General features: G+C 42.9%; 5 protein-coding genes, 1 long non-coding RNA gene and 2 other non-coding genes across 8 annotated transcripts in view; 3 read left to right on the forward strand and 5 right to left on the reverse strand.

Annotated features, from left to right (window-relative positions):
* Nucleotides 1-19,745: 19,745 nt before the first annotated feature.
* STAB2 (stabilin 2) lies at nucleotides 19,746-202,637 on the forward strand. Its single transcript, XM_055236360.2, has 69 exons — nucleotides 19,746-20,030; nucleotides 23,387-23,520; nucleotides 26,870-26,985; nucleotides 58,371-58,456; nucleotides 59,941-60,010; nucleotides 69,787-69,882; nucleotides 75,397-75,522; nucleotides 76,314-76,510; nucleotides 78,424-78,557; nucleotides 86,204-86,337; nucleotides 88,012-88,094; nucleotides 90,063-90,212; nucleotides 92,388-92,531; nucleotides 93,084-93,140; nucleotides 93,289-93,414; nucleotides 97,842-97,895; nucleotides 98,194-98,274; nucleotides 100,319-100,471; nucleotides 103,805-103,867; nucleotides 106,179-106,265; nucleotides 107,074-107,160; nucleotides 108,229-108,340; nucleotides 111,421-111,601; nucleotides 113,405-113,498; nucleotides 114,919-115,077; nucleotides 120,601-120,696; nucleotides 122,335-122,430; nucleotides 125,521-125,568; nucleotides 127,288-127,424; nucleotides 127,874-127,988; nucleotides 130,689-130,766; nucleotides 133,443-133,541; nucleotides 133,630-133,737; nucleotides 137,005-137,136; nucleotides 139,195-139,323; nucleotides 140,608-140,664; nucleotides 141,668-141,763; nucleotides 142,827-143,022; nucleotides 144,476-144,571; nucleotides 147,476-147,521; nucleotides 148,373-148,449; nucleotides 149,680-149,805; nucleotides 151,860-151,933; nucleotides 153,825-153,896; nucleotides 161,069-161,188; nucleotides 162,214-162,261; nucleotides 163,266-163,349; nucleotides 164,837-164,983; nucleotides 166,101-166,241; nucleotides 167,626-167,685; nucleotides 169,060-169,236; nucleotides 171,150-171,239; nucleotides 173,321-173,467; nucleotides 175,090-175,146; nucleotides 176,301-176,427; nucleotides 178,056-178,205; nucleotides 181,148-181,252; nucleotides 182,571-182,678; nucleotides 184,897-185,090; nucleotides 186,504-186,645; nucleotides 189,148-189,281; nucleotides 191,200-191,365; nucleotides 191,504-191,610; nucleotides 194,067-194,186; nucleotides 195,029-195,169; nucleotides 197,196-197,306; nucleotides 198,174-198,302; nucleotides 199,403-199,519; nucleotides 202,194-202,637. The coding sequence occupies exons 1-69, from the start codon at nucleotides 19,953-19,955 to the stop codon at nucleotides 202,242-202,244; spliced, it is 7,653 nt and encodes a 2,550-aa protein (XP_055092335.1). The 5' UTR covers nucleotides 19,746-19,952; the 3' UTR covers nucleotides 202,245-202,637.
* On the forward strand, nucleotides 24,587-24,718 carry LOC129461321 (U8 small nucleolar RNA). Its single transcript, XR_008650475.1, has one exon. It is a non-coding gene; the product is annotated as a U8 small nucleolar RNA (small nucleolar RNA).
* Nucleotides 90,879-91,919, reverse strand: LOC134732087 (splicing factor 3A subunit 2-like). The gene has a single exon (XM_063614826.1). It carries the CDS (start codon nucleotides 91,917-91,919, stop codon nucleotides 90,879-90,881), a length of 1,041 nt encoding a protein of 346 aa, XP_063470896.1.
* Nucleotides 104,733-107,943, reverse strand: LOC134732045 (uncharacterized). The gene is made up of 3 exons (XR_010114927.1): nucleotides 107,855-107,943; nucleotides 106,746-106,937; nucleotides 104,733-106,383 (listed from the first exon to the last, which is right to left on the reverse strand). It is a non-coding gene; the product is annotated as an uncharacterized lncRNA (long non-coding RNA).
* On the reverse strand, nucleotides 157,007-157,109 carry LOC129461363 (small nucleolar RNA U13). The gene has a single exon (XR_008650512.1). It is a non-coding gene; the product is annotated as a small nucleolar RNA U13 (small nucleolar RNA).
* Nucleotides 202,638-209,095: 6,458 nt separating the features above from the next.
* On the reverse strand, nucleotides 209,096-280,662 carry NT5DC3 (5'-nucleotidase domain containing 3). Its single transcript, XM_055236361.2, has 14 exons — nucleotides 280,343-280,662; nucleotides 253,799-253,983; nucleotides 245,353-245,427; nucleotides 244,819-244,874; nucleotides 237,111-237,201; nucleotides 235,422-235,559; nucleotides 232,396-232,456; nucleotides 231,869-231,971; nucleotides 231,623-231,724; nucleotides 227,317-227,398; nucleotides 225,925-226,011; nucleotides 223,825-223,965; nucleotides 216,942-217,006; nucleotides 209,096-214,720 (listed from the first exon to the last, which is right to left on the reverse strand). Exons 1-14 carry the CDS (start codon nucleotides 280,548-280,550, stop codon nucleotides 214,468-214,470), a joined length of 1,647 nt encoding a protein of 548 aa, XP_055092336.1. The 5' UTR covers nucleotides 280,551-280,662; the 3' UTR covers nucleotides 209,096-214,467.
* On the forward strand, nucleotides 220,360-221,391 carry LOC129459537 (centromere protein Q-like). Its single transcript, XM_055236362.2, has one exon. It carries the CDS (start codon nucleotides 220,457-220,459, stop codon nucleotides 221,261-221,263), a length of 807 nt encoding a protein of 268 aa, XP_055092337.1. The 5' UTR covers nucleotides 220,360-220,456; the 3' UTR covers nucleotides 221,264-221,391.
* Nucleotides 280,663-283,441: 2,779 nt separating the features above from the next.
* LOC129460312 (putative tetratricopeptide repeat protein 41) overlaps nucleotides 283,442-288,358 on the reverse strand; it is a 91,488-nt gene continuing 86,571 nt past the window's right edge. Inside the window, 3 exon segments of the mRNA XM_055237936.2 lie at nucleotides 283,442-283,747; nucleotides 283,750-284,108; nucleotides 284,200-284,329. Of these exon segments, the coding sequence (XP_055093911.1) occupies nucleotides 283,449-283,747; nucleotides 283,750-284,108; nucleotides 284,200-284,329 (788 nt within the window). The 3' untranslated portion in view covers nucleotides 283,442-283,448.

Genomic DNA, 288,358 nt, shown 5'->3' on the forward strand with positions numbered 1-288,358 from the left:
AAAATCTCCAAACCACACAAGTACATGGAAACCAAATAATTTGTTCCTGAAGGACTTCTGGGTAAACAATAATATAAAGGCAGAATTTAAAAAAATTTTTTGAAATAAATGAAAATAGAGCCACAACATACAAAAACCTCTGGGATAGAGCAAAAGCAGTGTTAAGAGGAAAGTTTATAGCATTAAATGCTTACATCAAAAAGATAGAAAGATCTCAAATTAACAACCTACCATTGCACCTAAAGGACCTAAAGAAACAAGAACAAACCAAACCCAAAGCTAGCAAAAGAAAAGAAACGAACAAACACCAAAGCAGAACTAAATAAAATTAAGATGAAAAAAATCATACAAAGGATCAACAAAATGAAAAGTTGTTTCTTTGAGAGGATTAACAAACTTGATAGAACACTGGATAGATTAACCAAAAAAAGGAGACAGAGAGAGAGAGGATTAAAAAAAAACACAATCATAAATGATAAAAGTGACATTACAACTGATACCACAGAAATGCAAAATATCATTAGAGACTACTATGGACATCTCTATGCACACAAAGTAGAAAAACTAGAGAAACTAGATAATTTCTGGAAACATACAACCTCCCAAGACTGAACCAGGAAAAATGGAAATCCTAAACAGACCAATAATGAGTAATGAAATTGGATCAGTAATTTAAAAATCTACCAATAAAAAAATGAGGACCAGACAAATTCACAACTGAATTTTATCAGACATACTAAGCGCTGGTACCAATTTTACTGAAACTATTGCAAAAAATCAAGGAAGAAGAATTCCTCCCAAACTCATTCTATGAAATCTATATCATCCTAATACCAAAATCTGGCAAGGACACAACTAAAAAAGAAAACTACAAGCAAATATCCCTGATAAACATAGATCCAAAGATCCTTAACAAAATACTAGCAAACTGAATCCAATAGCACATCAAAAAGATAATCTATTACAATCAAATAGATTTTATTCCAGGAATGCAAGGATGATTCAACACACACAAATCAATAAATATGACTTACCACATAAACAGAATTTAGAACAAAAACCATATGATTATCTTAATAAATGAAGAAAAAAGCATTTGATAAAATTCAACATCCATTCATGATGAAAGCCCTCAAAAAACTAGGCATTGAAGGGATATACCTCAAAATAATAAGAGTCATATATGACAAACCCACAGCAAACATCATACTGAATGGGTAAAAGCTAGAAGCATTCCCTCTAAGAACTGGAACAAGACAAGGATGTCCACTCTCACCACTCCTCTTCAACACACTACTGGAAGTCTCAGCCAGAACAATCAGGCAAGAGAAAGAAATAAAATGCATCTAATTGGAAAAAAGGAAGTAAAATTCTCTATGTTCACTGATGACATGATCTTATACCTAGAAAAGCCACAAGTGTCCCCCAAAATACACCTAGACTTGATAAACAAGTTCAGTGAAGTTTCAGTATATAAAATGAACATACAAAAATCAGTTGCATCTCTATATACCAGCAACATTCAGGAAGAGAACCAAAGCAAGAACTCAATCCCATTATAATAGCCACATACAAAAAATACCTAGGAATATATTTAAACAAAGAAGTAAAAGACTTCTACAAGGAGAATGACAAAACACTGATGAAAGAAATTGTAGTTAACACAAACAAACGAAAAAACATCCCATGCTCATGTATTGGAAGAGTCAATATCATTTAAAAACAACCATACTGCCTAAAGCAATATACTGAATCAATGCAATTCCTATCAAATTACCAACATTATTTTTCAGAAAATTAGAAAAAACAGTTCTATGACTCATATGAACCAAAAAACAGCCCAAATAGCCAACGCAATCCTAAGCAAAAAAACAAAGCTAGCATCATATTACCTGACTTCAAACTATGCTACAAGGCTATAGTAACCAAAACAGCATGGTACTGGTGCAAAAATAGACCAGTGGAACAGAATAGAGAACCTAGAAATAAAACCACATACCTACAACCAACTAATTTTCAACAGTCAGCAAAAATAAACAATGTGGAAAGGACACCGCCCTATTCAATAAACAATGCTGGGAAAACTGGCTAGCTATTTGCCAAAGAGTGAAACTAGATTCCTGTCTCTCACCACATACAAAAATTAGCTCAAGATAGATTAAATAATTAATATAATACCTGAAACTATAAAAACCCTAGAAGAAAACCTAGGAAAAACTCTTCCGGACATTGGTCAGCATTTAAAACATAAGTGCAGCTGCTTTACGGAGGAATGCTGCCTCTAGGATGCAGAGCCTGCCCTTTATCAGGCCGAGCTCGGGTGGCTCTGGGCAGAGGGCACAAGCTACTGCTCCACCCCTGAATGCAGCCCTCTCGCCAAATAATTTATGACTAAGACCTCAAAAGCAAATGCAACAAAACAAAAATAGATGAATGGGACCTAAACGAGCTTCACCACAGCTGAAGAAACAATCAACAGAGTAAACTGACAATCTACAGAATGGGAGACAATATTTGCAAACTATATATCCAACAAAGGACTAATATTGCGAATCTATAATGAACTCAAACAAATCAACAAGAAAAAACAAATAACCTCATTAAACAGTAGGCAAACGACATGAACAGACACTTCTCTAAAAAAGACATGCAAGAGGGCTTGTTGGCATGAAAAAATGTTCAACATCACTAATCGTAAGAAATGCTAATTAAAACCACAATGAGACACCATCTCACACCCATCAGAATGACTATTAATAAAAGTCAAAAAATAACAGATATTAAAATGCAGAGAAAAGGGAATGCTTATACACTATTGGTGGGAATGTAAATTAGTACAACCACTGTGGAAAACAGTATAGAGCTTTCTCAAAAAACTAAAAATAAAACTACGATTTGACCAAGCAATCCCACTACTGGGTATCTACCAAAAGGAAAATAAATTGTTATATCAAAAAGGTATCTGTACTTCTATGTGTATCATAATAGTATTCATAATAGCAGTCATGGAATCAATCTAAGTGTCCATCAACGGATAAAGAAAATGTGGTGTGTATACTAGAATACTATGCAACCATGAAAAAGAATGAAATCATGTCCTTTGCAGCAACATAGATAGAGCTGGAGGCTATTATCTTAAGTGAAATAACTAAGAAAGAGAAAATCAAATACCATATGTTCTCACTTATAAGTGGAAGCTAAACATTGGGTATACATAAACATAAGGATGAAAATAATAGAAACTGGGGACCCCAAAAGGGAGGAGGGAGGAAGGAAGAGAAGGACTGAAAAATTACCTTTTGGGTACAATGTTGACTGTTTGGGTGATGGATTCACCAGAAGCTCAAATTTCACCATTACACAATATATCCATGTAGCAAACCTGCACATGTACCCCTTGAATCTAAAACAAAATAATATTTTAAAAGCAGCTTAAGCATAAAATTTAGAACCAGGAGGAATTTAAGTCATCTCTATCAGCCTCGTTATTTAACAGATAAAGGAGCTGGGACTCAAGTAACTGAAAAGACCAATTCAAGGTTATACAGTTTTTTGGGACAGAATTGAGTCTAAAACTCAGGTTTTCTAAAACCTAATCATTATAAAGTCCACTATTTCACTGATAATGTTTGCTATAGCATGTAGAAGAAAGTCATTCGGGGCCGACTTATGTTTGTAGCACTTTAAATTGAGACGAGAGAAGAAGTCCCCTGCCATTCCATGTAGCACTAAATACATGCTCCACCAGAAAGGCAATGCGTTCACAAAACGACTTGCTTATTCCAGGCCAGGGATTTCCTCAAAACATGCGTATGACCCACTACAACCCTCATTTGCAAAATCCAGGAGAATTCACACTCAACATCCATGTTGAGGAGGGAGCACTTAAACGCCTCCCAAGGCAGCCTGCCCTGCTTCTGGTCAAATAGAGCTTCCTTTTGTTGACAGCAATTGCGCCAGCTGAGTGACTCTTTTGAGCCACACAACAAAAAGACACGAAAAGAGGCAGCTTTCAAGATATAATCTATGGGTAAGACCACCCCTTCCCAGGCAAGCGGGGAGGCTGTCAGCTGTCGGCCGGCCGCGGGACTGCATTCCAGGGTGGAGCAGCAGCGTGTGCCCTCTGCCCAGAGCCACCCCACCTCAGCCTGATAAAGGCCAGGCTCTGCGTCCTACAGGCGGCATTCCTCCGCGAGGCAGCTGCACTTAGGTTTCAACGCGTTCCATTGTACTGTTGATTTAATGAGGTCTCTCAGACACTGTGTTTGTAAATGACAGTCATCATAATGCCAAAGCCCCAGAGACACAAACATCTCATGTTCTGCCCTCTGAGAAGCTTGAACCATTAAAGGAAGTTTGTTTTAATTTAAAAATAAAATATAATCGTGGTAACACCCACATTACCCTCTGGTGGATTTTATTAATTCTCCTCTATTCCAAACAAGTCATTATGGCAAATAAGAGTATAAACTTTGGAGACAGAAACAAGTCCTGACTTCACACCTGCTAGTTGGGACAAGTTATTAAGCCACTTTGAGCCTCTATTTTCTAAGTCATAAAAAGGATATTAAAATCATACCTTCCTGAAAGTGCTACTGGAAGGCTGTGTAAGATAATAAATGGACAACACTCAACATGGCTCCAGGTAAATATACATGATACTGAAAAACAATAGCCCAAAACGATTTTATGTATCACTATTACCTAAACTTCCTCTTTGCCTTTCTGTACCAAGTCAGAGAAAATAAGTTGCTATTTGGAAAGTGTGATTGTAGCAGTGATTGGCACACAATAAATGATATATAATTGTCAGCTATTATCATTGTTGTTGTTGTTATTATTGAACAAGAAACAAACTACAGAGCCTTTGGAATCAGAACTGAATTGATTTGACCCATTTGATTAACTAATGGAATTCTCTATTCTGAAATTTTGAGAGGAAAAGGAAGATGAAACCTTACAAGGAATGGAGATGGAGTGTGGTTAGCAATAAGCTAGACCAGAGATAGACAAACTAGCACCTAGAGGGCAAATCCTGCCCACTCCCTATTTTTGTAAACAAAGTTTTATTGAAGCTGTTTTTGCATTACAGTTACAGAGTTGAGTCATTGCAAAAAAGACTTATGACATACAAAGCCTGAAATATTTACTCTCTTACTGTTTACAGAGAAAGGTTCTCGAGCCCTAGGCCAGGAAGAAAGAAATAGGCCTAAAACAGCATCTGGCACGTAGTAGGTCATCAGTAACTATTTGTTTTAAAAAAATTAACAAAATGATTAAATGACTAGGCAGGAAACAGCTGATTTATCATTGGTCCTGACCCATCCAGGTCTTCATGAAGTCACGACCACTTCATACTGATGTGCCAGCTCTATTATTGTCCTGGGGAATTCTTTGAGCCATTGTTGGGAATGAATAGGGCATAAATATCACTTGTAAATCAGACACAATGGTACTGAGTTCCTGATAGTCGGCTCCAAGTGTTGCATGCTCTGCCTGATTCAAGCAGGAGAGGGAGAGAGGAAGCTAGTAATTGCGGAAAATACATTGAACTTTATATTGAGATAATATGAAGAGTAGAGAGCAAAGGGGACAGACCATAGTCAAAGATTCTAAAATTTTAAAAAGAGTATAATTTTAAAAAGTGGACCTCTACATTCAGAGAGGTCAATCAATGAGCAAAGAACAAAAACAAGAAAAAAGCTGGAGTTCAGATTTGTTTAGGGTTTGGGTTGGACTACATTATTAGAACATAATTGTCTGCTGAAACTTCTGCCAAAGTTCCTAGTTCAAACATGAATGCCTGGCCATCCCCCTTTGATCTCTGTATCCACCCACAGAGCTTAACACATTGCCCAATACACAGGAGGCCTTGAGCAAGACCAGATGAATGAGCAACTGGAATAAGTCCTCAAAGGCCTCAAAGAAGTGGTAGACCAGCTGTCCCAGATGACTCATGGGCAGTAAAGTCAACACCTGATGATGTCTTTGCCTAAGTCTGCAGTTTGACTCCTGGCTTCATGACTTGCCCTAATAATTTGTCATTGACTTCCTAGCAACTCTCTCACCTTCTCGTATTAGTAACTTAAATTTTATCTGGGCATCAGCCCCTCTGCCCTTCTCAGCTGTGTGGTTTGGCTAGTTACTCCTTTCCAGTCCCAGAGATGGATCCCAATTGGTTTTCATATATCCCATCCCTCTAGTCACATTGGTAATCTATTTTACAAGAAAAACACTATAATCTTCATGGCTTTATTATCATAGGTATTTATTTCTTGTTCATATGAATGAATCCCAATTGGATGACCCTGTTCCATGCAGTGATTCTGGGACCCAGGCTCCTTCTGTTAGATTGATCCACCCATCTTAAACATGTGGTTGTGGTTCCAAGTATGTCCTGGGAGTCATCTTCACTCCAGTCAGCCAGAAAGGAAAGAAAGCGTCAGGATCATGTCACTTCTGCCCACATTTATTAGCCAGAATTCTGTCACATGGCCAAATCTAACTGCAAGGAAGGATGGGAAATGCGGTCTAGCTTCTGCAGAAGGAAGGATAACTTGATTTGGTAAACAGTGAGTTAGTCTGTGCCACAGATGGGCATTAAACCTAATCAGAGCCAATAATGCATGAAGATAGGTTTGCTGGGGATTCTGGGGAAGATAATCATTGCATGAAAATATGTTTACTAGGGATTATTTTCCCCAGAATTGCAAACTCTCTTTTCCCATTGATTGGGTGAAGGGAGGAAGTGTCCCTTAAATCCTGAGGGCTATTGAGTAGCCTGAGCATGGAGCCAACCCGGAAGAAGCAGAGCTGAGACACAGATACTGAGGACATCATTCAAAGCCTGAGTCAAGCTGTGCCTGAAGCCAGACCTATCTCTGAATTTTTCATTTGTGTGAATAAATAAATTCCCTCTTGGTTTATGCCAGTGACTTGGGTATTCTTTCTCTTGCTACTAAAATTGTCTGAGTTATATCATTATTGTCAGCCATCAATGAACTCTACCCTCCTCTCCTCCCAATTCTGTTGATGGCAAAGAGGCTGCAAAAGGAAAGATTAGGAGTTCAGAATCTGCAGCCAAAGAATCTAGATTTGAACCCCAAACTACAGCTCTTGTCCTTAGGCATGTCATATCTTTGTGCCTCCTTTTGTCCATAGATAAATGAGGAATAATAATAGTACCTACCTCATAGGATTGCTGAAGATGGATGAGGCAATTTAGGTAAGTGCTGAGAATATGCATGACACTTAGCACAACTATAGAAATACTTATGATTATTACTATGCAGATGAACCAGGGCTATGTTGCTTCCTTTGCCCTCACTTCAGCCGAAGAAGGCATCTCCCTTTTCAGCTCCGTGATGTTTCCCCTCACCTCTCTCCTCCTTCCCTCCTTCTCTTGCCTCTCAAACCCTCTTTTCCTCCATGCTTGCTCTTCCTGCTATCTTACTGGCATGGACTGTGGAGAGGAAATTATTATTTCACTACCCAAAACAAATTGGTTGGCTCACCCTGGATAAAATGAACTTTCTGGACCCTAGAGATGCCATGTATTAGCAACCAGAGAGACACACAAGCGTAGACAATCAAAGACCCAAAGCCGCATTTCCCATGTGTAACTGAAAACTCTCTCTTGGAAGGTGACAGGAGGTGACCCAAGTGCAAAGTTCAGAATGCCCTCTTCATGCTACTAAAATGTAACTAGCATGAACTGCTCCACAAACCAGAGGCAATTGTTTATTGTCTTAAATCACCTCCCTAGGCCCCATGAACCTTATTTGACAAGAAATTCAGTACCTCTTTCTAGACAAGTACACCTCACCCCACCTTTGGAGAGTTGACAAACCCCAAGGGATTGTACAGTCCGAAAGGGGTTTCAATACAGCTCCCCTGCTCAGGCTGGGAGAAAAACGGAGTGGAGTGCTGTCATTGCCCCTTGCCACCACACGAGGTCACTGTTAAGGACAGATGCTGCCATAGTGCCCTCTGGTCCCCGCTCCAGCACTGGAGGTTTCCTGGTTCTCTGAGGGAAGCCCGCCCTTGTGCCAAGTGTAACTAAGGGCGCCTGCTTTTCGGATGGGCTCTTTCAGTTCACACGCAGCGCCGCCTTCCAGAACGTCAGCCAACCCCAGGCTCACCAAATCAGGATTCATGCTTTCAACTAACTCTGCAGGAACAGAATCACCGTCCACCTTTTCCCTGACAACTTTACCATTTTAAAAGGCGGTTGCATTCTGGCCCCCTTCCCTCCTGAGGGTGAAGTGCCCTTCGACGGGCCATTGCCCTCTGTGGTTCCGGGAGGCACCTGTCCCGCTACAGAGAAAGGAAAACAACACATTTAAAATCAGGCAGCTGGTCCCACCACACGGTAGTCAGTCTCCTGCTAACTCCTCCTGGGCAGAAAGGGAAGTGAGAGAGGACAGGGCATGAGGCATCTGCAGCGCGATTTCTGCACCCCCAGCCACACCCATGGTTTTTGTCTGTGGGCTCTCACTTCAAGAAATTGTTCACTTTGGGAAGCCAAGGCAGGTGGATCACGAGGTCAGGAGATGGAGACCATCCTGGCTAACACGGTGAAACCCCGTCTCTACTAAAGATATTAAAAATTAGCGGGGCGTGGTGGCACACGCCTGTAGTCCCAACTAGTCGGGAGGCTGAGGCAGGAGGATCGCTTGAACCCGGGAGGTGGAGGTTGCAGTGAGCCGAGATCGCACCACTGCACTCCAGCCTGGGCCACAGAGCAAGACTCCCTCCCCCACCTGCAACCCCCACCAAAAAAAAAAAAAAAAAAAAAAAAATTGTTGTGCCTGCCGATAGAATCCCTTGGTTTAATTTTACTAAAACCACAAGACGAGGAAGAAAATATAACTTTTGTGTTTATTTTTCCTAAAGTCTATTGACCGTCCTTTTTGGACTGCACAATCCCTTGGGGTGTGGACTATTAGGGGTGGCTCGTACACCTTTAAGAGCAAAATCAGCTATTACTCAAAGACACTTCATCTTTTTTTAACCTTTGTTTTCTGCCTAATCTGTTTCCCAAAGCATGAAGTAAGTACTTTTTCCCATTATATTTTTTTCAATAATCTCTATGCATACAAAGTTTAGATAATCATTAAAATATGCAAGGTATTATAGTAAATGCTTGAAATCAGTGTTTTGTTTTTTTGTTTTGTTTTTTGAGACAGAGTCTTGCTCTGTCATCCAGGCTGGAGTGCAGTAGCGCCACCTCGGCTCACCGCAACCTCCACCTCCCAGATTCAAGCAATTCTCCTGCCTCAGCCTCCCAAGTGGCTGGACTACAGGCAAGTACCACCGCACCTGGCTAGTATTTTAGTAGATACAGGGTCTCAACATGTTGGCCAGGCTAGTCTCAAACTCCTGACCTCAGGTAATCCACCCACCTCGGCCTCCCAAAGTGCTGGGATTACAGGCATGAGTCACTGTGCCTGGACCTTGAAGTAGGTGTATTCTTTAAGAGTAGGATTGATTAATCAGATTTTTGCTTTTTCGCTACCAGAGAGGGTTTTTTTTCTTGTTTTTCCTTCCCACAGTTTCTACTGTTCTGTCTTCCTCCCTCATTTTTTTACTCTTTTTACCCTCTTGATCCTTCATTTTTTTTTGCTACTGTGATTGTTAGCCATATTAAACTGAAATGTTTTAATCAATGTATTTATTTAATAAAATGTAATATTGTCTGTTCTTTAAGAAATTGCTTTAGTGGAACTTTTTTCTACAGTAAAGACACGCAAAAAAATACGAAAGTAATAAAATGTATGAGCTAAAACTATAAAACTTAGGAAAAACATAGCAGAAAAGTCTTGTGACATTAGATTTGGCAATGATTTCTTGAATACAATGCCAAAAGCAGAGGCAACAAAAGTACAAATAAATTGTACTTCATCAAAATTAAATACGTTTGTGCAACACAGAACACTGTCAACAGAGTGAAAAAGCAACCCACACAATGGGAAAAAATATTTGTAAATCATACACCTGATGAGGGATTAATTCACAGAATATATAAAGAATTCCAATAACAAAAAAAAACATATTAAAAAATGGGCAAAGGATTTTATTAGACATTTTGCTGAAGAAGATATAAAATAAGCACATAAAAAGATGTTCAGTATCATTGATCATTAGGAAAATGCAAATCAAAACCACAGTGAAATACCACTTCACATCCATTAGGATGGTTACTTTCAAAATACCAAAGGTTGGCAAGGATATGGAGAAATTGGAACCCTTGTGCACTGTTGGTGAGAATGTAAAATGGTGCAGCCACTGTGGAAAACAGTACAGTGGTTCCTCAAAAATCAAAACATAGCATTACCATGTGATCCAGCAATTCCATTTTCCAGGTATATACCCAAAATAATTGAAAACAGGAATGCAATGAGATATTTGTACACCAGTGTTCTAGCATTATTCACAAAACTAAAAAGACATTCTACTAAGTGAAATAAAACAACACAAAATCACATATATCATATGATTCCACTTACATGCAGTACCTCAAATAGTCAAATTCATAGACACAGAAATTGGAATGGCGGTCGCCAGCATCTGGGGGAAGGGAGAAGGACTTACTGTTTAATGAATGCAGAATTTCAGTTTGGAAAGGTGAAAAAAATCTGGAGATGGATGGTAACAATGGTTGCACAACAATGTGAATGTTTTTAATGCCATCGAACTGTACATTTACAAATAGTTAAAATAGTAAAATCTGTGTTGTATATATTTTACCACAATAGAAATAGAAAAGAAAATGAATTGCTTTTTGACTTATATATCCTTAAATTATATTTTCTTAGGTTAATAGTCCTCGAAGAGAGAGAGAAACAAAAGAAAAATGAAAAAAGGAAAGAAATTTTCTCCACAAAGACTCAGAAAAGCTACACTCTTAAGAAGTCAAAACTACAATGGGCTTGAGTTGAAGACTCCAAGGATCTTTACAGTTATGTGACCTGTCCAAGGTTACACAGCTCACCTTTTCATTTTGCACTGGGCCCAAGTTATGTAGCCAGCCTGCTTAGAGATCTCTACTTACCTCAGTTTTCTGATTTGTAAAACAAAGATAATAATAATATTGTTAAATTAAGTGAAGCCTAAAGCTGCCTCCTTATGTATTTTTAATTTGGCCTAAAGTTTTAGTCGTACAGAGTGAACTATAACCTGACTAGATGTGTGATCTACTCTTGTGCCAATCACCAAGTTTTAACCAATCGAAGGGAGCCAACTGTTTAAGCCATGTTCAAATAAGGCAAATGCCCAGCTCTAACCACTTCAGCTGTTTCTGTGCCTCACTTCCATCTTCTATACATCACTTTCCTTTTTCTACCCATAAATGTTTTTTGATCACGCAGCAGCATGAAGTTGATCTGAACCTACTTTGGTTTGGGAGACTGCCCAATTCGTGAATCAATTAAACTGTTAAATTTAATTTGTCTAAGGTTTTTCTTTTAGCAGTAGGTTCCCCATAGGAGATTTGAGAAGATTAAATAACAAAATAGATGGAAAGTGAGGAGGACATGACACTTACTTCTCAATTCACCCAACAACAGTGTGTTGATTGGCTGCTGTGGAGCAGGCACTGTTCTAAGCACTGGAGAAATGCTGTGGAAAGTTGCTCTCATGGACCTTACACTTCCATCAGGGAAGATTGACAGTAACAAGATACCATTACATTCTATCATATAGAATATGTACTATGAGGAGAAAATGGAGGGGGGCAATGCAGCAGCTTAATGACCACATCAGCTTGAGTAATCAGGGGTGACTTGTCCATGAGGTGACACTTAAATGATAACTGATGCCAAGGAAGGAAGAATCAACCATGCAACAATCAGAAGGAAGAGCATTCCAGGCATAGGGAACAGCTAGTGAAAATGCCCAAAATGAGAATTAACTCTGCGTGTGAAAGACACAGAATAAAGGCAGGGTGGGTCTAGCAAAGTAGCTTATAAACTGTTTCAGGATGAAATCAGAGAGAAGATTCAGGTTAGATAAGACCAAAAACCACAGACGAGGAGTTGGTGCTTGATTCCAAGCCATGGGAGAGTTTTAAGCTAGAAACACTTGGTCTGACATGTATCTTTAAAGATAATTCTGATGACTGCTTGCAGAATGAATTTTAGGAGGCAAAGTGGAAGCAGGCAGGTCAAGTAGGATGCTACCGCAATAACATAAACAACAGATGATAGCTTAGACCAAGGGAGGAGTGGCAGGGATGTAGAGAAGTGGTTGGATTCATGAAGGTAAAATCAATAGGAATTTCTGATATTGGTGGTGAGAAAAAGAGATCACTCGAGCAATTGGATGGATAAATGTTCACTATGACTATGTAAATACCAAATCATTAATCTCTGCCCACTATGAAATAACATCCTAACCGGAAAAGTATCCTGGGTATGGTGAGCCCCCAGTACATGTTGATTGATTGAACAACTGAATGAATGGGGGAGGGAAGATGCTGAAAGGGAAGTTGAGCGGGACGCTGAAGAGAAACTTTGCCTACTTTACAATTTTGCTTAGAGCCAGACCTGCTGACTGGTCTCCACAAAAAGGAAAAACAAAAATCACCAGAAAAGAAAGTTTGCTGTGTGGAAAGATTTAAACTAACAAAGGAAAAGGAAAGGGCCATGAGGGCAGGGAGACATGTGTTTGGACACATCCCCTGCTTGGAAGGCTGACTCCTGAAAAGACCAGTATCTGATGAGTGTGCAGGAAACCCTATTGCCCTGTCAGTTCCTAATAACAACCGGGTGCCTTTATTTCTCCTCTCAAAGCACGAAGCAGAGGAACCAGAGAGGGTGCCAGGGCCAAGTGAAGACATGGACATATATTCGTTGGCCCATCTGGCCCTCTCTGCAGGATGGGAAGCATTAAACAGAGGCAGCACACTGGCTCTGTGTACGTCCTACCTAGAGACAGAAACATTTCAACTGAAACTGACAGTCTCTTGAACCCCGGTATCTGACTCTCACAATAATAACCCTCCTAAGAAATTCAGTCCCCAAGAAATGGTAATGGACTGAAAGAGTGCCTCTCTATGAAGACTAAAACTTTAGAATATTTTCTAAAAATATTTTAAAAGTTTAGAAGATTTTCTAAAAATATTCTAAACATTTAGAATATTTTTGTAATCATGAACAGTGCTAAACAGTTATGTGTTAGGGTAAACCATACAAAGTTGCTAGGGTTAGTCCATTTTTTATCTAAAAGAGTAACTATTTCATGTGGTTCAACCTGATCACTGTCTCTGCAGGCTGATGAAGTGCTTTGGGCAAAATACTACCATAACATTATTGTTACGTGAATTCATCTTACCTTGAATATATCCCCACTACTCCTTCTATCTCCAAATCCTAGAATGTTTCTATGTGTTCTTTGAGAAAGTAATTTTGGGGGATTGAAGCAATTTCTGATTCTCCAGGGGAGAAAATAACAACTATATTCCTCGATGATGTACCTAGCATTCAAACCAACCATCAAATGCTCAAAGCCTAAAGAAATTCAGAGGGAGAGAAATCCCCTTAGCATGGGAAGGATGAAAAGAGTATTTTATAATCCTGCAAATGTGGAAAGGCAGAGTGAAGCTTATGTTGTCCAACTCACTTGTTTTATCACACAAGCTAAGGGGCTTGCTCAAGGTCAGGGCCAATAGTTCAAGGCAGAACTGGAGCCAGATCTATCATGTGTACTGAACTAACCATTTTCTGAATCAACACACACCATGTATGGAAAGGTAAGAGGACTTTATGGGTGAAAATAATTTCATTTGTAAGATGTAGAAAAATGCTGAACACAAGTTACAAGAATTTGACTTCCCAGATATCAAAATAATAACCCAATAAAATGAGATGTGAGAAAAAACTCACCAAGAAACAAGGAGATTTTAGAATGATGCATTTAGAAGAAGATACTATGGCAGGACTGAATGGCAGGAGCAGAAAGAACTGATTTTATAAGCAGCTCGGGGAATTGAAAGAAAAAAAGCAGCATGTGTTTAGATAAATGCTTTTTTGAGGATGGTGGTATTTTATCAGAATTATATAATCTGCTTATTTATGCAGCTGGGAAATTTTCACTTCCATGAGTTATTCTTTGAATCATTTGTAGTGAGTGCCTACTGTATCTCCAGCAGTCTTCCAGGTATCTGGATATATCAGTTAACAGACAAAAATCCCTGCTCTTAATGAGCATATATTCTAACTGGGGAGGTAGAAAACAAACAATAAACATAAAACACAAGTGAATTATATGGCCACTTAGAAAGTGATACGTACCAAGGGGAAAAAAAAGATCAGGATACTGGGAAGCTGGAGCCGTGAGCAGGGAGGGATGCATGTTGAGGTTTTCAGTAGCGTAGTCTGGGCAGGTCTCTTTGAGAGGGTGGATTTGAATAAGGGCTTGAAGAAAAGGAAGGCTGTTTAGGGGAAGAGCATTCCAGATCTTGACAGGTCACTAAGGCAGAGACGTGGCAGGCAGGTGTGTGTGTTACCATCTGCTCTGTAGAGCTGGTATCATCCCAGTTTCTACAGCATGGCCAAGTCTTTTACATATAATGAGAAGTCTTGAGTGATCCAATGTGTCCATGTTATGTTATGCCAGAGATGACAAATCCATGTAATGGACCTTTGAGAATTTGGTTGTGCTCCAAGTATGCCTGTGGTTGTGTGAATCTCAGCTGTGGACTTTATATTCACTCTTCAGAGCTTTTATGGCCATGGCCACGTCTCAGTGTGACAACAAAGAGCCCCCAGCTCAGGTAAGGGTTTTAATGACTGAACTCAATGAACCACAGTTAATCCATTCATTAGCTTAGGTATCAAATATCAGAATGGTGATACCACAGCACGCAAAGCATAAGACTAGAGTAAGACTACTCATCATCTATTACTAGTTCAATCACATACTCACTTAGTGACGCTGAATAAATGGCTCAACTTCTCTATGCCTCAATTTTCACATCTGCCAAATCAAGATAATACCCTTTGCTCAGTCTATTTCACAAAGGCATAGTAATATTTAAGTTTAATGATATAATAAGTATGAAAGTATGCTGGAAGCTATAATGCACAAGGCAATATGGCTTAACTATCTCTATGCCCTCAGAGTACAGCATAAGTAATGGCATTCCATAAATGTTTTTTGAGTAAATAAGCAGACAAGTAAAACTTACTGTGTGATGACAACCAAGGAGAAAAAAGTCATCCCAGTGGACATGACCTATGTCTACGCAATCAAAATAAAGATAATATTTAGCATAGCTACCTTTATAAATCAAGCCAAATAATATATTATTCTAGATTTTCACTTGAAACTTTTTTTAAGCAGGAGTTATTTCAAAACATGATAGAAAACTATAGACTACTCTCAGTTTAGCTTGTAAAGTCCTTTGTCTTACCCAACCAGGAAGAAGAGGACAAAGAAAAAAGAATTGCAATATTGCTCAGATGATCAGTATAAAAAAGACATCAAACGAGGAAGAGGAGGAGGAAGATAATTCCTTGTTAATAATTTCAATATTTGGAATATAAATAGCCATTGGATTGGTTGAATGTTACAATAAGATGTAAAAGAGAGATAAAAAGTGTTTTGTCCTCTAGTCAAGATGTTTCAGATGCCAAGAATTCTGCCCAATGAGTAGACAAAAGGAATGCTCAGCTGAATCTAACACCAAGCTATTTGTAGAATAAAACTGGATTTCTTTAAAAGTGCCTACTCAGCAAGAAATCCACAGGGTGCAGCAGAAACACCTCTCTCTCCCACTGGGAGAGCATTTTTTAACTACTAGAAATCATAAACAGATATTTTGAAAGCTTGTTTTGTTAGTTCTGTTTGCTCCACCTTGGCCAGAATCAATTTTGTCAAGGTCCCCCATTAGTCATGGAGGGGGTCCATGGAGGCATTTCCAAATGGTTCTCACTGATTTATCCTACTGAAAGATTTTAGGGACTTACTATTGTTATCTCTTTTCTAAAATGGTCACTTCCCAAAGCACCACTTTCTGTTGGAAAAATTCTAGGAGTTGTTGGATCTGTTGAAACTATGAAGCAACCTTTTCAATTATCTAGAAAGCTATTCAAGAAAGATCTATACCTAGCTGCTGTTTTGAGATCTTTTTCTTCTTCAGTTGGTCAAAAGCTGCCAAAAGAATTTTAAAAAAAAAAACTTTTTTAACCAGAAAATTGACCTCAGATTTGCAATTTCTAGTCTTTTTTCTCCTGCAAGTAAAAGATACGATGTAAACAGTTAAGCTTGTTCTACTTCATAAGAATAAACTCTAACCCCATTGGCCATCTCACAAGGTTCAGGGAGACCTTGTTCAAGGTTCGCGAAAGACCAAAGCAAGTCAAGTGGATGTCTCAGCATCAACCTCTGGATCCACATTGCCTGGATTCAAATCCTTACCCACCACTCCCTAGCTTTGTGACCTTGGACAAGTTACTCATGGTCTTTCTGCCTCAGTCTTCTCACCTGAAAAATGGGAATAATAGTAATACTTATGTAATTAGTTACTCATCCTTTCTTTGCCTCAGTCTTCTCAACTGCAAGTTATAAATAATAGGAATACTTATGCATTAGGCTTATGGTGACTATTCAATGTGTTAAAATTTTAATGTATTAAGTCAATATGAAGATTCAGTGACATTTATGTAAAAGATTAAATAAGCTACCAGTTAAAGATCAGAAGAGTGCTGGGCACATGATGAAAGCTATGTGTGAGTCTGCCATGATGTGATGGTGATGGTGATGATGATGATGATGATGAAGGTGATGACACCTCTTTCTTGAATCCTTCTCAAAGCACACATGAACCATGCTATTACTCAAACTGATCAAAGACTAAAAACTCAGTGACAAGCATGACATAGAGAAAAGAGCAGTGAAACACTAACAAGTAACAGAATCCTACAGCCGCAGAGGATATTCCACATTGTTACCCAGGAACTTTCCAACATTTCCCAATTTTTTCCTTTTCCAATATGGGAAAAGTCTCTTCAGATTCCAATCAGAAAATTCCTCCTCTCACCCAAGAGGAAACTATAACCTCTCACATTGTCGCCACTGAGGACAGATCACAGGGGCAAAGGAGGTGAGTGCTGATCAAGGACGGCGCGAAGAGGCAGTGAGAGAGCAAACAGCAGTCCTGGGGAAAGGACAGCCGCACCCAGTCTTACGTGACTGTCCACAGCACAAGGAGGAAACTGGAGGGAGCACACTGCCCATAGAATATTGCTGATTAAAAACCACTTGAAATGAGACAGAAATTACAACAATCTTCAAAAGGAATATAGACCACAATAAAGAAAGTGACATTTCACCCAGCATGGACACATGGATCAGCAAAACTGAGACAACCCAGGACAGGGGAAAATACAGACCTACTTCAGAGCTACAGTGGGCTCAGGGTAGAGGTCTGTATAGCTGCTGTTGCATATTTTAACTGTAGAGTAATAGTTAAGGGTGACTGAATACCTATTGTGTGCTAGGTACCAGTCTAAGCACTTTACTTGTCAATTGCAGGCACATTTTAGGGAGAGGGGACAGGGATTTAAAATAACGTGAAGAATCCCTGTTTATAGCAATCAAAAGAGCCTAACAGAAACAAAATTAATTAACACACCTATTCAAAAAATTTCTAAAGGATGCCATGTGCGTTATAGGCATTTTTTAATGCAACTAATTGATAAACTCTATGCACAGGTCTCTGTGGCCACTGGCAGGCTAACCTCCACTTCTAGCAACTGAAAAATGAAATAATCTACCTGCTAAAGTCTAACATGGTATTTCCCTTAGAGACACTGATAGAACACAGAATCTGGAGGTTGCCAATATAAATTTGCAAAAACAGAAAGCATCCCTTAGTCTCAAAAGCTTGGGAAATGCTGCCTTAAGCAAAGTTGAACTGTTTTTTGTTTCATTTGGTTGCGTTGTTTTAAAGGACTTAGAACTTTCAATGGACTAACAAGCATGGCCAATCCATGAGAAAGGGACAGGAAAGACAGGGATCCCAAATTATCTGGTGAGAGAATTCTTCCCCACTACCCCTACAGCATTTTCCATAACTAAATTGTATTTAATAAAACCCTATTTAGGAAATGCTAGTATGGGCTCATTTTATTATTTCACCTGGAATTGAGCCTGTTCCAAGTCCCAGATTTTTATCTACATCCTTTAGAAAGAAAAGAATCAGAAAGAAGCATCCAATTTATGTCCCTGGTATATTTTTTAAGGTAACACAGCTGCTGTAACAGATAAATATCAAAGTCTCACTGGCCTCACACAATCATAATCCATTTCTCCTCAAGCAACAGTCCAGTGCAAGTTAAATCACCCAGGAAGTTTTGGAAGATTCTCCTGTACCCCACTCCCAGGCATTCTGATGTGGTTATTCTGGAGTGGAGCTAAGCATTAGGCATTTTTTTTTTTTTTTTGAGCTCCCCACCCAGGTTTCTGGGCTGGCCTCTGAGGGGCCTGTCTATGTTGGAAAAGTTTCCTAGATTAATAGGCATTATAAATGTTGTTTCAAAAGTTGAAAGGAGTCGGAGGGAGAGAGAGAAACTTTGTAGAGAAAAAAAGGATCATTTAACCAAAATTAATATCTGTAAGTGCATGAATCTCCCATTTAATTTAGTGTCATGAGACGTGCCCTGTTTTATTAATAAGACCAGACCTTATCCTTCCTGGTGCTGGGTCTGACACGTTTCCATCATGGTTTCTGATAGGATTGGAAACACCATCTAGTATTTACTTATTCATTAAATATTGATTGTTTCAGCAGCAGAGGGCAGTGATTGACAGTACTGGCTCTGGAGCCACACAGTTTGAATACTAGATTTACCACCCATTAGCTGTGTGGCCTTGGATAAATTCCTTAACCTCTCTGCCTCAGTTTCCTCCTCTGTAAAATGAGAAGAATAATCCTGTTTCACCAAGTACTGTGAGAATTAAACAACTAAATCCATGGAGGGGCCTAGAATAGTGACTAGCTTGTAGTAAGTTTTCAAAAAGTGATGGCTACTATTCTTAACCGTTTTCATTATTTTCAAGTGCAGGTCTCTGCTCTAGGCATCAAGGGGTACAGAGAAGATGAGGCTATATTCTTGGGTCCTCAAGGCATTCATAGCTGGGCATGGGAGACAGACAGATAGATGTGACCTCGGCTTTCACGGCTTTATGTGCAAAATTGTGGGAGCATCTTCAGGGTCCTGTGGAGGGGCAGCACAGGAAGGCTTCCTGGAAGGGGTGGCTTTAGATCTGGAACTTAAAGGGTAAGATTGAACCTACAGGCTCAGTCACTTGTTACTGAAGTGGCATGGAAAAGAAGAAAGAATTAGTCAAAAACCCACCTGTCAGCATCTGCAAGGAGACTTTTTTGCAGTAGAGTTTACCCAAGGTGAAGCCACCACCTCCTGCAAGGTTTCTGCAACATTCATTCCATACCTGGGACCGTGCTCACTTATGGGCACTCCCCCAACCCTGCTCGACAGCAAGCTTGGACCTTTGCATTGGCACCAAAAGGCCTGCAGTGTTCCATGGCGTGGTTGTGGAAACGTTGGCAGGGCCACAGGCAGCAGTAGGCAGGACTAGAGGTGGGGGCAGAGTAGAGGAGAGGCAAGACCGTTCTGAGAGCTTCGCAGGCACAAAAATCCCGGGCCAAGCCTCTGCCTCAGCCCCTGCAGGATATCCTGTCATTCCGCAGGATATATAGACCATTTACAGTGGCCAGTTTCACCAAGACTCCTGGATTTGCCATTTTTACTTTCTGAAGGCAGGTCTCACCTATCTCCTGGTTCGATCTAGGAAAAGGGAAAGGAAGGGATTTAAAAGTAAACAGTGAAATGAGAAAGAATTCACTGGGAGCTTATCAAACTAAGTTAAAATAGCTAAGTCAGCCTGACAGCTGCTTGGCACAGAGAAGGAGCAAATATTTCCTCAACATGCTACAACATTTAGTAATTTTTTATCTTGGATTGGTTGTACAAAATTTCTGCTCCCCAGCTGAAACCACAGGGCAGGTAAGAGAAGACTTTCATAATTTTTTCATTAGTTAATTGTCATGATATGTTCAAAAGCTTGTTGTTTTCCTCTATTGTTATGGGTAAAGGGTGAAATCTGGACTTTATAAAATACAGAGAATGTTTGTAGAGACTAAGTCCTAATTGTGATGCACCATCTTTCTGAAGGTGTGCTAACCCACTTGCTGCCCTTCCTGTGCTAAAGCGCCCCGCTGTTGTTGGGATCTCTAATTTTAGTGTTAAGGATCCTCTTTCCAGTGCAGCTGTTGGCATCTTGTTTTTCATTTGTTCTAACAGTCTCATTACTGTGAATATCTACCATCCCATTTTCCTGACCGTAGAAAATAACTATGGCTGTGGAGAGATGGTCTGGGGAATTACAGGGTGGATATCTCACTAAGGAACACGAGTAGCAGAAATATTTCCAAAATCATCAGGCCTTCACTCTTTCATCTCTTCCGCCTTCCACAGAGCTGTAGTAAAAGTTCCCAGGGAGGTCTTACCAGTAGCCCCTGTGAAGTACATCAGCACACCGAACCCTCAAGCAAGCTCACCGAGGTGTCATCACAGAGTGAGGCCAGCTGTCAGTGAGACAGCATATGATTTCTGATCCATCAAGAATGAATCTTAACCATGATTCTGCACCTGTGCCAAGCAAATTTTTATCAACACCAATTTTATTACAGTTGGCTGCATGCTCTGATAATGTTTTCATGAAAATATGGGAAGATGGCCTAGTGGCTAAGTGCTCCAGCTTTGAAATTTGGTAGGGGTGAGTTTGAACTGTGGATCTCATTTTTCTGTTTCACAAATAGGTCTGAGGATCAGTCATGATTGTCCACAGCTGTTTGACCCTGAGCAAGTTTTTTTAATCTCTTCAAGCTTCAGTCTCGCCCCTGACAGTGCTCCACAAATGGTAGTAATTATCATCACCATCATCATCTTCTTAATCACCATCATCATTACCACCAAGTGTTTGCATTCATGCAGAAATCAGAAATCAGTGTTTGCATTCATGCAGAATTCAGCTTATTTAAATAAGCTGAATTTACTTTTCAGAGAGGACAACTTTGTAAATACTGTATGAGAGAGACAATGAGCCTTTTCATTTGAAAAGGGCAATTTGAAGGTCAAGATGTTTCTTAAGAAGAGGGTTTTAAATCTAGCCCACAAAGAAAGAAAAGACAAAGTACTGTAACCCCACATACTTATCCAAATGTGAAACCCTCATGTAAAGAAAAGCCTGCTTTAAAAAAAAAATGTGGAGATGTCCTGACAATTAAAGGAGGTTAATTCAAACTCTATCTAAGTGTAGCTTTTATTATTACTCAATAAAGAACCTTCTAGTGCTATTTTGGTTCATGATGATCACCAAATGAAAACTCCTGGTAAAAATAGAAATTTCAGTTTGCTATACTCCACTCAGGTGCAGGAAAGAGAAAGGGCTAATCAAGGAATCACAAGACCAGTAACTCACAGGGTGACCTTGGGCAAGTCACTGCAACACCCCTCACCTCAGTTTTCTTCTGGCTAAAATGAGGATGATGATACCTGCCCTACTTATCTTCAGAGCAGTGAAGATCAAATAAGATGATACCTTTGAACGGATGCATAACCAATAATTGTTCTGAAGATGTAAAGTTTCTTTTTATGCAGGATTTATATATTTCCATGAACTTGGAAGCAGTGGTGACATTCCCATCATGCCTAACCTATTATTGGGCCTGTGGATGCGCTGTGGGATAATATAGAAGCATGAGACACAATCCTGCCCAAGAGGAAGCCTACCTCGTTCTGCTCTGTCCTACTGCCTAGAGCAAACCTGTTCAAAAAGCAGGGCCTCAAAATGTGTTGGTAATGTCTTTTTTGATTGGCAGGTCCTTTCTGCCTTCCCAGGAAATGCCTGGATTAGACTCCTTGCCCTGGAAAGGTCAAGGTTTGGGGTTCAAGAGATCCTGCCCCTTCTCTCTACTAACTGCTCTATGCTCAGTTTTACCTCAGCATGTTGGCACAGCATATTTCTAAAAGTTTAACAAATAAGAATCAGGTGTCTTTTATTGGAGTGCAAAAACCAACAAAATGTGCTCTGCTGGGCCAGCCACAGGAAGAGTAGAAGTTGAGAAAAGGAAGAAAAATGAGTGTGGTTTTGTGAAAGAGGTGGTGTGAAACAGGGCCTTGAAGGATATGGTTCAGCAGCCCAGTGAGAACATGCCAGTTAGGAGAGGAAACAGGCACAAAGTTGAATGAAGAGTTACAGCAGCCAGCATTCACCACCTGTGATACTTCAGACATTTTGCCAGGAAATTTGCACCTGCTTAAATGACCATCATCATTTAAAGGTCTCAATAACCTCAAGAGTGGTTATTAATATCTCCTCTTTATAGGTGATGGCAAGGGGTAAGCAATTCATTCAAGATTGTACACTTAGCAAGATATAGAGTTTGACTCCAAACTTAGGTCTTTTGATTCCCAAGTTTAGTCTCTCTTTGTTGTACAAAGCTGCTCCATCTTAAGCTTGATGGGGAAATGAAGAAAAGTTGAGGAAAGGGAGGCATCTCTCGGGGAGGATCAGCCTCGGCATTATGAGCAACAGGGGATCCTAAAGACAGTGCCAAATTGGGTCTGGATCATTCAATTTAGTAGTTACATCTCCACCATCTTATGTTGCTAAATAACTGTTCCTAGCGTGTCTGATTTCCCCAATTCATTCGTTTAATCAACAAGTATTCACTGAGCACTGCTATGCATCAGATACTATTTTAGGGCTTAGGTACAACAGTGGACAAAACAGAGAAATATCCCTGCTCTCTGGGAACCTACTTTTCAGTTGGATTGTAATCTAAAGATTGCAAATATCTTTGAAACAGTAACTGTATCCTCCATGGCACTGGCACAGTGCTGGCTCCAGAGCAGACATTCCTGTGGAATCAATGATGAAAGAACATCCTTGAGATCTGCTGATCTATGACCAATTGACCTTGAATAACCTGCTTTACAAATTTTTCACTTGAGAGTTATTCTACAATATATTTCAGGTTCCCCACTTGAATAAATGTGGGTAATAACATTATCTTACCTTGCTAGACTTCAGACTCTAGCTCAGGTATGGCAAATGTATGGTACAAACAGTGGCTCTTCTTTCACCTACAGCCATGGCAGACATTGCTTATTGATCTCAATACTCTTTCCAGATAAGATTGAAAGGAGCAAACCAGTCATTACCAATCAACCTTATCACCATCCCTGACGTTCCACTGAGATGATGGGAGACATTCCAGTGGAGAAGATTGGCCATGTTAGATGTTTTGCAAGACTCTGAAAACAGGAATTAAAGTTTTTTTTTTATATTTACACAGGCAAGAAGATGTGATAGGAAGTCTCTTCTTACAATTAGGACCGAGTGCCGATCCTGTGCTCTCAACCTTGGAGTCAAGTGCCCGGATGGTTACACCAAGATTACCAGTGGCTCTGTAGGGGTTCGAGATTGCAGGTACTCATGAGAAAATTAATGTGATGGAACTATGAATCCAACTTGAAACTCCCTGTCTCAAAAACTGCAAAGCATTTCCATGACTTTTCTCTTGCTCTAAGACAATAAGCCCAAACTTAGGTAACTCACAATTTATGAACTTAAGTTTAAAATATATATTGTTGGCCAGGTGCGGTGGTTCATGACTGTAATCCCAGCACTCTGGGAGGCCGAGATGGGAGGATCACTTGAGATCAGGAGTTCAAGACCAACCTGTCCAACATGGTGAAAACTCATCTCTACTAAAAATACAAAAATTAGTCAGGCCTGGTGGCATCTGCCTGTAATCCCAGCTACTCAGGAGCTTGAGGCACGAGAATCGCTTGAACCCCGGAGGAGGAAGTAGCAGTGAGCTGAGATCGAGCCACTGCACTCCAGCCTGGGTGACAGAGTGAAACTATATCTCAAAAAATAAAATATATATTGTTATCCATTCACATTTTAATACAAAATTGACTTGTATTGCACATAAACATTCTCTTTTCATTTTGCCTGTATTTTGAAAATCTGGGTTTTATTTAATTTGGAAAGAATTCTAGTCTTGAATGTGTTAAAAGCCTTGAGTATGACAGTCATCTCTTTAGCTATGGACCTTGATACTAAGTAGAAGTCGAAGAAGGGGGAAAGATGAATTGCTGCATGGTTGCATTTTATGTAAACTTTGCATTCTTGAAGACCTCTTGGGATTCAAAACTCTGATAACTCAAGGCTAATTCTGGCAAAGGATGACAAGTGGTTCTGCTCACTAGCTAATGGGTGCAGCCATGGGGCTCAACTGCAAATGCAATTTGTATTTGCTCAGCCTGTTTATTTAGAAATTAGATAGTACTCAATGAGTTTGCTTTTAATTCTGGGTGGAAGGATTTTTTTTTATTTTGCATGAAATGAAACATTAACACTATTATATCACACTATTTTAAATTCACATTTGCTTAATGTGACCACACTATATTCTAAAATCATAAATCATCATTTTAAATAAAAGTTTCCCAGTATTAACTAACCTAGAATTAGCAAGCAGTGGGTATCATCAGATGGGATAATTTTTACCTGTTCCTCCTTTTGGAGGTTAGATTCTAACACGATGATTGGAGTTCGTATGGTACGTGATTAACGTCTCTGCGTAATCAGGACTTGTAACACCTTGATTGCTTCTGATTCTTTCTAGAAAAAAAAAAGAAAAAAATTAGCAAGCATATGCAGCAGTTCTCAGTTACCAAAGCTGAAAACTTTTTTGTACTGGCTACTTTTTTGTTCATTGCCAAGGTGGACACTTGGTTATATTCCAACACACAAACACACAAGCACACACACACATACACACACACACACACATAGGATAAAATTTTTGCATTCAGAAATGTTTTAGATTTAATGACTTTGGTCTATCATTCATCTATGCTGGAACAAACTCAAGATTGGTTCTTTTGTTTTATGTTATTTGGTTCTGTTTAAAAATCACTTTATTGAAATATTACTGACATACAAAAACCTGGACATTCTTGATGTACACAACTTGATGAGTTTGAAGATAAGTACAATCCATGAAACCAACACCACAATCAGTGTCATAAACATATCCATCATCTTCAAAAGTTTTCTCCCCCCTCTTTTTTGTGATAAGAATGCTTAACATAAGCTCTCCTCTCGTTTGCAATGTTTAAGCATATATTACGTTATTGTTTAGGCACTAATTCTCTAGAATGTTTTCATCTTTCGTAACCAAAACTTTGTACCCTGCGAACATACCTTCCCATTTTCTCATCCTTCCAACCCTTAACAACCACCATTCCACTCTATTTATATTCCTCATATAAGTGGGATCATATAGTATTTGTTCTTCTGTGTCTAGCTTATTTCACTTAGCATGATATCCTCTAGGTTCATCCATGTTGTCACAAGTTACAAGATTTCCTTCTTGTTAAGGGCTGAGTAATATTTCAGTGTATGTATATACCACATTTTCTTTATCCATTCATCCATTGATGGATGTTTATGTTGCTTCCATGTCTTGGCTGTTGTGAATAATGCTGCAGTGAACATGAGAGTGAAGAGATCTCTTTAAGATCCTAATTTCAATTTTTTTGGATATATAACTAGAAGTAGGATTAATGGATCATATGGTAGTTTTATTTTTAATTTTTGAAGGACCTCCATACTTTTTTCTATAGCAGTTATACCAATTTACATTCTCACCAACAGTGTACAGGTGTTCCCTTTTCTCCACATCCTTGCCAACACATGTTGTCTTTTGTTTCGTGCTTTTTATAATAACCATTGTAATAGCTGTGAGGACGTATCTCATTGTGGTTTTGATTTGCCTTTCCCTGGTGTTTAGTGATGTTGAGCACCTTTTTATACACCTATTGGCCACTTGTATTCTTTCAAAATTAGTTCCTGAAGGGATATTTTGTCCTGCCCTTGGACTCTCCTTCTGCCCACCTTCTTGAAGTGGCATCCCTGCCAGTATTCTCAACCATTCAGAAAAAGTCAACTCTATCCCCAACTTGACTGTTCGTAAAGTATGTGACTGTGCTGTTAATCAGCTATATTTCAAGGACAGGTTTGGGAGGACAATCTTGAATTCATCACCACGTTATTCTTAACAGCAGCCCAGTTGAAAGAAATGAAAAGAAACAACATTTATGAAGGATTGTCTCTAAATACACCAAGTCTAATCCTAGAGTAAGCCATGCCTGCAGAGATCCCTTTAAATAGACAATAGTGTTTAACCTCCATAGAATTGTTATTCCAGAACTATATCTCAGCTGGCACTAAAAACTCTTCTAAGGAACTCATCATTTTATCTCCTACAAAGATATTGTGGGAAATGTCCCTTGCTGCATTATACTGCCTTTGCCACAGGCATTTCTACATCTGCAATATCTCCAATAAATATGCTAAGCCTGAGCAATGGGTTTGCTTTAAATCCACACATACTGTGCATTTTGTAACTCATGATCTCTCCCTTCCTGCATTGACTGCTAGGACACTCAGTGATAAGTTTTAGGTATACCTCTAGCATGTGCCTAGGCTTTAATATTTATTTCATCTACTGACTTCACTTCTGGTGTCACTTTAGATATTTCCCCCGTATGTTCATTGTTTTCTGATTTTTTCATCCATTTCTCACAATAAAAAATAATCATAATTAAGTTTTATACTACCTAGAAAGCCAAATGTGTTCCATCTAGATATTTTTAACTGTAGGTAAGTATTAAGACCTAAATTGAAAGCTAAGGCAATTCTACCACCTAGAGTAACTGCATTGGTCTTATCGTGGGTTAATGTCCTCTCTTTACCCTCCAAGGTACACCTTTGAGGTCAGAACATACTCTCTGTCTCTCCCCGGATGCCGCCATATTTGTAGGAAGGACTATCTCCAACCTCGGTGTTGTCCTGGCCGCTGGGGCCCAGACTGTATAGGTAAGTGGCACAATGCTTGGACTTTGAGACTTGCTTCTTGGTATCTCATTTCATAGAAAATTGAGATGAAGAGGGGAACATCACACTCCGGGGACTGTTGTGGGGTGGGGGGAGGGGGGAGGGACAGCATTAGGAGATACACCTAATGCTAAATGACGAGTTAATGGGTGCAGCAAACCAACATGGCACATGGATACATATGTAACCAGCCTGCACATTGTGCACATGTACCCTAAAACCTAAAGTATAATAATAAAAAAAAAGAAAAATAAAAATCCTTCGCCAAGGAAAAAAAAAAGGAAAATTGAGATGAAGGAAGCCCAATAAAAAGAAGAAGGTTAACATCCGTTTGTAGAAATTTCTGTGTTAGTCTATATGTAGAAAATCTTTCTTGCCCTGTTTGCTTTCACAAAGCAATCTGCTTTACTGCTGATACAGATCTCTCTTTAAGAGAATTCCTTTGTAAGCCAGAAAAAGGGACAATTGAAAGGATATCCATTTTTATTTTAAAAGATATCTGCAAAAGAAAGGAAGTTAAAACCTGGGCTATTAGGACCCCCAAATACAATTTTCTTTAAGAATAAATTTTGTTACAGTGTTTCGAGGACTGTAGTTATTGTTTGGCAACCAAAATAATAATTAAATATTCTAAAAATTTGTCTTAGGATGGAATATCCAACTTTAAAGTGGTTGACTTAAGACACATCAGGGTAAAGAAACTGTGTAAAGTTAATTGTGTAGAGATGCAAATACACATATACATAAAAATTAATTCTGACCAGGTTTTACTGTAAGCAAAACTACTAGCAAAGTCTGAATCAATGGTATAGTTAGACTTCTGCAATCAAGCATAGCATCTGATAGCTGAAATTGAACTTTTATCCTTAGTATAGATACTAACACTCAAATAGTGACTGAGTCATTGCTACCTGTGGAAATTATGTAAAGCCTTCTTTTTTCGGTAGGAAAAAATCAGGTATTTTAATTTATCCAATTTGCAATTCATTCCCCATCTTCTTAGATGTAATGAAAACATCTCCTTAGGATCCACATAAAAGGAGAGATTAGTTCTCTTTTGCTTTGTTTTTTTTCTGATTAAAGTAATACAAGCAAATTAAATACAGCTTGTAAAGTTTAGAAAGGTATAAAGAAAGAAAAAATATCAATTTGTATTCTGTCGCATATAGGAAATCTTAAATATTTTGGCATGTTTCTGTCTTGGTTTTTTTTTCCATATAACTTGTAAATAGTTGAATCCATACTGTATGTATAATGTCTTTGGAGTTTTTTGTTTGTTTATTTGAACTAGCGATTAAATGAATAAATGCTTCTATTTACTCAATATTGTTGACATTAGGTACCAGAGAGGTACTCAGCTTATATTACCAGATGTAATTTTTAAAACAAATCTTTGAGTTAGACATTTTTATCCCCATTTTGCCTATGAGAAATCAGATTTTTAAATTATATTTTGCCAGTTTCCTTTGGACTGGTAAATGATAAAGCAAGTTCAAGTTCAAAGTTGCCTGGCACCAAAGCCTACCTCTTTCTGCTCTGTCCTACTGCCCAGAGCAAACCTGTTCAAAAAGCAGGGCCTCAAAATGTGTTGGTAATGTCTTTTTTGATTGGCAGGTCCTTTCTGCCTTCCCAGGAAATGCCTGGATTAGACTCCTTGCCCTGGAAAGGTCAAGGTTTGGGGTTCAAGAGATCCCGCTGCTTCTGTCTACTAACTGCTCTATGCTCAGTTTTACCTCAGCATGTTGGCACGGCATATTTCTAAGAGTTTAGCAAATAAGAATCAGGTGTCTTTTAAAGCAATTAACTCAGTGTTAATCAAATGCAGTGTCTTTCAAAGCAATTAACTCAGACTTCCAGATTTTAAGAACATTTTTTGTGCCAAATGTGGTCATGATCATGTCTAGCTCTCATAGACATTTTGATACAATAGAACGAACTTTTAGATTTGCTTTTCTCTTTCTAACCCATAAAAACAAATCTGATGCTAAGTTATTAATCAGACACATTGAAGACAAGGAACGGCTTTGTCAAAGATGCAATACAAAAGTCAGCATGTCCAACATATGAATGACAGAAGACAGCCAGGAGGGCAAAAGAACACTGGGCCAGCAGCTAGAACTTCATTCCACCACTTATTGGTTGGGGCAAGTGACTTTCTGCCTACTCCTTATTCTCCTTATCTGTCAAATGGGAGCTAAAAGTCCTACTTTACAAAACTGTAGTTGAGATTTTAAAACAGTAACCTAGGTGATAAGACTTGGCAAAGTCTATGACAAAAAGAAAGAACTTTATAAGAGTTTAATGAATAAATGAATGGGTGACTCAAAGTCAAAGTAGATCTCTGATAATGAAAGATGAATAAAATGATACTCCTCTGAACCCTTTTTTAACAGTGGGTAACTCTTAAAGCATGAGTAGGCAAAAAGGATTCAAGATCTTTTAGCAGGTTTATGCCATCACACTGTGCTATGTGCAGGCCGATGAGGCAAGGTTCACATCTACAACCAAAAGAGTCCAAAAAGGTAGCTGGGCATGGTGGCATGCACCTTTAATCCCAGCTACTTGGGAGACTGAGGCTGGAGAATCACTTGGGAGGCAGAGGTTACAATGAGCCAAGATCATGCCACTGCACTCCAGCCTGGGTAACAGAGTGAGACCCTATCTTAAAAAAAAAAAAAAAAAAAAAGAAGAGTCCAAAAGGGCTCTTTGAATGTTCAAACATTTCTTTCAAACAGGCCTCAAAGCCAGGGAAGCAAAACATGAAAACTGAGGCCTGGACATTTTTTTCTACTGTCCTTTCACTGGGGCAAAACGGTACTCTCCTTTATCTTCATCTTCCAAACACACTAGATGTCTCGAAAGGCTTCCTTCCTTTGGCTAGGGAAAAAGATAAAACCTCTACTTGGCAGTATATTTTACCTCTCACATTTTGTGGTGATGACAAGCAAGACCTTGACTATCACTTTACATTTCCGTAAGGATAAGGCCATTTCAGAGCTGCTGACATGGGTCTATCCTTCTTTCTGAGGAAGCACATTCCCAAGCCCCAGAATGGCCTTGTTTCCAAAGCAAATGGAACATCCACTTCCTTTTTAATGCATTGACAAATACATTCATATGCAACACTTCTGGATTATTTCAAAAATTACTTTAATATATCTCACTCAAATTGGGAAATCACCCTATGGTCAACACTGAAAACTTGGAGAACATAAAGAAGCACAATGAAAAAAAATTACCGTCATCTTCTAAAATTAAGAATAAAGCATGAATTCTCACTTGGGGAAAAAAATAATATTATCTTGACATAAGGAAGGTATTTCTACCTGAATGTAACCTGCTTCTCCCTAACTAAATTTTACACTACTTCATCAAATGTGCATATGGCAATCTTTCCTCATTAGCACAAAAATACATGTCTACTTTGAAACTTAATCATGTCTGAACAGCCAATATTCTATTTGGGATGGAATTGATTTTTTAATTTGAACATCCTACTTTTTTTTTTATTCTGCCATGAACATTAATGGATTAGTGTAACAACTCAAAGTAATGGAAAATGAACATGTGCAAAGCAGTTACACCCAAACTCAATTGTGGACAAAACAATCTGATTATTTCAAAAAGAAATAGTCTTGATTTTTCTTTTTTAGGTCAATGTCATCGAATTATCTAAATTTATTTTTTATATCATGTTATTTGCATTTCCAGGCCTCTTTTTCTTTCTCACTGCATATTTCTTGCCATTCACTACCCAGGTTACAAATAATAGACCACAGGGATTTGAAACCATCCTTTTAGGCATTTCCTTTTTTGCTCTGAGTGACAAATAATGCTGAGTTCACTTAAAGAATATATTTCACTTCAGTTTCCCAGGCAGATAAATCCAACAAGAGCTATAAATGGAACACTGGGACATACTTTCTGTCTAGCACTGTGCACCAAGCTTTTAAACAAAGGTGGTGACATGGAATAGGCACCTCTAGAGTTTCTTAGGAGATAAAGTTACAGAGAAGTCCCTGGTCTCTTGTGGGGCAGGAAGTGTATTATCTTCCTTTAAAGAAACAGACCAGCTGATGATTTGCTGACAGCTTACAATGGTAAAGCCTAGTGCATTAGGAAAGTCAGGATGCAAGAGACCACCAGAGTAGGGGTGACCCAAGGAAATGTGGTAATGACCTAGAATAGTCTTACCAGCTTCTTGAGCCTCACAATGCATCAGGAAAGTGCCCTTGTAGCAAATTATATAATATCTTTTTCAAGCATCATTGCTAAGAATGTCAATTTTACCATAGTTTTCTCTAATGGGGGCCTGAGATGATAGAAAATGATTTGAAAAGCAGGAAATAAATTACACTTTTCCTTAAAAATTTTATTTAAAAACCAAATGAGCTGTTTTCATAAATTGTTAAAACAATCTATCTAGGCCATAAAATGAGGATTCCTCATACCCCCACATTCCTGCTACATTTTCTCCCAAGTTCCTTCCAGTGTTGGCCAGCTCATAAAAAATCAAGCATTTATTAGGCACCTACTATATGCTGCATACAATGAGATATATGATAGACCCCATTCCCAATCACATGTATGATAGGTCCCTATCCCCAAGGAGCTCATAGACTAATGAGGGAAATTGACATGGGAGCCGAGGAGGAAAAACAATTGTACCTGTGAGCCCAGCTGAGGACACTGGGACTTTGAGGAGTTTTGCAGCTTGCCCAAAGAGAACCAGCTAATAAGTGTGGAGCCACACAGCAGGAAACAGGGACTGTCTCACTGCAGACCCCAGTTCTAACTCATTACTCTCTCCTGCTTTCCAAAGTACCTGGTTGTGTTGCAGGCTCAACTTCTAGGAAGGTAGCCTTCCTCTAACTAGCCCACCCCTGGAATTCTTGCTTCCACCATTAGCTGGGTGCCTGCTCTGCCTGGGGTTGGTTCCATGACACCTGAGCTCCCTTCTGAGAGGCAGCATGGTTTTACAGTAAGACTGCAGACTCCAGAGTCAGATTTCCTGGCTTCCATTCCCAGCTTTATTCTATTTCAGTTCTGAGACTTACTCCCTCTGCAGGGTTGCCAGATTTAGCAAATAATAATACAGGGCACCCAGTTCTATTTGAATTTCAGATAACCAACTAATCTGCAAACAATATTAGGGATGTACTTGTGCTAAAACAATATTCATTGCCTATCTGAAATTTAAATCTAACTGGGTAACCTATATTTTACCTGGTAACCCTATTCTTTTGTACTATCTTCCTCATGATGCTAACATACCTCCTTCCCAAAGACTGCACTGAGGTGAGCTAGTATGTGGAAAGTACTTAGGATGTGCCTGGTGGATGGTAAGCCTCCAGAACATGTTGGTTAGCATTTCTGTCTTTTGTGTTTCTCAGATCACCAGTGGGCCTCTTTATTTCAGGGAGTGTTTACCGACTTGATTTTATATTCTAAAGTGCTGACCTGTTATACTCTGCCTTCAGGCTTAAGGACTCAAGTTCTTAAGTTAGGCCTGATTGCAATGTCAGTTCCAACTCTTAATGACCATGTAATCTTGGGCAAATTACCTTGCTTCAGTATCCTTACCTATAATCTGAGTGATGAAGATAATGATGATACCTTCCTCATTTAGATGTGAGAATGAGAACATACATGAAAAGTGGTTGGCAATAGTACATGCTCAATAAATTCTCTCATTAAGCTGATAACTAATTTCCTACATAGTTTCAGCACTTTGGTAAGGACATTTCTGTACATCTCATTTCTTTGTGTAGCTTATGGTCCCATATGCGTATTTTTTTTTTCTCATGATTGTCTGCCTTTCTATGGATAGACCCAATGGGTCACACTGATGTCTCAGGCCACAGCAAAGGCCTGTCCTTGAGGAGTGTAAGAAAGGTGATCTCTTACTCAACTACAGTTTGCTGCAACAAAAGACTGAGTGGCTGAAACAACAGATGTTTGTTGAGTGAGAGAAAGAGAGAGAGAGGGCACTCTAGTGCTCCAGTTTTCCTTCTTTTTATAAGGATACTGATCCCATCACAGAGACTCCACCCCGATGGTTTCATCTGAACCTAAACACCTCCCAAAGGCCCCACCTGCAAACACTATCTCATTGGAGGTTAGGGGCTTCAACATATGAATTTAGGGAGACACAAACATTCAGGCCATAACAGTAAGTATTCACCTTGGCCTTTCATCCATTGGGTCACAAGCCACTAAGCAAGAGGGCTGGGCCAGGGTGAAGCACCTCCTATAGAGAAAACCTCACATCCATTGCAGAATATTTGATGTTGTGGCTCAAGAAAGTCCCCAGGAGATAGCAATTTCCAGCCAGCATATGCCTTCACCCTTTGCACAGCTACAGGCAGACACCTGAAGAACTGTGGATGGATGGCAGAGCACTTGTTTCAAAGAGGAGGATGTGTTGGGGCACTTCTTCAGAAATAAGCACTGAAGTCGTCCCCACCAGCCTCCTCCTGCCCACAGCAAGAGACAGGCACACTCCTTCCTGTCCTGGCTAAATTTTATTTCACTTTCTTGTGAAAATATGAAGAGAAATTATTGCCAGCTTTGCAGATAATAGGAAGCATTCAACAAATGTTGAATGAATCAATAAAATGAATGTAAAAGCTATGCAAAATATTGTAAGCAGTCCATACAGAGAAACAAAATTACAAGCCAGAGCTGAATGGGAATCCTTATCTCTGAGCCTAGTGGCTGTGACCTTGTTACCAAACCTTGCTAGGCTTCAGTTTCCTCTTAGATAAAATGGTGATAACAACAACTTCATAGGGCTATTGTGAGGATTAAATACTGAGATAGTGCACGTAATGTGCTTGGCATGCTACCCAGGGCCTAGATTGCTAAAATAACAGCAACAACAATAAAGCAAGGGCAGCACAGAGAGAAAAAAAAAAAAAAAGGGAGTCAGGAAACCTTTAAAGGGGCCAGGGAGCGAGGTGGCTTGCACCGGTAATCCCAGCACTTTGGGAGGCCAGGGAGGGCGGATATCTTGAGGTCAGGAATTTGAGATCAGCCTGGCCAACATGGTGAAATTTCAGATCTACAAAAAATACAAAAATTAACAGGGCATGGTGGTGGGTGCCTGTAATCCAAGCTAGTCGGAAGGCTGAGGCAAGAGAATTGCCTAAATCCGGGAGGCAGAAGTTGCAGTGACCCAAGATCGCATCACTGCACTCCAGCCTGAGTGACAGAGCGAGACTCTGTGTCAAAAAGAAAAGAAAAAGAAACCCTTAAAGACCAAGGTCTGGCTTCTGGAAGGTGCTCAGCAATGCTTTGCTAGCTGCCTATTTGAACCCGAAGAAATGTCTCCTGAACATTTATTTTCTTGCAACTATATTAAAACATTCAAATTGAAAGATTTCTCAATTGAAAGTAGGAAATTATATAACTTACCATGTGTTTAAAAATAGACATTTATGAATCTAGTGTCTGAATTTGTTTTCCTTTCCAGCAAGAATAAACTATAGAAAAGGATGTTTCTAAGGTCTAAATAGAAGTGGAATTTAATCGATCATTTTTTGGATATTAATCACCTTTTCCACACTGGTCTTTGAGACACATGATCAGTGCTAATAGAATTTTTAAAATTTATTATCATAATTTACATACAGTAAAACTCAACCTTTTAAGTATACAGCTATTCAAGCTTTGACAAACCTGAAGAGTTGTGTGGCAACCACCACAATTCAGATAGGGAACAGTTGCATATCCCCCCAAATTCTGTGTTGTCAAGCCCTCCCTCAACTCCCAATCCCTGGAAAATACTAACCTGTTTTCTATGCCTATAATTTTGCCTTTATGTCATATAATTGGAATCATATAGTATGTACCCAGTATGTACCTTTTTAAGTCTTGTTTCTTTCCCTTGGCATAACGAATCCAAGATGCATCCATGTCATTACCTGTATCAGTAGTTTCATTCCTTGATAATCCTTTGCAGTACTCCATTCTGTGGCTAGACACAGTTTGTTTAGCTATTCACTAACTGAAAGACATCTGGGTTTGTTTCCAGTTTGGAGCAATTAAGAATAAAGCCACCACGGACATTCACACACAGGTTTGGGGGTGAATGTAAGTTTTCATTTCATTTTGGTAAATACCTGGGAGCGGGTGTCCTGGATTGTAGAGTAAAAATATGTTCAACTTTATTAGAAACTGCCAAACTGTTTTCCAAAGTATCTACATTATTTTTCATTTTTATCAACAATGTATGAGGATTCCAGTTGTTTGGCATCCTTGCTAGCAATTGCTATAATCAGATTTTTTAGAGCCATTCTAAAGGATGTGTAGTGGACTTGCATTGTAACCCATTTTAATTTGCATTTTTTCACGTGCTTATTTGCTATTCATATATGTTTTGGGTTGTTTGTTTTCTTATTATTGAGTTTTGAGAGTTCTTTAAATATTTAAGATATTAGATGTGTGCTTTGTAAATACTTCTTCCCAGTCTGTGTCTTCTCTTTCCAGTCTCGTTACATTGCCTTTTGAAGAGAAAACATTCTTAATTTTGATGAGGTTCAAATGTATCATGCTTTTATAGATACTGCTTCTTGTATCATATCTAGAAATCTTTGACCAACCTTATATCACAAAGATTTTTTCTATATTTTCTTCTCAAAGCTTTGTAGTTTTAGGCTTTACATTTAGGTCTATCATCCATTCCAAGTTAATTCTTTTTTTTTGTTTTTTGTTTTGTTTTGTTTTGTTTTGTTTTGTTTTGTTTTGTTTTGTTTTGTTTTTGAGATGGAGTCTCGCTCTGTCGTCCAGGCTGGAGTGCAGTGGCACCATCTCGGCTCACTGCAAGCTCCGCCTCCCGGGTTCATGCCATTCTCCTGCCTCAGCCTCCCGAGTAGCTGGGACTACAGGCGCCTGCAGCCATGGCCGGCTAATTTTTTGTATTTTTAGTAGAGATGGGGCTTCATGATGTTAGCCAGGATGGTCTCGATCTCCTGACCTCATGATCTGCCCACCTCGGCCTCCCAAAGTGCTGGGATTACAGGCATGAGCCACCGCACCTGGCCTATTTCAAGTTAATTCTTGTATATTGTTTGAAGTATGGATCAAGATTCATTTCTTTGCATATAGATAATTTCAAAAACTCCAGCAACATTTCTTGAAAAAAATGATCCTCTCCTCATCAAATTGCCTTTGGGCCATCATAGAAAATTAATTGATTGTCTATGTACAGGTCTATTTCTGGACTCTCTATTCTGTTCCACTGATCTATATGTCTATCCTTCGATGAATACCACACCGTTTTGATTACTATAGTGTTACAGTAAGCCATAAAAGGAAGTAGTATAAGTCCTCCAACTTGACCTTTTTCTTTTTTTTTTTTTTTATTATTGTACTTTAAGTTTTAGGGTACATGTGCACAATGTGCAGGTTTGTTACATATGTATCCATGTGCCATGTTGGTGTGCTGCACCCATTAACTCGTCATTTAGCATTAGGTGTATCTCCTAATCCTATCCTTCCCCCCTCCCCCCACCCCACAACAGTCCCCGGAATGTGACGTTCCCCTTCCTGTGTCCATGTGTTCTCATTGTTCAATTCCCACCTATGAGTGAGAACATGTGGTGTTTGTTTTTTTTGTCCTTGCAATAGTTTACTGAGAATGATGATTTCCAGTTTCATCCATGTCCCTACAAAGGACATGAACTCATCATTTTTTATGGCTGCATAGTATTCCATGGTGTATATGTGCCACATTTTCTTAATCCGGTCTATCGTTGTTGGACATTTGGGTTGGTTCCAAGTCTTTGCTATTGTGAATAGTGCCGCAATAAACATGTGTGCATGTGTCTTTATAGCAGCATGATTTATAGTCCTTTGGGTATATACCCAGTAGTGGGATGGCTGGGTCAAATGGTATTTCTAGTTCTAGATCCCTGAGGAATCGCCACACTGACTTCCACAATGGTTGAACTAGTTTACAGTCCCACCAACAGTGTAAAAGTGTTCCTATTTCTCCACATCCTCCCCAGCACCTGTTGTTTCCTGACTTTTTAATGCTTGCCATTCTAACTGGTGTGAGATGGTATCTCATTGTGGTTTTGATTTGCATTTCTCTGATGGCCAGTGATGATGAGCATTTTTACATGTGTTTTTTGGCTACATAAATGTCTTCTTCTGAGAAGTGTCTGTTCATGTCCTTCACCCACTTTTTGATGGGGTTGTTTGCTTTTTTCTTGTAAATTTGTTTGAGTTCATTGTAGATTATGGATATTAGACCTTTGTCAGATGAGTAGGTTGCAAAAATTTTCTCCCATTTTGTAGGTTGCCTGTTCACTCTGATGGTAGTTTCTTTTGCTGTGCAGAAGCTCTTTAGTTTAATTAGATCCCCTTCGTCAATTTTGGCTTTTGTTGCCATTGCTTTTGGTGTTTTAGACATGAAGTCCTTGCCCATGCCTATGTCCTGAATGGTAATGCCTAGGTTTTCTTCTAGGGTTTTTATGGTTTTAGGTCTAACATGTAAGTCTTTAATCCATCTTGAATTAATTTTTGTATAAGGTGTAAGGAAGGGATCCAATTTCAGCTTTCTACATATGGCTAGCCAGTTTTCCAGCACTATTTATTAAATAGGGAATCCTTTCCCCATTGCTTATTTTTGTCAGGTTTGTCAAAGATCAGATAGTTGCAGATATGCAGCATTATTTCTGAGGGCTCTGTTCTGTTCCATTGATCTATATCTCTGTTTTGGTACCAGTACCATGCTGTTTTGGTTAGTGTAGCCTTGTAGTATAGTTTGAAGTCAGGTAGCGTAATGCCTCCAGCTTTGTTCGTTTAGGTTAGGATTGACTTGGCGATGCGGGCTCTTTTTCAGTTCCATATGAACTTTAAAGTAGTTTTTTCCAATTCTGTGAAGAAAGTCATTGGTAGCTTGATGGGGATGGCATTGAAACTATAAATTACCTTGGGCAGTATGGCCATTTTCACGATATTGATTCTTCCTACCCATGAACATGGAATGTTCTTCCATTTGTTTGTATCCTCTTTTATTTCATTGAGCAGTGGTTTGTAGTTCTCCTTGAAGAGATCCTTCACGTCCCTTGTAAGTTGGATTCCTAGGTATTTTATTCTCTTTGAAGCAATTGTGAATGGGAGTTCACTCATGATTTGGCTCTCTGTTTGTCTGTGATTGGTGTACAAGAATGCTTGTGATTTTTGTACATTGATTTTGTATCCTGAGACTTTGCTGAAGTTGCTTATCAGCTTAACGAGATTTTGGGCTGAGATCATGGGGTTTTCCAGATATACAATCATGTCATCTGCAAACAGGGACAGTTTGACTTCCTCTTTTCCTAATTGAATACCCTTTATTTCCTTCTCCTGCCTGATTGCCCTGGCCAGAACTTCCAACACTATGTTGAATAGGAGTGGTGAGAGAGGGCATCCCTGTCTTGTGCCAGTTTTCAAAGGGAATGCTTCCAGTTTTTGCCCATTCAGTATAATATTGGCTGTGGGTTTGTCATAGATAGCTCTTATTATTTTGAGATACGTCCCATCAATACCTAATTTATTGAGAGTTTTTAGCATGAAGGGCTGTTGAATTTTGTCAAAGGCCTTTTCTGCATCTATTGAGATAATCTTGTGGTTTTTGTCTTTGGTTCTGTTTATATGCTGGATTACATTTATTGATTTGTGTATGTTGAACCAGCCTGGCATCCCTGGGATGAAGCCCACTTGATCGTGGTGGATATGCTTTTTGATGTGCTGCTGGATTCAGTTTGCTAGTATTTTATTGAGGATTTTTGCATCGATGTTCATCAAGGATATTGGTCTAAAATTCTCTTTTTTGGTTGTGTGTCTGCCAGGCTTTGGTATCAGGATGATGCTGGCCTCATAAAATGAGTTAGGGAGGATTCCCTTTTTCCATTGATTGGAATAGTTTCAGAAGTAATGGTACCAGTTCCACCTTGTACCTCTGGTGGAATTTGGCTGTGAATCCATCTGGTCCTGGACTCTTTTTGGTTGGTAAGCTATTGATTATTGCCACAATTTCAGAGCCTGTTATTGGTCTATTCAGAGATTCAACTTCTTCCTGGTTTAGTCTTGGGAGGCTGTATGTGTCAAGGAATTTATCCATTTCTTCTAGATTTTCTAGTTTATTTGCGTAGAGGTGTTTGTAGTATTCTCTGATGGTAGTTTGTATTTCTGTGGGATCGGTGGTGATATCCCCTTTATCATTTTTTATTGCATCTATTTGATTCTTCTCTCTTTTCTTCTTTATTAGTCTTGCTAGCGGTCTATCAATTTTGTTGATCTTTCAAAAAACCAGCTCCTGGATTCATTAATTTTTTGAAGAGTTTTTTGTGTCTCTATCTCCTTCAGTTCTGCTCTGATTTTAGTTATTTCTTGCCTTCTGCTGGCTTTTGAATGTGTTTGCTCTTGCTTTTCTAGTTCTTTTAATTGTGATGTTAGGGTGTCAATTTTAGATCTTTCCTGCTTTCTCTTGTGGCATTTAGTGCTATAAATTTCTCTCTACACACTGCTTTGAATGTGTCCCAGGGATTCTGGTATGTTGTGTCTTTGTTCTCATTGGTTTCAAAAAACATCTTTATTTCTGCCTTCATTTCATTATGTACCCAGTAGCCATTCAGGAGCAGGTTGTTCAGTTTCCATGTAGTTGAGCGGTTTTGAGTGAGTTTCTTAATCCTGAATTCTAGTTTGATTGCACTGTGGTCTGAGAGACAGTTTGTTATAATTTGTTCTTTTACATTTGCTGAGGAGAGCTTTACTTCCAACTATGTGGTCAATTTTGGAATAGGTGTGGTGTGGTGCTGAAAAAAATGTGTATTCTGTTGATTTGGGGTGGAGAGTTCTGTAGATGTCTATTAGGTCCACTTGGTGCAGAGCTGAGTTCAATTCCTGGGTATCCTTGTTAACTTTCTGTCTCGATCTGTCTAATGTTGACAGTGGGGTGTTGAAGTCTCCTATTATTATTGTGTGGGAGTCTAAATCTCTTTGTGGGTCCCTCAGGACTTGCTTTATGAATCTGGGTGCTCCGGTATTGGCTGCATATATATATAGGATAGTTAGCTCTTCATGTTGAATTGATCCCTTTACCATTATGTAATGGCCTTCTTTGTCTCTTTTGATCTTTGTTGGTTTAAAGTCTGTTTTATCAGAGACTAGGATTGCAACCCCTGCATTTTTTTGTTTTCCATTTGCTTGGTAGATCTTCCTCCGTCCTTTTATTTTGAGCCTATGTGTGTCTCAGCATGTGAGATGGGTTTCCTGAATACAGCACACTGATGGGTCTTGACTCTTTATCCAATTTGCCAGTCTGTGTCTTTTAACTGGAGTATTTAGTCCATTTACATTTAAAGTTAATATTGTTATGTATGAATTTGATCCGGTCATTATGATGTTAGCTGGTTATTTTACTCATTAGTTGATGCAGTTTCTTCCTAGCCTCAATGGTCTTTACAATTTGGCATGATTTTGCAGTGGCTGGTACTGGTTGTTCCTTTCCATGTTTAGTGCTTCCTTCAGGAGCTCTTTTAGGGCAGACCTGGTGGTGACAAAATCTCTCAGCATTTGCTTGTCTGTAAAGTATTTTATTTCTCCTTCACTTATGAAGCTTAGTTTGGCTGGATATGAAACTCTGGGTTGAAAATTCTTTTCTTTAAGAATGTTGAGGCCAGGCGAGGTGGCTCACGCTTGTAATCCCAGCACACTGGGAGGCCAAGGTGGGCGGATCACGAGGTCAGGAGATCGAGACCACAGTGAAACCCCATCTCTACTAAAAATACAAAAAAAAATTAGCCGGGGGTGGTGGTGGGTGCCTGCAGTCCCAGCTACTTGGAGAGGCTGAGGCAGGGGAATGGCATGAACCCGGGAGGTGGAGCTTTCAGTGAGCCAATATTGCGCCACTGCACTCCAGCCTGGGCAACAGAGCGAGACTCCGTCTAAAAAAAAAGAAAAATGTTGAATATTGGCCCCCACTCTCTTCTGGCTTGTAGAGTGTCTGCCAAGAGATCCGCTGTTAGTCTGATGGGCTTCCCTTTGTGGTTAACCCGACCTTTCTCTCTGGCTGCTCTTAGCATTTTTTCCTTCATTTCAACTTTGGTGAATCTGACAATTATGTGTCTTTGGGTTGCTCTTCTCGAGGAGTATCTTTGTGGCGTTCTCTGTATTTCCTGAATCTGAATGTTGGCCTGCCTTGCTAGGTTGGGGAAGTTCTCCTGGATAATATCCTGCAGAGTGTTTTCCAACTTGGTTCCATTCTCCCTGTCACTTTCAGGTACACCAATTAGATGTAGATTTGGTCTTTTCACATAGTCCCATATTTCTTGGAGGCTTTGTTCGTTTCTTTTTATTCTTTTTTCTCTAGACTTCCCTTCTCGCTTCCTTTCATTCATTTCATCTTCCATTGCTGATACCCTTTCTTCCAGTTGATCACATCGACTCCTGAGGCTTCTGCATTCTTCACGTAGTTCTCGAGCCTTGGCTTTCACCTCCACAGCTCCTTTAAGCACTTCTCTGCATTGGTTATTCCAATTATACATTCGTCTAATTATTTTGCTTATTCTAGTACCTTTGCTTTTCCATTCAAGTTTAGGATCAATTTGTCAATTTCTAACAACAAAAAAAGTCCTCCTAAGATTTTAATTGGAATTCCATTAAATCAATAGATGCATTTAGGGAGAACTGACATCTAAAACTATTGATTCCTCTTGTTCATAACGACAGTGTAGCTCTCCATTTACTTAGGACTTCTTTTATTTTGTTTATCACTGTTCTATAAATTTCAGTTTACAAATTTTGCAGAATTCTTATCAGATTCACACCTAAGTTCTTCATGGCTTTTGGTTCATCATATTTTTTGAAATTTCAATCCCTAATTGTTCATTGCTAGTTTATGGAAATAGAATTGATTTTATATATTGACCTCATATCCTGAGAAATTACTAAATTGATGTGTTCTAATAACTTTCTGGAGATACTTTGGAATTTTCTCCATAGACAATAATGTTGTCTGTGAATAAAGACAACTTTATTTATTTCTAATCTGCATTCATTTTATGTCATTTTTTAACCTTACGGCACTGACCGTAATGTATTTATCAGTTTTGTATATTGCTAGGTTCAGTTGGCTATAATGTTGCTTAAAAATTTTGCGTCTGTACTCATTGGGGATGTTGGTATATAGTTTTCTTTTCTTGTTATGTATTTGGTTTTGGAATCAGGATAATAATGCTCCCTATATTGAGTAAACTGAGATATATTCCCTCTTTAACTACCTAGAAGAGTTTTTGTAAAACTGAAATAATTTCTTCCTTACATGTTAGATAGTATTCACCAACAAAGCCGTTTGGCATGGGATTTTCTTTTTGTAAGGGATTTTAACCTTAAATTCAATTTCTTGGATATAAGAACATTCAGGTTATCTATTTCCTTTGAATGAGCTTTCCTAGTTTTTTTACGTTCAATAAATTTGTCCATTTTATCACATTCTCAAATTTATTGGCATTAACTTGTTCATAATATTCATTTATTATCCCTTTAATGTCTACAAGATTTGTAGTGATGTCCCCTCTCTCATTTCTGTGATTGGTAATTTTCATCTTCTCTTTTTTTTCTTATTAGTCTGGCTATAAGTTCATCCATTTCATTCACCAGCTTTTGGTTTCATTTATTTACTCTATTGCTTTTCTAATTTTTATTTCATTAGCCACTGCACTTTATACCTCCTATCTTCTGCTTGCTTGGGTTTCATTTACTTTTATTTTTCTAACTTATTTACCTTAAGTTGTAAGTTTGAGTCATTATTTAAAAACTTTCTTCTTCTTTTCTCATATAGTATTTATTTAGTGAAATAAATTTCCTTGTAAGCACTGCTTTAAGTGCATCTCATAAATATTGATATGTTGTGTTTCAATTTTATTCAGTTCAAAATAATTTTTAATTTCCATCTTGATTTATTCTTTGAAATCAGTTACTTTTAAGTATAATATTTTACTTCCAAATAGAATAATTTTTCAGATATATTCCTGCTATTGTTTCCAAATATGTTTCTTTTATTCAGTGAATGCAAATTAAGATATCAAATTTGTGAGATTAAGCTAATACCATGCTTAGAAGGAAATTTATCTTTTAATTCTGTTGTGGTCAGAACATATACATTATGTGAATCCATTTACATTTATTGACTTGTTTTATGATCTACAATGTCTCCTGTCTTTGCAACTGTTTCATGTGCTCTTGAAAAATAGGTGTATTCTGCCACCTTTAGATGAAGTATTCTGTAAATGTCAATTAGGTCAAATTGATTAATGCCTTTCAAGTCTTTTCTATACTTAACAATTGTTTATTTTTATTTTTATAAGAAATATGATTCAATATCCTTAATAATTTTAAGACTACTTGTTCTATTGATTATTGAGAGAGAGGTACTGAAACTTCTACTCTAACTGTATATTTACCTATTTCTCCTTGCAGTTCAGTGAGTTTTTGTTTCATGTACTTTGAAAATCTCTTATTAGGTCAATACATATTTATGATTTATGGTCTGTTGATGAATTGATTCCATTAACATTATGAAATGAACTTCTTTATCCCTGGTAAAAATATGTTAATTTGAAATCTACTTCATCTCATATTAATATGAGCTACTTTGGCTTTCTTTTGACTAATATTAGTGTGCTTTTCTCTCTCCTTTACCTTTAACATACTTGTATATTTAAAATATACAATTTTGTAGGCAGCATATAGTTAGGGTCTCTTGTAGGCAACATATAGTTAGTTACTGCCCTTTCAACTAATATGACAGCCCATGTCTTTTAATTAAGGTTGTTTAGACCATTTATATTTAATGCATTAGGTTTACATCCATTATCTTGCTATGTATTTTGTTTGTTCCATCTGTTCTTCGTTCCTTTTGCCCTCTTTGTTTGCCTTCTTTTGTATTAATTAATTCTTTTTTATGATCCTCTTTTGTCTCCTTTGTTGGCTTACTAGCTACACCCTTTGTTTTGGCAATTTTTTAAATGTTTGCTTTAAGGTTTATGGAATAAATCTTTAAATTAATACAGTCTACCTTTAAGTGACATTACACCACTCTATGCACAAGAATCTTACAACAATATACTTCTATTTCTACACTCCTAGCCTTGGTGCTATTATTGTTATGTATTTTATTTCTATATATGTTAGAAGCCCCACATTATATTGTTACCAATTTTTCCTTAAACAATGAACCATCCTTTAAATGATTTAAAATATTGGAAAAATATATTTTACATTTAACCACATAATGAAAATGTCCAGCATTCTTCATTCTTTTATGTGGATTTGTATTACAGATTTGTATCTGGTATTTTTTTTCTTCCTGACCAATTTTCTTTAACACTTCTTGTAGTGCAGGATATCTAGTGATGAATTCTTCTACCTTTCATATGTCTGAAAAAGTTCTTATCTTGTCTTTGTTTTTGAAAGATATTGTTGTTGGATATAGAATTTTAAGTTGACAATTTTTTTGGTTTTGGTACTTTAAAGATGTTGTTTCACTGTCTTTTCAGTTATATTGTTTCTAACAAGATCTGCTGGCCGGGCATGGTGGTTCATGCCTGTAATCCCAGCACTTTGGGAGGCTGAGGCAGGTGGATCACAAGGTCAGAAGATCAAAACCATCCTGGCTAACACAGTGAAACCCTGTCTCTACTAAGAATACAAAATTTAGCTGGGTGTGGTGGCACGCGCCTGTAGTCCCAGCTACTTGGGAGGCTGAGGCGGCAGAATTGCTTGAACTCGGGAGGTGGAGGTTGCAGTGAGCTGAGATTATGCCACTGCACTCCAGCCTGGGCACTCCAGACAGAGCAAGACTCTGTCTCAAAAAAAAAAAAAAAATCTGTTGTCATTGTTATCTTTGTTCCTCTCAGCATAATAAATCCTTTTTCCCTTTAGCTGCTTTTAATTTACTTTTTATCACTGGTTCTAAGGAATTTTATTATAGTGTGTAGTTTTCTTCATACTGTTTGTGCTAGGTATTCTTTGGGCTCTTGGATCTATAGGTTTATACTTTTCATCAAATTTGGAAATTTTGGCCACATTTTTTTTTCAAATACATTTTCTCCCTTCCTCCTTTTCAGAGACTCCAGTTATACATATATTAAAATGTTTGAAGTTGTCCCACAGCTCACTGTTGGTCTGCTCATTATCTTTCAGTCTTTTTTCACTCCATTCTTCATTTTGTTTTTGTTGTTTTATTCTTTTTTTATTATACTTTAAGATTTAGGGTACATGTGCACAACGTGCAGGTTTGTTACATATGTATACATGTGCCATGTTGGTGTGCTGCACCCATTAACTCATCATTTACGTTAGGTATATCTCATAATGCTATCCCTTCCTGCTCCCCTCACCCCACAACAGGCCCTGGTGTGTGATGTTCCCCTTCCTGTGTCCAAGTGTTCTTATTGTTCAATTCCCACCTATGAGTGAGAACATGCAGTGTTTGGTTTTTTGTCCTTGCGATAGTTTGCTGAGAATGATGGTTTCCAGTTTCATCCATGTCCCTACAAAGGACATGAACTCATCCTTTTTTATGGCTGCATAGTATTCCATGGTATATATGTGCCACATTTTCTTGATGCAGTCTATCATTGATGGACATTTGGGTTGGTTCTAAGTCTTTGTTATTGTGAATAGTGCCGCAATAAACATATGTGGGCATGAGTCTTTATAGCAGCATGATTTATAATCCTTTGGGTATATACCCAGTAGTGGGATGGCTGGGTCAAATGGTATTTCTAGTTCTAGATCCCTGAGGAATCGCCCCACTGACTTCCACAATGGTTGAACTAGTTTACAGTCCCACCAGCAGTGTAAAAGTGTTCCTATTTCTCCACATCCTCTCCAGCACTTGTTGTTTCCTGACTTTTTAATGATCGCCATTCTAACTGGTGTGAGATGGTATCTCATTGCGGTTTTGATTTGCATTTCTCTGATGGCCAGTGATGATGAGCATTTTTTATTTATTTATTTATTTTTGAGATGGAGTCTCGCTCTTTCGCCCAGGCTGGAGTGCAGTGGCGTGATCTCGGCTCACTGCAAGCTCCACTTCCCAAGTTCACGCCGTTCTCCTGCCTCAGCCTCCTGACTAGCTGGGACTACAGGCTCCTGCCTCCAAGCCCGGCTAATTTTTTTTTGTATTTTTATTGGAGATGGGGTTTCACCATGTTAGCCAAGATGGTCTCGATCTCCTGACCTCATGATCCGCCCGCCTCGGCCTCCCAAAGTGCTGGGATTACAGACATGAGCCACCGTGCCCAGCCAATGATGAGCATTTTTTCATGTGTCTTTTGGCTGCATAAATGTCTTCTTTTGAGAAGTGTCTGTTCATATCCTTTGCCCACTTGTTGATGGGGTTGTTTTTTCTTGTAAATTTGTTTGGGTTCTTTGTAGATTCTGGATATTAGCCCTTTGTCAGATGAGTAGATTGCAAAAATTTTCTCCCATTCTGTAGGTTGCCTGTTCACTCTGATGGTAGTTTCTTTTGCTGTGCAGAAGCTCTTTAGTTTAATTAGATCCCATTTGTCAATTTTGGCTTTTGTTGCCATTGCTTTTGGTGTTTTAGACAGGAAGTCCTTGCTTATGTCCTGAATGGTATTGCCTAGGTTTTCTTCTAGGGTTTTTATGGTTTTAGGTCTAACATTTAAGTTTTTAATCCATCTTGAATCAATTTTTGTATAAGGTGTAAGGAAGGGATCCAGTTTCAGCTTTCTACATATGGCTAGCCAGTTTTCCCAGCACCATTTATTAAATAGGGAATCCTTTCCCCATTGCTTGTTTTTGTCAGGTTTGTCAAAGATCAGATAGTTTGTAGATGTGTGGCATTATTTCTGAGGGCTCTGTTCTGTTCCATTGGTCTATATCTCTGTTTTGGTACCAGTACCATGCTGTTTTGGTTACTGTAGCCTTGTAGTATAGTTTGAAGTCAGGTAGCGTGATGCCTCCAGCTTTGTTCTTTTGGCTTAGGATTGACTTGGCAATGTGGGCTCTTTTTTGGTTCCATATCAACTTTAAAGTAGTTTTTTTCCAATTCTGGCAAGACAGTCATTGGTAGCTTGATGGGGATGGTATTGAATCTATAAATTACCTTGGGCAATATAGCTATTTTCATGATATTGATTCTTCCTATCCATGAGCATGGAATGTTCTTCCATTTGTTTGTATCCTCTTTTATTTCATTGAGCAGTAGTTTTTGTAGTTCTCCTTGAAGAGGTCCTTCACATCCCTTGTAAGTTAGATTCCTAGGTATTTTATTCTCTTTGAAGCAATTGTGAATGGGAGTTCACTCATGATTTTGCTCTCTGTCTGTTATTGGTGTATAAGAATGCTTGTGATTTTTGCACATTGATTTTGTATCCTGAGACTTTGCTGAAGTTGCTTATCAGCTTAACGAGATTTTGGGCTGAGACAATGGGGTTTTCTAGATATACAATCATGTCATCTGCAAACAGGGACAGTTTGACTTCCTCTTTTCCTAATTGAATACCCTTTATTTCCTTCTCCTGCCTGATTGCCCTGGCCAGAACTTCCAACACTATGTTGAATAGGAGTGGTGAGAGAGGGCATCCCTGTCTTGTGCCAGTTTTCAAAGAGAATGCTTCCAGTTTTTGCCCATTCAGTATGATATTGGCTGTGGGTTTGTCATCAATGGCTCTTATTATTTTGAGATACGTCCCATCAATACCTAATTTATTGAGAGTTTTTAGCATGAAGGGCTGTTGAATTTTGTCAAAGGCCTTTTCTGCATCTATTGAGATAATCATGTGGTTTTTGTCTTTGGTTCTGTTTATATGCTGGATTACGTTTATTGATTTGTGTATGTTGAACCAGCCTTGCATCCCAGGGATGAAGCCCACTTGATCATGGTGGATAAGCTTCTTGATATGTTGCTGGATTCGGTTTGCCAGTATTTTATTGAGGATTTTTGCATCGATGTTCATCAGGGATATTGGTCTAAAATTCTCTTTTTTGGTTGTGTCTCTGCCAGGCTTTGGTATCAGGATGATGCTGGCCTCATAAAATGAGTTAGGGAGGATTCCCTCTTTTTCTATTGATTGGAATAGTTTCAGAAGGAATGGTACCAGCTCCTCCTTGTACCTCTGGTAGAATTCGGCTGTGAATCCATCTGGTCCTGGACTCTTTTTGGTTGGTAAGCTATTGATTATTGCCACAATTTCGGAGCCTGTTATTGGTCTATTCAGAGATTCAACTTCTTCCTGGTTTAGTCTTGGGAGGCTGTATGTGTCGAGGAATTTATCCATTTCTTCTAGATTTTCTAGTTTATTTGCGTAGAGGTGTTTATAGTATTCTCTGATGGTAGTTTGTATTTCTGTAGGATCAATGGTGATATCCCCTTTATCATTTTTTATTGCGTCTATTTGATTCTCCTCTCTTTTCTTCTTTATTAGTCTTGCTAGCGGTCTATCAATTTTGTTGATCTTTTCAAAAAACCAGCTCCTGGATTCGTTGATTTTTTGAAGGGTTTTTTGTGTCTCTATCTCCTTCAGTTCTGCTCTGATCTTAGTTATTTATTGCCTTCTGCTGGCTTTTGAATGTGTTTGCCCTTGCTTCTCTAGTTCTTTTAATTGTGATGTTAGGGTGTCAATTTTAGATCTTTCCTGCTTTCTCTTGTGGGCATTTAGAGCTATCAGTTTCCCTCTACACACTGCTTTAAATGTGTCCCAGAGATTCTGGTATGTTGTGTCTTTGTTCTCGTTGGTTTCAAAGAACATCTTTATTTCTGCCTTCATTTCATTATGTACCCAATAGTCATTCAGGAGCAGGTTGTTCAGTTTCTATGTAGTTGAGCGGTTTTGAGTGAGTTTCTTAATCCTCAGTTCTAGTTTGATTTCATTGTGGTCTGAGAGACAGTTTGTTATAATTTCTGTTCTTTTACATTTGCTGAGGAGTGCTTTACTTCCAACTAAGTGGTCAATTTTGGAATAAGTGTCGTGTGGTGCTGAGAAGAATGTATATTCTGTTGATTTGGGTTGGAGAGTTCTGTAGATGTCTATTAGGTCCACTTGGTGGAGAGCTGAGTTCAATTCCTGGATATGCTTTTTAATTTTCTGTCTCGTTGATCTGTCTAATGTTGACAGTGGGGTATTAAAGTCTCCTCTTATTATTGTGTGGGAGTCTAAATCTCTTTGTAGGTCTCTAAGGACTTGCTTTATGAATCTGGGTTCTCCTGTATTGGGTGCATATATATATAGGATAGTTAGCTCTTCTTGTTGAATTGATCCCTTTACCGTTATGTAATGGCCTTCTTTGTCTCTTTTGATCTTTGTTGGTTTAAAGTCTGTTTTATCAGAGACTAGGATTACAACCCCTGCCTTTTTTTTGTTTTCTATTTGCTTGGTAGATCTTCCTCCATCCCTTTATTTTGAGCCTTTGTGTGTCTCTGCACATGAGATGGGTTTCCTGAATACAGCACACTGATGGGTCTTGACTCTTTATCCAATTTGCCAGTCTGTGTCTTTTCATTGGAGCATTTAGCCCATTTACATTTAAGGTTAATATTGTTATGTATGAATTTGATCCTGTCGTTATGATGTTAGCTGGTTATTTTGCTCGTTAGTTGATGCAGTTTCTTCCTAGCCTCAATGGTCTTTACAATTTGGCATGTTTTTGCAGTGGCTGGTACTGATTGTTCCTTTCCATGTTTAGTGCTTCCTTCAGGAGCTCTTTTAGGGCAGGCCTGGTGGTGACAAAATCTCTTAGCATTTGCTTGTCTGTGAAGGATTTTATTTCTCCTTCACTTATAAAGCTTAGTTTGGCTGGATATGAAATTCTGGGTTGAAAATTCTTTTCTTTAAGAATGTTGAATATTGGCCCTCACTCTCTTCTGGCTTGTAGAGTTTCTGCCGAGAGATCCACTGTTAGTCTGATGCGTTTCCCTTTGTGGGTAACCCGACCTTTCTTTCTGACTGCCCTTATCGTTTTTTCCTTCATTTCAACTTTGGTGAATCTGACAATTATGTGTCTTGGAGTTGCTCTTCTCGAAGAGTATCTTTGTGGTGTTCTCTGTATTTCCTGAATTTGAATGTTGGCCTGCCTTGCTAGATTGGGGAAGTTCTCTTGGATAATATCCTGCAGAGTGTTTTCCAACTTGGTTCCATTCTCCCCGTCACTTTACCAATCAGATGTAGATTTGGTCTTTTCACATAGTCCCAAATTTCTTGGAGGCTTTGTTTGTTTCTTTTTATTCTTTTTTCTCTAAACGTCTCTTCTTGATTCATTTCATTCATTTGATCTTCCATCACTGATACCCTTTCTTCCAGTTGATCAAATCGGCTACTGAAGCTTGTGCATTCATCATGTAGTTCTTGTGCCATAGTTTTCAGCTCCATCAGGTCCTTTAAGGACTTCTCTGCATTGGTTATTCTAGTTAGCCATTCATCTAATCTGTTTTCAAGGTTTTTTAACTTCTTTGCCATGGGTTCAAACTTCCTCCTTTAGCTCGGAGAAGTTTGATAATCTGAAGTCTTCTTCTCTCAACTCGTCAAAGTCATTCTCCGTCCAGCTTTGTTCTGTTGCTCGTGAGGAGCTGCATTCTTTTGGAGGAGGAGAGGTACTCTGATTGTTCGAATTTTCAGTTTTTCTGCTCTGTTTTTTCCCCATCTTTGTGGTTTTATCTACCTTTGGTCTTTGATGATGGTGACGTACAGATGGGGTTTTGGTGTGGATGTCCTTTCTGTTTCTTAGTTTTCCTTCTAACAGTCAGGACCCTCAGCTGCATGTCTGTTGGAGTTTGCTGGAGGTCCACTCCAGATCCTGTTTGCCTGGGTATCAGCAGCGGAGGCTGCAGAACAGCAAATATTGGTAAACAGCAAATGTTGCTGCCTGATTGTTCCTCTGGAAGTTTTGTCTCAGAGAGGTGCCCAGCCATGTGAGGTGTCAGTCTGCCCCTACTGGGGGGGCCTCCCAGTTGGGCTACTCGGGGGTCAGGGACCCACTTGAGGAGGCAGTCTGTCCGTTCTCAGATCTCAAGCTGCATGCTGGGAGAACCACTACTGTCTTCCAAGCTGTCAGACAGGGACATTTAAGTCTGCAGAGGTTTCTGCTGCCTTTTATTTGGCTATGCCCTGCTCCCAGAGTTGGAGTCTACAAAGGCAGGCAGGCCTCCTTAAGCTGTGGTGGGCTCCACCCAGTTTGAGCTTCCCAGCCACTTTGTTTACCTACTCAAGCCTCAGCAATAGCGGGTGCCACTACCCCAGCCTCGCTGCCACCTTGCAGTTTGATCTCAGACTGCTGTGCTAGCAATGAGCGAGGCTCTGTGGGCGTAGGACCCTCCGAGCCAGGCGCAAGATATAATCTCCTGGGGTGCCATTTGCTAAGACCATCGGAAAAGTGCAGTATTAGGTTGGGAGTGACCCGATTTTCCAGGTTCCATCTGTCACCAATTTCCTTGGCTAGGAAAGGGAATTCCCTGACCCCTTGAACTTCCCAGGTGAGGCGATGCCTCGCCCTGCTTCAGCTCATGCTCGGTGCGCTGCACCCTCTGTCCTGCACCCACTGTCCGACAATCCCCAGTGAGACGAACCTGGTACCTCAGTTGGAAATGCAGAAATCATCCGTCTTCTTCGTCGCTCACGCTGAGAGCTATAGACTGGAACTGTTCCTGTTTGGCCATCTTGGAACCCTCTCCTCTTCATTTTATATAGTTAATATTGCTTGTCTTTAAGTTCACTAATCTTTTATTTCTGTCTTTAAACTGCTGTTAATTCTATGTCTTGTATTTTTATTTTGAATGTTGTATTTTCATTGGTAGAAGTTCAATTTGGTTTTGTGTATATCTTTCTTCTTTAATTTGCTTATTTCTCTACCTTCTTGAATATATAGAGTACAGTTATAAGAACTATTTCTAAATCTTTATTTAGAGGGACTCCCTCTTTATAAGAGGGATTCAAGGAAGGTTGGATGGAAAAGCTTTAATATATGATATAATAAAGCTAATAATGTCATATAGGTGATCTCTGGGTTGGTTTCAATTAACTGGTTTTTTCCCTCAGTATTTATGCCTAGTAAGTTTTATTGAATTCAGACATTGCAAATATTACTTTGTTGGGTTCTTCTTATTCTTGTACTTTAAAAAATTCTTGAACTTTGTTCTGTGTCCACTTTGAGGAGTACCCTATGTTAGAAATTTGTTGCCATTGACAGTGGGCTGAAGGCATGGAGTGGAGCTCTTTGAAAATTTTAAGAAGAAATAATACAAATTTTAGTGCCTGGTGGATAAGTTTACAGAATTTTCTTTCATTGCAGCATACCTGGTGGTACAATTTAGGAGCTAAGTTTCCTGTTGACTTCTAACCACTGGAGGCTATACCTTTTTACCATAATAACCTAACTGCTGATTAGTCAAAGTGGCTTTAAGTCAGTATACAAAATCTCCTTATAAACAGCACTGGCCTTCCACCAGCTGCCCAGTGCTACAGGTTTTTCTGAAGCAAGTCTTGTTCCAGTTAAGTGTTCAGGAACTTTCTTCTTGCTAAGTTCATCCACATCAGAACCTTTCTAAAGCACCAGAAACATTGCCTAGTGTCCAGCTGATACACCACACAACCATCCCATGCAAAGGCACATCAATTCATCATAGGCATTGCTTCCCAGCAGCCTGCTAGGCATAAAAATCTTCACTTCCTCTGTTTAGGACAATCTACATAAATTTGTCCAGCACACCCAATGCTTCTCAAATATTAATGTGTAGTGGAATTACCTGCCACACCTATTAAAATGTTCTTTCCTGAGTCTTACACCAGGGAATCCCTATTTGGTAGGTGTTAAGTGTCGGGTTTTGCATAAAATTGTAGCAGGTTCTTATTGCCCAATGGGATGAAATTGGACTGAAATTCAGCCCATTCTCAGCTTGCCAAACCATACACTCTAGTGTGGGCCTGGTATACCAAGAGATAGGGGCACCTTCAATTTATTTTAGTTTCATCTGCTTTCCAAGCCAAGTGTCTGTGGCGATATATCCACAAGGGCAGTGAGGGTAGGGAAGACTTTTTCTAATTTGCACAAAGGCTTTCTATGCCCTGGCATATTAGTCCAGGGCTTCCAAAAGGGAGATGCCAGACAGGGCTAGAGATACAAGAGATTACTTAGAGGAAACATATATGATGAAAAAAATGAGAAGAAAGCCAGGAGAAGCAGAGGAGACAGCAATGCAGGTCTGACCCTTGTGAACAAGAGAGGGAGTCAAGGAAGGTTGGATGGAAAAGCTTTAGGCTATATGTAGGTCTGAGAAAATTTGGTAAAGCTGATGGGGAGTCCTCTAGCCAAAATCACCCAGCAGAGGAAGCCTGCATCTTAAAGAAGTGGGCCTGCCCTGGCATCTCTACCATGCTCAGTCATGGGCTAGAAGGAGTCATGAGAAGTGTAGTGTCATGAAAAAATAGTAGATTTCAAGGTAATTATGCTTCTGAAGTTGGAGATCTAAGAGGTGCTTGTTAATGGCTCGCATACTGTATTAGTCCATTCTCACACTGCTATGAAGAAATACCCAAGCCTGGGTAATTTATAAAGGAAAGAGGTTTAATTGGCTCACAGTTCTGCATTGCTGGGGAGGCCCCAGAAACTTATAATCATGGTGGAAGGCAAAGGAGAAGCAGGCACCTCTTCACAGGGTGGCAGGCCAGAGTAAGTGCAAGCAGGGGAAATGCCAGACACTTATAAAGCCATCAGATCTCGTGAGACTCATTCACTATCACAAGAACAGCATGGGGGAAACTGCCCCATGATCCAGTTACCTCCACGTGGTCTAGCTCTTGGCACATGGGGATTATAATTCAAGATGAGATTTTAGGTGGGGACACAGCCAAACTATATCACGTACCTAATGAGGAGGGCCTTGGAAATCTGCCTTTGTAAAAGTTCCCCACTCCCAAGGGATTCCAAACACCTTGTCCAGTGAATCACCCTTAGAGGAACACCTGCCTAAATTTTTTAAAAGAAAGGTATATTAACTGTCCCTAAGGAAAAAGAATGTCCAGACTTCCTAAACACAAGGTCACACTCTTGGGAGCTGGGATTGGGGAAGCTCCCCAGTTCCTCTCTGATCAGTGTAGCCCAGAGCATTGTTATATTCTCAACAAATGACTCTGCCCCATGTTCTGCCACATGTGTTATAACAGGAATGAGCTGAGTGGAACAGGCACCCAGAGGATGGAAGTCAAATCTGCCTCAGAGGCAGGGTCAGGGAAAGGGTCTTTGAAGGTGGGAAGAGCACAGGTAAGGAATGGAAAGAAAGGCATGTCTAGAGGAGCGGGGAATAGTCTGTTTGGCTGCATGGAAAGAGTGCAAGATGGGGAGATAAGTTGGTTCCATGCTTGGAGAGATAAGTTGGTTCCATGCTTGGAGGAACAGATTCAGTGGAATGTGAGTTTGGGAGACTGGGATTTAGGCATCATTGCCTGAAAATGTAAAAATACCTGGGAGGACATTTCTGCAAGGTGGCACTGATTGCTGAGTCTCAGGCTGCTGGAGGCCCTGTGTTGTTCTGAGCAAGCCCAGAAGGCAAACTGGGTATCACCCAGAGAGCTCCTTGTACACCCATTTCTGGGGAGAGGTACAGGGAACAAGAGAGGGAAATAGTTGGGGAGCTGTCGCTACCTTCCTAGCTCTGCACAGGGCTGGCCCTGGCTTCCAAAACAGCATCTCAGCTCAACAGGGGCCTCCTATAAAAAGCAAACAGGAGAAGAACTATTTGATGGTGAACGATTTATGAAGATGCTCTCTTAGCACCCTTTGCTCAACAATGTGAGTGAACTCAAATGGCTCAGTTGGTTTTCAGATTGGCTCACAAGTGTTTACCTGGTCCCTGCTTGATTCAGCTCTCTCCCTTCCTCTGCATCCTCACCTCCTTCTGCTCATCCTTAGACAAAGACCAAAATCTTTAACAAGGCCCTTTCTTAATGATCTAGTTTTTGCCGTCTGTTGAGATCAGATCTAAACCAACTGGGCCATTCAGAATTAGATTATTTTTGGTAAATATTGGTAAGTAACATCAAGTAGGTGAAGTGATGAGAGCTCTAGATCTCTTCCCCTGACAACCCTTATCCCAGTCCATGAATCAGTATTACCTGAGTGTCTGTTTAATTCACGACTCTCTCCTCACTAGACTGGTAGGATCATGGAAATAAGAACCAAGTCTGTATGCTCACTGATAAATATCAAAGATCTTAGACGGTCTGATTCAAACAAGTACCAGTAATTTATTTCCTGAGTGTTTTAACTGTTTCAGTACCAATCTGAAAAAACAAAAACTAAAGAAGATCCACTCTGAATAATAGCAACTGTAATTCGTTAAGCACCTAATATTTCCAGTCCCTACAACAACCTGCCTAGAAGACAGTATTGTCCCCAGATACACCTGAACTGAATCTCAGAGCCAGGCATGGACTTTGCCAAAAGCAAAGGGTTATAAGCAAAGAGTTTAGCTGGGATATGAACCCAGAACATTCTGACTGCAATGTCTCAGCTCCTCCCATGACACAATCACATCGCATTTCATGCCACTATTAGCCTAGTTGGTGAGAGCAACCCAAACCAATGTCTTGCTTTTCAAATACTTATGAATATTAGCTACCCATCAGTATTTCTTCCCCTTCCCTTGCCCCACAAACATGCCTGTTACCTGAGCTGTTGTCCTGGGGTGCATACCTGCCTGATAATGGTGGATGTTAGTGATAAACGGTGCAGTAGATTCTGGAGCACCTTTCCAGGTTTTGAGCCTGGCTCTGCCACTGCTGTGGAAATATCACAGATCAAAATGGACAATTTAGACTGTGTAGTTTACAAATATTCTGGATGCAAGAAGGAAATGGAAGGAGCCCGAGAGAAAACCATCTACAGATGGATATGACTCCCACCTCCATAGTACCTGCATGTTAGGAATGTTCTTCTAAAGAACTAGCCTAGTAATTTAAGGGAGCACCCAGGGTCTCTTTCAGAGAGCTGCCTTTCTTAGTGCTTAGAAGTCTCTTTCTTCAAGAACTGCTGCTATGATCTGAATGTTTGTGTCTCCCCAAAATTCATATGTTCATACCTAATCCCCCATGTGATTGTATTAAAAGGTAAAAGTCTTTGGGAGGTGATTAGGTCCTAAGGACAGAACCCTTGTGGATGGGATTAGTGCCCTTATAAAAGAGACCCCAGAGAGCTCCCTCACCCCTTCCACCAAGTGAAGATACAGTGAGAAGTCACCATCTATGAACCAGAAAACAGGCCCTCACCAGACACAGAATCTGCCAGAACCTCAATATTGGACTTCCCAGCCTACAGGACTGTGAGAAATAAACTTCTGTTGTTTATAAGCCACCCAGTCTAAGACATTTTGTTATAGCAGCCTGAATTGACTAAGACAACTGCATTTTTATTTTCCATGGATGCTGATTTCACATGCCACAGGGAAGATGTGTGGCAGAATGAGCTGTGGCATAGGAAAGCTTATGGCAAAGGCCTTATGTGATGGGGATGGGAGGGAAGGGACAGCAGGAAGGTGGTCACTTCGGTAGAGGAAGGGTAAGTGTGTCTATCATTACCCCTTGCCAGCTGGGTGACTTTGGCCAAGTCACTTAACCACTCTGTGCTTGTTTCCTCATCTAGAAAGTAGGGCTAAAAATAAGATTTAACTTCAGAGGATTGCTATGAGTTGTAAACAAATGCATCCTTTATTATTATTGATATGGCTTGGCTCTGTGTCCCCACCCAATCTCACCTTAAATTGTAATAATTCTCACGTGTCATGGGAGGGACCCAGTGGGAGGTAATCGAATCATGGGGGCGGGCCTTTCCCATGCTGTTCTCATGATTATGAATAAGTCTCATGACACCTGATGGTTTTATAAAGAGGAATTCCCCTGCACATGCCCTCTTGCCTGCTGCCATGTAAGACGTCACTTTGCTCTTTCTTCATCTTCTGCCATAATTGTGAGGACTCCCCAGCCATGTGGAACAGTGAGTCCATTAAATCTCTCTCCTTTTTAAATTACCCGGTCTCAGGCATGTCTTTATTAGCAGCATGAGAATGGACTAATACAATTATCTAGAACTTCTTGTCTTGTGGGAGGCACTTACCTTGCTAACTTAAATATGGGATAACATTTCATCTTGCCTCATTCACACAGACACATTTCATGGTCATTGCATGGTTTCTGCTTGGTGCTTGCAGGTCCAGATTTCTAATGTAAACAGTCAGAGCTCATCCAAATTGGCAATAAACCCATGTCAACTCAGCACTCACAGTGCAGAACAACAGCAAGTATAAAAAGAAATAGAATTTATTTTCATCCTCATCACAATAGTACCTTAAACTTCTGTCACTTACCATAATTTTTAATTCTCTATTTGATTGTGGGCATTGTAATTTCTGGCTTTCTAGCTAAATGTCCCCCTGCCCCACCATGAAATATAATGCTTGGCACATATTAGGGTATTCCCTGAATGTTTAGTGAATGTCCTCTAATAAATGTCCATAAAAGCTCCAATTCAGATCTAGAATATCACAGAAGTGCAAAAATTTATGCACATTAGGAATTAGCTTCCGAATAAAATCTAAATTCCTTTGCTTACCATACTAGGCACTTCATTAATTGGCCCCAACTGTCCCATTTTACCTCATCAGCAACGCCTCCCCCACCCACAACTCTCACACCCAGCCCCACCAAACTCTGTCATTCCCAGAACAGGTCATGCCATTTTACAATTCCAAGACCTTGTACTTGCCAGTGCCTGTTCCTGAAATATCCCTTCCTTTTAAGCATAGCCAACTCCTACTGCACCTTCAAAAGCCCCATTTAAATAACTCCTCCTCAGGGATGTCTCTCGGGCTCCCTAAGGCAGCATCAATACCTCCCTTCTCTGGACTCCCTCAATACCCTGTCTAGCACACCTATGAAGAGGCCTGGCCTTAGTCATGCTAAGGGCTGAGCTTAAAGTCCTAGCTTTGCAACTTATAAACTGTGAGACCTTGGGTGAGTATATGCAACCTCTCTGAAATTGTCCTTTCATCTGCTAACCAGCACCAATAGCAACCACCCCTGAAGGTTGCAATAGGAGGGATCTAATTTGATCATTGTGAAATGTATAGCAAACTCTCAAGAAATGGTAGACAGCGTGACATTTTCTAATACAGCATGTGACCACATTGCAATTCACCTGTGTATACTCCTGCCTTTTCTGTAAAACCCTAGATGACACCAACAGGTTCTGCAATTATTTCTTATCCCTGGCAACTAGCACACTTAGTAGGTGCTTAAGCGCATCCTTGCAGAATGCTTGTGTGCAGTCACGAATGAATACATCTGAGCTGTTTGATTCCCTAGAGTGCCCAGGCGGAGCGGGGTCACCCTGCAATGGCAGGGGCAGTTGTGCTGAAGGCATGGAAGGAAATGGAACCTGCTCCTGCCAAGTAAGTTCAAAAATGTGTTCTTCCTTTCCTGGATTCTGCTCCCCATCTTCTTACCTGTTGATCCTCCTTAACCACACACACACACACACACACACACACACATGCACGTGCACACACATATACAGCGAAGTTCTTAAGCGGTGGAGGTATTAATTTTTTTTTAATGTGCAATTTGCAACAAAATGACCACTTATAGCCTGGGGGCCTTTAGGAGAGTCAATCGACTGCTCAGTCTTAAGCATATCCACTTGTAAAAATGGGTTTGAGGCTGGGAGCAGTGGCTCACGCCTGGAATCCCAGCACTTTAGGAGTCCAAGGGGGGTGGGTCACGAGGTCAGGAGATCGAGACCATCCTAGCCAGCATGGTGAAACCCCATCTCTACTAAAAATACAAAAATTAGCTGGATGTGGTGGTTGGCACCTGTAGTCCCAGCTATTCAGGAGGCTGAGGCAGGAGAATTGCTTGAACCCAGGAGGCAGAGGTTGCAGTGAGCTGAGATTGTGCCATTGCACTCCAGTCTGGGTGACAAGAGCAAGACTCTGTACCTCCCCCCTCAAAAAAAGTTTGAAACAATATCTATGTAATAACATCTGTTGAAAAAGTAAAATGAGGCCATATATGTGAAAATACTTTATGACACTATATAGGACTATAGAAATTGCTGTCACTGTTAATATTAATAGTCACTATTAGCAGATGACCCTTATGGTGCTATCCTCTGCATCCTTTGTGAATCATTAGGTTTACTGGTTCAAGATTTTCTTTTACCAGTTGAAGACTTTCTTCGTTATCTCATGAAAGTGACTTTTTGCACCTTTCAAGCCCCAGGGGATTTAAATACAAGGAAATCCTTCTGAAAAGGATTGAGCTCAACTGTCTTCAGAAATGCAAAACTGAGGTTGGGCAGGTGGCTCATGCCTGTAATCCCAGTACTTTGGGAGGCCGAGGTGAGCAGATCACTTGAGGACAGGAGTTCGAGACCAGCCTGGCCAACATGGTGAAACCTGTCTCTACTAAAAATACAAAAATTATCCGGGTGTGGTGGTGTGCACCTATAATCCCAGCTACTCGGGAGGCTGAAGCAGGAGAACCTGGGAGGCAGAGATTGCAGTGAGCCGAGATCGTGCCACTGCACTTCAGCCTGAGCGACAGAGCGAGACTCAGTCTCAAAACAAAAATGCAAAACTGAAAGCATTTTCCTTTCACCCTTGGGCAAAGTTGGGATATGGCTGCTAGCACTTGCTATCTATTTATATCTTTGGACTGACAAAGCAGCTTTCTCCTGCAGAGCTTCAGACTCTTAGTACAAAATGACACGGGAATTAATGTATGCAGTGATAACACAAATAAACAGAAAGAAGAAGCTCCAGGGAAGGCACAGAGGGAAAATATATTTGAAAAACAAATGCTGAGTTGGAAATCCAAGGCCTTCCTACCATGGGTCACCTTGGGTCTAATGTCAACCACCTGGGGTGTTTTGCAGGAAGGGTTTGGTGGAACAGCCTGTGAAACCTGTGCTGATGACAACTTATTTGGACCCAGCTGTTCAGCAGGTATGTCTGATTTTTGTATAATCACCACATTTGTAAGGGTTCACAGTCCATGAGAAAGATTGCTCCTTGAGGAGAAAACACTGAATAGTTATGTGTGATAAAAAAGAAACTACAGCAGAATTAAATTTAAAGGAGTTTAATTGGGCAATGAACAATTGGTGAATCAGGCAGTTCCCGGAATCACAGCAGATTCACAGAGACTCAGTGAAGCCATGTGATGGAAGAAGATTTATAGACAAAAAAAGGGAAATGACATACAGAAATCGGAAGTGAGGTACAGAATGGCTGGATTGGTTACAGCTCGGCATTTGCCTTATTTGAACACAGTTTGAACACTCAGCAGTGTATGAAGGATCGAATCGAAGTACGGCTGCTGGGATTGGCCAAGACTCAGCTATTGTTACAGGTGCGTACTCCTAAGTTAGGTTTTCAATCTCGTCTACCTATTAAGCTAGGTTGCAATTCGTCCACAAGGACTCAACTGTAGAAATACAGAGTCCTTATCAAGCCATGATTAGTTCACTTTAACATGTGTAACCAAGTCTGCATAGAGAAAACAAAAAGTTGAAAACAAAGCTGTTAAATGCAGTCATTGAAAACAGAAACAGTGTTTCCTGAGGTTCTCAGCCCTGGCATGTGCAGTCAGCCACTCCCCAGAAATGCTTCCACTCATCTTTATGACTCGCTCTCCCCAGGCTCTAGGATTCCACCACTGCCCGTTTCTTGCCTTTTCTCTGGGCTCTTTCTGGATCCTGGTCTCAGCATAGATCCATAGGCTTCCAATTAAACCGTGGGCCCCACCTAATTCTAATGGTTCCCTTCCTTTTGGGAGTTCACAAATAATTCCCTAAGGTGGTCAGAGATTGTTGCTCCAAATTAAAGAAACAAACTTGAGACTGGCTTGTTCACTCTTTTGTTTTTGGCTGACCCCAGAAGCAGACTCTGAGATAGAGATCTGAGTAACAAGTAGTTAGTTTATTTGAATGGTGATCCCAGGAAACATGAGGATGTGAGGAAGTAATATGGGGAAAATAAACAGGATGTTATTAAGCCAGGTGCCACTGTGGACCACTGGAGCCTGATGCCCCGGGGAGCTCTGGGGGTCGGTGCAGAACACACAGCTCAGTCATCTCACCCGAGGGGAGAGGGAGCCATAGTGTGGTGGGCAGAATAATGGATCCCTGAAGATGTCCACATCCAAATCCCTAGCACCTGGAAATATGGTACCTTACATGGCAAAGATAAGGTAGCAAATAGAATTAAGGTTGCTAATCAGCTGATCTTAGGATAAGAGATTATCCTGGGTTATCTGGGAAGGCCCAGTGTTAATCACAGGGGTCCTTAAGGATGGAGAAGGGAGACAGAAGAGGAGTGTCAGAGTTATATGAAATATAAGAAAGACTCGATCTGCCAATTTCTGGCTTTGAAGAAGGAGGAGCCATGAGCCAAGGAATGTGGGTGGCCTCTCGAGGCTGGAAAAGGCAAGGAAACATGTTCTCCCCAGAGTCTCCAAAAAGGAGCACAACACTGCCAACACCTTGATTTTAGCACAGTGATTTTGGATTTCTGACCTTCAGAAATGTAAGACAATAACTTTGTGTGGTTTTAAGACACTAAGTGTGTGGCAATGTGTTACAGCAGCGACAGGGAATTAATATACATAATCAAGTGGGGAGAGTTTTTCACTCCCTGCCACTTAGAGTGTTTATAGGGAGCACCCAGGCCAAGTGCTCATCCTAAGGTTCACACAAAACCCTCAGGCTAAGAGCTGTAGATCCTGGAAATTAGCTGGAATGCTCACAATCGCAGTCAGTAAGGTCTAAAGAATGTGGGCGTGGTAGAAACTGTGTCTGCTAGATCCACGTCTCCCAAAAAGGAATATATTGGGTAGCTTTTTGCCAACACCACTTGGGCTCTGACTTTCATGGAAAAATTAAACTCAGTAGAAAACTGCTTCGATTCAGATATTTTTGGCAAGAAAACCTATGCACACACAACACATCCCACCCCCATAAGTTTGCAAACTCTGTAATAAACTTTATCTGCAATTGCAGAGGCATTGCCTTGTTCTAATCCATAAGGTCCTCTTAGGCAGGTGCTGTGGTATCTTTATCTCCAGTACCTTCTACCTGCTGCCTGCCTGGTAGACACTCACTACACTGTTGTTGGATGAATAAATGAGTGAGTGAGTATGTGAATAGGTGAATCAATGAATGAATTATCTAGTTTGCTCCAGTGATGTTCTCCTGACCCAGAAGCGTGGTTTTAGAACCCAGGCTTTAGACTCAGACAAGGTTTCAGCTCTAGGCCTGCTAATCATGGAGACACAGGTAAGTTTATGAAGCATGCTATCTGTGTCTTCATCTGTAAAGACAGAAATAATATTCCCTCCTTTAGAGAGGATTTAATGTGATAATAAGTGCATAATAAATGTTATGATTATTATTCCCTAGCATCCCCTAATCACAGGTGTTTCTTTACCCACTGTTCCATAGAGATTATTTCATAAGACTGTTAGCAAAAGCAAATTTAAAACAGATATTGGGGCTGGGCTCAGTGGCTCACGCCTGTAATCCCAGCACTTTGGGAGGCTAAAGCTGGATCCGTTGAGGTCAGGAGTTTGAGACCAGCCTGGTCAATATGGTGAAACCCCATCTCTACTAAAAATACAAAAATTAGCCATGTGTGGTGGCACGCACCTGTAATCCCAACTACTTGGGAGGCTGAGGCAGGAGAATCACTTGAATCTGGGAGTCTGAGGTTGCAGTGAGCCGAGATTGTGCCACTGCATTCCAGCCCAGGTGACAGAGCAAGACTCCATCTCAAAAAAACCAAACACCGCATGTTCTCACTCATAGGTGGGAATTGAACAATGAGAACTCATGGACACAGGAAGGGGAACATCACATTCCGGGGACTGTTGTGGGGTGGGGGGAGGGGGGAGGGACAGCATTAGGAGATATACCTAATGCTAAATGACGAGTTAATGGGTGCAGGAAATCAACATGGCACATGGATACATATGTAACAAACCTGCACATTGTGCACATGTACCCTAAAACCTAAAGTATAATAAATAAAAAAAAAAAAAGGATATTGGTATCCCGTGTGTTTTTAAAGTTAAACATTACATTAAAGGACAGCAACTAAAATGTAATCAGTCAACTATATAGAAATAGCATGTCTCCTCCCAAATTTACCCTTGCCTGCCATTTAAGAATTTAAATCACATATGCTAAATAAGTATTGAAATGGGAAGGAGTAGATAAAGCATCCAGCGTTGCTTAGTTCCCAAGAAAGCCTAGTAATTGTCTGGAGATGACAAATTAGGAAGAAGACCTATGTTATCTCCAAGACACTGGTGTTGGTTACTGATGAGCACAGATGCACAAGGAAATTCCCAACATTTCCAAATAAAGGAAGTATCCTCCCTTCACACTTAGTGTCATGGGGAAAGGGCAAGTGAAAGGGAGAATGATGGTCTCAACACCTAAAATTTTTTTTTTATACTTTAAGTTTTAGAGTACATGTGCACAATGTGCAGTTTAGTTACATATGTATACATGTGCTATGTTGGTGTGCTGCCCCCAGTAACTTGTCAATTACATTAGGTATATCTCCTAATGCTCTCCCTCCCCTGCTTCCCCTACCCCACAACAGGCCCCAGTGTGTGATGTTCCCCTTCCTGTGTCCATGAGTTCTCATTGTTCAATTCCCACCTATGAGTGAGAACATGCAGTGTTTGGTTTTTTATCCTTGTGATAGTTTGTTGAGAATGATGGTTTCCAGCTTCATCCATGTCCCTACAAAGGACATGAACTCATCACTTTTTATGGCTGCATAGTATTCCATGGTGTATATGTGCCACATTTTCTTGATGCAGTCTATCATTGATGGACATTTGGGTTGGTTCCAAGTCTTTGCTATCGTGAATAGTGCTGCAATAAACATGCGTGTGCATGTGTCTTTATAGCAGCATGATTTATAATCCTTTGGCTATATACCCAGTAATGGGATTGCTGGGTCAAATGGTATTTCTAGTTCTAGATCCCTGAGGAATCGCCACACTGACTTCCACAATGGTTGAACTAGTTTACAGTCCCACCAACAGTGTAAAAGTGTTCCTATTTCTCCACATCGTCTCTGGCACCTGTTGTTTCCTGACTTTTTAATGATTGCCATTCTAACTGGACAACACCTAAATTTTTAAATAAGAAAACTGGAAACTTAAACTGAGACCCAAGAGAAAAACCTCCAAGCTCTGGATTCCAATAGAACTTTCTGTGATAATAGAAATATTGTCTGTTTGCACTGTCCCATACAGTAGCCACTAGCCACATGTGACTATTGAGCATCTGAAATGGGGCTAGTGCAACTGAGGAGTTAAAATTCAAATTTCACTTAATATCACTTAATTCAAATTTAAATAGCCACATGTGGCTTGTGGCTACCAAATTAGACATCATAGCTCTAGGACGTAACAATTAAGAGAACAGGCTTTAAACTCAGCCTGACCATAGTTTGAAACAGAACCTAATTGCTGTGTTACAGAGGGCAAGCTATTTAAATCCCCTAAGACTTTCTCATCTATAAAACAGGAATAATAACATCTATTTCATGGGATTGACAACATAGCAAAGCTCTTAGTATTATGTCACAAGCACTTAATCAATGGAAGTAAGTCTCAAGTGAGGACAAAAATAATCCAACAGCAAGTAAGTCACTGATGAATGAATGGATGAATGAATGACTCAGTGATGCCTGGTCATTTCCCACTGACAAGGACTACGGAGACTGCAAACCTTTTCATCCAGGCATCCACTGGCTGCCAGTGTTGTGTCATCCAATGAGATGTTGGTCCCGGGAGGTGGCTATTCTGCCTGTAAGTAGGACAGCTCTATTAGGTGCAGTTTATTTTTAACACTGGCTGAAATCTTCTGCAGAAGCACTCTCCTACCAGACTGCTTGTTGGTTTAGAGATGATTTCTAGCTGCACCAGCCAAAGGTTTTCATCTCTGCGGCCAGTGCCCCAGCCTGTTCAGTGCCTCCTTCCCAGCTAGCCAGATTGCAAAGCCCGTTTTCTCTAACATGATCCCCAAATCAATCCCACAACCATGTACTGTTAAGAAGAGTCACTAGTATTTGCTGAGCACCTGCTGTGTGTCAGACCATGTGCAGAGGGATTTCTTTGGATCCTCACTGCGACTCTCCAAAGGAGGTGGGGGTTCTCCTTTTATGGATGAAGAAGCAGAGAGGGTTGCTCAAGGCCATGCAGCTATTATGGGGGCAGAGGCAGGATTTGACCCCACGTATGTGACTCCAGAGCCTGGGCCCCTAAGCACTGCCCCAGTCTGCCCCTGGTGAGTGTCCATCATACATTACACACCAGACAGGTGAAGTGGATCCTAAGAGTGATGAGATTAGGTGCCCAGTCCCAAGGAGCTGGAAATGTGGGTGACAACTGTGATGATGCAGTGTGCATAGCCCAGACAAGATCCTATGGGAGCACAGGAGAGGGAGCAGCTTACTCTGCTATGGGGCATGTCACAGGAGGCTGTGCATACCATCCCTCTGACCAGCATGGCCATGACTTTCACCACTTTAAAGTCACACCACCCAAGTTTTATGTGTCTCTAGAGATTTGCTGAGACTGGTTAACAAGTTCCAAGGGCTCTTTCAATGATCGTCTGGGAAACCCTCTGACACTTACGTCTCCTTCCCAAGGGCATGTTTCTGGCAGCAGCTGGCAGCCTGAAATGCAGTGTCAGAGGCTTCCAAAAGCTGTCAGTGCCAGGCAGTCAATCCAGTATAGCGGCTGTAGTGGAAGATAGCATGAAGGGAGAGGCTCATGCCAGGGCCATGGGCCAATATCACACAGCCAGGAGGGCAATCTTAGTGACAAGGACAACACTTATAATTTGCATCTGAGTTGGGAGCAGGAGCCCTCTGTGCCCCTCACCTTCCTCCACTGGCTGCATGACAGCAGTTAGGGCAGGAATCATCACTGTATCTCCCAGAGCCTGGCTTCCCACTACACTGTGAGCTCCTGGACTTACATATTATCAATTACTGACATGTTGTATACCTAGTGCCTAATACAGTGCCTGCTGCTAGGTAGGAGCTGGGTAAATATTTTTGAATTGAATTGAATCTTCTCCACTGAGCCCATAGTACACTCCCTCCTCACCCCACTTATCTCCATAACCAACTTGACTGCTCTCCAGAACTTGTTTATTCCAAAAATCCACAGCCATAGGTAGATATCAAAGTGCTTGGCTAAAATAGAAACAATGTCAATTGAGTTTTGAAGGGAGGATGACACTGCAAATCCAATTTCATTCTTCAGTTATTTGAGGGACTACTTGAGCTAGTTATCTCCCATTTTTTCATGTGTGATACACTGGTAGTAATGATACCTACCTCAAAGGATGTGGTAAACATTAGATAATGCATGCAACACACTTGGCAAAATGCCTGATAGATAGTAAGCACTCAATAAAGAGAAGTGTGGGGCCTTGGGTGCAAAATTTAAGGAGGCATCAAAAAAACTCAGTAATCAAGACCAGTAACTGCACTGATTTCCTAGGGCAGCTGCAACAAAGTACTACACAATGGGTGGCTTAAAACAACAGCAACTTATTGTCCCAGTTCTGGAAGCTAGAAGTCAAATATCAAGGTGTTGGCAGGGCCATGCTCCTTTTGAAGCTTCTAGAAGAAGGTCCTTCCTTGCTTCTTTCAGCTTCTGCTAGCCCCAGCTGTTTTTGGTTGTGACAGTATCACTCCAATCCCAGCCTCCCTCTTCACTTGCCTCTTCACCTAATGTCTGTGGCATCTCCCCTTCTTATGAGGACACCAGTCATATTGAATTATGGGCTCACCTTACTCCAGTATGACCTCATCTTAACTCATTACATCTGCAATGACCCTATTTCCAAATAGGGGCATTCTGAAGTACTGGGGATGAGGACTCCACCATATTATTTTGGGAGACAAAACTCAACCCATGACAATAATACTTTTAAAATTATTGAACAAAACATCAAAATGCTAAATAACAGCAGGATGCAGCTCTGCACTTGCACAACCCTGTTTCAGTCTCCTCGGCCTAATCCTGGCCCTGCTGGACAATGTCTTTGTCTAAAATTTAGTTGCGTAGTTGTTGGATTGTTACAGGGCACCGTAAAAGATGCGGGAAAATACAGAGGTGGGGAGGTCATTCCAAGCAGTTCCAGTCTAATAGGGGAGAAAAAATACACAGATTGAGAAAGAAAACGGCAGCCCTGACAGCTGTCCCCTGGCTGCTGGCCTAGTTGCTACCAGAGAGGCTGTGGTGTTCTGCTGCTGAGCATAAACAATTTCACAGAATATCACCATCAGAAAAAAGACTTACTATATCCATGGAGGAAAAGACAAAAACTAGGCCAGGGAATAATCATGTCTGAACAGAGACTCAACAACAGTGGACAACCATGAGAATTACCCAGCAGCTGCCTCTCCTGGCTGACATAAGAGCCTACTGATACTTCTCCCAGAATGGCTCACCCTTGCTGCTGGCTTGGTTTGACCATTGGTGAGCTCCTGGTGGTCTTCAGCTGTCAGGCATTAACAAACCTGTAGTTGTCGTAGGGTGCAATAGTGGACACGGAACAAAGAAAGTGCTGCTGGAGCCAGAGGAGCACAGATTGTTTGGAGACCACTGAGATGGCAACACAGAAGTGGGGGCTTTGGCTGGCCTTGAAGGATTCCAGTTAGCACACAAAAGGGAGCGCAGCAGAGGAAAAGCCTGGAGGTGTGAACGTGCAAGATGCATTTCCTGCTGCTTCCACCTGGCATGGTCTTCCCTGGGCCAACCGCACTTTATCTTTTCCTGGCCAGCTCCCATTCATTGGTCATGTCATAGCATTTATCCCAGTGCATTGTGATTGGCTGTTTTCTTCTGCCATTAGATTTTGATCTCTTTGATGGCAGAGACTTTGTCCTGTTTATTTTTGTGCATTAATCTCTAGCACGGTACTCTCAACATAGTACATATTCTGTAAGTGTTTTGAAGGAAGGAAGATGAATAGTGAATGAATCATCCCACATGCTAAGAATCTAAGATGTATAAAATAAAGTGGTGAAAGATGAAAATGAAATTTTATCAAGGTTAGAGTCAGGTTGGAATGGCCATTGTTTACCAAATCGAGACATCTAAATTTTATTTGGTTGGTAATTGAGAGTCATTGAGATATTTTGGGGAAGGTCACCCTGATGCCATTGCTAATCAAATGAAATGAATGAAATGGAGAGGCAAGAAACTGGAAATAGCAAGACCAGGTATCATGCTACTGCAATAGTCCAGGCAAAACATGATAAAGGCCTGAACAAGAATGGCACCAGTGGGGATGAAGAGCAGAAAATCAAGGTGGGATATAGAGACAGAGAAAACAAAGGATTTGATGGCTTATTAGATGTTTGGAATACTTTAAACTTTATTCATCCTTGCTTTGCTGGTATTTCTGGTTAAGTTTTTAAGCAGGTGCATCTTCTTAATTATGTTTCATCTGAGCTAATATTAAGTTGGCTTACGTGCACCGAAGACACGTGTAGTAGGCAGAAAAATGAGCCCCCAAAATGTCCTAATCCCTGGAACCTATGAATATGTTAGGTTATATGGCAAAGGAGAATTAAGGTTGCAGGTGGAATTAAGGTTGCTAATTGGCTGATTTAAGATAGGGAGAGTAGCCTGGATTATCCAGGTGAGTCCAATGTAATCACAAGAGTTGTTATAAGTGGATGAGAAAGACGGAAGAGAGAACCATAGAAATGGTAGCATGAGAAGGATTTGGCCTGCCATTGTTGGCTCTGAAGACGGAGAAAGGGTTTCATAATCCCAGGAATAAAGATGGGCTCTAGAAGCTAGAAAAGACAAAAGAAAAGATTCTCCACTAAAGTCTCCAGAGGGATAGCAGCCCAACTGACACATCGATTTTAGCTCAATGAGTACATTTTGGACTTCTCACCTCCAGAATTATAAGATAAATTTGTGTTGTTTTAAGCGACTAAGTTTGTGGAACTTGTTATGGCAGTGATAGAAAACTAATAAAACATGCTCCAGAGAGGGCTGGCCATAGGATGCTGATGGCCTAGCCTGATAGTAAATCTTGCTACAAACCAACCGCTAACTAAAGAGTTGACCATTCACATTCATTTCAAATGCCCTTCATTTATCATCCCTGAAATGATCTGTCACTGGGCTAAAACATCAAGCTAGAAAATATGGCATGGTTATTCTAGACCCTTTTGAATATTTTCCTTTTTTATCCTTGCATTGCCCAATCAATAGGTAGGACTTACTTGTATAGATATCTGCTACCAACAGTGATTGAGTTAGTAGTAGCTTTTCTCTTTTAAACATAACAGGTGTATATAAGACACTAAATTAATTCTCTTGTTGAAGTATCCAAAGATGAAGTAAATAGTTTGAGAGTAGGGAAGAGAACTCCAATGCATATGATATGCCCCATATGCTTTATATACATTATGTTACTTGACTCTGTAGAAATCCCAGGAAGTAGGCATTATTATCCATATGTTAAACTTAAAAGAAAATCCTGGTACTGATAAAAGGGAAAGGAGCCAAAGTTCAAACAAGGGTCTCTAGGACTTCAAATCCATGGTCTTCTTCACCTTATTATGCAGAGTCTCAGCAAAGATGATCTGAAAATATTATCTTTCCAGAATGTTTAGCAACAGTTTATGTCAGGTAATAAAAATCCCCCACTTTCTGTCTCCAGTGTGCAACTGTGTGCATGGGGTGTGCAACAGTGGACTAGATGGCGACGGAACCTGTGAGTGCTACTCTGCATACACTGGCCCCAAGTGTGACAAGCGTAAGTACTGCTAGTTTCCTTAATGCCACACCAGATCAAATAGGCACAAGTGTATGCATTTCAATTTTGTATCTGTTATTGGTTCTCTATAGGTGCAAGGTACCACCAAAAGTTTTCTAGAAAGAAACCAGAAATTAAAAAGAGAATGTAGAAGAGAAAAGGAAAGAAGAGGAGGGAAAGGGAGGAGGAGGAAGAGAGAGAACAGAAGCAATGTGGTGTCCAGGCTATAGCTGTGTTTTAGGAAGGTTGAACTGGAGGCCAGGTGAAGGGTAGAATGGAGAGAGGGACACTGGGGCTGGGAAGCCAACACAAGCCATTGCAACAAGTGAGTCACCTAGTAAAGGAGATACAGCATCTTCTCAATTATGAGCCTCAAAGGCGGAACACATTAACAGCCCTAAGGAAGAGGAAAGGGTGCTTCACCAAGGCTAAGTGATTCACCAAAGGCCACACAACTAGTAAATAGGAGAGCTGGGACTCAAGTCATTTGAATCCATGGGAAATTCTTAAAGCTATCTATCATACTGGGTCCAATCAAGAGCTGGAAACCAAGGGGTGATTTAAACAAGGGAAGTTTAATAGGGATAATTAGTAAGCTATGATAGGAGAGCAGCTGTAAAAATGCAAACAGAACTCTAGAGAGGATGGAGCATAACAAAAGAAGGAGAAATTTGGAAGGGGGTGGCCGTCCCCAAGGCTGGATTTAAACCTTGTTGGAGAGGGTGTGGTGGGTGGCCGAGAAGTTTGCTGTTTTATCCAGGCCAGCACTGGACCACAGTCACCTAGCAGGCATGGGGCAACCCTCCAGGGCCTTGGGGAGCTGAGGCTGGTGGGTGAGGCACAGGAAATCAGGGGCCTCTCAGGCAAAATCCTGGAATACACAATGTCTATGTCGAGAGGGCTGTGGGAAGGTGGTCGCTAGGTCCAGGCCAAGGATGCAAGGTCAGTCACCGAGGAACTCTGAGTGCACCGCTGGGGCAGAGCATCCCTGAACAGACCCTGCAGCAGCAGCAAAGGAACACGCAGCAGCAGCCCCACACTGCACCCTGGAGGCAGAAAGAAGAGCCCCCGCCTCCCACCGTGTCCCGCCGCGCCCTCTACTGGCAAAACTTAACATCGCTCTATGAAGGAGAAATTCACAGGATGGCAGAGCCGGCTCTGAAGGGTAAACTGGGAGCTGAGATGTTAAGAAATCGGCCATTGTGCCTGTGCCACTAGCCTCATTTAAATTATCCTCAGGACTTGAGTCTCCTGTAAAAGGAAAGGGTTGGGTGAGATTGAAAGTCAGCAAATGCAAACTCATTTTATTGGAAGCAGTTGAAATGCCGTGAGCGGTGGTAGTAACAGGATGAATAAACTCAGCCTGTGCCTTCTTCCTGTAGCTGGGACAGCCATGCAAGCCTCCAGTCCAAATGCAAAGGCAAGTGGGTGGGACGGGCCTTCTGTGGTCCTCAGTCAGCCCACTTCCTTGGCCACTCCTACCATTGTCCAGTGGACTCCTGGGCAGAAGCATTCTCAGTAAGGCAGGAGACCCAGTCCAGAAGCCGGCCTAATGGAAAACCCTAATAGATATGCTCCCAAGTAAAAAAATAGTAATAATTCTGTCCGGCCAAATGACAAGAGACTAGGACAAAAATATTTAAAATTCACATGGCAGATACATTTTTATAATAAAAAATTGGATTCATGTAAAGTCCAAAGTCTAAATTTCAGAATAAGAAATGAAAACAGGCCAGATGTGGTGGCTCATGCCTGTAATTCCAGCACTTTGGGAGGCCGAGGCAGGTGGATCACCTCAGGTCAGGAGTTCAAGACCAGCCTGGCCAACGTGGTGAAACCCTGTCTCTACAAAAATACAAAAATCAGCCAGGCATGATGGCGGGTGCCTGTAATCCTAGCTACTCGGGAGGCTGACCCAGGAGAATCGCTTGAACCCGGGAGGTGGAGGTTGCGGTGAGCTGAGATCACACCATTGCACTCCAGCCTGGGTGACAGACCAAGACTCTGTCTCAAAAAGAAGAAATGAAAACCAGCAATAAACATGAAAAAGGTGCTAAGTCCACTAATCGTCACATACATACTATTAAAATGCAGTCATATTTGGAGTCCTGGAAGTTTATTTTTGTTTGTGTTTTTATTTTTGCCCACTATGTTACAAAGATTGAAAAGACAGATAATATCCATCTGTGGGTATGAAAAAAATGACAGTAAGAATGTGGATTCCTACAATCTATGGGAGAAATTTATTTACTAAATTTGAAGGCATGCTTATAGTATGCTTCTTTGGCCCCAATTCTAAGAATTTACCCTGGGAGACGAGAGGAATTAGGCAAAGGTAAGCATATATGATCAAAGAAATTTATGGAAATGCTATTTGTAGGAAGATAACAAGCTGAAAACAACTTGAATTCCCACCAGTAGGAAATTAGTTGAATAAGTTGTGGTCCATCCTATACTAGTTAGGATAATGCTAGTTGCTATAAAAAATAAACACAAAACTTCAATGGTTTAACACTATGGTTTTAAAATTGTGCGCCAAGGTGTCCCAAGGTACTACAATCAAATTCACTGGCTACCATTGGTATTTTAAATTTCTGAGGGAAACACAGAGATACATCTGTCAGATATCACATGGACTGCTAGCTTGAGTTAGTTCACAATTTCAACATGAGGTCACACTAATTCCTTGCAGTGACATCATATCTTTGCAAAGGTACATTTTCAGTGATTGCCATGATAAAAGGCAAGTACCATGTAAAAATCAATGTGACTGAAATGAGGGTGTCAGTCTCCAATCTGTATCAAACTTTAAAGTTTGAGAAGTTGTGCAGTGTCCAACACACGCACATGTCTTATACATAGGTGAACATATAAAATAGACATTTTTCTATTAAGCATGTCACCTTTTCAAATGGCTGCTAAGTGATTCTAACAACTAAATAAATGGACTTTTCAGTATTTCATTTGAAGTCGGGGTACCATGAAAAAATTATTGAGACACTAAAGGCACTGTGACCTGAGATATTTAGGAATCTCTGGCTTAACATTAACGAAGTATAGTTCTCACTCATGTAATAGTCCAATGTGGGTGTTCCTGGCTGGTGCCAGCTTCCCCCTACATGGTGATTAGGGATCCAGATCTTTCCATCTTGTGACTCTGTCATTCTCTAATACCTCAGAGTACTCTGCTTCCAGCCATCACAGATGTGAAAGAGAAGATGGAGAAGCACCTGCTTATGAAAGTCCAGGAAAAATATATAAAACCTCTACTCAGCCGGGCGCGGTGGCTCACGCTTGTAATCCCAGCACTTTGGGAGGCCGAGGCGGGCGGATCACGAGGTCAGGAGATCGAGACCACGGTGAAACCCCGTCTCTACTAAAAATACAAAAAAATATTAGCCGGGCGTCGTGGCGGGCGCCTGTAGTCCCAGCTACTCAGAGAGGCTGAGGCAGGAGAATGGCGTGAACCCAGGAGGCGGAGCTTGCAGTGAGCCGAGATCGCGCCACTGCACTCCAGCCTGGGCGACAGAGCGAGACTCCGTCTCAAAAAAAAAAAAAAAAAAAAAAAAACCTCTACTCAATATTCCATCAGCGTGAACTAGTCACATGACCTTTCCTGGATGTAAAGTGGGGTGGAAAATGTAATCCTGAAGGAGCAGCCACTTTCTGCCAAAACTTCTGGTTTATGGAAGGGGTGGGGGAATAGTCTCTGTGAACTATTTTACTCAACTAGCCACCGTTGGGAGACAATTCTCCATGCATCTCTCACATGTGTGCACATCTTGAGAGCAATACACTGACTGCTCTTTGTTCCAGATCATCTGTTCAAGGATGTTCGTATACTGAACAGACTTGGAAGACATAGTATCTCCCTCAGGAGCAAAGGGCAGGCAGGCTCACTGCCAGTGCCTCTCAGCTCCAAAGTCACCCTTTTTGCCTGCTCTGTGATAATGGAGCTGGGCTTTATAAATGATTCTCTTTCACTAGCTAGCAAAACGTGAAGCCTCATCAATGAAGAGTGCCAGAAGGACTACAGAGGAGGAAGCGAGGGCTCTCTCCCTGTTTCTGCTTTGACTCACTCACCGGGCTCCCAGAAAAACAGCTTTTCTCTGTTTCTTAGCCCCACATAGTTTCTCCAGTGCCAGGTTCCTGCAGAGCTCAGCTCCCTCCAGCATTTGGCCAATGCACACTGTCCAGTGCTTGACTCAGGAAGTGGCAGCACAGCCAGGAGCCCCAGACTGCACAGGCCCATGCCTCACCCCAGGGGAAGGCTGTTCTGTACTCCTCTCCTCAGCCCCATGCACAGCAAGGCCCCTGAAGAGCTGGTCATCTGGAGAGCTGGACACACCCCCTAAATCCCACACAGCTGGTCTGGAGCTGCCCAGGCCTGAACCACACACAGAGATGCACTGCATGACAGAGAGGTGGCTTCTTAGCTGCTGCTGCCAGCAGTGCCCACTGGCTAGCAGATTCCTTTGGCACCTAGTGAGTTCTAAGGCTTGTGACCTCCCCATGCATGACCTTCCAGCCACCCCAGAGAGCAGATTTCCAGCAAATATTGTCAAAGTATCTCTGCAACTTTGCTATCTAGTGACTAACGCCATGCTTTTTCCAGTGATACTCAGATCTCAGCCTGGAGGGAAGAAGGTTATACGTTGGGTACTTGTCTCAGCCCTAGTACAGTGGTTGCTCTTTATAGACCTGCTATTTCTTTATTCTTTAGAATTATTTTATTTTAAACTCTCACTAGCAGATTTTTCATGATTTTAATTGTTCATAATCCTTTATAGTACAACTTTCCCTGTTCAAATAATTACGTGGTTTCTGTCTCCTGCTTGTCCCTAAATAATACATTGCCCATTTAAAAAAAAAAAAATTAGGTACCCTAAGATCAGGGCTCACCTCCTATGATGAAACCCACTGCATGTACATGTCTCAGTCTAGTCCTTTTTGAATTGCCCCATGGGAATTGAGGTTTGAAAAAACGGGTGCCAAAATGCTGATACCCTGGCTGCTGCCCCTGCTATAAGTATTCAGCTGTACTTCACTCTAACCCAGAAGTTTCGTATCTTCTACCAGCATCCATGAAACTTTATTAGCCCAACTTGTTCACTTTGCAAGTTGGCTGATATGTCAGTCTCTTCATGGGTTGACAGCCATCTACGTCACACCTATCTTTTGAAATACTATGCAGTTACCTACAGATCGAAGCAGATCCTTAAAGACTTTCATAATATGTTGTCAAATTAAAAATAACATTGCTAAATATTTTAACAAGATTCTATTTTGTTACAAAATCATACAAATAATGTTATAAATTAATATATTTTATTGATTGATGATATCGGTAAATTTGGGAGACCGAGAAGACAATTTTAACTTTGTGTGTTCTGTATTTTTTAAATTATTACAATGAGTTTGTATTGCTTTTTAATAAAAGGGAATACTGCAGTTTGGGGTCTTAAGAACTGGTTATTCTACTAATGCAAGTACTTCAACAATTTTCCTATGCAGCCATCCCTGAATGTGCAGCCTTGCTCTGCCCAGAAAATTCCAGATGTTCGCCTTCCACTGAAGATGAAAACAAACTGGAATGCAAATGCCTTCCCAATTACCAAGGCGATGGCAAATACTGCGAGCGTGAGTAGAATTTAGATTCTGCTAGTTTATTCATTGAGATGTTTAGGTTATCTAACAGGAAAAAAAAATCTCACAACCTCCTTAACACAATGACCATTTCTATTTCTCTCTGTGTAGTTGAGCGAAATGTATATAAAAGGTGCCAAGCAAAATGCTCAATAAATGGCAGCTTCTCCTTCTCTTATGAAAGCACATATATAGATTTTTATATGTTTTCATATCACCTTAATCAATGTTAGAACAACATTTAATGCTTCTTATTTTATCTTTTTTATTTTATTCACTTTATAAAAAGCTGTATTATATATCAGTTAAAAACATGGACTCTCAAGCCAGACTGTCTGGGTTTAGTCCCAGATCTGCCTTTTACTGACTACATGACCTTTAACCTTCCTGTGTCTCAGTTTTTCTGTCTATGAAATGGAGATAATAATGGTACCTACTTTCAGGGATTATTGTAAAGATTAAATGAGTTAATATATAGCAAATTCTTAGAGCAGGGGTGAGTACATACTATAAATTCTGTGTCAGTGTTTTCTTTCATGCTATTTTATATTTGACTACATATACAAAATGGTCTACTAATATATCAACACAATATTTGTACAATTTCTGATGGCCATACATAAATCTGTCTGGTTCAGAGGGAAATGAGAGGAAATGTTTGTCTTTGAAAACTGTGAGTTGCCTTTGTGGCTTTGATGAGCTGTGATCCACTGTTGCTCATGATTCAGTTTTCCTTCTCCAACCCTGTTCACTAACTGCTTCTCATTTTGCTGTTGCCTCTCAAGCCATCAATCCATGTTTACAAAAAATCTGCCACCCTCATGCTCATTGTACGTACCTGGGACCAAATCAGCACAGTTGTACATGCCAAGAAGGCTACCATGGGGATGGCCAAGTGTGCTTGCCTGTGGACCCCTGCCAAATTAACTTTGGAAACTGCCCTACAAAGTCTACAGTGTGCAAATACGATGGGCCTGGACAGGTGAGCAAATGATGCAGGGAACTGATGTATCTAGAAGTTTGACAAGCCACTATGTGTCACAGGTATCATTTGTCTTCTATGCCATCCCAATTCTCCCTTTCAATGTTCCACTTGGTCTTCCCCTCCAGACAGTCCTCCATGTGCTCAGAGCCTGAAATCAGTGCCTGCTCACCCCGTCTATCCTTTAAACTCACACTTTCCCAGCTCCCCATCCAAACTTAATTGTCTTACGTTCTCTCCTGTCACAGTCCTATAGTCCTATATGGTGTTTGGCAAAACATATACATAATTCAAAATTAGATTAACAAATTAACTGTTGAACATATGATTGACTTTTACCAGCAATCCTCCATTCTGCAATGGCTTTCTAATTTAAAAGGTGCTCTTACAACAAAAAATACAGTGTCCCAAAGGAATGAAACAGATAAAACGTCAGGCAGCACTGATAGATTATAGGCAGCAGTGAGAATATTCTGGGAAGAGACACTGTCCCTCTAAATGACATCGGGACCTTGACTGATAAAAAATCTGGTCAGGAGACCCTCACTGAGGAATCCAGTGGAAAGAGCCTTGGCCCTAATAGCACATTCGTCCATTGAGTATTTATTTAGTGGATGCCTTCTGTGTCCATAACTGCACATCAAGCCTTCAGTGAAGGAAATATGTCCATACAGAAGGGTATTGCTGCACAGGTAGGAGGAAGTGCTCAGTGCCCGACCCAAATAGCCGTGCAGTCTAATCACCTGGATGCTAGCTGATGGGAATGTTCCTAGAATTCCCTGCAGAGAATCCACCCAACCTTGCGTCCAAAGAGAAAGGATATATTATGCAACATTTTTCTGCTATCGATTTCTGGGGCAGGATTGCAGAAAAATTCAAGGGGCTAAATTCCCATCTGTAAAATGAGGGTCTTTATGGGAAAATTAATGTTATGCCATGAATGTCAAGACCTCGCATGTGAGATAAAAAATATGCGTTATCTCTGAAAATGGGTTCCAAGACAGATTTTCAAGTCTTAGAAATTCTCCATTGTTCACACAGAAGCAGCATGTGCATGATTCCAAAACAGGGTTTCTCTACCTCAGCAATTTTCACATTTTGTACTGGATAATTCTTTGCGGGAAGGGGCTTTCTTGTGCATTGTGAGGTGTTTAACAGCATTCTTGACCTCAAGTAGCACCGCCTCCTCCCATCATGGCACTCAGAAATGTTTCCAGGCTGGGCATGGTGGCTCATTCCTGTAATCCCAACACTCCAGGAGGCTGAGGCAGATGGATTGCTTCAGTCCAGGAGTTCAAGACCAGCCTGGGCAACATAGCGAAACCCCATCTCTACTAAAAATACAAAAAATTAGCTGGGCATGATGGTCCACACCTATGATCCCAGCTGTCCGGGAGACTGAGGTGGGAGAATCACTTGAGCCTGGGAAGTAAAGGCTGCAATGAGCCAAGATTGCACCACTACACTCTAACCTGGGCAACCAGAGTGAGACCCTGTCTCAAAAAAAAAAAAAAACAAACTTGTTTCCAGATGTTGTCCAGTGTGTCCTAGATTGAGACTCCTGGTTGAAAACCATTATTCTAAAGCAATAATACCTCCCATTTGGACATCAATTTCTGCTCACCTATAGACAATCTAAAACTGGGAATTATGGAGCTAGGGAGGTCAAGGGTTAGGAAACAAGAAAATTGAAGCTAAACTTTATAAGCAAGGAGTATAAGTTTTCCAGCAGGTGACATATGTAAACATGATTTCTACTTTTAGATACTTTGACAAATTTTTAGCTTAAGTCCACACTTCAGACATACTCTGAGTGAGTTTTTATGGAAGAATAAAAATACAAGTTAAAGAAGAATGCCAGCAGAAGTAACTAACTAGGATCCTATTTGTTTTTCTCTCCCTGTCTACTGAAGTCTCACTGTGAGTGTAAGGAGCATTACCAGAATTTCGTACCTGGAGTGGGGTGCAGTATGACTGATATATGTAAATCAAATAACCTGTGTCATAGGAATGCAAATTGCACCACCATCGCACCAGGCCGAACTGAGTAAGTCTTTTCAATTCCTCCACCAACATTTCCAAGCGGTGAAAATGGTGTCCGGTCATTGCTGTAAGTTTCTTGAAGGGGAGGAAATGTGTCTTATTCAGTCTTGTATCCACCCCCACCCCACATAGTAGGAGCAAGGATTGTAGTAGGTACTCAATAAATCTTTAATTAATTAAACACTCAACAATTATTTCCTTTATAACGACCACTAGAATACTCTGGAATATTGATGTGGCCTGATAACTTGATATGAAGTGGTCGGAATGTGGGAGAAGGAAGCCACTGTGACTGGGGAAACAAATGGTTGTTGAGATTACAGGGGTATGACCTCTAATGTACATGCCTGTTTCCTCACTCATGAAATATTGCTTGTTAGTAGCACAAAACAAGACTAGGGAAAGTGAATAAGCACTAGTGGTGTTTCCTGGACTCTAGGTTTCAAAAGAAGGGGTTTACTGTGAATAAAAACATTTGTGTGAAAGTTTCTGAGGCAAAGGCAGCTCACATGATAGAAAGAAGATGGTATTTGGACTGAAGACATAGGTTTAAGTCTCAGCACTGATACCCACGAGATGCATGACCTGGGAAAGTGGCACCATCTCTCTGGCCTCAGTTGCTCCCTGTATAAAATGAGCACAGTGATTTATACTCCATAAGGTTGTTGTGATGATTATATGAGAGAATGTTTCTGGAAACTATGACACCAGTGTAACGTGTTTTCATTAGTGACTGAACCGAAGCTAGAACCCAAGTCTTTGACTCGCAGACTGAGGTTTCTCTGTCCCATTTTCAATTCTCGCTATCATCAGCATCTGAAAAAGACTCATAGTGCCATTGTGAGCTCAAAACCACAATCAACATCCAACCATAGCATGATAAAACAGTTTCTGTGATTCCAGAGCCCCCTTCATCTTTTGGGAAGTTCAAAAGATGCCTTTTATAACTCAGTGGTCAGTGTGTAGATTTGCCCCAATAGGTTGTATTATCATCATGTCCTATCTGAACAGATAAATAGATCTGTATTTATTGTACATGGAGTGGAAAGAGCTGGGATATCAGAACACTTAGGTTCAAATCCCAAGTCTGCCACTTACCTTACCCTCTCTGAACCGATGTTTCTTCAACCATAAGAGGGAAAGAACTGTACCTCTCACCAGGGCTGTGCTGAAAGTTAAACAGGATTAAATTCATCAATCTCTGAGCAGAACCTGGCACCTAGAAATCCCTCAATACATGTGAATGCACACACAAATACACCACAGCCATGCATATAGGCACAGAGGCACCCAACACACATATGCATCCAGGCACACCCTCCCTTCAAACATATATTCTGGCAATACTGAGAACCAAACAAGCTGGTGTATGCATGTTTTACCACCCTCTGAGAAAGTCTAAATAGAATACCTTAAGCAATCTCTTTCCTTTGTGTTTGAGAGGATAAAATCTAAAAATGAAATGGGAATATCAGAATAATATAAGCTGCATCCAAATTTGTGTTTAGAATGTCAGATAACCTAACATTGTGATGTTAGGGGTACATGTATCACCCACAAACCTTCCTACACCTCAAATTGACTGTCTTCAGCTGAAAAAAGGCCTAAGTAAAAAGGCTTGCTAAGTTATATTGATAAAATATGAAGCCATCAGTCCTTGGGTAATTTAGTTCATCTGGGATAAAAATTTATTTCATTTATGCCTTCTCAATATGGCAAGTAGCTTATGCAGAGTCTTCAAAATCATACTGCATTTGTCACAGAAGACCACCTGATGAAGAAGGGTGGGTTCAAACATGAACTCTACCACTCTCCCTGGGGTGACCTTAGACAAGACCAAACTTTTCTAAACCACAGTTCCCTCACCTGTCAAGTAGGTCTAGAGACCAGGAATCTGCCTGTGGAGAGCTAATGAGTTCATGTATATAATATGCTTTTAAACTCTAAGCTCCATTTTGATTCTTACTGAGAACAAATAACTTTATGCTTTGACTTTTTATTTTTACTTATTAACTACTTATTAACTACTTATTAATAGTTGTAGGAAGTAAGAGACAATAGAAGAGATAAGCATTTCTCTCTTATTTAACTAAACTCAGCTGAAAAATAGCCAGGACATGGCCGAGTGGGCCTATTTGAATAAGCACAGTTTACATTCCAGTTGTGCAAAAGTACAAACAACAGTGAAATGTAGGGACTCTTGGAATGTTAGTGACATTGATGATATTCAGTGTTTATATAAGATCTGTACAGGTTGGGATATCCTCAGTGTATACAGTCTTCCCAAGAGTCCTATCCAAGGCAACATGGTACAGTGGCAAGAGACGTTCTCAGATGGATCTAGGTTTAAATCCCAGCTCAGCCACTGCCAGATATGTTTCCAGCAGTTTGACCCTTAGACCTGGGCAACAGGAGCCCCTCCCCTGGGCACTGCCTATTAGAAGCTCCCATTCTGGCCCTCTGCTGTCTACACCAGGGCAAGGAATCTGAATGTCCAAAGGGGCATGCTCCCCAAGAGCCTGGGCCCCCCACTAGACCACACTCAGAGTACTCAGAAGCCTGTAATTTCCTGCCCAAACAGCTCCAAACCAGTTTCCAGGGCCTGAGACCATTCCCAGGGTATGGAGGGTATGGCCAAAAGTGGCTGTTCATAACAGGTGCAGATGAGCCAGCATTATCTCCACCACACTCGTGAATATACCCTTGCCTCAGGTTCTGCTGAACTACTTATTATTTGTCTTGGTCTGTTTGGGTTGCTATAATAAAGTACCATAAACTGAGTGGCTTATAAACAACAGGAATTTATTTCTCACAGTTCTAGAGGCTGGGAAGTCCAAAATCAAGTCACCAGTAGTTTCAGGATCTGGTGAAGCCTGATTCATAGGTGGTGACTTCTTACTGTGTCCTCCCAAGGTGGATAGGGGGAGGGAGCTCTCTGGGACCTCTTTTCTAAGGGCACTCATTCCATTCATGAGGCCTTTACTTTCTTGATTTAATTATTATACCTCCCAAAGGCCGTGCTTCCTAATAATACCATCACACTGTAGGTTAGGATTTCAATATATGAATTTTGAGGTGGACACAAACATTCAGTCCATCGCACTGTTCTTCAAACATGATATGGTGCTCCCTACTCCTGGCCCTTGCACCTGCTCTTCCTTCTACTTAGGATGCCATCCCCACCCTCCACCCACCTCCTGGGAGTCAGCCTAACACCCTGCTCCTTCAATGGCCAGACTAAGTATCTCCACCTCTAGGATGCCTCCCCGTCCTCCCAGTCCTCTCTGATGCCCCTCCCTCTGGGCTCCCAGAGCACCCTGGAATGTGTCTATGAGAGCATTTAGGGTCCAGAACTGTGATAAGGATGTAGCATAGTGGCGGTGAGCACAGGCGCTGCCAGTTACAGGCTGTGTGATCTTGAATGAGATACTTAACTTCTCTGTGCTTCAGTTTCCTTATCTAAAATGGGGCTAACAACAGGACCTACCTTATAGCGTTGTTGCATTAGAAAAGACACCACACTGAAGCCCTTATAGACTATGTAGCATAAGAGCTATTAATAAATGCTGGCTATTATTATAACTTATCTCAATCCTCAACTAGAATATAAGGTCCATGTCTTATTCATCTTTGCTGCAACAATGCCTGTCACCAATCAACACAGTGAAGTGATGAGTACAAAATATATAAACAGATAGAATGAATAAGACCTAGCATTTGATAACACAACAGGGTGACTACAGTCAACAACAATTTATTGTACATTTTTAAATAACTGAAAGAGTATAATTGGGTTGTTTGTAGCACAAAGGATAAATACTTGAAATGAGAGCTTTCTCATTTGCCTTGATATGATTATTATGTATTGCATGTCTGTATCAAAATAGCTCGTGTATCGCATAAATGTATACACCTACTATGTACCCACAAATGTTAAACATAAAAATAAAATAAGAAATAAAAAACAGTGAAATGAGGGAGAATTTGGAGGAATAAATGAAACAATGAAGAAATGAAATGAACCAGTGAAGAAATAAAGGAAGCAACTGAAGACTTTGAGGACACCCTATATACTAACTAAATCTCAACCAGCATTAAGTGTAATTAATTTCAACCCATAACTGTAAAATGCAAATGGCTTCTGGGTGTTTTTAAAGCCCTAAGACAGCAAGAGACATTTACTCCTAATAAAAAGAAAACAATTTCCTAAAGAGGTGATGTTGTGACTCTTCCATGGCTCAACTGAGAACAGTTAAGTCAGCAACTGGTCTCGTAACATCTCAGACTTTGGACTGAGATTTGAAATAAAAATTAAAAATAGTGATGTCTCGTGCATTCCATTAGCACTGAGGCCATTAAAATATGATTCTCCTGCAATCCTTAGGAAAGAAAGGCCAAGTCACTTGACACAAAACAGACCATTGGCCACCTAACAACTTAAGAAACTTTTAGAGAGAAACATACTCAGTGGTTTGTAAAGGTTACATGTCTTGCTATTAACAGTTGTCTTCAAATGAAGGAATGTAACTTACAGCAGGATTAATTTTTAACAATGACTGTTGTATTATATCACTTCCCAGAGTTACCAGTCTCCTCCTTTTCCATCCTTAAATTAGCGTAGCACAGTGCTTGCAGAGGAGGTTGACATTTAAGTAGGAAACTGTTATTTGATTGTATTAAATTGTTTCATGATTAATTCTACTTTAGTAATTCCTTATAAAAAGATTTCTCAACCTCAGCTCTATTGACATTTTTGGCCAGACAGTTCTTTGTTGTGAGGGGCTGGCCTGTGTAAGTAGATCCCCATCTCAGTTGTAGCAACCAAGGATGTCTCTAGACATTGCCAAATGGCTTCTGGGCGGGGCGGGGGAACGGGGGCAAAATTGCCTCTGGTTGAGAGCCAATTCTCCATAAAAACCCCAAAGGCTTCATCAGTAAATGATCCCCCAAGTGTTTGTCCAGCTAGAAAACTCATAGGCAGCCGGGCGCGGTGGCTCAGGCCTGTAATCCCAGCACTTTGGGAAGCCAAAACTCCAGCTACTCAGGAGGCTGAGGCAGGAGAATTGCTTGGACCCAGGAGGCAGAAGTTGCAGTGAGCTGAGATCACGCCATTGCACTCCAGCCTGGGCAACAAGAGCGAAAACTCTAGAAAGAAAAGAAAAGAGAAAGAAAGAACTCATGTGCATCCTTCTAGAATTAGATATTACTCTCTCCTAGAAGCTGTCCCCTATTTCTCCAGGTAAAATCAGTTACTTCCTCCTCCATGCCCTATAGCATCCTATTCAATCTTCTATCATGGCACTTACAATGAAACTTCATTTATCTCTCTACGGGTTGTCCTGCTATATCCCAGCACCTCTAGGTCACTGTTGTCATTATAGTCACCTTCTTCATCATGTCAGCCTTGTCCTTGTCATTATCACCTGCCAAGCATTGAGCTTTTTCTATATGTCTGTCACAGTGCTATTTTTCTTTCCTTATCTCTCTATCAACCATCCTAAAGGTATTGTTAAACCCATTTTATGGAAGAGGAAACTGGGACTCAAGGAGGTCAAGTGGCCTTACCATGTTGCTATAATTATTTTGTTTTCAGGTCCATCCTTAGCATGTAAGACTCAAGAAGGGCAAAGTGTCTCTTATTATCATCTTTGTAGCTCTCTTACCTAGATAGTTCTTAGAATTAAGAAGGTACTTAAATACTCAGTAAATAATCAGTTAAACAATCAGGCACTGCCCTACGTGCTAGGATATAATGAGGAATTATTATAGTTGGGATCCATCTCCTAGGAGAGTGTGCCATCTAGCAGAAGAGGCAGTGTCTCCAGAGGTAATTCTGGTGGATAGGGTTGTGACAGAGGTATCGATGAGATGTGCTGGAAGTGCTCAACACTGCTGGGGAGAGGTCACACCAGAGTGATAAGGTGAGGGTGAGAAAGCATTCCTGGTGGGAGAAACAGGCTGAGAAAAGCATAACAGCCTAAAAAAAGAAGCAGTTTAGCACTGCTGGAATTTTCAGTGGACAGCAAAAGGAAGACAGAGCAGGATTCTCCTGTGTACACTTTCTCACGTGGATAAAAGGAGTCAGTGAGGGTTTTAAGCACACAGGTGCTAGAATTTTAAAGCACAGTCAGGAGATTGTATGAAAAACAGATTTCAGGGTAGAACATAAGGGCAGAAAGACCAGGTAGAGGCTGTGCAACAATCCAGGCAGAGGGTGGTAGGATTCTGAAGGTCTGCAGCAAACTTGTTGAACATGTAATCTATTTGCCATGGAAATATATTTAGAAACGCACGTGGATTAACAAGTGCATAGTCTTTCTTCAGAATGCTCTCCTCAGTGTGAGTCACAGCTGTGGTGTGGTTTGAGCACTGCAAAACTGTGATGTAGTCACAGCACGTCTTTGGTTCCCTGCATCTCTCCTCTCTGGAATGTTCTTCCCTTACTTCGCTTTGGTTCCTGGCTCATCTCCAAGATGCTTGTGAAAGTCATCTTCCTCATCACCTTGTCAATTTCAGCCAGCTGTCAACTCCTCTGTACTGCATGGTTGTGGCCTGCTGTAGCCAGGGCTTATGGACTCACAAGAGCTAAGTGTTAAATTTTCAGGAATTTCACAAGAGGATTAGCATCATCTTATTAGTTTGAAATTGGTCAAGATTGGCATATGAACCATGGAAATTGGCAAATGCTACAAATTAGGGCTTCCCCTCCCCCAGAGAGTTGGTTGTTAAACATTTATCAGCATACCACTGATAGTACATTTTTAACTCTACTTCTCTTTTATGAAACTATTGTACAAAATCTCTGTGATTTTCATTGTTTATATATTTATTTCATAGTTTCTATATTTATTTTCATTGTTTATATACTTCATTGTTTGCTATTTATTTAATTCAGTTACTACTTATCGTACAACTATTAATTGAGCACCCGTTATGGACCTACCCTGTGCTGGATTCTGGAGTTCACAACAGTGAACAAATACACATACAGCCCTTACCCTCACTCTTTTCTCAAATGTTATAGGGAAGCAGATATTAATCAAATAACCACACAGATCAGGGTGAAATTGCGCTATGATCGCTGCTATGGAGAAGAGCTATGTGGTTCCATGAGAGTATATATAATGGAGACACAGTGAGGGAGTGGAGAAAGAGACAGGCAATCAAGGAAGCCTTTCTGAAGGAAGTGGCAATTGAGCAGAGCTCCCAGCTAGGAAGGAGCTGGGGTGGGGCGGGGGAGAAGCATTCTAAGTAGATCAATAATGCTGAATCTTTACCGTCCTGCAGACTGAATTCAGTAGCTTATTCTGATTCAGTCATGCAGTGGAGCCCTAGAGTCCACATTTATTATATTAAATATATTAAGCACTCCAAGTGATTCTGATGTGCATGGTTTCTTGATCACACTTTGAGAAATACTGAGACAAAGAGCATACAAAGATATCTAGTGTTGACAGATACATTTAATTTATTAGGCATCCATTTCTTGAGGAGCTACTAGATGTCAGATACCACACTAGGAATGCTCTCTTGTCCCTATTCTACCCTGGGCATACTTTGCTCCATCTGTTCAGTGAGGGGATCGGACTGTATAATCAAAATACTCAATGGCTGTAAAACCCTGAGGATGTCTTTTCCCCCTCTCTGTAGATGCATTTGCCAGAAAGGTTACGTGGGTGATGGCTTAACGTGTTATGGAAACATTATGGAGCGACTCAGAGAATTAAATACTGAACCCAGAGGAAAATGGCAAGGAAGGCTGACCTCTTTCATCTCACTCCTAGGTACGCAGCTATGGGTACAGATTTCCACACAAAAGTCCTTTTTCAGGAAAGGGCATCTGCAAGACACAATGATTCAGAAAGGGACAGGCGAGCCTTGTCTATTAGAATCAGCCTTTTTGGAAGGGTCATGCAGGTGAGAGGGAAAGGGCAGGCAGCTGTTTCCAAGAATACAAGCAAAGAGATAGTGCCAAGTGATCTAGCAATGCACAAATTAGTAGGCAGAGAGCTGAGGACAGGGTTTGGGGGTCACCATAGACCAACAGAGCTTCAGTAACAGTAAGACCAGGACAGCTACTGATGTAAGGATACACACTGTCCCTCTTGTCCTTGACCTTCTAGATCCTTCAGGTATGAACAAAGCTTGGCAGGTAAAACTGGGAATAGAGAGGGTGACTGAGACCCCAGGGCAGCATCCTTGTTCTTGAGTGGAGGAGCTGTTTGAATTTTGGAATAGTCTTGGTTGTATGCAACCATCTTAGCACCTTTGGTCCACCAGTCACTAACTGCCTACAGTGACACATTCACCTCCAGCCCCCACAGGCAAGGTGAGAGCCTAAAACACCCTCATGTATTTGCAAATAGCTTCTACGGGCCATTACTCCACACTCTCTAGAGAATGAAATATTATAACTGATCACAGCATTGGACACAACTTCCAATAAAACACAAATCCAGCCGTGCTGAAAAAAGTAAAACACAGACTTGGCCAATCAACAGAAACTTTAAAATATCAGCTTTTATATTGGAATTTACCTGTTGCCAAAAATGATCTCCCGGCAAGAACATAGATAAACAAGTGTAATTGATGGGTCAATGCTGTGTTCTCTGCATAAATCTTAAGGTTAAATATCCCATTTAATGTCTCCTGCATCAAAGTCCCATTTTTCCCAAGGCATCCCATAGGGCGTCAAGTATTAGTGGCATCCCTTGGGCTCAGGGGCAATCTGCCAGTTTCCTCACAGCCTTACTCTAAGAACTCTTCGAATACCAAATGGGAGCAGACAGGGGTGAGGTAGTGTTTTTTGCAGACCAGGCCCTCCAACATTTCCCTAGACAGAGTCCTGTTGACCTTTCACCTTCCCCATGACAAAGTCCGTGTACACTGCCTCTGGGTGTGAGAACACAGAGCCTGTCCTGTCATCCCAGCTTCCCCAGGTTATGGAAACAGGACTACCTACGTACTTTGCTGGGCCCACTGGAAAGTGAAAATACAGGATTCTTGGTTCAAAATTTATTAAACAGTTCAACATGGCAACTGCAGAGCATTAAACCAACAATCGGGGCTCTTCTGAGCTGGCCCTGGATAAAAACAAGGGCTGCATCTTTGCTCACTGAGACAGTGACAACTCAGAAAGTCAAGCGCAGGGTCAGGGACTCTGGGGTTGTGGTAGGATTTTGTCATGCCTGAACTGCTCAGCCAGGGTATCTTTGAAGCTGAGGCTGTCTGCAGGAAAACTCTCATGGCATTATGTGGAAAGTATTGAGGCCATGGCTTTAGGGTGCCTTACATTCTTAGAGAGATTCCCAGTTGACACAGGGCCTGCACATACCCATTAGAATAGAGAAGGGCATAAATGGACTGGTCATGACCCAAGACCTGTTGCCTGATTTTACTCCTCATGTACCACTGACTCATTTGGCGTTTTCTTTCTTTGTGTTATTTCGACTCCTAAGGCAAAGCTTATGCCTGGCCACTGAGTAAGCTGGGACCCTTCACGGTGCTGTTACCTACAGACAAGGGACTGAAAGGATTCGATGTGAGTATTTAAAATGACTCTACACCAACGGGCTAACATGAAAAACCTTAGTAGGGAGTACCTTCTTTTATTTAAAGTGGGAAATCCCCATTAAAATTAAACCTACTGATGATAAGGATGGTGATTTTTTGACAAACTTCTTTTAGCGATATATAACGTCCTTACAGAAAGTATACAAATTGTAAGTGTACAACTCAATGAATTTTCCCAATGTGAACCTACTTGTGTAAACACCAAGCCCATTTCCAGCAACCTAGAAGGCCACCTGGTCCCTGTTTCCAATCATTACCCTCTACAGGTAACCACTGAGTGTTCTTAACATATATCCAGGTGATAAAGAAGATTTACATAATGCAAAAGTGCTCACTTCCCACAGGAAGAATTAAACTGATGTATTAGCTAGATATGTGGGGTTTTTAAATCATTATAAATGGTGCAAGCGATAGGGAAAAAATAAGAAGAAAATTTTAGTCTTCATTGTGAGCAGCTGTTGTTTGAGATAATGTCATCCAGTGGGAATGAAACTTGTAGTGTCTGGTGGAGGCGTCCTGTCGAGATGGCATCACTAACATAGTTATATTTGGTTTAATGTAAATGATGGACTTATCGATTTGTATACAATGTATTATCTTCACTGGCCTCCATTTTAATCATTGTGTAGGAACTGGTATCCTATATATCTTTCTCCCTCCCACCTTTACCATCTAACATATGTTTTTATTTTTCCTGATCTTGATTTTTTTTTTTTTTGAGACGGAGCCTCACTCTGTCACCCAAGCTGGGGTGCAGTGGCGCGATCTTGGCTCACTGCAACCTCTGCCTTCCGGGTTCAAGCGATTCTCCTGCTTCAGCCTCCTGAGTAGCTGGGACTACAGGCACATGCTACCATGCCCAGCTAATTTTTGTATTTTTAGTAGAGAAGGGGTTTCATCATGTTGACCAGGATGGTCTCGATCTCCTGACCTCGTGATCTGCCTGCCTCGGCCTCCCAAAGTGCTGAGATTATAGGCGTAAGCCACTGCACCTGGCCCTGATCTTGATTTTTATTGTGTGTTCTTGTCATCTGTCTTAAATGCTCTGTGAAACAGATCAGCCAGAAATAAATAAACATTTAAGTAAATGGATTAACAAATACACATAAAATGGTGGAAGCCAATAAAAGATTGAAATCTGGGAAGTGGAAAAAAATAAAAATGAAAAAATAAAATTGGGTTATCTTAATCCGATATTTTGTGATAATAATTTTTGTTGCAATGAATCACAACCCAGTAAGTTCCCTGTAACCCTTATATACCACCACAATTAATCTGTCTGATATTCATCTTTCTATTGTTCACCTTCAGAGATGTCCTCACACCACTCCTGCTGGAAAGAACCAGCAAACACTGTATGCCTCTAGGCTAAGCACTTTGCACGTGGTCTCTCATTTAACACATAGTTTACACAGAGTTAATATAAGCATCTGTTGAGTGTTGACTACGTAATAGTGACAAAATGTAGATTTGATACCATGGATTTCAAAAATCTGAACTTTTCTATTCAAAAGTACAATCAGCTTACTTGCTTTACCTACTTTTTCCATGAAACTTCATATTTTATTCCCGTCTGCTTCCCATGTTCAAGATAGATTCCTTGTTCCTTGTTCCTCCTGGGGCCATTGCGATGCTGTGCTTTCCCCATGTCAGTTTCAGTGCTAGAGCAACCTCCCCCGGTTTGAGAGTAGATTGTGCGTTGCTGCCAATTCTCCAGGTTTCTACTTCCTGGAAGGCCTGGCCCTGGTTGATTGAACTGATAGTAATGTGTAGCATATATAATTGTCAGTGCTTTCATACATTTGTATTTGCAAAAGCCCAAACCCAAGTTAGGGTGCCCTGGCTTTGATGTCTTTGATACTAAGTAAGGCACAGCATGTGTTACAAAACTCATTTTCTTCTTCAAATAATAGTCAAACTGGCTGTTCTGTCTTAGATAAATGAGCTTTTGGTGAATCATAAAGCTGCTCAATACTTTGTGAAACTCCACATAATTGCTGGTCAGATGAACACCGAATATATGAATAACACAGACACGTTCTACACCTTGACTGGAAAGTCAGGGGAAATCTTCAACAGCGATAAGGTAAGAGTTCCTCTGATTTTCACTCCCAGAACTAAATTGTCCACCAAGCCAATGCCCATGGCCTTCTCTCTCTTTTTGTTTGGGGTTTTTGAAAAATTACAAGGAAATTATTTCCTTATGTATTGTTTGTCAAACACCTTATGTAGGAAGAAACGGACAGCAACACTGGGGAAGGCCATGGAGGAAGGGTGGAGTGTTGTGCAAAGGGGGTTGCAAAGTGTTTGACTTTGGTCTGGTCTGATTTAGTTTGCAAGGCAACTGTCATTCAGCTGCCATCAGGAAGGAGAAACTTTGCTATAAACCTGCTTCCTGAAAGCATCAGCACAAAGCCAGATCAGCATTCCTCTTACAGAAGGAAATAGATTTGTTTGTTTTAGATTGCTGGAGTTAATCCATCTTCTCCAACCTAACATTCATCTCTCCCAATGCCATTAGTTCTGTTTGTTTTTTATATAAACCCATCCTCCCCCACCCCCCCTCCCATTTCTTAACTCTTTCTGTGATTTTACTGAGCTGGGGAGCAGGTGATTAGTCAACAAAATGTGCATGTATATAAGCATAGGACCTATACTATTACATTTTACCAAACATCAATAGTTAATAGATCCTTGAGTGCTTGTTCTAAGCAAAGTATGGGGATAAATCTTTATTTGTGTTACATAAGGCTCACAATAACCCTGTAAAGGAGGGACTGTCATAATCCCTGTTGCTCCAGTAAGAAAGAAGAGAGGCCACACAGTAAGTGCCAGAGCCAGGATTCAAATGTGGCTCCAAAGCCCACATTCTTAACCAATCTGCTGCAGTGCATGTGTGAAGATGGATGATGCATGGATGGATGGATGGATGGATGGATGGATGGATACATGGATAGGTCACTGAATGGATAGATGGATGGATGGATGGATGGGTACATGGATAGGTCACTGGATGGATGGATGGATGGATGGATGGATGGATGGATGGATAGATGGATGGATGGATACATGGATAGGTCACTGGGTGGATGGATGGATGGATGGATGGATGGATGGATGGATGGATGGATAGATACATGGATAAGTCACTGGATGGATGGATGGATGGATAGATGAATGGATGGATGGATGGATGGATGGATGGATGGATGGATGGATGAATGGATGGATGGATGGATGGATGGATGGATGGATGGATGGATAGATACATGGATAGGTCACTGGATGGATGGATGGATGGATGGATACATGGATAGGTCACTGTACAGATGGATGGGTAGATACATGGATAGGTCACCAGATGGGTGGGTGGGTGGATGGATGGATGGATGGATGGATGCATGGATGGATGGATGGAGAGATGCATGGAGGTTGCATGAATGGATGGATGGATGGATGGATGGATGGATGGATGGAGAGATACATGGAGGATGCATGGATAGATGGATGGATGGATGGACTGATGGATGGGTGAATGGATGGATGGTTGGAGAAATGGATGGAGGATGCATGGATGGATGGATGGAGAGATGCATGGAGGTTGCATGAATGGATGGATGGATGGATGGATGGATGGAGAGATACATGGAGGATGCATGGATAGATGGATGGATGGATGGACTGATGGATGGGTGAATGGATGGATGGTTGGAGAAATGGATGGAGGATGCATGCATGGATGGATGAATGACAGATATGAAGATGTGGCTTGCTTTCTCACAAGGATATGCATGTATTTACCTGTTCATTCATTCAACCAATATTTACTAAGTCTGTCACTTATTAGGAGTTATATGGGAGGAAGAAGGAATTAGCTTCAGTTATTTATTCCACAAATATTTTTATTGTGTGCCTTCTCTGTGCAAGACACTAAAATGAGTGATGAATTCATAGTAAATTAAATAGTTTTGTCCTTATGAAGCTTGCAGTCTGCTGGAGAAGAGCTTGATAACACCTTACCCAGGTTTAGCATATATAGTTGTCAGTGCTTTAATACATTATATAATTTGATCTTAATGAAAACCCTGTGAGGTTAACAAAGCAGATACTTTCATCCCCACTTTAGATTAAGTGACTTATCCAAAATCACATTGCCAATAAATATCAAAGCCCAAGGACCCAAGACTTCTGACTCTACTCCAGTGCTTGCTCCTTCCAGGACACCATATTAATCTTATTTTATCTTTCTTTGGTGTTTTAGGACAATCAAATAAAGCTTAAACTCCATGGAGGCAAAAAGAAGGTAAAAATTATACAGGGGGACATCATTGCTTCCAATGGGCTTCTGCACATCCTTGACAGAGCCATGGACAAGTTAGAACCCACATTTGAGAGCAACAATGAGGTGAGTATTTAGATAAAAGTCACATCAGCCCAGGTCCATCTTCCTTTGTTCCCTGGAGAGTCACATCCAGAGCATGCCAGCACTCTGTGCTTGTGCTTCATTTGTGCTAGGATCTCGAGCAGAGAGAGGAAGAGGTGGTTTGTCTGTTTCCAATAGAATCCTGGGAATCTCTGCAGAAAGAAAGCAAGACAGGCAGTAACATACGTGGGAAAGATCTGGATTTTTTTTTACCTCTTTTAGTACTGCATCAGGCAACTCAGTCTATGACCAATCGTCATGAAAATGTTTTATAGAGGACAGTTGTTGCTGCAATAAAACTTATTACTTCTGACCTAGATGATGAGGGCCAAAGGATACTTCAGAACATGCAGATCTGAACTACTGTTTCAATGACAGCAAACATTTATATAATGCATTGCAGTTGACCAGGTTCATTTATATAAATCCATACTGACACATAAACTCTGTCATCAGTCTTTAAATGTTAGGGTTTGTATTTCCTAAATCACAACATTTTATTTCCCGATTTTTAAGCAAAATGTCTCTTTTTAGCAAACCATAATGACAATGCTACAACCAAGGTACAGCAAGTTCAGATCTTTGTTAGAGGTACGCACTTTTCATAATTTTCTGAAAAATGTTTATGTCAAGACTTTTGTAAAATTAGCAGGGGTGTCAGTTATAAATTTCTGGGGAATTATGTTAAATATTTGTCCAAGGTAGGCTGCAAATACAAAATTTCATTTCCCAAATGCAGGAAACCAATTTGGGACATGCCTTAGATGAGGATGGAGTTGGTGGACCATACACCATTTTTGTTCCAAGTAATGAAGCATTGAATAATATGAAGGACGGCACTCTCGATTACCTCCTTTCTCCAGAGGTACCGTATTCTGCTTGCTCTGATGGCATCGTGTCAGCAGCACTGCCTCAGTCCGTGTCCAAACAGGTTTTTCCTAAACTAGAGATAGTAAATAAGTTGCACATGTATCACCACCTACCTTCCAACAACCAAGGCAGGCATCACTAATCAATCACAACATTCTGGAACTAAGCCTGGATATGGCTTCAGTCTTTTCAATAGAATTTCAGGTAGCTGTAATCAATTAGACTTGATACAGGAAATGAAATGTATTTGCAATCCCAGGCCTAAATGGTTGGTTTGATTTGTCCTGACTCTTCAAATATTTCTCACTAGTAAAATCAACACTTTAAGTTCCCTACAACTCTAAAACCACCTAGAGAATGAAGCCTAAACTAGGCCATTCAGGGCCAGGCCTAGGCTAGACTTTAAAAATAATACATGTTATTTTTAGATGCTTCAGCCTTTCCTTTCCTTTCCTTTCTATTGCTTTCATCTTTCTCCACCATGGGCTTTCAGTTCTCTCACATTCTCCTCTAAAAGGGCAATTATTGATTTCTTTATATCAGGGTGTCAATGACTGAAACCATTTAAAGTGTTTCCTTTCCCAGAAATAATAGACTTAACTTGAAGAGGACAGCCTATTGTGGAATTTTGTTCGTTAGAATGTCAAATAGTGGAATTACATGAAAGGTCACATGCTTTCTTCCAGTGCCCTGAAACTATGCCACCATCTTGGTAATGGGGAGAGATGACCTATGACTTCATAAAGATCAGTGTTGATTATATAGAATGTGGAGGGAAGGAAGAAAGGATGTCCCAATCTTTTAGGGTAGTGATTCCCAAAGTATAGTGTAGTCAGAAACCATCCATGGAGCTTGCTATCTAGGCAGATTCCAAAGCCCTACCTCAAGCATTCTTGTTTAGTGGTGCTGAGATGAGGCCCAGAAATAGACACGCTGGTAACCACCAACTTTCTAATTCAGATAGCTCCAGCCCACACTGTTTTGGGAATGCTGAAAGTTGTTGCCTGTTAGGTTCAGGAATTCACATAGATATATATCCCTTTTTAGAATGCTTTCAGGTATCTATAAGGATATCTTGCTGTCAAAAAACTTAGGATTTTTTAAAAACTTAACAAGGAGATAAATCAAAAAGTAATCTCTTACATTGCAAACAGATGTTCAACATATGAAAAGATTAGTTATAAGTTTCCATAGGAAAAGCCATATTTCCCAGGGTCTTCCAAAATAGAATGATATTTCAAAATATGATTCACACTCAAATTTTATGAAACCTAGCTATTGCAGAAAACTGCTAGACCTGTCTTTAGAACTCACATTCATACTTAAAGTGAGCTAAAAAAAAAAAAAAAAAGGTAATGTTGTTCTGCTAAGAAATTATTAAAATCCTGAGATTATGTGGCCTCCCTGAGTACATAGCTTCTAATTTGATGCACATTTTAAAAATAATAATAATAAAAGGGCTCTATGACACACTTAAAATTAAAATAAAACCTTTTAACTAGAATAGGAAAAAAATCAACCTCATTGCTTTTCTGTCAGGCACCTTTGTTCCAGACATTCTTCTCTTTCTCCTCCCTTGTAACTCCTTCCAGTGGTATCTGGAAATGACTCATTTAAGCTCTCAAGAGTAGATTGTGTACATCTCTTCTGAGCTCTGTTCAATGAGACGACATTTATAGCTTGAAATAAGCCTTTGATAAGAATACTTACACCACAAAAATGGCTAATGCATGCCACTGCTCCTGGCTCTCAATCTTGTTTCTCTCCAAGGCGTATCTTTCTGCCTGCAAAGATTATGAAACTTCAGGTCTCTTTGTTCTGAGTTAAAAAGTGCTTTTCCATTTCAATTTCTAGGTGAGAAGTACAATCATTTCTGCTTCTTTCTCAGGTACAGAGAGGTTAATTTTTCTCAACCTATACAAAGCTCCTTCTGTTTCCATCCATCTTAACAGCTTTATCTTCAGGGAAGAGTGCAGGAAATTCCCCATCGGCTATGCCAATGAAATGGAAAATAAACAGTCCTCTTTAGAAGAAGGGCTTCTAATGCTGACTTTGGAATGTCATGTTTTCGTCCCAGTGTATCTTTCTACTTCTCTCTGAGGCAAAATTTCAGTCTGGAAACCCTCCCATCCCTGCAGAGACCACAGCTTCTGATTACAAGCCCCAGTTTATGGTTTCATCACTGAACCAGACAGAAATAAAAGCAAAGAGAGCAAGACACCTGCCCTTGCCAATTCACAGACACCCTGCAAGTAAAGTGGGGAAAGGGACGTCAATTGATACAGTTCAAGGTCAAGTTATTTCTTTCTGCCTCAAGTTCACCAAAGAACTTGAGTTTGGTTTTGTTTGGTTTTGATTTTACCTAAAACAGCAGGGAGGAAGTGAGTGCCCTCATAAAAGAATGTATTGCACCAAAAGGCTCTTCAACAACAGCACCTGGAAACATATCCTGTCAGTTTGAGCCACACTGGAATGAATTCGAACTGGGCAATGGCTCCAATAGATCTCAGCCAGATAAGACACAGGCACACACAGTAACGGGAGTGATGCGGATCAATTCCTTTGTCCCTCTCATTCTTCTGTTTCTTGTCAAAAGGATTCAGCAATTAATTCCTGAGGCTTTGAAAGTGGATTATCTCATTGCTAAATGCTTTCCTATAGAAGCATCAGAGGACTGGAAGGAATCCATACCAGTCCCCTTATTTTGCAGGCGAAACAGACTCAGGGGTTAAGTGACTTGCAGAAGGTTACGCACAAGCAGAACCAAGACTAGATTCATGTTCCTGAGGGCAGCTCAGTGCTCCTTCCAGGACCCCTACCCACGCCCTTAATTTACTGGCACAAATGTTTATGGAAAACTTCTGTATGCACCACACTGCACTGGCTGGGGACATGGTGATGGGTGGTTAGCAAGCCAGACAGACCCAGCCCCTGCCTTCCAGGAGTTTGCAGTCCAGTTTGGTGGATGCAGTCAAGTTTGGGGGATGTTTCCCAACAGTCCCCAGTTTGTCTCACTCCTTCTACCACTGAGCATCAGAGCATGTAATAACATTGCTTCTGCCTGTAAGTCTCCATTTCTGAATACCATGCAGTAACTGAGACATAAGTTGAAGATGCAAGTTGAGATGTAAAGGCTGGGTGACTTGCTCAAGGTCACATAGTAACAGAACCAGGGCTGCAGAAAGCATCACTTCCAGGGCTGGCTAACTGGTGGTCAGTTTCAACATTCTTATTGATAACCCTGCCCTGCACATAATGCTATTGGCTAATAGATATGGTGGCCACATAACATCATCCATGCCAGGTCACTTCTGAAAGTGAATGGAGCTGCCAGGACAATAGGCATAGACCAGGGTTGTACCAGACAGCAGGATAGGTGGTCCTGCTACTAACAGGTAACTCCCTTGGCACAGTGACCAAGGTCAAATGCAGAGAGGAGGCTGGGTGAGGAAACTCAGGTTCAGCAGGGCTTTCTTTCAGCCTGGGACTTCACCCTGTTGCAACCTGTTCTTAGAACATTAAACCTCTTGGCAGTTATTAGGGTCTTGATTTGTGATCTTTCACTTTTCCAAGCCAGAGTGACTGTGGCTGTGCTACTTAAATAGCAGAACTTGAGGGCTGTGAAACTTGTAACACCCATCTCTGACTTAGCTGGGGGATTGCAGATAAACCACAGCAGACCTCTGTGACCGCTGCCTTCTTCTCACAAAGAGCATGGTCCCTGTGTTCCTCAACTCTGCAGCCTCCCTCCAGGGCACCCTATAGGGGCTGCTCATCCTGTCTACAGTCTCCTTTGTGGGGCTAGGACCCTGTTTTCTCCACTGCTGCTTCAGTTTTATGAAGCTTGAGAAACCTTGGAAAGGGCTTTGAAGGAGAGGGACGAACTTCTCATGGAAGGAAAAGGTGATCGCTATCCCTATGACTCTATAATCCTAAAGTACCTGTATGTGGTCTGACAAACAGACGTTTATTTATGGAGCAAATGGAACAGAATCATAAATCAAGGCTGTCTTAGAAAATCCCGAATATAGCCTTAGACATTCTGAGAAGTGATGGAGCAGAGTTACAGAGAGCCTGGGCTGATTCTTAGGCTCATATCCTGAGTTAGCTTTGTGACCTTGGACATGTCTTTGAATCTCAGTATTACTACACATAAAATGGGTCAATAGGAGTCCCCACCTCACATGGCTATTGGGAGGATTAAATGAGACGTGCATATTATGCTTTCAAAACAGCCTCTTCCACAGAGTGGGAATTTGGTGAATGTTAGCTATTTGGAGGTGGGGTTTCTCTCACCCTGGATTTCCCAATAGATTACGGGTCATTTTTCTTGATTGTCTAACGTCATTTGAAGAGGATTCCACAAGAGTGGAAGTGTTGCATTTTCTTCTTTGACTAAAGAAGTATTTGGTTCCTTTGCAGGGATCTCGGAAGCTTCTGGAACTCGTCAGATACCACATTGTCCCATTTACTCAGGTTGGCCCCACTTTTCCTGCTGCTACTTTCTCTCTGCTTCCAAGATAGCTAACTTAGTCTTGAATTCCAATATTCTGATGTTAGAAAATGTCCTTTACCTGTAGCTCTGAACAAACCCTCAGCCATGAACAATGAGTCCATTATCAGAGCGATCTTCAAAGCCACAAAAACTCTTGAGATCAAAACTCCCTTTACTTATTTCACTTTGAAGCCTATTTTTTCTAGTGAGGACTTTAAGAACTCAGGGCCCTGTGTGTGGCCCCAAACATCTCTGCCTTTTGTTCTCTTCTTATCGCAGCTTGAAGTGGCCACTCTCATCTCCACCCCTCACATCAGGAGCATGGCCAACCAGCTCATACAGTTCAACACCACCGACAACGTAAGTGAAAACTCAACCACTGCCAGCATCACTTGAACACATCTTTGCTCTGATAATGATCATTCATCAGGTTATCCTGCCTCTATGCTAACTCATGGGCTTAAAATCTTTATGATTATTTCATTCATTTGTTCACTTCTCTCAGCAAATATGTGCTGAGCAACTACATGTGTGAGAGTCTGCACTAGATGCTGAGAATAAAGGAGTGAAAAAGATAGACTTCTAGCCCAGCAGGGAAGACAGACTTTAAATAACTCACTAGGCAATGAGTTATTTAATTACAATGGTTATGAATGCGCCCAAGAGGAAATTCAGGGGGCTGTGAGAGCACAGAACAGGAGGAGTCTGAGAGCGTCTTCGGGCCAGGAGGTCTTCAGTGAGGAGGTGATGGCCATGCTATGAATAAAGTGAAATTGGACAGGGATCAGTAGAAAAGAGTTCCAGACAAAAAAAAAGAGAGAGCATGTGCAAAGACCCTGAGGTCAGGGGAACACAATTTATTTTTAGAACTCCAAAGAAGTCTGCGTTATTCCTCTAACTCCCTGGGGTTGCAATATGAACAAACATCCAGCAGCACGGGGTTGATATAGAATCACTATTGATGGTGATGATTATCTCATTCTTTCAACAAATATCTATTGAGTTCCTACTGTGCATCAGGCACTGTTCTAGGTCCTGAAGACAGACCAGTGAACAAACAGACAAAAGTCCCTGGTTGTATGGAAATTTCATTCTAGTAAATAGGGGATAGAAAATAAGTTGAGTGCATAAAATATATCATCTATTAGACAGCAGCAAGTGCTAAGGAGAAAAACAGCAAAGCAAGGAAGGGGGACAGAAGGTGGGGATGGAGCCAACATCTTAGATAAATACTCAAGAAGCTCTCATGGGGAAGAAACATCTGAACAAAACCTGAAGGAAATAGGGGAACAAGCAGTGTGAATATCCAGGGGACATTACAGAGGGAACAGCAAGGGTGAAAAGCACAGAGCAGAAAGGAGCATGCTGGGCTGTGTGAGGAACAGCAAGGCCAGTGGGGCTAGAGCAGAGGGAGCAAAAGGGAGAAGAGTAGGAAAGGAGGCTGGGCAAGAGAGAGAGGAGGAGAGTGGGGGTCAGGTCACGCATGGCCTAAGAAGTCAGGGTAAGGATGAAGGTCTTACTTGGAATGAGAGGAGAAGCAGTTGGAGGATTTTGAATGGAGGAATGACATGATCAGGCATACATTTTGAGAGGCTGGTGAGGAGATTTGATTGCAATAATCTGGAGAATACTGATGGTAACTCAGACCAGGGTGGTAGCAGGGACATGGTGAGGAGTGGTTGAATTTTGAATGTATCTAGTTGGTGCAAAAATAATTGCAGTCTTGCAATTTTTAAAAAATTGCAAAAACTGTGATTATTTTTGCACCAACCTAATATTCTGAAAGTAGATAAAGCAGAATTTGCTGATGGGTTAAATGGGGGTGAAGACAGAGGAAGCTGGGATAACTCATGGAGTTTGACTTGAGCAACCAGAAGAATGAAGCTGTCATTAATACTGCAGGGGGTGGGTGGCAGGTTTATGAGGAAAGTGGAGATCAGAAATCTTTGCTAACTGGTTCATTTTCTGCTCCCTCCACTAAAACATAAGCAAGAACTCATCTATTTGTTCACAGATGTATACCCAGATCCAAAGGCAGAGCATAAGTGAGGTAAATAAGTGTATTCAAATGAATGGATTCCTATTTCACCACAGAGAGGTCAAAGAATTTGCCCAAGGTCTCACAGCAAGTATATTGCAGAGCTTGAATAATTATAATTCGTACTTAGCCCCGCACCTGCAAGAACCATTTCTACAACGGCATCCTTGTCTGGTGTTAGTCAAGAATTCACTGAACAGATTCAATCTTTCCCTGTCAGCCAAACCCTTATAATAGCAACCTACCCTCCAATGAAAAGTTAAGTGATGTTGAGGACTTTTTAGCAAAGTTGCCACCATTCAGTCTGCCTGAGGATCACTGGCAGTCCTGCAGTACAGAATTGGAGATGTCATTTTTTCTTTCCAGGGACAGATTCTGGCAAATGATGTGGCAATGGAAGAAATTGAGATCACTGCCAAAAATGGCCGAATTTACACACTGACAGGAGTTCTCATTCCTCCCTCCATTGTCCCGATTCTGCCCCATCGATGTGATGAAACAAAGAGAGAGATGAAACTGGTAAGAAAACTAGGAAAATAAGTAAGGGCCCCAAACAGCCCCTCAGAGCAGACAGCATCCCACTCCTCACAATTCTGAGACAGGTGTCAAAGAAAGTTTGACTTCCAGAACCTTGTCCCCAAAGGGCTTCCGCCTTCATGAAGATGCAGGTCTGAAGTCCCACCTCATAAACTGTGAACCACAGTTCCTTGGGGAATTTCCACAATTATAGATGCTGCCCAGGAGTACTGGCTCCTCAAAGCTGCCATGATGAATTACCACAAACTGGGAGGCTTGCAACAACAGTAATTTATTCTCTCGCAATTCTGGAGGCCAGAAGTCTGAAATCAAGATAGCAGAGCCTTGCTCCCTCTGAAGGCTCTAGGGAAGAATCTTTCTTTCCTTGCCTCCTTCTGGATTCTGGGGGCTCCCAACAATTCTTGGCATTCCGTGGCTTGTAGCTGCAGGGGTCTCACTGTGTTGCCCAGTCTGGAAATGACAGGTGCACACCACCACACCTGGCTAATTTTTTTTCTTCTTTTTTATTGTAGATATGGGGTTTCACCATCTTGCCCAAGCTGGTCTCAAACTCCTGGGCTTGAGCGATCCTCTCACCTCGGCCTCCCAAAGTGCTGGGATTACAGGCCTGAGCCACTGTGTCCCACCCACCTCTCCTCTTTTTATAAGGACATCAATCATTATATTTAGGGCCCACCCTAATTCAGCAGGACCTCATGTTAGCTTAACTAATTACATCTGCAAAGACCTTATTTCCCAACAAGATCACATTCTGAGGTTCCAGGGGACACACATTTTTGGAGAGAGATTATTTACCCACTATACCAGAGCTCCGGGATCCGATCAGGGTTTTCCAACCCAACCCCTGGGATTTAGGATCAGTCTTCTGCCTCTTCCTTCCCCTGTCCCTGTCATCTGGGACCACCTTACTTCAGGCTCACAGCTTTACTCTAAGAGGGACTTAAAATAGAATTTCTTCTCAGGTAGCTGCTCTGGCCTAGCCAATCAACCATCTTTCTGCAGTACTTTTCAAAAAACTTTCTGTTTCCCTATGAGCTTCTGTACCCTCTAGCCTTTCCTAATTCCATAGCAACTTTTCGGCTCAGCCAGTTTTTTTGTTTTTGTTTTTTGTTTGTTTTGTTTCGTTTTGTTTTGTTTTGTTTTGTTTTGTTTTGTTTTGTTTTGTTTTGTTTTGTTTTGTTTGAGACACAATCTTGCTCTGTCGCCCAGGCTGGAGTGCAGTGGTGGGATCTCTGCTCACTGCAAGCTCTGCCTCCTGGGTTCACGCCATTCTCCTGCCTCAGCCTCCAGAGTAGCTGGGACTACAGGTGCCCGCCACCACGCCTGGCTAATTTTTTTGTATTTTTAGTAGAGACGGGGTTTCACTGTGTTCGCCAGGATGGTCTCGATCTCCTGACCTCGTGATCCGCCTGCCTCAGCCTCCCAAACTGCTGGGATTATAGACGTGAGCCACTGCACCCAGCCGGCTCAGCCAGTTTTAATCAAAGCACCTGAAATTCCAATACTGCTGTACATGCACTATTTCAGTTCCCATGGAAAACATAACCCCAAGTTTTAACAATAATAGGTTTGGGTCTTTCTTTTCAGGACACTTCAATAATACATTAGTGATTGCTCTCACAATATCCTTGGAACATGAGCATTAAACAAGGAAAAATGGTCTCATTTTATTTATTTATTGTTTTGTTTTACTGATTCCTCTTCTTGTTATGAAGGCTGGAAATAGCTGGCCAAGCACCTGGCACAGGATTGTGGCTGATTCTTTTAGTTCTAGATATTTTAATTGATGTAATGACTCTGATATGACTTAGGCCATAGAGGACGGAGCTGATCCTCTGTGCCAGTCAGATGCCATCTGGAGAATTTGATTCCATGCTGAGAACCCCTTTTTAAGAGAAGCAGAAACATGGTCACTTTCCTAGCCAGTCCTCAGCAGTGATTTATGTTTGGTTCATTCTTTGGAAACAAGGACTGGGCAGGTTCATCACCTGTTCGATTTCAGATTATTCAAAAGCTTATTCTCCATCTCCCTAAAGAACAGAATCAAGATGTGGGTTTGAGCTACAACCCAAAGAATTTTGGTTACATAAGGAAAAGAACTTCCTAATAGCTGCCTTAGAATGAACTCTTCCTTTACTATTTTCTCTAGGTTTAAAGTCGAATCTATTTGCTCTACATGGTTTAGAATGGTTTTTGAGTGGATTCATCAAAAGTCCAAATGCATTCTCTGGAAAGTATTTAAGACTAGCAAAGAGTAGAAGCAGCTGGTACCCTCTGGAAGTCTCAGTGTTTACCAGGCTGAATCCATAGCTGCCTTTGGCCATGTATGTTTGGATTTTAGAGGTTTAATAACAACACTCTGTACTAGTTATGGTCCCTGCAAGAAACAGAATCCATCTGAGATGATCCAAACAAAGAGATTCTGATGAAGGAGCTACTGCAGAGGTGTGGACAGGGCTAAGGAAACAAGTTTTGCTGGAGCTTTGAAGGAGAAGCAGGAAACCACTGCTTCCCTAGGGACCAAAGAGCCCAGGGACAGGACATAGAGTTACCTGAACCCAGTGAGAGCAGGAAGCGTGGAAGAGGTGACTTCCATCAGGAGCTGTAGGGATGGTACCAAAACAGAGAGGGAGCAGGGATGAAATCCTTGACCTTGTTGTCCTCCTACCCACCAAAATCCTGCTAGTGACTGGACATTGGCCAACGCCAATCAGAAGCTGCAAGGGAGCTTCAGAACATCCTTCACGGTCTACCTTCTGGGGCACAGAGCCAGATGGAGAAGGTCAGAGAGGATCTGGAGAAATGGGAGGCACACTCCCAATTGCATCACCCTGAACCAGTAGAGGAGAATCCAGGAGACTGAAAGGCAGAGATTCAGTGTTCGGCTATATTGCTGCCAAGCTAATTGGAGGACATGGCCTTAAGTCTGTAACCAAAGCTAATACTTCATCCCTAGCACAGGTGAATAACTGCAATGTCCCCCTCAGGGGCAGGTGCCTCCCTGCATGCAGAGAATTGATCAGAAGCTGGGATCCCATGGACAGGATGGCTCTGAAAGAAGTAAAAAAGGGGGCTGCTCTGAGCAGGCTCAGTTTTCTCTCCTAAACTCCTCCCACCAGCCCCCACCCCCAGCGCTGACTTCACTCCTTCTCCCCACAGTCGAGTCGGTGTGGGGAGGGGGTGGGTAGAGAGGCCAGGATCATGGGTCAGTGGGGTTTCCTTCTCAGGGAGGGAAGTATGAAACCAGCCACAGGACCGTCGCCACTGCTCCCTCTCATAGGGACACCTGCACTGACCTCCTGTCTCCCCCTCCAGGGCACTTGTGTGAGCTGTTCTCTGGTGTACTGGAGCAGATGTCCTGCTAACTCGGAGCCCACAGTGAGTGTGACAGCTTCATGGAAGCACAGATCACCCAAGCAGCCCCAGTGGTGTGGCTTCTCAACCTATCTACCTTCCTTCTTTAGAAGATATTAATTGCAACTGGGGTAATGTAAGATGGGCTCTTAGCCTACTACATGGGGGATAGTAGAAAGCGATCCCACAGACCTGTGTTTGAATCCTTGTTCATTGACCCTAGAGAAGTCATTTAACCTTTTTACTCTTTCATCATCTGTAAATGACAATAACAAAAAGACTCACATAGATAAAAACCCAAGCACAATATCTAAATCAAGAAGGCACTCAGTTCCGGTCTACTTTTTCCCTTTTGGGACTGTAATATTATAGATGTCCACTTTTGAGTGGTACTGGCATAGTGTGCAGAACCGTCTATAAACAAGTCCTAATATTTGTTCTTCCCAAGCACTCTTCTGCAGAGACATACAAGAAATAACAAGAAAATAATACTAGGATTATCAAAAGCTTCCAAGTTTAATTGAATTCTGTACACATTTATTGAGGATTGATCATATGTCAGACATAGTGCTTGGTTCCAGAGGCATGAGGATGAATAAGAAATCATTTTATTTTGCTTTTGTCTGAGAAGCGCCATCTAAAAAGGAAAACAGACAGTTGTGCAACGATCTATCATTCATATGCCAAGCACTCTATTGGTGGTAAAAAGCAAAGTGTTGCAAGGCAAAATTATGATAGAAATTTTTGCCTATAAATTTATCATAAGAAAGAACTTACCAACCAGAAGTGGCATTAAACACTAGAATAGATCACTAGGGAAGGTTATGAGCTCTTAAATATGATTCTATTGTGAAGTATTTAGTAAAGCAAACCATTAAAATTAAATAGGTGCAGGTGTTCAGATATTTATTTTGCTTAATGAAGCCATTACCCGTGAGTCCTTCAGGATGCTGTCAACCAGGGAATGTGAGAGGGAGGAGAAGAGGAAATTGTGTTGGATGGTGTCACAGTGATTGCTGTGTGCCAGACATTGTTCTAAATGCTTTAGGCAGCAGCCCCATGAGGTGGGTATGTTATCACCATAACCAATGTATGATGGGGCACTAAGGCAAGGAAACATAAACTACCTTGTACAAGGTCATACAGCTGATGTGGCAGAACCATGATTTGTTCTGCATGTTTAATCACCATTCTATGATTGTCTCAGCCCAGGGAAAAGAAAGGGAAATTAGACACATGGGTAGGAGCCAAAAGAAGCCCTCAAATTACCCATCCTGGGAATCCTGTGACCCACACCTGGTCAATTATCCTGAGATCCCCGACAAAAGGACTGTAGTGCTCCTTCCTCAGTGACCTCAGAATTCCTTCATATAGCTAATATATTAGGATTTTATAGTCTAGGAAAGTCTCATTGCTCTCTTCTTGAGCAAGAGCCTAAGATGAAGGGGTAAGCTTGACATCAACAATTATCTAAAACAAAATTTGAACCAGAGACAAAGTTCTTCTGACAAAACTTGAAATCAGCATTATTGTCTCATCAATATTTTCTTGATATTTTATAAATTAGGCAGCTGAGGTCCATAGAGGCTACATGACTGTGATCCTAAAGTCTGTACGTGATAAGACCCATTCTCTAGACCTTATACTTACTATCAGTGTTTCTGGGAAAAAATGATTTAACCTGTCTGGGCCTCAGTTTCTTTATCTATAAAAAATGGCATGAAAAACATCCACATAGAATTGAAGATTCTATAGAATATAGAATTGAAGATGAACTCATCTGTGCAATGCATCTGGCCCATAAAAGGTTCTCAGTAAACATCAGTTCTAGATAATTATGAGTAGGCATCGTTGGTTAGAGAATGGAAGAATGCATATAAATCTGCCCCACTCCTAAGAGAAAAACTCAGACTATCACCATTTCGTTTGGTAAACCTTTCAATGAAGTGTAGATAGACCCTTTGGGGGCTCCAGAATGTCTCTGTAGGAGATCTTAGGGATGGCTGTAGATCGGAGGGGGAGACTAGACCACATCCAGAATGAACAGAAAATATTTTCTGCTTAGAGACATCTGCTGTGGCATGGAAGAGGAAATAAAGACCTGTGGGCCATGGATGATGCAAACTCTGGCCTGTATTCCACCACCAAGGGAACAGACCTAAAAAAGAGTGTCCAAGCTCTGATGTAGACCCAGGTCTGTTGGTGTGGTCCAGCACTCTCTCCTGACATCAGTGGTGAAATGGAAGTACAATAGCAAGTGTCTGCAGAGGGTGTGCAGTGCCTGGAGGACCTAAACATGCTGACTGACATGCTTTCCCTCCTTGGCTTTCTCCAGGCTCTCTTCACACACAGATGTGTCTACAGTGGCAGGTTTGGGAGCCTGAAGAGTGGATGTGCCCGGTACTGCAATGCCACTGTGAAGGTGAGGAGTGCGTGGCCAAGGCCCAGTCTAGGCCAGTAGGGCTGGGCAGCTCCAGGGCCATGCTCTTGGGTCCTAGGGTCCATGTGGTCACAGATGGCCCATGCTTGGTGTTGTCTTCCTGCAGAGGAATCAAAGGTAGATTCTTCATATGGTGGCCAAACTCTCCCCTTCCCTGCATCACAGCCTCCCATGGTTCCCTACCCTCTTAACACAGATCACACTCTTGACACTTCCCCACATGGCCCACCCTCTGCCTGTGGTTCTGACCTGCCTCTCACCCCCATTCCTACCTCAGAGCATGCACACTTGCCATTCCCTCCCTCCGAATGCTCTTCCAGATTTACCTGAGGCTAACTCATCTTCAGTGTCTCCATTAACCAGCCCTGTCACCACCAATCTACAGTGGCCTCCCTAGTACCCACATGACTTCTGGCCCTACCTGCCACCACTGGATGATAATACTGTTTTCCCAGTACTCACTGTTCTCTGAAATGATCTTGTTTTATATTTTTAAAATTCATACATCGACTCTTCCCCAACTTAGAACATTGGCGCCACAAGCATGAGCCTCCCTCTGTCCATTCGCACAGTGTTAGAGCCAGTCCAGCACCCAGGGGAGGGGCTCAGTAGAGTTGTGGTGACCAGATGACTGAGCACTAGCCATGCCATCAACTGCCAAAGAAAAGGGCAACCTCATAAGGAGAGGCAAATGTGGCTTAGTATAATAATGGAAATTAAAATGCATCCCCTTTGAGGAACTGGTGCTCTGCTTGGGGTTTCAAAGGGCAACACACATTTTATTTTTCAGATTCCAAAGTGCTGCAAAGGCTTCTATGGACCCGACTGCAACCAGTGTCCAGGAGGCTTCTCAAATCCATGCTCGGGAAATGGACAGGTGAATACTGAAGACTGGCCTTCCATAAGTCAAATCGAACAATAATTTTTAAAACTTCTAAACCAAAATATGATACAATGCCAGCTACTCTTCCCAGGAAGCAAAAGAAATGACCCCTTACTAAAGAACAGCAGGTGTCTGCAGTAGAAGGAATCTGGGTCTGGGATTGGGGATGGGAGAGAGAGATTCCAGTAATGTTGCCTCTAGTCTCTGCTTCTCTATTGGGGGCAGCAGGACCTTGGGTAACTCCACAAGGATCTCTGGGCCTCACGTTCCTCCTGTGGGAGATATCAGGGCTGACCTGCATTGATCTTCAAGACTCCTTCCAGAACTAAGATTTTATGATAGTTAAAAAATAGCTCCGCCTCCTGATTGCTTTTTTGAACCTATGAGCAAAACCTAGTGAAATGCAACAGCCGAAACTTAACTCATCTAGCTTGGAGGCAAAAGTAGCTGTGGTTCATACAGGGAAATTATAGATCTGTGCATTTAATAAACCCGCCTCTAAAACATGGCTTTTTCAAGGGGAAAGTACAGCCATGAGTGGGGACACCATGCGGACGAGGAGAATAGGGAGAGGCCAGTACTAATGACTGCGGCCAGGGGTTAGAAAGGGCCCACACCCAACGCTGATGTCAATCAGCACACATATGACCTTGCCAGGGCTTGAGAGGTGGGAGGCAAATATGTTTACCACTGAAGAGAGGAAACACTGCAGTCTGGAGTCACAGAGCTGAGCAGGTGAGACTGTAAAGATAGGCTAGTCACCATTCTGGAGGCCCCTGTCTTATCACTTATCCCTTAAGCAGTATTGAAAGGTTCCCAATTCAGCAATGTGATGCCCCCTTGAGTGATTTTCCTTAAAGTTCTAAATCCTGGCTCAGGATTCCCAAGCTCGGCACTGCTTTAGCAGCCTCCCTGATATCACGTGACTCCACTTTCCACGAGGAGTCCCAGAGGGTCATGTTAAGTGAGATTTAATCTGAATTCAAAGAAGTCAGGCCATGAAATGAAAACAGCTGAGAACTATGTGTGCTAATGGCCCACGGGCCCTGCCTTTGCTTCCAGTGTGCAGATAGCCTTGGTGGCAACGGGACGTGCATTTGCGAGGAGGGCTTCCAAGGCTCCCAGTGTCAGTTCTGCTCTGATCCCAGTAAATACGGACCTCGGTGTAACAAAAGTAAGTGGTGCTTCCAGAGCTTCCTTCCACTCCTAAGCAAGGTTCCCTCTCGCACTGCAGCAGGGTACTGGTGCAGGGCTGGTGTCTCAGGACCCCTTTGCTTGAGTTACGCCATCATCACAGAGCATTCATTAAGCTTTGGTTCTCAAACTGGAGCGTGTGTCAGAGGGCTGATCCCTAAGCCCCACCTGCAGAGTTTCTGATTCAGTAGGCCCCAGTGAGTCTTCAGAATTTGCATTTCTAACAAGTTCCCAGGGGGCATCAACACTGCTGGTCTGGGAAGCACACTTTGAAGACCACTCTCCAAAGGTTTCTCCACATTCTTGAAGTGATAGTGGGCTCTATATCAAGAAACAGATTCAGGCCAGATACAGTGGCTCACACCTGTAATCCCAGCACTTTGGGAGGCTGAGGTGGGTGGATCACTTGAGGTCAAGAGTTTGAGAACAGCCTGACCAACATAGCAAAACCCCATCTCTACTAAAATTACAAAAATTAGCAGGGTGTGGTGGCAGGTGCCTGTAATCCCAGCTACTCTGGAGGCTGAGGCAGAAGAGCGGTTGAACTCAGGAGGCAGATGTTGCAGTGAGCCGAGATTGAGCCACTGCACTCCAGCCTGGGTGACAGTGAGAGTCTGTCTCAAAAAAAAAGGATCAGATTCACTCCCTACCTTTCAGGCAGACCTCTTCCATCAGCTCCTTTATTTGCAAGGCCTGTGGCCTTGGGCAAGTTACTATACTTCTCTAGGCCTCAGTTTCTTCATCTGTAAAATGGGGATGATGAAAATAGCAAGTGTCTTTTAAAGTTAGTACAATTTATAAATGGAAACCGCTTGCCTTAAAACCATGCCTAGTACAAAACATGTGCCACAAATATTATTATCTCACTATTTTTATCTATTGTTGTTGCTGTTAGTCTAAGTACAGTGACATAAATATCAAGAAGCTTGTAGAACATGTAGAAAGTTCCACCACAATAGGCATTGAAAAAAATGAAGTTATGCAACCTCAGAAAATGCATTCTGTTCTTTAAAATGACATCCCGTGTATATTTAAATAAACATATGTATATTTTTGACATATATTTCTAAGCTAACAGCTCGTTGTGGAGTCAGACCAACCTGAAGTCCCCACACTCCAGCCTACCAACCGTCTGATCTCAGAAAATGGCTATTTCTTCACCTATAAAATGAAGATAATAGTGGTACCTACATTATAGGTTGCTGACAGGATTAAATTAGACCATAATTTCGGGCTTTTGGCACAGAGCTGACACTGAGCAAGTCATCAATAAGCAAAGCCGCTCCTCTTACTGTCGCTACTAACTCCACACATTTCCTATGAAACACACAACCCTTCCGCTCTCCTACCTTATTTGATCTTCACAAATAAGTCTCAGGATGGATAGGAAATCAGAGCACATCAGGGTTGAGGCTGCTGAACCATTTCCAATATTCTTTTTGCCAAATTAGATTTCCATATTAGAGGAAGAAAAAAATCCGGGTTTATCCCAAGGCCTGGCAATGTTGGCATTTGTCTGAGGCCAGCCGGGCAGGACACCAAGGCTGGGATGGGGCAGTGGGCTTCCAGCTGTCACACCTCTCATTCCAGGGCTACGGCTGTGCACAGTCTCATACAGGGGTCTCATTCCTTGCAAATTAAATGCTGACTTCCCTAAAATTGTATAACAATTCTTTTTTGCTTTAAGTCTGGCTGTGGTTTTCCAGCCCCGCTCACTTGTGGTATTCTCTTTCCTGGATGATGGCTCCAAGCACCCACACAAATTCCTCTCCCATGGGTCCCTTCTGGGGCGACACTCCAGATTCCTTTGTTTCTGATCATTTTCCAAGCCCCCCCAATCCTTGCCAGGTGCCTTTGAAAATCTCCATGTCCTTCTTTCCACTTTCACCTGCATAGGAATCTGAGTCTGATGAGGCGGCCTGTGTTACAATTTTTAAATACCTACAATTGAAAGAAAATTCAGCAGCTACGGTTTAAAATGGTAACAGTGATATGGAAATGCCAGTTCATATAATGATCTATGGTGTTTACACAGTCATGAACAGAAATGGACTTTGAATCCTGGTTTAAGTTTCTGCCTGGGAATTCAGCAGCAAGTTGGGCAACTTGCTTCCTCTCTCTGGGCCTCAGCTTCCTCATCTGAAAAATGGGGGTTATAAAAGTACTTACCTTCTGGGCCTGGTGACTATTAATGAGATGGTGCATGTGGAAGGCTGACCCAGTGCCTTGAATGAAGTCAGTGCCCAAATATCGCCTATTGGTTATCATTGGTTTGCTGTGATAGAGTGAAAAACAAACACATTAGCTACTCATCAGGAGCACTGCCAGCATGGGAGATCAATTCTGTTTATTCCAGAATATCTTCATGAAAGGTGAGAAATTTCCAGGCTAAACTTTCCAACCAGGAAGTAGTTGAAAATGGAGTTCCTTGGCCTCTTTCAAAACGTCACATCCTCTTCCCCACGCCCCACACATTATATAGATAAAAAGGAGTTCTTTTTTCTTTTTTTTTTATTTGCTTTGTTTTTGAGACAGCGTCTCACTCTGTTGACCAGGCTGGAGTACAGAGGTGCAGTCATAGCTCACTACAGCTTCAACCTCCCGGGCTCAAGTGATCCTCCCACCTCTCAGCCTCTCCAGTAACTGGGACCACAAGCACACACCATCATGCCCGGCTAATTTTTGTGTTTTTTGTAGAGACAGGGTTTCGCCGTGTTGCCCAGGCTGATCTCAAACTCCTGGGCTCAAGCAATCCTCCCACGTCAGCCTCCCAGTGTGCTGGGATTACAGGCATGAGCCACCATGCTCAGCCTTAAAGGAGTTCTGAGACCAAGTTCTTCCCCTCCTTGGTGGGACAAGCAAGCTCTCCAGGGCTGTCCCAGTCACTCTGAGAACACTTGAGACTCCAAGAAAGAGCCTGAGTCTTCCCCCAGCTCAGCCCCGACTCCGCTTTGACAAGAGTGGGGGGTGAGAGGAGGTGTTCCCTGTCCTCCAGGGTGCTCTGCCTCAGTGCTTGACTTGTCCCCAAGGCCTGGACAGATGTCCCTCCTCCTCTTTCAGAATGCCTGTGCATTCACGGAACATGCGATAACAGGATAGACAGCGACGGGGCCTGCCTCACCGGCACATGCAGAGACGGCTCTGCCGGGAGACTCTGTGATAAGCAGACCTCAGCCTGTGGGCCCTACGTGCAGTTCTGTCACATCCACGCCACCTGTGAATACAGCAATGGGACCGCCAGGTAGGTCTGTGAGGGGATGGCCCTTAATGACACTGAGTCACTGTGTTACCTGTAGACAGAGCCAACCTATATCTGAACTCAAAGTGAGGCCTCTTATCTCCAGCTGACGGTGTGGCATTTGTGAAAAGAACCTCAGTCTGAGCTGGGTTTCAATTGCAGCACTCCCTGCTTTGAAACTTACCAGCTGTGTGACTGTGGGCAAGTTACTTAACCTCTCTGAACCTCACTTTCCTCAACAGTACACTGAGGATGATGATAACTACTAAGCAGGGCAGTTGTGGAGATTAGCAGAACTGAATGCAAAATCACCTAGCACCGGGGCTAGCACATCAAAGATGTTCCATCATGGAAACAATAATTATTATCACCACATATGTGAAAGAAATGAAGATTTGTCCACCAACTTTCCAACCTTTGAAGACACCTTTACTTTTTAAGACTGTTAATAATTGCTCCCCTGTTAAAGGCATCTTGCAGGAAATTGGGTCTTTAATCAATAGGTTGCCATTTGTTTCCTTAATACTGTCTAGCATTCTGCAGTGGGTTTGAGGGGGAAAATGCCAGAGGAAATTTACCTCCCTGGAAATACCTAGCTCCAAGGCAGTAACTACCTAAAATATCCTGGGAAATGCAGAGGATGTCTGGAATTTTTGATCCTCTTCTTGCACTGCTTTTCTTAATTTTTATTTACATAGTTATTTGTTTTGGTCTGCCTCTCCCACTAGACTATAGGCTATATGAGACAAGAGACTGTCTCTTTTCCACAGTTGTACAATAGAAATGCCTTTTCCTAAGGAGTTAGGATCTATATCAGTGCATAAGGCAAAACCACATGTAATCAAAATTACCCTGAAACCTTTGAAATCATCCACAGAGGACTGTCGGCATGGGTCTGTATGAACTACACTGCCTTAGGTAAATCAAACATTGGAACAGATCAACCTATTTCTTCATTTGGACACTAGATAATGTATTTTGTTCCTCTAGTAAACTTGATACATGAAATATTTTTTTTTAATTTTTGTAAGGCACGTATGACTGAATTTGCAGTAGGACCTGGGGGTACAATGTCCCCGGCATCTATCATAGGGCACTCAACAAATATTGGTTGAACAGATGAATGAATGGGCCACTTTAATAGTAAAGTATCATCACGGAACTTTTGAGAGGAGCATCTGGGAAAGGTAATGGGTCAAGAAACCAAGTCAGCTCACAGAAGAGGTACTTGAAAATATGGTGTTGGGGGAAAAAACCTCTGAGGGGCCAGAGAAGGGGAGAGGATAAGTCTCACCTGATTGTCATTTTCAAATATTGTAAGAGCTGTTGCATAGAAGACAGAGTAGAGCTCTTCTTTGCTGAACCAGAGGTAATAACTAGTATTGAGCAGGAAGAGTTATAAAAAGGCAGGTTCTGGTAAAATAAGAGCAGAGACACTGTCAGGTGTTGAGATTTATGATCTGCAAGTGCTCTGCTAAATGCTAGGTGTGCATTCGCTCATTTAACCTTCAGCCTTATGTGGGAGGTATTAGGCCCATTTTCCTCATGAGGAATAAGATCTCTCAGTTGTTAAGGGACTCGTGCAGTGTCACACAACTGCTAAGAATTGGGCGGGCTTCATTTCCACCCAGGTGTATCTGATTGCAGACCCCAGAAGTACCCCGACCACATTTTAGCGCTGGCTTCCTCCACAGGAGCAAACGATGGAGCCATTTGGCCAGGAACTGGCTCATCTCTAGCTGGCTGGCTCTCTTCTGGGTCATTGGTGCTTATTCTGGGGCTGATTTTACACACTCTCCTTTGCAGTTGTATTTGCAAAGCAGGATATGAAGGAGATGGAACTGTATGTTCTGAGATGGACCCTTGCACAGGACTAACTCCAGGAGGCTGTAGCCGCAATGTGAGTACTGGTCTTCATTTCCACCCTGCCTGGTTTATTTTTTGAGATGGAGTCTCACTCTGTCACCCAGGCTGGAGTGCAATGGCACAATCTTGGCTCACTGCAACCTCCACCTCCCGGGTTCAAGTGATTCTCCTGCCTCAGCCTCCCGAATAGCTGGGATTACAGGCACGTGCTACTACCCCTGGCTAATTTTTGTATTTTTAGTAGAGACGGGGTTTCACCATGTTGGTCAGGCTGGTCTCAAACTCCTGACATCGTGATCCACCCGCCTCAGCCTCTCAAAGTGCTGGGATTATAGGCGTCAGCCACCGTGCCCAGCCCTGCCTGGTTTCTTGTTGGCTTTCTTCAGTTGGTTGTTTGGGTTTTTTAGGAAATCCTGAGGAAAGACATTCCACAGGTCAGTGTCTGATCACTTTTCATATGCATGAAGCATTTGTGTTTAAACCTTGAATTTTTACTTTATTTTGAGACAGGGTCTCACTCTGTTACCCAGGCTGGAGCACAATGGTGCAATCATAGCTCACTGCAGCCTTGAACTCCGGGGCTCAAGTGATCATTTTACTGATAAGGAAACTGGGATCTGGGGGACTCAAGTGACTAAGTTCTGTTGTTGGTAGGGGTGTAACCAGAACCTACCATTGCTTTCACTAATTCCCTTCAATTATCGCCACCTGACCCTAGTCACCTTCATTCCTTACCTGTGGTTTAGTAACTGGTTTCTTTGCTTCCTCTTATCTACCCACAGTGCATTATCCACTCACAGCCAGAGTGGCTTGAAGTGAATCAGATCATGTTTTTCCCAGGTTTAAGCCCCTTCAGTAATTTCCTCTGGCTCTGAGGATAAAATCTAGATGAAACCACCTGACCCCAGCCTACAGATTCCTTTGATTCCCTTTGAATGAGCCCCATCCCAACCCCATCCCCCACAGCCTCAGCTCAGCACTGTATCTTGTATCCCTCTCTCCTTCTCATTCTGTCCTCCAGCCTCCTGGCGAGGCTCCTCCTGAGAGGCCCAGGAGCTGGTATAGTGGAGTTTGGGTTCCCACGTTATACAGGCCTGGGTTCATGCCTTTTTATAGCTGCATGACCTTGGGCAACACCTGTTTCCTTAGCTGTAAAATAGAGATAATAATACTTTCCTCAAGATGATGGTTTACACCTGCAAAACAATATAAACAGTCCCTGGCTTACTAACTAACGCAGTGATGTCAGTGGCCATGAGCTGGCCAGTTCCAAGCAATTTTGTTCTTTAAATGACCTAATCTTTTCATGAATCTCAATGTAAATTAAGCATTTCCACCTCACTCAATGCAAATATGTGTTTCTGGAACATATGTCTGGAAATTCTCTCTTACTTTCAGAATCATGTGGCTGGACTGAGGATTCAGAGGCTTTGCTTTTTCTTTTCCTCCTGCAGGCAGAATGCATCAAAACTGGCATGGGCACCCACACCTGCGTGTGTCAGCAGGGCTGGACGGGGAATGGGAGAGACTGCTTGGAGATCAACAACTGCCTGCTGCCCAGTGCAGGCGGCTGCCACGACAATGCAACCTGTTTGTACGTGGGTCCCGGGCAGGTAGGTTGGATGTCATGGGAGCAAAGAGAAAGCAGGAATCCTGCAGTGACTTTTCTTTCCCCTCAGGACACATAAGTACTTTGGCTAGAACTTACTGCAGCTTTTTTCAATCATTCGTGGCGGTGAACATGGGTTCATTGCCACAAAAAACCTATGATGTATTATTATCCCATCTTATAGAAAAGGAAATTGAGGCAATGAGAAGCTATTTGCATAAATCACATAGAAAATAACAGTGCAAGATTTGCGCCCAGTCTGACTCCAGGGCTGCCCTCTTAGTCACCACTCTGGACCAACCTTATATTTCTATAGCTCTGCAGCGTATTGATCACTTTCACTCACTGTCATTTAATGGAGGACAAGGAAGAGAAGGCTGCTGCTTAAAAATTAATCAGCTCCAGGGGAGGGGCTACACTAGGATTGTGGCAATGGAAAAAGAGGCGACTGATAAGTCTCCCTTCCCCCATCCATCCCCACCTGCTTCCACCTCTTTCCATAGGTAGGACCAACAGGTGTGTTTATAATACAAGGCTAAGGAGGTCAGAACACATGGAAGATGGGAACTGGGATTTGAAATCAACCCCCTTATCTTTTGAATCTTGATACAATTTCTCACTTTTATGTTTTAGGCTGAACTTTTTTAAAGACCTGCAAATTATTTTCTGCTCTTTGAGAAATGTATTTCTTCCCATGATGAGGGCTCTGAGGAAAGCCTAACCTTGCTCACCATGATATCTCCCACTTGACCCCGAGCCTTTTGGTTCTCAGACCTCTCATTTCTGTGCATGAGTTAATAATCAGAGGAACCCAGAGCTTGAGTGGAACTTGATGAGATATTAAAGCCCACCTCCTGCCTTCCCTTTCCTTCATGGAGGAATTTATCCAGACAAATGGAGATCTGCCCTATTTTTTTTTTTTTTTTTTGAGACGGAGTCTTGCTCTGTTGCCCAGGCTGGAGTGCAGTAGAGCGATCTCAGCTCACTGCAAGTTCTGCCTCCCGGGTTCACGCCATTCTCCTGCCTCAGCCTCCCGAGTAGCTGGGGCTACAGGCACCCGCCACCACGCCCGGCTAATTTTGCTTTTGTATTTTTAGTAGAGACAGGGTTTCTCCATGTTGGTCAGGCTGGTCTCAAACTCCTGATCTCAGGTGATCCACCTGCCTTGGCCTCCCAAAGTGCTGGGATTACAGGCATAAGCCACCATGCCCGGCCGATCTGCCCTATTTAAAAATATCCAAGAAGTTTTTAGCGCCTCCCTGTGTGGCTTTAGGCATCATTCGCACTCACTTCATTCTGCTAGGAATGAGTGACGGAACATAGGTCCTGTGGGCCAGTGCAGGGCTGGACACTTGTGCAGAGACGGTCAGAAGTGTTGGAGCTCCTCTGGGAGCTCATAACTACCAAAGTTAGTGATCTGTACAGAGCTCCTTCCAAAGAGACCCCCACAGGGGGTTAAAAGGTGGTCAACATGGGCCGGGCACTGTGGCTTACACCTGTAATCCCAGCACTTTGGGAGGCCAAGGCAGGAGGATCACCTGAGATCGGGAGTTCGAGACCAGCCTGACCAACATGGAGAAACCCCGTGTCTACTAAAAATTAGTCGGGCGTTGTGGTGCATGCCTGTAATCCCAGCTACTCGGGAGGCTGAGGCAGGAGAATCGCTTGAACCTGGGAGGTGGAGGTTGTGGTGAACCGAGATTGTGCCATTGCACTCCAGCCTGGGCAACAAGAGCAAAACTGTATCAAAAAAAAAGGGGGGGGTGGGTCAACATGATTAGGAGCAAGGGTTAACAAGTGGAACTGCTTAGCTAACAGCATGGCATAATCTCACCCTAGCCCACCTCCCACTCTTGAAAACTGGTGGGAGATAGAAGCACACCACACCCAGGCAAAGCCTCAACGTTGACTTATGTCTATTTACAGCTGGGGTAAACTATTTCAATAGACCACAGAAGGTGCTTCTCAGGGAGTGACAGTTGGCAATGGGACAGGGATAGAAAATCTGTGTCGGGGAGAAATCTGTCAGTTATAACAGAAAACTCAGTTACTTGTGGAAATGTAAAATGGTGCAGCTGCTATGGAAAACAGCACAGCAATTCCCCCCAAAAATTAAAAATGGAATAACCATATGCTCCAGCAGTTCCACTTCTGGGTATACACCCAAAAGAATCAAAAGTGGGACTCAAGCAGATATTTAAGCACCCGTATTCATAGCAGCATTATTCATAGTAGTCAAAAGATGAACACAACCCAATGGCCATTGGCAGATTAATGGATAATCAAAACGTGGTATATGTATACAATGGAATAGCAATCAGCCTTAAAAAGGAAGAAAATGCTGACACATGCTGCAACATGGGTGAACCTTGAAGATGTGTTGCTAAGTGAAATAAGCCAGAGACAGAAGGACAAATACTGTGATTCCACTGCTCTGAGGTTCCTAGAGTAGTCAGGTTCATAGAGGCAGAAAGGAGAATGGCGGCTGCCGGGAGCTAGAGTGGGGAGAGGAACGAGGAGTTATTGTGTAACGGGTCTGGAGTTTCAGTCTGGGAAGATGAAAACAAGTTTGGAGAAGGATGGTGATGATGGTTGTACACGAATGTGAATGTATTTAATGCCACTTTAACTATACATTTTTAAATGGTTAAAATGATACATTTTCTCATACATATATTTACTTCAATTCTTAAGAAAAAAAAAAAAGCTGGTTTAAAATGAAAAGGGAATGTTTTGGCCCACGTGACTCTAAAGTCCATATACAGTTCTAGCTGCCGATACATGATTCAGGGCTCAGAAGGCAGCATAAAGGGTCTGTTTCTTGGCTCAGCTTCTTCCCAGGTTCCTGGGGTGAGGGATGACCTCCAGCCACTTCCAATTTATACCATCGCAACACTTAGTTAAGCAGAATGGAGTACGTTTTCTGGTAACTTCCTCCAAAAACCCAGGATTCATTCTTTCATTGACTCAGATTGAGTGCATCCACACCCATCCTCGTTTCCTACCACTCCCATCAGCCCTTGCTCACAATTACAGAAATCAGGCCAGGCGAGGCCCAGGGTGGAAGATGCAGTGATAAGCACAGGCCAAGGCCCTGCACCCCACCCTGGGGTGGAGGAATCAGCCACATTTTATCATGTGGACTAGGAGAGGGGAAGTGATGGTGTCCCCAGAGCCAAATGGCGTGTAGTTTCCAGAAAGTGAGAGAACAGATGCTGGCCAGACAAAATAAAACAGATGTTCCCATATCTATTCATTTGCTCATTCATCCAGCACTTCTCAAGTGCCTACACCCACTCAGCCACTAAGCTCAGTGGTGCAGATAAGAGATTACCGTGGCCAGGGCCCTCAGGCAGACTTGAAGAAATGCGATCTTGTGCGAGGCGACAGACAAACCTATGTATAACGCTAAAGTGATAAATGTTGTAAAAGCCACATAGGGTAAGTCCCATGGTCTGGTTGTTCCACAGCCTGTGAGGGCTGCTTTCCTATTTATCTTTCTGATTTCTCTGACAGCAGAGCCTGCTCATGGGTCTGGAGAAAATTAGCTTTAAAATGTGGCTCCAGGAGTCTTAATTATGAAAAAGCTCACTGCAGTCTTATGTCTTGCCAAGCACTCAGTAAATGATTGCATTCATTTTTTGACGCACTTGAGTTGGCAGATTGCACTTGAGAAAAGGAAAAAAATGCCTTGGTGTCTGTATTAGCTTTCTGGGGCTGCCATACAAAGTGCCACAAACTGGGTGGCATAGAACAACAAAAATGTGTTGTTTCACAGTTGTAGAGGCTGGAGGTCTGAGATCAAGGTGTCATCAGCGTTGGTTCCATCTGAGAGCTGTGAAGGAGAAGCTTTTCCATGCCTCTCTCCTAATTTCGGGTGCTTTGCTGAAAATCCTTGGTGTTGCTTGGCTTGTGAATACATCACCCTGATCTCTGCCTTCGTGTTCAGATGCTGTTCTCCCTGTGGGTGTATCTGTCTCCAAATTCACCCCCACTTTTTTTTTTTTTTTTTTTTTGGAGACAGAGTCTCGCTCTGTTGCCAAGCTGGAGTGCAGTGGTGCCATCTCGGCCCACTACAACCTCCGCCTCCCGGGTTCAAGTGATTCTCCTGCCTCAGCCTCCCAAGTAGCTGGGACCACAGGTGTGTGCCACCACACCCAGCTAATTTTGGTATTTTTAGTAGAGACGGGGTTTCTCTACATTGGCGGGATGGTCTCAATGTCTGATCTGTTCGCTTCAGGCTCCCAAAGCCCCCTTTTTATTAATAAAAGGATACTCGTCTTACTGGATTCAGGGCCCACCCTACTCCAGTATGACCTCATCTTAATTATATCATAACAACCCTATTTCCAAATAAGGTTGCATTCGGAGGTACTGGAGGTCAGGACTTCAACAAGTGAATTTGGGAATAAGGGGACACAGTTCAACCTATTACAGTACCTGTCTCCTCTCTGCTCTGTCCTCCTTTCTGCAAACAAACCTGAAAAACATCCTGATGGGAAAAGAGGGGGGTCTCTTTGTGGTGTTCTATAAGAAACAGAATGGATCAAAAACCCAGGATTCATTCTCTTTCATTGACTCAGATTGAGTGTGTCCACATCCATCCTCGTTTCCTGACGCTCCCATCAGCCCTTGTGCACAATTACAGCAATCAGGCCAGGGGAGGATCGAGACTGCCCTCATGTCTAGGATTGCCCTCAGCTGGGATTAGTTGGCTTGGAAACTTTTAGACTTTCCAAATAGGCACAAACCTTAATTACCAGGAACGCTGCTTTAAAAAGACAAACCGTGCTGGAGCCAAATGTTTCTAAATTGAACAAAGTGCCTTACAGGCTAGCAATGGCCTCATGCGTGCATCTCCACCAAGTGGATACCCCACAGCTTGCTTAACCTTTCTTATTAGGTAGAAGGGCCATTCAATGTGATGCTTTTTAGGGCCCAAGTTCTCTCTGAGACTATCTCCATAGGACCCTCTGGAGTAAAGAATTCAGGAAGAGGCTGGGCATGGTGGCTCACGCCTATAATCCCAGCACTTTGGGAGGCCGAGGCGGGCATATCACGAGGTCAGGAGTTCGAGACCAGCCTGACCAACATGGTGAAACCCCGTCTGTACTAAAAATGCAAAAATTAGCCAGGCATGGTGGCGGGTGCCTGTAATCCCAGCTACTCAGGAGGCTGAGGCAGGAGAATCGCTTGAACCCAGGAGGCAGAAGTTGCAGTGAGCCAAGATCATGCCACTGCACTCCAGCCTGGGTGACAGTGCAAGACTCCATCTCAAAAAGAGTAAATAAATGTATAAATAAACTCAGGAAGAGAGTACCAAGAAACTATCATATTGGAAAATGTAGAATATGGAGACTAATAACTCTAGAATCTGAAGTGTATCAAGCAACAGACATTAATGCTGTTCTCTGGGACAGCCAAACAGCTTCAGTTTCCATAGTACGTTTCTCAGTGCTGTGTGAGGGCAAGACATGGAAGGTACTTGCTTTCAATAATCCCCTTGACTCTGTTCTTAAAATTATAGAATGAGTGTGAGTGCAAGAAAGGATTTCAAGGAAATGGGATTGACTGTGAACCAATAACTTCATGCTTAGAACAAACCAGGAAATGTCATCCATTGGTGAGTTATTTAACCTTGGTTTTTATTACTTAAAAAAAAAAAAAACAATGCTTGAGAAAGAAAGATTATTTCCTATCTAGCCTAGTGATGCACAAAATCTCCTACCCCCAAAAGGGAATATTTAAGCAGAATGTGAGTAGTTATTGCAACTTCTTCATTCCAAAGCTTGGAAGAACCAACATACGACTTCCAGGTAAAATACAGACGTTCTGGTTAAATTTAATTTTGAAGTAAGTAACAAACAATCTTTAAGCCCAAGTAAGTCCCAAATATGGCATGGGATAAACTTATACTACAGTTATTCATTTTTCACCTAAAATTGAAATTTAACGAGTCATTCAATATTTTTATTTGCTAAACCTGGCACCTCTAAACCAACAGTTTAAAGGATAGTTTAAGAGGTAACCAGACTTCCATTTTGAATGTTGAAACAGAGTTTTACAAGTTATCGGTGAAAATGCCCATTCAAGGGTACATGGTGCCTTGTTTCTCAGCTTTGAAAGATCAGGCAAAGATATTAGGGCTGGGGGCGGTTATGCTTTCAAAAGAACGCTAAGCACCAAACATAGGAACCAATGAAGTCTGATGCCTTAATCACAGTGTTTGGAGTTCCAAGTAACAGAGTCCATGCAGAAAATAAATTTGCTGGGAATCCAGAGGCAGGAAGTATGGCTAGACTTCCCAAGAGCCCAGAACCAGGACATGAAGACAGCAGGATCACCAGAATCTAAGCAGTTTCTTTCCCTAACCCTCTGAGATGATGTGACCTCTCATTTGACTTCCCTCTGTGCATTTTCTTTCTCTCTGCCTCTGTCTCATTCCCCGAACTTGTAGTGCTTCTGTGTACATCTTAAGGTAAATGGGTTCCCCCACCATCAGTGATGCCCTCTAATTTATTAGCACCACATGTCCCAGTTCAAAATCATAGAGGAAAGGATCTAACTGGCCCAACTGGGTGCAGGTGTCTAGGAGTGGGGTTGTTACGAACATAGCTGCCAGGGCCCACCCCTAGTACATGTGCAGGGTGGGGCGTGGGGGACTAATTCTGATAGAAGAAAAATGAGGAGGGAGTTGCCCCCAAGGTGTCTGTTACTCAAGAATCTCAAGAGCATTTTGCAAAACTGAAGGAGCTCTCACACTCCTGCTTGATTTAGGCCCAACCAAGCCTTGACATTCCAGATGTGAGTAGCTATTCCAAGTTTCATTCCATTGCAAAGCTTGGAAGAACCAACATAGGGTTGCCAGATAAAATGCAGGATACCCAGTTGAATGTGAATTTCAGATGCACGAGTATGTGTTGAAAAATCTTTCAGCACAAGTATGCCCCAAATATTGCACGGGACAAACGTATACTCAAACTTATTTATCTGAAACTCTCATTTAACTGTGCATCCTGTGTTTTTTTTTTATTTGCTAAATCTGGCAGGGATGAGAATAAATAATTGTGATTAATAGCTGCATCAAACACGCAGACAGGAGACTTTCACTGCAACACTAAAGGGTCTATGGGTTACTTCTACCATCTTTCAGCCCCAAATTTGCAGTTCTCACCTTAGATGGAGCCTGTTGTCTCATAGATGTAACTCAGGTCTAACGTTTTTGTTGGAGTAACCATTTCTTTCATCTCGATTTTCTCAGGCAAACTGTCAGTCTACTTCTTCTGGTGTCTGGAGCTGTGTTTGTCAAGTGGGCTATGAAGGAGATGGTTTTCTGTGCTATGGAAACGCAGCAGTGGTAAGTCATCTATGATGAACTCAATGAAGACAAAACCCTTAAAAAACCTAGTAGCTAAGATGCCTTTAAGGTGATCTATTGACATATCTTTTGCTGCAGGAGATTTTACATGAAGCAAGCTGTTTCTCACAGATGACATACATGCTATGTGGGTCACATGTTTTCTACAGGCTGAAGGCAGCTGGCTTTTATTTGGCAGCTTCTGTGTACCAAGCAGTCCTTACTTCTCTTTCTTGATACTCCACCTCTTTCCATTCTCAGACTTCCCAAAGGAGCAACTAACTGGCCTCTGCTGGGTTCACTGCGCTCTCCTGTCTGGGCTACCCTTTACTTACCCCTGCCCTGTGTATGTGTGTGTGTGTGTGTGTGTGTGCGCGCATGTCTGTGTGTGTGCACGCGTGTGTGTGTGTGTGTGTACACACTTCTGTATGCCAGGCATCTTGCTCAGTCCTTACCATGCAGTAGCAGCCCATTTAAATCTCACAACAAACTTCTGCTACTATTATGCCCATTTTACAGGCAGATAAACTGAGAGGCTTAGCAAAACTTGCCCAACACCCTTCAGCTCCAGAGTGAGGAATCCAGCTGATAGCTCTGATAGCTGTCAAGTGCAGAGCACAAATACTTAACCACCAGTGTAGAACATTCTGTCTGTACAGCACGGGCCACACTAAATCAGCGTTGCTCGTACATTTTTCTATTTTGACCATAAACTTTTTTTTTAACTTATTGAGGTAAAATATACCTATATAATTTACCATCTTTACCATTTCTATGTATGTAGTTCAGCGGTAATAAATACGTTTATATTCTTTATTTTCCTTTCATCCCCTCCATCCCCCTTCCTTTCCTGGTCTCTGGTAGCCACCAATCCACTCTCTGTCTTCATGAGATCCACATTTTTAGCTCTTGCATATGAGTGGGAACTTGTAATATTTGTCCCTCTACAACCATAAACTCTTGAGAGGTGATCTTTGTCTCGTTTCCTACATCAGTCCCATTGCTTATAAATATTTGTCAAAATGAGAAATAAAGTCAATTGACAAATTTCCTCATCACTTACTTTTCATTCAACTCCCTGCAGTTGAGTTCCTGCCCCTCCTCTCTGCTGAAATCACGAGCCTAACAATTCCCAGGAGCCGCAGCCTGCACTAAGAGTCTCGCCCTAAGAACCTGGCCTTTGGGAGGCCCTTTCCACCCTTCGCCTCTCACTGTGGACTGTGCCTTCTACTCACCTAGTCAGGCCAAGGAGCTGTCTCCTGGCACCCAGACCATGGCATGTAAATCACAACATTTTCTCTGCACTAGCCACAGACCCCGTTTCCTAAAATTCTAAAATCCTGCTATCATGACGTCCCTCTCCTCCCACAAAAAGCAAAATTAAGTCCTCACCTTGGCTCTCCAGGCATCTCCACACAGGCTTCACTCTTGTTTTTGGTTTTTTTCCTTGAGACAAGATCTCACTCTGTTGCCCAGGCTGGAGTACAGTGGCATGATCACGGCTCACTGCAGCCTTGACCTCCCCAGGTTCAGGTGATCCTCCTGTCTCAGCCTCCCAAGTAGCTGGGACCACAAGAATGTGTCACCACACTCAGTTAATTTTTGTATTTTTTATAGAGACAGGGTCTCACCATGTGATTCACGTACCTCAAACTCCAAGTGATTCACATACCTCAGTCTCTGAAAGTGCTGGGATGACAGGCCTGAGCCACCAGGCCCGGCCCACTTGTTTTTCTTCTAAACAGCTTTCCCCTCCAGTTGAGCCACCGCCTCACCAGCTCCAGGCCTGCCACATTCCTCTCTCTCCTCCCCAACTCTGGCCTTCCCACCAGCAGATCAGGTGCACCTCAGCTCTCCTCTCCCTTAAAATGTCCCCTCTAAGGGATTACTCAGGCGTCTCTGCTCTTATGTTTATTCACTTTCTTACTAACGTACTTTTTAACATGTGCTTACTGACTTGCTTAATAACCTCAACTACTAGATGGAATTGAGTCAGCACTGAAGACTTATTGTCTTCATGTAAATGTGCATAGGATCATGATACTGCCATTTTTGTGGTATTCAGTAGTTTAAAAAATATTTTCACATATATTAATGCACTTAATTTTCATAATCCCTGGAGCGAGACTTCATCATATTCATTTTCAGATAAAGCACTTGAGTTCTCAGAGGTTAAGTGACTTCCCAAGATCACATAGCTGGTAAATGGCAGATCCAAGAAGTGAACCCAGTCTTTTTTAATAACTGTGTTTAGAGACATTTTTTAAAAAAACTATGACGCCTTCAAATGTCACTGCTCTGCCAGCAATGTTGGTTATCTTTTCAAGGCTGAACTTCCGCCAAACAACTGTAAGTCGTAGAGGAGCAGGGCCATCTTTTCCCTTCAATATATTACATCCCCTTTCATATCTTATAGCTTCCCTTCACCCCACCCCAGTACCAATTGGGGAGGCTCTATATATAGAGAGAGCCATATGGTTAAAGATAATAGGGGCTGAAACTTACTGAAATTACTGCATGCCAGCCTCTAATCACTTTAAAAACAACTCCTATTTCTCATATCAAACTGTGAGTTGGAGCTTTTATTATGCCCATTTTACAGATGAGAAAAGTGAGGTCCTTTAGGTAACTGGCCTAGGGAACTAGGAAATGGCAGAACCAACGTGAAAACCCATGTGGTTTGCTTCCATTGTTCTGAGCCACTACTCAACAATGGCTCTGAAAGGGAGCTATTTGCTGAGCTCTGTGACCCCCGCCCCTTAGCGTCTAGGTAGCCATGTTCTTACAGCCTAAATTCTGATTTGGAAGAACCTTGAGTTGTTGCTTCATTCGAAGTTCCTGGAATGACTTCTATAGAGAATAATCAAGCAACCTTAGTGTAAAAGAAATGTGCGATTCTGTCAGCATGGAAATGCAGCTAGCTGGAGCACCATTCACGTCAGCATCAGGGAGGCAGACCAGGAAAACAAGCCCAGCCCCAGGAAGGCTGAGTGCAGGTGACCCAGAGATGCACTGTGATTGCACTTCTCATTGTTCTTTCTCTGTGTTCTCTCCCATCTCTTCTTCCCTCCCTTGCACGATATGAATAAGGAATTGTCATTTCTCTCCGAAGCAGCTATATTTAACCAGTGGATAAATGTGAGTACCTTTATTGGGACTTAGGATTGGGAATGTATATATTTTAGAAACTTGGAATGCATACAATAGAAAACCGAAAATGCAGCTGGTAAGGAGGGTCAGGCGATTGTGCTGAGCAGTGTTTCTCAACCCTGGCTGCACTATGGAACCACATGGAACACAGTTTTAAAAAATATTCCTGCATAGGTCCCACCCCTGAAGACTCTGATGTGATTGATGAGAGGTTTGCTCTGAGCATCAGTGTGTGGGGGGCAGAAAGGGGGCTTCATTCATCACAGGGATCTTTTTTGTAAGTTAACATGATTCATCATTGTAATTCACCAAGTTTGATTTGGGATTTATAGCTGCAATCTGACACACTTCATATGTGCTTAACTCTCAGCTCAACATGCCAAGAAAAGCTTTTCCATCACCCCTGAAAAGTACAATAATAAAGAATCCAAGCCCCACCCTATGCCATTGTCTCAATCTCTGTCCTCTGGCTGAGTGGACCAAGGTGGCCAGCCCAGCCAGCCATTGCAACAAATGGTTTATCCCCTTAAAATAGACACATGCCAAATAGTCCATGCCTGGTCAGCACCCACCCCAGGACAGCTTCCTGTTGCTTCTGTATGGGGCCTCTCTGAACCCCCCAACCCAGCATAGGTGAGAGAAGAGACTGAGCGTGCTCTCTTGAGCGTGCTGACTTTCACATAGACTCGTCATTCTTGGTCTCACCCCACAGGCATGAGCTGGCCCAGTGGTGTGCTGGACCCTGTTCACACTCGCTCACGAGAACTGATCGTGCACATTCTTCCTAACTCCACTTTCGGTGCAGTCATTTTGGTATCTTGAAATCAGCCCTGGTGGGAGTATTTATGCCATAGAAATCAGTAAATACTACAAACCAAGTCTTGGTTTTTTTTTCTTTTTCCTGGAGATCCGGTTGTTAAACATAAACATGCCACTACTTCTACCAAAAACTGGCTCTCTAGGCAAGAATGAAATTTATGTAAGGTTTTATTTCAGCCCTCTAGTTTCTCCCATGCTGAAACTGTTCCTGCAGTTTCCCCACCATCCTTATTCCAAAGACGTCCAAGAATACTTAAGGTGGCTGGGCGCAGTGGCTCATGCCTGTAATCCCAGCACTTTGGGAGGCTGAGGCAGGTGGATCAGCTGAGGTCAGGCGTTCAAGACCAGCCTGGCCAACATCGTGAAACCCCATCTCTACTAAAAGTACAAAAATTAGCCAGGCATGGTGGCATGTGCCTGTAATTCCAGCCACTCAGGAGGCAGAGACAGGAGAATTGCTTGAACCTGGGAGGCGGAGGTTGCAGTGAGCCGAGATTGCACCACTGCGCTCCAGCTTGGGCGACAGAGTGAGACTCCATCTCAAAAATGAATGCTCAAGGTTCTCTGCACACACACATACACACACATACAAGAACCTATTAAGGCTATTTCTTAGCTCTTCATTTAGACTAACATGTAAAGGACTTATAATGACTGAAAGTGTGACCCGATTGGGCAGATTTACTTTGATAAGACTCACACATTGAATTAAATGAGTCTCACAAGGGAAAATGAGGCATCAGCCAGTGGGTGGGGTGGATTTGGGAAAGGAGACCCTAGGACCCTTCCAGTATCTTATGGGAAATTGTCATCTCTTCCAAGCATTTAAGGCAGCCCTGTTTGTCCCCTAACATAATCAGGTCACTTTATTTTCCTTCTGTGGTTCAGGATGCTTCTCTACAACTCATACTGTCAGCCACCTCAAACCTCACTGTCCTCGTGCCTTCCCAACAAGCTACTGAGGACATGGACCAGGATGAGAAAAGCTTCTGGTTGTCACAGAGCAATATTGAAGCCCTAATAAAGTAGGTGTTACTTATTTTATTTTACATCGTATCTGAATGGCATCTGTGTAAACATGTCTTTGAAGTTCAATGTAGGAAAACCACATGGTCCTTCAAATTCATGGAGCTGAACATGTTCTAGGATTCACCTTTCCTCCCACCCCAGGATAGTAATAGTCAACAATTGCTGACAGCCAACTCTGCCAAGCACTGTTTTACTGCTTTACATATAACCCAGTTAATTCTCTCAACAACCCTATGATAGATACTGTAATGATTCCCATTTTACAGATGTGGAAACCAAAGCACAGCATGGTTAAGTGACTCACTCAAGCCAAGGCTGATAACTGCAGGGGGAACTTGAATTTTGACTATGGCAATCTAGCTCCAGAGCCTGTTCTCTTAACTATTCGGTGATACAGCCCCATGCATTTATATTGAATTATGGCCTTTGTGGACTGTTGTTTCAGGTACCATATGCTACTAGGCACATACAGAGTGGCAGATCTGCAGACCTTGTCTTCTTCTGACATGTTGGCGACATCTTTGCAGGGCAACTTCCTTCACTTGGCGAAGGTGGATGGGGTAAGAGCTCTGGAATTTGGCTGTTTACTTGAAACATAACAGCTTTGTTTATATTGTACTTTTTAAATTTTCATGGTATGGGAACTTCCAAACATGCGCAAAACTACAGAGAACAGAATCCCTCATGTGGGCATCACCCAGCTGCAATAATTATCATCATATATCAATACATACACACATACACGTTACCCTATAGCAGTGATCCTCTAAAACGTGGCTTTCTGCCCAGTGATTGGCCACAAGTCTCACAACAGACCACAGACTGACCCAGAAAGGGTAAAGGATGTGCCATTCCACAACTTCTCTTTTGACGTATAGTTGATTAAGACCTGATTATTAGTAATCGAATCTGTATAGAGAAATGAAATTGAATCTTTATAGAGTTGAATCTATATATACTCAATCTTTATAGAATTAAATCTTTATTAGAGAAATGAAATTTTATATTAAGTTAGAGTCAGTCAATCAATAACTATTGAGCACCTTTTTTTTTTGTATACTATGGTATACTTTAATGTTGACAGTGTGAATTGATAACTGTTTTGGCACAGTTTGTAACACATTTGAAAGGAAACAAAAAAAACTGTATATTTGACATTGGACTTTCTGTAACTCAACATTTACAACATTATTTCCTCTCCCCTCCACAGTGGACAGAACTAATTTCAGATTCAATCCTTTCCATTGTGTCCCATAATATCAAATACTGCATGTTTTCTGACATCTCATATGTATGGAGAATGAAGGGTGGGAAATGTCAAGCCCAGGGCCAGGAAGTACAGCCATGTATCAGGGGAAGTATGATAATAACACTAAGGAAATAAGACTAAAAAATCAAGAAGAGATGTGGGGCCAAAATAACACATGGGAGATCAGATTACATCACGTCAGACCTTTCATGATCCAGTTTGGAGTCACTGTTCTAGTGATGATGTACCTAGAGATACTAGGCACAGATCTAGGTGCTGGAGATAGGGCAATGCCCAAGGAAGAACCCAGCCCCAGAGAAGCTTATCATCTGGCACTTTCTACAGTGTGTCAAAGCTCAGATTCAGAATTCTGTGAGGGAGCCTGGCCGCCCTGCTGCACGGGCAGTGTTTCAGAGCTCTTTCTGTGAATTGCACGAGACGAGAATGAAGATTCCACTGCAAAGTGAAAACTGCTGCATCCATGAACCATGGGCCACAGTCAAAAATGTTTGAGAATTACCACCCTAAAACATTTCTACCTTCCCACTCACCAGTGTGAGCACTATGAAAAAGATCTATGCATAGTAATACCTACATATATGTGACTCATCAGATATTTTCTTTTAGAAAGCAGAAAACAGTGGTCCTATGGCTTTTTAATATCTTATGATAATTCTGGTGACATTGAAGTTATTTTCCATCCAGTGTTAAAATTATATATATTTAAAGTGTACAATATGATTTGATATACAAATACATCATAAGGTGATTCCTACAGTCATGCTAATTTATTGGTGTTTTAAATCACTGATTCTCTTAGCAAGCATTAACTAATTACCCATCTGGGCAGGCGTATCCCAGGCCCTACAGATTCAGAGATAAATCAATCAAGGCCCCTGACCTAGAGGAGCTAACCATTAAAGACACATTTGTAATGAGTTCATTCCTATGTCCTATATAAATATCTCCTGCCAGGAGGGTTTTCTTCAGGTCCTCTGCAGATGTGACTTGGGAGTTGCTCAGGGTGAGACAAGACCAGGGTTCCCAGCAGGGATTTCAGTTGGGGAGAAGAGGAGAGGAAACCAGAAAGAGTAGAGCCCAGTTGGTGTTGATTGGCTAAGTAGGTGGGTGGGTGGGTTGGGTTTTACTTAGCCCCATTTCTTATGCAATTCATAACCTTAAAAAGTAGTTGGATTCTGATCAGGAAAGTCAATTACCACCTGTATTAGTTTGCCAACACTACCATAACAAAGTACCACAGACTGGGAGGCTTAAACAACAGGCATTTATTTTCTCACAGTTCTGGAGGTCAGAAGTCCAAGATCAAGATGTGGGCAGGATTGGTTCCTTCTAAGGCTTTGAGGGAAGGGGCTGTCTTTGGCCTCTCTCCTTGGGTTGTAGATGGCATCTTCATGTTCACATGGCAGTCTCTGAGTGTAGCTGTCTCTGTACAAATTCCTGCTTCTTGTGAGGACACCAGTCAAATTGGATTAGGGTCCACCCTAAGGACCTCACTTTAACTTGATCATCTCTGTGAAGACCCTGTCTGTAAATAAGGTCACCGTCTGAGGTACTAGGGGTTAGGACTTCAGTATACAAATTGTGGGGGCAGGGGGGACAAGCTCAACCCACAATTCTGTCTCCAGGGTCAAACCACAGGGTCACTTTAATGAGCCTCAAACAGCACTTTTGTAAATGAAATAACATGGAATAGAATAGACTAGATGATCAGAGTACTTCCCACATAGGGGAAAGTACTATTTCTTTCTCTTTCTCTCTCTCTCTCTCTCTGTGTGTGTGTGTGTGTGTGTGTGTGTGTGAGAGAGAGAGAGAGAGAGAGAGAGAGAGAGAGGGGTCTATGGGACAACGAGTTAAAGATATTTCTTACTATGGGTCATGGCCCAAAAGTATGGAGGTCACTGCTGCTCAAAAAGCAGAAACCCCAGAGATCATCTCAACCCAAGGTGTGCTCTATAAAGACTCACCTTCCCACTGTGGTTTGCATTTACAGAATATCACAATTGAAGGGGCCTCCATTGTCGATGGGGACAATGCAGCCACGAATGGAGTGATACACATCATCAACAAGGTACAAGATTCCATTCTCCTGCGCATGTGGCGTCTCTTTTCCCTTTGTTATTTATCCTCCTATACAGCATTTTTTTTTTTTTTTTGGAAAATAGAAAAATACTTAGCCTTAAATGGAAGTAACTGGTACTGTGCCTCATGACTTTTATTTTAAAACCATCTAGAGAGTCTATTGATTCAATGAGACTCAGTTTCCATTTACCCAGCCTGTATTCTGCAATGGGCCCTTTATCAAGTGTGGTCACATATATTATCTTTCTTGTTTATGGAAATATCTCAAAAGACACTCTAGGCCAGGTGCTGTGGCTCACGCCTATAATCCTAGCATTTTGGGAGGCTAAGGTAGGAGGATTGTTTGAGCCTAGGAGTTCAAGACCAGTCTGGGCAACATAATGAGATCCTCTCTCTACCAAAAAAAAAAAAAAAAAGGCATGCACCTATGTGGTCCCACCTACTAGTAAGGCTGAGGTGGGAGGATCACTTGAGCCCAGGAGGTCAAGACTGCAATGAGCTGTGTTCAAGCCACTGCATTCCAGCCTGGGCAACAGAGTGAGACTCTGCCTCCAAAAAAAAAAAACAACAACAACAACAACAAACACTTGAGCTGAAGCACCCTGGCACTGTGAAGTCTATACAACCAGATGGGATATAATCAAGAACTGGAGGAGAGGCATGTGATTACATATCACTTTTCCACTCTCCTATCTGCATTATTGCATCCTAAAAAGATGAGGTAGGGAAGGCCCTAGGGAAAAAAATGGAAAAGAATATAAAAAGCATGGCGACATTTTTATTTTCTTCTAATACCCAGTTTAACAAAGGTATGACATAGGAAAAAAAGAATAATGAGAAATGGGATTGTAAGCTACCCTGCAATTTTCAGTTACCATATTAGGATCTTCGTTTAAAATGAAAGTTGCAGGTTGGAATTTAGGGAACATTGGGAATTTTTGTAAGAGGGAAGATCAGAAAAAAAACAATTAATTGTGTTTTAATTAAAATTGTTCTCGGCCGGGCACGGTGGCTCATGCCTGTAATTCCAGCACTTTGGGAGGCTGAGGCGGGCAGATCACAAGGTCAGGAGGTCGAAACCATCCTGGCCAACATGGTGAAGCCCAGTCTCCACTAAAAAAAAAAAAACAGAGTACAAGATGGCTGTTAATTGATTCAGTTTTCTTTGTAGCCTCTGGGCTGCAGGCACTCCCTAAGGAGCTCCTTCTCTGTCAATTGGCATCAAAGGCATCTTTGTCAGGGCCACCGTTGTGCCCTGCATAAAGGTGCCTGGCCAGAGTGGAGGCTAGCTAAATCCCAGCCCACTTCACTCCCCATGCTGCGCACCCGTGTTTGGGGTTGCAAACTCCTGGAGAAAGGACTTTTTCTTGATTTTCAGTGGCCCTCATCATTACCTATTGTTATGTGACATAGACATAGAACCATCAAGTTCTATCAGGCCTTCTCCTCATAGCTCTTGAATCTGCCAAATCCCATCTAATCACCTTAAGCCCCTCCTCCCCCTTCAGCTCCAACAAATCAGAAATGTATCTGTCTTCCTGCAACACAGGGGTTGGTACAATGTTTCTGGAAAAAGCCAGATAGCAATTATTAGACTTTGCAGGTCACATGGTCTCCATCATAGCTGTTCAACTCTGCCATTGTAGTGCAAAAACAGACTTGGACAATATGTAAACAAATTTGCATGGCTGTATCCCAATAAAATTTTATTTTTAAGTACAAGCAGCAGACTGGATTGGGCTTTCTACTGTAATATGCTGTGAGCTCATTTAGGGCAGAACCCAGGCCTCAGTCACACTTGTATACCCACTGCCTGGCCTGTAGTAGGCAAGTAATAAATGTTGGAAAAAGACTGATTAGATTAGAAAAACATTCCAGTGTTGGATTCTTCAATGTGACAAAGTTCTAGGTAGAATGTAAAGGTGAAAATAGTGATCTTGGCCAGAAGGTTAATTATGCAGAGCTTGCAAACTCAAATGCCCAGATAGATCAGATGGATAACAAAATGAGGAAGGGGTATGTCCCAAACAGAAGACATTAGGGAGTGGTGGAACCTATAGTGAAAGTGGCTGCTGCTACTCTCTGCAGCTGTGTGTCTGCAGAAATTCAGACTGATGTTTTTTTTTCTTTAAAGGCAACCTAAATTTGTATGTAAAAATGTCCTATTATTACACAGCACAAGCCAAACAAAACATTTTTACAAGCCAGATTCAGGCCACTGGGTTGCAGTAGATTTGAGACTTCAGGGAAAATAAATGAAGAACCTAAAGAATAAATACAAGAATAACAACCAAGATATTAGCTGCAACCTGCTGCATTTCAGTTCGATTTGGTCTAAGGTCTTCTCTGACAAGGTAGATTAATGCGAGCTGGAATTCATTACTTAGGAGAAGCTGAAAGTCTTTTGTGCAAGATGAACTTTTCTCTAATCAAGGAGGTTTAAGGGTAAGGCATAAAATTGAATGACTAACGTCTCCAACTCTGCTCCAGTCTTGTCATGCTGTATCCTGGAATATTTTTATTCTGTGAGTAATCTTCAAAAGGTTGTCAATGTCAATCCATTGAACTGCCTAAAGAGGTTAATGGCATTAGACTCTCATATGTATCGAAAAGCAGTCGGTCCTACCAAAACATGCTAACAGGATTCTGGGGTTTCTTTTTTCAGGTGCTGGTCCCACAAAGACGTCTAACTGGCTCCTTACCAAACCTGCTCATGAGGCTGGAACAGATGCCTGACTATTCCATCTTCCGGGGCTACATCATTGCAAGTACCACATTCTCTGCCTGACCGCCATGCTCAGGTTACCCAGGAACAGGAATCCCTCATGCGCTCTTGTCTCTTTCCATCGCAGCAATATAATCTGGCGAATGCAATTGAGGCTGCCGATGCTTACACAGTGTTTGCTCCGAACAACAATGCCATCAAGAATTACATCAGGGAGAAGAAAGTCCTGTCTCTAGTAGGTGTCAAGAACTATAACTAGGGAAGTTGTTTTGTGAAAATTCAAACACTCAATGTTTGCAATCCACTAGTTGTGTGCCATTTCACCCCTTCATCCTTGTCCATAGCCACATACTTGATGTAGACTCGTGCAGAGACTCTCTCATACACAAACATCCCCTCGGTCAGAGCTGCTGGATGCTACTCACGTGCCCCTGGAATTGCACACTTGAGCCTGTATACACAAGGATGCAGGCGTGGTGCATTGAGGGTGTGGTGTTGGTGTGTGTATGTAAATATGAACAAAGGCAGCCCAAACCCACAGGTGCTTGGCCTGTTTAGGATCTATCTATAGAACCATCACTCTGGTTCTAGCCTGAGTGATGAAACCACATGGAGAAACCACATGGTTTCTCCAGAGCAGTGGTGGGAGAAAAGAGTGGGCTCAGGGGTGGCTTTTCGGGGCTTTCAGTACCACCCCCATCTTATTAACATCCTCATCTCAGACACCCAATATAAACATGGAAGTGAAAACAGTGTGCTTGCCGTGCAAATCCAGCTTCAAACGTGTCTTCTCATGTGGGGTGGGGGTGGGGTGGCCCTGGGCCCTTCCTTTATAAAAATTCTGGAGCCACTACTGAATATCGGATAAATTATGATCAGCTTATGGAAGTCTTCAATACCTGGAGAGGTCATTTGGACTTAGTCCTGTAAGAAACAGGATCCACAAAAGAGTTTTAAGTCAGATCATGGCATGATCGAAGCTTTTGAATTAATTCACAAAATCCTTTGATAAACTTTGACTGTTTACCCCTAGATGTTAGGAATCAGGGAAGATAGAGAAGGGGAGAAGAGGAGGAATAAAGAGATAATTCACCCCTCTAGGTCCCTGCCGGTGACATCTTAGCTACTGGAACCAGGGAAAGGCCAGGGACTGGGGGGCGGGGAGGAGAGGAGGGGTGATCATGAGGATTCTTCCAGCTTCCTGGGACACCTGCATGCTTGTACCTATGAGCTCAAGTGTGTAATTCCAGGGGTATGCATAAAACACACAGCAGCTCTGCTATGGGGGAGGATTGTATATGGGAGAGTCTCTGTGTGAGGCTGTATTAAGTATGTGGCTATGGACGAGAAAGTTTTGATGGAAAAGTGAAATGACACATGATTGAACTGAAAACAGTGTTTGAATTATCAGCAAGTAGGGATTTTTCTTATTTAATAAGGAAGGCTGCTCTTCTTCCTCACCACCTCCTAAATTATCCCTATCCACTCATCATGTCCAGTCCCACCTCCTCAGGGAAGCTGGCCCTGGCCACCCGAGGTGTGAGCTGCTCTCTCCCGCCTCTGAATTCACACCATGTGTACCCCCTTTCAGCATTTATTATGTATCCCCAATAGGATGAACTGTCTTCTCAAGGAAGCAAGTCTTAGCCCCTCCAACTAGATTATAAGCTCTGAAGGCAGGGAGAGTGTCCTAAACTCCTGTAATATGCATGTTGCACTCCTGGGATGGAATTGGAAATCATCTACCTTGTTTTTTCCCTGCCCTCTGACCCAACCCATTTCTTTAACCTCTTCAGTGAGAAATATTATTTTTCTGCCACAGAATGAAACTTCAGACAGTCCCATAGCCTCTCTGCCTTCCCAAAAAGTCTTATAATTACCTTGGTGACAAATGTACTTTAAGTCACAAACTCAGTCTCAGCTAAGTAAAAATAAAGAATCCAATTCCTTACAATAATTAACACTTTGAATTGGATTTAAAATTAGTTCTTCCTCCCTCCCTGCTCCACAGCACAGCTTTGTGCAGAAAAGGTCTTGGTCCTTGAATCAGTTAGGGTCCACAGGAGATGGAAAACATACCAATTACATAAACTGAGAATTTGATAGAATGAATTGTTTATTGGATATAAAGCTGTATGAATATAATTGAAAGGTTAAAGTCAGAGAGAAATATCACAGTGGTAGCAATCACAGGATTCACTTTATGATCCCTAAAGCTAGGAGAACAATGGGAGGAGGTTGGAATTACTAAAATGTATAAACCTAAAGACCTCTGAGAAGGGGTCACTATTCAGCTGGTGCTGGTGTCTCTGAGCTTGGATGAGTGGCGAGGGTCGCTGTGGGTCTGAGCCCCAGACCTCCAGGAGCAGGCATTGCCTGGCTGGTGTCTTATGAGTGGAGAGGGCAGGATTAAGCTGGCTCTGTGAGTGATGGGAAACTGCCAACCAGATTCAGGTGCCACTGCAGGGAAGAGAAGTGAGGCTGGGTGATGCCAATAGGAACAGGGAGAGAACAGGAAGGACTGAGTCCCTCTTTGCCCCTCCAGCCCTCCGACTGTCTAGAGCTTCTCATTGGCAGACCCTAATAGGGAGCCCCTTGCAAAGCAGAAATGTGGGAAACAGCCTCAGCCCCAGCATCATCAAGCAGAGTGTAGGAGGTGGATTTGGAGCTGACAGGCAATCACTTAGGATCCTTCTCCTCTCCTTCCCCACAGAATGTTTCTCTTCCCTTTCTGATCTCACTAAATTCCATCCTGGTTTCACTAGGTTTGAAGTAGAGGAGTAAGAAGGGTTAGTGGTTGGGAAGAGACATCAAGAGGGTCAGAAGGTTAAGAGGGATGGAAGAGGGCAGGAAGGACCCTCAAACCACAGAGCCCACCCCTAGCTCTGCCCCTGGGGAGCCTGCCCATCCAGGCTGCCATTGGCTCTCTCAGACACTCCCCATGTCTGAGTCACAGCAAACACCCACATTCTTGTCCCAAGCCAACTATGCAAGTGCAAATCTGTCCCACGCAGCAACAACCCTCCTCACTCCACCAACAGGCAGCTCACCAGCAGTCCCTGCCTGGGTCAGACCCCATCCAACATGCCACCCTATCTCCACGAGACACAGATCAAGGTCCTTGGAGCATCCTAGTGAAGCTCCTCTCGTGCCCCAGAGGTGAAAGGCAGGCTGGGGTGTGGGGACTCTGTCTTCTCAGCAGTTCTGCCCAAAGAATTATCACTTTTAAAATCTACCCCCAGCTCTCATATCTTCAGTCTGGGTTTAGAATCCTCTAATGGGTTCTTGACTGTGCTATCTGGAAAATCTGCAAGTTCTCTGAAGCTATCTGTTTCACAACTCACTTTCATATCGAATATTGTGTCTTAATACCTCTGTCAAAACTTCCACTTGGACAAGCTGTTGTTCCTCTTTGTAATCTCTACAGTGACAGCACATGGGAGAAGCTGGGTAACTGTCAGGCTGATCTCTTGACTGACTTTCAATTCTGTGTGTGATCCAGGAGGAGGACGTCCTCCGGTATCACGTGGTCCTGGAGGAGAAACTCCTGAAGAATGACCTGCACAATGGCATGCATCGTGAGACCATGCTGGGTTTCTCCTATTTCCTTGGCTTCTTTCTCCACAATGACCAGGTGCGATCCTTTTATGTAAAACCCCAGCAATGCCACCGAGAATTACATCAGGGAGAGTATGAGTGTCTTGGCTCCTGTCATCCTTCATCACTTCTGTATTAGTCTGTTTTCACACTGCTGATAAAGACATAGCCAAGACTGGAAAGAAAAAGAGTTTAACAGACTCACAGTTCCCCGTGGCTGGGGAGGCCTCACAATCATGGTGGAAGGCAAGGAGGCACAAGTCACGTCTTTCATGGATGGCAGCAGGGAAAAATCTCATGCAGGAAACTCCCCCTTATGAAACCATCAGATCTCGTGAGACTTATTCCCTATCACGAGAACAGCATGAGAAAGACCTGCCCCCATGATTAAATTACCTCCTGCCAGGTCCCTCCCACAACACGTGGGAATTCAGGATGAGATTTGGGTGTGGGCACAGCCAAACCATATCAACTTCCATATTGGAATCATCTCACCAGTGCTTCCTAAGCCTTACCAACACAAGACGGTTGTCTGTGTTTCACCATAAAGTAAAGCCTAAACCAGACTGTCAAGCTCCCACTCTCCTGCCCAGTTGCCAGCCTTCAGATGATCAGTGTAGCCTTACAAATTGTGGCATTGAATCTCTGCAGCCGCAGGCGTCCTTCAGCGCTGGTACGACAAACCCAACAGAAATTCTTGTATCTAGAGAAAGAATTATTCATACAATAGAGGCTTTTATTGATAGTAATTTACTTTCTCTTATGACAATGGAAGTGTAGAGAAATGCTTTCTAAATGAGTAGACACAGTCAAGTCAAAATTTTAATGTGATCCATAATTCTCTGAATGTACCTCAGAATGGAAATAATTTAGACTTTTTTAAATGCCAAATCAATAGTATTACAATATCAAATGTTCTTCTATTTTTGGTATTTAAAAATAGCTCAACATCTTAGAATTCTGGAAATTTATTACAATCACCATTTGAGACTAAGTCAGGTTTCCTCTTAATTTTCCAAATGTACACAGACCTTGGAACACCTCTGTGGAGTTCAGCCAGACTTATCCCAACATCCAAATGGAAGCTCATTTGACTGCAAGTAAATCGTAAGGGACTTTAACATTCAGTGGAAGTTTGAATTAAGCACTTAGCAGGATCATTTTAATATTGCTGCAACACAGATTTCTGGGATAATATATGAATTTAAGAATTTTAAACCATTATTGGATCCTAACTTGAGTTTTCCCCTCTCCCAACTTCAGCCCTGCTACCCACACACACACACACACACACACACACACCCCACCCCAATTTTTCAAAGAATGATTTGCTTCCAGTTATATATGTGCTATATTAATGAATGAATCCATGGCTTCATTTATTTTTCATTGATTACTCATTAAAGTGTTCTTCCCTAAAAAAAAAAAAAATCAAATTACAACTCAAAGTTGAATTTGACTTGGCAGCATTTAGCTACAGACTTCATTCCCATGCCTTGGATGTTTATGGACACACTAAACAAGGACAGATATAAACATACCATTTTTTTAAAAATTATTATTTTTATTCTTGTATAACCATCATTAGCCTTTCTGAAGGTTGTTGGCACATTAACCATGAAGCGGAGATGAACTGTTGCATTCCTCGATTCTTGGGTATGGAAGGCACTACCACTTCCAGAACCACTGGCCTACAGCACAACTGAGCAAGTCCGGGGAGCCATCTTGCTGGTGGGCACTAACATAATGATCATGGGTGGTATTTTTCAAACAAACATAAGCCAATTAATTTGCTCGATGGAAGATACCTTAGAAATTATGTAGTACAACTTCTTCCTTTTACAAAAGAGAAAATTAAAGTTCAGAGAAGGAAAGCAATTGGCCCAAGGTCACACAGCTGGATGGCGCCAGGACTGTTATTCAGACTTCCCCTCCTAGGTCAGAGCTCTTTCCAAGACAAATGACTATTATAATATCTCCAGGTGAATATTGTAATATCTCCTAGGCAATTGTCCTGTTGCTAACCTCCAGTTCCTATCTTCCCCATATCTCTTTAAATGTCATAAAAAGTGACATTTAACCCTGTTGTTCACAGCTCTATGTAAATGAGGCTCCAATAAACTACACCAATGTGGCCACTGATAAGGGAGTGATCCATGGCTTGGGAAAAGTTCTGGAAATTCAGAGGAACAGATGTGATAATAACGACACTACTATTATACGAGTAAGTTCAATGGGCCAGGGCCAATGATGGAACTAAAGAATATTGGCTTATTTTTTATAATTTTAGGGGCATAAGGCTTTTCTATTAAGGTGTATCAATTCAGTCCATAAACCACTGAATGAGTATCTTTGATGTGCCAAGGTGCATACCAGTCTGTGGTTCTACAAAGATAAATAAGACATGACCCCTGCCCTCCGTGGGCTTGTGATCTAGTGCGAGAGGAGGTACCTTGTGTGCCTGGGAAAGGCTGCCGGCTGTGTGGGGGATGGTGGGGGGCACTGGTGTGATGTGTTGGGCAGGATTTTGGACCATGACTTTCTTCAAAGGGAAAATATGCCATATCTATCACAGGCACAGGATAGGAACCATGGTGCACCTATGGCAGTTATGGGCCAAGCCTGCTCTACCAGAAGAGAAAATAAGGAAATGAATGATGTCAGTGTATTACGGAATATGATAATGGAGGCTTTTCATGCCAATTCCTGGGGCTATGTAGGACCTTTCAGCAATAATTATAACCACTGACATTTATTGGACACTCGTTATATGTCGGGCACTGCTCTAAACATTTTACATGCATTAACCTGTGTAATCCTCACAACACCCTACCAAGTAGGTACTATTACTATCCCCATTTTACAGATGGGAAAAATGAGCCAGAGAGATTAACTAATACACGCAGGTTCATACACTACCAAGTGGCAGAGAAGGGGTTTAAATGTAGGCAGCCTGACCCAGAGCTGGAACCCTGAACAACCACATTATCCTGTCTGGTAGGCTTAAGGTTCAGAACTAGACACATTGACCACCTCCTGTTTTAGGAACAGGTTGAGCTTGAGGGTTTCTGTCATTGTGAACTTTTACTCTTTGTTTCGTAATAGCGTGTATTATCTCTGTGAGGCATCTCCATGCTGAACCCCTCATCTGAGCAATGTGCTCCGAAGCTGGGCACTGGGTACAGTAACTTGTTAGTTTCTGAATCTGGCCCAATTCACTTAATAGTTGTTTTTTAATAAATAAAAGTTATTGTTAAAAGAATTTGGACTTAAATGAGATAAGGTCACACTTTAAAGAGTTAGCAGAGTCAGAAGAGTATTGCGGAGAAAAGTGATGCAAATGTGCAAGACCTAAAGGAGTTGGTGTTTGTCTCAAAGAACATTAAAGAGGCTGGCCAGATAATCTGCCTTGATTTTTAATTCAAAAACCTTCAGTTCCAAGTTCTGGACATGCAGCTTCATTTTGCACTAAAGTTAATTACATTGATTGCTTTTGTGTTTTACCAAGGGAAAATGTAGGACATGCTTCTCAGAGCCGATCTGCCCATTCGGAACTAAATCTCTAGTAAGTATTTTGTCTGTTTTGATAAAATAGTTTCCAGATCCGAGGAGTCCCAATTAGAAAATGAACCTCAAGATTATGTGATTTGCACTTCCCTCATTCCTTCACTTAATTTGAATTACATTTTACCTCGTTATCTTTGTAAAATCTTACATCTATTTTTTTTGGACCAAGGCAAAATTTAATAAACATAAATGGGTCCATATGAATCAACAGACAGGACAGAAATTTTTTATGCTCTACGTCTTCCATATCCCAGTAGCCAGTTGAGGACAGCAGCAAGAAATCTTATCGGAGAAGAAAGATTCCATATCCAAAACCATATCCAGCCTGGATATATTCCACCTGCCTGATTTCCTTTTATAGTTGAAGTTGCAACTAACTTTCTCAAAGAAACAGATGGCAGATATGGGGGAGGTAGACAATCCGTGTTTCTTGTTGCTATTTATTGTAAAAGATACTTCTGATTACATTACAAAGAATACTCATGTACCTTCAACAGCATAATAGTTTTTACTAAATATATGATAATTTTTAATAAATTTATGATAAATTTTAATCTATAACAACCATACAGATGTTCTCATTTGAGGTTTAATTTAATCTTGTATATTATAATCTTTGTATGCAGCCTTAATCCTTTCCTGGACCAAAGCAGAATATGAATCAATAGAAACCAAAGTTCAGTTGAATCAATGTACACTGCTGGAAGGACATTTTTACCTGGTTTACTCTACAATTCTTGCAAACTTGAGTTGGTATTCTAAAGAAAGGTTCTTTTCACGGAGTACTACTTTAAAGTATAATTATTGGATTTTGCCACCTGGCATTCCAGCAACCAACGTTGTGTTTTCTTGCTTAAGAAGCAGTGCCAACAAGCCACCACCTTCCCTTCCCACGACAATTTAGTCAGAGAGACAGCAATGCATCACCCACCTACTTGCTTTCAGAGATTGGAAAACTTTTTCCTAACTTAGGAGCTGACGTAGTCATTAATATTTCACAGGGTAATGAGAAGAGGAGATGCATCTATACCTCCTATTTCATGGGAAGACGAACCCTGTTTATTGGGTGCCAGCCAAAATGTGTGAGAACCGTCATTGTGAGTACAATAATTGAATCATCCTAACTACTGCAGCACCATTGGGAAAATCCATCATATGGTATCCTTTTCAAAATCTCTGTGCATGTATGCTTTCTGCCGTCTCCTCTTCCTTGCTACCTGCATTATCATTGTCATCCAATGTAGTAGTGGTAGCAGTAAAGCTCAGAACAGCCCTGTAATCCAGAAAATGGGTAAAAGCTGCAATTCAATTCAATTGCATGATGAAAAAAACTGAGAGTCCGAGAGGCTAATGGGACCACCCTGTTCTCACAACAGGGTAGCTCTGTGTGCATGTTTGTAAGCAAAAGAGAGAAAGTGTCCACTCACAATGTGAAGATAAGGGGCACATGGTCATCTAGAAAACAGGACCCCAAGGCTCATTACCTCTAGCAGTGCCTTTGGAATTTGCAGGAAAAGTCATGATAACTTCCTGTCCTGCTCCTTTCCCAAATGACTAGACATAACTCTGCCTAGCTGGGCAGAGGTGGGGTGATCTGGCCCTTAGGCTGCAGAGCATAGGGGTGGGGGAGATTTTGTATTTAAATGCACTCAAGAATAAAGGCAAGGCAAACCCAAGCAGACACCCTACAGGGCTTCCCTGAACTGCAAAAGATTGGTTTGTAAAATGCCAAAAGCCTCACCTGCACAGGCCTCCTCACCTTCAGTAGTAGATGAAATAACATCGATGTGAAGGGGCCCAGACCTGGGTTGGAGACGGCCCCTTGGTCCTCCCACTCTCCAGCATCACAGGCATTATTCTTTAGTTTCTTCTGCTGCCCCTCCTCCTTTCTCATTTTTCTTCATCCTCTTCTCTGACATGCCTTTTTCCTTTCCCTCTTTCCTACCTCCTCAGTGGAGCCCTTGTTCCTGTTCCTAGCACCCCTAGAAATTGCCAAGCCTCACCCAGTCCCCAGAGGGTCCTGCCCCCATCCCTCACCCACTCCATGTGAGGTCAAAGAAACAGGTGCACATGAAGTCACCCACAGCAGGATTTCTACACCAAGGCTGGACAACACCAGAGGATAGAAGTGCATTGTCAAGCTTTGTCCTTCTGTTTCAGACGAGAGAATGCTGTGCCGGCTTCTTTGGCCCCCAATGCCAGCCCTGCCCAGGGAATGCCCAGAACGTCTGCTTTGGTAATGGCATCTGTTTGGATGGAGTGAACGGCACAGGTGTGTGTGAGTGTGGGGAGGGCTTCAGCGGCACAGCCTGTGAGACCTGCACCGAGGGCAAGTACGGCATCCACTGTGACCAAGGTGAGCACTGTCCTCTCCACACAGGCTCCTGGGCTGCTGAAACCAACCAGGAATATGCGGGGAAAGAGTGATCCCACACGTGCTCTCTAACTGGCCTATCTCCCCTAGTGGGCTGGAATCCCACCTGCTACTATCACTGTGAATTATAAGAGCATCTGTGTTGTCATTTGCATTTGCAGTGTTCCCAAACATTTTCAGTCGCTAACCTGAACCTACCAACTCACTTCCAATTTGCTCATTGACATTCCCAGCCCATGCGTTTTTATATTTACCTATGCACACTAATCATCATGGCTAAACTTTCCATTGCGGACATTGCTTGATAGTTTGAAAAACAGATTTGCACATGTTATTCATTTAATCCACACAGGAACCTTAGGTACTTGAGTATTGCTATGCCCATTTTACAGATGAGGGTATTAAGGCAAAGAGGTTGAATGGCTTCCCCCAAGGCTACACCTGATGAGATGCAGAACTGAGAACTGAATGTACACCTTTCTTGACTCCAAAGCTTGCTTTTAGATCATGCTATTCTTTACCTGAGGGTCACTCTATTGTTTCACCAGCAGCAAGACACATGCTTTAAGTAGTTTTTGCAAAAACAACGATCTGTTTGAGCCAAGTCATCTGTATTCTCACATCCAGATTTCCTTGTGTCCAGGAACACACAGCTGTGAGAGTGTTGACTCCGGAGTTTGGGTTTCCTAACAAAGCATTATTCTACCTGGTACTAAAAACCATACAGTTAACTTGGCTATCACTGTTTTCTCCTCAGCTGGTCTAAGCCAGACAAAATTAATGTACAATTGAATCATTATAATTGGGCCATATAATATTTACTTGGAATTACAGTGTTGATTCTTTTCCCATGTTATTTGGAGTAATTATCTGCTTGCATTTGTGCATGAGTTCCTAAAATGGGATTTGTAGATGACCCTTATGGGGTTCAGCAAACCACTAAAGCTGAATACATTTTTCTGGGGAAGGCATCTGTAGCTTTCATCAAGTTCTCAAAGAGACTCATCTGCGTAATTGAGAAAGCAGTGCCACACCAGGCTTATACAAACCCAGTGTCAAATGGGCTTCCTCCTGAAGTCCATCCTTAGGGGGCAAACATGGTTCCATCCAAAGAAGCCCTGCATAACCCTGGATCCTCAGGTAACCTTGACGGAGGACACTCTCACACTGCTTGGGTCACAGATCTTCACTGCTACACTGTCTCAAAACTGTGGTCTGCGCCACTTCATTGAAGCTAGAGCTAGTTCACTTGTTAACTTGCTAGATTCTGTCTCCTACACCCCTGCCCTTTTTGTGATTCAAGACCCCCATTAAAGACTATGATTCCTAGAAGTAGGTTGAAGAATTAAGTGCAATAAAGCAAACCTAGTAAATGACAAATGAGTTATTGAACATGGGTTAGAATCTGATGATTTGCGGGTGTTTTTCCACTTAGCATGTTCTTGTGTCCATGGGAGATGCAACCAAGGACCCTTGGGAGATGGCTCCTGTGACTGTGATGTTGGCTGGCGAGGAGTGCATTGTGAGAATGGTAAGAGTGAGGCCTTCAGTATTTATAATCTGCTCTAAGCTTTGCTTCTCAGCAGCTACATTTTTCTTTCTAAAATAGAAATGACACCTTTATTACTTCTTCTGGCAATGCACATGATTGATTCTTGCAGCAAAAAGTTTGTAAAATAAAAGAAAGAAGAAAATAAAATCAATCATACCCCCAAGGCAGGAAAGAACTATTACTGATATTTTATATTAGGCTCCCAACCTTTTTCTAGGTATATAAATAAATATGTAGGGAATCACACTTTACATACTGTCTAGTAACCTACTTTTCCACTTCACAATATATATAGATATCTTTCCCTGTGATTAAAATAGAAAAATATTAATTTGTAATCTCCACAAAATGTTACAGTATGACCATGCTACACTTTTTTGAACCAATTTTCTGCTCTCTCAAACACTGCTACAATAACCATATTCATTTAGTCAAATTCCTAGAGATGAGGTTTCTGAGTCAGGGGATGGCACTCTGGGGAAAGGTCTTGCTACTTATTGCCAGGTTGTCCTCCAGAGGAAATAGCAATTTATTCTCCTGCCAACAGTGTCTGAGAGGCCTATTTCCTTCAATCCCACCACGTCACATTGATTTTTCTTAATGTGCTTCAGGTGAGGGCGATCAAAGAGAAGGGAATTTCAGGCAGAAAGAAGCACCTGGAATACCACAAAGACATGGGAAAGCTCAACACATTTAGGGAATCAAAGGATTGCAGAATGAGAGGACTTTAAGGGCAAAGAGGAGGGTTGATGAGAAAAGGCTGGAGCAGTGGGCAGGCGCCAGGCCGTGAAAGGCTAAGGAGGTTGGACTTCTCACTAAAGGCAACAGGAAGCCATTAAAGAGTTTTCAACAAGGGAGCGATATGATCGTATCTGGCACTTAAGAAAATCATTCTGACTTTGGATTGAAGACAATACCCCTGGAATCAGGTATCAGAGACTCCCCCTCTTCTGGGATGGGAGCTGGGGAGGAGATCACAAGTGACTGCCAGCCTAGTGGGGGCTCCATGGATGTGGCATTGACAGAGGGGGCGTCTTTGCCCAAAGCTCCAGGCAATGCAAAAATCAAGGGAATGCAGTTGCCTTTTAATGGTCAGCAACAAGGCGTTAGGGAGGAAGGTTAGTTGAAAAGCTGAATCGGGAAATCTGAATGGTCCCAAGCAAATGAAATATCTCAGAGCAGGTGTCAAATGTCAGGGTACAGAGCCAAGCTTCTGAGAGCCTGGGAGAGGGAAGCAGGAAGCAATGGAGTCACATAAACAGTAGGACATTTTCGGTGAATCCCCAGAATAAATACAATAGGCTCTCTCCTCTTCTTGCTTTCTCTACTCTGAAGGAAGACCCCACCACCCATGCACCTGGTCACCCAATCTAGGAACCTCCCTACTCAGCTTCCATACCTCCTTGTCCCTCACTAACATACCTAACATATTCCATGTCTCCACATCTCTCAGTCCATCTCTTCCTCCCGCTCCCCTCTCACCAGAGCCTTGTGGTCTCTTTGTTTCCTGTCCTATCTTCCTCCACTCCATACTCCCCATTACTGCCAGACAGAACTTACCAAAATATAGATCATGTTTTTCACCCCAGCTCCTCCCCAGGACTTGACAAATTGCTATGGTTCTTCATTGCCTACAGAAGAAAGTCCTAACTCCTTAGCAGAGTGGAGCACAAAGACTCTTCACCAAGGAACACTCACCCAGTTTTCCAGACTTATCTCCCATCCCTGTCTCCAGTGCACATTCTACACAGGAGTTTCCAGTCTAGCAAAGGAAATGTTTGGTAAAAGGAAAAATTGTGGTAGGGAGTACAAAGCAAAGAGCCTGTAGACTATAACAAGACGACTCCTTTGTATGCAAACTCCTAGCTCCTAAGTCCACAGCAGACACCACTAATCAATCATGACACTCCCTCCCTCTGTGACCAGCCAAGGGCACCCAACCCTTCTCAAAGTAGCACACCATTAAGCTGCTACCAATTAATTGAGGTTGGCTCAAAGGTTTGGAGCAGGTTCCAGGGAAGAGGACATAAAACATGATTGAAATTCCAATAGGTAGAGAATGGAGAGAAAGGGATTGTTTAGGCTCAGTAAGACACAGGCACAAAATTGCCTCCATTCCAGCCCATTTGAGTCTGAATTCCCTTCAACACAAAACAGACCACTTTTGCAGGCCTCTGTTTCAGGACGTCCTGTATGACTTGGCCAGGACTGGTAAGATTTCTATCCCAAAAGCTCTTAACATGAGCATCCTATCCAAGAGTATTCTTCCCTCATCTCTAATGATTTATTTCTGGATCTTGTCCTGTCAAGAAATAGGTAGGCATCCAAGAGCAATAACCTATGCTGTGTCCAGGAAATTTACATATTCAACAAATATTGTGTACCTGCTGTGTGCAAAGCCCTGATTTTCCGCACATGCAAAAAAATTATAATTACAGTTTTGCTTGTTTACAGCACTCCATAATAAAATGATGAAAAATGAGAATAAAATTAAGAATAAACTAGAAAGAATAGCATAGGAAATACAAATAAAAGTAGAAAATCAAAACCCAGCACAGGGGTACACATCAACACCCAGACCATAAGAGCACATGGTCACATTCCAGGGAGAATTCTGTGTTTTATTCACCCTTGCATCCTCACTGCCTAGCACAGGGCCTGGCAAACAGAAGACACCATCGATGTATTTGACCTTCAGATTTGGCTTTGAGCTTCATGGCAGCCAGTATAAAAAAGGATTGACATGGTCTCATAGTTTTATATTGTTCACATGATACATATCACTTACTTCCAAAGAAGTAGCTTTTCTGAGCACAACATACTAAAAATCCTCAGGTGAGATTTAGTAAGAGAGCTAAGACAGCAACTGGTTCTCTTTTTCAGCAACCACAGAAGACAACTGCAATGGGACATGCCATACCAGCGCCAAGTAGGTAGCCCTGGGCCACCTCTGGGGACAATGTAAAGGGGATTTTTTCCCAATATTGTCTACCCTAGTCTGTATCCTCAGGGGATTTGTTTCCTGACACCATTTCTGAGGGCTTAGGATAAACTTGAGTATAAAACCAAAAATAACTCTGAAGAGGCCACTATCAAATAGCCAGATCCAGGCTTTCCAACAAGCTGCCATCTGACTTACCTGGTACATTGACAAAAATGCCCACTGTTAACCCAGTCCAAGCCACCAGTACTCTTTCATGGAGGCTGAGGAAACCCAGTGGGCCTCAGTTTCCATAAACCTTGTTCCTGACTCACAGCAAGGCATAACTTGGCTTCATAATGCTAACTCCCAGAGAGGCTTAATGAATTAAGTACTTAGTGGAGTTAGACATGAATTCAAAGTCAGCCTCTGTCATTTGCACTACAACATGACCTTGAGTCCAATGTTGAATCCCTCCAAAGCCTCAGATTCTTCATTTGTAAATGGGAATAATACCAACTTGCTAGGGCTATTGGATAGTGAGTAGATGACACGAAATAATACGTGAAACATGGCTCCTAGTACATCAGTGGCTCTCTAAAGCTTGGCAGCTACCCATCTTATTCCTGAACCGACGCCTATATCTATGCACTCTGTAGTTTGCCTGATAAATGAGTACAGTTTTAGCTGTTTGTGGTGGGGTCATGCCAGAATTGGACTCTTCTCACATGCCTTAGGCAGGACCTCTGAGTGTCTCATGGGGGCAGGGGCCAGGATATTGGGGGTGAAGGGCATTGTGAGTCATGTGGTGGGAGATGGAGTATTTTTCTGTAAACCCCATTTGCCCTTCCTTGTTGCAGCTGCCTCCCCAACTCAGATGGTACAGCTTCATGCAAGTGTGCAGCAGGATTCCAAGGAAACGGGACCATCTGCACAGGCAAGCGAAGGAAGGAATTTGCTGGGGGCTGGCAAGGCTTGCATGGGTTATTGAGAGATTCTTGTTCCTGCAGTCTGAATGGGCCTCAGCAGCTAGTGCCAACCACTGATGGTGAATCGCATGTAATGGGGCAGTTGATTGTGTCTGGGGACAGGAAACCAACTGTTCACAGCCTTGACCACAATTGGGATCACCTGGGAAGCTTTAGAAACCAGTGATTTGTGTTGAGAACCCACATAATGATCAATGTTTCAGATGATGGGTATGCTAATTACCCTGATCTATACATTATATGTATCACACAGCATTACTATATACCCCAGAAATATGTCCAATTATGTGTCCATTAAAAAAAAATTTAACTCACCGATTTGATTGGCCTAGGGTATGGCTGGAGCATCGAGGGTCTGGAGCAGACTGAAAAATAATTTGAGCCCTAGTTCTTCCTCCAACTACCCAAGTGGCCTTGGATAGCTCATTTAACTGCACTGAGATGTTAGCTCATTTGTAAAGTAAACTTAAAATTACCTCCCTTGCAGAACGGTTTTGAGGTTAAGTGAGCTCTCTCTGTTCAATGGCAGAATAATGCAGCTGTTGAAAACTCAGCTCAACTTAGACTCCCCGGGTTTGAACCTAAATACTTATCACTTATGTTACCTTGGGAAAGTTTCTTGACTGCTCTTTGCATTATTATTTTTATCTGCAAGTTGGGGATAACAAAAAGACCTCCCTCACTGAGTTGGACAATAACCTGAATTAATACCTGTGAAGTGCTTAGAACAGACCCAGCACGTAGCACTCAATAAATGTAACCTAATATTTTTATGGTGCCTGGTGCTAGAAAAAATGGAAAATCTTAAGGTCATTTTTCTCTCGAGCACTGTGTCCTGGCAGGCTTTGGTCCAGATTGTGGCAGCACTGGACAATGATCACGCCAAACTGCTTTCTAGACCATCTTACCTGGGGATTCTCCCAGAGGGCCAAGTAGACTCACCTTGGTCCCCAGCTGTGTCCTGCAGTAGGATGTGTACAGAATGCTAGTAAAAACAGCTAGAAAGGGCAAATCACAGATGTTTTTCTTGCTGTCTGTTTTTGGGAATTGGCCATATTTAATCCAGTGCCTGCTCAAGTAATTTTGCAGTATGTTCCATTTCTTAATGAGTTAAGGAAAAATACATCAATGGCTTTTTCCCTTCCCTCTCCCCTTCTGCTCTGTGTCGTCTTCTATAGCAATCAACGCCTGTGAGATCAGCAATGGAGGTTGCTCTGCCAAGGCTGACTGTAAAAGAACAATCCCAGGAAGGCGAGTGTGCACGTGCAAAGCAGGCTACACGGGCGATGGCATTGTGTGCCTGGGTAGGTGTCCTTCCCTCTTCCATTGGTGAAATGGTATAAGAGTCAGAATGCTATTAAATGATTCCAATATGTGTGCCTTGATTGTCAGGACACAAAACTGAGGTCATTATTCCATTTGTCGGGGCAGGAAAGTATAAGGGCATGGAAAAGTGACCACAGGGTATGAAGGCATGTCATGTCCAAAAATTACTTTGGAAGGGTAAAAGGAGATACATTTTCCAATTAAACATCATGGCAATGACAGAATGTTTAAACTTTTATTAGTTCCTTTTTATACAAGTAGCACATGCTCACTGTAGAAAAAGAAAGCACACATACTGAAGAAAATACTCTGAAGGTAGTGCTCTTATTGTTGTCATTACCCCATTTTGCTATGCCTACATGTTTTTGTTTTTTTTTTAACAAAAATGGTATCTCAGGATATACAGCATTTACTATGCTTAGCAATATATCAAAGTAACTCTCCCTGAAAACAAGTATACCTCTAACATTATTTAAATATCCACACACTGTTCTACTATAAAGGTATGCCGTAGTAAGTTGTCTGAATTTAACTGTTTAGTTGGAAAAAAATTGACATAGAAGAGTTACACGAATAGCACAAAAAAGACCCACTTGTTCTTTACCCACATTCACTTATTAACATTTAGCCCTGGCTGGGCTCGGTGGCTCACGCCTGTAATCCCAGCACTTTGGGAGGCCAAGGCAGGTGGATCCTGAGGTCAGGAGTTCGAGACAAGCCTGGCCAACATGGTGAAACCACATCTCTACTAAAAATACAAAATTAGCTGGGTATGGGGGCACACACAGCTACTTGGGAGGCTGAGGCAGGAGAATCGCTTGTACCCGGCAGGCAGAAGTTGCAGTGAGCCGAGATTGTGCCATTGCACTCCAGCCTGGGCAATGGAGTGAGACTCCATTTCCAAAAAAAAAAAAAAAAAAAAACCAGTTAGCCCTGTTTATCATTTGCTCTCTTTGTATATATACATTTTTAAAGCCATTTGAGAGTAATCTGTGTATATTGTATTCCCTTTGTTCCTAAATACTTGAGTGTATATTTCCTAAGAATAAGGATAGCCTCTTACGTAACCACAGCACAGTTAATCAACTTCAGTAAATGTATTATTGACGTAATACTTTTGTGTAATTACCATTCATATTCTAACTTTGTCAGTTGTTCCAATAATGTCCTTTTTGACATTTTTTCCTCCAGTGCGGGATGAAGTCTAGGGCTGGATATTGTATTTCATTGTCATGTCTTTTGAGTCCCCTTTAACCTGGGAGAGTTCCTCAGCTTTGCTTTGTGTCTTATGATGTTAACACATGGGAATAATATCCTCCACCTCCCCAACTTGTTTTTTAGTAGCATGATCTTTATTTAGGGTTTGCCTGATGTTTTTCATTCTTAGATTCAGGTTATACATTCAAGGCCCAAATGTCACACAAGTGATATTGCATCTGTCTCAGGGAGCCTTGAGCTCTCCTTCTGCCCTTTGTGTGTGGTGTTAATTTTGACCACTCAGTGAAGGTGCTGTGATGTCTCCATTGTACAGTTATTTTTTTCTCCTTTGCTACTAATAAGCAGTCAGAGGAGAGACACTTTAACACCAAGCAGATATGTTGTTCCCCATCAAAATATGCTCCTAAGTTTAGCATCTTTTGATGATTCTTCCCTGAACCAATCTATATTGTGATGGTTGCAAATGATTGTCTTTAATTCCTAAGTCTCTTCATTCATAGCACTCTTAGATTAGACTCCAAGATTCTATGGTTTCAAGTACTTTGCTACAAATGCTCAAATTTATTCCATGGACTGATTTAAGCCAGTAGACAATGCCTCTGCTGGAACTGGCCTATCCCAGAATAGTCAATCTTAAGAAACTGTATTCAGTACCCTCCTAGTTCAGTTATTTCTCAGAATTTCCAGAAAACTGAATCATGCTTTGACACCCACTCCCCTCAGTCAGTTATCCATCTTAGCTCATCCCTCAAGCTGGCTTCACTTGGAAACCAGACTGGATTTCCAGGCCAGATATTGGCTTTTTGTTTTAAAGAAATCAACCCGTGTTTGGAGAACCATGGTGGCTGTGACAAGAATGCGGAGTGCACACAGACAGGACCCAACCAGGTGAGTGCCACCTCTCCCAGGCCCTTAGGTTTCCTAGAAGGAAACTCCTAGGTCTTTAGACACAGGCCTGAAAGAGGCTGAGAGCGGACCTCTAAAGAGCTGCAGCCAAAAATAAATACTTTAGGGGAAATTCTGAAAGAATCAAGAGGCCCTTCTTTGGGAATGCAGTGAAATGGGGGAAAACCAAGGGTACTAGGACAAGGGGCTTCCCTAGAGTGGGGAGAAGTAGGTATCTGCGAATACCATGTGATTCCAGAAGCATCTAGACAGTCCCCCAAAATACTCCCCTTTCTTTCAGCATTCTGATGCCCAGAATCCCACACTTTATCTTTGGCTTAAGGCTCTGAAGAACAGGTGCCGTGGTGGAAGATAATACTGTGGGCACTCTACCAGTCACATGGCCCTGAGTACCGTGAGCTCGCAGCACCTGTCTGGAGAGCAGGCCGGGGGAGGTGGGGAAAACATGAGAGTGCCCGCATCAGAGACTGGGGGTCACAGGGTGGAAAGATACAGGCAGGGAAACTGGAGGCCCGGAGACCCAAGTTCTGCCTTCCTCAGTCTCTGCCACATGATGAACAAGCAAAATGGCCAGGTAGGAAATCACATATATCCAAAATTGGATGACAAAGTGAAGTCACCAGTGAATGTTCTATTGACCTCGTTGAGCCATCTGGAGACCTCAGTGCCAGGTCTCTCAGTGGGCAGATCAAGCAAGTACCTAAAGTACCCAAAAATAAGAAAAAAAAAATTGTCTTGAAAGAACTGTGTGAGCACACATGTGCATGCGTGTGGACACATTTAGTCACGGAGGAAATCAGAACAGTCAATGCTGAGCTTTCTTAGACATCTTTTGAGGTTTGGTCATTTTTATTTCAAACTACACATGAGGTAGGAGACAATCTATAAACTTTTTGGTGCTTGGGACATCCAAGGGTGCCCATCCGGTCCTAGGAGGCAGTAAAGGAGGATGTGGAATTGAACTTTGAGAGCAAGACCTTAGCTGAGGAGGGACAGCTGGTGATGTCTTGGAAAAGGTTTGCACTGATATTGGGGCCCATTGTGAAGAAAGAGGAAGAGAAACAGGGAAAACTTGCCCGTGTAGCCCTGGCTGGCACCACTGATGAGTTAAAGTTCTAAGAAGCAGACATCATCCCAGGGCCCTTGCTGCTACATAGGAGGCCCTTGTGTGAATTAGAAAAGCTGCCTCTTGGGAGGGCACAGTGGGAGCAGGTGTCCCTTCCTTTGAGGACATCAGTGAATAGAGTGTGGTCTGGGCTTCAGCCCAGTGGCCAGATGCTCCTGTGCAGACATGGAACATGGGGCCCTGTCCCCAGCTTCTTCAGACAGTGTCCCCTCCCTCAACTTGAAGCTTCCACTCAACTTCCTGGGCCAACCAATGGGTTTGATAGATTGTTGCCACGTGCACATCTCAGTGGGCTATAAAGGCCTCTGCTTAGCATCTCCTAGCACTGGTGCGTTTCAGCTCAGCATGGGTGCAGATGAGCAAGATATGAGTATGAATGAGAGTGGGATATAGTTTGGCTTCCTTTCAACTGACCTTCACCAATCAAAGAAAAGAGGTAAATACCTGAAGGCAAGGGACCAAATGGGGTGAGAACATTAAAAAGAAAAAAGAAGGTATCTTAGCAACAAAGATAGGACGTGCATGAGATCCCAGTACTCAAGTGGGTCAAGTACTCAAGTGTGTCAAGTGCTAAAATATTAAATATAAGGTGACCATTATCATTATAAAATAGATATTACCAACATCAAATACAGACTCTCCTAACATTACTGTGACCATGATGGAGTTCAGGTCTGAGAGCCAGCCCATGCGGCCAGTACAGAACCTATCTGTGAAATGACCCCATGTGCTTCTGCTCCTGGACAGGCTGCCTGTAACTGTTTGCCAGCATACACTGGAGACGGAAAGGTCTGCACGCTCATCAATGTCTGCTTAACTGTGAGTATGGCTCTAGGGTGGATGTCCTTCAAGCCTCAGAGCCCACGGTGCCTCCCACGCCACTTCTAGGGGATGCAGAGTTGAGGAATTCTTCCTCTGGAGGCCTCAGAGCTGTGTGTTGACCATGAGGCTTGTTTCTCTGGCACACTCCATTGCAATGTTGGGGAGAAAGGAGAGAAGGCACAGTCTGCCACCCCCAGCCTGCCCCTTTGGCTGCACCATATTGAGCTAAGTCTATCCACTTGCTTATCCCCTATCCATATTGCCAACTCTTATGAAAAAGATCCCTTTCCACCAAGCATGTCTCTCACCTCCTCCAGGAAGCCCTCTTAGGTAAACCTCACAGCAACTTTCCACTCCTTATTCTCCTAGACTTACACGTAGGAATCCACAGTGAGTGCACTATGAGTCAACAATATAGTGTAGCATTCCAAAAGCTAGTTCTGTCATCACAGAGGCCTAGAGGACAGGCTAAGGAAGATGATTCTACTCTAACCCCACAACTACCCTCCATGGCCCCTACCACCCTCATTCTACATGATAACTCTACCTTAGAACACAGGATCCAGTTCTAGATGCTCTGCATTGAGCAGGGGTTCATATGGGGGTAGAAGCACTGTGTCTCCTATGTCCATGCACACATCATTAATTCTCCCAGTTCTCTCTCTCTCTCTAAAGGGGAGTTGGGATGTAGGGTGGAGGCTGCCACCAACATTTCAAGGATTGCCACAAAACAGAAGGGTTGTTCTTGTTCTGTGTAAGTCCAAGCAGTAGGACTAGGACCAGTGGATGAACATTAGAAGAAAACAGATTTCTTTCAACTTAACTCATTTATTTCATTAGAACTGTCCAGAGATAGAGAGTTTTGAGAAGTAATGAGCTTATTATAACTCAAGGTATTTAACTATAGGAATGAAGCAACAGATGGGTTATCAACCCAGACAGCCATTTAGATTCCTCCCAGCCCTGATCCATATGACTCTAGGGTTTTCAGTTGGTTTGCTTCTTGGGACCTCAGTTTCCTAGGATGGTTGTAAATGTCCCTGGAGTTTCTTTTACCACTAACATCTGGGCTTTGACTTTCTTCCTCCAGTCTGTAGGATATTGTTGACACACTTCTTGTCTCCGTTTGCATGTCGATCCTGACAGGAGCAGGATCTTCTGATTCTCTTATAACCCTTGACTGCAGGCTGGATGCATGTTATGCAAATGAGTAGGAGTTTACTCAGTCATTAATCACTGAGTCTCAAACTGGGCTAGTCACCTACTGCTGCTCAGAGCCTAATTGTCCCAGGCCTGGTACCTCCAAAGGGATGAGATAAGCCTGCTGACCCAGCCTGTCATATCCAGAGCACTTTGTGTGGTCAGCTAGGCCTCTGAAGTCCTGCATCAATGTCACATTCATATCCATTGCTTGCCAGGGTCAGCCACTGTGCTTAGGGGTGCCCAATCATTCTTTCGTTTAATTTCTCTAACAGCCATATGAGGTAAGAACTGTTATTAACCCCATTTTACAAAGAGACTCTCTAGCTGTGCCTCTTTCCTAGGACTGCCTCTTTCCTATAACAAACTGCCACAAACTGGGTGGGTGAAAACAATAGAAAAGTATTTTCTTACAGTTCTAGAGGACCAAATCCAAAATTAAGGTGTCCACAAGGATGTGCTCCCTCTGAAGCCTCCATAGGAGAATCCTTCCTTTCCTCTTCCAGCTTCTGGTGACTCCAGGCATTCCTAGCCTGTGGCCGCATCACTCTAATTTCTGCCTCCATCTTCACTTGGCCTTCACTTCTGTATCTGTGTCTTCTTGTCTTGCAAGGACATTTGTGACATTAAGTGGTTAATCTAGGATGATCTTATCTGGAGATCCTTAATTACATCTGTAAAGACTCTTTTTCTAAATAAGTTGCATCCACAGTTGCATCCAGTCCTTAGGACAGTTCAACCCACTAGGCTGTGAGGAGTGAAGGCCATTACCCAAGGCCACAGAGCTAGTATGTGGCATGGCCAGAACTGGAGCCTATCTCTGTCTTACTCAAGACCTGCACCCTTGACCACTTCTTGGGGTGCTTGTTCTTCCTACAAGGCCCAGTCCCAACACCTTGCTTTCCTGTTTATGCTACTTCCCACCTGAGAGCCTCCAGCTGTTGACATGAGAACAGTGCAGACACCCTGTAATTAAAGCCCTTCTTCTTCAATTGAGGCTCCCATTATCTCCTTGTGTTGGTCTGGCAAGCTCCTCAAGAGATCAATGTCCTCTACATGAAACAGTTATGTAAGGATAATAAAGAAGAAGCTACAGAAAAGATGGGAGCTGAGATGTGAAGCTGTTACTACTAGAACTATGGCCAGCTTAATTTTCACAGCAATGCTTCCATGGGCCATTCATGTTTTGTAAAAAAATGGCCACCTTGTCTTGGACAAATTACTCCTGATACAGCTGACCTGGGAGATTCCGAAGGTCCTTTGCTACTCAATCTCAGCAGCGTATTCCCATAGGAATTAACTCTATTGCAAGATTGTAAAATTATAGGCCATCAGGGGCCAGACAGGGAATAATATCAATAGGAAGACCCAAATCATATTGCTGCTGTAATGGGGAAACATCTACTCCAACTGACTGGTGCTCTAAGCTATGTCAGCCCAGTGTTGACAGTACTCCCTGATATTTTAAAAGATATGAAAATTTATGAATTTGTATGTAAATTTTACTAATTTGTAAATGATGGTAATTCATTCCAAAAAGCTCTTTTAAATACTGGGCTAAACAAACAAAATAGTCCTGGTGCTAAATCTGGCCCACGAACAATTATTTCTGCTCAAGTCCTACCAACAAGGACTGTGAAACATTGCCTTTCCTGAGTTAGTCCCCAGTCCAAACTGTTTTAGTCCATTTGTGCTGCTTTAACAGCACAGAGGATACCTGAGACTGGGTAGCTTATAAGCAACAGAAATTTATTTCTCACATTCTGGAGGCCATGCAGTCCAAGATCAAGGCACTGGCCAGTTCTGTGTCTGCTGCAGGTCTGCTTCCTCGTTCATAGATGGTGCCTTCTTGCTCATTGGTAGAAGGGACAACTGAGTTCCCTTGGGTCTTTTTTCTTCTCTTTTCACATCAGAAGGGTAATGTGTCAATGTTGTAACAAGTTTTGAGGGACGCACATCTCATAGAATAGTGTGAAAACCCAATATCAAGCTAATGAACCACAAAAGGATCTCTCTTTTATAAGGGCACTAATCCCATTTATAAAGCCTTTGCCCTCATGAACCTAATGACCTTCTAAAGGACCCACCTCCTAATACCATCACAGTGAGGGTTAGGTGGGGGACACAAACATTTAGACTAGAGCAGGAGGCAAGCATGTTGATGGAACAGAGACTGGGTGAGATGGGAAGGGTCGTAGTGATCAGACAAGGCCTCTCTGCAGAGGTGACTCATTCCTGAATGTTGAGAAGCGGGCAACCACATGAAAATCTTGGGGAAAATGTGTAAGCAAAAGGAAAAGCAAGCCAGGGGTCCTGGGAAGAGGAAGAGCTTGGCATGTTCTGGGAACTGAAGAGAGAGCCAGTGTGACTGCAGTAAAGGGAATGAAAGGGAGGTGGTGAGAGGGGCCAGATCACCTTACACCATGTAGGCTATGCTGTGGGGCTTATATTTTATTCCAGTTATGACGAGGAAGCCACTGGATGATCATGTGGGTCAATGTCAATGTCTGGCTTGGCTCTCAAATCTCATTCTGGCTGCTGTGATGACTGTGCAGGATAGGGGTTCAAAAGCAGAAGCAAGAAGACCATGTAAAAGACTAATGGAGCAGACCAGGAAAGAGCAGGGTGGTATGACTAGAGCTGTAGCAGTGGGTGTAATAAGAAGTCGCTTGCGCCAGGTGGACATGGTGGCTCATGCCTATAATCCCAGCACTTTGGGGTGCCGAGGCAGGAAGTTCGCTTGGGCTCAGGAGCTTGAGACTAGCTTGGAGAGAGAGGGAGATAAATCACTGGACAGGGGATGTATTTTGGAGATAACCAATAAGACCTGCTGATAGACTGGATATGGGAAATACAAGGAAAAGGAATCAAGGACACTATCTAGGTTTTTTGCTGAGACATGTTGGTTCTACTCATGAAGATAAGGATGGCTTAGAGAGGAGGAAATGTTGAGTGAAATATCAACAGGTCTGTCTTTTTGTCGAGTTTGAGTTGCTTGGTAGCCATTCAAGTGAAGATTTCCAGTGAAATGTAAGCTTGAAGGAGAGATCATGACAGAGGTACAAATGTAGGGGTCATTGGCACAGAGATGGTATTTAAACACAGGGAACTGGCTGAAGCACAAGATGAAGGTTAGAGGCAAAGATGGGGCAGGCAGAGGGGCCCTGGATATTAATCCATTGAGCAGGGGAAGAAGTACCTACAGAGAAGGCTCAGTAAAAAAGCCCACGATGTGGAAGGAAAACCACTTATCAAGTATAGTGTCAACAGAGGCCAAGAGAAGAAAATGTTTCAAGTGGAGTGATTGTACAGGCAAAGGATGTTGAGATGTCACCTATGCTGAGAGAAGAGAACTGACCACTGCCTTCTCAAGGTCTCAATTCTTGAAGACCCGGATCAGGGTGGAGGCTTGTGTAAAGGTGGGACCAAGAGCCTAGAAGTAAGTTGAGAAGAAAATTGGAAGTAAGGAAAGTAGAAACATAGACATTTGCAAGGATCTTCCTGGGCAAATAAATGGGTAGTTAATGGAGAAGGATGTGGACCAAAGGAAGCATTGTTTATAACACTTTACTCTGGAAAACTTTAAACCTACATGAAACTAGAGCAACTAATACATGAACCCATCTGTACCTGACACTCAGGTGCAAGAGTCAACTCATGGTCAGTCTTTGTTCATCTATACCTAAGGGGTTCTCTTAAAGGAGAAAAAAAAAAGAGAGTTTGGCTTTTTTCAAGATGAGTAATATGAAGGCATGTTTTTGTGCTGGGGAATATGATCTGATAGAAGGGAGGAAACCACTCCTGAAGGAGAGGAGGTTGTCGTTACAGGAGGAAAACACAGGAGGGGGTGAGAGGGAGTGGGACCCAGAGCCCAGGTGGAGGCATCAGCCTCAGATAGAAGCAGACGTGGTGTCAGTCAGTATATTAGTCAGTGATGAACCAGTGAGTCCATTAATGAGTCAGCCCATTAGTTAGTTGTTAGTACACTTGTTAAATAAGGAAAGCAGAGTCCAGACCCAAACAAGTGGTGAAGCTCAGGATGGGGAGATGAGGTGGTTCTTGTTACCTGTGTCTCTTTTCTCCATGAGGTACAATTGGGGCTCATCAACTAAGATGAGAGGACAGTGATTGAGAGTTGAGAAAGGTGAGGAGTGGAATGTCATCTGTATTAGTCAATTTTCACGCTGCTGATAAATACATACTCCAGACTGGGCAACTTACAAAAGAAAGTTTTATTGGGCTTAGAGTTCCCCATGGCTGGGGAGGACTCATAATCATGGTGGAAGGTGAAAAGCATGTCTCACATGGTGGCAGACAAGAGAAGAGAGCTTGTGCAGGGAAACTCCCATTTTTAAAACCATCAGATCTCGTTAGACTCATTCACTATTACAAGAAGAGCACAGGAAAGACCTGCCCCACAATTCAATCGCTTCCTACCAGGTTCCTCCATGACACACGAGAATTGTGGGAGTTATAATTCAAGATGAGATTTGGGTGGGAACACAGCCAAACCCTATCATCTCTAGAGAGAGGGAAATTAAATGTACTGCAAAGGTGCAGGCATCTGTATCCGCGAAGGGATACCTTTGAAGGGAGTCCAGATAGCATGTATCCGTGACTTTCTCAGGCAATGCACCGCCAGCCTGGCAGACCCAGAGAAGTTAGAGTGGGGCCCAGGAGAGCTAGGGATTTGCCAAGCCATAGTGATGGAGGGAGAGAACAGCTAGGGAGGGTCACAGTGTTCCACCTTGCCAGCTGGCTGGGGGCCGACGGGGCTGAGTAGGTGGGCAGGAATGCTGGGGAGAAAGAAGTAAGAAAGGAAGGGGAGGTTCCTGTGGACCAAAAGAGGTTGGAGACTGCAGTATTAGAAGAGAGAAGTTGAAATGATAAAAGTTGGTGGCCAGAGAGAGAAGGATGCTTGAAATGGAGCTCTCAGGAGCAGTCAGTGCACTTTATGTTGACTACAAAGCCAGGGGGTGGGGGCAGGGGTGGTAGAGGCCATTGACAAGGGTATTGACACTGCCAAGGATGGCAACATCAAGAAGGAAGGGAAAGGCGGTGATCCAGGCACCACCATTAGGACCAAAGAGTAAAAATTGGTGAAGGATTATGGATACTATGTGTTTAAAGGCTGAGGGTGTGGAAATGTTTTGGAAGTGACAATGTACGGTAAGAAAGACACTCTCCCAGCACAGCCAGGACATTGCCACTTCAATCCCTCACCAGTGTGGAGTTAGCGGAGGAAAACAGCTTCACTTGAGGGGCACAGGAAGGGCAATGTTTGCAGGAGACAAAGACCTCTGCAGGAAGAGGTGAAGAGAGCTTACTAAGGTGAGAATGTCAGCAAGTTGCTAATGGCAATGAGTTTGAGAAAGCACAGGGAAGGGTTTGTGAGGAAGGGGCCTATGGGGTCAGGTGATGCATGTGTAGAGGAACATGGGGTGAGTGGAGTGTCCCTGCAATGAGTGTTCCCATGGATGTTAGCTTTGAACCATGCTTTGCTTTGTTTGTATTTTAGGTCTCTGCCCATCTTCTACAACTTACAAGCTCTTTGAGGGCTGGGACAATGTGTTCTATTTTGTACCACCTGCCTTCTATCTGATAATGGTTACCTTTTCCTATGATCATAGCTTAAAGCTGGGAAGTATCAAACAGGTGGGGTCTTCCTAGTTAATACCTGGATGCTGAGAAATTTCCAATTTGGCAACTCTGGGCTTACCTGTACAGGGCTGGAGATCTGCTCAAAGGGACCTGTCATCTTAGGATACAAGGCCAGGTGAATAAGATGCCCCTACGAGTATAGGGAATTGGAAGGCAAGCTTGGGAAAATGATAAACAATACAAATGAATCAAAGTTAGAGACTGAGACAAAAAATGAATTCGAACGCAGAATTGCTTTGTAAATATCGGTAGAGCTGGCAAACTAACTGATCTAATCCCCATCCCTTGCCCCTTGGCAATTTTACCAGAAAAATGGCGGCTGTAGTGAATTTGCCATCTGCAACCACACTGGGCAAGGAGAAAGGACTTGTGCTTGCAAGCCAAACTACGTCGGAGATGGATTTACCTGCCGCGGCAGCATTTATCAGGTAAAGTGAGACGTGCTTCCATCAAGTAAACTCTACTTCCCTAAAAATGCCAAGAATCCAGGTAGCTAAGGAATATTCAAGAGCTTGGTGAAATGTAAAGCACTATAAAAATACGAAAGGCAATTTTATATAAATCAGCAATGGAAAGAAATTTTGTCTTCCTCTGGGAATTCATTTGACCTGCGAAAGAGTGTAATGTAGGGATTAAGATGGACTGACAGCTCTGGAGTCAGAAACACCTGGGTTTGAATTCAGTTCTCCTGGTTAGTAATGTGACTTTGAGCATATCATGTCACCTCTCTGTATATCAATTTTCTAATCTGTAAAAGAAAATAATGATGGTACCAACTCCATCAGGTTGTTAAAATAAGGTAATATGTGCAAAGGACACAGAGTGCTCAATAGCTCAACCATATTACCATGGCGTGGATTGCTGTGTGTGCATGTGTGCATGTGCATGTGTGCGTGCATGTGTTAATGTGTGTACACGTGTGTGTGCATGCATGTACGTGTGTATGCTTGTGTGTGCATGCAGATGCATGTGTGCCTGTGTGTACGCACGTGTGTGCATGTGTGTGTGTGTACTGAGCATAGTGGTTGAGGCAAGGTGATATTTGCAGGTTTCTGTCTATGATAAAGTAAATGTTCAGTTATTTAAAGAGGGATGAAAATGTTCTGGCTGATCAAATATTGTTACTAGAGTAACCAAATCTGCCATAAGCCTATAACTGATTTTTTTTAAATATTTGCAAGTCAGAAAATGCTCTTAAAGTTCAGATACTTCTGGAAATGGCTGAACTTTTCTTTCATAAATCAGATGGCGATTCCAGAAAGGTTATAGAATTCACACTATGTCTACATAGTCATTCTGAACATTAATTGTCAGCCTACAGATGAAGCTCCAAAAAGGCCCGGTGTTACAGATTTCCAGTTGAAGGGATGGCAGAGAAATCATCCTGTGACAACCCTGTGTTGTTCTTATATATATTTCACAGGCATTAAGTGAAACTATCCTTTGTTTGCAGGAGCTTCCCAAGAACCCGAAAACTTCCCAGTATTTCTTCCAGTTGCAGGTAGGAAATATACATGTCTGTCTAGCCATAAGAGTTCAGCCTAGGCCAGGTGCAGTGGCTCACACCTGTAATTCCAACACTTTGGGAGGCCAAGACAGGCAGATTGCCTGAGCTCAGGAGTTCGAGACCAGTCTGGGGAACATGGCAAAACCCCGTCTCTTTTAAAAATACAAAAAAAATTAGCTGGGCATGGTGGCGCAGGCCTGTAGTCCCAGTTACTTGGAAGCTGAGGCGTGAGAATTGCTTGAACCCGGGAGGCAGAGGTTGCAGTGAGCTGAGATCATGCCACTGTACTCCAGCCTGGGTGACAGAGTGAGACACTGTTTCAAAAAAAAAAAAAGAATGTAGTACATGAAAGACTCCCATCACACTGGTAGAGAAAAAGGTGTGACTGGGACAGCTGGTTAACACTTGGGGTAAAAAATTAGGTTTGATCTTTCTGCATATCATACGTCTGAATGAGATTCAGATGTAGGAATAAAATATTAAAAACTAGAAGAATAAAATGATAAAAAATATGACATAAGATTGTAATAAAATCATTAAAAACTAGAAGAAAATATGCTCATAGTAACCATATGATCTTAGAATTACAAGAAGACAATTATAACAGTTAAGTACAACAACTTGTTTTATGTTTGTATTATTATCCTCATGATATAAAATACTGATATGTGCAAGAGACACTGGAAAAAAAATACCTGAAAGTAATAAGAGCTGCTTCTAGGTGGTGGGACTAGGGGATCCCCTGTTATTTTTTAATTTGTGCTGTATTTTCAAAATCTTTAATACAATAAGCATGGGTTAATTTTATAATGAGAAAAAAACCACACACGATTTCCATGACGGAGAATCTGGGTTTCATTTGAATCCAAGACTGAAACACAGGTCTCCTCATCCAGTCTTTGCTTCACCCAGGTGCCATCATCTCTGGTATTAGTTTGAGCCCCGGCATGTATTGATGTTAAGTGAGTGATGTGTGAGCCCCACCTTTCTTCCCACAGGAGCATCTCGTGAAAGATCTGGTCGGCCCAGGCCCCTTCACTGTTTTTGCACCTTTATCTGCAGCCTTTGATGAGGAAGCCCGGGTGAGCATGAGACTGTGGGCAGAAGGGGGAGGTCTGCGGCTGGAATATAGTCTTTGGGCCTCGCCCTGGAACCAAGACTGGAGATGTTTCTAAGCAGGAGCTCTAAGATCAGGTGCAACTCACCAGCAATAGAAGGGGCTGCCTCTTGGCACAGGGACCCCTGTCAGGGGAAACATCAGGTAGATTTGGGGTAACCACTGGCCAGAGACTTTCTAAAGGACATTCCTGAACAAGGTTGGAGAAGATTAACAATTCTCGAGTGATTTAGACCTCCCATAGACAAAAAACGGGGGAGTGGAGGGAGAGATGCTGGGTTAAAGAGATTTAAATAGATTCTTTTCTTGCAGGATTTATCAGAGCCTTTACTGTTCTAATATTCACAGGGGCTCTTCATACTGGATTGCCCATTCGTGATAATGATAGGTAACATTTACTGTGTCAAACACTGTTCTGAGTGCCCGGCTTAAAATGACTCATTTGGCCCTCACAACAACCCTGTGAGTTCTGCTGTGATCCTCATTTTACAGCTGTGAATACTGAGGGAAGTAGCTTTCCCAAGATCACATGACTAGCAGGGGGTGGAGCAAAGACCCAAACCTGGGCCCATGTACTTAACCACTGCACACCCAGCCTCTCCATGCCTATATTTTGGACACCAACAAAGCAGAGGCACAAAAATAGTTTCTGAAAGAACTTGACACTTTATAATTCAAAATAAAAAGCCATTAAAGGAGTTATGAAACAATGAGAATTTTGTGGGCTTTTGATTACTTACTGTATGTTAATATTGTTTGTTTGTTTGTTTTTGAGACAGGGTCTTGCTCTGTCACCCAGGCTGGAGTGCAGTGCCACGATCTCGGCTCACTGCAGCCTCTACCTGCTGGGTTCAAGTGATTCTCATGCCTCAGCCTCCGGAGTAGTATTTTTAGTAGAGATGGTGTTTTACCATGTGGGCCAGGCTGGTCTCGAACTCCTGGCCTCAAGTGATCCGCCCGCCTCGGCCTCCCAGAGTGCTGGGATTACAGGCATGAGCCACTGCACCCAGCCTTGATTGTATTTTGAATTCCAAATGGAAATATGTCATGATCTTCCCAATACTAAAGGTTTAAATCTAGCACTGATACCTCTCCAAGAGGGGTATATACTATGCAGCGTTTCCCAGCATGTTTCCCAAGAAAATTCTTTTTCGAGGATCATCTCACAGAACTTGGGATCTTTGCAACATGTATTGTGAAATCCTGAGCCAGAGGAACCCCATGTTCCTTCCACACTGAGATTCCACAATGGACGCAAGAAAGGAGCTAGAGTCACTTCCTCCCTTTTGTCTGAACAGCCTCCACTCTCTAATCCTGACCACAAAGCTTACTTCCCAGAGTCTGGGTGAGCCGAGAGGTGTGGAAGAGAGAATGGAGGACAGGAGAACCAAATGGTACATTGCAGCAAAAGGCTCCTGCCTCTGGCTGGAACCCTCTAATCTTCTGTTACAGGTTAAAGACTGGGACAAACAGGGCTTAATGCCCCAGGTTCTTCGGTATCATGTGGTCGCCTGCCACCAGCTGCTTCTGGAAAACCTGAAATTGATCTCAAATGCTACTTCCCTCCAAGGAGAGCCAATAGTCATCTCCGTCTCTCAGGTAGATGCCAGTTATCCTTAGGTCCTCTCTCCCCTAGATCATGTCCTTTGCAGGAACCTGGATGGAGCTGGAGGCCATCATCCTCAGCAAACTAATGCAGGAACAGAAAACCCAATGCTGCATGTCCTCACTTACAAGTGAGAGCTAAATGATGAGAACTCATGGACACATAGAGGGGAACAATACACACTGGGGCCTACTGGAGGGTGGAGAGTGGGAGGAGGGAGAGGATCATGAAAAATAACTAATAGATACTAGGCTTAATACCTGGATGATGAAATAATCTCTACAACAAACCCCCATGACACAAGTTTACCTGTGTAACAAACCTGCATATGTTCCCCTGAACATAAAAGTTGTTGTTTTTTTTTTTAAAACAAAAGAAGTACCTTATCCTTAGGTCCTCTTTCTCTTTTTTTCCTTAAAGTAATATAAGAAATAATAATAACATGTTAAGTGATTTCTGTATGCAGGCACATAGTATTTGATGTGTACTAACTCATTTAATCTGCAAAATACTCCCTTGATATAGACAGTGTTAATCCTTAATTTCTGAATAAGAAAACTGAGCTCAGAAAGGTTAAGTAGCTTGTCCAAGGTCACACAAAGAGCAAATATTAGAGCCAGGTTTAAAACTCAGAGGCAGGCCTCTCTAAGTAGTAAATAGAACTGCTTTTGATAGCATTAGTCAGAAGCTGGGAAGGTTGAAAGCTTTTGATCAAAGCCACTTGACCATGCTGGTCCAGTCCCTCCCTACTACAGAGAAGCAAATGGTGACCACAGAATTCCTTGCAGAAGAAAGAAAGCCAGGGGAGTTGGTATAGAACAAATATAAAAGAGAAGCCAATTTTGAGCTGCTTGCTTATTTCATATTGGAGAATCATATTGAAATTACTGTTTAGATGATTCTATGTTATAATTAACTTCTCCAGGTGAAAGTTACATTTTTATCTCTGTTTTCACTTCATAATCATAATAAAAATACACTCAAGTATTAACTTGGATATTCAGTTTTTGCTCCTGATAATTTGACACATTGGTAAAGCATTCTGTGAGAAGCAATTTTGTGTTCATTTCACTTTGCGCTCATTTCTTTTTTGTTTTTGGTTGATTTCAGGGCACAGTGTATATAAATAATAAGGCTAAGATCATATCCAGTGATATCATCAGTACTAATGGGATTGTTCATATCATAGACAAATTGCTATCTCCCAAAAATTTGCTTATCACTCCCAAAGACACCTCTGGAAGAATTCTGGTAGGTAAACTCTGTCATATTTTCAGCCTGGAGTGACTCAGTACATTATCATCTCTATTCTGATTCAAAGTCATCATTTTGAAACATTTTCTTTTTCTGCTTCAATCTCAAGCTATTATTAAAAGCCTAGTAAACATTATTCTTAGAAGTAAATAAGTAAAAGTCTATCTTAAATTGATAAGTAGGTTTTATATGTTTTTCTCTAGCATCCACAAGGAAAGGTAGTCTTACATAGGTTTAGAAGATGGAGAAGATAGATAGATAGATAGATAGATAGATAGATAGATAGATAGATAGATAGACAGACAGACAGACAGACAGACAGACAGACAGATAAAATTAAATCTGGAGTAAAACTCCTAAATTGACAGAAAATGTAATTTTAACTTTTATTTTTATTTTTTAATATAGGTCAAGGTCTTTCATTGCAGAACACAGAATCCACTATACTTAGACAAAAAAAAAGTTTCTTGAGATAGTAGATACATCATCAAATCTCTGGAAGGGTAGAGCCTAATTCAGATGCTACACAGCTGGGAGCAGAGCAGCCCAGGGAGGCCTACAAAGGGTAGACACCTGGCTGGGTGCAGTGGCTCACACCTGTAATCCCAGCAATCTGGGAGGCCAAGGTGGGCAGATTGCTTGAGTCCAGGAGTTCAAAACCAGCCTGGGCAACATAGTGAAACCCTGTTTCTACTAAAAATACAAAAAACTAGCCAGGTGTGGTGGTCATGCCTGTAATCCCAGCTACTTGGGAGGCTGAGGTGGGAGAATCACCTGATCCCAGGATCAGATGCTTGCAGTGAGCTGAGGGCAGTGACCTGAGATCATGCTACTGCACTCTAGTCTGGGCAACCAGAGCGAGTTCCTGTCTAAAAAAGTTTTTTTTAATTAAACACACACACACACACACACAAAGGGTGGACACCTAACCTGATAACCTTACCACCACCACCAGGCTGTTCTGGCTGTCACAGCTCTGTGACTGCCACCTGTCTGCAGCCTCACCACCTTGGACACTAGACACTGGGCTATAGATGTCCCAATTGTGCTTGCCAGAGGGGTTGATCTCCCTTCTAGCAGCTGCTGCCACCTCATATTATTTCTTTTCACCAAGAAGCTTTGCACAAGTGCTTCTGCTTGGAGGACCTTATATCACATTGGGGCTCTAGCTGCAAGGGAGTCTGGGAAAAAGTAGCGCTTAGCCTACTAGTCTCTAGAATGCAAAAAGCATGGTCAGAAGAGAGCTGGAGCAGGTACTGATGAGCCCATCTATGCATCTGTCAGGTTATGTTACCTTTACTTTTTTTCACTTGAGCTCTTGTTAAATTCCCCATGAACTGTATAAGGAAAAGTTTCATGCTCATTCTTATTATCTTTGCAGCAAAATCTTACAACTCTGGCAACAAACAATGGCTACATCAAATTTAGCAGCTTAATACAGGTAAAAATTTAGGGGAAGTTGACTCAGAGGATAACCTGCCTAAAGAAGTTTTGTTTTGTTTTGTTGTTGTTTCTGTTTTGTTTTGACATCAGCCAGCTATTGTGGGATCTGCATGGGGAAGTCCCAGTTTTCTGGAGAGCAAAGTCATTCTCTGTCACTCCCTTCTTAGAATGTTATATGGCTTGTTGAGCTATATAATGTACATTGGCTGAGTTAGAAATTGAGGATTTGAGGCTGGGGAGAGGGAAATAAATTGGAATGTGGCAGCAGTGTACTAGGTGCTTCACACCTGAAATTATCAACTCCATTATAAAGATGGGGAAGTTGAATGGGAGAGTTGGGAACTCTATGCCTGTGAGGCAGGTAGAAATTAAAACCATATCTTTCTGGCAAGCACGGTGGCTCATGCCTGTAATTTCAGCACTTTGGGAGGCCAAAGCAGGTGCATCACTTGAGGTCAGGAGTTTGAGACCAGCCTGGCCAACATGGTAAAACTCAGTCTCTACTAAAAATACAAAAATTAGCTGGGCATGACGGTGTTCACCTGTAGTCCCAGCTACTTAGGAGGGTGAGGCAGGAGAATCACTTGAACCCAGGAAGCAGAGGTTGCAGTGAGCTGAGATCGCACCACTGCACTCCAGCCAAGGTGACAGGGTGAGACTCCATCTCAAAAAAAAAAAAAAAAACCATACCTTACTGACTTCAGAGATTGTTCCCATGAATTGAGTAGAAACTTCCAATATGAACAAAAGATTGCAGAGGAGAATAGGGAGGAGCAGACCAAGCATCTTTCTGAGGCTCCCTCTTCCCTGTTCCTCAACCCTGAGCAGTCCCTGGGGACTCCAGAATTTGGCTTTCTGATTTGCTGTCCAAGAAAATATAGATCAGGATGGGCACAGCTGGCTCATGCCTGTAATCCTAGTACTTTGGGTGGCCAAGGCAGGAGGACTGCTTGAGCCCAGGAGTTCCAGACCAGCCTGGGCAACATGGCGAAACCCCATCTCTAGAAAAATACAAAAATTTGCAGAGTGTGGTGGTGCATGCCAGTAGTCCCAGCTACTCAGGAGGTTGAGGTGGGAGGATCACTTGAACCTGTGAGGTTGAAGCTGCATTGAGCTGTGACTGTGCTACTGCAACTCCAGCCGGGGCAACAGAGTGAGACCCTGCCTCAAAAATAAAAAAAAAAAAAATTGTAGATCAGAATGGCTGGGGTGTGATAGGCTTCTGGTTTCTCTAGCTGTATCACCCTTGAACCATCCAGAGTCCCAGTAAGCCATGGGCTGGAGCATGGAGGAGAATCCTCAGAGAAAGAACCCCTGCCCGCATGTCTAGGCCTTGCTCATGCCACTGAGGGACTGAATCCCTGTGTTTCAGGACTCCGGTTTGCTGAGTGTCATCACTGATCCCATCCACACCCCAGTCACTCTCTTCTGGCCCACTGACCAAGCCCTCCAAGCCCTACCTGCTGAACAACAGGACTTCCTGTTCAACCAAGACAACAAGGACAAGCTGAAGGAGTATTTGAAGTTTCATGTGATACGAGATGCCAAGGTATTTAGTTTACATGCAGACATAAGTGCAAGAATGTCCCAGGGTGGTGATAAAATTCAGCACCAAGGCATTGTGCCCTAGGAACTATCAGTGTGTCCCTGTCTCCACTGTATGCAGGAAGCCACAGCATCACCTGCCCCATTGTGTCCTCCTCTGACTGGCCGTGGTTGATTGGCTCCTGCAGTATACCACATTTGGTTCTGTTCCTTGGACCTGCCATTTTTTTTTTACTTCAATCAATACCCAAGAGCATCATTGCTCTTTCTACTGCAGATCAGCCTTTCCTCCTTCCTAGTTCTCCTGGCAAAATGGCTGCTGACAACAGTTCTCAAGTTTTTCCAGATGGACTCTTTCTCATCCAATTCCAAAATTTCTAGGCAAATGACTGATTGATCCAGCTTCAATCAGTTGTGGCCTCTGAACTGATTAACTGTATCAGAGAAGCATGATCATGCAGAAACTAGCATGATCATATAGGAACATGCACGATCACATAGGAACATATGTGATACAGGAATAAGCATGATATAGGAACAAGCACAATCATATAGGAACAAGCATCATAGGAACATGCATGATCATATAGGAACATATATGATCATATAGGAGCAAGCATCATATAGGAGCATGCACAATCACATAGGAGCAAGCATGATCATATGAGAGCAGCATGACCATATAGGAGCAAACACGATCATATGGGAGCAAGCATGATCATATAGGAGCAAGCATGATCACATAGGAGCAAACATGATCATATAGGAGCAAGCACAAACATATGGGAGCAAGCATGATCATATGGGAGCATGCAGTCTTATAGGAGCAAGCACAATCACATAGGAGCAAGCACAATCACATAGGAGCAGCACGATCATATGGGAGCATGCACAGTCTCATAGGAACAAGCACGATCATATAGGAGCAAACATGATCATATAGGAGCAAGCACAATCATATAGGAACATGGCAGCCATCCTGAGTCTTCATGCAGGACTCGTGTTTCTCTCCAGGACCAAGTCTGCCCAGTTCAAGAATGACAAATGTCCCAACTTCAGTTCATCCACAGCATCTAGATTAGTTTCCCAAAGCTGCCATCACAAATTACTACAAGCTGGGCAGCTTAAGCCACAGAAATGTGTTCTTTGTAGTAAACAGTTCTGGAGGCGAGATGTCAGAGATGAAGGAGCTGGCAAGGTTGTTCCTTCTGGAGGTTCTGAGAATTTGTTTTGTTCTTCTGGAGGTTCTGAGAATTTGCTCCATGCTTCTCTCTCTGCTTCTGGTGGCTTCTGGAAATCCTTGGTGCTCCTGGGCCTGTAGTGTATCCCTCCAATCTCTCTCTGCCATCACAGGGCTGTCTCTCTCTGTGTGTTTCTGTGCCTTCACATAGCATTTGCCTCTTCTTTCCTATAAGAACACCATTCATATTAGATTAAGAGCCCACTCTACTCCAGGATTACCTCATCCTAACTAATTACATCCGTAATGACCTCATTTCCAAATAAGATCATAATCTGAGGAACTGGGGATCAGGACTTCAACATAACTCTTTGAGGGGCACAGTGCTGCCCATAAGTGTATCCTATGTCATTTCCCAGCCTCACCCACTCATTCTTTCATTGGCTTCATACACTAAGACTGCATCTTCAGAGACTCCCAAGCATAGATGGGGGATGGAAGGGTGATTGAAAGCAGTCCAGCTGGTCAATTCTTTCCCGCCTGAAGGAATTTCCAATCTCCCAGAGAGCCCCTGATTATTCTTCCCATTGGTTATACCTACGGTCATTGTAAAGCTAAAGTTACTATAACTTGTGGAAAAATTTGCATCTGAATTTGGTTTTTTGGTAAAGCTCCTTCGGGCCGTCCCTTCTTCAGCCCAAATTTGGGGCAGTCACATGGCACCATCGCTCCTACAGGTTTTAGCTGTGGATCTTCCCACATCCACTGCCTGGAAGACCCTGCAAGGTTCAGAGCTGAGTGTGAAGTGTGGAGCTGGCAGTGACATCGTGAGTATCAACATGAAGGGTAGGCAGGGAGGGGTTAACACATTCACAGCAAGCTATTCCCCAGTCACTACCCCTTCAAGGAGATGTTCATTTTTTTCTCTCCATTCGTAGCAGGCTCTTTTTTTTCTCACTACCTTCAGAGGTATTTTTCCTGAGAGTATGTAATTGGATATGAAAAACCTGATAAATCCTGGCCAACCCAAGCCCTCCTAGCGGGTGGCAGGAAGCCTCTCACACTGTGGAGAGCAGCTTCCAGTTGATTTTATTTTTTGTGTAGAGCATTTATTTTCCAATATGAGATACTTTCCTGAAACAGGAAAGTATACAGTCATTCCTTTCTCTTCCTTCCCAGCCCCACTACTGTGACCTCACCTCCAACCCTCTCTTGGCAGTCAGAGCCAGCTCTGGGCTATACCTACCTAGATCAGCCAACTGAGAGGTTTGCAATTTTTACCTTCCCTGGCTAGTTCCTGAACAATTCTGTCTTTCTGTAATTCCATATGATGAATGGGTCTAATAGGATTATTTCAACTGCATATCATGGAAAAGCCAAAATCCAGTGACTTAAATGTATAAGGATTTATTCTCTTTTATAAAAGAAATCTGGAGGTAGCCAATCCAGAGTTAGTATGATGGCTCAGTGGAGAAGCACCTTCTGTCTTTCTGCTCTGCAGCACATGGTTCCAGCCTCCAAGGTCCAGCATGGTTGCTGGAGCTCCAGGCACCATGTCCACTTTCCAGGCAGTGGGAAGGAGGAAGGGCAAAAGGGATGCATCTCCCAATTGAGTTAATTCCCTTCAAGGAGAATTCCAACAAGTTCCATACAACATTCTGCGTGTATGGTCAACATCTTATGACCAGTATCCCTTTGGTGTTTGAATTAGAATTGTATTGAATTTATAACTGAATTTGAAGAGTATTCACATCTTTTCATTCCAGCTTCTGGAACGTTATCCCAATGTACACTCTTGAGATTTTCCTGACTCCCTAGACCAAAATAGACAACTATCAGAGAAGGATAGTAAGAATGCCCTCTGCTTGTTCTGTGTGTTGATATAACTTTCAGAGCAATGTATTTTATGCAATGTATTATTTAGTCTGATCTGTATAACAACCCTATATTAGAAATTATTTGCTCTATTTACCTGGTGAAGAAAACAATGAACCTCAGAGAGGTTCAGTGACTTGCCCGTGGTCACATAGTACATAAGTGAGCATGCAAGGCTTTAACCACAGTTTTCTGGTGTTCCTTCCACTGAGTCACACTATCTCCATCCCATCCGTAGATGCTGGGAGTTATCTTGTTTTCCTCTCAAAAGCTTTCTAAAAGCATTTTATACACTGGAAGAATAATGTATCCATCAACTTACTAGCTGGGTGACCTCAGGAAAGGAAGCCCTGAGATTATTCCCAGCATTAAATGAAATAATGTCTCCAAAGCCCAGTTGATTATGCCTGGTACATGTAAAAAAAGAAATTATCATTACAAAGTTAAAGCCTATCACTTGTACACCCTGGAAAGAAAGCCACACCAGGCACTTTGCTAGGTGCTGGCACTAAATAAGGAGACTCGGTTACTACACACAAAGAGGGCACATCAGTGAAGTTCATCCCTAACCACAGCAAGGTCATCTTTGCTCCACCCTATCACCCACTGCTGACGTTTCTCCTTTGGTAGAGGAAGTGAGGCAGAGGGGTTAAGGGGGCAGGCTCTGAGGCTGACTGCCTGGATGCAAATGCCCACACCACCATTCACTGGGCAAGTCATTTAACCTCTCACTGCCTTAGTTCCCTCGTCTATAAATGGGTACTAATAACAGCAGCTACGTCCAACACAACCACCTTGGATTGTTGTAATAATTAAAAGAAGTTGCACAGGTAAAGGACTTAGAACAGTATCTGGCACATAATACATGCTGGGTATTTGATAAATATATAAATACACGGAGTTTTATTAAGTTCTTCCCGAGTCTTGCAGTTACTGGCCATGTTACATGGCTGGGAAAGAAGAGATGTATGAAAGAGATTGACTGTTTTTCTCTCTCTCTCTCTCTTTCTCTCTTTTTTTTTTTCTTTCTTAGGGTGACCTCTTTCTGAATGGCCAAACCTGCAGAATTGTGCAGCGGGAGCTCTTGTTTGATCTGGGCGTGGCCTACGGCATTGACTGTCTGCTGATTGATCCCACCCTCGGGGGCCGCTGTGACACCTTTACTACTTTCGATGCCTCGGTCAGTCCTAAAAACAACAGTGTAGTAAGAGAACCTTAAGCCAAAGAATGGCCCTCATGATCCAGTGTGGACCCTGTTGTGAAACCATTTAGGGCCTGTCCTCAGCAAGACTAGGACCCAGAAGACCTGAGGGCCAAATGATGTAGTTCTTTAGACTCAGAAGCAACAGGCATCTACTTAGCCCCACACAGCCTGGAATATTCTTGTTTATCCACCCATCTACTCACCCACTCATTCACTCCCTTATCATTGAGAAAACAGTTCTTGGATACCAACTGTATGCCAACTGCCATTCATTTTCAAACACATCCCTCTATTCAGTCACTCACTCATGCATTCAACAAACATTTGTTTAACGTCTGACAGATTACACCATATGAAATTGCCATATTTGACAGTCTGGAGCCTATGAAAAGGGCAATTTCACATAGTCAGTCTAATATGATATGCCACTCACACCTCTATTCACTTACCCATTGATTCATTCATTTGACAATATTGATTGAACTTCTATCCCAGGCCCTGCACTGTGTGAGGCATTTTTACATTCACTCATTCATCCATCTAGCATCTTTACTGAGTACTCCCCTGAAGCCAGCCATTTTGTTCAATGCTTAGCTTACCCCTACAATAATCCAGTAATAGGAATAGTTATCATCTGCCCTATTGTGTAGATTTAGAAACTGAGTTTCAAAGAGGTAAAGTGACTTTACATGGCAAAGTTTGTCACCAGTTGATATCAGTACCTGGCATCCTCTAGGAATTTCAATAACTATCCCAAATTTTTTGGATCCCAGTCAGCCAAAGTAGGAGATGAAACCAGTTGTCCTTTCTACCACAGGGGTCTTCTTAATTTCCAAATTATATTCCACACATATTTTTCAGTTAATCATTTTTCCTCATCAATCTTCTGAAGATCAAATAGCAAGAATTATTATCCCTATTTATTATAAAACTAAGGCTCAAATAGTATTGGTGATTGGCCAAAAGGATCCCATTTAACTTAAAATGGAACAATTGCACCCATATGTCCCACTGCTAATAGCATATGCCTGTAAGACACTGCCCTGGTCCAGCTCTGTATAACAGATTTTCCCTTCAGAGAACGAAAGTACAGAGCTAATGCCCAAGACAGATCTTCAGAATTATGTGTGGCAAAGTTAGTGTGTGTGTTTTGATATTCTTTGTTGTTGTTGTTGTTTTGAGATAGAGTCTTGCTCTGTCATCCAGGCTGGAGTTCAGTGGTGCAATCACAGCTCACTGCAGCCTTGAACTCCTGGGCTCAAGTGATCCCCTCAACTCAGCCCCCAAAGTCGCTGAGACTACAGGTTCATGTGCCACCATGCCTGGCTAATTTTTTTTTTTTGCAGATAAAGTCTTGCTGTGTTGCCTAGGCTGGTCTCAAACTCCTCGCCTCAAGCGATCCTCCTGCCTTGGCCTCCCAAAGTGCTAGGATTACAGGTGTCAGCCACCATGCCTGGCCTGTTTTCATATTCTTGATCATAGCCAGAGGCTTAATCAAGATTAATTAAGCCCCTAATCCATCCAGGTATTAATCAGGAACATTTCCTTGGGTTTTCTGATATTCTTGGTTTTCAAGTGTTTCTTTTCTTGCATACTAGGGGGAGTGTGGGAGCTGTGTCAATACTCCCAGCTGCCCAAGGTGGAGTAAACCAAAGGTAATTAAGAATGCAGTGATAATGTTTGGAGAACCACAGGTCTGTTCCATTAGCAGACCTCAGTGTGTGTGCGTGTGTGTGTGTGTGTGTGCGTGCACATATGTTGCATAAATGTAATTTATGTCATTCTTTCAACAACAAAGCTAATGGGGTAAGATAGATATTCTCAGCCCAGGCAACCTGTCAACCCATGTTCTAGGAACTGTCTAGGAAAGTCATGGGATGGTAGACCTAGAAGGACTTAGAAGATAATTATGATTATAAAAATAGCTGCATTTTGTTGGCTGCTGTCCATGTCCCAGGCTCTGTGCTGAGCCTTTATATACTCATTACTCTATCCCTCTTTATAATACTCATAGGAAGCTATTATTACCTACACTTTACTTATGAGAAAAATGGGTCTCAGAGAGGGTAAGCAATCAGCCCAAGGCCACACAGCTAGTAAGGAGCAATGCTAGGATGAAAGTCCAGAGAGCAATGGAGAGTAATGGTTGAGTCAATGAAATTTGGAGTCCACAGGTATGGGGTCAAATTCCATAATCTTTGACAAATCCTATGACCTATCAGGTTTGCTTCTGTAAAATGGAGCTAATAATGGACTCTGTGCAGCTATTAGGAAAAGTAAATTTTAAAAACGTGGGTACACTGAAGTGCCTGGCACATAGTAAGTGCTCATTAAATGCTGTTTTGTATTACTTATTCCAAAGTCAAGCTCTTTCTAGTCTACTAGTAAAACCTATAACGAAAATATCCCTACAAAACAAAATCTAACTCATACCGTCCCTTCCTACAATTCGGGAGCCTTGCCCCACACCCCTTCTGTGACAGGAAGCTACCTCCTTCCCACTCCCTCCCCAGGCAACCATGCCACTTGCAGAGCACTCTTAAGGTTCTGAAAGTTCTTCCCCTTGAGACTGGGGAGAAATCTTCCCATGGACCCTAGATCTACTTCCTCCCTCATCTTCGTGTTTCTGCCATTGGTCTGTTGATTCCCATAGGAAAAATATTACCTTAGAGAAAAAGTTGGCTCACATTGGAAGTCCCATTTTTTACTTGGGCAATACCTAAGATCCTTCATGAGGGCACAGAGTAGAGCCCCAGAGCCCCAGTCCCTGTGGTGGTAAGCGAAGTGATGGTCCACTCTCTTCCCTTAGGGTGTGAAGCAGAAGTGTCTCTACAACGTGCCCTTCAAGAGGAACCTGGAAGGCTGCCGGGAGCGGTGCAGCCTGGTGATACAGATCCCCAAGTGCTGCAAGGGCTACTTCGGGCGAGAGTGTCAGGGTGAGGGTGCCTCTTCCCCCCTCGCAACTCTAAAAGTGGTAATATGCTCCTGCTCATTGTCCAGTCTTTGAATGTACCAAAATTACAGGGAGATGGGGGAAACACTGCTAATAATGATTCCCAGACCCCAAAACTCTGAAGAGTTGTGTATCATTCCTTCTACTTTGGCATATTTTTTTATCGAGTTGAGATCCTGCTGTGCATATATTGTAATTGTGTGTCTGCTTTTTCCCTTGACATTATAGTGTAGACATTTCTGAAACACACCATATTTCATTTCTGATGCTGTGCAACACAATATCCATGATATTGATAAGCATGATGAAAGGCATTTGATACGATTCTCCCTTGGCAGGTGATGTACTGACACAGTATGTATGGGCCATAATTTCCTGAGCACGCCCCTGTCCCTGGTAGAGGATGTATAGCATTGTCTCCCTCTGTTACCTCATCAGGAAAGGGCTCCTTGCCAAAGCACATTTGGGCCCATCCTGAAACCCCTGTGTTAACTTCTAGCCAACAATACATCAACAGCTGCAGCATGACAAATGCTTCAAAATCACTTATTTGCCACATGTTGTTCTAAGTAGGCACATTTATTGAGTTTTATTGAGTGCTTTTTCACATACGTATCAAAACATTTAATCTGGGCAACAACCCCTAGGGAGCAGGTTCCATTGTTGTCTTCCCCTCCCCACCGACTTTTTTTGAGAGAGGGTCTCGCTGTGTTACCCAGGCTGGAGTACAGTGGCAGGACCACAGCTCACTACAGTCTCAACCCTCTGGGCTCAAGCGATCCTCCCACCTCAGCCTCTCAAGTAGCTGGGACTACAGGCACATGCCACCAGACTCAGCTAATTTTTTTGTATTTTTCATAGGCTGGGTTTTCGCCATGTTGCCCAGGCTGGTCTCAAATTCCTGAGCTCAAGCAATCCATCCATCTTGGCCTCCCAAAGTGCTGGGATTACAGGCGTGAGCCGCCGTGCCTGGCCTGTTGTCCCCATTTTGTAAATGAGAAAACAGAGGCACAGAGAGGATAAGAAGTAAACCCAAGGTCCCACTGGTCTGTCTCCAGCAGCTGTGATTTTTACTAGCATGCATACTCCATCATAATCTCATTGAGAATACCCTGGGTTGAGAGCCCCTGTGACCACCCAGCTCCACCCTCCATCACTAAAGTGTGGACCATTCATGAAAATCAGTATCATTCTAATATTCAGTGCTTTATATTTTCAAAATGTTCTGTTATAATGCCTCATTTGATCTTCACAATAACAACATGGTATAGGTCAAGCAGACACTATATCATTATTATTATCATCATTTAGAGGTAAGAAAACAAAAGCTCAGAGCAAGTTCATTACTCAGCCCAGATATCCTCAAATCCAGTGCACAAACCCCCAAATACAGTGCACAGTTCAGTATATCACTCTGCCAAGACAGAATCATATCAGATACCATAAAGTTCATATCCCATAGGCCAGTGACATGCCCTAAATATCCACTGACACTGAGGGCCATGGTCCCTCTGGGCTAACAGAGGTCAGATGCCACAGCACATTTACAAAGGTGCTGAGCTGCTCTGGCTTTGGGAGACTGTTGAGTCACTGCTGTTTCATCTTTTCCAGCCTGCCCTGGAGGACCAGATGCCCCGTGTAATAACCGGGGTGTCTGCCTTGATCAGTACTCGGCCACCGGAGAGTGTAAATGCAACACCGGCTTCAACGGGACGGCGTGTGAGATGTGCTGGCCGGGGAGATTCGGGCCTGATTGTCTGCGTATGTGGCGCCACTTCCCCGTGCTAGAGCTTGTGTTTTGACTGTGTGCTCCCTGTCCTTGTCCATGCCATCTGCCCTGACCTGGAGGCATCCTTCTTGTCCTTTCTTCCAGCCACACCCCTCCCATCTGCCTGCCCTATGTGTTTATTTCCTCCTTGGATGTATTCCCGGTTTCCAATGAAAAAGCTTCGCCTCTAGAAGTGAAACTTGTCCCCAGCAGCCACCAAGGCAAGATGTGGCTGAACAACGTTCATTCAATCATTCAACCAACGTGGATTTACTGAGTCCTTACTAATAGTGAATGCTGACATTGATTAAGTGCCTACTATGTGCCAGGCACAAATGTTTTACAATTCAATCCTCTTAACCACCCTTTGAGATAGGCACTGTTACTATCCACAGCTAGCGGATGAAGAAACCAAGGTACAAAGAGCTTAAGTGATTTGCTCAAGAGCCAGCAATTTTTTTTTCCCTTTTTTTTTTTTTTTTTTTTTTTTTGAGACGGAGTTTCACTCTTGTTGCCCAGGCTGGAGTGCAATGGTGCGATCTCAGCTCACTGCAACCTCTGCCTCCCGGGTTCAAGCGATTCTCCAGCCTCAGTCTCCTGAGTAGCTGAGATAACAGGCATGCGCCACCACACCCGGCTAATTTTGTATTTTTAGTAGAGATGGAGTTTCTCCGTGTTGGTCAGGCTGACCTCGAACTCCCAACCTCAAGTGATTCACCCGCCTTGGCCTCCCAACAGTGCTAAGATTACAGGTGTGAGTCACTGTGCCCAGCTGAATATTTCTAATGTCTAGGGATTTTTGGTTTAGGGACTGACAGGGACAAAATTCCAGCTCTCAAAAGGCTTACAGAAACAAATTTTTCTAAAAAATAGTTATAAAGGATATAAAAGCAAAGAAGCAGGTAGAAGGGTGAAGAATGAAAGGAGACATTGTTTTAGGAGACACCTCACATAGGGAATATTTGAGTAGAGACCTAACAGAAACAAGGGGGCCAAGCATGAAGTGTGAAGAGCAGGCCAATCAAACTCTCGGCAGTGCGGGAAAGACTCCATGACTCCACTGGCCAGTATGTTAGCCACTAGCCACATGTGGCTATCAAGCACCCAAAACGTGTGGCTGAGGAACCAAACGTTTAATTAAATAGCCACACGTAGCTAATGGACAATGCAGACCAGAGGAACAGCTTTCCTCGAGGTGAGATGAGCAAGTGCAAAGGCCCTGGAGCAGGAGCCAGCTTGGTGTGTACAGAACAGCAAGAAGACCAGGGTCGCTGAGTGGAGTGGGCAAAGAGGAGGAAGAGAGGAAGAGAATGCAATCTGAAGGTCACCAGGCGCCAGATCTTTTTGGCCAATGAAAGGTCTTTAGCTCTATGTGTGACAGGAGGCCAGCGAAGTGTTGTGAACAGAGGGGTGTTGTGAAGAGATTAGAAAGGATGGCTCTGGGGAGGGTATCTGTAGGAGAACAGGCACAGAAGCAGGGCCCCTTGGAGAAAATAATGCAACAATCTAGGTCAGCGTTAATGGTGACTTGCACTAGTGCGGTAGTGCTGGAGGTGGTGAGAAGTGGTGGAATTCGTATATATTTTTTAATGTTACTTTTTTAATGAGAGATTTTTTGAGACAAAATCTCACTCTATCACCCAGGCTGAAATACAGTGGTGGGATTATGTCTCACTGCAGCCTCAACCTCATGGGCTCAAGCAATCCTCCCACCTCAGCCTTCTGAGTATTTAGGACTACAGGTACATGCCACCATACCCAAATAATTTTTTATTTTTTAAATTTTTTTTTTTTTTTTTTTTTTTTTTTTGAGATGGAGTCTTGCTTTTTCACCCAGGCTGGAGTGCAGTGGCGCAATCTCGGCTCACTGCAAGCTCCGCCTCCCGGGTTCACGCCATTCTCCTGCCTCAGCCTCTCTGAGTAGCTGGGACTACAGGCGCCCGCCACCACGCCCGGCTAATTTTTTGTATTTTTAGTAGAGACGGGGTTTCACCGTGGTCTCGATCTCCTGACCTCGTGATCCGCCCGCCTCGGCCTCCCAAAGTGCTGGGATTACAAGAGTGAGGCACCGCGTCCGGCCATTTTTTAAATTTTTTGTAGAGATTGAGTCTCCCTATGTTCCCCAGACTGGTCTCAAACTCCTGGCCTCAAGCAATCCTCCTGCTTCAGCCTCCCAAAGCACTGGGATTACAGGCATGATCCACTGCACCTGGCCACAGTTGTACTTTTTTTTTTTTTTTTTAAGACAGGGTCTCACTCTGTTACCCAGGCTGGTATACAGTGGTGTGATCACAGCTTACTGTAGCCTCAACATCTTGGGCTCAAGCAGTCCTCCCATCTCAGCCTCCCAAGTAGCTGGGCCTAAAGGCATGTACCACGACATCTGGCTAATTTTTGTTTGTTGTTGTTGTTTTGTAGATACGGGGTTGCACCATGTTGCCCAGGCTGGTCTTGACCTTCTGGCCTCAAGCAATCCTCCCGGCTCAGCCTCCCAAAGTGCTGGGATTACAGGCATGACCCACCACACCCAGCCAAAATTTTACTTTTAAATAGATTTCTCCATCAGGAAGCCCCAGATGAGATGATCTCCCTAAATGTTCATTGCGTACCCCATGATACTCTCTACTGTGATTGTAACATTCATCTCATTTATAATTACATGATCAACAGCTGGGCACTCTGAGACTGTAAGCCCCATGAGAACAGGGACCTTCTCTATTATGTTTTTCCCTGTAACCTTATCGCTTAGCGGTGCCTGGCCTGTGATAGTCCCTGAATAAGTTTTTTAGATGTTTCAATGAATGAATGAATGAATGACTATGACATAAGCATGGTGCCTCCCACAACTGAAAAATGCATAGCCAACAAGGGGTCAGGGAGCTGGTTGATTGGGTCTCAACCCCTGATGACTGATCATATCCTAATTTGTTTACAGCCTGTGGCTGCTCAGACCACGGACAGTGCGATGATGGCATCACGGGCTCCGGGCAGTGCCTTTGTGAAACGGGGTGGACAGGCCCCTCGTGTGACACTCAGGCAGGTCAGTCATGGGAGTGGTCAGCTGCTGGCAGCCCAGGGCTGCAGTGAACACTGCCAAGAGCATACAAGTGAGGTTGGGAGTCTGAGTGACATCTGAAAAAAGTGACAAAGCAGGTCCACGTGGTAAAAGATGATTCAGATCTGTAGCCCTGGGCCTCAGGAGGATGGAGACTTGCAGTAAAACTAGATGAAAAGATTTAACTCAAACCTATGAAACTAGCATGTCATCCCATATGATTATAGGACCCACCCCAAGCACAGAATCCCAGGCTCAGGCAAGGACTGTGCCTCGTCTTGGTGATTTGGGGGCCCAGATGGGTACTGACACAGAGGCTGAGTGGTTTCATGGAAACCACGTTGAATGCCCAAGACCAGGGTCTGACCCCTGGCTCTGCTACTTACTAGATGAATGGCCTTAGGTAACTGCACTCTCTGAGCCTTGACTTGCTTATCCTTAAAAAGAACTTCATGCTACACATTCTGCAAGGAAAAGATTGCTGGCAGGGTCAGCGAGCATGGTTTTGAAGTTCCCAGTGTATGCAGATGCTCAAAACAAGCAGCTGCCATTATCACACTCATCATTATAATCATTGTCATAGCTCGATCTTTACTAAGTGGTCAGTTTTCTGATGTCTCCTTTATACCCAAAGCCCTGCGTTCTGGTAGATCTGAAATGTGCTGGTTGAATTATCCATGTGAATGACTGTCATTTAATCCTCCCTGGGGTCATAGGGTATGGCGAGGCCCTTCCTGTGGGCTTTAGCAACCTGAAGTTTCATGGGTTGCAGCAGTATGGCTAACTTGAGTTCCTCCTCCTCCCTGTTCCTTCTGCCTCCTCCCTCCTCCCCTAAGCACCACGTGGCCTCCTGCTGCCTGCATGCACCGTAACCCCAGCCAATACCAAAGCTCCAGACTTCTCCCTAGTTCAGTGGTGCCCTCAGAAGGCCGTGGAATTTCTCCTCCAATTTAACCATCTCCATCGGGAACCCCTGTCCTTAGAGCCAGAGAGCTGATCTGCCAAGTTCATTCCTGCTAATAAGTTGTGTGGTATAAAGTTTTAATTAATAGCCCCTAAAGAACATTTTTTCTCATATAAATCTCAATGACATTGCAGAGATCATGTCTTACTATAAAAGAGTAATTCTAGAATCCCAGAATCTCCAAGGCTAAAAAAGACCTTAGCAAATCACCCCATCTTCCTGCTGTACAGGGGCACTTATGAACAGAGTGGTCCAGAGAGAGTCTTGGGAAGTCGCCTTAGATGGGTTTTAACTCTTTACACCATGGGTGCAGAATGAAAGTGGCCCCTTTCTTTGCAGTTTTGCCTGCAGTGTGTACGCCTCCTTGTTCTGCTAATGCCACCTGTAAGGAGAACAACACGTGTGAGTGTAACCTGGATTATGAAGGTGATGGAATCACATGCACAGGTAAGCCACCTTTGTGCACGGGTGAAATAGCAGCGTGGTGTGGGAGAGGAGCAGGACTTGCTCACAGTGCCTGGGCTTCATCCTAGCCCTCCTTCCTGTCTGAGCCACTTCAGCAGCACCTATCCTCTCTATGACTCAGTTTCTTTAATGGGTGTGCTCATGCTTGATCTGCTCACCCTCCAGGTCAGGGTTTCAAAATTGTTTTGCAAACTGGGATGCACTTTACTTTAGAATGTTTTTCTTTTTTTTTTTTTTTTTTTTTTTTTGAGATGGACTTTCACGCTTGTTGCCCAGGCTGGAGTGCAATGGTGCAATCTTGGCTCACTGCAACCTCTGCTTCCCAGGTTCAAGCGATTCTCCTGCCTCAGCCTCCCAAGTAGCTGAGATTACAGGCATGTGCCACTGCATCTGGCTAACTTTAGAGTGTTTTTCTAACTCTACAAGTAATCCAGCCTTCAAAAAAAAAATCAGAAAATACACAACACTATTTTTTTAAGTTAAACCTAAACATACTCTCACCACTAGGTGAGAACCACTGTGAACACTGCAATATCCATCTATAGTAGTTAGGATATAGGTTCGGCCATACAGAGACCCAAATGAACAGCGGCATAAATAAGGCAGATGTTTCCTATTGTCTCATGTAACAGGTTGGAAGTATTCAGGGCTAATACAGTTTCACTCTGAAAGCTCATTTGGGGGGCTGAACTCCTTTTATCTTGTGGCTCTGCCATCGTTCACTCACCTCACCTGAGGTGGCCAATACCCTAAGCCCATCCTGGACAGCAAGATGAAGGAGAGGAAGGAGGCAAACCTCCTTCCCTTTAAGAATGCAAACTAGGAATTGTTAAAAATCACATCTGCTCCCATCCCATTGGCTGGAATCTCATCATTGGTCATGCCAAGCTACGAGGGAAACTGGGAAATGTAGTCTTTTATTGGGCAACCATAAGCCCACCTGAAAATCTATTATTATAGAAAAAAAGAGACTAGGCTGGGAGCAATGGCTCACACCTGTAATTCTAGCACTTCAGGAGGCCGGGATGGGCAGATCACTTGAGGTCAGGAGTTTGAAACCAGCCTGGCCAACATGGTGAAACCCCATCTCTATTAAAACTGCAAAAATTAGCCGGGCGTGGTGACAGGTGCCTGTAATCCCAGCTACTTGGGAGGCTGAGGCAGTAGAATCGCCTGAACCCAGGAGGCAGAGGTTGCAGTGAGCTGAGATCAGGCCACTCTACTCTAGCCTGGGCAACAGAACAAGACTCTGTCTCCAAAAAAAAAAAAGAAGAAGAAGAAGAAGAAAACAGAGACTAGGTATTGAGGGAAAATTAGTAGTCTCGGCCACATGTACTTTCTAATATTTTTCATGGATAAATATTCAGAGATATATACTTTCTTTACAAAAATTAGATCTTGCTATACCTGTTCTTTATTCAGCTACAAGGCATTCCAGAAGTGAGTCAGCGTTCAACAATGGCAACAAAGACCTAGATTCTCTTTTCCCACCCTCCCATCCTTAGAATGAGTCTTCTTGTCCTTGTATTTATTCTTCCAGGGTCTCAAGTGGCTGCATAAATGCAGATGGCTTTTCAGCTACTCCTGAGGCTAGAGCTAATCTATTGTTGGGTCGATATTTGGGGGATCATAAAAACAAAGCTTCTACGAGCAGCACAGTGAGGAAAGCATGGGTTTTTGGAGCCCAACCAACCTGGGTTGAAATCTTCAGCCAGGCCACATTTTAGCTGTTTTACCTTTGTCAGGTCAGCTAAGCTGAGTCTCAGTTTGTTCATCTATAGAATGGGGATAACAATGTCTATCTCACAGGTGCTCAATATTGCACTAACTACACCACACAGACACATACACACACACACACACACACAGACACACACACACACACACACACACACACACACTGTCCTAACATTAAAAATCCAAATTCTGAAAACTAACACCAAAGTCAAGCCTGGAGGTATATGACAAAGGGGGCAGAAGCAGACAAATGTCATCAGGCTGCATCTATGAGGGTGTCACAAAAATATTCCTGTTGCAAAGGCCAGCACAGAGGCCACAGGGCATGGAGAGAGAAGCACGAACACATAGGGGCCCATTTACTCACCCGACACCACTAGTGCGGTGGTGACCCATACCCTGACCTGAAGCCCTAGTTCCACAGAAGGTGGTAAGTTGAGCCCTCTCTCCTCTGCTCTTGCAGTTGTGGATTTCTGCAAACAGGACAACGGGGGCTGTGCAAAGGTGGCCAGATGCTCCCAGAAGGGCACGAAGGTCTCCTGCAGCTGCCAGAAGGGATACAAAGGGGACGGGCGCAGCTGCACAGAGATAGACCCCTGTGCAGACGGCCTTAACGGAGGGTGTCACGAGCACGCCACCTGTAAAATGACAGGCCCGGTGAGTCGCTCTTTCCCAGGGAAATTTGGGAGCAGCCCCTTGGGCTTCGCTCCTCCTTGCCTTTCCACCTCCCGTACTCTGCTTATCTCCTGGACTCTTCCTAAACATTTTTTTCTAGCACAGTCTGTTTCTCGTTAAAAGTCATTGGGCTAAATGCAAGGTAGTCCCCTAGGCAGAAAAAGGACGTCCATGGAAAAGCTGGTTAAATTCTTAAGTGTAATGCTTAGTTAACAGTAATGTACCAACATTAATTTCTTAGCTCTGACGAATGTGCTATAGTTATGTTGGACATCAGGGGAAAGTGGGTGGAGAGTATAGGAGAGTTCTCTCTTTGGCCACCCTTCTATCTATCTAAAATTATCCTAAATAAAAGGCTTATTAAAACAAAAAGCTGGCCGGGCACGGTAGCTCACGCCTGTAATCCCAGCACTTTGGGAGGCCGAGGCAGGCAGATCATGAGGTCAGGAGATCAAGACCATCCTGGCTAACATGGTGAAACCCCATGTCTACTAAAAAAAAATACAAAAAAAAAAAAAAAAATAGCCAGGCGTGGTGGCGGGCACCTGTAGTCCCAGCTACTCGGGAGGCTGAGGCAGGAGAATGGCATGAACACAGGAGGCGGAGCTTGCAGTGAGCCGAGATCGCGCCACTCCAGCCTGGGTGACAGAGCAAGACTCTGTCTCAAAAAAAAAAACAAAAAAACAAAAAAAACTGGTAAGATGTGGCAGGAAAAGTGCAGAAAAGATGATGCAAGATACTGTCTGTTCCTGGTTATAAATGTGGTTCTAGAGTCAGATTGCTTTTGCATCTTACCTCCTGGACTGACAAGCTGTGTGACCTGGAGGTGGCTAATTACTCTCTGATCCCCAGTTTTCTCATTTGTAAAGTGGGCCTCATAATAATGCAGACATCATAGAGTTGTTGTGGGGATTAAAGGAGATCATTCACTGATTGAACCAGTGGTCACTGTGTACCTACTATGTGCTCTTGCAGGTCCCAGGGTTACAACAAAAAGAGTCCCTGCTTTCCCGGAGCTTGTGCACAAGTAGAGAGAGGGGGGCAATGAACTGTACAGAAAAAAATGCACGGAATTTTTTCAGAGAGCATGAGGAGCCCTGTGAAGAACATAAATCAGGCCAATGTAATAGAAGGAAATGGAAAAGCTACTTATGTAGGGTGGTCAAGGAGGCTGTCTCTGAGGAAGCCACATTTGAAATGAGATGTAAAGGATGAGGTTTCATCATAAGCCTGGATAAAAGCAGGATGTAGCAGTTATTCCCACTGGACAGGAGAGGCACGCTCTCTTGGTCCATCTGAACACCTCCTAGGCTGGACATTGGTCCCACGGGCACTTGGGCATCCTGGGGTCCTAGAGAAGGAACTTTTTCATCTCTTCCCACTCTCCCTCCACAGGGCAAGCACAAGTGTGAGTGTAAAAGTCACTATGTGGGAGATGGGCTGAACTGTGAGCCGGAGCAGCTGCCCATTGACCGCTGCTTACAGGACAACGGGCAGTGCCATGCGGACGCCAAATGTGTCGACCTCCACTTCCAGGGTTAGTGTGACCAGGGCCTATGGCCCAAAGCACCCTCCTCTTCAGGCCTGGGGAAGGCACCCTCAAGGGAAAGAAGAAAAACAAATCAGGCCAAGCCTGGTGGCTCAAGCCTGCAATCCCAACACTTTGGGAGGCCAAGGCAAATGGATCACTTGAGGCCAGGAGTTTGAGACCAGCCTGGCCAACATGGCAAAACCCCATCTCTACTAAAAATACAAAAAATTAGCCAGTTGTGGCAGCGCACGCCTGTAATCCCAGCTACTTGGGGGGCTGAGAAAAGTGAAAAACCACATAGAAGTGCAGAAGCATGGGCAATAGGACATCTTGCAACCCAATGGAGGAGGACAGAAAGGACCCATAAACATAGCCCCCAGCCAAGGCAGAGGGACTTCAGTGGTTCAGAAAGTGACTCAGGGCACTGCACTTTATGGCTGATCAGTATGTACTAGATCTCTCCAGGGTTGGTTTGTTTGACAGATGTGGTCTCTGACGGAGATTTCCTGGAGGCTTGAATTGGGCTAGAGGAGCTAGTAAGGCGTTTCTGCTGGCAGGGACAGCATGGCCAGGAGAGAATCATCAAGGGTCAGCTGAGAAGGATGAAGCCATGAGGAAGAGACATGAACGCTGTGACCCCCTAGTAGCAGGGTCTGTACTGAGAAGAGGAGTGAGATGAAGTTGAAAGAACTAACAATGGACACAGAACAGAGAAACGGAAAGGCTCAGCCATGCCATGAAGTTTCCATCCTGAGACCAAATGCAGTGGTGGTGCTGGGTTAAAGCAGCTGGGGAGGGAAGGTGACGAGAGGTTTGAAAGCTTGGTTGGGGATATCCTGTGGTCTAGGTACAGGGGCACTTCCAAGCAGAAAGATTTTATGGGCAGTTGCTACTTAGGATGGGGACAAAAATGCACAGCTGGGACCAGCTGATTTGGAAGTTATTTGCCCCTGGGACTGTGAAGTCAAGAAGAGCTTGGCTTTTTCTTTAGGACACAATTCATTCAGCCAGTCCCACCTGTTCCCAAAGCCCACTTCCAAGTGGAAATCCACCCAGCTCATAGAGTGTGGTCCAGCTTCTCCCATGGGCTTTTCTCTTCTGCTTTCTTATGAATGCCAAGAAAATGTTGGCAGTGATACTAAGTGACTGTGCATCACGTTGGACCTCCCTTCTGTTGGAGCTGTGTGGTTACCATTAGCTTGGGAGAATGCCCCAGCTTTCCCTGTAGGCACAGTTACAGAACCATCCCACGTTCAGGAGGAAGCGCCTGCCCTCACACAGTTCATAGGAGGGCAAACTGCCTTCATGATTTGCAGCTGATTTGGTAATGCATGCAGCAGAGAGCCTCAAAATAACTCATACTGAGACCTGATGGTTCCATTGCCAGGACCCCATCCTATAGAAATAATCTGAGAATTGAATAAAGATAAGCATACCCATCCCAACATTATTTAACATCACAGAAAATTAGAAATAACATAAATATCTAATAGTAAATGATGATAAAATATATTGATATACATCTACTCAAATTCATTGTATTTTGTTGTCTCAATAAAGAGACAAGGAACACTTTTCCATACTTCTCCAAGCTGTTAAATTGGTGTTTGCATTTCAGATATGGCCAAGATCATTTGACTTACACATTGTGCTATTGAAATATGTTCAAACAAGAAAAACTTAGTCTTCTTTGGTGTAGAAAGTATCCTTTTTGTGGCAGTATACAATGAACTTGACAATATAAAAATGTGACTTGATTCTTGAACTACTGCTGGTCTCTGCACTGAATTGTTTGATTAGGAAATATATCAGCTATGAACCAGTGATAAAAATCTTTCAGTATCTTAGGGGGAAATGAATTTTTTAAAACTTTTTTAAAAGGCACAGCAGGGGTCAGAAAACACAGAGCCCTGGGCAGAAACTCACTTTAATGTGTTTTTTATAGCTGTAAAGGTCACAAAAATTTTTTCAATTATAAGTATGGGGAGGAGGAGAAAATCATGTTACCAGAGAAATTTTATAATATTGGGATGTAATTATGATTTAATGTTAAGTTTTAAAAAGATTTATGAAAACTACATCGGCAGTATGCTACCACATTTAGAGTATGTGTAACATGAATAAATAGGAAAGAAGATTGAAAGAATGTCAAATTATATCAAATTAAAAATTTACCAAAAAATAAAGTAAAATTCTAGAACGAAATACATCGGAATGTTAGCCATGGAGTAATGATTATTTCTGGAGAATAGAATTGTAGGTGGTTTTTGCTTATTTTTTTACTTTTCTGTATTGCCCTAATTTCTACAATGAACATATGCTAGTTTTATAGTTAGAAAAGAAATATTTTAAATGAGTACTTCAACATAACTTGAAGGGAAAGTGGCTTCTGGAGACACTCTGGGGTATAGCTGGGGCCTTCGTTTTGAAAGTCCTTCAGAGTCCATTGTTGGAAACACTGCCAACCTGGTGGGCTCACCTGGGCGATTCCTCTTCTTCCTCATCCAGATACCACTGTTGGGGTGTTCCATCTACGTTCCCCACTGGGCCAGTATAAGCTGACCTTTGACAAAGCCAAAGAGGCCTGTGCCAATGAAGCTGCGACCGTGGCAACCTACAACCAGCTCTCCTATGCCCAGAAGGTGGGTCCTCAGTTAGCAGATTCTGTGCAGACAGAGTCTGCAGGGGTGGAAGTACATCCCCTTCTTAAGATGGGGGAGACTTAAGGGAGTGCAGGTAGCTCCTGGAACGATGCTAACAGTCACCATGTCCATTTATTGGGCATCTATTATGTGTCAGGGACTGTGCAGGGTGCTTCGTTGATATTATTGTTCATCCTTACAACATCTCTGGAGGCAGAGCAGGTGTTACTATTCCCATTTTACAGATAGGGAAACTGAGGCTTAGAAAGTTTTAGTGCCTGATGTCACCCAGCCAAGAGGTGGCAGATCCAATATTTAAATATAGACCTGACTCTTAAAAGTCTGTTTCAACCATGACATTCAACTGGCAAGGCAGAGGCAGACTGGAAGTGCATACCTCACAGCTGGAAACCAAAAAGAGCAATACCCACAAGCCTAGGGCGGATCTCCCCAAACCCACAAAACAGTGGAGTTTCCCTGGAATAGCTGGAGCTCTCTGTGGCCGGAGGGACTGTGAAAAGAATAGAGACTGCACAAGCCTTCAGATATGGCAGGAAGGAAACAGAGCTCTTTGATCAGGTGCTGCTCTCTTAACCTCTAAAACTAGAAGTCCTACCCATTTGGAAAAGCTAGCAGGTTGGAGTTCCAGGCTGGTGGTTTATCACTGGGAGCAGAGGAGATGAATGCCTAGTAGGTATGATTTTAAAGCCCCTTCTCCAACCTCCATCACTAACAAATCTCTACTTTTTCAGACCTGGTATTTCTTTACCAAGGAATAAAGCCTTTGATGCCAGGACCCAGACTCAAAGAGAATCTGAATCTCTGCTCTCCTGCTTGCTGGTCATATGGCCTTGATCAAGCCACTAAAATTTCTGACTTACCTGGAATGTTTGTGGAAGGACTAAATGTAATATGGCACACACTAGGAACTCAATTTTTAAGATTATTGAAAGATCTGGAATAGTAGACCACCTGGGTTTGAATGCCAGTTTTGCCATTTGCCAGCTGTGTGACTTTGAGCAAGTTACTTCTCTTTGCCTCAATTTTCTCAATTGTATAAGGATTTAAAAAGTTCCCACCTCATAGGGTTGATTGAGAGTTAAAGGTATTGACACATGAAAAGCTCTTGCAAGAGAACCTGACCCCAGATAAGCTCTCAATAAGTCTTATGATGATGATGATGGTGGTGGTGATGATTATGATGATGGTGGTGGTGATAATGGGGAGGATGACAATAATTATAATGATGAGAGCAATGATGATATTATGATGAAGAATTAGAGTTCTAGGCCGGGCGTGGTGACTCACACCTGTAATCCCAGCACTTTGGGACCTAGAGGCGGGTGGATCACTTGAGGTCAGGAGTTTGAGACCACCCTGATGAACATGGAGAAACCCCATCTCTACTAAAATACAAAAATTAGCTGCACATGGTGGTGCACACCTGTAATCCCAGCTACCCAGGAGGTTGAGACGGGAGAATTGCTTAAACCTGGGAAGTGGAGGTTGCAATGAGCCAAGATCATGCCACTGCCCTTTCACCTGGGTGACAGAGCGAGACTCCGCCTCAAAAAAAAAAAAAAATGAGGGTTCTATCATCAGAGTTCTATCAACCCATTAGCAGAAAAATTTGCACCTAGTATAAATGGATGACAGCAAATTCTTTCTCAAGAGCAGAGAGAAGAGAAATGAGTATGAAAGACCTGGGTACCTACAAGAAAGAGAGGACACTTGTTCACCCAGTGGCTCAATCAGTCAACATCTAATGACTACCTACTGTGTGCCAGGCACAGAGGTGCAGTAGGCAAAGTGAGACTTTATGGGTTTTATGGTCTAATAGGGGAATCAGACATTAACCAAATGATGCCACAACACATGAAACTGCAGCTGACCCATGGCCCTGTCTGTATCCCTGCAGGCCAAGTACCACCTGTGCTCAGCAGGCTGGCTGGAGAGCGGGCGGGTTGCCTACCCCACAGCCTTCGCCTCCCAAAACTGTGGCTCTGGTGTGGTTGGGATAGTGGACTATGGACCTAGACCCAACAAGAGTGAAATGTGGGATGTCTTCTGCTATCGGATGAAAGGTAACTGCCCCAGCTACACTTCAGGTTCTGGGCCATGAAGCTGCTGAGCAATCCTCAGCCTGGCCAGCCCAAGCAAAAGCAGTGCAGCCCTGGCCCCTGCCTTACTTGCGTGGGACCCTGTGTGCCTCTGCCCTCCAGATGTGAACTGCACCTGCAAGGTGGGCTATGTGGGAGATGGCTTCTCATGCAGCGGGAACCTGCTGCAGGTCCTGATGTCCTTCCCCTCACTCACAAACTTCCTGACGGTATGTACTATGTCTGCTTGGTTTGCCTCAGGCAGGGAGGGGTTGCCTCAAAGCAGGTATTAGAGGGGTGAGGCCTTAAGAAGCTGAAGGCCACAGTCACGGTTAAGAGCATGGGTGCTGGACCACCTTGCCTGAATCTAAAGCCTAGTTTTGCCACTCGTAAAACCTTAGTTACTTTCCTCTCTGGGACTCAACTTCCTCATCTATAAAATGGAGATGGTAGTAGCATCAACTATGTAGGGTCATTGTGATCATTAAATGAGTTAATAGTTGTGAAGCATTTAGACCTGTGGTGTGTACATGGAAAATTCTATGTTCATGTGAGCTGGTATTATCTCTGTTTGTATCTGGAACAGTTTAAGAGCATGATCTACACAAATGAGACACTCTTTAATCTTCTTCATGGATGTAGTTAGCTAAGCCTGCCTGGTGATCACCCAGTGAGCCAAATTAACATGGAGTCAATTTGCATCTTGCACTGCACTTAAAGTCACGTCAATATTCTACAAGTCATATCCAGCGAAGAGAAAGCCCCATCTGGAGAAAGGTTTGGTGCTGACTGATCAAAGAACTGACCTAACAGTAATAATGACAACAACAATAACAACAGCTAACATTTCTTGAGCATTTAAGATGACATTTCATTCAAGCCATAGAATGTAATTTCCATAAGGGAAAGGATTTTCTTTGCCTTGACCACCATTGTCTCCCCAGACCCTCAGATAGTAGCTGGACATGACAGGTGCTCCATAAATACTTGTTAGAAGGACTAAATCCTCATGCAACTGTATAAGACACTTCTATATCCACGTTTTAGATGAAGAAACTGAGGCTTAGCAAGGCCAAGGACACGGCCTAACTCCTCAGAGCTGGGCTCAATCTCAGACTGCCTGGTTCCAGCCTCCCCCTCGTGCTTTAGAGTATGGAACAAGGACAGCCTGGGCCACTGTTCCCAGTAGAATCTACAGGCAGTGACCGCAGGAAGAAAGGGCACTGAGCATGAGTATAGGGCTTGTAGGATCCATGTGGAAGTTAGACCAAGAACCCCAAAAGGGAGTCTTTGTCCACAGACCAAAGATATCCATCTCACTGGTCTAAAAATCAGGACCACCATTAAATACACTAGAGACGAACACCCAAACTAATCTTTCTGCTGTGTGGGAGCCTGGCTTACGACAGCATTTCAAAGAAAAGATGGTGTCAGAACAAAACATTTTCAGCAAATTACCAACCTTCTCTGGGCCTCAGTAGCCCGGAAGGAGGAAAAAAAAAAAAAAAAAAATATATATATATATATATATATATATATACACATATATATTAATTAAAAATATAAAAGTAAATATATTTTTAAAATTATATATTAAAATATATATATATATATATATATTTTTTTTTTTTTTTTTTTTTCCTTAGAGTCTTGTGTTGCCCAGGCTGGAGTACAGTGGCACGATCTCAGCTCATGGCAGCCTCAACCTCCTGGACTCAAGGGCTCCTCCCACCCCAGCCCCCTGAGCAGCTGGGACTACAGGCACACACCACCACACCGGCAAATTTTTTAACTTTTTATAGAGATGGAGTCTCACTATGTTGCTCAGGCTGGTCTCAAACTCCTGTGCTCAAGCTGTTCTCTCACCTCAGCCTCCCAAAGTGCTGGGATTATAGGTGTGAGCCACCACACCCAGCCTGCTCAGTGAATATTTAGCACTTATCATGTGCTTAAGATATATCAGTGAACAAGCAAACAAATAAATGGAACAAACAGGTCAATAGTATTGAGTGCTAGGTGATAGATCCAGATCCTATGGAAAAAGTGGAGCAGGGCTGGGGGGCACCCCAGGGTCCCCCTTCTGTCTGAAGTGATGAGGGAAGGCTTTGGGGAGAAAGTGACATGTAAGCAAAGTGTAAATGGGAGAGGGAGTGAGCCACGCAGACTTGGGAGAACATTTCAGGCAGAAGGAACAGTCCAGCAAAGGATGAGCAGCAGGAGCGTGCCAGGCAAGTCTGAGGAAGGGCAGGGAGGCCCCATACGGCTGGAACAGAGTGAGCAAGAGAGGACAGCTAGGCCCAGGGTCAGAGAAGCAACAGCAGCCACATACTTTGGGCCTCATGAGCCATTATGAAGACTTGGACTGTTCCTCTGAGTGAAGTGGGGGGCCACTGCAGGATTTTGAGGAGACTCAAGATTTGATGCACCTTTCAAAGGGCTGCTCAAGCAGCCACGTGGAGGATGGGCTGTGACGTGGCTGCGTCTTAAACCATAGGATTCACTGAGGAAAGGAAAAGTCCTCAAACTCTCCCATGGCGCAGGCAGAAGACACAGCAAAGGAGCAGCAGGCTGAGTTGGTTCACACCATGAATATTCCCAGATGGGTGATGCCCTGGGACCTTCTCCAGCCACCCTGGTCCCTGCTCACCAGGACTGGCCCCTCTGATGACTTCCTTCTTCTCCCCAGGAAGTGCTGGCCTATTCCAACAGCTCAGCTCGAGGCCGTGCATTTCTAGAACACCTGACTGACCTGTCCGTCCGCGGCACCCTCTTTGTGCCACAGAACAGTGGGCTGGGGGAGAATGAGGTGAGTTGAGTCCCTGGTGCCTTCGCTTTAGACTAGCATGTTATCTATCACCACAACAATGCTGTGTCACAAATGACCTGAAAACTCGTGGCTACACATTTATTTAGCTCACAGATCATCTGCAGATCAGTGGCCACTCCCTTGGTCTTGGCACACTCGGGGTCTGAGACCAGCTGTTAGCTGCTCTAGCTGGGCCATCAATGGCTGTGCTCCATGGGACTCTCATCGTCCAACAGGCTAGCCCAGGCGAGTTCTCAGGCCAGTGGCAGGGAGTGAGAGAGGCGAGAGTAGGCCCTGTCCGGACAGTGCTTCTCAAGCCTCTGTTTGGTCACGTTTGCTAATGTGCCCCTGGCCTGATTGATAGGCCACACGACTGAGCCCAAAGCCAGCATGGGGGGCAAAGGCCAGGGGTGCAGGGAGCGGGGAAGAACCAGGGCCACTGATGCAATCTGTGTTCCACGCCAACCTTCTTCATATCACAGCACATAGGATTGGCAGTATTTATTCAATTCACACACAGGTGGCTGACCTGAGGCTCCGACAGCCCCACCAGCCACCTGAGGGCTGAGAAAAGCAATACCTCTGCCTACCTCAAGACACCGCTGGAAAGCTCTGCTCTAGACAATACAAATGACATTCAATCCCCCATCCTAGCTATAGGTGGCCTCTGGCAGAGCCCAGACTACCAGAAGCCTGAGAAAACCTTGACATTTCCTGATCTCCACATGGAGGCAGGAAAGCCTAGGCCATGAGAAGCGATTTTCTTTGTCATCCCCATCATTAAAAGGACAAAATATTGCTTGGCCTTTGAAGAGCATTCTGTGTTTCTCTTTTTATCTCAGACCCTGTCTGGGCGGGACATCGAGCACCACCTCGTCAATGTCAGCATGTTTTTTTACAATGACCTTGTCAATGGCACCACCCTGCAAACGAGGCTGGGAAGCAAGCTGCTCATCACCGCCAGCCAGGACCCACTCCAACCGGTATGAAGTCTTCTGGGCTTCTTGAGAGAACGGGAGATAAGGCATGCAAAGTTCCTGGCATACAGTAGGTGCTTAATAGATGACAACTATTATGCAAACATAAACTCTAAACCTGCAGATAGGGCATGGTGTTAACTGCCCACCACAGCATACCACACTGACAATTGGGCAGCCTCTACCCCTTGGGAAATAGGGCAGCCTCAGAAGCTGGTAATGGGGAAGAATAATGAACCCATTTTAAAGCTGATTCTCCGTCTTCGTTTCGGTCAGCTTGTCAGCCTATTCCAGGCATTAACATGAGCTCCAAAGCCAAATGACCCCAGTATGAATCCCAGTTCTGCCACTTGCTAACTATAAGGACTTAAACAAGTTATCCAGCTTTCCTGTGTCTCAATTTCCTCATCTGAAAAATCAGGATGATGGTGATGGTGGTGATGATGATACAGGTCATTATTTTCATGATTGTGATGCAAGGGAGGAAAAACTTATTCTACCCTCTTAGGGTCTGTGGCTGGGCCTGAGAATTAAATAGACATATGATAAACAGGAGAGAAGCATATGCATTTTATTTAATCTTTTATGTGAATCAAGGGAACCCTCATATGGAAAATAGAGACCCAAAGAACAGTTGGGATCAAGAGCTTATATACTTTTTAAAGAAATGATATATTGTGGAAAACTGATCAAACGAAGAGCTTTAGGCTAAGGGCAGTAAATTGTGGCATGACTAAGAAATAGATGGTGGATATGAGTGGAAGATAAGGAGTATTTCAGTAGATTTGTTTGTACAGATCCATTTCATCATCCACTCCCAGTCTCCAATAAGGATGTTCTTCTCTTCCGGAACAGAAGGGGCACTTTCTCATGGGAAATTTTATCACCCGTTTTTAGGTAGACAGCAGGTCAGGGAACCCTTCCTGCAACTGCTGTTTCTCAAGTGCCTTCTGCTCAACATAACTAATATGCCAAAATGGTGTGTGGGGGGTGGTTTTTTGTTGTTTTTTAGACAGCCTCTCGCTCTGTCACCCAGGCTGGAGTGCAGTGGCACAATCTCAGTTCACCGCAACCTCCCCCTCCCGGATTCAAGCAAGCCTCCTGCCTCAGCCTCCCAGGTAGCTGGGACTACAGGTGCCCGCCACCACGCTCAGCTAATTTTTATATTTTTAATAGAGATGGGGTTTTGCCATGTTGGCCAGGCTGGTCTTGAACTCCTGGCTTCAAGTGATACACCTGCCTCGGCCTTCCAAAGTGCTAGGATTACAGGCGTGAGCCACCGTGCCCGGCCCAAAATGATGTTATTTTGGGGTGACATGTTCTAAGCCCCTTCAGTGTGGATGATGGTGATGATGCTGATGGAGATGACCATGGTGATAGTGGTGGAGGTGGTGATAACCATGATGTCGAATTCGAGTTCTGAGACATGCAGAGAATAGTGCCTGACAGGTAGCAAGTGCTTAATAAATATTGGTTTTAAATGTTTATCTCATTAAATGATTTCTATTTAAGAGCAGTTTAGACTAGTGTCTCTCAAAACTTAATGTGCATTTGAATCTGCTGGAGGTTTGTTAAAATGAAGATGTGATTCAGCAGGGGAGGAGGCACAGGGCCTCAGCTTCTGCCCACACAAGCCAGGAAATCACACTGGGACATCACTTAAAATTACATCTTTTCTAACAGCGTGGTGTGATGTTCAGTACATGGATTCAGAGTCCACAGGCATAGGGTTTGCCACTTACTCCCTGGGTGATCTGGGTCAGGCCACTTTCCTTCTGATCACTCATCTATCAGACAAGTGGGTTGGACAAATGACCCATAAGGTTCTCTGCAGCCCTCAAATCAGGTTGTTGGCACAGGACAACTAACGTGTTCTGGGCTGGCCAGAGGGTGAGAAGTCCTGGGCTGCCTATCAGTGGAGACAAACCTGAAACCTGGGCTCAGGGGCCTTGGGAAAACTGAACAACTTCCCTCCACGGAGGGCTGCCCACTCGGAGAGTAAAAGCCATCAACTCTCTTCTCGTTTCCCTAGACGGAGACCAGGTTTGTTGATGGAAGAGCCATTCTGCAGTGGGACATCTTTGCCTCCAATGGGATCATTCATGTCATTTCCAGGCCTTTAAAAGCACCCCCTGCCCCCATGGTGAGTATCTAGGGTCCCTGATAACAGGCCAGGAGGAGCCCCGGTGCCAACTCACCAACAGGCAAACCACTACCAGAAGCCCTGCCTTCAGCCCTCTTCCTCCAGAGACTGGAGGAGCCTCCAGCCTCCAACCTCCAAGGCAGCTGGCTTCAGGACTGCCCAACCCTGCTTCCTGCCATCCCCACTCCCAAGCATTAGCAACACAGCACCAGTCACCATTAATATCTGTTGAATGAAAGGGGCAGGATGGGACAACAAAGGAAGCGCTGGAAGGGGAGTGAGAAATCCTAAGCTTTGGTTTGGCCCCTCCACTTCATAGCATCTCTGAGTCCCAATTTTCTCATCTGCAAAATGGGGCTCATAATGCCTCCCTCCTGGGCTTTGGGGAGGACTATAAGTTAAAAATGGAAAACACTTAGAACAGCCCCTGACACATAGTACATGCTATATAAAAGTTGGTGATGGTGGTTGTTAGTATTCTTTTTTGCAAAAGCGTGAGGGGAGGGGTGAGCTGCTGGAGAGTTCCATAGCATAGTGGTTAAGCACAGAAGCGCCAAAGCCAGACTGGGTTCAAAGCCCACTTCCACCACTGACTGGCTGTGTGATATTGGGCAAGTGCGTCACCTCTCTGTGCCCCAGTTCTCCCACAATAACAACTGTCCCTATCTCTTTGGGTTATTATCACACTTCAATGGGTTATTTCACAGAAGGGTATTAGACCCTGGCAGTAGTAAGGGCCAGATACATGTTAACATATCAGTATTTTTATCCCCACTGGCTCCAGAATGCCTCAGGCCACCAAGGATTCCCCGTTTGGGAAGTCAGAAGTTTTAAGAATGGGCCCCTTTCCTTTCTTTCTGTGTTCAGACCTTGACCCACACTGGCTTGGGAGCAGGGATCTTCTTTGCCATCATCCTGGTCATTGGAGCTGTTGCCTTGGCTGCTTACTCTTACTTTCGGATAAACCGGAGAACAATTGGCTTCCAGCATTTTGAGGTAAGAAAGAAACATGGGAACATGATCATGGGGTCCTCTCCAAAAACCCAGTCCCTGGACCTGGGCTGCTTCAGTCAGTGGCTGCGCCAGAGTCCTCACCCAGAAGCAGTGTGTCACACAGTAGCAGGGGCGGCCACCCACCTCACGCTTACTGCTACTTGGATGGGGTCCCTGCCCTTAGGAGGAACAGCAGTGGTGGTTCCAAGCCCCTCTTTCTGGCTGAGACAGGGCTTGGCAAAGAGAGAACACAGCCCGAGCCTCTGTGCCAGGGGTTTGGCCTGGAGGCACATTCACTAGGACCTAGGAGTCTCGTTCACCTTGGAGGATTCACTGCACAAGCACACCCCATGACCTAGCTTGGGCTTCAAGACTGGCTCTGAGGACTGGGGGACAGGGCTAGGGATCCTACACAGCCAGAGGCTTTATGCTGCAGCCAGTGAAACTCATTTCTATTTGAACAGTTGAGTCCACATCCCAATCAGCAGCTAGCTCTTGGCTGGCCGTGTAAGAATACGGCCTGGGCAGCAGCACAGCAGTTGAGCATCATTCCCTATGGACTTTGTCCTCCTCTCTGGCCCACCCTCTCCCGCTGCCACCTCCTCAAAACACTCCTGGTTAAGGCTGTGGTGCAGAGCCCCCAAGCAGCAGTTTGCTGCCTTCTGGCAGACAGCTTGCATATCTATAAGCTCCAAGGCAAATCTCAAAATCCCCATTTTTAGCGAAAGTGTACAGGCTGTATGACTGCATTTATATTAAGTTGAAGGACAGGCAACACTACTCCAGGGTGATGGGAGTCAGAACAGCGGTTACCCTGGTGGCAGTACCAGCAGGCTAAGAGCATGTGAACACATCCTGGGGTATGGAAACACCCTATGTGCCGATTTGGTGGTGATCACAAGTGGGTAGACGTCAGTAAGATGTCACTGAGCTGAACCTAAAGGTTGGTGCATTTTATTATATGTGAATCATCTCTCAACAAAGTACTGTTAAAAAAGGAAAAGCTCCCAGAGGCAAAGGGTGGCCTGCTTTACCTGCCAACTTGGATGAGATGCTCCTGCTTTGGGGACGCTCCTGGCTTTCACGCTTGTCTTTCCAAACAGTCGGAAGAGGACATTAATGCTGCAGCTCTTGGCAAGCAGCAGCCTGAGAATATCTCGAACCCCTTGTATGAGAGCACAACCTCAGCTCCCCCAGAACCTTCCTACGACCCCTTCACGGTGAGTTTGCATTCTTATCTAGGAATAGGTTCCCTTGGGGTACTGGGGAATGATGTCTTTTAGGAAATTTCAGTGGAGAGCTTTGTACGAAAGAAGGTTCATTTCTAGAATGTATGTCAGGTAACAAGCCTACAAGCCAGTTTTGCAAGCTGACTGATGGGTTCTCTTGGGTAGACAGCAGAATCCTTGAACAAACACAGACAGGGGAGAACAAGAGGTTGTTATCCAAGCCCAATCTCATGACCAGGTGAGATGTCACAGTGAAAAAAAGTCTTGGGCTGAATTCTGCTGCAACCATTTATGAGGCAGCAGGTGCAAAACAAGATATAAGGAAAAAGGATTTTTCTTTTAGATGTCCTCCTTTTTCCTTTGAGATGGAGTCTCACTCGTCACCCAGGCTGGAGTACAGTGGCACGACCTCGGCTCACCGCAACCTCCACCTCCCGGGTTCAAGTGATTCTGTTGCCTCAGCCTCCCGAGTAGCTGGGATTACAGGCGTGTACCACACAACCAGCTAATTTTGTATTTTTAATAGAGACAGGGTTTCTCCATGTTGGTCAGGCTGGTCTTGAACTCCCAACCTCAGGTGATCCACCCGCCTCGGCCTCCCAAAGTGCTGGGATTACAGGCGTAAGCCACTGCACCTGGCCTTAGATGTCTTTTAAACTTACACTGACATCGTTATCTAAGATTTTACTGCTTGTTGTCAGAGCTGCTGCTTTCTTGCTTTTGGAGCTACTTTTCTTTGATGAGGCCTTATAATATATATGGGTGGCTGTTTTGCTCTGGTCTTCCAGAAAGGGACCATTTATCTCTAGAGTCAGTGATGCTTGAGCTTACCTGGGGCCTCCACTGACATCAATCCAGGGGGACCCCTTGGCAGGGTACCCCATATATAACACATGTGGAAGTACATCCTGCCTGTAGTTTAATACCAGTTCTCGACTGAAAAAAATATATAGGAATAGAACTTAATTTTTCTTTTTATAAAAGGAGAGAAATGTTTTCTTCTACCATGTTGAAGTTTGTATAGTGCAAGAGATGTTATTATTTTTCCAAAGTAAACCAAAGGTAAATATCTTGTGGTTCTTCATGCCTGTGGTAACATTTAATATATATGCAATAGATTGAGAAATAACCAGATTGCAAATCATATTTTTTTAATCGAACCCATGTAAAGGCTTCTGGTTCACATTTCAAGGGTAAATTCAGGCCAGGTGCAGTGGCTCATGCGTGTAATCCCAGCACTTTTGGAGGCCAAGGCAGGTGGATCACCTGAGGTCTGGAGTTCAAGACCAGCCTGGCCAACATGGTGACATCCCATCTCTACTAAAAATACAAAAATTAGCCAAGAGTGGTGGTGCCTGCCTGTAATCCCAGCTACACGGGAGGCTGAGGCAACAGAATCGCTTGAACTCGGGAGGCGGAGGTTGCAGTGAGCCAAGATCGCACCACTGCACTCCAGCCTGGGCAGCAGAGCAAGACTCTGTCTCAAAAAAAAAAAAAAAAGAAAAAAGCGGAGGTGGGAAGTTCAGCTAAATTACATTTGTTGACTAAGTATTGTTATGCTGAAATCACCTTCTTTTAAAAAGCAGAGAGAAACAAATGCATACATCCTTTCCAGTGCACCCCATGCCTTCCCCATTGTCTGTCCTCTTCTGAGGGCTCTATCAACACCATGCATGAAAGTAGCCTAAATGCAGGATTCAGCTAAACCTACTATTCAGACTACATGGCAAAAACATTCCAGAATCCTAAGCATAAGGTACCAGCTTGCAAAGTGACGTGCTACATTCTCACGCCTTTTACACTATTTTTAGTGACTCCAGACACATTTACCACCACTAGTTCCACCCAAGAAAAGCCATTTCTAGCATCTATTATGCTAATTGACAAAGCCTGGGTGCCAGTCAGAGCTAAAGTCAGCAGAAGGCTTGGCATGGCCGCCTCTAGAGTGTGGCCTTTTTTAGGCAGAGTCCTGGTGTGTCACGCAGGCTGGAGTGCAGTGGCACCATCAGGGCTCACTGCAAGCCTCAGGTGATCCTCCCACCTCAGCCTCCCGAGTAGCTGGGCCTACAGGCATGCGCCACCTAATTTTTGTATTTTTTGTAGAGACAGGGTTTCACCGTGTTGCTCAGGCTGGTCTCGAACTCCTGAGCTCAAGTGATTCGCCTGCCTCAGCCTCCCGAAGTGCTGGGATTACAGGCGCGAACCACCGTGCCCGGCCGAGCGGGGTTTCTATCAATCACACTCTCTCAGGCACTCAAGAGCCACCCCTGGTTCTTTTTCAAACTGAGAGGAGTTTTTATAACATTATTAGCCACCTTTTGTGAGGTACTTATACCTTGCTAAATGTCGGCTCTAATTTAATCCTCCTGTCTCCCTGTGAGGTAATATTATGACCCTTTGTAGATGAAGAAACTGCAGCCGAGTTGGGATGATTTGTCCTGGGCCACCCAGCTTCAAGCAGGAGAGACTAAAACAGGTGGCCCTACCCCCAGCCCATCCCGCCTCCCAACACAAGGCAGCAGCACAAACAAACGAACACGCCCAGTACATATGTGTTCACAGCGCTCAGGGAGAGTCATGCCTCAGACCAGGGGCCACCAGAAAGGTTCAACCTAGGACTCAATACACAGAATGCCCCGCCCCCTTACAACCCTCTCTTTTCCAGGACTCTGAAGAACGGCAGCTTGAGGGCAATGACCCCTTGGGGACACTGTGAGGGCCTGGGCGGGAGACGCCAGCCATCACCCACTGCCATCTGGGCCATCAACTGTGAATTCTCAGCACCAGTTGCCTCTTGGGAACATAAAGTCCTTTAAGTACTCAGAAGCCATACCTCATCTCTCTGGCTGATCTGGGGGTTGTTTCTGTGGGCTAGAGACGTGTTGCTGTGCCCATCCAGTGCAGCTTCCTCCTCTGACCCTTTGGCTCTTCTTCCTTTGTACTCTTCGGCTGGCACCTGCTCCATTCTGCCCTACATAATGGGTAACTGTTGATCTTTCTTCCCTGTTAGATTGTAAGCCTCCATCTTTGTATCCCAGCCCCTAGCCCAGTGCCTGACACAGGAACTGTGCACAATAAAGGTTTATGGAACAAAGTCAACAGAACAAATCTAGTGTTTTGGGACTGTGCCACAGGAGGAGTTGAACTCTGAAGGCAAAATCCACCTCCTGGGGCCTTTTTAATCAGACACCAGCCTTATAAATCCTTCTGAATTTGGTTGTGTTTGCTTCTTTAAGAAGACAGACATAATCATAATGAGATGCCACTTCACACCCACGAGGATGGCTAGAATCAAAACAGTAACACGTACTGGAAAGGATGTGGAGAAAACGGAACCCTCATACATTGCTGGTGGGAATCCAAAATAGTACAGCCACTGTAGACAACAGTTTGGCAAAAAAATAAGTTAAACACAGAGTTACCATATGACCCAAAAATCCCACCCCTCTTGGTATGTATCCAAGAGAAATGAAAATATGTCTGCACAAAACCTTGTATATGCATCTTCACAGTAGCATTATTCATAAAAGCCAAAAAAAATGGAAACAACTCAAATGTCCATCAGCTGATAAACGAACTGTGGTATTCCATACCATAAAATATTTAGCCCTAAAAAATGAAGTACTGATACATGCAATAGTTCAGATGAACCTTGAAAACATTAAGAAGCCAGTCACAAAGGACCACATATTGTATGATTCCATTTATATGAAATGTCTAAAATAGGCAAATTGATTGATAGAGACAGACAGTAGGTTGATTGCCGGGGGAATGAGGAGTGACTGCTAATGGGTATGGGGTTTCTTTTTTGGATGATGAGGAATTTGATGGATAGTAGTGACGGTCGTACTACCTTATGAATATACTAAGAAATACGAAATTGTACACTTTAAAACAGTGAATTTCATGGTATGTTGTTAGTTATATCTCAAATTTAAAGAAGACATGATTACTAAATAATACATCATCTTTCCAAATATTGTAGGTGGGCTGGCTTTGGGGTCTTTTAAATACAATTAACCTGCCAAAGAAAGAATGTTGAAGATGCCCCTCCCATTTGGACACACTGCAAGAGTTATTTGCACCGAGACCCCTTCTTTCAGAAGGCAAAGGGAAACACCTTGGCCTGGGTATTAGCCAGGTATTAGGCACAGTTAAAATTAACACTTAAGGTCGTGCGTGGCGGCTCACGCCTGTAATCCCAGCACTTTGGGAGGCTGAGGTGGGCAGATCACGAGGTCAGGAGTTTGAGACCAGCCTGACCAACATGGTGAAACCCCGTCTCTACTAAAAATACAAAAAAAAAAAAAAAAAAAATAGCTGGGTGTGGTAGCACGCGCCTGTAATTCCAGCTACTCAGGAGGCTGAGGCAAGAGAATAGCTTGAACCTGGGAGGCAGAGGTTGCAGTGAGCTGAGATCATGCCACTGCACTCCAGCCTGGGCAACGGAGCAAGACTCTGTCTCAAAAAAAAAAAAAAAAAAATTTAACACTTGGGATGCTACAGCCCATTAAAAAGTTTGAAAATGGCCAGGTGCTGTGGCTCATGCCTATAATCCCAGCACTTTGGGAGGCCCAGGCAGGTGAATCACCTGAGGTCAGGAGTTTAAGACCAGCCTGGCCGACATGGTGAAACCCTGTCTCTATTAAAAATACAAAAATTAGCTGGGCGTGGTGGTGAACACCTGTAGTTCCATCTACTCGGGAGGCTGAGGCAGGAGAATCGCTTGAACCTGACAGGCGGAGGTTGCAGTGAGCCGAGATCCTGCCACTGCACTCCAGCCTGGGTGACAGAGTAAACCTCATCCAAAAAAAAAAGTTTGAAAAAATTGTGTTATCACAAGCAGGGTTTCATACAAACTTGGCCAGGGGGAGAGAGGGAAAGAAGAGTACGGAGAGGGAGGGAAAGATGGAGAGAGGGGAGAGGGAGGGAAAGAGGGGAGAGGGAGGGAGAGAGGGGAGAGGGAGGGAGAGAGGGGAGAGGGAGGGGGAGAGAGGGGAGAGGGAGGGAGAGAGAGAGGGAGAGGGAGGGACAGGAAGAGACAGGGAGAGGTAGGGAGAGGGAGAGAGAGGGACAGGGAGAGGGAGAGGGAGAGGGAGGGACAGGGAGAGGGGGAGGGAGGGACAGGGAGAGGGAGAGGGAGGGACGGGGAGGGAGAGGGAGGGACAGGGAGAGGGATAGAGAGGGAGGGAGAGGGATGGAGAGGGAGGGAGAGGGAGGGAGAGGGAGGGAGAGGGAGGGGGAGGGAGGGGGAGGGAGAGGGAGGGGGAGGGAGAGGGAGGGAGGGGGAGGGAGGGGGAGGGAGAGGGAGGGAGGGAGAGGGAAAGGGAGGGACAGAGAGGGAGGGACAGAGAGGGAGGGACAGAGAGGGAGGGACAGAAAGGGAGGGAGAGGGGGAGGGAGGGACAGGGAGAGGGAGAGGGAGGGACAGGGAGAGGGGGAGGGAGAGGGAGAGAGGAGAGAGAGGGAGAGGGAGACAGAGAGGGAGAGGTAGAGAGAGAGGGAGGTAGAGAGAGAGAGGGAGAAGTAGAGAGAGGGAGGGAGAGGGGGAGAGGGTGAGAGGGAGGGAAGGAGAGGGAGAGAGGGAGGGAAGGAGAGGGAGAGAGGGAGGGAGAGAGGGAGGGAGAGAGAATACCTTCTGTAGAGACACTTGAGATTTATAACCAGAAGAAACAGGTTCAACTATAGGCTCCCTTACTTATAGTTAAGGGAAAAACTTCAACATCACAAGTTTGTTGAGGATGAAGTATCAACTGTATGCAGGCCTTACGGTAGCCGACTGAAGACCCGAAAACACAACTCCACATTAGCTTAGCGCGGCAGGTTTACTGTTAGCTGTTACTGGAAGACCCAGAGGAGGGCAGCCTCAGGGTTGATTCCACTCAGAGCCTCAAAGACATCATCAAAGACCCAGTGTCTTCCCACGCTGCCCTCTGAGTGCACCTACAGCAGATTTCCTCGAGGGGATAAAGTGGCCTTGTCAGTTCCACAGACTGTTACATTCAGGAGAGAGCCTCTCACAGGAGCTGGCTCAGAACAGTGAGGAACTTTCTTTCCTAGAAATGCCCTTCCCCCCGACACACACACACACACACACAAACTTGCCCTAGAGTCTGAAGATGCCACATTCCCCTGGCACAGGCAAAGGGGATGGGGGGTCACCCAGATGGGCTTAGTCTACTCAGGCCCACCCAACCAACTTCTCACAATAACTGTGTGCCCTTGTTAGTGTTCCTGAAACTCCTGGGGCACAAATTATTTTGCACTGTGGCCTGTCACATGAGGCAATATGAGCCAATCCCCAGCAGGCCCTCAGCATGGGATGCAGTGCACTAGTGTTGAATTATTTCCCCTTCCCACCTCTTGACAACTCGGTTCCCCACTCCTGAGCCCTGAGGCAAACACCAGCAGAAAACTCCGTCCCCAACACACGTGCCCCGCATGGAGCAGAATCTTTGTCTGCTATGTCCAGTTCCAGAACAGCGCAGGGCACATAGCAGGCCCTCGGCAAATGGAGCTTGGTAGACTGCTGGGTCAGTGGGACCCATGCAGACAACTGCCACTCTCACGGTCCAGCCTCCTTATTACTGCCCAGCTGGTGGACCCAGGATGCAGGGTGGGAGGCTACAGCTGTTGGCCACCCCAGCTGACTGCCACTAATGCCAGAGGCATAACTATTCAGGAAGGGATATGGACTGAGCCTCTACCCAACATTTCTTCTTGTCTTACGAGCGGGGAGGAAAAGATCACCTCACCCAACTACTTACAAAGAAATTCTGAAACATTTTTAATGACAAATGTGCTAGCTTATTAATTACTAGAATTACCTTAGAAGAAAAGGCATGTGAGAGGAGTGACCAGGGATGACAATTTGCCTCAACTTCCCATACCTGATATTTTTGCTGAGGAGGAAAGTAATGCGAAGGATTAGGTGCAGGCAGGCTCAGCCTCTCGGCAGGACTTCCTGGAGGGGCCTGCACAGATGTGCAGCCACAAGGCAGTTTCTCTAAATCTGCAATTCTTGACCCAGAGCACCTGCTCCTTGGCGACATGAAAAGTAATTCATAGAAAACATGGCCTATCCTCACACGTGATTTTTTTTAATCAATGTAACATTCTACACTTCCATTCACTGAAAGAAAACAGTTAAATGCATCTTTAAGGAAGTATGCTTAGATTTGCCTTTTAAAGCTATATATGTAAACCTGTCATTAAAAAATGAGTGAAGAATTAGAAATGTATATATAATGTTCTATAACAGAAAGACAAAGTAACTTACAATAAAATACATACTCACTTGGTAAAATCTCTACTACAATTCCAACAGAAGACATAATGAAGACAATTATAATTGCTTAAAACAAATTTGGATTTTAGAAAATATTTGACTAATGAGTTTTTAAATAATTGACTTTTTTTTTTGAGACAGGGTCTTACTCTGTCACCCAGACTGGATTGCAGTAGCTCAATCACGTCTCACTGAAGCCTCAACCTTCTGGGCTCAAGTGATCCTCCAGCCTCAGCCTCCCAAGTAGCTGCCGCTACAGGCACCCATCACCAAACCCAACTAATGTGGTTTATTTTTTGTAGAGATGGGGTTTCACTATGTTACCCAGGCTGGCCTCAAATTCCTGAGCTCAAGCAATCCTCCCACCTTGGCCTCCCTAAGTGCTAGGATTACAGGCATGAGCCACTGCACCTGGCTGACATTTTAAAATAAAGGTTAAGTGCTATGGTCTGAATGTTTGTGACCCCCAAAATTCCTGTGTTGAAATCTTTACCCCCAAGGTGATAACACTAGGAGGGTGGTGAGTGAGCCTGTAAGCCTTTGGGAGGTGATTAAGTCAAGGGGGAGGGGCATCCTGAAAGGGATTAGTGCCCTTCTAATAGAGGCCTCAGAGAGCTCCCTCGACCTATCTACCATGTAGAAGTCACCATCTGTGAACCAGGAAACAGGCCTCACCAGACACCAAATCTGCCGGCACCTTGATCTCAGACTTGCCAGCCTCCTGGGCAGTGAGAAATAAATTTCTGTTGTTTATAAGCTAAATCAGCATATGGTATTTTGTTATAGCAGCATGAATGGACTGAGACAGTAAGTACAGTCTTACATACGTGTGTCTATATAATCTTCATGGAAATGACCAGTACAAATGCAGACTGACACGGGTGTGATTCACGACTCAAATACCAGGAGTGGCCTCCTGTGGAGGATGTGCTCTTCTGAAATGACGAACAATTCCTTATAAAGCTCTGAATAAGATGAAGTCAAAATCTTCCTTTGGTTTACACATAGCTGCATTCCTGGAAAATTCAGTATGTCAAAATTCTGTCACAAAAATTTTTTGTGGTTACCTATAAAACAGTTTCTAGGCTTAGAAAATTATAAACATGTTTCCACCTACATGAATTGTATCACGTAGATGCATGTGCAGACAGGGGACCACGCTTCAGTGTACTGGGCTCTCCCTCACAATGCAGGGGGTCTAACATGCCTGGTCCTTGCCCTCAAAATACTAGACATCCCCTCCACATCACTACAAAACCCAAGTACCCTGCAACCCACCTCTCCCCACATCTCCAAATTGTCCCCAGGGGGCACTGCTGGCCAAGGTTGGGAATCACCACTGGGGACGAAGGGAAAGGCTGGGTTGAGCTGAGCTCAGGCTCTCCTCTCTGCTGCCTTCACTGCCCAAATAACTGCATTCCACATCGTCGGGATTTCTACTGAGCCAAGCCCAAAGTTCTGGAAGCCCCAAGTGTCTTATAAGCTCGTTCACAACTCCAGGAAAGAGAAGCAGCCCGTATTTCAGGCAGAGGAGCAGGCTGTCACTTCCTTTTAGATGACATGCCAAGTTTCCAGAAAATCACCCCCAAAAAATCAATATGGGGCAGATTTGCTAGTGAGTCCACCAACACCCACCATCACAGGTACACAAAGGCAGGTGATCGAAGAGAGGAAAAAAAAGATATCCACGGGAGGAATGAATGAGATTGAGGTATCAGCACAAGGATTTTAAGATGTTACATACACACATACACACACACACACACACACACACGTTAAAAAAAAAAAGTCTTCAAACTGACCTCTAACACTTACTCCTAATTCTATATTTCCTTTCCTTAAAACATTTCCAGCTTGCCTGGCAAGTTGATTACAAACACACACATGAACCACCGGCTTCACCGGGAACCTCTGCGGTAACACACCATAGGTCACTGCTGCCCACCTGTGCTCACACCAAGTTTGCATCTGAGGCTTTACCTTCACAGTCTTCAAGCTCTGAAGCGGGTGTGCTTGCTGTGGGTGCGGGGAGATAGGGGTAGTGAGAAGAAACCTTTGGGCTTTCCCCAAAAAAGCTTATCCCTTCTCTCAGGGATAAACTTTTTGAAGTCCCTTAGAATTTTTTTTTTTAATCCAAGATCTCCTTTATCTATTTTTGTAGAAATAACCTCAAGTCCTGGAAAAAAATGCCTTTTTAGAAAACGATACTGTGGATTCATCAGAATTCAACGTGGCCGACTTAAGCACACGAAATAGGTGACTGACAATAAACCAGATGATACAATTCAAACTTTTATTTGGCAATAAGTTCAGAGCCACATAACACATAAAATCAACATTTAAAATAAATAGCAAATTCACATCTAGAATAAATAGGTCTGCCTAATTTGCATTAATTGTGCCTGATATCATACAGGCACAATCTGTCATTCCAAGAGATAATTGGAAAAGAGTCTCCAAAGTCAGAGTTCAAACCTGCAGGACTGAAAACGCACAGAAGCACTGTCGCAGGTAGGGTTCCCCAAAAGCAGATACTGAGGTGGAGAATGGCGTGCAGGAAGGTTCATAGTGCTGTGGGCTGAGCCAGGCTGGGTACAGGCTTGACAGGGAGAGGCACTGGGCTGCAATGTGGCCACAGTGAGGTCTCACTGACCCCACAAGGGGCTCTGGAGCTGGGATGGCCCCAGAGGGTTTCCCAAGTTGGGGTGGGGAGGCCAGCCCTTTGTACCCCATATGGAGCCGGTAAGGGTTACAGGCAGGAAGCGGGTATGATCTGGGGCAGGCAGGGCTCTTCAGCAGGGGAAACTGCCCATAAGGGCTGGAAGTAAATGGCCAGCCAGCAGTACTCCCAGCCGTTAGGGGAGTATGTCCTTCAGTCTGGAAAGGTCATCCGGGCAGCTGAGCTCAGAACCCAGCACTAGCACAATTACAAACTAATGCAATGAGAGGTATATTCAACAAGTGCCCGAGCCTGATGGCTCAAGTACACACACTGGCCATACATGTAACTATGCCCAGGAAGTAGCTCAGAAGGGAATACAGTGCACTTATTACCTACAGAATCTCCTCTCTGCATCCCAGCACATTCTCAGCAAGGGAATCTTGCCATTGCCACCAACACAATCCATTAGAGCGGGGGCTAGCAAGCCACAGCCTGAGGGCCAAATCCGGCCCACAGCTTGCCTTGGTAAATCAAGTTGTGCTGGAACACAGCCATGACCATGGTCATTCCCACAGTAGTAGCAGCAAAAGCAAACAGCCCAAAAAGCCAAAAATACTTCCTATCTGGCCCTTTACAGGAAAAGTTTGCTGACCCTGCATTAAGGGTACTTCATTCCCTACCCTTTCTTGAATGCACTAGTAGTGTCAAAGGTTAGCTGAACTTTGAGCTAAGCTCCTAAATGCTAAGGCAAAAAAGAAAGAAAAACCTAGTACAAAAGAAAGTTGCTATTAAGGCAAAATGTAGATTCTCTATTAGTTAAATAGAGCAATCAAGGAACCCTGTGTCTGGCCAAATTTAGTCTTAGAGCATTCTAGACAAGGAGCCCCAAGTGGTCTTTGGCAGCAAATGAGCAGGCAGAAAAGTGGAATTCAGTTCCAGTATTTAGCCCAGTCTCTGCTGCTTAAAAGGCCTTTTGAGAAGAGGATAGAAGAAAAGCCACTTAGTTTGTCCAAAGCTAAATTAACTAGGACCACAAGACTACTTTTCAATTCTCCTTTGCAATAATTAAGAGTGCCAATGCATTCAAAGAAACTAGTAATTGTAGTCTGTAATACGCCCAAATCAGTAGCAAGTGGTTTATGTTACATGATATTAATGGGAATAGCAGAAAATAGTGCCGAAGGGTAAAATGTTTTAAAAAACAGAGAGGCGCTATGTTAGGGGGAAAGTGGGGGCTCTAAGCTAAACAACTAAAGTATTTCAAAAGCCACGTTTCACCCGTAAAAACACCACTGGAAAAAGAAAATCAGCTGTGCAAGTCCCTTCCAAAGGGACCTCCATGGGCCTTGCTGGACTGTCATATTTGTGATGGCTGCTGCCCTGGACTCATCACTGTTCACATAATTCTTAGAAAATCAGTCAAACAATATTAAAAAGTAATTTTTAAATGTTCAAACTATTTTTGTTTGCTTTACAATTTTTTAAATGGCTGAAAACAGATTCGTTTCCCTTGTACCAATCAATATGCATTCATCAATGTGCACATCAGAGAACAAAACACCCAGTGCAGTGTGCCAGATCCCAGTTGAGTCATAATAGGCTGGGCATGGTGGCTCACGCCTGTAATCCCAGCACCTTGGGAGGCCGAGGCAGGTGGATTACCCGAGGTCAGGAGTTTGAGACCAGCCTGGCCAACATGGTGAAACCCTGTCTCTACTAAAAATACAAAAAAATTAGCTTGGTGTGGTGGCGGGCACCTGTAATCCCAGCTACTCGGGAGGCTGAGGCAGGAGAATCACTTGAACCCAGGAGGCGGAGGTTGGAGTGAGCCAAGATCGTGCCATTGCACTCCGGCCTGGGCAACAAGGGCAAATCTCCATCTCAAAAAAAAAAAAGAGTCATGACGATGCTAGGCACAGTGGCTCACACCCAGAATCCCAGCACTTTGGAAGGCTGAGGTGGGCAGAACACTTGAGGCCAGGAGTTTGAGACCAGCCTGGCCAACATGGTGAAACCCCATCTCTACTAAAAATACAAAAATTGGCCAGGCCTGGTGGCATGTACCAGTAGTCCCAGCTACTCAGGAGGCTGAGGCACGAAAATTGCTTGAACCTGGGAGGCAAGAGGTTGCAGTGAGCCGAGATCACACCACTGCACTCCAGAATGGGCAACAGAGCGAGACCTTGCCTCAAAAAAAAAAAAAAAAAAAGTCATGACAGCGACAAGTTAAAATCTGTCCTGACTGAGTATAGACAAAGATTAATAATAAAGTGGGATGTGCCTCCATCGTTCACATGGGAATGACTGTGCTCAGCCCCATTACCGCCACGACATGGGTCTACAGTCTGCAAGGTACACAGTCAGTGAGGCTTGGTGGCCCAGATGCCAGGCCTCTGCCACATGGGAGATCTCAACACTGCCAAGCTCAATGGCCCAGAGACTGAAATTCTTCTAACTGGGAATCAATTATAAAACTCATTATTCATACCCAGAAAATGTTTTTCTCCTTCAAAGCTTAGGTCACCTAACCTAAACACTCATGGAAACAGGTTTTAAAAATAGTTCTTCATTCTTGAGTAAACAAAACACCTTATAACTGGCACCTAGTAGGTAACCAATGAATATCTGATTAGATAAAAACCAATAATTATTTTTAAGCAACACCTACTTCCTGAATCTGTTTCTCCAAAGCAGAAACTTGAAGCCAAGAGCACCAGCGCATTCTTTTAGAACCCAACACCAAGCAGTTCTGGGCGCAACACACACCCATTAAGTGTCAGCCTCCAAAACACCCTGATGGTGAAAACACCTAGAAGCAAGCAAACAATAAACAAAATGCCTATCCTGTTCCAAAAAATGAACATACTACTGTGCCTTACTGTGTTCATAACAAAATGTAGAAGATGGAGAGAAGCCTTATTGGATCTAAAAGGTCACCTTCACTATTATAGTTAAATACAGCCAAATATCAAGTACATTCCAACTATAACAAGCAGCATTACAAAGGATGCTATATAACTCATTAAGTTTCTGCCATCTGGCAAGGAGCCCATGGAATGCCAGGCTTGCATTTCTTCAATAGATGGTTACATACATTTATCACAATAAAAATGCTGAATGAGCAAGCACTCTCCACAAGCTCCCCTCATGTTCCTGCCATCCTTTAGATTTAAACCGCAAAAGCTTAAAATGAGTTTTAGCAATACTAGATTAGGCTAATCTGGAGAGAAGTATTTATATAGCATATGCAATTAAAATAGTATTAGCAGCACCATAACTAATAACAGCAGACATTCCCAGAGCACTCAGAGAGTGCAGTAAATATGCACTTTACGTAGAAGGATACTACAAATGCAGATGCAATTAAAGATTCTTCCCTCCAACAAAAGGAATACATGCCACTTGCATTGCCCCTAGAAAGAAATCAGAAAAGCAGGCCAGGTGCGGTGGCTCACGCCTATAATCCCAGCACTTTGGGAGGCTGAGGCAGGCGGATCATCTGAGGTCGGGAGTTCGAGACCAGCCTGACCAACATGGAGAAACCCCATCTCTATTAGAAATACAAAATTAGCTGGGCATGGTGGTGCATGCCTGTAATCCCAGCTACTTGGGAGGCTGAGGCAGGAGAATCGCTTGAACCCAGGAGGCAGAGGTTGCAGTGAGCTGAGATTGCACCACTGCACTCCAGCCTGGGCAACAAGAGCAAAACTCCATCTCAAAAAAACAAAACAAAACAGAAAGAAATGAGAAAAGCTCGGTTAGCTAGGTCATATCTATTTCTTAGCTTCAATGTCCTTCGCCCTTTCCCATCTTAGACATCTTAAAAAACAAAAACAAAAACAAAAACAAAAAAACTACACAAACTCCCAAATAGTCGCACAAACACCACAGGAGTGAAATCTAAGAGAAGGCTGGACATGGCTAAGTTGTGGTGGCCATCTTCCTCCTCCCCTGGCCAATCCAAGCACCTCTCAGTTGATAACTCATTAGAGAGAAGCCAGGATCTTGTTTGTTTCCATCTAGACAAGGACTGTTTCTGATAAATCTCATGTTTTAACAGGATTCCAATTCAACTGGGTGGGTGGCATGGCATAGCATTTCATTACAAAGATGCTTTTTCCTGGTTCATTTCCTTTCTTCCAATGAGCACATGAAACCAACTCAGGTGGTGTTTCCAGGTTTAACAAGCTACTAGGAGACCTACCACAAATGTTTTGGTTCTTCAAACCCACTCGTTTCTTGCAGAAGGCTCTACAGAAGGCTGTTCCACTAGCTGGAAGGTTTTGACCAGAGCTCTCATCTTCTCTCTCCTGCCCTCCTCCATGCTGGGGAAGGACACAGGAACCACACACTGAGGACAAAGGGGTCCAGGAGTTGTAGCTTCTCTTGTTCTTTCTCACTTAAGTCCTTCCAGGGAGGCTGTGTTCTATTTGATGCGATGTGCCAGAATGTCAAAGCCTTAGTACCAAATGATTTGGGAACTGGCCATCACCTAGGGAACCTCTCTGCCACTCACAGCAGCGTTTTGCCATTGTGGAGCCCACGAAATCAGCCTTCTGGAAGCAGTTAATCTTTGCCCATCACTGTGCCCCTACAGTTCCCAATGCACAGCCCGTAAATGTTCAGGAAATGTTCCATGGAGGAGTCAAGAACCGTTTCAAGCTTGACCTGCTAAAATACAGAGATGGCATCAAGTGGTCTCACCTATCCCAGGAAACCTGATGTTCCAGGACCTCAGTAAACAAAAAGGTGAAATCAGAGTTCCAATGTGAAGCCTGCCTTTCAGCCCTGCATGGAGGGAAAGGCTGGAGGGGCGGGCTGCTAGCTCCTGTCTTAACCATTGGGAGAATTATTCTCCATAAGGTACAAAATAAATATCAAAAGGCTTATCTGTATCTTTTCCAAAAGCAACACTCAGACCCACATGACGTCAACCCCATCATGCCTGCCCAATCAGGGGCAGTTACAGTTTCTAGTTTTTGCCCTTGGCTACTTGGCCTGGGCCTCCTGCAGGAGAGGGGTTCCGAAGGTGGGGGGCCTTTCTGACCAGGCGGGCAGTTCATGCTGCAGTGGAGTCCTCCGGGGGTAGAAAGTGTGGCTGACGTCATAGTTCAGGAGGCAGCTCAGAGATGCCATGTAGATGTCAGCGAAGCGCGACAGGCGCCTCAGGAAGTAGGTTGGGTTCTGGTCTGTGCGGAACAGGCTTCCAAACTGGGCATTGAAGAAACTCTTGGTCATTTCTCTGAAGAGGCAATAAAAAAGCAAAGCAACAGAGAATTATGCAAAAAGCCTTGTTTTTAAACTACTGAAATCAAAATCACTTTTTTTGAAAAAAAAAAAAAAAAAAATAGGACTCATTTGAGAAAAATGTTAGCCTAGAGCAGCCCCAAATATTAATTAAGAAAACAGTCTAGAGCCAGGTGTGGTGGCTCACATCTGTAATCCCAGCACTTGGGGAGGCCAAGGCAGGCGGATCACTTGAGGCCAGGAGTTCAAGACCAGCCTGGCCAACGTGGTGAAATCCCGTTTCTACTAAAAATACAAAAATTGGCCAGGCGTGGTGGCACACACCTGTAATCCCAGCTACTCAGGAGGCTGAGGCACAAGAATCGCTTGAACCAGGGAGGCAGAGGGTGCAGTAAGCAGAGATCATGCCACTGCACTCCAGCCTGGGCAACAGAGCGAAACTCCGTCTCAAAAAAACAAACAAAAAAAACAGTCTGGCCTGGGCATGGCAGGTGGATCACTTGCACCCTGGACCACCAGCATGGGCAACATAGTGAGACCTTGTCTCTACAAAAATGCAAAAAATTTGACCAGGCATGGTGGCATATGTCTGTAGTTCCAGCTACTCAGGAGGCTGAAGGCGGAGAATCGCTTGAGCCCAGGTGGTTGAGGCTGCAGTGAGCTGTGACTGTGCCACTGCACTCCAGCCTGGGTGACAGAATGAGACCCTATCTAAAAAAAAAAAAAAAAAAAAAAAAAGAAAAGAAAAGAAAACAGCCTGCCTATCCATCCATCAAAACGACTCTGGTCACATTTCCCCCTTAACTATCTCAAGGCTCCAGATTCTTTTGCAAGCTTCTCTAAATACACACGCCCCATCTCCCAAACCTAAACACAGGATGCAACAGCTGCTCCCGATGGTACACAGAGGAATACGGAATGCTCTCAGGAGTCTCCACTTCCGAAAGGATCAAGACCCCCTGTTTTATAAGGTTATTATGAGAACTGAGTAAGGTAAGCAAAATAAAAGCATGTTGTAAACTCTCAAGTGCTCAGATGGAAGAATTAAGGATTGTTTTATGTGATGTAAATCTCCCCCATCCATTACATACTTCAATGCCTCCCAGCCTCCTCGGAAGGGAGGCTGTTCACCCCGTCCAAGCCCCATAACCCCCTGCAGTCATCCTTACGTGCATGTATGTCTATATCAACATCCCTATCATACAAACACAGGATGTGCACTCTCTCTGATGGCTGGGACCCTACACACAGAGTATTCCATCAAAATGAATGAATTCTATTTGACTGCTAATAAGTCATTTACAAACACAGCAAAAAAAATAATCATTTACACAGCTGTGTGATAAAAGCCACTAGTTAGTTGGTAGCAGTTAGAATAAGACTCAGACAGCCAACACTCTGAGAGGGAGGAGGACAAACTAAATGCAATACAGCTTTGGCTTCTGCAGAATCTGAGGAATGGATTCACTGCCCCCTCTCCATGCCCCATCCACCCACCCACGCACACCACCACATGAACCCTGGAGTCAGGCTGCCCACTGCTGAGAGGCCAGAATCCCACAGTAACCACTGTCTCCAAACCTCAGAGATGGCTGTACCCAGCGGCTGGAGAAAGCCATGCACAAAGTCAGAAAAGTTCATGCAAATGGTATAAAGCATCCTCCTAGGGAAGCATGATTGTCAGTATGGGTTCCCTTAAGACAGACACCCCACCAAACTTTTCTCACGGTGGGCAGGCTTTATCAGTTAACATCCTGCTTACTGACTGCACATTCGTGAAATAGCTGTGGTTACAAATAAACACCAAGGTCATAGGAGCCCTAAGACTTCATTGTGGGTTCAGAGCCCAAATCCAGTGCTGCCCCAGTAGCCATATTGTGCTGCCAGCATTATTAACAACTGGGCCACCAGCTGCCCAGATGGGAGGAAGGTCAGGCAGGCAGGGAGGAGGAATGAGATGGAAATGCTCCATTCTCCCAAGGCCTTCAATGGCAAGGGTGGAGGAATGACAGGGGTGATGGCTGGCCTCAAGGAAATGTCACATGTCACCAACAGCAGGTAGCTGATTCTGGATCCTGGGGGAGGCAGACATACCTGGGAGCTAAAATAGGATGTTTCAACATTATGCCTCAGGCTGGCCCTGGGGAACACATGTGGGCTGAGCACAGCCAGAACAGGGTGGTAGACGTGCCACATTCAATACAGGCCGCTCTTACCTCATCTCCTTCCTTTCCTTTTTCCACTCCTGCAAAACCAGCTGTGACTCAGCATCTCTGTGAACCTGTAGGACACAAGTCAATTATTACAACTGTTTTGATTTCAAATAAGCTCATTACGTAATGAGAATTTTTTAATGAGCAGTTTTTCTAGGAGAAATTTTATTCCTTTACATCTCAGAGGCTGGCACCTGAATGAAATAATACATTTTTCAGACTTTCCAGTTGAAACACTGCCTTATTCACGAATAAAACATTGTTTTAAATGTCCAACATTAGAAATGTGGTTTAACAAATTAAGATGAAGTATTATGAAGTTATTAACCTATCAGTAAAGAATACATATAAACATAATGCATGTGTATCCATATATGTATAACACGTGTATGTGATATATCCATTACGCACACGATACATCCATTACACATATATTATATACATGTGTACAAACTATAATGTACAAATACTTAGTACATGCTACCTATTATACATATTATATACATGTGTACAAACGTTATAGTTAAGTGGAAATAGTGTATATACCCACCAATTGCAAGCATGTCAAAGTATGTGCTTACATTTGGAAATTAACATAAAAATTTGTTTTAATTTGTACAAGGGTGGTAGAAGTATAAACCTTTTAATTTAATATTATATTAAGTGTTTAATTTTAAAAACAATTATTTTTTGCAATAGGCAAAAAGGTAAACCACCTCAATGAGAAGAAAAAACAGAGCATTTTCTGGTGGGCCAAAATATGGGCAAAAGGCAAAAAGAAAATGCCAATTGCCCATGATCTAACAAATGGAATCTCACAAGTCCCTCTCCAAGGTTCTTATGGCTAAACAGAAACACTGAGGCCAGAATCCAAGGTGCACATGATCACAGGGAACAGGCCAACTCCCTGCAATTCATGACCACAGGGGTAACCTTAGAACCTGGAGGAAAACACCAAGCGGGCAAACCATCTGCTTTTGACATGGAAGCCAAGAACCTTCTGTTTATCACATCTGCTCAGTTTAACAGCTTGACTCTGAACCCCGAGGCTATTGAAGGGACATGTAAAGGAGAAAGGCCCCAGGAATCGGAGGCCAGGGACGTGTGTGCCCAGAGGGGGACCCTGAGCTCTGCGCCTTCACTCAGCCGCCCTTCCGGCCTTACCTCCCACGAAGCACCCAGCAGCTGGCTGGGGCGCCCTGCTGGCTGCCCTGCCATGAACCTTTCCCACCATCTCTCTCATAGGAACAGCCCTCTCGCCTGCATCCTTCCCATCAGCTGTTAAACATGCTCGAGTCTCTCCCATTAAAAAAAAAAGATTTCTCCCTGTGCCCACTCCCCTTTCTCCAGCTCTGTCCCCTACAAGGCCAAACTCCATAAAACAAGAGCCTCTGGTTCTGAAATCCAATTTAAAATATTTCAAAGACAGTGTGTGTTCATTAGTTATCATTAATCTTTCAGGTGAAACCATGCACTCTAGAGTGGGTAGTTAACATTGGAAAAGACTAACCGAAGCCCCACAGAGAATTGATCCTACAGGCACTTCAGCCATCTCCATCTCCAATGGTTGTTCATGGGCATAATCAGCTCTTCAGGGGCAAAACAGATTGGCTACATATCTTTGCCCTTGTTTGAGAAAGATATTACAATCTAGCCAGTGCAATAGCCTACATCAGTCCAGCCACTGGCCCATTTTTCTATCAGCCTATGAGCTTACAAATGGGTTTTTCTTTTTCAATGGTTGGGGGAAAAAAACTCAAAATAATAATAATTTCATGACAGGCCGGGCATGGTAGCTCACGCCTGTAATCCCAGCATTTTGGGAGGCCAAGGCAGGTAGATCACTTGAGGCCAGGAGTTCGAGACCAGCCTGGCCAACATGGTGAAACCCAGTCTCTTCAAAAATACAAAAATTAGCTGGGCGTGGTGGTGCACACCTGTAATCCTAGCTAGTCAGGAGGGTAGGCATGAGAATCACTTGAGCCTGGGAGGCAGAGGCTGGAGTGAGCCAAGATCGTGCCACTGTACTCCAGCCTGGGCAACAGAGTGAGACTGCCTCAAAAGAAAAAAAAAAGAAAACGAATTTCCTACCGTAAAAATTACGTGAAAGTCAAATTTCGGTGTCCACCAATAAAGTTTACTGGGACACAGCTACAATCACTCATTCACATATTGTCCATGGCTGCTTTTGTGCTACAAGTGCAGAGGTGGGTGGCTGCAACAGAGCCTACAGCCTGCACACCCTGAAATATTTACCATGTGGCCCTTTGCAGAACCTTGCTGACCTGTGGTCTAAATGTGGCCTCTGACTGGTTGGTTACCTGAGCCTGCACAGCCTAAAATATTTACCATGTGGCCCTTTGATGAAGCTTGCTGACCCGTGGTCTAAATGTGGCCTCTGACTGGTTGGTTACCTGAGAAGCGTCTACCAATGCCAGCACCACCACCATGAACCACAGCCATTTTGGAATGCACTTCAAGGCTAGCTAATGCAATTAGAACCAAAATTTATATACTTCTATTTCATTCATGAGACTCGGCTCCAGATGACACTCTGTGAGGTCAGGAGTTCGAGACCAGCCTGGCCAATATGGTGAAACCCCATCTCTACTAAAAATACAAAATTAGCTGGACGTGGTGGCACAAGCCTGTAGTCCCAGCTACTTGGGACGCTGAGAGAGGAGAGCTGCTTGAACCTGGGAGGTGAAGGCTGCAGTGAGCCAAGATTGCGGCACTGCACTCCAGCCTGGGAGACAGAGCAAGACTCCATCTCAAAAAAAAAAAAAAAAAAAAAAAACAAATGACACTCTGCTGGCTCTGAAAAAGTCAACCCAATCTCAGAGGACAAATTTTTCTCCTCAGAAAACTGTCCAAATAATGTGCTACATGCTCTGAAAATAATCCCTAAGGGGGAGTTCTAGAAACATCTGCCACAGGCTCAGTGGAATAACTTATAACTTTCTAGGGGAACACTGAGGAAGAGAGTGACAGTGAGATAGGACATTGATTTGGATTTTTTTTAGTTAGCAGCTATACACCTCTATATCCTAGTGAACCCAACTTGACAGAACTCTGTACAAAGTGCCAGAACCCAAGGCAATCAATATAGGTGCATGGAGGTTAAGGGCCTAGAGTTGGTCAGCCTGTGTGTAAACACCAGCATCACCCCTCACTAGAGCAAGTTATATCTCCTCTGCGCCTAGGGTCTTCATCAGTAAAATGGCAGTGATGTTTCAGACCTACTTCAAAGAGTTTCTGTGAAAATGAAATGAACTTAAAGGTCTCGGCGTCCAGAACACAGTAAGTTCTTACGACATTTCTACGTAGCCTGACTATGTCAACCGAGAACTGTGATTCTAGAAAAGTCACCTATCTCACAGTCTCAGTTTTCTCTCCTGCAAAATGGGGGTGGCGCCACTTCCGGATCTCCTCTGTTTAAGAATGTTTGGGCGCGAATTACTCTAAGCACGGCTCCCAGAAGGGTGCAAGAAGAATCAGTGCACTGTGTTTAGATCAAGATGTCTGGTAAGGCAAATGCTTCCAAGAAAAGCTCACAACAGTTAAAAAGAAATCCAAAGAGAAAAAAGGATAATGAGGAAGTTGTGCTGTCAAAGAAAAAGGTTAGAAACACAGTGAAAACAAATAAAAATCATCTAAAAGATCTGTCTTCTGAAGGACAAACAAAGCACACTAACCTAAAACACATAAAGATAGCAGCCAGCAAGAGAAAAACCTGGCAACCTCTGTCAAAGAGTACCAGAGACCATTTGCAAACTATGATGGAATCAGTAATAATGACAATTTTGAGTAACAGTGTTAAAGAAAAAGAAGAAATACAATACCATCTCAACTTCCTGAAGAAAAGATTGCTACAACTGTGTGAAACTCTGAAAGTCCCTCCCAAAAAGGTGGAAGATTTAACTAATGTATCAAGTCTACTGAATATGGAAAGGGCACGAGACAAAGCTAATGAAGAAGGTCTGGCATTACTGCAGGAAGAAATAGATAAAATGGTAGAGACCACAGAGTTAATGACTGGGAATATTCAGAGCCTAAAGAACAAAATTCAGATTCTGGCAAGTGAGGTGGAAGAAGAAGAGGAGAGAGTAAAACAGATGCATCAAATAAATAGTAGTGGAGTACTCTCTCTTCCAGAACTTTCTCAGAAAACTCTCAAAGCACCCACACTTCAGAAAGAAATTTTGGCGCTAATTCCAAACCAGAATGCTCTTCTAAAGGACTTGGATATTCTTCATAACTCATCACAGATGAAGAGCATGTCAACCTTCATTGAAGAAGCCTATAAGAAACTGGATGCCTCTTAAAGAGGTTTTTTTTTTTAGATTGTTCCATATTAATTTAATGTTCGTGAATTTGTAAAACTGTTAACCTATGACTATATGTACAGAGGCTAAGGCTTCTGTAGGATTTATTATCTCCTGATATGCATTTTAAAATTAGTCTTTGTAGGTCTATCATTAGCATCTAATGTAGTTCTGAAAACTGTTTTTAGCAGTTGCCAAATCTAGGAAACTAACATTTATATTGCTGTATCTATAAGTATTTGCCTAAAACCTTAAAATAGGAATTGCCTTAAGGATCTAATAGTTTATAATGCCTGAATGGAGCTCATTTATTGGTTAACAGCTCGTATCAGGAGCTGTGATAAGTGTTTACATATAGTGTCTAATGCATAAAAACCTTACTGTTTGCTATATTCATTCTGTAGCCAATGGCTTACAGTTTCTGTCTGGTCATCTGGAACTTGAAAAATCCTCAAATGCCTTCATTCTTTTACCTAACTCCCTAGTCTTTTTGGGAAGCAGTGAAGATATGCCTGGTATCTTTAACTTTGGAGGTAGTATCAAAATTTTACTTCTTTGGTTGTTTAGTGAATTAATGTTGAATATTTTCTATTGTCATCAAAACAGATTCCCAAAAAGTATTAAAAAGGAACCTTAGCACATTTATTAAAACAAAAAAAAAAACAAAATGTATAAACCTTTTCTCATTATGATAATAAGCTTATATATGTGAATAAATTATAATCTAGTGTATAAAAAGTTATTTCTAACAAACTACAGTATACTGTCTTGGGTTTTTTGTTTTTTTTTTTTTAATCTGTAAAATAAAATGACTGCAATTAAAAAAAAAAAAAAAAAAAAAAAATGGGGGTGGCTATGTCAACCTCAATTCCCTTTTCTTCCTTCCCTCACCCCACACCTCGTATAATTAATTTTACAAACCACAGAAATATTTTCAGCACTTCCGTTCTCTAAAACACACATTCCTTAATAGTCAACTTTTTACACAGGTCAGAAAAAGGAAAACAAAATAAAACCAAAAAAAAAAAAAAAAAACTGTTTCCAAAGCTAAAATATACTGATACCATCTACGTGCAGTTGTCTTTGTACATATGACCAGCTGCCAGGGTCACAGAGACTTCACTGAGGGTGAGTCAAGCCTTGCCTATACCCGAACCCTCTGAACAGGAAGGCACATTAGAGCAGTGCTCTGAAGCATGGACTTGGGGACCTGGCTCACGCCTTGCCCTGCCATTTTATGACCTCAGACATAAATGATACCTAACCTCTCAAAAACTGTTTCCTTATTCTAAAATGGGAAAATTGTACCTACCTGCAAGGGACAGCTGTGACTATTAAATGAGCAATGTGTATAGAGCCAGCACTCAGCACAGTGTCCAGTACATAAAAAGTAACTATTAGTAGTGTATGACATGCACAGACTCTAAACTACACTAACTCAGAATTAACACTGTATATTTTTAGTAAATCATCTCACAGACAAGCATAGCAAGGGAAACAGAATAAATCCTCATCAGAGGATTCTCATCAGAGAAGAGCCAAGAACTAATGGAGCCCAGTGCATCCTGGAAACAAGGCCCAGGGGGACGTGCAGGGCCCCATGCTCTGGAATGCATGCACCTGGAGCCAGAATCTGGCCTGCCACTCACAGCCCTGCCTGATCTCACTGCTCAGTCACCCCCAAGCAGAGTGCCAGCTGGGGCAGGCAAGGCAATTCCCTGCCCATTTCCAAAGCCAGAGGACAGGCATGGGCAATAGGCTGTGCCCACAGGTTGCAGGTGTGTTAGCCAAGACAGCAAGTATCTGTGCCCAGATCCTAAAAATGTCAGCACCCATGCTGAGACGGCTGTAGCCCAGGCAAGCTGGAGCCAGGGAGAAAGCAAGGTGCCTCATGGAACTGGAAAGGAAAGGGGCATATGGAGAATTAAGGGGATACAGCTATAAAAGAGAGGCAGCTTCCATGGGCCAGGAAATGACTGATAAAACTGCCATTCCTCACTTACTAGCCAAAACTGGCTGCCTAACTTAACTCAAGGAAGTAACTGCCAGGGAACTCCAGTAAGCCAGCAAACTGCAGGTATTATCCTCAGAATCAACTGAGGCTGGACCCAGGGATCTTGACTCTTGCTTTGAGACTCTTTCCAGTAAGCCATGGTGCCTAGACTGAAGTTTTTGCCCACAGGCCCCTTTATTTCACAGATGGGGAAACCAAGGCCCAGAATGGAGAAGTCCCACCGTAGCAGGTGCAGACAGAACTAGCACAGACTCAAGCACTGGCAGGGCTTCCTGAATCCCAGCACCCCACAGGAGAGCTCCTAGCAGGCTTCAGTGTGGAAGTGAGGACACTGGATCTTCACTGACAGAGGAATGTGAGCAAACACTTGCATTAACATAGGCCCCACAAACACTGTCTAAGCAAAAGAACCCCAATCGTTATTCTACAGTCTACTGAAAACAACTTAAGCCTCATATTTTATAACAATTAAGCAGAAAATACCTGAAGTAACTTTCTAACCTCAGGCTTAAAGAAAAAGTGAGAGAGAAAAATAATACGTCCAAACCTGCATCTGTTCCAATAACCCAGTCAAGGTCTGCAGCCAGGTTATGGTTTGAATGTATTGTTCCGTGTTCATGATTTTGAGCTCAGATCTCAACTCTGGGATAATGGCACCAGTCCTCCAGCCGTGCTTTAGGGTCAAATCCTGATCACAAAGATCACGAAAAGTCAACATCAGTCTCAACAGAATCTAAACTATGTCATTATTTTCCCAGACATGAGAGGCATTCATTTAATTACTTTTTGATGGTAATGGTTAGTTATTCACCAAGCTGAATTCAATGAATTACATTTAATTAAAACCTATTTGGCCCCAGCCTTTGATCATTTCATTCCAAGAAAGTTTCAGTTCTGGAAATAATTGCTGTGAGTCACAACCCCTGCAGAAACGCTAGGTCTGGAATCATTAACCATGGTCTGTAAAAAAAAAAACAATGAGGTAAGGGGCAGAAAGAGGCTTGACCTAAATGCTACCAAAGGTCTTCATTCAATTCATCCACAGACCTGTGTGTGTGCCAGGCCCTCTGGGTTATGGAGAACCATGGAATCTCAGACTTGGAATGATCACATACAATATAAGCATGCATGATCACATTTTCCATTCCAAATGTTGTCACCCCATATTTGACAACAGGCCAGAATATCTAGTATAAGCTATGTCCTGGAAAATCTAAGACATATAGTCATCATACTAAATGGGCATTTTCTCATTTGGCAAATATTTATCGAGCACTACTATTTGCCAGGCCCTAAATACTGAAGATAAAACAATGCACAAAAAACTGAGAAATCCCAGCCCTCGTGGAAAATACAGACAATAAATAAGTAAAATACACAGTGGCAGGTGGGGATAAGTACAAGGGACAAAAATCAAGCAGAATCACAGGAAAAGGACAGGAAGCAAGGAGGTTTCCACTTTATACAGGGTAGTTAGGAAGACCAGGCTAATAAAAGGACAAGGTGAGGGAAAGCATGAAAATATGTGGAAACAGAAAGACTGTGGCTGAAGAACAGCAAGTGCAAAGGCCCTGGGGCAGGAACATGCTGGAGGGTGGCATGTTAAGAAGCAACAAGTCAGGGAACCTAGAAGAGACAAAAGAGGGGGCAGAGGCAGAGCGTGTCTTCAGAGGTGGGCTGGGGAAGGGGAAATCCAGTGGGCAACCATAGGAACTCAGGCTTTTACTCAGAGGGAGAAAGAAAGGCTTTCAGGTTTTAAAGAAAGAAGTGGTATCTGATTTATAGTTTTAAAGGTTCAGTCTGGCTACTCAGCTAAAGCCAGAATCCTAAGTCCTATGCAAGAGTCTAAGAGGGCTTAGGATGCCCACCTTCCTCACTGGTTCAATTTTTTTTTTTTTTTTTTTTGAGGCAGGGTCTCACTCTGTCGCCTGGGCTAGAGTGCAATGGCATGATCTCAGCTCACTGCAGTTTCCACCTCCCAGGTTCAAGCAATTCTCCTGCCTCAGCCTCCCCAGTAGCTGGGATTACCGGTGTGTGCTACCACACCCAGATAATTTTTGTATTTTTAGTAGAGACAGGGTTTCACAATGTTGTCCAGGCTGATCTCAAACTCCTGAGCTTAAGTAATCCACCCACCTCGGCCTCCCAAAGTGCTAGGACTACACGTGTGAGCCACTGTGCCCAGCCCACGGGTTCAGTTTCTTGAAGCCTTTGAATATTTCTCTTCCTCCTAATAATACATGAAAACCTACAGCACATTCTTTTAAATATTCCCAATGGTGGCAAACTTTCAAAGGTGGATTTTATGTTTTTTGATGCATCGATAAAAGGAAAAAGAACAATGGCATTTATTTCTTATTATTTAAATGGAAAGATTATTCTGATAAACTCTGAGTGAACTGCTTATTTCCATCATTTCCAAAAAATATTTATCTTTTTCACAACTCTGATCCATCCTGTTCTGTAAAAAAACAAATGAGACATTAAAAAAATGCAGCCTACCTCTAGGTTTTATGAAAGCATAAAGACAACTTTAAATAAAAGATATATTCTTAAATAAAAGGTACATTATTAAATAAAAGATACATTCTTTAGTAAGTGAGACTAACACATCTGTCCCCCAACAAAGGAAAAACGGGCCCCTCACCGCCAGGTCACTGTATATATGGTCACCAAAATACAACACTCTGGATCCTCTCCATCCAGTAAGCTTCAAAAATTCATATAAATTACCCTGTAATCAGAGAAAACTATAGTTATTATATTACAGATAGAGATCTGTCTAACCCACAGTACAAAATATTTTTTAAAAACTTTTAAAAATTGTTTTTGTTTTTATAACTTATTTTAAATATCAAAATATAAAGATAAAAGCACCTTCATGGGAAATCTTTCCTCTATGTCAAATGCACTGTTCAAGAGGGATTTATACTATATACACCTCATTGTAACTATCTTTCTACACTTAACATGCTGTGGCCATCTTTCCATGTCAATAAATAGTCTACCATGTAATGATAGCAGCTGGGAAGTACCATGATTCCTTTCGCCAATTCCCTGATGTTGGACAGTTGACATTATCTATTTTGTAAGCAACTTCGTGATAAACATTCTCATAGCCAAGTTGTATTAGCTACTATCTTCATAATTTTCTTAGGCTAACTTCCTAGAAGTAGAATGGCTTTATCAAAGCTAATTTTTCAAGGCCTAGAAAATACACTTATTGCCAAATCCATCAGATTGTTATATACCCACCAAGAATGTATTCATATTTTTAAAAAACGAACTTTAGTAACATAATAATGGTCACCGATGCAATAATTCATTCAAATATTTGAAAGCCTCATATGACACCAAAATACATTAGAACTGTGCACAGGCTAGGTGTGATGGTTCATGCCTGTAATCCCAGCACTTTGGGAGGCCAAGGTGGGAGGACTGCTTGAGCCCAAGAATTCAAGACCAGCTTGGGCCAAATGGCAAGACCCTGTCTCTACAAAAAATAAAAATTAAAAATTAGCTAGGTGTGGTGGTGCATGCGGGAGGCTGAGATGGAAGGATCACTTGAACTCAGGAGGTTGAGGCTATAGTGAATCATGTTCATGCCACTGCACTCCAGCCTAGGCAACAGGGCAAGACCTTGTCTCAATAAAATTTTTTTTTTAAACCCACAAAATTGTGTACAAAACATGTATTGTCAGAAAATAATTCGTAATTTGAGTGAATAATATGCCATGAGTTAAGTGTTCCTTAAAGAGAAATTTCCAAGGTTTACTACTGGCATCTTAAATGTTACACACTATGAAAGTCATGCCTTAAATTTTGTTTTTAAAAAAACATTCAATTTTGAGTTAGATACTAGCATATTGAAAATATATTGACTTAAACCTAAGTTTACCACCAAGTTATAATCAGTCAGTTCATGGGAATCACTCAGAACTGTGCCAGGCACACAGTAAGCCACAATGAACATCAGCTATTAGCATTATTACCGACCACAAAGCAAAGCAACAAAAAGGATCAGCTGGTCATGAGATACCTGCTTGTAAATCTGGCCTTTCTGCAACTTATGGATTTTATCCCAGAGTAAGACACCTTTCTCATTCATCTTTCGGAAAGGCCTAACAACAGAAATGGGAAACATTATGACATGGAGTAGTACAGGCTGTCCACTCTATGAAATACCAGAGTTATTCACTATCACAGGAAGTAGCTCCCTGCAAAAACCTAAAAAAAACCCGAAACCAAAACTCCACCATCACATTCCCTGGCCTAATTCAATACATCCCAAATTGTGTGAAGCCCAGTATCCAAAGGTGTTTCATGAAAAAAAGAGTTCCAGGGGGCCGGGCGCAGTAGCTCACCCTTGTAAGCCCAGCACTTTGGGAAGCCGAGGCAGGTGGATCACCTGAGGTCAGGAGTTCGAGATCAGCCTGGCCAACATGATGAAACCCCATCTCTACTACGAATACAAAAATTAGCTGAGCATGGTGGCGGGCACCTATAATCCCACCTACTCAACAGGCTGAGGCAGGAGAATCACTTGAACCCAGGAGGCAGAGGTTGCAGTGAGTGGAGATTGCGCCACTGCACTTCAGCCTGGGCAACAAGAGAGAAACTCCATTTCAAAAACAAAAACAAACAAAAAAAAGAATTCCAGGGTCATATAAATTTGGAAAACGCCATGCACTAAATATGTCCTTCTTAAAAAGCTATTGATGGCTCTGAAAAGCCCTGCTGTAATCAACTTTCTTTCACCCAGATTTCCCAGATTTATTTGACCATGCAGAAAACCTATTTATGAAGAAAAGTTTACGGAAATACTGTCTTAGTATATTTATCTGGCTTTACACCTGAAATTAAGCCACTCTAGATAAAAAACAAATCAGAAGACCAGAAGCACTAGTTTATGGTGGAAATTGGGAAGTAGGGATAATGCCTCATTCCTCACCCTGGCAGTGTTAGCCCAAAGGACTCACAGTTTGTTTGCCTTGAGGTAAAAATAAGTGTTACCCTAAAAAAAAAATAACTTTTTTACCTAATTGTAATACAGAAAAATATAATGAAAAAAAGGTACGCGACCCAGAATTCTAGACCCACCATGTACACTTAACATTTCAGTTCGTGTTTCAGTCTTCTTATGAAATTTCTTTCTTTCATGACTATAAAATGAGGATCACTTTGTGTACATTAATTTATATCCTTTTTCCCTAATATTGCAAGCAATTTCCCAAGTGATTACATATTCTTAAATACATCATGTTTTACAGTAATACAACATCATCTTTTTTTTTTCCAAATACATTTTTGTTTTTTTGTTTTCTGTTTTTTTTTTTGGAGAAAGTGTCTCTCTCTGTTCCCCAGGATGAAGTGCAGTGGCACAATCGCAGCTCACTACACTCTCGACACTCCCACCTCAGTCTCTCAAATAGCTGGGACTGCAAGCATGCACTGCCATACCTGGTTTATTTTATTTTATTTTATTTTTTTGAGAGAGAGTCTCACTCTGTCGCCCAGGCTGGAGTGCAGTGGTGCAATCTTGGCTCACTGCAACCTCCGCCTTCTGGGTTCAAGCGATTCTCCTGCCTCAGCCTACTGAGTAGCTGGGATTACAGCTGCATGCCACCATGACTGGCTAATTTTTGTATTTTTAGTAGAAATGGGATTTCACCATGTTGAACTCCTGACCTCAGGTGATCTGCCCACCTCAGTCTCCCAAAGTGCTGGGATTACAGGTGTGACCAACTAATTTTTTAATTATTTGTAGAGACAAAGTCTCCCTATGTAGCCCAGGGTGGTCTCAAACTCCTGGGCTCAAGCAATCCTCTGGCTTCAGCCTCCCAAAGTGCTGGGATTATAGGTGTGAGCCACAGCACCTGGCCCAAGTACATCTTTTTTTTTTTTTTTTTTTGAGACAGAGTCTCACTCTGTCACCCAGGCTGGAGTGCAGTGGCATGACCTTGGCTCACTGCAAGCTCCGCCTCCCGGGTTCATGCCATTCTCCTGCCTCACCCTCCCAAGTAGCTGGGACTACAGGCACCCACCACCATGTCTGGCTAATTTTTTGTATTTTCAGTAGAGACGGGGTTTCGCCATGTTAGCCAGGATGGTCTCGATCTCCTGACCTGTGATCTGCCCGCCTCAGCCTCCCAAACTGCTGGGATTATAGGCGCGGCCAAGTACATCATTTTTAATGACTGCATAATATCCCCTCACATGGCTATTCCAAATTTAACTAGGCATCCCCTACTGTGGGGCTGTTGTTTCTGACCTCTCATTATTATGAATAACACAAGGATGAATACAGACGGAGAATTATTCAGCTCTTACCCTAGGCTTCGAGAACAAAGACAAAATAGATGTTTGGGGGAGGGAGCTGAGACACCCTGCCTGCTCCATCCAGGGAAAAGAGTCCAGGACCCTACCCCCTCACTTTTTATAAACATAACAAAGCAGAGGAACTCTCTGGTGAAAAGAGAGACAGGGCCCTTCTCCTGACCACACCCCAGAATCCACTAAGAAAATGGTGAAGGCATCGTATCAGCGACCATAGGGCCCCCAACCTCCCCCACTTCTTCCTCTAGGACAGGAGTGCCTTTGACCACTCTGACCCAGCTAGGTGCATGTTTTCCTCTGCGTGCTTCAAAACTCCCAGACACCGATAAAGGTTTTTATGATGCTCCCCAAGACACTGGAAGAAACTAGCCCTGGCCTGGAGCCAAATTCCTTAAACCCTCAATAAACTCCACATCCTGACCCGCTCCTGGTGGACATACCTAGGTAGAACATCCCTTTCTCTCCTGTCTGCCAGAGCAGGGGTCCCCAAACCCTGGGCCACGGACTACAGACCAAAATCGGTCCATGGTCTGTTAGGAACCGGGCCGCACAGCAGGAGGCGAGCATCTGATGGGCGAGAGGGCATTACCGCCTGAGCTCCAACTCCTGGCAAATCAGTGGCGGCCTTAGATTCTCATAGGCGCAGAACCCTATTGTGAGCTGCACAAGCAAGGGATCTAAGTTGTGCGCTCCTTATGAGAATCTAATGCCTGATGATCTCAGGTGGAACAGTTTCACCCTGAAACCATCACCCTACCCCCACAAACCTGCTGGAAAAATTGTCTTCCATGAAACCGGTCCCTGGTGCCAAAATGGTTGGGGACCCTGTGCCACAGGATGCACAGTAGCCCACTCTGTAAGTTGGTTCCTCCAATAAGCGCTTTGCACTGATCACCCCAGCGTTTAGTGCTTCTTTCTTTGGAATCCCAACCAGCCCCATCATGGGAGAGTTGCGGCTCTCCCACGTAGGAACTCCCTTGCCACTGTCTTTGGGACGACTCCAGCTGCCAGTCAGTGGGACAAAATAGTAACAAAGCAGCAAGCCACAGTTTATAGCTGTTTTTCATCACACTCATTTTCTTGAATCCCACCCAGCATTTTGAGTCCCTGCACATGGCTCTTGGTTTGCCTCTTCTTCCTGGAGTCACTGTGACACTTGGAAAACTGGGACAAGAGGAATTTAAAGCATTAACTGCAGGGCACCACACCCTGATGCTTCAAAACACCTAACAGAGAGGAACGGACTACCTGCTTACCAGCTACAGAATAAACATGGGGGTAGAAGTGTTTCAAAAATTGCCCATTATTATACAAATACGAGTAATTTTTTTAGAACCCTAGTGCAGTGATTCTCAACACTGTGGGCATTTGTGGAGAACAGCTCTTGGTGAACAGGCCTGTCCCACACGTTAAAAGATATTTTAGCGTTCCCTGATCCCTACCCACTAAATACTAACAGCACACTCTGTCCCTGTCACAACCTAAAACTTACCTGCTTCCCCATTCCCAGGGCTACAGTGGCAGGAAGACATTAAGACGTAATAGAGATTTACTCCACATGACGCAAAACCTGTGTTGCAGAGAAGCTCTGCAAAATCCAACTGCAATTTTAAACACACTAATGAGAGCTCTATTTAAAGAGCTACCCAAGAGGCAGTTTTGTTGTTGCTGTTGTTTTCTGATGCTTCACAACGTGTCTGCATCTAAAGATCTAATTTACTATGTGATAATAAGTTTGGCTTTTTCATAACTGCCAATCATTTTCTTCAAGCCTACCTCATGGGTCTGAAGCAGCTCAAGTTGAACTGAGAACCCTTTCGATGCATGCAAACTGTCTGTTATGTGCTCATGTCACTCTCCTTGTGATTACTTGCTAGAAGGGTTAAAATTCAAAAGCTATAATCTCACATGCTTATGATTTTGCAACTGGATTTTACCAAGACACACCATCTATATATTCACAGCAGCAAAGGAATAAAATCTAGTCCGCTAGAAAAATAAACACTCACCTCCGCTTATCATTAAAGAAGTTTGGCTTCTCAGCCTGAACAATGACCACATCAAACAGGTCCCTCCAGTCTTTCCCAACGATATAACTCATCCCTTTGTCCCTAGGGCAACAAGTCAGCCAGGTTAGTCTAACATTAAAGGGATTAACTATGTTTGTAACTTTTTCTTTCCAATTTCCAACTGCTAAAACAAATGAAATACAAGGAGTGTGCTGGAAGCTAGCAATGAAACACAGAGCAACTTACACAAAGCTACTGGGGCTATTGGTGATGAGAAACATCTTCTTGCCATGATCAGCCAGTTTGGCCAACACTGCGCGGGTCTGCTCAGCATAGCAGATGTACTTTTCTAAGAGCAAGAGAAAAATTCACACACAGATTCAGCATGGTATTGGTCAACCTGCAAGTACTTTCTAAATGGGGGTTTGGGTCCAGCACTGTCCTAGGCACAGGAGAGGGAATAAAGGCCTTAAGGAAGAAGCTTTGTTGGGTGGAACATGGGTACATCTGGTGCATCATTCACAAAGACCCTGCCTCCTCGGTCTAAGTGGAAACAACTAAGTGGCTATAGCTGCCAGTGCCTCTCCTTTTAGGTCAGAATTATGTCAAGTTCCAGGACAAAGAGGAGACAGCTAACATGCCAGGATGCCAGGTCTTTACAGAGTACTCATGCAGCCCCTGCTTAGCACCTGGAATGCAAAGTAAAATGCCGGCATGGTTGCACAAGCAACGGAAAGGCTGGAACGCTCTTCGTGATACTGCTGAGCACATACCAATGTCTGCTTCAATCGCTCTGTACATTATTCCTTTGATGTGGACGTCTCGAATTGAATCCTGCCAAAAGATACATTTTTAATCAGCGAAAATACAACTGAGATAGCCTGAGTAACAGTACAAGTGAAATGGCAGTCATGACAACTTCTGTCCCTAGAAAGTCTGACAATCCAGGCACTACACAAAATCTAAATTCTGGTCCATTTTCTTTTTTTTTTTTTTTTTTTTGAGACAGAGTCTTGTCATATCACCCAGGCTGAAGTGCAGTGGTGCCATCTCAGCTCAATGCAGCCTCTGCCTCCTGGTTTCAAGTGATTCTCCTGCCTCAGCCTCCAGAGTAGTTGGGAATACAGGCATCCGCCAGCACACCAGGCTAATTTTTGTGTTTTTAATACAGACAGGGTTTCACCATGTTGGCCAGGCTGGTCTCCAACTCCTGGCCTCAAGTAATCCACCTGCCTCAGCCGCCCAAAGTGCTGGGATTGCAGGCATGAGCCACCACACTCGGCCAATTCTGGTCCATTTTCATAGGCAGCCCCTTGTGAAAGCCAAAGTTTCCATGGTGATGGTGGCAATTTCCAATGCAATTTTCAAAAGAGTGCTTGGAAGAGGTAATTTCTGTGAATAATTCTGAATAAAGTCCCACATGACAGACAGTAATTTATATGCAGTATTGTGAACAAATGATCCCAGGCCATCTGGACAAAGGGAGTTATTGCTCTTTTATCTTTGGGCCCTTTCCATCCCTAGACCCCAATGGCAAATTCCGTAACACAGAATGAGAGGCAGAGACAAATAGCTAACAGGTTCTTCCTTCTCTCTTTGGTGCCACCAGTAGGGCAATAAACTGGCAGTGAGATTGTAGCTCAGGCAGAGATGTGGTCCAGGGAAAGGAAGAGGAGGTGGTTAAACCCTTTGTGGGTTCAGGACTATGGCAGCATGATAGCTGGCAGGTGTCAAAACAGGGTCCCACTGGCAGGTGACACTGCACAGGGACTCTACGTGGTGACATTCCTAGAGGCCTATGGAAACTTTCTAGAGCCAGTAGCAGGAGACAGGGCTGCAGGCAAAATTGTGTCTAAGCCTTAGACTGTTGCTGGGAGATTTCTGTTAAGAGTGAGCACTTCTGGACTGCAATCTCAACCTCAATGACCTTTCAGCACAAGCCTGATTCAATTTCACACCAGCAGCAGAAGGCAGCAGTTAAATGCAAGTCAGACTGCCTGGCTTAAAATCAAGGCTCTGCTATTTACCAGCTGTGTGACCTTGGGCAAGCAACTCAACCTCACTGTGCCTCGATGTCCTTATTTGTAAAATGGTAAGAATAGTGCCTATCTTGGCATTATTATGAAGATATGTAAGTTAACATGCCTAAAGCACTCATAAGAACAGTGCCTAGGACCTAATAAACTCTACACAAGTATTTGCTCTTGGTGGTAGTAACACTTGCAGTAAAAACCGAGCTTTCAAATCAACATCTCGCCTTACAAATGCACAAGGCTGCTAAAGATTTTTAAAGACAAAGGGTATACACAAAAATTAACACTTGCAGTAAAAACCGAGCTTTCAAATCAACATCTCGCCTTACAAATGCACAAGGCTGCTAAAGATTTTTAAAGACAAAGGGTATACACAAAAAAGAGAACAGAAACTAAATACCTAAATTCAATTTGGATAATACCACACTGATATTGAGAAACTATAATTTATCCTCTATCTTCCTAAAACCCAGGATTCACGCTGCCAAAACTTAAATTTACTTATAAATACATAACAAAAATATTTGTGTGTAAATATGTATCTTTAAAAAATATAAATATTTTAAATACATATATTTATAAATATATGTTATAACTGTGTAAATACATATAAAATAATATAAACTTTTTTAGTACTAAAAAGTTCATACAGCTTAAAGAACATATATAAATATATAAACATGTGACTATAAAATACATAAATTTATAAATACAAATGATTTGTACAGTAAGTCCTTAACATCTTCAGTAGGTTCTTAGAAACCGCAACTCTATGTGAAATGACAGAAAGCAAAATCAAATTTTTTCTTGTCAAAATTAAAATGACAATGAAGAAATTGGCGTTACTCAAGGATCTACTGTACACGGTTTCACTTAAAGTCACGGTTGCCAAGAACCTATGGGCAACAGTAAGTGAGGACTTTGTATATGTTCACGTAAACATTTACATTTGTCTATATCTCCCGTCCCCCAACTGGATTCTTGCATGGCTTTTGCAGGACCTTAGAGAGCCACATGGAACCTTTGTGGGCAAAGGAAAAAGGCATCCCTTCTGGGCAAGCAGTGACACAGGACCCCCAGCTGGGAGCTTGAATGTAACCTGTGTGACGAAGAGGCACCCTGGCCAGGTGTAGTGGCTCGAGCCTTTAATCCCAGTACTTTGGGAGGCTGAGGTGGGGGGATCACTTGAGGTTAGGAGTTGGAAACTAGCCTGGTCAACATGGCGAAACCTCGTCTCTACTAAAAATACAAAAATGAGCCAGGCGTGGTGGCGGACGCCTGTAACCCCAGCTACTTGGGAGGCTGAGGCAGGAGAATCACTTGAACCTGGGAGGCAGAGGTTGCAGTGGGCTGAGATCACACCACTGCACTCCAGCCTGAGTGACAGAGCAAGACTTCAAAAAAAAAAAAAGAAGAGGCACCCCCTTGCTTGGGCAGACTCAGGGGTGAGTGGGTACAGGCCAGATTTCCATCTCCATCATCCCCTTGGCCAAGCGCACCAGCCCTGGCCTTCTGGTCAGAAAGGATCAAAAATCGAGATAACAGTGTCAGCACCATCTCGTTTTAACAAAAATTTTGCCTGATTTCCAATTCTCCTGATGTAACAACATCTTTCTTATAATGTTCAAGGTTAAACCGCCTATAAGAGTTCCCAGCTAAGAGACTATTTAAAACACCTAACCTAGAAAGGAGGTTCAAGGCTCTGTGACTCCCACTGAAAAGGCTGAAACAGACTCAGCACCGTGATCTCTCACTGTGGATACAACCTTGACATCTTTGTACAGATGCACGGGCTCATAGTCGATGTTGTTCTTGAGGAAGTATTCATTCACGCAGGACAGGAGGGTCATCTCGGGCAGGGAGAAGATGTCCATGAACTGCTTCATCGTGTTTCCATGAGAGCTCTGCAGACAGGGTGGAAGGAGTGCTTTAGAAACAGGGGCCCACGCTAGGGGCAGAGCCACGAAGCACCAGGAACAGCAGGAAGACTTTTCAGTGACTAAACGAGATTCCCATCATCAACACAAAAAAGGACAGTTCTAATAATAAAAAAGGAAAATGGGCTGGGTGTGGTGGCTGACGCCTGTAATCCCAGCACTTGGGGAGGCCAAGGCAGGTGGATCACTGAGGTCAGGAGCTCAAGATCAGCCTGGACAACATCATGAAACCCCGTCTCTACTAAAAAATACAAAAATTTGCTGGGCATGGTGGTGGATGCCTGTAATCCCAGCTACTCAGGAGGCTGAGAAAGGAGAATCGCTTGAACCTGACAGGTGGAGGTTGCAGTGAGTGGAGATGGCGCCACTGCACGCCAGCCTCGGCAACAAGAGCAAAACCCTGCCTAAAAAAAAAAAGTAAAATGTTCCCCTTATTCCTTATCATTCACAGAAGAGCTGATGTCTCACTCTAAGTATAACTAGGATATCGACAGAAATGCCCTGATTTCCCCCAGAGTCTAATTACTCTTCCCCTCCCAATTTCTCCTGTGCTCAGTCCCACTTCCCATTCACACTCAGGAAACACAGAGGAAAGCAGGCAAACAAATTATTGCCCATAACGACATAAAAACTCATGTAACTCTCCTGAACTGGAGCACAACCTCCCGGCCCATATTTGAACTTAAAAAAGAGTCTTTCTCTGAATACTTGCGATTTACACTATAGATTCTCCTCGGCTTATGATAGGGTTACATTCTGATAAACCCACTGTAAAAGACACATTTATACACCTAACCTACCGAACAGCATGGCTCAGCCTAGCCTATCTTAAGCATTCTCAGAACATTTATATTAGCCTACGCAAAGCCTATTTTGTAATAAGGTGTTGAGTGTCTCATATAATTTATTGAATACTGTAATTTATGTTGAAATTGCGATGGTTTTGCACCATTGTAAAGTCAAAAAATTCTAAGTAGAATCATTGTAAGTCAGGGGCTGTCTGTACTAAGTTTACTAGCTGACCAGGCATCTTCCATTTCATTTTGACAAAGCAAGTAAGTGAGTGCATCTAATAAGACAAGAAGCAAAAATTCTGAGTGGAAAGAGAACCACAAAAGTTAGAAAAGCAGAGGTTTCCCTGAAGGTAAAAAGGGTGGCTATGTAGCCATCAACTCTGGCATTTCACAGCCATTCGTCAGGGAAAGCAGTAGCTGTCACACTGACAGCCCCAATCTGTTCTGGAGCCCCACTCCAGAAACTAGGGACATTCCTGGAGATGGGGTGGCAAATGGGGTAGGTATGTGGGAGGTGAAAAGAGCCTTCATCGGGTGGGGAGGAAGTGCTTCAGAAAGGAGAATCATGAAAGAATCTGGGGGTGTCCCCTTCAAACACTAGTCTCTCTCAACACACAATCTCAAATTTCCCTGTCAATTCCATATAAGCAGTAGGTAAGATCGACAAGGCCATGTTTCAAGAAGGAAAAAGGCTGCTTTAAATGAATAAAGTGCTTCTCATTACCTTTCCGTAAAAGTCACTCATCTGCTCCAAGGGCACGTGGGACCCCTCGTACATTTCAATGACTTCTTCATCAGGGACAACACTGAGGCCTCTGGAAAAACCAGATGGTACAGTTAAAGAGCTCAACTAGAGAAACCAGTGATTTTCACATCCCTGTGCAGTGCTGGGATTTTTCAATTGAGGTGCAAGACACTGTCATCAGGACGAGGCAAAATATGCCACAGGTAAATGCTACAAATATCAGGTAAGATGCTACTACATTTACTACTACTACTGTTCTATTGGTAACAAGAGCAGGAATAATAATAGTTAATATTATATGGCACGTACTATAGGCCAGATATGAATTACACCTAGTCATTCGTGTAATTCTCAACAATCCTAGGAGAGAGGCACTATTATTCTTCCCATTTCCAGCTGAGGTAACTGAAGCAAAGAAAGGTCATGTACCTGTTCAAGGTCACCAAAGTAGGAAGTGGTAGGTCAAGATTAGAACCCAGGCTTTCTGGCTCTATGGCCCAGGCTCTTACACCACTAAGGCACAAGGCTTCCTAATGACTTGCTTTGGGGTGGGCTGGCTTTTGTTTTAATGTATTTAATATATTAGGGCAGAGAAAGGTTGTTTTTGTCTCCATCAGACATCCTCCTGCCCTCCAATACTCTAGCCTGAGATAGAGGCTGATTTGGTTTGGCTGCGTCCCCACCTAAATCTCATCTTGAATTGTAGCTCCTATAATTCCCAGACTGTGGGAGGGACCTGGTGGGAGAACACTGAATCACCGGACCTGTTTCCCCCATACTATTCTCGTGGTAGTGAATAAGTCTCACGAGATCTGATGATTTTATTAGGAGTTTCCCCTTTCACTTGGCTCTCATTCTCTCTTGTCTGCCACCATGTAAGGCATGCCTTTCGCCTTCTGCCATGATTGTGAGGCCTCCCCAGCTATGTGGAACTATGAGTCCATTAAGCCTCTTTTTCTTATAAATTACCCAGCCTCGGGTATGTCTTTAACAGCAGCGTGAGAACAGACTAATACAGGTGCTGAGAATGGAAACTGCCACACCCAAGGCTCAGTGGACTAAACCCCGTGACATAAGGCAGGAAGCCCTGTGGCACCACCACCTTGGAGAGGAAATGACTCCGAATGCTTTGTGACACTGAAGGCCAATTTCCTCATCTACCATCTGCCTGCCTCTGGAATCTGCAAATGAATCCACCTCCTCCACATACCAAAAAAAAAAAAAAAAAAAAAAAGAATTGTGAAGTCAGTGGCCAGGATTTCACTCCTGCCTCTGCCACCAGTGACTACAGCAGGTGCCTTCACTTGTTCACCTGGACTCATCCACTCTCAAGCATCAGGAGGGGAAATACCTGCTCCTCCACCCCTCCTGTGGAGGAGAAAGTGCTGGAGAAATAGACACCAATGATTACGAAACTACAGACTGAATAGTACAGGAAATATCACGCTGTGCTACAACAGGAGTATAAATAATTCAAGAAGAATTTTAGTTACTAACACAACAGGTTGCTTAGCATACAAAACCACATGGTCCACAGTAAAACCTATGTACGATATCATTTATGTTTTGATATGTAACGTTAACAAAAAGATCACTTCAACCTCTTTCCTTCTGTCTCCATCACCCACATTACTTTAAAAAGTTATCTGAGTGGATTCATTAATATTTTGCCTCTCATCTTGATTAACCTGTTACAACTACTGACCTTTGAAAAAACAGAAACACTGGACTCCCTTCATCTTTGCTCCAGAAATAAGATAAGACACTGGCACTAAGCCAGATCATTCAAGGCAGTGACCTTGGAAATCAGCCCTTGCTGAGTAGCAGCAGTCATGTGTCCACACTGCTAAGGCTCTAACACTGGAGAGAAAATATAAAAAGTCAAGTGATTCAGCCGGGTCAGAGTTATTTCCCTGCCCTTTGGAAGCCACTGCTGCCTCTAAGGCACAGCTACCCTGGCTGCATCCACAAGAGCCAAGCAACCAAATGGCGGCTCAGAAGACGCAGTGAAATCTGCCAGCTGAATTCCCCAAGAAGCAGCTGCATCGAACGAAATGCCAAGCACAACTGCAGCAGGCACGGGCAGACTGCCCGGCCACATCTGAATGCAGCCTCAACCAGCGTTGAGATCGAAGTGGAAGCTCCTTTTCCCCAGCTCTGCGTGAGAAACACGAGGTTAGGGGCACAGATCTGAATGAGTCTGCCAGGGCTTCAAATCCCCGCTCCCTTCATCACTGGGGATATTACCTTGATAAGTAATTTATCCCTTTTGGATCTCAAAGTTTTCATTCTTAAAGCAGAGAACTATAAAAGTGCCTACTTCCTGATGTCACTGAGAAGATCACAGGAGCTACTATGTATAGAACACTTGGTATATGTAAGCACTATAAAGAGGTTTCACTAGTGTGGCTGTGAAAGGAACCACCCCAGCTTTTCACAAGGTTCCTAGTAAAAACTTAAACTATAGGTACAAAAATGGGGCTGTGATAGGGAACCCCTCTCCACCTCCCCAGCCGGCAGCACTCACTCCTGTGGGCCAAACATCATAAAATTCACCCTGGTGTAGGGACTGGAGACCTGTGCATCAGGGCTTAGAAACAAACTAGGCTGAGATGGACACTTTCTTCCCACCTTCTCTCATTCATGGCCCCTTCTGGTGTGAAAGAGAAGTGACATTTCTGCATGCCCAGGCTCTTAAACTACTAAGGTACAAGGCTTCCTAATGACTTGCTTTGGGGTAGGCTGGTTTTTTTTTTTTTTTTTTTGAGACGGAGTCTCGCTCTGTCGCCCAGGGTAGAGTGCAGTGGCGCGATCTCGGCTCACTGCAAGCTCCGCCTCCAGGGTTCACGTCATTCTCCTGCCTCAGCCTCCTGAGTAGCTGGGACTACAGGCACCCACCACCACGACCGGCTAATTTTTGTATTTTTAGGAGAGACGGGGTTTTACCGTGTTAGCCAGGATGGTCTTGATCTCCGGACCTCGTGATCCACCCGCCTCGGCCTCCCAAAGTGCTGGGATTACAGGCATGAGCCACCACGCCTGGCCGGGCTGGCTTTTTTTTTTTAATGTATTTAACACATTAGGGCAGAGAAAGGCTGTTTTTGTCTCCATCAGACATCCTCCTGCCCTCTAATACTCTTCTCTGAGTGGTGCTAAGAGTGGAAACGGCCGCACGCAAGGCTCAGTGGACTAAACCCCGTGCGTGAGGCAGGAAGCCCAGCGGCACCACCCTGTATTCTGGGCCCTGTGCAGGTATGCTTCATCTTCACAAGCTGCCCCTTAGGCAGGCACTGGAATCATGCCTGCTTTACAGGAGGAAACCAAGGCTTTCAGAGGGTCCAGAGATTGCTCAAGACCACACACGGGTGAGCCATGCAGCTGGGGTTCGCACCCAGGAAGTGTGTGTGACTCAAGTCCACACACTCCCTCCAGAGTCCAGCTCACCTCAACACCCTTCTCAGCAGCGATGCAACAGTGAACTTCCTACAGCCTCATTCTGAATGCTCCTTCCTCCTGAATGCCTCAGTGGCTCTTTCTACTGTCCATACTTCTTGACACAATGGACAGTGTATATACAAGAAACAAGGCAATTCTTCTCCTGTGAACCCCAGGAGAAGAGTGGGGAGAAAGAGCATTTCAGGCTGAGAGGGTGAGCAGAGGACTCACCACAAGTTGGCCATGGTGGGTGGGTAGGATTTCAAGAAGCAGAGAGGAAGGAAAACTGCACCCTGGCAGAACACCAGCAGGAGCAAGTGCCAGGTGGCAAGAAAGAAGATGTCAAGGGAAAAGAATCCCTGTGCCGTCTTCGCCTGCCCAGCAACCTGTCTCTCTTCATCATAATGGTTCAGTACCAAACACATGACTCAAGTCATTCTGATGAGATTCAGTCCTGAGACTCCAGTGGAATGTGGAGAAACAAAGCTCCTCTGTTCCCCTTGACCTGGAGCTGGGTGGGGGTGTGGGCTTGGTAGTGCCAGGGGTCACCCAGGAGGGGCTTGCCTGAGAGTGAGCCAAGCCAGAGAGGAAGGCCAAGAGAGGGAAAGAGTTCTGACAATAGCAATTTGGCCCCTGGAGCCAGCCACATCTGCAAACTCACTCTGTCTGTGGACTGTATAATTAGTTTCTGAGCCAGTTTGAGTTTCAGTCACTTTCAACCAAGAGTCTTGACCAATCTAGTAAGTCAAGGAGCTGTGTATGGAAGAAGAGGAAGCAAAGGGTTTAAAGCAGGTTGATAAAAATCTCAAACCTAAGCCTAAGCATATGGCTTAGCCTTTATTCTGTAGAGAGCAGGGAGCCATCCAGGGATTCAGAGGAGGGGATTATTGGGAGTAATGATTTAGGGAATCAGTCTGGCAAGAACGTCCAGGATGGAGTGCACTGCAGCAAACCCCAAGAACCCAGGAGAGAAGGGGTAAGTGTCTAAGGAGGGGGCCGACAGCAGAAACAGAGATGGAGAGACAGAATAGAGAGACCTGGTGAGGATTCTCATAAACATGCATAACCTTGCCTTCTTCGCTCTCTCCCCCACCCTCATCACTGCAATAATAATTCTGGGAAAACATTAGGAGCTGTGAGTAGGGAAACAAATGAATGTTCATTTAAGAGGTTTAGAGAAAGAAAAACTAAAAATTGGAATATGTTAAATGTAGCAACACTTTAAAATATAAATTAAGTCTGTTGGGAATGGTACAATCTGGAGGTCAACTGAGCCATTTCAAAAGCCTTAAAATGAAGGAACAACGTTCACCTGGCAATTTCACTTACAAAGATTTTTCCTAAGAAAATGAGACATGTGCACAAAAATGTATTAATTATATTTAATATACATGTTACTTACAAAATACATGAAAAGTTTTTTGTTTCATTTTAACTTTTAGGTTCAGGGGTACACGTGCAGGTTTTGTTATATAGGTAAATTCATGTCATGGGGGTTTGTTGTAGATATTTCATTACCCAGGTACTAAGCCCTAGTACCCTACCCATTAGTTATTTTTCCTGATCCTCTCCCTTCTCCCACCCTCCACCCTCCAGTAGACCCCAGAGTCTTTTGTTAACCTCTATGTGTCCATGAGTTCTCATCATTTAGCTCCCACTTGTGAGAACATGCAGTATTTGGCTTCCTGTTCCTGCGTTAGTTTGCTAAGGATAATGGCCTCCAGCTCCATCTATGTTCCCGCAAAAGATGTGATCTTGCTGGAAAGATTATTTGTAATTGTCCATACTAAAATAGATTCATTACCCACCCCCCAAAAAAAAATGTGTTGAGGGACTCCAACTATCCCTTATACCTTAAGAAAGGCCACACAGCATGGTGGCCAAGTGCACAGACTCCGGACCCAGGCTTCCTGGGTCTGAATTCTAGCCCAGGCAATTATTTGCTGTGTGACCTTGGGCAAGTTATTAACACCTCTGGCACTAATAATAGTACCTACTTCATATAGTTATTTTGAGGATTGAATGAGTTAACTCAGACAAAACCCTTATAACAGTGCCTGTCCCATAGCAAGACTCAGTATTTGCTAGTCGCTATTAGTAATATTATTACCATGATCACCACCACCTCCTCTCCATCCTGAAACACCATTAAAGTGACAGTAAAAACAGTCAAAGGAAATGAGAGCAAAGACATCAACAGACAAGACATTTCTACAAGACACTGGAAGACAAACACTGGATGCAAAGAAGGTATCTGACTTAACACTGATAACAGAGGCCTGCAAGGGTACACCCACGACAAGTACTGATTCCCCACCACAAGCTGCAGAAAGGCTCAGCACAGGAAGGCACCAGGAGGCTACTGGAGGATATACTCAAGCAAAATGAGGGAGTAAAGCCAGAGAGAGGATGAGAAGGGAACTTGAAACAGGGAAAGTGGCAAAGGGAAGTCCCAAGACAAGCAACCAAACCAGATCAGACCAGGAGGGGAGAGTCAATTTTTTTTAAAAAAAGTGACAGATTATTGAAAACATTTGAATTATTGGAAAATAAATACATGCCTAACATTTGTAATGGACCATTTGGAAAAAATCAGAGATACCTACACAGAAAACCAGGCAAACAAAAACTGAGATTATTGTTAAAATCTAAGAAAAACAAAATATCGTACAAGAAAGAAAATAATCGCACTGCACTACCTGGCTTAACAGTGAACCAGCTGGGTGTGGTGGCTCACGCCTATAATCCCAGCACTTTGGGAGGCTGAGGCGGGCAGATCACCTGAAATCAGGAGTTCAAGACCAGCCTGGCCAACATGGTGAAACCCTGTCTCTACTAAAAATACAAAACTAGCCGGGCGTGGTGGCACATGCCTGTAATCCTAGCTCTTTGGGAGGCTAAGGCAGGAGAATCACTTGAACCTGGGAGGCAGAGGTTGCAGTGAGCCGAGATCTTGCCGCTGTACTCCAGCCTGGGCAACAAGAGGGAGACTCCATCTCAATTAAAAAAAAAAAAAAAAGTGAACCAGACAAGACCTTCTGAATCATAATGTAAACAGTGACCAGTACAACCACCAAAAACTGAGATCTGAATGAGATGAGAGGAATGAGACTGGAGAAGTGGGAGGAGGTGCCAGAAAGCTAAGTCCTTATCTACCACAGCAGGGACAATGTCCAGAATTAATAAATTAGGAAATAGAAGAATGAGCACATTACTTAAAAAATCTAAAGATTTTAAAGGTTTTAGGGGCAGAGGGGAGCACAGAAGATTGCTGCTGACCCCTGTGACATCTTTAATCCTGTTTGTGTGACTCTATCCATGTTTCACTTTGATTATAAAAATAAACAAGCATTAATTTTAACAGTTTGTGAGAGAAGAATGTAAGCTAAGATATATGTACTTTTAAGTATAAGCTGTGCACTTAAATACAAATCACACTCCTAAATCCCCTCCCAAATTGGAGAATAAAAAAAGGCCAAATCCTCCATTTTAAAAGTTACAAAGACAGCGGGGCATGGTGGCTCATGCCTGTAATCCCAGCACTTTGGAAGGCTGAGGCAGGCAGATCACTTGGGGTCAGGAGTTCGAGACCAGCCTAGCTAATATGGTGAAACTCTGTCTCTACTAAAAATATAAAAATTAGCCAGGCATGGTGGCATGTGCCTATAGTCCCAGCTAATCGGGAGGCTGAGGCAGGAGAATCACTTGAACCTGGGAGGCAGAGGCTGCAATGAGCCTAGACTGTGCCATTGCACTCCAGCCTGGGCATCACAGCGAGACTCCATCTCAAAAAAAAAAAAAAAAAGTCTCAATATCCAAACCACCCAAATACCATGGTGGGAAGGAGAACCCTATTCCCTCACCCCCATAGCCCTCCTGCTCCAAGTCTCCTCATCAGGACCCTCCCTCAGCTTGCTAGCCAGCATCTCCAGAAAACCAGTCCTCCCTCCAGTCCTCCAGACTGCTCCCTACCTCTGAGCACATTTCTATCATCACCTCTGTCACTCTGAACTGCAGTCAAGTTTACTTACATGACTTCCCACCCACACTCTGAGCTCCTTGAGGACATCAGTGCACACCAAGCCCTTAGCACCTGGCATGGTAGCAGGCCTCAACAAATGCTCTTAAGTGAGTGAATGAATGACTCATATTCACACTGCAGCCCTCTTCATCATTAAACAGTCAGAGGGTCCTGAAACCCAAAGCACCTGATTACTTCATGTAAATTAAATGTATCTCCTCTTACTCTTACCTGTAGACAGTTCCCAGCTGGATATAATGAAAAGCATCGATCTTCATTAATACTGCCTTTAAAAACATAAACATATGCACATGTAAATAATGTGTAACTATTTGCATATTACGTGAGCCGTCCCAGGTGTCATCATAAATCCTAACAACATTAGGCTTCCCTAGCAAGGAAGCACACTGTATGTTCCTGGAAGGGTTGCTTGTTAATTAATGTGCTGTACAGCTCTTTAAAGAAATGGCCTATCTGCAAAAGACAGAGGAAAAAAATAGATATGGCAACTGGTTCCTCCTCAAAACACCAAAATGACAACTAGAAATAAACAGCACCTCCTAAATAGCTAAATGCATTTATGCTTTTCTAATACATAGTCTCTTCCAGAAGATTCTATCCAAAGATATGTGAATAAATTTGGTTCTGCAGTCCCAAATAACACAATTTAAAACTAATTTGCCTGTTCAGTAGGGAAAAGTACCAAGAGTACATTTCATTTCCAAACATCATTAAACCACAGAAAAACAGGAGAAGTAAACCTACCCGCTGTACATCATAATGAAGTCCACGAATTGCAAAATTTGGGTCGTACTCATACTTCCTGATTTCTGCTGGATACTAAGAAAGAAGAAAGGAACTGGTTTTAGCCAACAATGTGCTAAATGCAGGATCCTATCCAGATCTGGCCCTTGTACAAAGGCTGAGGTAGTTGATACACCAGTGGAAAGCTGGGGTCAGAAGGGGCAGACCACAGCTTGTCCCTCCGCTTCCAGTCCAGGCGCCTCCCAGCAAGCACCCTGGCCAGAGCCTTCCATCCTGCCCTACGCCCTGTCCATCTGCCCAAGCACAGGTTGGGCCTCATTCCCTCCCCTGCCAACTTCTCTCAACTCTCTCCTCTCTTTCCCTCCCCTACCTGTGTCCCTAGACTCCCAGATCCCTAAGACCCCAGGCACACATCGGCTTCAATCTCCACCCATCACTCCCTCCTTTTATCTTCAACGCTGCTGCAGAGAGGCTGGAATGTTCCCCCAATACTGGAAGCACAGCTTTACTCAAACTCACTGTCAACCATCCATTCAACTCATATGTGAGCACCTTGATGTGGCAGGCCCCTGGATGGCCCCATTACCAGGTTTCACGGAGAGCCTTAAGGTGAAAACTTCTCAGAGTGGGGCCTCTCCATAGAGCTTTCATTGCTTTTCTCATCTGCTGGCCACTGCCCACCCTCCAGCTGGGCAACCCTGTGGCCGTCAGACACAGCATTCCCCACACTAGGCCTAAGGAGGCCCTTTCCTTGGCACATGGATTATGGTTACTATCTGGCACTCTGTCTCAGAAGAGTTATGAAGGCAGCGGATATGGTTTGGCTCTATGTCCTCAGCCAAGTCTCATCTTGAATTGCAGTTCCCATAATTCCCACGTGTTGTGGGAGGAACCTGGTGGGAGATAATTGAATGATGGGGGCGGTTTCCGACATACTCACAAGATCTGATGGATTTATAAGGGGAAACCTGTTCACTTGGTTCGCATTCTCTCTCGCCAGCTGCCAATGTAAGATGTGCCTTTCGCCTTCTGTCATGATTGTGAGACCTCCCCAGCTACATGGAACTGTGAGTCCATTAAACCTCTTTTTCTGTATAAATTACCCAGCCTTGGGTATGTCTTTATCAGCAGCTTGAAAACGAACTAATACAGCAGCCCAGCTCCCCTGGTATTTCCTATTATCAAGCGATTCTTCACACTATGCAAAATTGCTGGCTCCTCCTTATCTACTGCACCAAGTCCTTACTTCTCTCCCTAAATCTCAGAATTAGGACATCAGCTACCCTGTGGATGGCACTGATTTGTGGGCACCATTTCTGCTGCTACTACATGGCAGGCCCTACCATCCCTATTTTATTCAGAGGGACATCAGATGTTCTGAATGAAACAAGCTAGGGTATGGTGGGCAATCAGGCTGGGGCCTTTTCCCCTGCTCTCCCCACTGCCCCTCTGCCCTCGGAGCACAGACCTGCAGGACAGAACGTCTATTCCTGAGTCTAGAGAGGCGACATCACTAGGACCTTCCAATTGTGATGCAAGTTACTTAAGTTAAAACCCAGACAACTATTAAGATGCCCAGGAAACCTCCTTCCATGGCTGAGCTGCTAATATTTCATGGCCAGGGTTCCATTTGTACAAAAACATTTCCTGGGACCAGCAGGCTGACCTGCATGTGGCAATTTTTCAAGTCAAGCTGCACGAAGCACTAGCTCAAATGTCACATTTGGGATCATTTATCCACCAACTGCCATGTGTGCCAAGAAATCACCAAACTGACATTTCCATTCATGGGCGTTTCCAAGAATTGAGAACCCTGTGTATGGTCCTGCATTTTTGCAGACATACTTGACAAGCTGACACAGAACCCAACGCCTAGCACCCTGGATCTGCTTACTGAAGGGGGGCCGAGGGACTTCAGCAGCTCTGCAATCTCTTGTTAAACTCGTGACTGATGGATGAATAAGAGGGCAGACAGGAAAGAAATATTAATATGTCACTGAGAGAGGTGCCTTCACTGAGCATTTGCTATGTGCCACATACTAGACACTTTCTATGACTTTCTTTATCCCTCGCTACACCAGCATGAAGGAAGCAGGGCATCTCAAGCCTATTTTACTATTGAATAATCTGAAGATCAAGGGCAAGGAATTTGCCCAAGGTCACACAGCTAGATAGTTGTCGAGCCAGTATTTGAACCCAGGTCTGTGTCACACCCAAGTCCACCCCTAACCACCACATAATCAATGCTGAACCAACTCTGAGCCACCATATACTGGACACTCATCGCCTCCCTGTGACAGCAGCACCTGCCACCTCAGAGGGGCTCAACAAGTTTGCTGAAAGCATTTGCAGTTACGAGTGGAGCACCAACTATTTTAGTTGATTGCTGGCACTTCAATAAGAGAGTGTTTACTGCTGAAAAGTCTGGTGGTTCTTTCTTTGAATGAGGCTTATCGGGGCTCCCCAGCAGGACATGCCCTCCACACACTCACATTCCCCTTACCTCTCACTCTCAATGTTATTCTTGAGGAGCCACTCCTGAGAAATACACAATGTTTATTTGGTCCAAAGATCATAGTGAGTGACTATATGAGTCCGTTCTCACACTGCTAATAAATACATACCTGAGACCGGGTAATTTATAAAGGAAAGAGGTTTAATGGACTCATAGTTCCACATGGCTGGGGAGACCTCACAATCATGGAGGAAAGTCACATCTTACATGGCAGCAGGCAAGAGAGCTTGTGCAGGAGAACTCGCCTTTATAACACCATTAGATTTCTTGAGACTTATTCACTATTGTGAGAACAGCACAGGAAAAACCCACCCCCATGATTCAATTACCTCCCACCAGGTCCCTCCTATGACACGTGGGGATTATGGGAGCTACAATTCAAGGTGAGATTTGGGTGGGGACACAGCCAAACCATATCAATGACCTTGAAAACTGACAGATGCAGCTGGAAAAGCCCCAACAGGACAATGTCATAATGAAGAATACAGGTTCCCAGGCTGACAGACCAGGCATCAAATCCTGGTCCTGCCATGTGCTAGCTGGGTGACCCTGGACAAGGTCGTCTGTCCCTCTGAGCCTTGGTTTTCTCATCTACAAAGTAAAGATAACAAGAATCCTATCCTTTTGGAAGTGTAAAGGATTCAGCCCAAAAATGAGTGTGGCAAGTCAGGGCAGTGCCTGGCACATGGCAAGTGCTCAATAAAATTGAGTGGCTTCGCTGGATTGGGAACTGGCGGCCTGGGATTTTAGGTCCACCCTACTAGACCCTGCTAATCTCCTGTATGACTTTAGGTAAGTCTTCTCCAAGGCCTCTTCTAGTCAAACCATTTGACCAGGATGATTTCTATGCTCTACTCCTGCCCCTAAATTGTAATCTCCCCATATAACCAGCCTAGTCAAAAACATCCTCGTGATTGGCCCATTTCCAACACATACACACATAGCATCAGTAGAACATCTGTTAACAGTGACATCCAGCCCAGGAACCAGAGCCACTCACAGCGGCCAGTTGGTTACAGTCCTCTCCAACGGTCTCAGCTAGATTTTCAGGACTTTTCATAATTTAGAAACTTTTCATCCAAGGGGGAAAAATAAAAAGACTCACCCAAGGTGAGGTATTATGGAGATAACTGGTATCCCTAAAAGCAGTAAGAAATATAAAAGATAAAAGCTCTTGACTTGGGGTTTTTATTAAAATTCTAATTTAGGCCCAGTCTGGTTTCCTTTAGTAGCTTGACTTTGTTCTAATCCCAGTTAAAATTTGGGCAAACTCCTGTGTGCTGATAAAGAGCAAAGTGTCCCCCTGAAAATGCTACAGAAACGTCCCTACAGCTTCAAGCAAAGTTAATACTAAAATACAGCAGAGAACCCAGGACTTCTCCATGTGTGCCTAATTCCTACAGTCCTGGGTAATTACAGCTCTCAGATACAGCTAGTAACCTCTACATTACAACACTGCTGTGGGTTCCTGAGGTCCAGAGGCCTATAAACATACCTGTTTTCCAGAGGTCTCAGTTTAATATTTAAAGTAGCCTAAATTACGAGTCTAATTAGAGGCAACGCAGAAGGGCACAAAAACTAAGCTCTCTGAAATCCACACAAAACACGACACTAGAGTAAAATGACCTCATCAGGACGCTGGCCCACATGAAGCACAACTCTCACTTACCTGCAGAACCTCATGGATGCAGACGTCAAGTGTTCACTGAGTACCTACTTAACGCCAGGGCCTGGGAATACAGCAGCAAACAACACTGACAAAGATGTCTGCCCCTGCAAAGTTCCCATTCTACTTGGGGAGGCAGACCATACACAAATACACACACAGAATATAACACCTCGGAGTGTATGTTCTATAAGAAAATGCAATACAAGCATTCACAGATCTGCAGAGTGGAAAAAAAGGCAAGCCAGGAGCAAGCCTCATCTGGTGGAAGAAAGAGTGCTCCAAGGCAGAAGTAGGAAAGGGTTTAGAGGTTCAAGGAGAAGGAAGGGAGGAAGGGAGGAAGGGAGGAGGGGAGGAGGGGAGGAGGGGAGGAGGGGAGGAGGAGAGGAGGGGAGGAGGGGAGGAGGGGAGGAGGGGAGGAGGGGAGGAGGGGAGGAGGGGAGGAGGGGAGGAGGGGAGGAGGTTCCGCAGGTAAGTGAGAGTTGTGCTTCATGTGGGCCAGCGTCCTGATGAGGTCATTTTACTCTAGTGTCGTGTTTTGTGTGGATTTCAGAGAGCTTAGTTTTTGTGCCCTTCTGCGTTGCACAAAGGGAGGAGGGGAGGAGGGGAGGAAGGGAAGAGGGGAGGAGGGGAGGAAGGGAGGAAGGGAGGACGGGAGGAGGGGAGGAGGGGAGGAGAGGAGGAAGGGAGAAGGGGAGGAGGGGAGGAGGGAAAGAGGGAAGGCGGCTGGAGGAGGCTGGGGAGGCCCTCACTATGATGGGATGAAAACCACACTTCACCGCTGTGGTCTTCCTCCCCCAAACCCATCACCCAGGCTAATCATAAGGAAAACGCACGCAGCACCTAATTGGCACGCTTCAAAACTGTCATGGTCATTTAAAAAAGCAAGGGAAGTCAGAGAAGCTGTCAAAGCCAAGACGCGCCTGAGAGACATGACAACTAACTGCAATGTGGTATCCTGCAAGGGATCTTGGAGCAGGAAATGGACATTCAGTAAAAACTAAAAATATCTGAAGGAAGTATGGACTTTAGTGAATAATAATGTATCAAGATTGGTTCTTTAGTTGTAACAAATGTACGTTACTCAAGTGTTAACATTGGAGGAAACTGGGCATTGGTGTATACATACAGGAACTCAGTATTTGCAACCTTTCTGTAAGCCTAAAACTATACTAAAAGTTTATTTAAAGGAAAAAGAGAGCATAGCATTTGCTGAGAGAGCAGACATGGACACGGAGTGTGAGGGGTCACAGCCGATGCTTTGGATATGAACAATCAGGTGATCAACGGTGCCAACTAATGAGAAGAAATGCTGACTAAGGTGTGAAGCTGGGAGATGAAATCAAGAGCTCTTCTACCCCTCCCTTTCTATTCCTTGGTGGACAAATAAAATCAAAATATAGACAGTTATTACTCGGTTTTTAAAAAAATTTCCATTTTTGTAAAAATTTCTTATTTTTTAAAAAGGGTAATTATGAAGGAGCTGGAACCTTTTATGTTTGCTTTTTGGAAAGATGCTAAATTGCAAATATACTGTTCTATGACCATGCGTCTCAAAAGCAAATGTCTTTCCGTCTCTATAACTACACAAAGTGCATTGGTCTTGGCTGCAAAAATGGCCCTGAACTCAGTACATCTTTGAAGAATGATTTTGTCTAATCAGAAGAAGAGAAAAATTTGTGTAAGCATAATTGACTCTACTAATATGCCTGATATAATTAGTATAACTTCTTTTAATTTTATCAAAGCAACAAACAGACATAATGAGAATAAAATTTCAATGATCTTAAATCTAGAGGCTTTTCAAATAATAGTGATTGCAGCTTTTATTTTATCCATCTATTTCATCTCTCTTCCCCTCAAATTTCATAAATTTTTTATGTTCATAAATTTTTTATTTTCATGAATATTTTATTTGCATCTGAACCAAAAAAACTGTAGGATGGAAAGGTGTTAGTAACCCCGTAAGAGAGGCAACATGGAGTCGAGGAAAGAATAGAGTCCTTTGGAAACAGACAGACCTGAGTTCAAATCCTGGTCTGTCTCCTACTGGCTGTGGCCTTGATCTAGTAGCTTAATTTTTTGAACCTCAGTTTCCTCAGCTGTAAACAGAGACAACATGTGTGTGCAGGGTTGTTGTGCAGATTAGAAATAATAGTATTAGTATTAATAAATAGCTAATATTTATTGAGTGTTTTCTATGTGCCATCTACTTTACATTTATTAATTCATTTACCACAGTGACTGTGAGGAAAGCACTGTTACTATGCCCATTTTACAGGGGAGAAAACTGAGGTCCAGAGAAATTGAGTGAGTCAATCAAGATTATGCAGGAAGCAAGTGATAAAGGCAGAATTTGAACCCCAGCAGTGAGGCCTTAGAACCTGTGCTTTCAGCACCTAGTGGACAATCAATGAACACTGCCACTGAGATCATGGCTTGCTTTTTATAAATGACATCAAAGTCACAGAAAACACTGCAGCTGACATGGGACTGAAATGCCAGCACCAATGCAACACCCCTTTGGATCCACCTTTTAGGGGGTGGTGAACAGATGGCATGGGGTGGCAGGCAGGAACCAAGGTCAGAACCACCTCGTTCTTAATTGGCTTTCATCTGATGATCCAGGCAAAGGACCGCAGTTTAGATGGAACAGAGTAGTCCCTTGAACAAACGAGACCTGCCACTGGATGCCAAGTGGCAAGGTGGTTTTACATCTAGTAAAGTGGCCATAGCTAAAGAAAGCAGGCTGCTGGCTTAGTGGCAGAGGGAAGCTTCTTTTTGGCAAATGCCACGACTGCATTTTGGATATGGACAAAATGAGTTGCTTAAATCCACTGATAACCAAAAGCTGAGGGGGATCAGAAAATATGCTCAATCAAATGGTTAGGATCCAAAACTAAGGAGAACTTTGGCTACATTAATAAAAGTATGGCATCCAGAATCAGGGAGGTAATGGTCTCCTTCTATTCCACTCTAGCCGGACCCCACCTGGGGTAACATCTTCAAGGCCTCACATTTGAGAGAAACAAACCAGAGCGCATACAAAGGAGGATGACTAGGACAATGAAAAGAAAAGAGGACAAATGAGAACGGTTAAAAGAGCTAAGAACGATCAACTTGGGAAAAGTCTTAGAGGGCGTAATGGCTGGTCTATACAACACTAGCCCATTATATGTCTGGTAATCGAATGGTTAAATATAAAATAGTAGTTTGCATAATTTGGGTTTAGAAGTTACTCATACCCACCCTCAGCCCTCCTTTGCTGCCAACTCCTTCAAGATTTGGCTGAAATATCACCTTCTTCTTTGCTTCCCCAATTCCCTAAGGCAGAGAAAGTTGTTCTAACCATCACAGTCAGACACATTCAATGTCTAAGGAGACCTCCACTAGGAGGCTGCATAACTGATCTGCCCACATGACCGAGGACCCCACTGGGCTGTTGGTTCTCCACAGGCAATGCCTGTCTCCTACTCATCTTTATCTTCCCAGCTTGTACTGCAGGGCTTGGCACAAGGAGGCTTAAGAAACATGTGAAGCAATATATCAAGGAAGAAAAGAGGTCAATGGTGAGAGCTGTATGAAGGCAGAATTATTCAACCCATGGAAAAACTTCCCCAAAATCAGAACCACCTCCTATGGCAACGTGCACCTGTCTGAGATGGAGAGCTGAGCTGTACTTCCCGGGAGGGGTCTCAAAGGGTACGGGCCCATAAGACTTCTGAGGACACTTCTTATCCTGCTTCCTGAAATGTGTACTCAAATCAGACTACAGAAAAAAATGATAGGGTTGCATATTTTCTTTTTTTCCTTCCTCATTAAAAACTCTCAACAATACTACGTATCAGAAGAACGACATTCAAATATGCTGTACTCTTAGCAATTCAAATTGGTGTTGAAGGTAAAACATCTCCTATCATTTGAGGAATTCCTCCTAACCAGAATTCAACAGGCAGGCTGCCAATTCATCAAGCTCCAGGAGACACTGTGTCATTCTACGAAAGACGAGAGTGTAAATATCTACAGCCAAATCTCCACTAATGTGCATCTTGGGAAGTCTTTTGCCAAAACACATCTAAAGATTTTTTTAAAAAAAACTATCATCTTCCAGATAAGAGTTATTTGGAAGGGAACAAAATCTACTTATTCATTCATCAACAATTTATTAAATGGCTTCTCTGTGGCAGACTTGGGGTCACGTCAGCTCAAGACTGTTCTAAGAGGAAAAGGGGAGGGAGAAGCCTGAAATGTCCCTGTGATCTTACCCGGTGTTCATTGATGAGAAGGTCCCGTGCAGCATTAAATATCAGCGTGTGGAGGTGCTTTGAATAAAACACCAAGGTGTAATCATAATCGAAGCCATAGATTTCAATGTCCGACAGGCTCATTTCATTGTTTGAGAAAATGGCATCTGGATTCAACAAGTTGCTCATAATGGAAGGAACCAATTCTGGAAATAGAGAAAAAAATACATTATACTACATAATAAGGGTTAGTATGATTTCTAAAGAAAAAAAATGAGTAAACTAGACTACAAAAGAGATGTGCTTCACCTTGAAAACATGCTGGTGAAGGAGGCCAGCCACAAAAGACCACATGTTGCATGATCCTATTCATATGAAATGTCCAGAAATGACAAATCCATAGGCACAGAAAGGAGATTCATGGTTGCCTAGGACCACTCACTGCTAATGGCACAGAATTTCTTTTTGTGGTGATGAAAATGTTCTAACATTGATGGTGGTGATGGTTTTGGGGGACTGAGATGAGGTCTCGCTCTGTTAACTAGACTGGAGTGCAGTGGCATAATCACAGCTCACTGCAGCCTCAATCTCTAGGGCTCAAGCAATCCTCCCAATTCAGCTTCCTGAGTTGCTGGGACTACAGGCACACACCATCACATGCTACTAATTTTTGTACTTTTTGTAAAGACAGGGTCTCCCTGTGTTGCCAACGCTGGTCTCAAACTCCTGGGCTCAAGCAACCCACCCACCTCAACCTCCCAAAGTACTGGGATTACAGGCGTGCGCCTCTGTACCTGGCCAATGGTGATGGTTGAACACCTCTTGTGAACGTACTAAAAACCATTGAATGGGAGACTTTAAAAGGGTGAATTGTATGGTATATAAATTATTCCTCAATAAAAGAACATTTGCTACCGAAAAAGAACATTTGCTCCAACATCACAAAAAGGATTTGTTTAAAAAAATACATGTTGCAGATTTTAGAAAGTAAAAGTATAGTTAACAAAATCTAAATATCATACATCATCTCACCACCCAGAAAAAAACTACTGACATTTTATGTATTTGCTGCCAACATTTTTCTATGTGTACATTTCACATAGCTAACCTCACACTATATATACAGGTTTGCATTGAGCTCACTAAATTTAATATTCCATCATGATCCTATACTCTTTGAGAATAAACTATTGCGTGAGACTTTGATATATATTGGTGTGCCATAATCAACCTACTACAGGTTGAGCATCCCTTATCCAAAACGTTTGGGAACAAAACCATTTTGGATATAGAATTTTTTCATATTTTGGAATATCTGCATTATACCTACCGATCGTGGCTCCCTAATCAAAAAGTCTGAAATTCAAAATGCTCCAATGAGCGACTGGAGCATCATGTCAGCATGCAAAAGTTTGAGATTTTGGAGCATTGTGGATTTTAGATTTTCAGATCAGGGATGTTCAACTTGTACTCTATGTTACATATTTAAGTTTTTCCTATTTAATAAAAATAACACTGCAATGAGCACCTTCATGTGTTAATCTTCGCCTTTCAGATGATTTCCTTCAGATGGGTTTGTAGACGTGTGACTACCTTCTACCATCAGAGTCTACTGGATGTTAGGTTTGGGTTTCTTTTTTGAGCAGTTCTAACTATTTGTAAGGACTGCTACTTCATGATTTCTATTTTTTTCTTGGAAGCCTTTCAAAAATTCATTCCACTTTACAATTTCCATGAGTCTACTGGACCCTTTTAAAAAATCTAAGATGCAATAGGGCATGCTGGTGATCTTATTTTTCCAATATGCTGAAATACTTATTAGAATTATTTCATCATTACCTCTCAATTATCACCACCTATGATTTTTTAAAAGACTAAGTTAAGAAAGCAGGAGAATAAGAAATCATTTAAGATAGTGCAGTAGTGAAATAAGTCATCACTATGACATCATCCTTCAGTTCTCACGGCACTGCGCAAAGAACTGCTTTCAAGAAGGTATAAAAGAAGTCTGAAGATACCATCTTAGCAGTCTTTTCTTTTTTCTTTTTTTTTTTTTTGCTTTCATGGAACACTGTTGAGAAATCAGTTTTTCATTTTCCATCCATAACAGCAAAAAGAAAAAAAAAAGAAAGCCAACAGGGCAAGACATCTCACAGTTATCAGATGTGCCAGGAGGTGAATGCAGAGAGAGACAGCAGTTCTCTAGGCCTAATGATGATGGAGAAACTGAACATAAGGGTGACGTCTCAGATGACGAGGCCTTCAGGACCATATCCTAGATGAAATTCAGAATCAAAGACTGAGCAATATATTTCAAAAGACAAAAAAAAGTGATATTCTCACCAGATTAATCATTTAACAGGACAAACACAATCATCCAATTTTTTATGACAAAAACACAGACTATCCTATTTTGCTAAAATTATATATGACAGTTTTTTTTTTCACCTTTTATGATGTTTATGCACCAAAATTTTCTTGAAATAGCTCACAGGCAGACAAATGCTGAAGGCAGGTGACTTTTTGGAGATAGGTACATGTACATAAAACCTGAACAATCCATATTTTACTATTTCTCACATTACTAAGGACAACCACCTGACTCTATTATAACAGCTAATATTTATTAAGCACTTACCATGTACCATATTTATTAAGCACTTACCATGTAAAGTCAAGAAGACTTTACATTCTTTCATCTAATCCTTCCCACAACCTTAGGAAGCAAATACTACTTTATCCCCATTTCACAAACGAAGACACTAGAGACGCATGGCAATTACTTAATTTGCTAAGGATAAACCAGCACCAAATGGCAGGGCTGGGATTTGAACCTGGGAAGTTTGGCTCCAGAATCTACGTTCTTAACTCCCTTTCAGGTGCATTTTTTCCTAAAATAAAATAAAGTCTATCAATTCTGAGCTTCCCCTTTCCTTTCTGCTCACTTTTTTCTGACTATGAATGGCACATAGTACGCTCATTCACTCTAAAGAGCCACCTGAAATGTTCAAGAAGCATTCCTCTTGCATAGTAACAGCTCCAGTCAGGGCACTGAGGCCCCAGTCAGGGACCAATCCAGCCACAGTGAGGTATTCTGAGCATTTCACAAGACTCCTTAACAGCTTTGAGATCTGAATCCCTTTCAAAACCTAACAGAAGCTATGGAATCTTCTCCATGCATGTGCAGATTTTGCAGAAAATTTCATGGGATTCATCCCCTAAAGTCTATTCATGGCTCCCAATTAAGTTCCCACATTGCACCCAGTTTACTAAAACCAAGACTTTATATCCCTACACAGAATTTCCAGGTCATTATGAAGGCACATGTACGAACCAATAAATTAATTTCACTCACACTGACAATCTAGATGTGACTGAGCCTACTGAAAACCCAAATAGTCAATTCACTAACAATTCCATTTCTTTATTCGTTTTTCTTTCATCACAATCAACGAGACAACAACCATGGCTTTTTTTTTTTTTTTTTTTTTAGATGAAGTCTCGCTCTGTCACCCAGGCTGGAGTGCAGTGGTACAATGTCGGCTCACTGCAACCTCCACCTTCCAAGTTCAAGCAATTCTCCTGCCTCTGCCTCCCAAGTAGCTGAGATTACAGGTGTGCACCACCACACCTGGCTAATTTTTGTATTTTTAGTAGAGACAGGGTTTCACCATGTTGGCCAGGCTAGTCTCAAACTCCTGACCTCAGGTGATCCGCCTGCCTCTACCTCTCAAAGTGTTGCAGTTACAGGCGTGAGCCACCGTGCCCAGCCACAACAACCATGGCTTTCATTTTTCTTTTGCCAATAAGACATATCTGTTACAGACATTTAAGAAGCTTAGAGGCAGGTAGTTCACAAAAACTGGTCCTAGGGAAGAGGAGACCTAAGCTTTTTGATATCTAATACCGAAGATCCTCTGGCCTTATATAAATCAATGGGCCATTGCTGACGATATTTTCTGAATATGGCCACATGGCATCGTCCATATGATGCAAGTGAAGTGGGATCACTTACAGAGTGACCAAAAGCTCCACTTCCACAAATGACCTTTCCAAAGGAGGTTCAAACAGCCTGCTTAATTAGAAGCTTATATTTAGAAATGGTGTTGGCAAGAAAGTCTCCCTCCCTTCCTGCTACCTCAGAAGACTACGTGAAGCCCTCAAGGAAAAACTACTACGATAGAAAATCGTGACTGGTCAGCCTATCTCCAAAAGCTGCATGGGAATTCCCCTGTGGGAGTGAAAGCCTGAGACACGTACATCACATGACACCATCACCTGAAAGCCTGGATGTTTAAAGTGTCATCCTCAAACACGTGGAGCAGCATCTTAAAGGGATCTTGGCATCCCGCGCAAACTTTAGGAAGAAAAGTTAAGAACAAACACGAATAATTACACGGCAAAAGAAAAGAATGCCAACCACTCACAAAAAGAGAAAACAGTCTTGCTAAACTTTAGACTCAAAAGTATAAACCGAATGCCTCTTGACTAATCACTTACGCACTTTCTGAAAGGAGAAACAAGAGTGGATACCAATTTAGAAAGTGAATTCCTTTGTACATAATGGATGATGACAGCAAGACTATACAATCAGTACAAAGAAATGGAGAGACAGCTCTGTTGCTGTGGCCAGAGCTTGAGCAAAACTCAGTTCCAATGCAAGCCACTCTGAGCTGGGAGCTGTGCACCCTCCAGCACACAGTGTGGCAAGCTGGGAGGCCCCTGGCACTTCCAGTTTTCAGCAGCTTCCAGCTTTTCATCTGCTTATCCCACAGAGCACTGGGAAATGTGGTGAACAACCTTAGGAAAAACTGGTAAGCTTTCTGTTTTGGTTCTGATTTTTTATGTTTTTTATTGTGGCAAAATATATATTACATAAAGTTTACCATGCTAACCATTGCTAAGAGTGCAATTCAGTGGCATTAAGCACATTCACCTTGTGCAACCATCACCACCATCCAGCTCCAGAATTCTTTTATTCTTGCAAAACTGAAACTCTGTACCCATTAAACAACTCCCATTCACCCCAGCTTTCCTGGCAACTACCGCTCCACTTTCTGTCTCTATGAATCTGACTATTCTGGGAACCTCATAGAAGTGGAGTCATACAGTCTTTGTCTTTTTGCATAATGACCTCAAGGTTCATCCATGGCGTAGCATATGTCAGCCTCTCCTTTTTTAAGGCTGCACAGTCCATTGTAGATATAAACCACCTTTTGTTTATCCATTTGTCAATCAACAGGCCATTGGGTTGCTTCTACCTTCTGGCTGTTATGAATAATGCTCCTATGAACATACAAGTATCTGTTCAAATCCTCGTTTTCAATCTTTTTGGGTGCATACCTACAAGGGGGATTCCTGAATTATATGGTAATCCTGTTTTTCATTGTTTTAGGAACTGCCCTACTGTTTTCCATAGTGGCTGCTCCATTTTGTTTTTTTTTTTGTTTTTTTTTGAGACGGAGTCTCGCTCTGTCGCCCAGGCTGGAGTGCAGTGGCGCCATCTCTGCTCACTGCAAGCTCCGCCTCCTGGGTTCACGCCATTCTCCTGCCTCAGCCTCTCCGAGTAGCTGGGACTACAGGCGCCCGCCACCACGCCTGGCTAATTTTTTTTTTTTTTTTTGTATTTTTAGTAGAGACGGGGTTTCACCATGGTCTCGATCTCCTGACCTCATGATCTGCCCGCCTCGGCCTCCCAAAGTGCTGGGATTACAAGCGTGAGCCACCGCGCCCGGCCTGCTCCATTTTGTCTTGCTTTTTTAAGGCCATCACAGAAAAATACCATTTCTTGTCTAAATTTTATCATTACTATTGACAGACAGAGAATATGAAAGAAGGCAGAACCTCATTCTGGTACAGAAGTCAGACACTTTCCACTTATTCAAGGAAACATTTTTAAGCTGTGTAAAGATGTGAGCTTGGGAAGTACAATTTTTGCCAAGTACTTTGTCTTCTTTAATGCTCAGAAATGCTAAATGACTCTCCCTTAGTACAGGCCTAGAGCTTGGCAGAGCTGTCACAGAGCAGTGTGTGGAGACAACACCAAGCAGAAATTCATGGCCTGATTGATGTCAATGAATAGTTATTCTTAATGTTTTAAAAAACAGGATCTGCCTGTCACTCAGGCCTTAGGCACACAGTACTGGAGAGCTCTAAAAGTTTACCAAATGCATTACTTGCTCTCACCGTTATCCCAGGAACCAGTCAGATAAAGACAGGAGGGTGCAAAGGATGGATCTGACAAACCGAGGTCCCAAAGGCTGCCTGTGGTAAGCGATGGCTGTGGGCACTGGGTGTCTGGGCTCCTCCAGTGTGGCTGTGCCATCTCACACTTGCTCCCATCCAGTTGGCTCCACTTTCCAGACACATGGGGAGGATCATAATCCTCCCTCCACTCCTCACCCCTGACTCTGGCCAGCTCTGGTTGTGACAGATCACAGGCAGAAGAGACATGTGTCACTTCTAGAGCAGGGCACACTCCCTTCCCCTACCGTGCCTATCATGGAGATATGATACAGATACTACAAGATGAAGAGGAGGCTGGAAGGCTAAGCCACCACGTGGAGCTGATTGCCCTGCAGAGTTGTGAGGGTCCCCCAGTAGACTCTGCATGAGTGAGAAATAGGCTTTGTTATAGCTGTCTGTAATAAGCCACTGGGATTTTGGTGTTGCTTGTCACTGCAGCATAACCTAGCCTGACTGATAAACCTTCAATACCATGATTTTGTTGGGAAACCTCTCTTCCCCAACATTCAAACTGTGTGGTCTCATGGGGTTCCATTCCTGACTCCAGAAGGAGGGCATGTAACCCAGGCCTGGCCTAACAGAGCACCTGAATTCCCTTAAGAATGCTGACTAGTTTGAGGCAGACATAGGATCCCCTCCAGCCAATCATCATACTTTCTCTACAGCCATAGTAAACCAATAAGTCCAATCAGGTCGATTTCTGGATTTGTAAGGGAATTTCAGGGAAGAGGCACTCTTCTCTTTTAAAGGTAGATTTAAGAGAACATAAATCTGGAGATGTGAGGGGCCACTGCTAGGAACCTAGAAAAGATGTCAATGGGAAAGAGTTAAGTTTTCTATTGCTTACATCCAAAGGAATTCTAAAAAAAGTTTATTTTAAGAAAATTCAGCCACTCAAACTTCTGACGATAAATTTTAACTTTTTAACCTGGTATCAAAGGCATTCCCGATGTATACTTTAATCCGTTTCTCCAATCTTAAATTCTCCTTCCCATGCCCTGCTTTCAACAAGATGGGTCATCCACTGCTCTGTGTTCTCCAACATATGCTGTAGCTGAATACTGACCAGAGTTACATCTGCCTGGAATATTCTGTCTCTGTCTAATGTCTATGCATAAACACCGATCAGCTATGTGAAAAGAATTGTCAAGTAAGACTTTCCTTCAAATTATGCTATAAAACAAACACCATGTGAGTCAGAGTTTAAACATTTTAAACATTAAAAAGGTAGAAAAAGAAACGTGAGTCAGAGTTTAAAATTTTTGAACATTAAAAACAAGAATATATACCATTTATTTCATCTCTGAATAAAACATAACTTTCCAAATGTTAAAAAAAAAGCAACAGAATAAATCATGAAGAAAACTATTGACAGATTTGCAACATATAATTTTTTAACACCTGTGCATCTAAAAATATGAAAACAACAATTTGGGAAAAGAGGTGAGTATATTAGACCAAAAAATTGAAAAGACAAACAGCAATGGTCTAGTATTCTTAATATTTTAAAAATCCATATAAAAGGAAATTAAATAGCTGGTAAACTAAATGTTCAACCACCTGAATTACCAAAAAAAGCAAATTAAAACAAGTAAACACAGTTAACAGTAGGTGTCTCAACAGGTGGAAATGCAAATGTCTCTACTGTATTTCATTTACATGGTTTTCTATAATAAGCATGTGTTATTTGGCTAAGAAATAAAGTAAGAAGTCATTTTCCTCTTGTCAGATTGCAGCAGTGTTTCTGCTGCTAGTGGTAGTGCTATCTGTGTGTGTTGTTTTGGGGGTGTTCTATTCTTGTTTTGTCTGTAATAACGGAACCTGGTGCCAGGACCTGGGCAGCTTCACTCCTTGCTGTTTAAGAATATAAATCAGAACAAGCTTTCTAGAAAACAGCTTGGCAATATGTATCAAGAGTCTGTTAAAAATATTCATACCCTTTGACCCAGTAATTCCCTTTCTAGGAATCTATGCTAAGGAAATAGAGATGTAGGTAAAGATTTATATGCAAAGATTTTGTGGCATTGATATTAATAAAGAAAAAACTGGGGGGAAACATGCTCCATTTGGAGGCCCAAACATACATCTCAGATATTTGAACTCAGAACCCAACTATGTTAACAAGAATATGATCAAACAGAGAAGGTGAGATACACTTGAAAATCCTTAAAAGTTCAATGACACTAAGATGGCATTTTTCTTTAGTTAGTTATGATTTTTCTTTTTGGTATATGTCCTAGATTTCAAGCTGTTTTTCTAGAAAAAAAGAATATACAGATCAGAAGTCCCTGAAGAAGAAATGGAAGAGGAGAAAAATTTCCCGGAGAATTTTAGAAGTTACAAAAAAAAAAAAAAAAAAAACACGGAGAAAAAGCCTCCATTCTCCGCTACCCTCCATGTACCAAGAAGCTTTCTGTGAATCTCCCCAATGCTCAGTCAACCAAAAAGTTAATCTAGTGGGTAATAATTATGTGCATTTACTATATACCAGGCACTAAGAAGCAATGTGCATGACCTCACTTAATGCAAGACACTATTATACCCATTTCACAGTGGAAAATGAAGATGAAATTAACAGCTCAAGGTCACATTTTAAATATCTATTTCTATGTTTCTAAATCAACAAAAAAGAGCATTTTGTTTGTTTTTGGGGTTTTTGTTTTTTTTATTTGTTTTTCCCTAATTGGACCAAATCTCAACTTCTGTTTATATTTCATAATATTCATATACTTCAAGAATACTCACAGATATTCCAAATACTTTAAGATTTCATATTTATTTAACATGGCTTCAAATTCTCCTTTAAAAGTTCACATGTAGATTGAAAACATCAAGGTTTCAAAATTTCTTTTAGAAGTATACCTATGGATTGGAAATGTGAAAATAAGCATAGGCATTTTTTGTTTCTACACTGAGGCAGTTTTTACCCTTTCCATTATCTCCACTACAGGTGAACTCAAGGTCCCATATCCAAATTTTAAACTTTTAAACTTCACATCCATAACTGCCAGTGAAAATGACAAGAAAGACACCCTAATTCAGGTGATTTATCTCTTAGCAACTTTCACCAAGTTCCAACTTCCTTCTGTCCAGTCAGGCTAGGCACAGGGCAGTAAAGTCAGTTCTGCTATTAACGGTTGAAAAATGTGAATCTCTTCTGATATGCTAGGGAACAAGTTGATCATAATGCAATTTCACATTTGTTTATGTTTTGGTATGTTACACTTAGTGCCAACAAATGTTATTTGATATAGTTGTGTCCACTTAATATCCTTTCTGCTAATAATTCATTACGATAAAGGAAACAGTTGAATAGAAAGTGTGACTTTGAAGGCCCAGGTTGAGATGACAATTCTTAAGAGTGTGTAACTGTTAGACCTTAAAGAGATTTAAATTTTTAGCCAGAAACTGTTTTCTCCAGTATCTCTAATAACCACTCGGTTTTAAGTCATTTTTACTTCTGCAGTAGTCCAATGGCAGATGTTGAGACGAAACAAAATGCCCAAGGTATCCTTTCCACAGTGAAAGTGAATACTGATAGGGTTACCTGCCCAGCATGCTCCAATCCTTATATAAGAAGTAACTCTTCCCCAGTTTCTTCTGGGACCTGCTCCTCCAGTCACAGCTGCTGGTCCAGGGCAGAACACCTGACTCACCCTGGGCCACTCCTGAGGTGGGTACCAGATTCAAGCCAGGCTAAACTGGAGTCTTTCTCTTATTTCTGTATTTTCACTTTATAGTTTTATTGAGATGCAATATAATAAATTGCACATAAAGTATACAGTTTGATGGGGTTTGACATATGCTGCAGAGACATCTGTGATGCCATCAACACAATAAAGGCAATGAGCATCTAACACCCCCTAGCCTTTCCTCACATTCCCTTAAATTCCAGCCCACCCTCCCTACACCCCTGCCCAGCGCCAGGCCACTGCTCATTTTCTTTTGGTAAGATTCCTTTGCATTTGCTAGAATTTTACATCAATGAGATCATACAACCTGTAGTATGCTTGTAAATTGGTTTTCTCATTTACTAGATCCATAGGAAATCCTTTTCAATAAGCACTTACCATACCTACAATGTGCCAGACAGTGCACAAGGCGCCACATGGAGATTATAAATACAGAGCAATATCACAGGCAGTGGGGAAGACCAACAAACATCACACTGATGTAAGACAGAAGAACTTGGCATGGGGCTGGGCATGCCCCCCCCCGGGAAGAGATAATTCAAGAGTCAGTTTTATTGTGTCTGATAATCTAAGAAGAAACATTCATTTTTCCATTATACATTTTGCATTGTCTCCAAGGAGAAGCAATCCATGACAAATAGAATTACTCATCTGACTAATTAATAATGCACATGACATTTATACTACTCCCACCAAAAGTTAAAATTATACCTTTTATTACCCTGTAAGTAATATCTGTAATTTTGACTACTCCACAGAAATCCATCACACTTCCTGAAGTTACAAAAATAAAACTCCATACAACTACATTTGAAATAAAATTAAATACAGTAATGGTTTAATGACAACCTAGTCTTTAAAAAAAATCTTTAAAAAATCAACAGAACTGATCAGAAAGAAAAGTACATTCAGCTTCAGGGGAAAAAGTCCTTAGAAAAAGAAAATTGTGCACGGCACAGTGGCTCACACTTGTAATCCCAATGCGTTGGGAGGCCAAGGCAGAAGGATGGCTTGAAGCCAGGAGTTCAAGACCAGCCTGCAGAGCAAATCAAAATTCTGTCTCTACAAAAAAATTTTAAAAGTAGCCAGGCACAGGTAGCTAATTGGGAGGCTGAGATAGAAGGATCCCTTGAGCCCAGGAATTCAAGGCTGCAGTGAGCTTGACTGTGCCACTGCACTGTATCCTGGGAAACAGAGCAAGACCCTATCGAATAGAAGAGAGCCACGTCGAATGATCAAAAAATAGGCAAACTCAAAAATTTTTCATTAGAATATACAGGAAGTAGAAAAGAAATATATATGCCTATATAAATGCCATCTGCATGCTGTGCACCGGGTTCTTCTCATTCATCACTTCAATTAATGTCCCAAGAACTCCATGAAGTGAATACTACAATCCCTCATATGCAGATGGGGAAAATAAGGCTAAGCAGCAGCTGGCCCAAAGTCACACAGCCATTAAACATTACAAGGCAGGTCAAATGTTTGGCACAGTGCTTGGCTCAAAGTAGGTGCTTCATAACTGTCAGTCCCTTCTTTTTTCTATTCATTCATTCAACAAATAATTTTTCCTAGATCAGTAGTTACCAGCATAATCTGGGAAACCTCCCCAACCTCCTCTCCAGGGAATCTTTGAGGTCAAAACTATTCTCATAGTAAGATGTGGCAGACAGAATAATGGCTCTCCAAAGATGTCCATGTCCTAATCCCTAGAACCTGTGAATATGTTACCTTACATGGCAAGGGAGAATTAAGGTTGCAGATGGATTAAGATTGGTATCAGCTGACTTTCAAATAACATTATTAGCCTGGATTATCCAGGTGGACCCAATGTAATCACAAGGGTCCTTAAGTGTGGAAAAGGAGGGCAGAAGATTCAGTGTGAGAGGAATGTGATTTGAGAGACTCAGAAATCCATTGCTGGCTCTGAAAATGCAACGGGCTACAAACAATGTGGGGAGTCTCTAGAAACTGAAAAGCTTAAGAAAACTGTCTCCCCCAGAACCTCCAGAAAGAAATGCAGTCCTGCAACACCTTGATTTTACCCCAGTGAGATCTATTTCAGACTTTTAACTTCCAGAACTATGAAGACAATATATTGTACTGTCGTCAATCACTAATTTGTGGTAATTTGTTACAGAAGCAATGAAAATTAAATACAGAGACAATCTGCCTTTTTCACTCTCGCCTCTTTTGCCAGAGGATACTGCAATAGACAGAATTAGATTTGAGAATCTGTCTATTAATCCAGACACCACAGAACTTTGCACAAATATAAAACCATGACATTCTTCTAAATTTCTTTTATTTTGCATAATAGTAATTTTTCATAAAAAGCATGTGATTTATGTTAACAGGTAACAGACTGGTATTTTAAATGAATCAATAAATGCATATGCCCGGACGCGGTGGCTCATGCCTGTAATCCCAGCACTTTGGGAGGCCAAGGTAGGCAGATCACCTGAGGTCAGGAGTTCGAGACCAGCCTGGCCAATATGGTGAAACCCTGTCTCTACTATAAATACAAAAAATTAGCTGGGCGTCGTGGAACACACCTGTAATCCCAGCTACTCGGGAAGCTGAGGCAGGAGAATTGCTTGAACCCAGGAGATGGAGGTTACAGTGAGCTGTGATCATGCCATTGCACTTCAGCCTGGGAGTCAGAGTCAGAATTTTAAATAAATTCAGCCTGGGAATTTATTTAAAAAAAATTAATTAAATGAATCAATAAATACATATCTTAAAAGTCTCTGGGTTTTAATTTCTAATACAATCGCTATCAATATAAGGGCAGAATACATTCTTTAAAAGTCTACTTGAGACTAATCTATAAACCAAAACTCTAGGATCTTCAATAATTTAAAGTGTATAAAAGAGTACTGAGGGCAAAACGTTTGAAATAATTTAAAGGTCTGCTACCTTAGCTAAGGATTAATATTCATTAGTAGTGTTTCTTAAGTAGATTTTTCTGCTCGAATGAGAACAAAATATTACAATCTACACAGAGAGATGCGTCTCTAAATACAAATTAAAATTATATTCAGGTTTATACATCATTATCTTATCAATTAACTTAGCATGAAACAGTTCCTCAAAACCCTAGTAAAGTGAAAAAGTTACTCAGATTAAGGACCAATCCTTTAAAGTATAAAAATTTCCTATAAAACCCAGCTTGATCAATCAGCTAGCCTCTCTTTCTCTCTGCACTCTCCTAGATATAACATGTAGTATTTGACTTTTAAAAAATAATAGAACTCTATCATTGTCTTCTAAGTACTTATTTGCAAAGAAGATTTTTTTAAAGCTTTTGTTTTCCTTCTCTAAAACTACATCATGTCAATACAAGAAGGACAAAGTCAGGATTTGGCTGACCACAAACTGAACACGAATTAACTTTTAAAGTTACAGAAGTACAGTGTTTGTTCACCAAGGAAGAGCCAGTTGCTTCCCTCCACCATGAACCAGTCAGACCACACATGGTCGGGAACAAATGGTTCACTTTCAAAGGGATATTGACAAACTAGAGTGAAAGCAAAGTTGAGCTTCCAAAATGATCAAATCAAAGGCGAGTTGCAGTGATGATGCATGATCACCACCTTCATATTTAAGCAACTATCATATGGAAGGGGAATCAAAAGTACTCTCTGTGACTCAGCCATCCAAAATAAAATGGGCAGCCTTGTGATCACACAACAAGCTCAAACAGATGCCAGATGGCTACTAATAAAGTCTGTGGAAAAAGGGATTCCTTCTTCCAGCAGAGGACTGAACTCTATGACCTCCAGAGGCCCCTCCACTGGCCAGAGTCTTAGGTTCTCCTATTTTAGGCATTTCTTTCCTATCTGAAAATGTGAAAATTATGATGTGGCATGTTTCTCCCTTAAATCTTTTTACTACTTTCTTGTACGACCACAGGATCAACATCATATGCCTAAACTATGGGGAAGACTTTTAAAGAATGTATCCTGCTATTTCTAAGACATAAAGAAAGGTCAAGATAGCCGGGCGCGGTGGCTCAAGCCTGTAATCCCAGCACTTTGGGAGGCGAGGCAGGTGGATCACAAGGTCAGGAGATCGAGACCATCCTGGCTAACATGGTGAAACCTCGTCTCTACTAAAAATACAAAAAATTAGCCGGGCGTGATGGCAGGCGCCTGTAGTCCCAGTTACTCGGAGAGGCTGAGGCAGGAGAATGGCGTGAACCTGGGAGGCGGAGCTTGCAGTGAGCCGAGATCGTGCCACTGCACTCCAGCCTGGGTGACAGAGCAAGACTCCGTCTCAAAAAAAAAAAAAAAAAAAAAAAAAAAAAGGTCAAGATAATACAAAAATACAAAGAACACCCACATCCCTACCATCCAAGTGGGATATAAAATCCCTTCCACCCTCACCTGCAGGCTCCTCCTGCCTCTGACATTACCACTACCCAGATTTCAGTGTTTACCACTCTCTTGCATTTTTTTTTTTTTTTTGGAGACGAAGTCTCACTCTGTTGCCCAGGCTGGAGTGTAGTGGCGTGATCTCAGCTCACTGCAACACTCCGCCACACGGGTTCAAGTGATCCTCCTGCCTTGGCCTCCCAAGTAGCTGGCATTACAGGTATGCACCACCATGCCCGGCTAATTTTTGTATTTTTAGTAGAGACAGGGTTTCACCATGTAGGCCAGGCTGGTCTTGAACTCCTGGCCTCAAGTGATCTCCCCACTTCGGCCTCCAAAGTGCTGGGATTACAAGCGTGAGCCACTGCACCCGGCCTCTCCTGCATTTCTCTAGACTTTTACCACATACATGTGTGTCCCTACAAGTAATCTATAGTATTTTTATGTGTTTTAAAACCTTTTGTAATTGGTATATGCCTGCAACTTGCTTTTTCCTTTTTACTCAAAATTATTCTTGTGAGAGTCACCCATGTAGGTATATTTCTGTAGTTCTAGTTCAGCAGACAATACATGTTTTCTATAAAGGGTCAGTTAGTAAATATTTGGGACTCTGCATATAGTCTCTGTTGCAACTGCTCAGCTCTGACATCCTAGCACAAAAGGAGAACCAGAAACAAATGGGTGTGGCTATGTTCCAATAAAACTTAATATACAAATAGAGACATCAGGCTACAACTGGCCCACGAACTGTGGTTTGCAACCTTTCTTATAGTATGTATTTCCCTTTAATACCATTTCAATATTTGTCTGATGTTAATAACTTGCTGGTTTTCTTTGGTTACCATTTACCCAAGACATCTTTTCCCATTCTATTAATCTCAACCTTTCTACATCTTTGTTTTGGGGTACATCTCTTATAAACAGCATCCAGCTGGACTGTTTCTTGTATCTGATCTGACAATCTGTCTTTTAATCTGAGTTTATCATGATTATTAATATATTTGGAAATATTTCCCCCATCACACTCTATGCTATTTCTTGCTTTTTCTGTGTCTTTTACCTTTTCTCCTACCCACCTTTGGATTGATTTCAACATTTTCCATATTTGTTTAGATTTATTCACATCTCTACCAATTTCTTTTTTCTCCATTTTCACTTCCATCTAAGACCTTTGGGTTGTTTTTTTCTTCCTGACACATATATATCCTTTAGAAGTTCCTCCTTTAGTGAGTTCCTTGATGGTAAAGCTCTTAGCTTTTAATCAAAAAAAAAAAAAAAAAAAAAAAAGATCTCTTTACACTCTTTCTCAAATGATGATCGAGCTAGATATACAATTCTAAACTGACATTTTTCTCTCAGCACTTTGAGGTGATCTACTGTCTCGAAGGGTCTGCTATCATTCTTCAAAAGTCTATCAGTCTCCTAGTCCTTTGTAGTAATAATACCATCAATAATTGTGGTTGACATTTACAAGGAACTTACTACGCAATAGGCGCTATTTTAAAAACTCTACATACATTAACTCATTTAAACCTACCAATCCTCGGAGACAGGTATTATTGTTAGCCCCATTTTACATATAAGGAAACTGAGACACACAGACATCATTTGCCTAAGGTCACATGGCTTATAAATGGTGAAGTTAAGATTTGATCCCAGGTATGTTGCTCCATGGTCTATACTATTAACTACTATGCCTTTGGGTCTTTGTGGCTACTTTTATGATATTCTCTTTGTCTTTTGTATATATTACTTCTTATTCATCCTGCTTGGGATTTGCTTTGCATTCTAAATCTGAGGATTCTGTCTTTCATTTGTTTTGGAAAATTCTCAGCAATTTTTTCTTTGAATATTTTCTCTCCCCCATTTCCCAATCTCTCCTGCTGGAACTCCAATTAGACATGTTTGACATCTCATGCTATCAGTCTGTCAACTGTTTTCATAATATCCATCTCTTTGATTATATTATAGTCTGGGTAATGTTCTCAGAGTTATCGCCCAGACCATTAATTCTTTTTTCTGCTTTTTCTAATCTACCAATTAAAATCATTCCACTAAACTTTTAATTTTAAAGATTAAAATTTTAATTTCTAAAATTTCTATTTGGCTCTTTTTAAAACCTGTCTGATCATTTTAGTAGTTTCATATTCTTTGCTCACATTTTCCATTTCATCTCTTATTTCTCCAAAAGTTTCAAACACTCTTAGATAGCACTACATATATTCTTTACCTAATAATTCCAATATCTTAAGTCCTATTCATGCTAACTGTGCTGTCTGCTGATTCTGCTGGTCCTCCCTTATGGTGGCTTATTTGTGTATTTTTAAATTTTGGATTGTAAGCTCAGATCTAATCTTGAGAATCCTAGGAGGCCTGGGTTTATGGTCTATTTATCCAGAGAGTTTGCACTGACTTCTACCAGGAGTCCCAGATCACTATCGCTCAGTTTCTCAGTTGGGATTGTGATATGGTTTGGCTCTGTGTCCCCACCCAAATCTCATAACCCCCATGTGTCAAGGGCGGGAGCAGGTAACTGAATCATGGGAGCAGCTCCCCCCATGCTCTTCTTGTGATAGTGAGTGAGTCTCATGAGATCTGATGCTTTTATAGGCATCTGGCATTTCCCCTGCTGGCACTCATTCTCTCTCCTGATGCCCTGTGAAGAGGTGCCTTCTGCCACAATTCTAAGTTTCCCAAGGCCTCCCCAGCCATGCGGAACTGTGAGTCAATTAAACCACTTTTCTTTATAAATTACCCGGTCTCAGGTATTTCTTCAAAGCAATGTAAAAGAATGGACTCACACAGATTGCCAGACAATACAAGAAGAATAAATCCAAACCCAAATCCATGTGAAGACAAGCCTGTGATTACAAGGTCATGGGAGACTTCCAAAACCTGCCCCCCAACACACAGAAAAAATATCTAGAGCAAAGGCCAAAAGAGACAAGTTTCTCTATTGTCTCCCTGCACGGAAGGAAGCACTCTGTGGCCACAAGGTTTTATAGGAGAGTCTCCGACAGTGTGTGTGTGTGTGTGTGTGTGTGTGCACTCAATGCCTAGTCTTCCCTCCCAGCAGGCACAACCAATAAAGGCCAACAAATGTTCCCAGAACAGTCACACCTTCAAGGCTGGTCATCATTCTGGTTTCAGCTTCCTCTTTTTTTTTTTTTTTTGAGACAGAATCCCAATCTGTCGCTCAGGCTGGTGTACAGTGGTGTGATCTTGGCTCACTGCAACCTTCATCTCCCAGGTTCAAGCCAATTCTCATGCCTCAGCCTCCCAAGTGGCTGGGATTACAGGCTCATGGCACCTCGCCCAGCTAATTTTTGTATTTTTAGTAGAGACAGGGTTTCACCATGTTGCCCAGGCTGGTCTCAAACTCCTGGCCCCAAGTGATCTGCCCACCTCGGCTTCCCAAAGCTCTGGGATTACAGGTCTGAGCCACCACGCCTGGCCTCGGCTTCCTCTTCATTATTAGTCCTTGAGATTTCTCCAATTTCTCAGAGTTCAGTTGTGACCTCAAGAGAAAGTCCTCTGTATTTTTTTTCAGCATGTGGGTATTCTATACAAAATGGTTTTTAGACGATCTAGTCTGCCAGCCTGCTGAAAGCCAAAGTCCAAAAGAACTCTTGAAGGTTAGAGGACATCTGTTTCCACATGTCTGTAAGAGTTTAATAAAAGATTGGTTTCCAAACCCAGCCTGTAAAAATACAGATTCCCCGGTCTTACCTCCACATTTTAGGAATCAGAATCTCCAGGGTTAGGGCCTCAGAATTTCCATTTTTAAACAAGCTTCCCAGGTGATTCCGACATGCCTATCAGTTTGAGGACTACTGAATTCTTTTTTTTAATTTGTCTTACCTTCAAAAGCTGGCAAAAAAAATTATTTAATCCCCTTTTTGTATTTTTTCTTTCACTTCCTCTTTTCCCTAGCCAGAATTTACACCCTAAAGAAAGGGGAAAATGAACTCTAGCTTTCAACTGGTAGATCAGCCAGCCACCTCCACGACAATTACAGAAAACCGTAACACTCAGCAGCAAAAGTCAGGCCAAAAAATATCATTATTCCAGGCAGGCTTCTTGACCCAGCAGCAAATTTAAATCTAAAAAACAGTCCCCATGCTGAGCTCTGCCTCCATAAGGATCATTGAGCATAACAGCTCAATCCTTCAAACTTTCCTAAAGCGTAACAGAAGAACTAAATGAGCACTGGGTCACCAGAAGACACTAAGATGCCCCTGGAATCCCCTGAAGTTATATACAAAATCATTTGTGTGTGCTCAAGTGTTATGTGTAATACTGCAAATGTGTCTTTTTATAAAGACAAAACACACAGCTTTCTCCAGATTCTCAGTGGGTCCTATGACTCCATTACTCTATATCCCTGCTGCATAGAAAAAGCACATTTCTGGTTGTAAGCATCTTTCAGTATTATCAACATAAGTTCTTATTAGGCATATTATTATAACTTCCCAAGTATATTCTGTAGAGCCTCAAAATAGACTTATCACCTCAAAAAGGGGCCTCCACAGTCAAATTTACTTGGGAAGCACTAAACCTACGCCCCCCATCATTCGCTTTGGAGATTCATTCATTTTAAAGGCTCTGACTCACTGGCTCCGAAGCTAGCTCTGAAAAGCCCGGCTACAAAGAAGCTTCTTTAACATGTGTTTTCTACATCTCTTTAACCACATCTCTCAAAAGATTGTGAAACGGTCTGAGAAGTAGTGGTCTAATTTTAAAATTATCTCGAGTATCTTTAACCCAATGCAGTTCCTTGAGGAACTTATGCTTACTATTACTATTCACTGTATTTAATATTACATATTATATAGAATGATTATTATCCTTGTGTCTTATGCTTATACATGCTAAGCTTACATCATCATGTAGACACAGTCCTCACTAAATACAGTACATAATTTTTGACTGATTAGTAAATGGTCTCCACCCAGAACTTTGAATAAATCTTTCGACACCCTATAAAAGCTTCTAACTAATCCCCATACTTCTTTCCACAACTTAATACAGCCTATAACCCCAGCCAAGTAGTGAAATATTCTAAATAAACCAGGCTCCAAGATTAATTCTAATGAAAAAAAAAAAAAAATCCGTGCGACTAACAAAATATAAGGCTGGAGCAACCCGTCTTGGAGGAGTAGGAAGGCTTCCATTCTGTACCTAACAGGACAGGCCAAGTATCTGACGAGCACACCTGGAAGGTTAGAGCTTGAGTTCAAAGAAGACACACGCAATATAAAGCACAACAGAAGAGACCACACACAGGCATATCCAGCCCTTTCAATTATGATCACACAAAGATTTCTTACAATTCATTTTAGAACGAGGATTCTCAACCTTGGCACTACCAACAGTTGAGGCCAGATAATTCTTTGTTATGAGATATTGTCCTGTGCACTGTAGGATGTTTAGCAGCAACCCTGGCCTCTAGAGGCCAGCAGCACCCCTCTCCCCTGGCTGTGACAGAAAGGTCTCCAGGCATTGCCAAACATCCCCTGGGGGACAAAACTGCCCCCTCCAACTCCCACTGAGAACCACTGCTCCAGGGGAAAATTGCAGCAGCTAACGTTTTTGCTGCAGGTTTAAACCAGTTATTTTTTTTTTCCTAAAAATATAAAGAACCTTTTTTTGAGCTGAGTTTGATACAGGATGCATAAACATTCACACATCCAAAAATCCCAAATTAAAAAAGGAAAAAGGAAAACATTCCAAGTGAGGGACATTCTACAAAGTATGTAACCAGTACTCCTCAAAACTGTAGGTCATCAAAAACAGGAAAAAGTCTGAGAAACTTACAGCCTAAAGAAGCCGAACAGACATGACAATAAAAGTAGTGTGCTATCCTGGATGGTATGCTGGAAGAAAAAAAGGAGGGTAGGTAAATACAAAGGAAATCTGAGTAAACTATGAATAATGTATCAGTATTGGTTCATTAATTGGGACAAATATAGTAATGCGAGAGACTAATAAGGGAAATGGGTGTAGGGCTTATAGAAACTATGTAATTTTTCTGTAAATATCTAAAGCTGATCTAAAAAATAAAGTTTTTTAAAAAACTTTTTAATTAAAATGACAAGAAGGATGAGAGAGAAAGGGTAAAACAAAGCTTTAAAAAGCATCCTTTCCCTGTGCAGGCTTCACTCTGGGAGCCTTTCAAAGGGAAGACACCTGAACAGATTGTTTGGATGAAAGAAAGAGATCAAGTGGCCAGAAAGAAAGAAAATAAAATTATTTTGTCCTCTTGCAACTGGGGGTGGGGAGATCTATATGTTTTAAATGAATTCATCAGTACTTCTTCTGATTGTGCCTTCCTACAAGACACAGCTCAAGGGTCAGCCTCAGAGACACATTTCCTGCATCCCTGAGCCCCTGGGCCTCGCTGCTTGCCTCCCCTGAGGTAGAATGTCACTCATCTGTTTACCAGAATCCTCATCCATGCAACACTGGTCCCCAGCTCTGCACACGCAGTAACTCAGCCACTGCTGAACCCTCCCTATCAGACTCATCCAACTGTGAACCAGCAGCCTTCAAACCCACTGCTGGGTGCTTAATAAATGCTTGTTGGATGAACTCAAGCTGGGCACATAAATTCACACAGACTTCAACAAGAGGAGAGAAGGAATGGTGCAGTTCTGGACAAGACAAAGAAGAAAAAGCCTCACGAATGCCCCCACATTCTCAGGAGTAATAGGGACCACATGCATTTGTGCTGCGGGCATGAAGAGAAGATAGGGTCCACCAAATCCTGTACCCCTAACACGTGAATACTTCTAACACTTAAAAAGACTTGGATATTATTTAGTGCAGTGGCCTCATTTTACAGAGACAGAAACCAAAGCCAGGAGGGATTAGGTGACTTGCTCAAGGCCACAAAGCTAGTTATGGCACTGCCCTAATCACAAGGAGACCCAGACTCTAAAGCTAAATAACCCACCTCCACCTCTTACTAAATGTGCTAAGACTGATAGTTATTTAATAATTAATAATAATAGCTACTATCTACTGAGCATCTGCTGGGTGCCAAGCACACACTGAAAATCTCCACGTTAATCCCATATTGCAATGGAGGAAACTAAGTTCAGAGAGGAAAGTAACATGGCTGTCATACTCCAAAATCCTCCTTGGACTGTCACACATCAAAGCCCAAACTCTGGTCCAATGGCATATCAGTCCATTTTCATGCTGCTGATAAAGACATAATCGAGACTGGGAAGAAAAAAGAGGTTTAACTGGACTTACACTTCCACATGGCTGGGGAGGCCTCAGAATCATGGCAGGAGGTGAAAGACACTTCTTACATGGTGGCAGCAACAGAAAAATGAAGCAGCAGCAAAAGCGGAAACCCCTGATAAGCCTATCAGATCTCGTGAGACTTATTCACTATCATGAGAATAGCATGGGAAAGACTAGCCCCCATGATTCAATTACCTCCCCCTGGGTCCCTCCCACAACACGTGAGAAATGTGGGAGATGCTATTCAAGATGAGATTTGGGTGGGGACACAGAGCCAAACCATATCATTTCGCCCCTGGTCCCTCCAATCTCATGTCCTCACATTTCAAAACCAATCATGCCTTCCCAACAGTCCCCCAAAGTCTTATTTCAGCATTAACTCAAAAGTCCACAGTCCAAAGTCTCATCTGAGACGATAAGTCCCTTCCACCTATGAGCCTGTAAAATCAAAAGCAAGCTAGTTACTTCCCAGATACAATGGCAGTACAGGCATTGGGTAAATAGAGCCATTCCAAATGAGAGAAATTGGCCAGAACAAAGGGGTTACAGGCCCCATGCATGTCCAAAATCCAGCCAGGCAGTCAAATTTTAAAGCTCCAAAATGATCTCCTTTGACTCCAGGTCTCTATATGGACTACATTTAGTTGTCACGTCTGTTCAGCTTCTTTAGGCTAAAACAGTTTCTCAGACTTTTCCCTGTTTTTGATGACCTACAGTTTTGAGGAGTACTGGTTACATACTTTGTAGAAAGTCCCTCAATTGGAATGTTTTCCTTTTTCCTTTTTTAATTTGGGATTTTTGGATGTGTGAATGTTTATGCATCCTGTATTGGCGTGACATCCAGGTCACACTGATGCAAGACTTGGGTTCCCATGCTCTTGGGCTGCTTCACCCCTGTGGCTTTGCAGGGTACAGCCTCCCTCCCAGCTGCTTTCACGGGCGGGTATCGAGTGTCTGTGGCTTCTCCAGGTGCACAGTGCAAGCTGTCGGTGGATCTACTGTTATGGGGTCTGGAGGAGAGTGGCCCTCTTCTCACAGCTCCACTAGGCAGTACCCCACTAGGGACTCTGTGTGGGGGCTCCCACCCCACATTTCCCTTCCGCAATGCCCTAGCAGAGGTTCTACATGAGGGCCCCATCCCTGCAGCAAACTTTTGCCTGGGCATCCAGGTGTTTCCATACATCTTCTGAAATCTAGGCAGAGGTTCCCAAACTCGATTCTTGACTTCAGTGTACCCATAGGCTCAACACAATGTGGAAGCTGACGAGGCTTGGGGCTTCCACCCTCTGAAGCCACAGCCCAAGCTCTACATTGGCCTCTTCCAGCCACAGCTGGAGCAGCTAGGACACAGCGCACACAGCGTGGGGCCTGGGCCCAGCCCACTAAACCACTTTTCCCTCCTGGGCCTCCAAGCATGTAATGGGAGAGACTGCCATGAAGGTCTCTGACATGGCCTAGAGACATTTTCCCCGTGGTCTTGGGAATTAACATTAGGCTCTTTGCTACTTATGCAAATTTCTGCAGGCAGCTTGAAGTTCCCCTCAAAAAATGGGTTTTTCTTTCCTACCGCATCATCAGGCTGCAAATTTTTGGAGCTTTTATGCTCTGTTTCCCTTTTAAAACTGAATGCCTTTAATAGCACCCAAGTCACTTCTTGAATGCTTTGCTGCTTAGAAATTTCTTCCACCAGATACCCTAAATCATCTCTCTCAAGTTCAAAGTTCCACAAATCTCTAGGGCAGGGGCAAAATGCCGCTAATCTCTTTGCTAAAACATAACAAAAGTTACCTTTGCTCCAGTTCCCAACAAGTTCCTCATCTGCATCTGAGACCACTTCAGCCTGGACCTTATTGTTCATATCACTATCAGCATTTTTGTCAAAGCCATTCAACAAGTCTCTAGGAGGCTCCAAACTTTCCCACATTTTCTTGTCTTCTTCTGAGTCCTCCAAACTGTTTCAACCTCTGCCTGATACCCAGTTCCAAAGTCGCTTCCACATTTTCAGGTGTCTTTTCAGCAACACCCCACTCTACTGGTACCAATTTACTGTATCAGTCCATTTTCATGTTGCTAATAAAGACACACCTGGGACTGGGAGGAAAAAGAGGTTTACTTGGACTTACAGTTCCACACGGCTGCGGAGGCCTCAGAATCATGGTGGGAGGTGAAAGGCACTTCTTACATGGCGGCAGCAAGAGAATAATGAGGAAGAAGCAAAAGTGGAAACCCCTGATAAACCCATCAGATCTCATGAGACTTATTCACTATCATGGGAATAGCACAAGAAAGACTATCCCCCATAATTCAATTACCTCCCCCTGGGTCCCTCCCAAAATACGTGGGAATTCTGGGAGATACGATTCAAGTTGAGATTTTGGTGGGGACACAGCCAAACTATATCACGAGGTGATCTTCCCCATCCCATGCTTCAGCTGTCTCATGCGCCAGGCACTGTCCTAAATGCCTTTCATGGATGGACTCGTCCATTCCTCACCTGAACCCTATGATGCTAGTGCTACCTGCAGCCCTATTTTACAGATGAAGAAACTCAAGCCTATTTTGACCTCCCAGTTCTCACAGGGAGCAAGCAACGAACCTTATCCATAAATCAGGATGGCAAAAATTTTGCCTGCAGTTTCTTATAAAACTAAACATGCAATTACCATTTGACCCAGCAATTGTACTATTTGGCATTTAGAGAAATGAAAATGTACATTCACACAAAAACCTGTACACAAATGTTTACAACATCTTTATTTGTAACAGCCAAAGACTGGGAGCAACCCAAATGTCCTTTGAACTATGGGTAAATGGTGCAATGTAGTTAATCTGTGGTTAAACAGTTAAACTGTGTTATGTCCATACCATGAAATAACAGCAAAAAGGAATGCACTATTGATATAATACACATAACACTGGATAAATCTCCAGGAAATTATACTTGGTGAAAAAAAAAAAACTCCAAAAGGTTATATACAGTATGACTCCATCAGAGTAACATTTTTGAAATGACAAAATTTTAGAAATGGAGAACAAATAGTGCTCCAGGGATTGGGGACAAGGGAGAGCATGATGGGGGGAGGTGGGTGGGGCTATAACGACAGAATGAGGGATCTTTACCAGCAACTGTTCAGTCCCTTGACTGTGGTGGTGGATACATGAACCTACATGTGACAAAACTGTACAGAAATACATTTGTGCTCTCATGCATGTGCACACACACAAGTACAAATAAAATGAGGACACTCTGATCTGTGGCCTGTATCAATATATACTGTTGTGATAATGTACTACTGTTTTGCAAAATGTTACCACTGGGAGAAATTGGATAACGTGTATACCAGATCTCCCTCTATTAGTCCTTTTCTGTTTGTTTTTTACACAGGGTCTGGCTCTGCCACCCAGGCTGGAGTGCAGTGTTGCAATCTCAACTCACTGCAGTCTCAACCTTCCAGGCTCAAGCGATCCTCCCCAACTCAGCCTCCCAACTAGCTGGGACCACAGGTGTGAGCCACGAGGCCTGCCTAAATTTTGCATTTTTTGTAGAGACTGGGTTTTCCTTTGTTGCCCAGACTGGTACTGGGCTCAAGAGATCTGCCTGCTTCGGCCTCCCAAAGTGCTGGGATTACAGGCGTGAGCTCACACCTGGCCCCTGTATTAATTCTTAAACTGCATATAAAGATACAATTATCTCCATAAGAATTACAAGTTAAAAAAAAACTTGCCTGCCCAAAAGCTGGGTTAGATAATCTTCTATATTTCTTTCATCTCTTAAGACCTGCAAAATTCCCAATGTCTCCAAAGCCAGTCTTCTTTCCACCATACCACACAACAGCTTCAAAAGCCAAAGCAAAATTAACTCTTGGCAAAGGGAAACTAAGAAAGTAAGCCACCATTTCATAGAATTCTGCATTGCTAGTCATTTTACGTCCCCTCTGAAAATTACTCCAATTTGCTTTTTTCATTAAACTGACTTCTGGCCAAAAAATGGAAAATGTGATCCTATAAAACCATTCTTGCTCACCAAATAATCTCTCCCTATCTATGTGCCACCTCCACAACAAGTAACCAAAGTACAAATTTCGGTTCTGAATCCTCCTTGGAAGCAACAGCGACAATGGATTATTGGTTCCCAAATGGTCAACGGAGCACAGGAAACAGGACACTGGGTTAGGAGCTGAGACAGACCTCCCCTTGGCCAGGTCACTTAAACCTGAGTCTCTTCTTTCCCATCTATAGAATGGGGATGTCGAACCTCCTTCGTAGACTACTGGAACAATTTAGAGATAATCTACCTGCCTGGTAATAGTATTTATTAGTTCATTAGTAGTAACAACCGAGCCAAGCTCATTTTATGTGCACCTGGCCATGAAGTTCCCATTGACAGCCTTAGAATCCCCTCTTCACCAAGGTTAATGGATAACCCAGAACCTTCCCCACCTGGACCTCTCCTCTTTCAAACGCCGCACTGCTCATCTCATCTCATCTCATCTCATCCCATCCCACCCCACCCCACCCCCACCAAAAGGAAAACAGACCAGCCTCGGGATCGGCCACCCGCCCAGCAGCCCCGCTCCTGGGCATCTCTGCGCCAGCCCGACTCGGCTGTTACTATTATTACTATCGATGAATAACAACACCTAACGGTGCGTGGGAGTGGCCGGCTCCCAAGGGAGGCCTGCGGAACCCCCGCCCTGCGCGGCCCAAAGCCCCTCAGACGCAGATTTCGGGCTAAAAATCCCAAGAATATATACAACAGCTTTCCCGACCGAGGAAAGGCGCGAGTTGTGAAGTTTCTAGAGTGCATTTTTCCGCGTTTCCCCGAGTCGCTCCTCAGGGGCGATGCTGCCTGCGGCTGGGGGTGTGGGCACCGGGATCCGCGACTGGAGGCCCTGGAGGTCCGCAGCTGGGCTGGTCCGGGTCCCAGGGGTCCCGCTTCCCAGCTGAGAGCGCAGGAGGTGCCCCAGGCGCCGGGGCGGGGTCGCCGCCTCACTCACCTTCTGTGCTTCTCTTCGCCTCCCGGTAGCGCTCCCACAGGTAGCGCTTCATGTCCGGGGCGGTCCCGCGTGCGGTGCACAAGGGCCGGGCGGGGCCCGCACACGGCCGCCCCCGAGCCGCGGTCCCGCAGCCACCCCGCAAAGCCGCCGCTGTCGCCGCCCTCGTCCCGGCCCCGCGTGCCACCACCGCCGCCGCTGCCATGGTCATGCCTGCTTCCCGCTGCCGCCACCGCCACCGCCGCCGCGCCGCTCTGCGACTGCTGCTGCCCGGCCCAAGCTCTACCCGCGCTCTGACCTGCAGGCGGGCCGCTCCTGCGTCGGAACACGTGGCGGCGCAGGCCTGCCCTCCGGCCGCTGCGGGGCGGGGAGTGGGCGGAGCCGGAGGCGGGGTCTAACGGGGGCGGGGTCTAACGGGGGCGGAGTCGATTGGGAGTGGGCGGGTCTGGGGCGGGGGCGGAGACGGGGCGGGGCCAGGCGCTCCACGCCTAGCCTGCTGCGGTCAATTTCAGAGTGGCGCGGGGGTGGCCGTGTGGTGGCGCAGGGGTGGCCGTGTGGTGGCGCGCAGGCCACATGGGATGGAATGATGAGGTACGACTCCGGAGCCGCCCGCCCAGCTCCGCCGCACCTTCCTCCTGCGTTCTGGGGCTGACCCCCAGCTCTGGCCACACGGACAGCGCCCCTCCCACCCCAGCTGCTCTGGCCCTGGCCCCAGAAGGTGACCTCTCTCCGCATTAATGGCCTCTGGCAGTCTAATTAATGACAGTCTGGACCTCCCCTGGATCGTGGGGCCCCTCTGAGACGTCCCCGATCCCCAGCTTAGATTTATCCAGGACCTGTGAGTGGGTGGCTGGACCGAGCCTCCACTCGTGGGCTGATGTCGGCTAGAGGAGCCCAGCCCCTTAAGACCTCAATAAGTTTGAAGGGCACTCCCATTACACAGCCTGGAAGGCCAATGCCCCCCCACCCCCGATTTCCGCCTGGCGACAGAGGTCCTCGGAACATGGTCACCCAGCTCCTGCCCCTGCCCACGCTAACCGCTTGGTGCACAGGTCTTCTCTCAGACCTGCTAGGCTGCACCCGTCCTGTGCCTGTGGTTCCACTGAAGACAAATGAACCGCAACCTCCCTGCCTGGGAGCAATCCTGTGTGAACTGAGTCAGACAAAGCTTCTGCAGGAAAGACTGATTTGGCCCAGCCAGAACCTTGCTGAAAATCGCTGGACAGCAAGGGCTTCCCAAGCTTTCCTGTGGTTACTTAATTTTGGGCAGGTAGAGTAGGGGGAATAGCCCTCAAGGCTGGCACTCTGCCAAGGAGACCATACTGGCTTGTGTGAAATGAGTGGAACACAGTTTAAGACAAATAACCCAAGGCATCAGTGTACGCTCCAGTTGTGGGATGGAGGGTTCTGGAGGTGTTTCATGGAAAAAGGTGGCATCTGGGTTAAACTACCATTTATTGAAGGCTTGCTGTGTGCAGTATCTCATGTAATCCTCTCAGTAATCCTGAAAAGCAGACTCCATAATTTCTCCAATTTTACAATATAGTCATCCCTCTGTACTTGCCAGGAATTGGTTCCAGAACACCTGCCCCATACATACATACCAAAATCTGCAATGCTCAAGTCCTTTATATAAAATGGCTAGTATTTGCATACACACATACTTCTATATATTTTAAACCATCTTGTTTACTTTTTTTTTTTAAGACAGAGTCTTTCTCTGTCACCCAGGCTGGAGTGCGGTGGTATGATTGCAGTGCACTGCAGCCTCGACCTCCTGTGCTTAAGCGATCCTCCCACCTCAGCCTCCTGAGTAGCTGACATTACAAGTGTGAACCCTCATGACCAGCTAATTTTTGTATTTTTTTGTAGACGGGGTCTCACCACGTTGCCCAGGCTGGTCTCGAACTCCTAGACTCAGGCAATCTGCCCGCCTTGGCCTCCCAAAGCGCTGGGATTACAGGTGGAAGCCAATGCACCAGGCCTCAATTACTTTTCATACCTAATATAATGTAAATGCTCTGTAAATAGTTGTGATACTGTATTTTCTATTTGTATTACTTTTCACTGTTGATTTTTTTTCTAATATTTTTATCCTTGGTTGGTTGAATTCACGAATGCAAACCTGCAGATACAGAGGGCTGACAGTAATGAGGCCAAGAAAGATGAAATAACTTTCCTAAAACCACACAACTGAACCCATTCTTCCATTTGGCTTCCTAACATATAGTATGTAGGATTTAGGTGGGTGATAGGGAAGAAAGTAGCCAATAGGTAATCCTTAACAGTTAATGGTTAATGTTTTACAAATCACTGACAAAATGAGACAATAAAATGTTTAAAACAGATATGATATCAAATACACAGGCTCTGGTACTTTAAACTTACTTTATGGTTTTAGTTTTATGCCAAATTATATATTTTTTAATTCGTGTTTCATAAAAAGGGTTGGTGATAGCAATTGTAAATTTTGTTCATGTGGAAAATTAATTCATAAATTCAAAATAGATAAACTATGGCAATGCAAAAATAATACAATTAGAATTTTAATAACATTGCTTCTGTATACTTTTGGATATGGAACACTATGAGATCAACATTGCTCTAACTACCATAGAAACATGAATCACCTAAAAATTGTTCTCCTTAAATAAAATGAGTTAGAGCCGGGCGCGGTGGCTCACGCTTGTAATCCCAGCACTTTGGGAGGCCGAAGCGGGCGGATCACGAGGTCAGGAGATCAAGACCACGGTGAAACCCCGTCTCTACTAAAAATGCAAAATAGCCGGGCGTGGTCGCCGGCGCCTGTAGTCCCAGCTACTCGGAGAGGCTGAGGCAGGAGAATGGCGTGAACCCGGGAGGCGGAGCTTGCAGTGAGCCGAGATTGCGCCACTGCACTCCAGCCTGGGCGACAGAGCAAGACTCCGTCTCAAAAAAAAAAATAAAATAAAATAAAATAAAATGAGTTAGTGTTTAAGTGCCCAAATAATCATATTTCCAGACCTTGATTATTATCTTTCCTGTGTACTTTAGAACCAAATATCCAATAAAAGAGTTCTAATTAAAAACAAGTGGAAAAAACAGATGCCAAAAAGCCCATGATACATTTTTATTCTTTATTAATATTATTTGAGGTCTTCAAAAGTTTTGTTTCAGTATGAAATCTTCTCTGCAAAAAAGACTTCTGAGATATCGAAATATAATCTGGGCTATGAAAAAGCCACTTTTCTGATATGAGCTCAGATTCCCAAGGGTTTTTTGTGCTGAGAGGCCATGGCAGGGGCTGGCGGTAAATGGTGGTGATTTTGCCTTCTCCACTCTCGCTTTTAGCTAACAAAATTCTTTGCCTTGAAAGCTTTATTAAACCATTCATTTTACCCAAAGATAAAATGTTAGAGGAATAGTCTTTTTCTTTGAGGCTTCCTTTCCTGAGCCATTCCATATTTCAGCATTATTTTGTGTCTTCCATTGTATCTTTTCCTTGGCAGATATGCAAATAATGGGTTTCTTTTTCCCTTTTCCAGAAGCACATTTTGATTTATCTGAAACTGTCTGAGGTGCCAAGTCCATTCTTCTAGCCCTGTGTAATTTATCTGCATTCATGCACATCGCAGAGCTCACTGTATGAGAACTCGGAGCACTGTGGTAGTTTAATTTAAGCAAGTGTTCCCAAAATGAGAAGCGATTCCTAGAACCCTCAGAATGTTGCTGGCTCATACCTTGAGGCCAACATCTCCAGCTCTGGATCCACTCAATTTCTCTCAGAAGGCTGCAAAAGATCAAAAGTTGTCAAGAGGTCACATATATAACATGAATAACCAGAAGCATATTTCTGTTTGGAACATGAAACAGAAACTCACTGCAGGATTCCATGGGTTGATGAATGAGAAGATCCCAGGTGGATCACCCCTAAATCAAGTGATCTGTACAAATAGCCTACTGCCTCAATCATGACGTGATGACAAGAGTCACTTGCCAATAACTGACCTGCTAGATATTTGAAAATAAGATTATTAGACTTTTTATTACTCCTGGCTTCACACATTTAAAAGAGAAAGATAAGAAACATTTATAAAAGGTGGCATTGGAACATAACTTATTTGTAATACTCTGCCAAAAATATTTAACCTGAGTCTCATCATAAAGAAACAATCAGGCTGGGTGCAGTGGCTCATGCCTGTAATCCCAGCATTTTGGAAGGCTGAGACATGTAGATTACTTGAGCCCAGGAGTTCAAGACCAACCTGGGCAACATGGCAAAACTCCATCTCTACAAAAAATACAAAAATTAGCTGGACATGGTAGCACATGACTATAGTCCTAGCTACTTGAGAGACTGAGGTGGGAGGATTGCTTGAGACCAGGAGGCAGAAGTTGCAGCGAGCCAAGATTACGCTACTGCATTCCAGCCTGGACAACAGAGTGAGACCCTGTCTCAAAAAAATAGAAAGAAAGAATCAGACAGATACAAACTGAAGGACATTGGGGTAGGGATGGGAGGATGGAACCTGACTTCAACTCTTCAAAATAGTCAATGTCATAATGACAAAACAAAGGTACTTAAATCTAGACTAAAACAGACAAATGCAGTGCAAGATCCTCAGTAAGTTAACAGGTATAGAGGACATTACTAGATACTTGGGGAAATTTAAATATGGACGATAGTTTGATAATAGTCTTAGGTAATAGTTAAATTTCCTGAGTTTGACTTTTGTGGTTATATGGGGGAATGTCCTTGTACTCAGAAGACATATGCTGAAGTACAGTATTTAGAGACAAAAGTGTCATGTTTGCAACTAACTTTCAAATGGTTCAGAAAAAAAATATATGTATGTATGTGTCTGTGCCTGTATATGAAAGAGAGAACACAAATGTGGCAAAATCTTAACAATTGGTGGGCCAGGTGCGGTGGGTGGCTCATGCCTGTAATCCCAGCCCTCTGGGAGGCTGAGGAGGTAGGATTGCTTGAGCCCAGCAGTTTGAGACCAGCCTGGGAAACAGAGGGAGACCCTGTCTCTATAAAAAATAATAATAACAATTTAAAAAAACAATTGATGAAGATAGGTGAAGGTTATATGACCTTTCACTATACTATTCTTGAAATTTCTCTGAAGGTTTGAAATTTTTCAAAATAAAAAAATTGAGAAAAAATTTTCAAACTGCCACAGTCAGTAATTGAATTCTCGGCCTGGCGCAGTGGCTTATGCCTGTAATCCCAGCACTTTGGGAGGCCAAGGTGGGCAGATCACTTGAGGTCAGGAATTCAAGACCAGCCTGGCCAACATGGCGAAACCCTGTCTCTACTAAAAACACAAAAATTAGCTGGGCGTGGTGGCACGCACCTGTAATCCCAACTACTTGGGAGGCTGAGGCAGGAGAATCACTTGAATCCGGGAGGCGGAGGTTGCAGTGAGCCAAGATCATGCCACTGCACTGCAGCCTGGGCGACAGAGCGAGACTCCATCTTAAATAATAATAATAATAATAATAATAATAATAATAATAATAATAAAATTGAATTCTCTAAAATTTGTTAAAATAAAAACAATCCATTTTACAATCTAACTTGCAGATGGTACTTATTTACTCATTTTACCCATTTACAAGACTGCTTTTAAGGGGCTGAACTTATACCATTGATTATAAACATAACGTAAGGCTGGTGTGTGTAAGGCACTGGCTTAGAAATGTGATAAAGAGACTGCTGCCTGTGTAAAGGCTAAAAACACTGACAGATGACCCAGTCAGTGTTCCTGTGTTAACAACAATAACAGCAAATATATATAAATACCATCTGTCAGGACTGTGTAATCTTATAAGGTATAAATTATCATCACCTGTCCACCTGGTTCAAAAATGAAAATGTATCAAACTGTAAAGTGAAAAGTGTCTTTCCCTTCTCTGTCCCCATCTGTGCAGTCTTCTAAAATGGAATCACTGACGTTAGTTTCTAATGTGTCCTTCCAGAGAATTTTTAGTGCATGTTTCATTTTACTTGTCTTTTAAAGATGAGCATGCTGGATGAGGTTAAGGAACTTGTTCTAGTTCATGGAAGAACAGTCCTGGGTCAGCCTCGTCCCCAAGTCCGTGCCCTGCACTGCTACACTAGGCTGCCTCTTCCCCATTCTGGATTGTGCTTCTGAATATCAGCCGTGGCTTCTGCTCGCAGAGATGTTCTCTCTCTGTGGCTCTGCTTCATGGATCAGACCCTGTATCTCACATTGCCTGCAGCTTTCTCTGGAAATCCTATAGAAAATTTCAGCTGCTGTCTCTGCTTAGCGATCTGTGACTGTTTCTTCTTTTTGAACTATTTTCATGACTCCCTGTGATGTTCCCAGGTGCCTCAGTGTAGCTCAGCAGAAGACACTTGTGAATTACCCTGTTCTTGACGAACAAGTTGCATTGGACTTAAAAGGAAAAGTGGAGAAAAATAGAAGCTGGATGTGTCATGTGGTGGCAAACACAGAACCCATCCTCAGAGATTCTCTGGGCACCAATAACCAGATTCACAGGTGTGACTGACTCTCTTCATTCTGCCCAAGTCCCCTGAAGAGAATCTGACTTGCTATGGGATTGATATTTTCATGCGGACGAGTTTCTGGTGCCCTCTGCATACACTACTTCATGCCTTTGCTACCCGCCTCTCTCTTGGCCACACACAACTCCTCATGCCCCTTTTCCCTGGTGACCCATTCTAGACCTGACCTATAGCTTTGACCTCAGAACTTTCTGGGATGCAATCTGACTCAGGCAGCAAGCAAGCCAGGGAAAGGACATTCTTGCCTCATCCCCACCCCCAGTTTATTCCATTTTTCTTGGAGCTGGTACCAGTTGGGTCAACCTGGTCAGTTCTCCCAACCCAGGAAAGAGGAAAGACCAGAACGGGTGAATTTAAAATGGAGAGATGTCACTGAGCCTCTTCCCACCTCAGACCTTTGCCCTGGATGGGGAGGGAACCTAACATTTAATTTTGTACTCTATTGGCGGTTCTGCATATATTATATCATTAAATCTTCACAATTACCCTATAGGTAGGCTATATTATACCCCACTCAATTGGTAAGAAAATTGAGACTCAGAGAGGTTATGTCCACAAGCCAAGAAGGTAGCAGAACTGGGATTCCAACTCAGGTCCCTAGGATCCAGGACCATAACTTCTAGAAGTGAGGAAAGAGAACACTATTCTTCCTGTTTTGTTCGTTCCAGGGAAGATTTTCCATAAAAATACATCTAGAAAGAAAGCATCCGTTACCTTTTCTATGTTGTACTTACGGACAGAGCCGCACCCATCTTATTTCCAGTGGAATGTGAATTGGGGGTGAGGAAGGGGGGAAGGTCCAAGGAATGCTCTTACGAATCTGTTCTCAGATTTTAAGTAGTAAGTTTTCCTAGTCTCCCCACTTTATTTTCAGTGCCTAACATTAAAAAGATGGTGGAATATTTATTATTTCCTTAGAAAAACAAAACAAGATATTTCATCCAAAGATAGTCCTCTATCCTATTAAGCACTCTTCTAAAGCACAATTTTTCCTAATTTTTATTCTACTGAAATTAAAATTAAGTCCTGTTCCTCTTGCTTCATATAATATTTGCTGTCACCTAACAGGTGGATTTTTGCAATGCCAGTCCAGTGTGAGAGATGTTTACTTTTTTCCCAGGCCGACAGCAACAATCCAGGCAGTTGTCTCCAGGTAACAGTGAAATCTCTCCAGTGTTGACAGAGGTCTCGGGAAGTTTCCCTGAATGAATAACTCAGTGGATGAACCACCCCTGGGAGGGGTAGTTCATTACTAGGCAGCATCCACTGAGTTATTCTGTGCTGGGAGCAAATGGGATTAAGAAGTGAGGACAATCACAGCCCATAGTCTGTGTCTAGATTCTAGAAGATGGGCTGCAGTTGTAAAAAGGAAGGAAGGTTTGGCACTATTTAAAGGCTCTTTGTTGAATGTTTCTTTTTGTTTGATAATTAGGCTGTGTCTAAAGTTTCTTTGTCCAAAATCCTTAAGTTTGAGAAACTAA

Source organism: Symphalangus syndactylus, chromosome 13 (genome assembly GCF_028878055.3).
Source record: "Symphalangus syndactylus isolate Jambi chromosome 13, NHGRI_mSymSyn1-v2.1_pri, whole genome shotgun sequence".
Lineage (NCBI taxonomy): Eukaryota > Metazoa > Chordata > Mammalia > Primates > Hylobatidae > Symphalangus > Symphalangus syndactylus.

Excerpts from the sequence above, each read along its gene's own strand:
- STAB2 (XM_055236360.2), top strand. The coding sequence starts at position 19,953 with ATGCTACAACATTTAGTAATTTTTTATCTTGGATTGGTTGTACAAAAT. Across the intron at positions 140,665-141,667 it reads CATTCGGAACTAAATCTCTA|GGTAATGAGAAGAGGAGATG; the intron begins GTAAGTATTTTG and ends AATATTTCACAG. Across the intron at positions 186,646-189,147 it reads TGTCGACCTCCACTTCCAGG|ATACCACTGTTGGGGTGTTC; the intron begins GTTAGTGTGACC and ends TTCCTCATCCAG.
- LOC134732087 (XM_063614826.1), bottom strand. The coding sequence starts at position 91,919 with ATGCATATCCTTGTGAGAAAGCAAGCCACATCTTCATATCTGTCATTC.
- LOC129459537 (XM_055236362.2), top strand. The coding sequence starts at position 220,457 with ATGTCTGGTAAGGCAAATGCTTCCAAGAAAAGCTCACAACAGTTAAAA.
- NT5DC3 (XM_055236361.2), bottom strand. The coding sequence starts at position 280,550 with ATGACCATGGCAGCGGCGGCGGTGGTGGCACGCGGGGCCGGGACGAGG. Across the intron at positions 237,202-244,818 it reads CAGCTGGGAACTGTCTACAG|AGGCCTCAGTGTTGTCCCTG; the intron begins GTAAGAGTAAGA and ends TGGTTTTTCCAG. Across the intron at positions 235,560-237,110 it reads TGAGTGACTTTTACGGAAAG|AGCTCTCATGGAAACACGAT; the intron begins GTAATGAGAAGC and ends CCCTGTCTGCAG.